Source organism: Mobula birostris, chromosome 30 (genome assembly GCF_030028105.1).
Source record: "Mobula birostris isolate sMobBir1 chromosome 30, sMobBir1.hap1, whole genome shotgun sequence".
Lineage (NCBI taxonomy): Eukaryota > Metazoa > Chordata > Chondrichthyes > Myliobatiformes > Myliobatidae > Mobula > Mobula birostris.
The window spans coordinates 11,962,596-12,250,953 of record NC_092399.1 but is presented as its reverse complement, the minus strand read 5'-3'; the positions used below and the strand labels follow the sequence as shown (position 1 = coordinate 12,250,953).

Below are 288,358 nucleotides of genomic sequence, written 5' to 3'. Positions count from 1 at the left end.
AAGGTGGTGGAAAAATGGAAGACAGACCAAGGTTACCATAGCGATCCACTGCAGTGGTCAACTGGCCAATGGGATCATTGGTGCTGTTAGTCATAGTCATAGTCAGACTTTATTGATCCCGGGGGAAATTGATTTTCGTTACAGTTGCACCATAAATAATAAATAGTAATAGAACCATAAATAGTTAAATAGTAATATGTAAATTATGAAATAAGTCCAGGACCAGCCTATCGGCTCAGGGTGTCTGACCCTCCAAGGGAGGAGTTGTAAAGTTTGATGGCCACAGGCAGGAATGACTTCCTATGACGCTCTGTGTTGCATCTCGGAGGAATGAGTCTCTGGCTGAATGTACTCCTGTGCCCACCCAGTACATTATGTAGTGGATGGGAGACATTGACCAAGATGGCATGCAACTTAGACAGCATCCTCTTTTCAGACACCACCGTGAGAGAGGCCAGTTCCATCCCTACAACATCACTGGCCTTACGAATGAGTTTGTTGATTCTGTTGGTGTCTGCTACCCTCAGCCTGCGGCCCCAGCACACAACAGCAAACATGATCGCACTGGCCACCACAGACTCGCAGAACATCCTCAGCATCGTCCGACAGATGTTAAAGGACCTCAGTCTCTTCAGGAAATAGAGACAGCTCTGACCCTTCTTGTAGACAGCCTCAGTGTTATTTGACCAGTCCAGTTTATTGTCAATTCCTATCCCCAGGTATTTGTAATCCTCCACCATGTCCACCCTGACCCCCTGGATGGAAACAGGGGTCACCGGTACGCTAGCTCTCCTCAGGTCTAACACCAGCTCCTTAGTCTTTTTCACATTAAACTGCAGATAATTCTGCTCACACCATGTGACGAAGTTTCCTACCGTAGCCCTGTACTCAATTTCATCTCCCTTGCTGATGCATCCAACTATGGCAGAGTCATCCGAAAACTTCTGAAGATGACAAGACTCTGTGCAGTAGTTGAAGTCTGAGGTGTAAATGGTGAAGAGAAAGGGAGACAAGACAGTCCCCTGTGGAGCCCCAGTGCTGCTGATCACTCTGTCGGACACACAGTGTTGCAAGAACACATACTTAGGGAGTGAATGAGTAATAGCTAAGAAATGAAGGCCATTAGGGAGTCAGAATGCGATCCAAAAAACGTGAGTTACGAAAAGCAGGGCTGCAGGGCATGCCCAGTGGTTGGCCTGTACTGACAAAGAGAGAAAAAATGGCTTCAAGTCCCAAATGGATGACTGACAAAAGAAATGTCCATTTCTGACTCTACAGAGAAAATGACTAGAAATTCAGTCTGCACCCAGATGAGGTGCTGTTCCTCAGACTTATTTTGGACCTTATTATGAAAGTCCAGGAGGCCGCAGACAGATAGGTGAGGGTGGGATGGGGAATTAAACAGAAAAGAAAGTGAGAAGCCAGCAATCTGTTAAATAAGGATGTGGGAGCTTGAGATTAGGCCCAAGGAGATAACGCACTCGAACAATAAACCCTAAAACTTATATCAGATTGCAGACATCCCACCTCTCCCGGAAGTTCTGGGAGCCTCCCGCATATTAATAGTGGCTCTCTGATGCCCGCAAATTATATACAAAGTCCCGGAAGTCAATTGTTTTGAGAGAGCGACCACGAGAGCGAGCGAGCACGAGAGCGACCACGAGAGAGAGAGAGAGAGAGAGAGAGAGAGAGAGAGAGCACAAGCGCGTGCGCCATGGCAGAGTGTTCCAAAAAAAGAAAATATAAAACGTACGTCACTCCAGACTACACTTAAGTGTACCCCTGCCTAATAGGGGTCAAAAATAATGACAGTGTTGCTCGCTGCACTGTTTGCAACAGTGACTTTTCTATTGCCCATGGTGGGTTAAGACTAAAAGACATGTTGAGGTGCATTTAACAGGTGTCATTCGTTCATTAGCATAGCTAATGTTATTTAAACTAGCTGACTAGCTGCTAAGGAGCCACTCTATTGCAGACATCCCACCTCTCCCGGAAGTTCTGGGAGTCTCCTGCAAATTGATGGTGCTACCTCCCTGAAATGAGTTTTTGCAGGGTGGGACGTCTGAGGTTGTTTCTGAAACTGGCAGGCCCTGCTGGGGGGTCTTGGTCCAAAATATCAATTGTACTCTTTTCCATAGATGCTGCCTGGCCTGTTGAGTTCCTCCAGCATTTTCTGCGTGTTGCTTGGATCTGCAGGTTTTCTCTTGTAGGTAATCATCCCTGTCAGTTTATTGCCCAAATGCTGAAGCTGAACATTTCTACCATTCTACTTGCAGGCAACAATTCTACTTCTAAAACTAAATTGCACTTTATCCTATAAGTATGTTCTTTATCCAAGTGCCTCTTTAGCTCTCTGAGCTCAGTGGATATTGAAAATTCCATGGCCTACAAACGAAGCAGATGTTTTACCAATCAGTTGCAAGTCTTCTGTGAACATGTATAAGGTTAGCAAAATAGTTTAGAAAGTTGTTTCATAGAAGAAAATAGACATGATTTGACCTTTTGCACAATGATTTTGCCTGTTCAACTATGCGCACTCTCTGTTGGCTGTGGCTGTGTTTTAACACTTCAGCAGAAGTCACAGCTGGGAATTGGGTGTGGCCATACTTTCGCTAGGCAAATCCTTTAACTTTGCTTATGGTTGTTGACTTACAGAGGTGCAGCAAAACTGGGTGTGATCAAGCCCCTCGCAGACCCCACCTAAAATTTTACCCATCAACGTTAGCGCCAGAAAATCAGCTGAAGGCTCTCACACATGTATCCTCCTTAGCAACAGATTGTACTGGACACTGCTGAACAAAAAAGTGCAGGTTCATGTGCAGAACGTTCATTCCCACAACACAATGCAGAAAATTCCTAATACATCTAAATGTGTATGGTGAGTAACGTTGATACAAAAAACTACTTGATCCAGTTTGTTGATATGACAGAAGATAATTCAGCAGAGAAAGGAGTAAGTAGTTTTGGTCCATGCAGTTTGGCTGTGGACAGGGCATAGACCATTAGCCAATGGACAGTTGGATAAATTAAAATATCAAAGTACATTTATGTATGTATATATTATATAGTCTTGAGATTAATTTCCTTTTAGGTAGCCACAAATCAAAGAAACCCAAAAGAACCCATAGAAAAGGCCGCCAAGTACCAAATGTGCGGAAAGAGAAAAGAAACAAATCGTGCAAACAGTACATATACTTTATTGTCACCAAACAATTGATACTAGAGCATATAATCATCACAGCGATATTTGATTCTGCGCTTCGTGCTTCCTGGAGTACAAATCAATAGTAAATAGTAAAAATTTAAATTATAAATCATAAATAGAAAATAGAAAAGGGAAAGTAAGGTAGTGCAAAAAACCGAGAGGCAGGTCCGGATATTCGGAGGGTACGGCCCAAAGTAAGTAAATAGCATTCAGAAAGAAAGTGAGTGTATATACACGAAGGGTCCGGAGCAGCCGAAACAGGCCACAGCCTTGGCCTCAGTTCAGCACAGAGCCGAGTAAACGTGCGGGACCCTCAGACACAGAGCCTGGAGCAGCCCGAGCACGTCACAACCTTAGCCGCAATTCAGCTGAATTCCACCAGTCTAATGCTGTTTAAGGTATGAAGCTAAATTTAATGAGGTATCAAGTAATTGCAAGCTCAGACATTTTCTGCCATGCATTAGCCACAAAATCCACTAATTGACCAGTGTCATCAATTAAATTTAGAACAACATCCTTGTTAGAACATAATTTTTACCTTTCTCGGCTGGTGATTTTAATTTCAAATAATACTCCTATGATAGAGATTCATTGAAAGTGGAATATTATGCAAGTCCGTTACTGCAGAGAATAGAAGATGGTGGGAAAGTCCTCAAGGTTAGTCAGCTTTGTAGGTGGATCAAAATGCTGGAGGAATTCAACAGGTTGGCTGATATTTTTTGTCAAGATTCTTGATCTGGACTGAAAGATTTGTCCAGGATGATAGAAATGGTAGTGCGATCACTCGAGTTGAATACGATGTTCTTCTATGGAGACGTTCATTGGTGCATCTTCACGCAGCTGCAGATGCCGATCCTGGATCACATATTCTGGATGCAGAGTGGGATTCCACTCCTCATAATCCAGCCCCCTTCGCTGCTTGCTGAGCGCTACGAGACTTAATTCGAGATGTTAGTGTGGATTCCCTCAATGGAGAATGCTTGTGTGTGACTTTGTTTAATATGGGGAAGCTGGTGCACGGGTACCACGCAGTCCTTGACAGATCGGGGTCGGGTCTAGTGGCACGGAATGCAGGGTAACTTGGGACCCTTTGCTGCCGCCTTTGTGACGCGTCATCACCTTCTGCCAACTCCACCGTTGAGGTCTTGGCTGGATCGCTCTTTATCTGGAACTGCCCCCTTGACCTTACCTCCATGGTTGACCCTACCAGGACCTGAGTGCCGGATGGCTAAACTCCAGACGACATCTCTCTTGGGGTCTCAGGAACTCACAATCCTCTCCATCACGACAAGGCAATGACCCACGGAGAAGATCCAGAATTATAAGGATCTGTGATATAGTCCAGAATTATAAGATTAGTCTTGATTAGCAATATGGTCACCAATTAGAGTTTTATGCATCCTGGATATAGAGATTTTATTTAAAAATGGTATCATCAACGAGCCCCCCACAACCAAGGACGTGCTCTCTTCTCGATGCTGCCATCAGAAAGAAGGGACAAGAGCCTCAGGACTCACATCACCAGGTTCAGGAATAGTTACTACCCCTCAACCATCAGGCTCTTGAACCAAAAGGGAGAACTGCACTCGCCCCATCACTGAAATGTCCCAGCAACCAATGGATTCACATTCAAGGATTCTTCATCTCATGTTCTTGATATTTTTTGCTTTTTTTTATTGTTATTATTTTTTGTTCTGTATTCACTCAGTTTGCTGTCTTTTGCATACTGCCCAAATTGGTGCAGTCTTTCAATGATTCTGTTATGGTTATTATTCTATAGATTCAGCGCGTATGCCCACAAGAAAATCTATCTCAGGGTTGTATATGGTGACGTAGGTGTACTTTGATGGTAAAATCTACTTAGAGCTTTGAATTTATTTTGGTGTGGATGTTCTCATTGCCAATTTAAGAACAGGTCCGACGGGCGCACGGCTGCGCACGAAGGTAAGAAAGTTATTAGGTGAGAAGCTAAGAGACTAGCAGCAGCATTGAGGAGGTGTTTTTCCCAGACGTCTTTCAATAACCCTCCCATAAGACAGGAACAATTCCCTGCTCGTGAGAGAGTTGCACTTGTTCTGGATGGCTAATCATAGCCGTTTTCTCACACTAAATAATCTATTTTGAGAGAAAAAAAAATTAACAAAATTCTTAAAAATAGGTTGAGGTACTTACAGGGATAATAAACAATCCATTGAGCTGACAACAAATGAAGGAAAATTCACAGCAAAATCCTTTAAGCCTTTTTGACAGGACACTTCTAATAGTGTTGAAATAAAGGTTGACTTAGCAGCGAAACGTTCCTCGCAAAAGATTGCAAACAAAATAAAGATGATGAACTGACACATACACTATGGGAACTGTTGAATGAGAAATCTCTACGATGACAGAGATGACAAGGGGCTTTCTCTAATTAGAGCAGCTGGCCGAAAAAAAATTGCATACATTGCAATTCCTAATTCCAGGGCAGGATTCCAGGTAATCCCAGACAATTTTATGATCGATGACACGTTTTTATTCTGCAATAAATGAAATACAGAAATGCACGGTGCTCAACAAGATCCCACAAACAACTGGGCGATGTGACCAAATATCATGACTTACATTGCGTATGGAGACCTGGAGTACCAGAAACAAAATGCTGGAGGAACTCAGCAGGTGAGGCAGTACCTAATGAGAGGAATAAACAGTCGATGTTGTGGGGCAGGTGCCTTCATTAGGATTGGAAAGGAAGAGTGAGAAGGTGGAGGGAGGGAAACGGGTACATGCTGTAAGATGATAGGAGGAAGATAGGTGGGTGGCGGAGTTCGAGGGATTGAGAAGCTGGGAGGTGAAGGGTTGAAGAAGAAGGAATCTAATAGGAGAGGAGAGAGTACTTCCAGCCACCTTAACAAGGACAGAGTTCCTCTTATCCATGGAAGGATAGGGAGACCTGACCAGTTACCGTCCCATTAGTCTAGTTCAAAGCGAAGGACGGAATAATCGATAGTACCATCAAGCGGCATTTGCTTAATAACAATCTGGTCACAGAAGCTTAGTTTGGGTTGTGCCAAAGTTGCTCAGTTCCTGACCTCGTTACAGCTTTGGTCCAAACATGGGAAAAACAGCTCCTTGACGCTTTGGCAGCTTTTAATTGAGTATGGCGACAAAGCTAAACTGGAGTCAATGGGAATCGGGCGGGTGGGGGGAAAATCCCTGAAAGGTTGAAATCATACCAAGCACAGAGGAAGATGGTTGTGATGGCTTGGAGGTCAATTATCTCTGCCACAGGACGTCTCAGCTGGAGTTCCTCACAGTAGTGTCCTAGGCCCAACCATCTTCAAGCTGCTTCATCAGCAACCCTCTTCAAGCACAAGGTCAGAAAACTGGCGTTGGCTGGTGACTGGCTAGTATCCAGCACCTTTTGCAATTCCTCAGATAATGAAGCTGTCCATATTCAAATGCAACAAGGCCTCACTAATATCCAGGCTTGGTCTGAGACGTAACAAGGATCATTTGTGCCACACAAGCACCAGACTCTGACATCTACAAAGAGAAAATAAAGATTCAGGTTTTATTTGTGTTGCATGTACATTGAAAGGTGCAGTGTGATGCGTCGTCTGTGTTAACAACAAAGACACCTAGGGAGTGTGCTGAGGGCAGCCCGCGAGTGTAGCCACACATTCTAGCGCCAACATAGCATCCCACAATATTCAGCAGAACAACATGGAACACAACAAGCAGCAAAAAACATTAACAAAACAACCTTTCCTCCCTCCCACACACCCACACACGGACAGTCCTCCAACACCAGGACAGGATTCTGGGCCTCCACTCTCTAGGTTTCAGCTATTATACTTTGACTTCCAGACTTCTGCTTGACCTTTGGGCTTTGATCTTTGACACTGAACCTGGGACTATCTGATGACAGGACTTCGAACTCCAGGCATGCTGTCAGACTGGCTTCTATTCCTTGAGCCTCCTGCAGGCAACCAATTCCAGAACCCACTAACCTTAGACAGCCCAATGTCTATGGATGTCTTTCGTCACCTGTGCACATCGTTGACCTTCGAGCATGGAGTGGAGGCTTAGTTCCAGATGTTGTTCAACTCCATGTCCACATTGTAGGCTTTTGAGTGTGGAGCAGAGCTATGATGTTCACATCGCTGGACTTTGGACAGAAGCAGAGCTGTGATGGTCATATCTCTGGACTTTGAGCATGGAACAGAGGTGAGATGCCCCACATCTCTGGACTTTGAGTGTGGAGCAGAGCTGTGTTGCCTACAGTGCCGGACTTTGAGTGCAGAGTCAAGGCGTGGATCCTGGATGTCCTGCAATTATCAGCATTCAATGGCATTTCCATCAGTGAATCGTCTTAGTAGCAGAAACATTGCAGGAGTTGCCAGTCAGTGTTGAACCCAATGTAGCTCTGCCTTAGCGACTCCAGCTCCAGATTTTTCCCTCGGAGTTAATCCCAAAGCCTTGCCTTTGAATGAGTATAGCCGCAAGGCAGCGGAGGTTTGAGATCAGAGTTTTCCTTCTCTTCGGTGAGCTGCCAACAAAAGAATAACAAATTTCTTGACATAAGCAGGTGGAAGCAGAGCTGTGATGGTCACATCTCTAGACTTTGAGCATGGAACAGAGGTCCGAAGCCCCACATCTCTGGACTTTGAGCGTGGAGCAGAGCTGTGATGCCTACAATGCTGGACTTGGAGTGCAGAGCCAAGACGTGGGCCTGGATGTCCTGCAACTATCACCATTCAATGGCATTTCCAACACTGAATCGACTATGGTCAATATCCAGGGTATTACCATTGACCAGAACCGAATTGGAGTAACCATATACACACAGTTACAATAGCAGATCCAAAGCCAGGAAACTTGTGGTAAGTATCTCACTTATGCAAAGAACACTGGGTGCTAGGGGTGGTAATGGACGCAAACATAATGGAGGTTCCTAAGAGGCTTTCAGATAGGCACGTGAAAATGTAGAGAATGGAGGGAAGTGGACATTGTGAAGGCAGAGGGTATTAACTTAGTTAGGCTGGGATGGCAGGACTTTTATATGATGAAAGACTAGATCGACTAGGCTTATACTCGCTGGAATTTAGAAGATTGAGGGGGGATCTTATTGAAACGTATAAAATTCTAAAGGGATTGGACAGGCTAGATGCAGAAAGATTGTTCCCGATGTTGGGGAAGTCCAAAACGAGGGGTCACAGTTTCAGGATAAAGGGGAAGCCTCTTAGGACCGAGATGAGGAAAAACTTCTTCACACAGAGAGTGGTGAATCTGTGGAATTCTCTACCACAGGAGACAGTTGAGGCCAGTTCATTGGCTATGTTTAAGAGGGAGATACATATGGCCCTTGTGGCTAAAGGGATCAGGGGGTATGGAGAGAAGGCAGGTACAGGGTTCTGAGTTGAATGATCAGCCATGATCATACTGAATGGCGGTGCAGGCTCGAAGGGCCGAATGGCCTACTCCTGCACCTATTTTCTATGTTTCTATAGTGGGATGAATGTTGCTTAATGTTCCTTAAGGCTGTTATAGCCGGGGGTGGTAACGGGGACAGGCTCCCACTACCTACTAAATGCTCCCAATGGCGTGTGCCTTAAATAACCTCTGATAACTAAGTCCAGCTCATGACCTTCACGTGTGGCTTAGCTTCTGAGCCTGGGCAGGACAGTTTCTACTGACAGGAGAAGGGGCAAAGGCAGTTACTGGCACCTTAAAACCAGTCGCTTCGGGCAGACGGGGCTTGTCAGCCGTGGTTGGCAGCTCATCTCAAACCTCCACTGCCTTGCGGCTATACCCACGCAAGGGCAAGGCTTTGGGATTAACCCCGAGGGAAAAAAATCTGGAGCTGGAGTCGCTAAGGCAGTGCTACATTGGGTTCAACACTGACTGGCAACTCCTGCGATGTTTCTGCTGCTAAGCTGTATCAGTCTCGGCTGTTCCTTTCGTTTCGTCGAATGCGCGGAGAGTGGGAGCCTGCTGCAGGGGTAACAGCTTGCTCTCCATATTATACTGCCCTGGCTTTGTGTAGCTAGACAGCTGCGATGAAACATCTGTGGTCGACCCTGACCAGCGGAGGTCTCAGCTGGCTGGAAGGCCTGTTCCTCTGCTGTACTTTTCAAGGCCCTCCTGTATGTATAAGACAAATGTTGTCATCACTGCTTTGGACAAGCAAGCCTGTGTTGTTATTGTGAACAGACAATCTGTATTTCAGTGGGGTTGACTCAGAGATAAATATTGTTCAGTACATTAGGGACACCTTGGCAAAATAAATTACTTCTTCAGCTACAAACAAGAGAAAATCTGCTGGAAATCCAAGCAACACACACAAAACACTGGAGGATCTCAGCAGACCAGGCAGCATCTATGGAAAAGAGTAAACAGTCAACGTTTCGGGCTGAGACCATTCGGCGTCCTGCTGAAGGGCCTCGGCCCGAAACGTCGACTGTTTATTCATTTCCATAGGTGCTGCCTAGCCTGCTGAATTCCTCCAGCATTTTGTGTGTGTTATTTCTTCAGCTGTACTGCACTGACAAGATATTATTCCTAAATTTCTGTAGTGAGATTTGAATGCAGAATCTTCTGTCTCTGGGGGCAACACTGCTACAAACTAGACGGCACCTGTTTCTCTGTGCATCACTTTTAAGTTTCAGCAGATTACCTTTGTCCAATATTACAAGCTTTGAAGTTAAATATTAAACTGACTAATTAAAACTTTGTCAATATCTGCCCCAAACCACAACAGCAATGAAAGCAATCATCATGACATCAGTGGGGTGTGGAGAAGATGAGAGTGGGTGACCTAATAAGGCATAAGAGACCGATTAGTATGAATTACTTTGGAATAATTTGCATTTGCATGTTCATAGCACAATAAACACTGCCACAACTTTTATATGATGCCAAAGTGGCATCACTTTTCCCTGTCGTCCCACTGTATAGTTGGTATGAGAGGGAACGGTCAGCCACTTGTGGCTCGAATTTTCCCACTATAAACAGCTGTGAGTCTCACTGAGAGAATGATTCATGTCTTGCAAGCAGGAGCATGCGGGGTGTGATGGGTTTCAAGAGAATGATAAAATATTAAGGGGGGGGATGATGACATGTATAAAACTTAATCTTTTGAAATAGGAAACTTGGGCAAGAGCCAAACCAAGACATTCAATGCAACAGAAAAGAAGTGCGTAAGTTTATCTTTAGAGAGGGCGCAGTGAAGATGTACCAGGATGCTGCCCGGACAGGAGGGCATGTCTCATGAAGATAGGTTGAGTGAGGTAGGCTTTTCTCTTCAGAGTGGAGGAAGATGAGAGGTGACTTAACAGATTGGTACAAGATTATAAGAGGCATAGATAATGTGCACAGAGATTTTTTCCCCCCAGTGTGGAAATGGCAAGTACAAGGGGGTCATCGTTTTAAGGTGATCGTCGTTTGGTATGGTGGGTTGGGGTGGGGGTGCTACAGCATAGGATCAAAATAAGCAGTGGAGAGCTGTAAAATTAGTCAGCTCCATCATGGGCACTATAGCATCCTGGACACCTTCAGAGAACTGTTCCTCAAAAAGGCGGTGTCCACTGTTAAGGAGCCACATCACCCTGGACGTGCCTTCTTCCCATGGCTGTGCTCAGTGACGAGGCACAGGAGCCAGAGGGCACACACTCAATGATTCAGAAACTGCTCCTTCCCCTCTGCCACCTGATTACGGAATGGACATTGAGCCCATGAACACTACCTCGCTGGTTTTTTAATTTCTATTTTTGGACTAATCATTTAATTTAAATATTATATATATATATATATTGTAATTCACAGATTTTTCTCTATTACTATGCTCTTGTTATTTATTTACATTTGTGTTTGCACGGTTTGTTGTTTATCAATCCTGTTAATAGTTACTCGTCTATAGATTTGCTAAGTATGCCCACAGGAAACAGAATCTCACGATTGTATGTGGTGACATATAACTTTAGATTATGAGGACACTCAGTCCTCGCTTATTGTCATTTAGAAATGCATGCATGCATTAAGAAATGATACAACGTTCCTCCAGAGTGATATCACAGAAAAACATGACAAACCAAAGACTAACACTGACAGAACCACATAATTAAAACATAGTTACAACAGTGCAAAGCAGTACCATAATTTGATTAAGAGCAGACCATGGGCATGGTAAAAAAAAAGTCTCAAAGTCCCCGATTGACTCCTGATAGTCCCCAATAGCAGGCGGCAAAAGGGAGAAATTCCCTGCCATAAACCTCCAGACACCATCAACTTGCCGATGCCTTGGAAGCACCCAACCACAGCCGACACTGAGTCTGTCTGTCCGAAAATTTCGAGCCTCCAACCAGCCCCTCCGATACAGCCTCCCGAGCGCCATCCTCTGCCGAGCACCTTCAAACTCACCCCGGCCACCGAAACAAGCAAAGCCGAGGATTCGGAGCCTTCTCCTCCGGAGATTCCGGACCACACAGTAGCAGCGGCAGCGAAGCAGGCATTTCAGAAGTTTCTCCAGATGTTCCTCCATGCTGTCACGTCTGTCTCCATCAAATCAGAATTGTGCACAGTACCCTACTTGACACATAACAGATATCATTCACCGGAGAGGCCGCGCGCGCTGTGTTGTGCCGCCAACTTCTCCTCCTTCCATTGTATGTACTTTGATAATAAATTTAACTTTGAACTTTGAACTTTATTGCATTGTACTGCTGCTGCAAAGACATCAAATTTCAGGACATATGGTAGTGATATTAAACCTGATTCTGATTCTGATTGGAGGAAAGTGTAAGGGAATTTCAGGTATGTTCTTTACACAGAGAGTGGTGGGGCATGGAACGCCCTGCCAAGGGTGGCGGTTGGTTGGCATCTGTCTTTCTCGAAGGGCAATGGGTGATGATGATCATTATCACGAACCTGGGTGGAAGGTATGGAGATCCTGAGATGCCCAGTCATCAAGATCCCCCTCTCGGTCTCACCAGTGTAGTCCAGCGGAAAGCTTATGAAGCAATACATTTGGCACCAGGTTGGCTGCAGGAACTGCTGGAAGGGTGTTCATTGACATTCAGCTGCATTGGGGGCTCAGTCCGGATTTGCTGTCTGGGTTTACTCCCGTAGCCTCCGTCTCTCCCAAGGCTGCCCATGAGGCAGTGGGGCTATTTACCCGTAGCTGGGGGTCTGGTTCATGAACACCAGGACCCGCATGCCACGTGTGCAGAGGCCAGACCTCCTCCCCGTCCTCCATAATTCAGCCCGAGTCCGAAAGGAGTTCAGTTTCCCTGTGCCGCCAGCGAGGAGGCACAATATAAGGTTTTCTGTTGGAGAGGCTCTGTACTGACAGGGAGAGACTTACACATTCAGCACTCCTTTTCACAAGACTGCTAGCCAGCAGTGGAAGCTGAAAGTGAGAGCGACAAGCACTACCCACTACACTAGACACATCGCAACAACCATTTTGACATAATGGAGTGGTAGTAGATGCAGATATATTAAGGGAATTTAAAAAATTCTTAGATAAGCACATGGATGATAGAAAAATAGAATTTTATGTAGGAGGGAAGGGTTACATTGATCTTAGAGTAGGTTAAAACATTGTGGACCCAAGATCCTGTACAGTAATGTACTGTTCTATGTTCTATGTGTTTATTAAGTAAATCCAGTTATGAAAAAAGTGTTTTATAAATGCATTTTGGCTGGTAGCCATTTTAAATCCACATAGATGTCAGATATTTGGTCTGGTACTAAACACTGGGACAAGTGGAGCATTTTACCAGAGATATAGAAAGCAGTGCCATTTGACTTGGACTTGGAAACAAGGAGCCACAAGAGAGTAAAATTAATTATACAACAAAGTTAAAATGAAATTGAGGACAAGAAGTTTACTGAATGTAACTAAAGATCAAACAAAATGAAAATGAGATTCTCATGCTCCAACAGGTAATAATTATGAGGTCATTTTAAAATACACTTTGATATCCATTTCCTTCCAAACTCCTGCAGTGCTAATACTGTAGGAAATGGAATTGCCACATCACTGATAGATCTGAAAAAAAGATTCCTTATCGGAACAGGTTAAAAGTCGGATGATTCAATTGATTCTTCATGGTTAGTACATGAAAGTTGACTGTCACAGCAGTTTCTGAAATAGGATCTTTGTAATGTATGGATCTATTTCTTTTGGAGCAATGACTCCCTTTAGCACCACGGATGGACTGATAACTGATCTAGGCACATTGATCTGTTGTCTACGCATACGCATTGCTTTCTCTCTCTCTCTCTCGTTGCAATGTGAACACACCAGCTTAAAAACCTCATCTCCCGTGTGCGTGCTTTTATTTTAATTGATATATATTTGTAGAGACACAAAAGATTTGGTGTAGGTTGATTAGCATAATGGTCTCCTTGGAAGTTTATGTGTTTACATTAATCAAAGCCAAGCATGAGAAATAGTAGAATGATTATGTTGGCACACAAGTTCAAAGCATTTTACATGGAACTGTGCTAGAAGCAAGATATTGGTGACAGAGTCAGCTCCATGTGATTTTCATTCTCCCACATCGACACTGCCTTTGAGCGGATTGTAGGATTCGGAATCAGAATCAGGTTTAATATGTCAAGAAATTTGTTATTCTTTTGTTAAACTGGTGTCTTCATCTCAATTAGTGTAACTGTAAATAAGTATAACTTTTCATTTTTTAAAATTTAGAGATACAGAGCCGCAATGGCCAAAACAGTCACGGAGAGAGCGTACAAACTCCTTACAGGTGGTGCCGGAATTGAACTCGAAACTCTGACACTCCGAGCTGTAATCGCGTCGCGCTAACGGTGCTCTGTAATATCAAGCAACAACAGACGCCGGAAGTAATGTTGCTTTGCTGTAAGGAAAGACCTTTTATGTTCTCTAAATTTTCTGGAAAGAGCTGTGTGTACTGAACGTGACTCTTCCTTAACTAAATGTCAAAACAGAACAGCATCTCCTCTGCAATTCAGAGTTTATGGATCTGCTTTGTGTTGACTTTTATAAGTTTGTCTGCTCAGTGCCTGAACAAATTAAATTTGACATTTATATGGCCACATAGTTTACTAACTGAGGGCAGTTTAGGATCATTATTGCAGATTATCACAGATCATTGAATTTTTTTTCATTCCTGTTAATGGAACAACATTCTTAGGAAGCACAGGTCTATACACATCAATCTCACAATTTCCTTGTCAGGTCTAAAATAACAGAAACTCATAACACTTTCTATAAGCAACAAAAATATAATCCATTATGTCTGGATTGGAAAATAAAAGCCTGTATTAATGAAGTCTTCTTAAAATAATTAACATAATCAAAATAAATAAATAATCTGGGTCCAAAGTGAATCGCTGGGCAAAGCATCCCAGACCTGGAGCGATTTGCCACAGCAGAGCCCAGGTCCTAATGTGAGGCACAATCTGCTACTTGGTCAATATAAATGCTGGCCCAGATAGACTGGAAAGGCAGGGTGTTGAGCGCTGGGCAAGGCTTCATCTGGGGGCTGAGCCAATTTGGAGAGGTCGAAGGCAGCTTCTTCAGCAGCAAAATCTAGGCCCAGATCGAAGGTCCTAACTTGAGGTACGATCTGCTCTTCGGACAATTTAAACGCTGGCCCAGATAGACTGGGGCCTCCTCTCTCTCTGCAATGCTAAAACTGCGAGACCGTTCCCAGCTACTGTACTTCATGTCTGTGAACTTTGTGGTGATTTGCCCCACTAATTTGATGAACTGTATAACGAGACCTTGGCCCTACTCCCAGATGCTCCGGGGACCTAGATCTAAGGACTCAACTTGGATCGGAATGCTGCTGTTGTTGTTCACTTCTATTGTTTGCATGATTCGTGGTTTTTTTTGGTGCTTCTATTGTTTGCATGATTTGTGTGTTTTTTCTCTTTCCCTGTGCAAATTGAGGGTTGGTCTTCATTTTTTAAAATTGTTTCTTTCGGGTTTCTTGCTATGTGGCTGCCTGTGGGCAAACAAATCTCAAGGTCATATAATTTATACATTCTTTGATAATAAGTGTATTTGAAGCTTAGTTATTTAGTTCTGGTATTACCCATAACCAAGTCAAGTCAGGTCTATTTTTATATGCACAAATATGCTGTGGTACAGGTACAGTGAAAACTTTGCATGCTGCAGTATCAGAGTTCCATTGGTTCAAACTAGATACAGAATATAAGTTACAGATAAATTATACAGAACCATATAGTCTGAGTCATCGTCATAGTCATACTTTATTGATCCCAGGGGAAATTGGTTTTCGTTACAGTTGCACCATAAATAATTAAATAGTAATAAAACCATAAACAGTTAAATAGTAATACGTAAATTATGCCAGGAAATAAGTCCAGGACCAGCCTATTGGCATATAACAATTTAGAGCACGGAAACAGGCCATCTCGGCCCTTCTAGTCCATGCCGAACAGTGAAGAGAGTTTAAAAAAAAACAGGCAGTGCAAAGCAAGACATTATTACCAAAATGAAAACACCATAAGTTGATGGTAGTGCAGAATGTACTGCAGTCTGTCTTGCTCTGTTGCGGAGGTAAGATTAGGTGGTAACTTGGAGTCTTAATGGTAGAATGGAGGTTAGTTTTAACTATACACTTGGTGTTGTCCCAGTTGCTAGCACAGCTGTTTATTCCACAATGCCAAGGATTACAATTACGTGAAAGCTCTGATGAGCCAACTCTGATTAGAAGAGGTAGCTCCACTTCTCTCTCCACTGAGGCTGCCTGACCTGCTGGCTTTTTCTACTTTAATTTCAGAATTCCAGCTTCTGGTAATGTTTCCTTTTTGTTCGCTCTATTGTTTTGCTGACAACAAGTGGATTGGGAAATAGTGATAGATGTGGTGGTTGTCCATAGTGTCTGACAGTGACGGGAAACCTGTGGGAGAGCTTTTAAAATGGGAAAGGCTGTTGTACTGGGGCAGTTTCACTCTCTCGACATCAGAAGTCCGGATCCAGTTGTGCGAACACAATCTGGGGTCTTCCTTGATGTGGGTGACCATGACATCTTCTGTGCCTTGTCATGCCCTTCGCTCTCCACGGAGCATTGCAGAATCGCCTTCCCGGCCAAGGATCTTACTGTAGATCTCCTCCGCCCAGGCTGCCAGAGCTGACTTCTGGTGCTAGGACAGGCATGCCTCCATCTCACCGGGGTGTGAGGCCGCCAGCAACACTCACCTGGTTTAGCCCGCTTGTCGAAGCGGTGTACCACTGTTGCATACAAGGAGCTACTTGGAGCCTGATACAACCCTGGCTCTCAGGAACAAGATAAGATCCAGTGGCGTTACAGGAAAGACACTGGCGTGGATAGAGGAATAGCTGACAGGCAGGAGGCAGCGAGTGGGAATAAAAGGGGCCTTTACTGGTTGACTGCCTGTAGGGGTGTTCCTCAGGGGTCAGTGTTGGGACTGATACTTTTCACATTGTTTGTCAATGATTTGGATAATGGAATTGATGGCTCTGTGTTTGCGGATGATACGAAGATACGCGGTGAGTTAGGTAGTGCTGAGGAAGCAATGCAATTGCAACGGGACTTAGAGAAATTGGAAGGATGGGCAAAAAAGTGGCAGATGGAATACAATGTGATAATACATTTTGGCAAAAGGAACTATAGCATGGACTATTAACTAAATGGGTGAAAATTCAAACATCAGAGGTGCAGAGGAACTTAGGAGTCTTCGTGCCAGACTCCCAGAAGGTAAATTTACAGATTGAGTCCGTGGTAAAGAAGGCAAATGCAATGTTGCCATTTATTTCGAGGGGAATAGAACATAGAAGCAAGAAGATAATGCTGAGCCTTTATAAGACACTAGTCAGGCCGCACTTGGAGTATTGTCAACAGTTTTGGGCTCCATATCTCAGAAAGGATATGTTATCATTGGAGAAAGTCCAGAGGAGGTTCACGAGGATGACTCTGGGAATGAAGGGGTTAACATATAGGAACATTTGGTAGCTTTGGGCCTGTACTCACTGGAATATAGAAGAATGTGGGGGATCTCATTGAAACCTACTGAATGTTGAAATGACTAGAGAGGGTGGCTGCGGAGAGGATGTTTCCTATGGTGGGGGTATCCAGGACTAGAGGGCACAGCCTCAACATTGAGGGGCAACCTTTTAGAACAGAGGTAAGAGGATTTTTTTTTTAGCCAGAGAATAGTAAATCTGTGGAATGTTCTGCCACAAACTGCGGTGGAGTCCAAGTCCGTGTGTATACTTAAGGCAGAAGTTGATCGTTCCTGATCGGTCAGGGCATCAAAGTATATGGCGAAAGGCAGGTGTATGGGGTTGAGTGGGATCTGGGATCAGCCATGATGGAATGGTGGAGCAGACTCGATGGGCTGAATGGCCCAATTCTTCTCCTATGTCTTATGGTCTTATGGAAGTAACATGAAGGAGACAGGACACAACAGGAATTACAAACAAAGGATATTTATTAAATTAAAGTTAAGGTAAAGGGGAGAAGGTGACATGTGGTGTGGTAGTGCTGGCTGCAGAATAGGAGAGAGAGAGTGTGGGAGTGGGAGCGGCCGGAGGTGCCGGCAGTGGAAAGGTAATTGCAGGTGTCCCAGGGAACTGCAACACAGGTTAGAGGGAAACACAGGTCAGGAAATGTACAGGAGATAAGAGAGCCACAGGTGAGAGCTGAGTGTCCGCTGGGGACAAAGGTGAGTCAGCTGTCCTGGAATGGACACGGCAAGCCCCTTCACTGGAGGTGCTGTCCCTCCCTGGACACCCCATACACCTCAGTGATAGAACAATATATCACACAGAAATGACAAAGAAAAAAATTGTATATTAATGTTATCAGAAACTTAAAAAAAGTAATTATAATCAGTAATGCAAAAATCTAAGATATCTGAATAGTTCAAAAGAAAATTTTAATACAATTTAAAAAAATCTCACTGTGTTTGTATCACACAGAGAGTTTTCCACTAACTTTGACCTCCTCAGCCTACAATTCTCATATCTCTGCATTCTTCCATTTTTGGTCTCCAGTACAACCCTGATTTTTCTTAGCCCTATTTATATTAATGTCTGTGTAACACAATATCAACGAGTGTTTCCCTTATTGAGTAAGCCAATTCATCAACTTTCTGGCACGGCAAAGGAAGGGGAGAAAAGAACCCTGGAGACAGGGAGGCTGGGCAGGCAATCCTAGGCATAGTGTTAGACCAAAAAGAAAGGGAAGGGAGGGAGAGAGTAGATGTTCAGCTCAGGGTCCACATAAAAATACAATCAAAGGGGAACATGAGGGGAAACTCCTTCACCCAGAGTGTGGAATGAGCTGTCAGCGTAAGTGGTGCATGCGAACTCAATTTCAACGTAGAAGAGAAGTTTGGACAGGTACATAGAGGACAAGGGCATAGAGGGCTAGGATCCTGGTGCAGGTCGATGGGAGTAGGCAGTTTAAATGGCTCAGCCTGGACTAGATGGGCCAAAGGGCCTGTTCCTGTGCTGTACTTTTCCATGATTCTATGACTTGATGACCAGGTTTGAATGACCTTTGGGTGACCTTGGGAGTCTGTGAGTGAGAAAGAAACAGAGAGGAGCAGGGCAGGCAGAAATGGAGAGATTGAGTAAAGAGAGAGAGAGAGAGGGAGGGCAAACCTTGTGTGTGTGTGAGAGAAAGAGGCAAACGAGAGAGAATGAGAGAGAGAAGGGCAAACACTTGAGAGAGAGAGTGATAGAGAATGAGAGGGAGAGGGCAAACGAGGGAGAGAGAGAAAGTGTGAGAAGGGCAAACAGAGAGAGAAATAAAGAGAGAGAGGGGCAAACAAAGAGAGTGAGAGAGAAAGAGAGAGAGAGGGCAAACAGTTGTGTGACAGAGAAAGAGAGAGAGAGGGCAAACAGTTGTGTGTGAGAGAGAGAGAGAAAGAGAGAAGAAGGGAAAACACTTGAGAGAGAGAGAGGGTAAACAAAGAGAGAGAAAGAATGAGAGAGAGGGGGCAAATGAGGGAGAGAGAGAGTGAGAAAGGCAAACAGAGAGAGAGAGAAATAGAGAGAGAAAGAGAGAGAGATTGAGAGAGAGAGAGAGAGAGAGAGAGAAGGGCAAACACCTCACAGAGAGAGAGTGAGATTGAGAGAGAGATAGAGAGAAAGAGAGAGGGAGAGATTGAGGGAGAGAGAGAGAAGGACAAACACTTGAATGAGAGAGAAACATACAGGCAGACAGATAGACAGTCAGAATACAGCCAGGGAGAAACAGACTGTGAGACAGAGGGACAATATCAGCAGATAGGAAGAGACCTTTTGCTCCATCGTTTTCATGCTGACCATCAAACAGATTAACTCTATTACTGCCACTTATCAGCATCTGGTCCACAGCTTTCAATACCTTATCATTTGAAGGCACAAAAGAGAAAGTGAGTACATGTATTGTTTATGCTGATCATCCATTATATGATTGATTACATCTCCCAAGCTATTAATCAAACAATATGCATTGCAGGCTCACTTTCCAGGTATTATTTTATGTACAAAATTAGACGTATTTCAGATAAATTCGATATTGAGGTAATGACACCTGTACTGTTGCAAGATCTGGCAAAAAATCTAACCAATACTGTACAGTGCTGAAGAATGATAGATGCTTTGCAAAGATTTTAGGTTTCCTTGTCTCTATCTTTACCCTGGCTGGCTGTAGTTCATTTTTGTCTATAGCCCAGTCAAATTACCACTTTCTGTGCAAATACATATCTGCTTCTTTCAAGCTTTAGCTTGCTTTCGTGTAGTCACCTGAACCCCTTTTAAAATTCACAATCTATTCCTTGGTGGTATCTTGTAGCTTGAAAAAAATCATTAATCATGATTTGAGATTATAGTTCTTACCTATATTGATTTTCAAATATTGCAGTCTCCACGTGCACCTCAATATATACACGTCTGGTTTGGATAAAATTTTGGCTTTCTCTACTGCTGCATACAAATCAACTCGAGTAAGTTATCGTAAACTACCTGGTTCAGTTCTGACTTGTATTTAGTGTCAGACAGAATTATCCTGTGTACATCATGCACTACTAGGTCTAGTGTAGCTCAGTGATTAGCTGGTCTTCATTAGAAAGTCACCATTTTAAATTTTAATTTAAAATTCAAAATTTGATAATTTTACTGTAATTTGATTTTCTGATGATTTTGAGGCAGATTGAGACTGGCGGTACGCTGTATTACTCAGGAATGTAGCCATGACTGGCTCCATTTCTCACCAATCTCGCCGATTAAAGCACCGAGGAAGATTGAGATCACCGTGACAAGTCCAGAAGGCAAGCGAGTGTTCCGCGCCGACCACCAGAGTCTCGCTCGCTGCTCCTGAAGGAAGGTCCCTGTGTTCGAACAGTCTCTCTCTCCCCTGATGCTGTCGGAGGATTGTGCCGGAGTTCTCAGTTTAATCAGCGGTGTTTGTGGAATGGGTTCTGGAAATCATTCGGAAAGTATGTAGCTCAGGAGGTTGTTCTTTGATCTTGGTCTCTGTAGTTATGATGTGTTTCTGGTTTCTGGTCGCTCCTTTTTTGTTGCTATTTTGGGTGATTTTGAATTGGGGCAGCCCGCAGATAACAAACACTGAGCTGAGACGGGCTGAAATATGCATGGACTATTTTGATTTTGTGTTTTATATTTAGTGTTTTTCACTCCTTTTTTTGCTGTTATTGCACATTTTTTTGCACGCGGACGAGAGGGTTGGCACTTTGTTTTGTGGCTGTTTGTGGTGAAGTTGGATCTCATGGTTGTTTACTGCATGCGCACTTAGAGAATAAATGTACTTTGGATCTTTGAGCATTTTTTCCTGCATACGTTTCCAATAGCATATCTAAATTTGATTTTGAAGGATCGATACTGAAGCCCATTTTACAACCCACCTTCAAATTTTTTGAGCTGACCTTTGCCCTTCACTTTTGGTGGATTAGCAAACTTACTGAGCATTTTGGCGCACTAGATATTTCATCTTACCTAAAGTCTCCAGCATCTTACCTGATAACATTTCCAAGTCCTCTACATTGTTCATAAGTAGTATATGGTTGAACTTTTTTCAATACACATCTTTGTGGATAGTTATATTGATACACTGAGAACTTAACATATTTTCTCTTGACATTAGGGACATTAAAATATCTTAGATAGGCTCATGGATGATAGAAAGATGGAAGGCTACAAAATGTAGGAGGGAAAGGTTAGATTGATGTTAGAGAAGATTAAAAGTCTGTGGGCCAGAGGGCCTGTAATGTTCTGGGACTTGATTACTGCAGATGGCTTCAATCAGGGGTTCCCAACCTCTTTTATGCCATGGACCCCTATCATTAACCAAGGGGTCAGTGAACCACAGGTTGGGAACCCCTGGCTTAAATATTATACCAGCCCAATACTTCTTTGTTCACAAAGGTTATAATACTCTGTTGAATTCCTGCCTGTTGCTTCTTGGTGTGAAGACATTCTTCTCTGAAGGAAGTTCAAGTTTAATTGTCATTCAACCATACATGAATACAGCAAAGTGAAACATTGGGGCCAAGGTTCAAAGCAAGGTACCACAGTCATATGCAGCACAAGACACGTATAGCATATATAAGATAGACAGCACATGAAGGATATCAGTAAAATTCAGTTGCACAGAAAAAATATATAGTCCAAGGCCCTGAGTCCATGAGAGATGAAGCAGTCTGTAGTCAAACACAATATGGCTCCTTCTGAGGGAACACTGGATGGCAGTACCAATTCCAGTTTGGACACTATGCCACACCACCCTTGGCACTGCAGTGGAGTGTACAGACTCCAGCCTCTTTCTCCTGGGCAGCGGTAAACAAGCGACACCAGGCCTGTCAATGATACTTAACTCATTACTTTGAGTTTAGAGGTTCAGGCAATCAAAGTTCAAGGTTCAAAGTAAATTTATTATCAAAGAACATATATGTCGCCACATACAATGCTGAGATTCCTCTTCTTGCTGGCATACTCAATAAATCCTTAATAAAATGATAGCCACAATAGAATCAATGAAAAGCCGCACCAACTCGAGCTTTCAACCAGTGTGAAAAGCCAAAAAACTCTGCAAATACAAAAAGAAAGAAAAATAATAATAAATAGATAAGCAATAAATATCAAAAATATGGGATGAAGAGTCCTTGAAAGCAAGTCCATAGGTTGTGGGAACATTTCAATGATGGGGCAAGGGTGTATACTTTATACTTTATTGTTGCCAAACAATTAGTACTAGAATGTATAATCATCACAGCAATATTTGAATCTGTGCTTCACACTCCCTGGATTACAAATATTAAATATTAAAAATAGTTAAAATTAGTAAATATTAAAAATTTAAATTATAAATCATAAATAGAAAATAGAAAAATAGGAAGTAAGGTAGTGCAAAAAAACTGAGAGGCAGGTCTGGATATTTGGAGGGTACGGCCCAGATCCGTTCAGCAACCTTATCACAGTTGAAAAGAAGCTGTTCCCAAATCTGGCCGTACGAGTCTTCAAGCTCCTGAACCTTGTCCAGGAGGGAAGAGGGACAAAAAGTCTGTTGGCTGGGTGGGTTGTGTCCTTAATTATCCTGGCAGCACTGCTCCGACAGCGTGCGGTGTAAAGTGAGTCCACGGACGGAGGATTGGTTTCTGTGATGTGCTGCGCCGTGTTCACGATCTTCTGCAGCTTTTTTGGGTCTTGGACAGGACAACTTCCATACCAGGTTGTGATGCACCCTAGAAGAATCTACGGTGCATCTATAAAAATTAGTGAGGGTTTTAGGGGACGGGTCAAATTTCTTCAGTTTTCTCAGGAAGTAAAGGTGTTGGTAGGCCTTCTTGGCAGTGAACTCTGCTTGGTTGGACCAAGTCAGATCATTTGTGATATTGACCCCGAGGAATTTAAAGTTTTTGACCTGTTCCACTTGCACACCACCGATGTAAATTGGGTCGTGCGGTCCACTACTCCTTCTGAAGTCAACAACCAATTCCTTCGTCTTGCTGACGTTGAGGGATAGGTTATTGTCTTCGCACCATGCCACCAGGTTCTTAATTTCCTCCCTGTACTCAAACTCATCATTACCCGAGATATGGTCTACAATTGTCGTGTCATCAGCAAACTTATATATTGAGCTTGATGGAAAATTGGCTACACAATCATGGGTGTACAGAGAGTACAGCAGGGGGCTGTACTCAAGTCAAGGGTAAGTGAAGTTAAGTGAAGTTTGGTTCAAAAGCCCGACGGTTGAGGGGTAATAACTTTTCCTAGACCTGGTGGCATGGGTCCTGAGGCTATGGCACCTTCTTCCTGGTGGCAGCTGCTGGAAGAGAGCAAAGAGTCAAAACACCTTACTGTTTTAAATTGAAGTATATGTGTTGGATGATTTCCAATACATCTGTGACAACAATTCACACCAGTACATACTTTAGATTCAGCTTTGATTCACCCTAGCCTTCATAATTGCTCTACAGTGCCATCAGATCTGTGCTTAACATTGGCAAAATTCTTTAGCCCTCATTGTGGCCAGCTTCATAGATTTTGCAATCTTGCATGCAAACGCATATGTGGGATTCTGCCTTCAGTTTCGACTTTGTCACAAACAAACTTTTCATTCTATCAAGACTCTGCCCATCTAGATGGCAAAGTTGTGCTGCAAAATGAACTGTCATATGTGACTTTAAATGCCAAGTTTCAATTTGTGCTTCCCCATGCAGAATTTTTGACAGCACTGCATGACTGAACAAAGCATTTTCACTTTTCATGATTTGTTAACTCAGTGAATATTTTAGAGCTCATTTCACCTATAAAGATATATTCTCACCACCACCATCAATTTTTACTACATTTTTCTTTGAAACAAAAAGGAGATACTTGCGTGCATTCTGTGAATTGAAAAGCTGACAAACCTAATCACGCGCACCAAGTCTCCCAACATAGTCAACTTGAACTCTGTAGCCATTTTGCTCAATTAGTTGGGCAACTTGTACCTTTCCCACTCTAATTGTGATGCCTTTTCTGCACAAATATGATTTTGCACTATCTGCCTATTGTTTCTATGTTATATACCTTAATACTATTGTTCCTTGTGATGTGGCATTCATTGTGGAATTACCCTGATTTCTTCACTGTGGTGCTGTTAAAACAGAAGGTTACCAGTTACCTGACTGTCCATCCTCAGACTGGTTAACAGGTTCAAAGACATTGATTTTGTCTTCATTGTTTTTCTTTGTCACCAAGTTGTAATGTCTCAGCACATGCACACATACCTTCCCTTCCAAATAAAATAGAGCTTATAATGAACACACAGGGGAAATAAAATAGAGAAAATAAATAAAAAAGTTTATTTCGGGAGGCCTTTCCAGCCCTTCGAGTCATGCCGCCCAGCAATCCCTGATTTAATCCTAACCTAATCACAGGATAATTTACAATGACAAATTAACCTACCGACCGGTACATCTTTGGACTGTGGGAGGAAACCAGAGCACCTGGAGGAAACCCATGAAGTCACTGGGAGAACGCACAAACTCCTTGCAGGCATCGGTGGGAATTGAACCTGGGTTGCCTGTACTGTAAAGCGTTGTGCTCACCACTACAATACCGTGCCACTATACAGAGATACAGGAACAGAAATAGACAGCTGCTAAAATATCTACAACTTGTTTACTTAGCTCTTCACTCATACTGCTTAAGTGCATGGATCATACAAATATTTCAAGCACTTTAACTCTACAAAGTTATGTTATATGGATCAGAATGCTGGACAATATCTAGTAACATGAGGAAACGAATTGAAGCATCAGAGATGTGGTTTTTGAGGAGGATGTAAAGAATATCATGGACAAAACAAATATCTAATGAGGATGTCATGAACAGAGCAAACACAAAAAGAGAAATAATGTATGAGATCATGAAAAGGCAACGTAACTTTATTGGACATGTGATTAGGAAAGAGTAGTTAGAATGCACAGGGGAAAGATTGAAGGGAAGAAAGCAAAAGAAAGGCAAAGGCAAATAATGATGGAGACAGCAGCCAGAGAACTGGAAATGAATACCAATGAATTGATCCACTTGACCCGAAACAAGAGTGTGTGGGCCATGGCAGTCAAAGCTCAAACTGGGCACGGCACCGGATGATGCTGATGAAAACAACAATGAGAGAAAAATATACACACAAATATACAGAAGCAGACAGAAAGATTCCCTTCAGAACCCCTGCTTGTGGAATTCGCCTCTTTCTTTCTCCCTCTCATTCCATCTACCTGTGTTTCACTCCTCCTTTCCTTTGTTTCTCATTTTCTCATTCTCCTTCTCTGTCTCTGTACATGTCTCTCTTTCTTTCTGTCAGTTTCTCTTTCTGTTCTTCTCCCTCTCAGGCACTCCTGCTTTCCAGTGGGGCACAAGACTTTTTTTTCAAATGGATTTGAATACAGGAATAAGGATAGTTCATGCCAAACAGGTAGAGCTCCAACCACGCCCAGAGCTTTGTGTACAGTTTCAGTCTGTAGTTTCGAAAGCAGAGACATATCCGTCTGGCTTCAGATACACAGGTCTGGCACATGAGGTAAAATTGGAAAAACTAGGCCTCTATTCTCTCAATTTAGATGAAAAAGTGGTGACCTCATTGAAACATACAGTCTACGTGGAGGTAAATTGTATTTTGTCTTATGATAGATGCAGGGAGGATGTCTCCCTGGCTGAGGAGTCTAGGATTGAAGGTCACAATCTCAAATTAAGAAGCAGGCCAAAAAGGACCGAGATGAGGAGAAGATTCTTCACTTAGGTGTTGGTGAATCTTTGGAACTTCTTAGGCTAGAAGATCCTGAATCTCTGTCAGACTACATTCATAACAGAGATTAATAGGTTTATAGCTATTTGAGGAATCAAGAGACAGAGATAGGTTATAATTAGTCAATTGCAGATAGTATGGCTGCATCACTGTCTGAGGCTACTGCAAGTAAGCTGCAGAGAACTGCAGACTTTGTCAGCTCCATGATGGGCATTAGCCGCTGTAGAATCCAGCACGTCTTCAAGGGGCGATGCCTCAAAAAGGTGTCATCCATCATTAAGAACCGCCATCAACAAGGACAATATTATCCAACATTTTAGGTGCTAAAGATCAAAGGACTATTCTATATTTATAATGTATCTACAATGCTTCCTTTGAATTACATATAGCTTTCACACCCACACTCCAGACATCCAAAAGGAATGTTAATCAGAATAGCCTATTTGTTCAATTAATTGCTGTTTTCACAGCTCTAGGAACCCATTGTCCAGAGCAGCATTTTAAATTTATTCCACAGTCCATATTCAGATCTGAAGATTGGTGGCTGTAGTTAATGTTTTGCTATACACCCTAAATCCAGAATATGCTCTAACACTCCTTATTGTCAGCAGTGGAAATTAAACCCGGGTCACTGGTCCTGTAATAGCTAACTGCGCTGTCCCGTCTTCTTAGTCCACAGCTGAGGAAAGGCTGAGAAGTAGCTTTGGAGCATAGCAGTTTGTGTGAGCAAACAGCACTTGGGAATGCTCCGTTTATTCTGTGATTACTTGTTAAAGAGGAGACACTTTCTTCTGACAGGTACACGAAGATGGGCAAGGGGTGTTAGAGAGGTACTGTGCATTCATCGTGTTCCACAGTGGGTATTCTGTCTGGGCATTTTGTAATTCTTCTACATTATACAGTATGTGTGAAATGCAGCAGGCAATTGGTGCATAGAAAGATTGCACAAATAGAATTATACCACTGAGCAGATAACCTGGATTTATTTTAAATAATGATGGAATATGATACACAAATCAACATTGTTAAGATCCAGGGGTTTCTGTTTACTAACAATACTGCCATTCTCAACCAACTAGTTTTTAGTATTATTAACCACTTAATTTCAAACGCATTGAGCTGTTGCCACAGACTAGGTACTGCCTTTGGCAAGAGTTTCATAGCTGATGTCAGGTGCCTAAAATGTTGCTGAAATCCAGTTAGTAATTGAATTTAAAAGGAGACAACGGTCTGGTTAAATGAAGAGCACATTTTTGGTTATCAGCCGGAGGCTCTTATCAGGATAAATGACAGAATAACTACCTGTTGTATGATCCATTAATCTTGCATTTTCCTTCAAGGCTTTTAACTTTTTTTTTGGCATTGCCCTCAAAACCTGAACTTGTATTTAATACGACTGTGAACACAAATGTCTCTCCTTATTAACTATAATTCCTGACAAGTGAGATTTCAATAGTAGTTTGGTTGCCAGAAATTTGTAACAAAATAACATAATTTTTAGAAATATCTTCTGGGTTTTATGGAAGCTAGTTATATAGTGAAGAGAATATGTAATCTTGCGTTTATATAGTTTATTAGTTATACATTTTTCAGCCAATATTTTTAATGCAAATAGCCCCATTGAATCATGGAACACAGAATGAGGCCATTCAGGCAGTTTTGTTGGTGTTAGCTATTAGCAATCACCTGCCTTTTCCCTCCATCATTAAAGTTCAAAGTTCAAAGTAAATATTATTATTAAAGTACATGCAGGTCAGCATATACACTGAGATTCATTTTCTTGTGGGCATACTCAATAAATCTATAGAATAATTGGGTGGCACGGTAGCACAGTGCTTTACAGTACAGGTGATGCAGGTTCAATTCCCGTTTTGCCTGCAAAGAGTTTGTACGTTCTCCCTGTGACCGCGTGAATTTCCTCCCAGTTTCCTCCCACAGTCCAAAGACGTACCGGTTAATCGGTCATGATAAATTGCCCTGTGGTTAGGCTAGGATTAAATCAGGGGATTGCTGGGTGCCGTGGTTCAAAGGGCCAGACAGGCTTGTTCCAATACAATACAATAAATAAATAAATAAACAAACAAACAAACGAACAAATAAATAAATAGAAATAATAACCAAAACAAAATCCACGGAAGACCGCAAAACAAGGTCACTCAACCAGATTGCAGAAGATAATAAACTATGCAAATACAAAAAAAATAATAGTCATAATAAGTAAATAAGCAATAAATGTCAAGAACATGAGATAAGGGAACATAAATACATATTTTCAAAGTTATTAATTATCTGCTTCCACCTGGGTTGCAGATGATAAAGATTTGATGCTTTGAAGCAGAATTCCTCACTTTTTGTTTGGAACTTTTAACAGAAGCACTGAATAATTATTTGAAATAATAGTCATAGAAAAGTACAGCACAGAAACAGGTTCTTTGGCCCATCTAGTCCATGCCAAGCCATTTAAACTGCCTACTCCCAATTACCTGCACTGGAACCATAGCCCTCCATACACCTACCATCCATTTACTGTACTTATCCAAACTTCTCTTAAATGTTGAAGTCGAGCTAGCATGCACCACCTGAGCTGGCAGTTCATTCCACACTCTCTTGACCCTCTAAGTGAAGAGGTTTCCCCTCACGTTTCCTTCAACTTTTCACCTTTCACCCTTAACCCATGACCCCTGGTTGTAGTCCCATCCATCCTCAATAGGAAAAGCCTACCTGCATTTAGCCTATCTATATTCCTCATAATTTTACATACCTCAGTGAATTCTCCTCTCAGTCTTCTATGTTCCAAGGAATAAAATCCTATCCTAGTCAACCTTTCCATATAACTCATGTCTTCCAGACCCAGCAACAGCCCAGAAACGTTTTCTTTCTGGGCTCTCTGCTATGACTGGGTGAACACCTACCGTAGGTTGGAGAGCAAAGGACATCAATGGCCGCAGCCATCCATTCTTGCAAGTTGCATTGGGCACTCGGATGAAGCCGGCATCACCAAAGCAACAAGCAGCTCCTATGCAGGGTGAAGTCCAAGAACGACAGCAAGCTGCAGCACCGTGAGTTCACCTTGACGCGGACTCCAACTTCAACGCTTGAAAACGCCTCAAAACATCAGCATTGTTCAATATCAGTGGGCTGCAGAGAAAGGCGGTAAACACCAAGCAGCAGACACTGCAGCTGTCCACAGGACCCGCTGATCTCAGCGGGGTCAGAGCCAGAAACCTGGGCCTTCCTCTCCCCTGCATGATCAACTCACATATCAACCTAGGAGTGGCCAGATAATCCAGGGCTGACGTCACAGCAGACACTTAAGTTATAAAACACAACCTGTGAAAGGGTAAGATGAGGGAACACACACAGTTTCGTGTAGAGGGATCAGAAGTGGAGAGAGTGAGCAATTTCAAGTTCCTGGGTGTTAATATCTCTGAGGACCTAACCTGATCCCAACAGCTGTATAAAAAAAAGGCAAGTCAGCGGCTGTATTTCATTAGGAGTATGAAGGGATTTAGTGTGGCACCTAAAACGCTGGCAAATTTCCACAGATGTACAGTGGAGAGCATTCTAACTGGCTACATCACCGTCCGGTATGGAGGGGATGGGCGGGCTACTGCGCAGGATTGAAGTCAGCTGCAGAGAGTTGTAAAATTAGCCAGCTCCATCAGGGACACTAGCCTCCATAGCACCGAAGACATCTTCAAGGAGTGGCGTCTCAAGACCACCGTGTCCACTACTAAGGACCCCCACCACCCAGGACATGACCTCTTCTCATTGCTACCATTAGGAAGGAGGTTCAAAAGGCTGAAGACACACACTCAACGAGTCAGGAACAGCTACTTCCCCTCTGCCATCCAATTTCAAAATGGACATTGAACCCATGCACACTACCTCACTACTTTTCAATTTCTATTTTTGCACTACTTATTTAATTTATACACTTACTGTAATTTTCAGGTTTTCTCTATATTATCACGTATTGCATTGTACTGCTGACACCGAGTTAACAAATTTCTTTATTAACTTTGCCTCCAACTTTCACCCTGCCCTCAAGTTTAATTGGTCCATTTCCGACACCTCCCTCCCCTTTCTAGATCTTTCTGTCTCTGTCTCTGGAGACAGCTTATCCACTGATGTCTACTATAAGCCTACTGACTCTCACAGCTATCTGGACTATTTCTCTTCTCACCCTGTCTCTTGCAAAAATGTCATCCCCTTCTCGCAATTCCTCCGTCTCCGCCGCATCTGCTCTCAGGATGAGGCTTTTCATTCCAGGATGAGGGAGATGTCCTCCTTTTTTAAAGAAAGGGGCTTCCCTTCCTCCTCTATCAACTCTGCTCTCAAACGCATCTCCCCCATTTCACGCACATCTGCTCTCACTCCATCCTCCCGCCACCCCACTAACAATAGGGTTCCCCTGGTCCTCACCTACCACCCCACCAGCCTCCGGGTAAAAACATATTATTCTCCGCAACTTCCGCCACCTCCAACGGGATCCCACCACTAAGCACATCTTTCCCTGCCCCCCCCTGCTTTCCACAGGGATCACTCCCTACGCGACTCCCTTGTCCATTTGTTCCCCCCATCCCTCACCACTGATCTCCCTCCTGGCACTTACCTTGTAAGCAGAACAAGTGCTACACATGCCCCTACACTTCCTCCCTTACCACCATTCAGGGCCCCAGACAGTCCTTCCAGGTGAGGCGACACTTCACCTGTGAGTCGGCTGGGGTGATATACTGCGTCTGGTGCTCCCGATGTGGCCTTCTAAATATTGGCAAGACCCGACGCAGACTGGGAGACCGCTTTGCTGAACACCTACGCTCTGTCCGCCAGAGAAAGCAAGATCTCCCAGTGGCCACACATTTTAATTCCACATCCCATTCCCATTCTGACATGTCCATCCACGGCCTCCTCTACTGTAAAGATGAAGCCACACTCAGGTTGGAGGAACAACATCTTATATTCCGTCTGGGTAGCCTCCAACCTGATGGCATGAACATCGACTTCTCTAACTTCCACTAGTGCCCCACCTCCCCCTAGTACCCCATCCGTTATTGATTTTTATACATACGTTCTTTCTCTCACTCTCCTTTTTTTCCCTCTGTCCCTCTGACTATACCCTTTGCCCATCCTCTGTTCCCCCCCCCGCCCGTCTTTCTCCCCGGATCTCCTGTTCCATGATCCTCTCATATCCCCTTTGCCTATCACCTGTCCAACTCTTGGCTCCATCCCTCCCCCTCCTGTCTTCTCCTATCATTTTGGATCTCCCCCTCCCCCTCTCACTTTCAAATCTCTTACTAACTCTTCCTTCAGTTAGTCCTGACAAAGGGTCTCGGCCTGAATCATCGACTGTACCTCTTCCTAGAGATGCTGCCTGGCCTGCTGCGTTTACCAGCAACTTTGATGTGTGTTGCTTGGATTTCCAGCATCTGCAGAATTCCTGTTGTAACAAATTTCATGCCGTGCAGGTTATATGAAACTCAATTCTCATTCTGATTCTGAAAATAGAAATAACATCAGGATGGAAATAGCTCACCAGTACTGCCTTTGCCAATAACCTAAAAAAAATAATTTTCTCATCAAAGTGAGAATTCTTTTGCCATGAGTGAACTCTGCTGGTTCAGAATTTACATAATGACAGATAAATGGAAGTGGGTACAACCATTTTCAGTAACTATTGTTGGTTTTGCAAGAGTACAGATGTAATGATCATAATTATATGTTTTTTTAAAAAGGGTAGGTGACTCCCAATAATGGTATGCATCAATCTAATCTGCAGGGCAAAGAACTGCCACCATTACAGAGCATTGTTCATACTATCTGTAGATCTAAGGTTTTTACCTAACATGAGTGAAAAGTGTCGTCCTTTTGAGAAGTCTTAAATCTTCTAATCCGCCCCCTTGCTATCTTTATCTGCAATAAATCCATGTTTACATTGGAAACTGGTGTTGAAGTTTCACCTGCATTCCTATCTCGAGTGATATTTTACACCAGCTACAAGTTCAAGTTTGTTGAGATTTATTGACAGAAACTACTTGAGCTCAAGACAAGGATTGGTTGTTTATTCTACAAATAAGCACTAATTATTTGTCACCTTCAGGAATTCCATGGTGCCAGTCCGGCATGTTTCCCAGAATATTGAAAATTACTCCTAGGATTACACCAAAATACGGTTAATTCATGTTTTTTTTCTTAGATTTTATAAACCTTCCAGTGAGAGTGCAGATTTTTTTTCGTAATTTATTTTTTATTGAAGTTCATCATCAAACAAACATTTCCATAAGATGTATTTCAGATACTGTACATATATGTCATATAATCACATTTGTCACAAATCTCCACATAATATTTATCTGAGGTATACACTTATAGAAAGGAGAGGAAAGAAAGAACAATTGAAAGAAGAAAACTATGTACAGAGTAGGGATTGATCTTTTTTTACAACATATTCATTGACTTGTGAGAATAAAATCAGGCCTATGAGGTGTTATGTAGTTAAACCATTTTTCCCAGTATGAATCAAATTGTTCCAACTTATGATTAACAGATGCTGTTATCTTCTCCATTTTCTAAATGTCCATTGTAATTTCCATCCATACATTTAAAGTTGGGCTCTCCTGTGATAACCATTTCCTGGTAAGGGTCTTTTTACCAGCCACCAGCAGTATATTCATTAAATTTTATGTCTTTTCAACCATTCTTGAGGTATGTACCCAAAATATATGGTCTTACTCTCTAAGAGTATTTCACATTTAAAGATGTCTTGTAGGGCATTATGTATCCCACTCCAACAGTCTTTGATAACGGGGCATTCCCAGAAAATACGATAATAGTTTGCATTTTGATTTCCACAATTTCTCCAGCCAACAGGGAGGTTACTCTCATAATGGGATTTCTGATAGGGTGTAATAAAATATCTTATCAAGTTTTGAATGTGCAGATTTTTAAAGGAGCTTTGGAAATGGGCCTGGTGAGTTTATGGGGAAGGCTGGAAAATGGGGCCTCATGAGTTAGTTGCACTGGGAAATGAAGCCCTGTTGAGCTTACAGAGTGTAGGAGACAGAGCCTCAGTAACACAGGAGTTTCTGCAGATGCTGGCAATCCAGAATAACGTGCACAAAATGCTGGAGGAGCTCAGCAGTCCTTGGTGAAGCGTCTCAGCCTGAAATGGTGGCTCTTTGTTCCTTGTTCCCCTCTCTCTCTCACACACACACACATGCACACACACACGCACACACGCACGCACACACGTGCACACGTGCACACACACACACACACACACACACACACACACACGCACGCACGCACACACACATGCACGCGCACACACGCACACACACACACACGCACACACACGTACACACAAGCACCCACACACTCAACTGAACACCACTCCACTCCCTTTGCAATTTTTGCTCATTTCTTTCTCAATTCCTGCTTAAAAATTATTTACATTGTTTACATTGTTTACATTTACATTTACATCATTTATTGTTATCTTGTAATTTGTCCTTTACTGTGCTTATTGTCTTGTTTATTAATTATTGTACTGTCTTGCACTGTTTTGTGCGCTTTATGTAGTCCCGTGTAGGTCTGAAGTCTAATGTACTTTTGTGTTGTTTCACGTAGTCTAGTGTAGTTCTGTGTTGTTTCAGGTAGCACATGGTCCAGGAGGAATGTTGTTTCGTTTTTACTGTGTACTGTACCAGCAGTTATGGTTGAAATGACAATAAAAGCGACTTGACTTCACTTGATGGATGCTGCCTGACCTCATGAATATATTAAGAACACAGTGAAAAGCGGCTTCATAGAGTTTACAGGGAGTGCGGGAAATAAGGCCCCAGTAAGTTTGTCTGGAGCACAGTGAAAGGAACTTTAGAGAGTTTACAGGGAATGCAGGAAACAGGTCCCTAGTGAGTTTAAGGAGGGTAAATTTAAAAGACTGAGAAATATCCCCAGATACTGAACCATCATGATTTTTGAACAATGGGATAATGGATTCTAAGGCCTTTATTTGATATTAGATTACTCAACATAAACTCACTGGCCACTTTATTAGGTACACGTGAATAGCTGCTTGTCAATAGGAATATTTAATCAGCCAATCATGTGGCAGGAACACAACGCATAAAAGCTTGCAGACCTGGTCAAGAGGTTCAGATGTTCAGACCAAATATCAGAATGGGGGAGGATTGTCACCTAGGTGACTTCGATCGTGGAATGATTGTTGGTGCCAGACGCGGGGGTTTGAGTATATAGAAGCTGCTGATCTCCAGGGATTTTCGCACACAAAAATATTTAGAGTTTACAGAGAATGGTGCAAAAACAAGAAGAAACATCCGGTGTGTGGCAGTTCTGTGGGTGAAAATACCTTGTTTATGATAGTGATCAGGGGAGAATGGCCAAACTTGGTTAAGCTGACAAAAAGGCAATAGTAACTCAAGGAACCAAGCATTGCACCAGTGGTGTGCAGAAGAGTATCTCTGAATACACAACACATCAAACCTTGAAATGGATAGGCTACAGCAGCACAAGCATACGCTCAGTGGCCAGTTTCTTAGGTACCTGCCAATTTATTAGATACACGATGTACCTAATAAAGTGGCCATTGAGTGTATGTGAATTTCTGAATTTGGTGATATAGAACAAAAGCTTTGGCGGGAGAAACAGTTACATTAAAGGCCGATTGTAAAATTTTGTCAGCTAGTTTAATCATATGGTCATAAACCAATTGATGGTATACAAGTCTAAGGTAAGTGAGACTCAGCAGCGTAGTGTATTCAAAAGGAGTGGGCAAAAAAATTCCAGGAATCAGCCTTCTCTGTAATCTGTGCAGCTGCTGAGCGTAGTGACTTACCAATGCTCCTTTCTTTGCGAAATAAATTAAATAATAATCTGTTAATTTAGAATGGTGTACTGCTTACATAATGTCATAAAAATATAATGGCTAACTCTACTGCCTCTGACACGATATTTTGGGTTTGTATGGGAGGAAGCGATTTTGTGGTGGATGCAGGTGTCTTGAACATGCACTTTGCAAGGACACGGACACTCACTTTGAAATGGAAGAAAGATGACTGGGAAAGGAATGACACCTTCCAGTTTTGTTGCATAAATGGGAGACAGTGTTAAGGCTGGTACATGTGTTGGTACCGGAGTCTTTGCAGCATGATGTGTGATAATTATTGCCAAAGCAACACACACAAAATACTGGAGGAACTCAGCAGGTCAGGCAGCGTCTATGGAAATGAATAAACTGTCGATGGTTTGGGCTGAGACCCTTCTTCAGGACTGAAATTGAAGCGGGGAGATGCCAGAATAAGAAGGTGGGGGCGAGGAAGGGGAAGGAGGCTAGCTAGAAGGTGATAGGTGAAGCCAGATGGGTTGGAAAGGTAAAGGACTGGAAAGGAAGGAATCTGATAGGAGAAGGGGAAGGAGGAGGAACAGGTGGTAGGCAGGGGTGAGAAGAGGAAGAGGCCAAAGAGGAGAATAGATGAAGAGGGGAGGGGGTGGGAAATTCTTTTACCAAAAGGAGGAATCGATATTCATGCTGTCAGGTTGGAGGCTTCCCAGATGGAATACAAGGTGTTGCTCCTCTACCCTGAAGCTGGCCTCACCTGGGCACAGGCGGAGGCCATGGACCAACATGTTAGAACGGGAATGAGAATCAGAATTAAAATGCTTGTCACTGGGAAGTTCTGCTTTCAGCGGAATAAATAATTTTTACAACTGCGGTGTCCCGTTCCCTCAGGATATCATTATATCGGAGATTGTAAAAGAGGCTATTTTTCTTTAATCACACGAGATTCTGAAGATTCTGGAAATCCAAATCAACAACGACAAAATACTGGAGAAGCTCAACAAGTCAGGCAGCATCTATGGAATGTAAAAAAGAGTCAACACTTCAGAACTGATGAAGGGCCTCGGCCCAAAACATCGACAGTTTATTCCATCCATAGGTGCTGCCTGACCTGCTGAGTTCCACCAGTTTTTCATGTGTGTTCCTCTTAGTATTTGAATTTCCTTTTCTGATTACCTTATATTTCTCTACAGATTATACCTGCACTTTCCAATCTTAATTTTTATGCATGATTCGAAAATAATACATTTTTATTGCTTTATACTTCCTTTTTTTAAATATTGCCTAAGCAACACACACAAAATACTGGAGGAACGCAGCAGGCCAGGCAGCATCAATGGAAAAAAAGTACAGTCGACGTTTTGGGCCTCGGAATGGATTATGAAATATGGCTCAGGTCAGATTCACAGTCTCTTGACCTGTTCATCACGCATAAGATTGCTTGAACTCAGCACCACTTTCTTGCAGTAAGACCATATCACTGTCCTTCTTTAATATCTAAAAAACTATCAACCTGTGTTTTGAATACCTTCACTTGAGCAGAGACTTGCAAAAACTTGTTCCCCTGTAACTGAAGGATATTGGAACAATAGATTTTGGTTCTAGAGATACCAAACTGGAAATATTATCTTTACATCTACCCTGACGTAAGACCTTCGTATATTTCAATGAGATCATCTCTTTTGCTACTTGGAAGTATAAGTAGACTTGGCATGTAATCAAAGACTCTGACAAAATTCTGCTGGGGTGTACAGTGCATAGGAATGCAAGAGGCTACAGAGAGTAATGGACTCAATCAGCTCCATCGTTGGCAGAGTTCTCTCCACTATCAAGCACATCTAAAGAAGTGATGTTCCAGAGGGCGCCAACATTAACAGTTGTTCCCCTCCATAGATGCTGCCTGACTTGCTGAGCTCCTCCAGCATTTTGTATGTGTTACTCTATCATCGAGGACATTAATCCATCATTAGGGATCCTTCTCATCCAGGCCATACCTATTTATCAATGTTACCATCAGGCAGGCGATACAGGAGCCTGGAGACCCACACCTGAAGGTTCAACAACATCTTTACCCCACTGTCATCATGCTCTTGAACCAATCTGAAGTACTCTAACAATGTATAGGACTACACTTACTTCTCTCTCTCTCTCTCTCTCTCTCTCTCAACTTGCTATTGTGTTGTTATATTTATTTTGTTGTGTTCATTTGTTATGTGCCATGCCGTGTGATGTATGTGATCATAGTCTTTCCGTGACCATGATTATCCTTGGCAAATTTTTCTACAGAAGTGGTTTGCCATTGCCATCTTCTGGGCAGTGTCTTTACAAGATGGGTGACCCTAGCCATTATCAATACTCTTCAGAGTTTGTCTGCCCCTACCTCAGTGACCAGGACCTGTGAAATGCACCAGGTACTCATAAGACCATCCACCAACTGCTCCCATGGCTTCACATGACCCTGATCAGGTGGGGGAGGGTGGGCTAAGCAGGTGCTACACCTTGCCCAAGGGTGACCTGCAGGCCAGCAGAGAGAAGGAGCACCTTACACCTCCTTTGGTAGAGACGTATCTCCACTCCACCGTCCCGTATACGCTCGGTAAAATCTATGTTAATTTAAAGTTTACGTTGACTTATGTTTGTCAAGTTTGTAATGTATTCTGCTGCACAACCCCAAATTTTCATAGCATTTATGCTGTGCTTAATCTCTTACAGAACAATTCTTTCTCCGTGTACCATCTATGATAGGTACATCCTCCCTTAGGTCGAGGGACCAGATCTGCTCTCAGTATTCCAGGTAAGATCTCCCCACCGCTTATGTAATTGGAGCAGGATGTCTTTACTCTTGTATGGAAACCTTTTTGCAATAAAGATGAACTTATCATTTACTTCCTGGTTACTAGCTGAATCTTCATCGAATCATGCATAAGAATAGCCATGCTGTAACAACCTTCAATCTTCAAAGTCAAACTAAAATTTATTATCACCATATAGTACTTTGAGATTAATTTCCTTGCAGCCATTTACAGGAAAATAAGGAAATGCAATAGAATTTATGAGGCAGAATACATATGCAGAGACTGACAATGTGCAAAAGAAGGCAAATGGTGCGAATAAAAAATGTGAGTTGTAGTGTCCTTGAAATTGAGTCTGTATTTTGTGGAGTAAGTTTAGAGATGTGATGAGTGACATTATCCACACTGGTTCAGAGGGCTGATGGTTGTAGGGTAATGACTGTTCCTGAACCTGGTGGTATGGGACCCGAAGCTCCCATACCTCCTGCCTGATTGTAGTAGTGAGAATTGAGCATGGCCTGGATGGTGGGGGTCCTTGATGATGGGTGCTTTTTGGCCGCAGCGTTCTCGTGTAAACATGCTGAATAATGGGGAGGGCTTTGCCTGTGAGGTATCCACTATTCTTTGCTTCTTTCACTATTTAAAAACGGTTCTCTTTTTTACTTTGGCTTTACATTTTTGATAGGTTATCAATGTACATTTTCATCCATTGAATACTGACTGACATAAACCGTGTGCTTTCACTTAGCCTTACGTAACCCACTATGGCCCCACTATATACCCCTCACAGCCCGCTTTGATATACAGTTCTGTACCAACAGAAAATGCAGATATTTTATACTTGCTTTCATCATTCAAAATAGATTTTGAATAATATGGCCCCAGCTCTGATCCCAGTAATATCTGCTGATCACAATCTCCTGACAGAAAAATAACGTATTTATTCCTACTCTCTGTTTTCTATCCGTACACCCAGATTCAATTCCCTACCAGCATATCACCCTAAATTTCCAGCGTTCCATATTGTTTAGTAATTCGTGGTATGATAGCTTATCAAAAACCTCATGAATGTTCAACCACACCAGATCTGCTGGTTCCTCCTTATCAGTTCAGTCAGTTACAATATTTGAAATGCTAACAGATTTGTTAAAAGGAATTTCTCTTTCATGTTCAAAGTTGATTGGTTGAAATAAGAAATAATAAAACATATATACAGCAGATCAGGCAGCATCTGTGGAGAGAGAGCAGAGTTAATATTATAGTTTAAAAATAGTCATTGACCTGTTTTCTGTCTGCCTTCTGTCCTAATAGTGGGGTCACTTTCACTGACAGTTAATCTGTGGAAACCCACAGACTGGCCAGAGAGAAATCTGCACGGGCTTAGTCACATCTTTTCAAAGCTTACACAAAGATAGGGACTTCAGGCGGAGGAAACCAAAGGTTCATGAGCCAGTCCTCACAGGAAGATCAGAGGTGGAGAGGGTCAGCAAATTGAAATTCCTCTGTGTTATTGTTTCGGCGGACCTGTCCTGGGCCCAGCGTGCAAGTGCAATTGTGAAGCAAGCACGGCAGAGGCTCTACTTCCTTAGGAGATGCTGAAGATTTGGCGTGACATCTAAAATTTTGACAAACCTCCATAGATATGTAGTGGAGAGTGTATTGACTGGTTGCATCACAGTCTGGTATGGAAACACCAACGGCCTTAAATGAAAAGTCTCAGAAAGTAATGGGTATAGCCCAGTCCATCAAGAGTAAAGCCATCCGCACCACTGAGCACATCGACATGAAGCATTGTCACAGGAAAGCAGCATCCTACATCAGTGATGCCCACCACCCCAGACATGTTCTCTTCTCACTGCTGCCATCAGGAAGAAGGCACAGGAGCCTCAGGACCCACACCACCAGCTTCAGAGCAGTTATGATCCCTCAACCATCAGGCTCTTGAACCAAAGGGGATAACTTCACCCAACTTCACTTACCCCAGCATTGAAATGTTCCCACAAACTATGGGCTCACTCTCAAGGACTCTTCATCTCATGCTCTCGATATTTATTGCTTATTTATTCATTATTCTTAGTTATTCATTATTATTATTTCTTTCTTTTTGCATTTTATGATTTTATGATTTGGAGGACACGCAGTCCCCTTTTATTGTCATTTAGTAATGCATGCATTAAGAAATGATAAAACTGTTTTTCCAGGGTGAAATCACGAAAACACATGACAAACCGACTTAAAAACTAACAAAAACCACATAATTATAACATATAGTTACAACAGTGCAAAGCAATACCGTAATTTGATAAGAACAGACCATGGCACAGTAAAAGTCTCTCAAAGTCCCATCATTTCACGCAGATGGTAAATCCCCAGCGCCACCAACATGCCGATGCAGCATCCCAGAAGCATCCGACCACAGTCCGACTCCGAGTCTGTCCGAAAAACCCCGAGCCTACGACCACCTCCCGACACCGATGCACTGAACACCATCTCTGCCGAGCATTTGACCCTGGCCCCGGCAACAGGCGATACGCAAAGCCGAGGATTTGGGGCCTTCGTCTCCGGAGATTCTCGATTGCACGGCAGCAGCGGCAGCGAAGCAGGCATTTCAGAAGTTACTCCAGATGTTCCTCTGAGCTTTCTCAGGGCTGTCCCCATCAAATCCGGATTGATGCATGGGCCCTAGTTACACATATCGATATTCATTCTGAACGGCCGCGCACGCTGCGTCACGCCGCCATCTTCTCCTCCCTCCTTTGCCCAAAAATTATTTGCCCAATTTGTCGTCTTTTGCACATTGGTTAAATGCGGTTGGTGCGGTCTTTCATTGATTCTATTATGGTTATTAGTTCTGTTCTGAATTGATTGAGTACGCTCAGAAGAAAATTAATCTTGGAGTTATATATAGTGATATATTTGTACTTTGATAATACATTTGAACTTTGAACTTTGATGTTCCGGCAGCATCTGTCAGCACAGCAAACAGTGAGTGCATCCTTCACGTTAACCATAAAATCTAGGCATTATCTGTGCAATTAAGAAAGAAAAGGAAAACAAGTCACAGAAAGTATAGGACAAGATGAACATAGAACATAGAATAATTCATTGGCACTCTCAATGGCCCCTTTATTAGGTACACCTGTGCACCTGCTCAGTAATGCACCCAATTATCCAATCAAGTGACAACAACTCAGTGTATAAAAGCATGCAGACATGTTCAAGAGGTTCTGTTGTTGTTCAGAGAAAACATCAGAATGGGGAAGAAATGTGATCTAAGTGACTTTGATCATGGGGTGATTGTTGTTGCCGAATGAGGTGGCTTGAGTATCGCTGAAACTGCTGACCTCACACACAATAGGCTCTAGAATGACGTGACTGGCGTGGAAAATAAAAAACGGCTACTGAGCAGCAGCTCCACGGGTGAAAATGAGAGAGGTCAGACGGGTTCAAGCTGACAGGAAAGCAACAGTAACTCAAGTAACCATGCACTATAGTGCGTGCAGGGAGGCACATCGAATCTTGAAGTGGATGGGCTACAGCAGCAGAAGACCATGAACATACATTCCATGATTACTTTTTTAGATACCTAATAAAGTGTAGGACAAAGAACCATAAAACACAGTACAGGCCCTTCGGCCCGTGTTGCTGTGCCAACTTTTTAAACCTCCTCTAAGATCACTGTAGATAACACACCATTTTTCTTCATGCAGAAAAAAAACACAAATTGTGCAAATGGCAGAAAGAAAGAAAGAGTAAACACACAGAATATAAAGCAGACAATTGAAAGAACCCATATTCAGTTCAGCTCGGTGTTCATTATCTGCAGGACGCCCTGATTCAAAGTTGCCCAAAATAGCAACAGAAAAAGGAGCAACCAGAAACTGCAATCCAATCCACAAAACACAGACCCAGAACTTCAGTACTATCCTCCGACAGCATCGAGGGAAGGAGAGATGTTTCGATCTCGGGTCACGTTTGAATTCATCACTGCCTCATGTAAAGATCTGTTGTATATTCTCCAGCAATATTCACCACTTTCCAGTCTTGAAATATCTGCCAGTGTAATAGAGCTGTGAAATGCTAGTCAGAGCTACTGCTGAAACATGAACCAAAAAGAGATTACTGAAAATACCCATGGATCAGACAGTGTCTGTGGAGAGAGAAAACCTGAGATAATCGCATTGAAGAATAACACTGGACAGCAATTTTTTTTTTTTAATATGTTGCTTCCTCAGAAATGCCTTGGGATTGTCATAGTCCATTTGAAGCTGAACACAAATATAATTTCAGGCTGCTTGTATCATGTAGGAGTTAGGAGAGACAAGAAATTAACTTTTATTGAATATGTGTTTAATTGCATAATGGTGTTGATGCTTTGCAATAGTTCAACAGAACTAAAAATGTTTCTGGATGATTTTCACTTGTACTCAGTGTCTCAGGCTTCTTGCTTAAATGTCCAACAATAATCAGCCAGCATTGATGGATTCCAGCTGCACTGATACCCTTTCTCCATGACTGCAGTGTCCTGGTGAAACCTTTCATCATGCTCGTCACTGACAGCACCAAGATTTGCAGGGAAGAAGTCTAAATGGAAATGCAGAAAATGCCTTCCTTAATCTTGACATCACTTATTCTGAATTGAATTATGAATTGAAATAACAAATATAAGCAAATTTTTAGAAAATAGTGTGTGTTAAGGAAATCTCATGGTGATTTTCATGATCAGCAGCTCAAAATCCATTAAGATACACCCAAAAGTATTCAGAAAGCAACATCTTTGTTGTCCAGTGTAATCTTACTGCTAGATAGGCCATATCTGATATAAGCCAGAAAGTCTTATCAGAACTGGCCTATCCAGCTGTAAGATTATCCTTCTGTTTGATTACCTCAGGTTTTCTGAAATTGTTAATCTCTGAACACTGCGAGGAACCGAGGTGAAAAATAAACTGCTATTCCATAAGCGTATACTTATATGTCTCTGTTGGAACAAATTTGAAGGCCAGAGACAGAGATGTCAGAGTAAGAGCGGGGTAAATAATTAAAGATACAGACCATTGGAGGCTCAGAGTCAGTCTTTTGGACAGAATAGAAGAGTTCTGCAAAGCCAATTGACCGTTGTTTTCTCTGGTGTAGAACAGACCATGACAATAGACAATAGAAAATAGACAATAGGTGCAGGAGTAGGCCATTCAGCCCTTTGAGCCAGCACCACCAGTCACTGTGATCATGGCTGATCATCCACAATCAGGACCCTTTTCCTGCCTTCTCCCCAAAACCCTTCACTCCGCTATCTTTAAGAGCTCTATCTAACTCTTTTTTGAAAGAATCCAGAGAATTGGCCTCCACTGCCTTCTGAAGCAGAGCATTCCACAGAACCACAACCCTCTGTGTGAAAAAGTTTTTTCCTCAACTCCGTTCTAAATTGTCTACCCCTTATTTTTAAACTGTGACCTCTGGTTCTGGACTCACCCAACATCGGGAACATGTTTCCTGCCTCTAGCGTGTCCAAGCCCTTAACAACCTTATATGTTTCAATCAGATCCCCTCTCATCCTTCTAAATTCCATTGTATACAACCCCATTCGCTCCAATCTTTCAACATATGACAGTCCCGCCATCCCGGGAATTAACCTTGTGAACTTACGCTGCACTCCTTCAATTACTAGAATATCCCTCCTCAAATTTGGAGACCAAAACTGTACACAATATTCCAGGTGTGGTCTCACCAGGGCCCTGTACAGCTGCAGAAGGACCTCTTTGCTCCTATACTCAATGACCTAAGTACTGAATACAGGACGCAGGATTGGAAGTGTAAATGCTTCACCTGGAAGAACATTCTGGACCTCTGAATGGTGGAAAGTGATTTGGCAAATAAAAGCAGGCTTTGTATCTCCTGTAGTTGTATGGGAAACTGTTGTGGGAAGGGAGTTTGAAATGGCCTACACCATCAGAGCTATGTTCTATCCACCCCTCCTTGACCTTTCCACTACTTAAAACTAATTCTTGATCTAATCACACTGAAGGATTGGCGATATAGAAGGGTAGTGGCAGTGAGATGCTATTACACCTTTGGGCGTTGGAGTTCAGAGTTCAATTCCAAAGTCATCTGTAAAGATTCCATACATCATCCCCACGAATTTCTGGGGTTTTCTTCAGGGGGTCCTTTGGATTCCTCCCACAGCCTAAAGATGAAACGGTTGGTAGGCCAAATGGTCATTGTAAATTGTCCTGTGACTAGGCTAGGGTTAAATTGGGGGTTGCTGGGTGGTGCAGTTCGAAGGCCTATTCTGCTCTCTACCTCGAAATAAAATTAAATTTTAAAAAAAGATATAGTTTCAAAAGAGGATGAAGTGCATTTTGGAGAGGAATCTGCAGGTGATGGTGTTCCTGTGAACCAAAAGCCCTTTTCCTCCTTGAAGGCAGAGGTGTGTGTTGAGAAGACGTTCTCGGTGTAGCCAAAGTTAGTAATTCTGCAGATGTTACACTTTGCTGTTTGCTATACGTTAGCGGAGAAGAGAATGACTATTTAGGGCGGTGGGTGGGGTACCATTCAAACAGGCTGCTTTGCTCTGGATGATGTCGAGTGTAGTTGATGCTGCACTCAGGCAGGCAGGTGGAGAGTATTCCACTATACTCATGGTGGAGAAGCTTTGACATATCAGGAAGTGAGTAACTTTGATTGGGTATTATACGGCATATCAGTTTAGCTCCTGATCAATGGTTACTCTCAGGATGTTTGGTGATCGCAATGCCATTAAATGTCAATTGTAGGAGATGAAAGTCGTGTTGGGCACTTTTGTGGTGAGGCATAACTCGCCACTTTTCAGCCTATGCTTGAACATTGTCCAGGTCCTGCTGCGTGCAAGCATGGGATGCTCTGCTTCCCGAGGGAGTTGCCAGTGAGGATGAACGTGGTGTAATCATTCCCTAGATTCCTTAAGGTTGTCACAGCTGGAGTGAAAATGGGGACAAGCTCCTGCTACCTATTGAATGGTCCCAATGGCGTGCATCCCAAGTAGCCACCAACAAGTAAGTCCAGTTCTGGACCTTCGCTTAGCTACTAAGCCCAGTAGTATCATTTCTACTGACAGGAGAGTGAGCAAAGGTGGGCTACTGATGCCTTAAAACCATTTGCTTCGGGTAGATGGGGCTCACCGACTGTGGGTTGGAAGCTCACCTAGGAGAAGGAAGACTCTGATCTCAAACCTCTATTGCCATGAGGCTACACCCACTCATGGGGAAGGCTTTGGGAGTAAACCCCAGGGGAAAATCCAGAGCTGAGTTCCCTAAGGCAGTCCAATGTTGAGTTCAATGCTGACTGACAACTCCTGCAATGCTGCTGGTGCTGAACTGTAATGGCCTCTACCGTTCCTTTGGGTTCATCAGATGCGTGGAAGGGAGGAGCTTGCTGCAGGGGTAACAGCTTGCTCTCCATATTGCACTACCCTGGCTTGCTTATCACGTAGCCAGCTGGGACACAACATCCACAGTCCACTCCAACCAACAGAGGGCATCGCTCTGAGTAATTATTAGCAAACAGCTCTTATAATGAGGTCAACACCAGGAAATCTGCAGACGCTGGAATTTCAAGCAACACACATAAAAGTTGCTGGTGAACGCAGCAGGCCAGGCAGCATCTCTAGGAAGAAGTACAGTCGACGTTTTGGGCCGAACTACTGTAAAGATGAAGTCCATTTCCATTCTGATATGTCTATCCACGGCCTCCTCTACTGTAAAGATGAAGCCACCCTCAGGTTGGAGGTACAACACGTTATATTCCGTCTGGGTAGCTTCCAACCTGATGGCATGAACATTGACTTCTCAAACTTCTGCTAATGCCCCACCTCCCCCTCGTACCCCATCCGTTATTTATTTATTTATATACACACATTCTTTCTCTCTCTCTCTCCTTTTTTTCCCTCTGTCCCTCTGACTATACCCCTTGCCCATCCTCTGGGCTTCCCCCCTCCTCCTTTCTTTCTCCCTAGGCCTCCCGTCCCATGATCCTCTCATTTCCCTTTTGCCAATCAACTTTCCGGCTCTTGGCTCCATCCCTCCCCCTCCTGTCTTCTCCTATCATTTTGGATCTCCCCCTCCCCCTCCCACTTTCAAATCTCTTACTAGCTCTTCTTTCAGTTAGTCCTGACGAAGGGTCTCGGCCTGAAACATCGACTGTACCTCTTCCTAGAGATGCTGCCTGGCCTGCTGCGTTCACCAGCAACTTTTATGCGTGTTGCTTATAATGAGGTCATTGCTGAAGCATTTGAAGATCGATGGGCCTAGAACACTGCACTGAGGCATTTCTACAGTGACACCCCAGGTTCTCCAACAAAAACATCATGTTCTTTTGTGTAGGATATGATTCCACATTTTGGAGTATTTTCTCTTTTATGTTCATCAACTTCAATTTTAGCAACCCTTGATCGCGTGTGATGACAGTCAGATCTGGAATTCAACTCTTCAATGCATTAATTGTGTGATTCTGTCAAAACCTAAATTGAGCTTTCATTAATTGGTGTTCATAAATGTCCAGGTTCTTTTGCAGAGCAGTATTTCCCAATCTATCACCAATTAAGTGATAATCTGCCTTACTGTTCTTTTCCCTGATGGCAGAGCTGCATCTGGCAGGTACTTTCCAACTCATTCAACTTGGCTAACTTGCCTTGAATTTTATTTGCACCTCCTCCCAACATAACATGGCGAATGTTTACTTGTGCACACACACATGGGAGCAAATATTTCAAACAGAAAGTTATAGATTTATGGTCGTGATAAAGCTCTTTAGTCGACGTATCAATCCATGTCAATGTTAGCAAGACTGAAGCATTCCAGATCATATCTTTATAGAATTGTCTCTCATGCCAGTAAAATACAAGCAGCAAATAACTTGCAGGTTACTTCCCTTTAACTTTGCTGATGTTAGGGAGAACTGCCTGTTCCAAAAGAGTGATCAACTACTGAATGGTATCTGCAAAATTTAACAAATAATAAACCCTGGTTTCACTTATCACCTACCACCTACCACCAGCTACTTCTCCCTCCCCTCCCTCCACCTTTTTACTCTGACCTCATCTTTTTTCCAGTCCTGATGGAGGGTCTCGGCCCAAAACGTTGACTGTTTACTCTTTTCCATAGATGCTGACATCCCACAGCATTATGTGGGTGTTGTCTGGAAGACTTAACTCCCATTTAGCAACACTGACATCAAACCAGCCTGTGTACCAATTGTTGCAACCTACTAATTTCACAGTAAGTGACTCTATAGAGGTCTAGCTTTTAAGTTCTGTCCATTATAATTATTTTTGTAGATTCGAAGTAGATTTGGAACAGAGCCACTCTGAAGGACATAACATCTTGTTGATTGAAAAGGAAGACATAATGTGGAAAAATATCAATTCGTTAGTTTAGCCACTGTAGTATAGCAGTTAACACAATGCTATTACAGCTCAGGGTGTCAGAGTTTGTAGTTTAATCCTGGCGTACCCTGTACCTTCTCCGCGTGGAATGCGTAGGTTTCCTCTGAGTGCTCCAGTTGCCTCCTACGTACCAAAGATGACCCGGTCAGTAGGTTAGTTGGTCATTTAAATTGTTCCATGATCAGGCTAGGGTTAAATCAAGGGTTGCTGGCGATGTGGCTTGAAGGGCTGGAAGTGTCTAATCTGCACTGTATCTCCAAATAAATACATTTACAAGAGAGTCTGATCTATGACAGCTAATAAACGGGACCATATTTATTTATTTATTTATTTATTGAAATACAGCTTGGAATAAGTCCTTTTGGCCTTTCAAGCTGTGTTGCCCAGCAATTTCCCCCCCCCCACCCCGGCCCCATTTGTTGTTGTTAAGTTGATCCTAGCCTAATTATGGGGAAAATTACACTGACCAATTAACCTACTGACCGGTACGTCTTTGGACTGTGTGAGGAAACCCACGCGGTCACGGGGAGAATGTACAAACTCCTTACAGGCAGCAGCGGGAATTCAACCTGGGGCACCTGTACTGTAAAGCATTGTGCTAACCACTATGCTGCCATGCCCCCCTCCTCATTGATTACAGGGGATCCCAATCACAGCTTCCAAACAAACTACTAGACTTACATTCAACGGAGAGCCAGCGTGAAATTAAGAATGAAAGATTAGTCCTAATGATAGACATAATGAGCTAGGTCACCAGTTTGTTTCTTAGAGTTGGCTTATTGCTGAAGTTCAGTTGGGCAAATCATTTGCTATTGAACTAGCTCTTGAGTTAATGCATAATTATATACTGACACAAAGTATAGTATTTCACGAGTGAGATCTATACCTGAGTAGTTAATCTTTCTCAATGTGTGTCAGCCATTGAGTTCCAATGATTAAAACAATAGAAAGATCCAGTGCCAACTAATTTGACATATTTCTCTAATTAAAAAAAAATATTGGATCGTGACCACCCCGGTAGAAAAAAGACTTAACAAAGGTGAAGAAATGAATAACATGGATAATCTTGTGCGGTTTCATTGTAAAGACGCATCTCTACAAACCCGATTCTGTTCCTTTACCCTGTATGATTAGAATGTTTCAAACTACTTTAATACACACATTGCCACAAAGTGATGCTAGCGGATGTATTCAGTAGGCTGAGGTGAGGTTTTATGATAGTTAGATTACACAGAGAACAAATAAAGCACAGTGCAACATCAGTCAATGAATACCTTTTTGTTGGCTGCATCACGTCTAATATGGTGACACTGTGTGCTCTCGCCATGTCCTTTCAGTCAATGACAGGTAATTGGCAGAGGCAAAAGACCCAAAATGAGTGCGTGGAACAACTTGAATGGTTCAGTTTCATTCCCCAGGCTTCATCTTTTATGTTCGCGTTCTCAAATCTCAGGGCAGAGACCAGTTTCTTGTCACTAGTTTGGCTTGGCATATTGCGATTGCTGCCGAATCAGGAGGAGTGTGACTGAAACAGCCCTTCCAAACTTGAGTACAGGCTCTGCACTCTGAGAATGTCACATAATAGAAGTACTGACTGCTATCGAGTGTTGAAAGGCCTCGATAGAGTGGATGTAGAGGGGATGTTTCCTAAGCTGGGGGAGTCTAGGACCAGAGGACACAGCCTTAGGATAGGGGGGGCATCTATTTGGAATGGAGATGAGGAGGAATTTCTTGAGCTAGAGAGTGGTGACTCTGTGGAATTCATTACCATGGACGGCTGTGGAGACCAAGTTATTAGGTATGCTTAAGGCAGAGATTGATAGGTTCTGATTAGCCAGGGCATGAAGGATTACGGGGAGAAGGCAGGAGATTTGGACTGAGAGGGAAATTGATCAGCCATGATGAAATGGCAAGAGCAGACTTGAAATGGCCTAACTCTGCTTGTATATCTTATGGTCTTCTATACTTTTAGATGAGCGTTTGAACTGAAGGAGTATCATAGGAATACACACAAAATGCTGGAGGAACTCAACAGGCCGGGTAGCATCTATGGAAAAGAGCACAGTCGACGTTTTCTCCATCAGGACTGGAGAAAAAGAGATGAGGGGGCAGAGTTAGGGAGGAAGACTGGAAGAAACACAAGGTGATAGGTGAAATGGGGAGGGGGGAAAGTGTAGTAAAGAGCAGGGAAGTTGATTGGTGAAAGAGATACACAGCTGGAGAAGGGGGAATCTGGTAGGAGAGGACAGAAGGCCATGGAGAAAAGAAAAGAAGGAGAAGCACCTGCAGGACATGATGGGGTGATGGGCAGGTAAGGAGATATGGTGAGAGAGGGAAGTGGTAGGGTCATTGTTCTCATATGTTCTTGAGACATGGAAAAAGGTCACTCAGTGAACTGAGTGTATGCTAGCCCCTAAAGCAACCCAGTTTCCCGTGAATCTTTCCGTACCACCCATTCTCTCCATGTTTCTTATCCATTCCTGCCTGGAATCTCGCATCAACTTTATACAGACAGCAACTGACAGCAGCCAGCTGACATTCCCAAGCTATACTGTATATCTTGGGAAGGTGGAGGAACACCAGAGCATTCAGAGAAAACCCATGTAGCCACATGGAGAACATGCAACCCATGCGGATGAGATTTGGACCCTGGTCGCCGGTGGTGTGAGGCAGCAACTCCAACAGCTGCACTGTTGTTGGTGATATAAGACCATAAGACGTAGGAGCAGAAATAGGCCATTTGGCACATCAAGTCTGCTCAACTATTCAATCATGGCTGACCTTTTTTTCCTCTCCTCAGCTCCACTCGCTCAACCTTCTCCCCATAACCTTTGATACTGTGTCCAATCAAGAACCTGTCAAGCCCTTCCTTAAATACACCCAGCAACCTGGCCTCCACAACTGCCTGTGGTAACACACTCCACAAATTCACCACCCTCTGGCTGAAGAAATTTCTCCACATCTCTGTTTTAAATGGACACCCCTCTATCCTGAGGCTGTGTCCTCTTGTCCAAGGCTGCCCAACCTTGGAAGACATCCTTTCTACACCTACTCTGTCTGGGCCTTTCAACATTCAAAAGGTTTCAATGAAATCCCTCTCATCCTTCTGAATTCCGGTGAGTACAGACCCAAAGCTATCAAACTTTCCTCGTATGATAACACTTTTAGTCCCAGAATCATCCATGAGAACCTCCTCTGAACCCTTTCTGATACCAGCACATCTTTTCTTAGATGAAGATTCCAAAACTGTTCACAATATTCAAGGTGAGGCCTCACCAATACTTTATAAAACCTCAGCATCACATCCCTGCTCTTATATTCTAAACCTCTTGAAATGAATGCTAACATTACATTTTCTTTCCTCACCACCGACTCAACCTGCAAGTTAACCTTTAGGGTGTTCTTCACAAGTCCTTTTGCAACTCTGATTGTTGGATTTTCTTCCCGCTTAGAAAATATTCTGCATATTTATTTCTACTATCAAATGCAAGACCATGCATTTTTCAACATTGTATTTCATTTTCCACTTTCTTGCCCATTCTCCTAATCTGTCTAAGTCCTTCTGCAGACTACTTGTTACCTCAACATTATCTGCCCCACCACCAAGCTTCGTATTCTCTGCAAACTTGGCAACAAAGACATCTATCCCATTATCTAAACCATTGATACACAGCATAAAAAGAAGCGGTCCCAACAATGACCCTGTCCAGTTCACGGTCCGGTCCGTGGACTCAGGAATCCGGGTCTTCCAGCTGTCCCTCGTTTGATTGAGTTAAGCATAGGCACCTGATTCCCATCTTGGGGCTTGGAGTATAAGTAGCCTTAGGGTTGAGTGTGGGCTGCTGGTTTGTCTCGTCACCTCCCCTGGGAGCAATCTGTTGGTGGAAGGCTAGAGTGGCCACTTGTCATCTTTAGGCTGTGTTGGAGAACCATTGCTTCATGGAGCCTTGTTGTTGGTAGTCGGAGCTGTCTTTGTGGTATGACTGCTGTTTCCTGGGCCAGCTGAGTGGCTGCTAGCCACTCCGAGCTAGGTAGGGATCCGGCTGTTTCTGTAGCCAGCTGAGGTTGCTGGCCAAACTGAGGCTCGGAGCTTCCCCGGAGCAAAGATGGAACTGTCTGTCGTTCTTTGGTGTTTGTCTCTTCCTGTCCTTGCCTCTTTGGGATAAGTCAGGCTGTTATGCCGTTGCCATGCGGGGAATATGTCTTGTCTTGTCCTCGCCTCTGTTGGGTAAGATTGGCTGTTCTACCGTTAGCTGACGGAGGGACCTGTCCCACCTTGGTGTGGAGATGAAGTTGAGTCCCGGCTTGTCTTAGGATAAGTCTTGGCTCTATGTCTATGTCCTGTCCTGTCTCATGTTAGTCTTGTGTTAAAGATGAGTCCCAGCTTGTCGAAGGGTAAGTCCCGGCTCTATGTTCAGTTCCCAGTCTGTCTCCGAGCTCCAAGAACCCAAGCCTCGAGGATCCCGCAGCCAAGCTCCCAGAACCCAAGCCTCGAGGATCCCACAAAAGCTCCCAGAACCCAAGCTTCGAGGATCCCGCAGCCAAGCTCCCAGAACCCAAGCTTCGAGGATCCCGCAGCCAAGCTCCCAGAACCCAAGCCTCGAGGATCCCGCAGCCAAGCTCGAGACCCAAGACCCCAGCCTCAAGCCAAGCTCGAGACCCAAGACCCCAGCCTCAAGCCAAGCTCGAGACCCAAGACCCCAGCCTCAAGCCAAGCTCGAGACCCAAGACCCCAGCCTCAAGCCAAGCTCGAGACCCAAGATCCCAGCCTCAAGCCTCAAGAGCAAAGACCCCAGCCTGTCTCCAAGCTCAGGCCTCTAGACCCCAGCCATGTCCTGTCCTGAAGCCATGTCATGTCCTTGCGTGGTTCTGGGGTCCGAGCCCAAGGCAAGACCCAGGTTCTGGGCCCTTGTCCAGTCTCGGGCTCGGAGTCCAAGCCTTGTCTCCTAGTCCATGGTTTCTAGTCCTGGTCCCGCTTTCCCTAGCCCAAGTCTGCGTTCTTGTCCCTGCTCCTGGTCTGAATCCTGTCACTTCCCTACTCTAATCAAGTCCTGTTCCTTGTACTTCAGTGTCTGTGTCTTGCATTTGGGTCCATTCCCAGCCCCCCATTGTGACAGACCCCTGTGGAACACCACTAGTCACTGGCAGACAACCAGAAAATGGTCCTTTTATTCCCACATGCTGCCTCCTACCAGTCAGCCAATGCTCTAACCATGCCAGTAACCTTCCTGTAATATCATGAGCTCTTAAGTTGGTAAGCAGCCCCATTTGTGGCACCTTCTCATAGGCCTACTGAAAATCCAAATATATAACATCCACTGCATCCCTTTTATCTCCTCAAAGAATTTCAGCCATGCTGACTTTGTCCTGTCTTATCCTGTGTCCCCAAATACTTCATAACCTCATCTTTAACAATTGACTCCAACATCTTCCCAATCGCTGAGGTCAGGCTAACTGGTCTATAATTTCCTTTCTGCTGCCTTCCTCCTTTCTTAAAGAGTGGAGTGGTATTTCCAATTTTCCAGTCCTCTGGCACCATGCCAGAGTCCAATGATTCTTGAAAGATCATTACTACTGCCTCCACAATCTCTATCGCTACATCTTTCAAAACCCTAGGGTGCAGGTGCCTGGTCGAGGTGTCTTATGTCTTTCAGCTTTTTGAGCACCTTCTCCCTTGTAATAGTAATGGCACTCAATTCTCTTCCTTCGCACCCTTCAACATCTGGCACGCTGCTAGTGTCTTTCACAGTGAAGACTGATGCAAAATACTCATTTAGCTCATCTGCCATCTCCTTGTCTCCCATTATTATTTCTCTGGTCTCATTTCCTACTGATCCTATATTCACTCTAATCGCATTTTTATTTTTTACATATTTGAAAAATCTTTCATTTTATTTGCTAGCTTGTTTCATATTTCATCTTTTCCCTCCTAATAATTTGTTTAGTTGTTCTCTGTAGGCTTGTAAAAGGCTTCCCAATCCTTTGTCTTCCCACTAATTTTTGTGTTGTTGAGTGCCCTCTCTTTTGTTTTTACATTACACCTCTATCAGGTCATCTCTCATCCTCTGTCGCTCCAAGGGGAAACGGCCAAGTTCACTCAACCTATTCTCATAAGGCATGCACTCCAATCCAGGCAACATCCTTGTAAGTCTTCTCTGCACCCCCTCTATAATGTCCACATCCTTCCTGTAGTGAGGATATACAGTAGCCCTCTTTGAAATGTGGGCAGAAAAATGGCAGATAGAGTTTATTCCACGGACGGGTGAGGTCTTGCACTTTGAGAGGTCAGATGTAGGAGGGTACAGGAATGGCAGATCATTACTGTATAGAGGCATCTTAGGGTGCAAGTTCATCGCTCCCTGAGCAAAGGTGTTAAAGAAGATGCATAGCATGCAGGCTTTTATGGGTCGGGACGGGGTGAGGAGCCAATTGAGTATAAATGTCAAAGAGTCACATTGCAGCTGTGTATAACTTCTTTGGTCAGGTCACATTTGGAGCATTGTGTACACTTCCGGTCACCACATTACAGGGATAAAGAAAAGGTGCAGTAGAGGTTCACCAGATATTGCTTGGATTGGAGAGTATAGGAATAAAGTGAGAGAAGGAAAGATTAAAGGAGGTTTGTGAGGCAAGAGTTGTTTTTACAATAGGAGTGGCAAGTGGTACTTGGCAACATTGAAATAGCATTTGGACAGGTGCATGAACAGGTGTTGGAGGAGAGGAGGACTATGATCAGCACAAAGATTGTGGGCTGAAGGGCTTATTCCTGAGCTGTACTCTCTGATTTTCTATCCTCTGTCTTCAAATCTCAGGATATTAGATGCCCCAGATATACAAACCAAGATCTTGCTGCTTGTTGTAGGACACGTGTCTCTGTCCATCATCAGATCCTGAACAATCAAACGTCCTTGGCTTAAAGGAAGCAGCACAGTTTGCTCCCCCCCCAAAAGAAAAACAGAGAATATTCAAGTATTTTTAATGGAATAGAGTAGATTATGTTTCCAATTTGCTGTAAGGTTAGAGGATGGAAGGACAGACTTAAGATAGTTGCCATATTACTAGATGAGAGATGAGGAAATTTTTTTTGGAAGTCTGCACTGTGCAAAAATCTGAGGCACATATATGCAGCTAGTCTCCCTAAGACTTTTGCACAGTACTGTATTCGTCAATGTGGAGGGGAGGGCGAGTTTGTAAATCTGGCAGGAGCAAAGGAAGTTGGGAATGGTGAGGGATGCAGTGACGCAGGAGGGGTTTGGGGCTGGAGGCAGAGAAGGAGTGCCTGGGGCTGGGGGTGGCATGGGTGAAGATACACCCAGTCTTGAGATGCCAGGCAAGGTTATTTTGATTCCAAACAATTGGTTTATTGATCATTACAGAATGCCTCTCTGGTGCTTCCCACTCCCTCCCTTCTCCCTGCCCCCTTCCCACTCTCAGCACACAACAGAGACCCATATCAGAATCAGGTTTATCATCACTCACATATGTAAAAAAATTTGTTTTTTTTACAGTAGGAGTACAGTGCAATAAATAAAATTAGTACATTATTGTGCAAGAGTCTTAGACCTTGCTAAATATATATGCCTAAGACTATTGCACAGCACTGTAAAGCTGTCGCAAACGTGAGGAATTCCAGATGCTGGAAATTCAAACAACACACATCAAAGTTGCTGGTGAATGCAGCAGGCCATGCAGCATCTCTAGGAAGAGGTATAGTCGACGTTTCAGGCCGAAGGTTAGTCCTGACGAAGGGTCTCGGCCCGAAACGTCGACTGTACCTCTTCCTAGAGATGCTGTCTGGCCTGCTGCGTTCACCAGCAACTTTGATGTGTGTTACTGTAAAACTGTAACGAAGGTTAGTCCTGATGAAGGGTCTCGAAACGTCGACTGTACCTCTTCCTAGAGATGCTGCCTGGCCTGCTGCGTTCACCAGCAACTTTGAGTGTTACTGTAAAACTGTCAATGGCAGGGATTGCCTTTAAATCCTTGGGGCAATTGCCTTGAAAATTCTTGTAACTATTTTGCCAATATCTCTCCCAGGGATTGGTATTACTTGTTTAAAATGAATATAATTAAGTTTCAATGATGGCTATAAATTACACTGAAATCCTCTGTAAATATTGATTACGTACCAACACGCACGTCTCTAAGACAAGAGTAATTCCTCTCCTGGGATCTCTGCATTTTTGTGGGGAAGTGCACAAAGGCATGAAGCATTTAAGTGAACACCCAGCATGGTGTGTCATCAAGAGTATTGTTGAATATGTCAGGAAACTCTAACAGAATTACTTTTTCTATTGTACATGGCGCTTGACATTTTCTATTCATCCCTGCATGGGCTCACATTCAGGTTATTGGACAACAGAGTCACATGATGTGCTTCCTTCTTGAGCAATGCAGCAGAATGGCACTCAGTCTGGAACGTTCGTTCTGCATAAGGTCTTAAAGTGTGCCCGCTGTCTTATCAAGTCAAGTCAAAGTACATCTATTACCAAAAAAATTATAAATTATACAACCTTGAGACTTGTTTGCTTACAGGCAGCCACAAAGCGAGAAACCCAAAAGAAACCAATTAAAAAAAGTAATAGCTAACACGCAATGCACAGAGAAAGTGGGGTGGAGGGGGTGGAAGCACAAATTATGCAAACAATAGAGCAACACAAACAAAATACTGGAAGAACTCAGCAGGGCAGGCAGCATTTGTGAAAAAAAGTACAGTCGATGTTTCAGGCCGAAACTCTTCGGCAGGATTGGAGAAAAAAGCTGAGGGGTAGATTTAAAGGATGGGAGGGCGGGAGAGAGAAACACAAGGTGATAGGTGAAACCTGAAGGGCGAGGGGTGAAGTAAGGAGCTGGGAAGTTCATTGGTGGGATGAGGTGAGAGAGGTAAGAGGGGATGGGAAATGGAGAAGGAGGGGCTGGGGTTGGGGGCCATTACTGGAGTTCTGAGAAATTGATGTTCATACCATCAGGTTGGAGGCTAACCAAATGGAATATAAGGTGTTGTTCCTCCAACCTAAGTGTAGCCTCATCACGACGGTGGAAGAAGTCATGAATGGATATATTGGAATAGGAATGGGAAGTGGAATTAAAATTGGTGGCCTCTGGGAGATCCCACTTGTTCTGGTAGATGGAGTGTAGATGCTCAGTGAAGCAGCCTCCCAATCTATGTTGGGTCTCACCGATGCACAGGAGGTCACACCGGGAGAACCGAACACAGTATATGACCCCAACACACTCACAGGTGAAGTGTCGTCTCACCTGGAAGGACTGTTTGGGACACTGAATGGTATTGAGGGAGGAGGTGTAAGGGCAGGTGAAGCACTTATTCCGCTTGCAAGGATAAGTGCCAGGAGGGAAATCAGTGGGGAGGGTGAATAGACAAGGGAGTTGTGTAGGGAGCGATCCCTGAGGAAAAAAGAAAGTGGGGGGAGGGAAAGATGTGCTTGGTGGTGGGATCTGTGGGAGGTGGCAGATTTTATTTTGTTTATGCAAACAACAGAAGCGAGCAACAGCATTCTGAATCAAAATGAGCACTTAGAACCTAATCCCGGAACAGCCCAGAGTAGACCCAAGCCTTGATAGCAGGCTCAGAGCACAGCAGCCAGGCGCAGTCTTCATAGCCTCAACGCCACGGAGACAGAGGGTGAACATCATGGGAGAGCAAACGAAATTGGCTCTCGCCTCCGATCCCAATGGCCTGTCTTTCCAGTATATCATTTAAATTGTCCAAACAGTGTGCGCTACGTCACACTAGGCCCTGGGCGTCACTGCAACGAAAGGCTGCGGGCCTAGAGCACACAGCCCAGCGACTCGCTCCGGGCCCAGATTTCACTGCCCAGCCCAAGGCCGCTCTCGATTTCTCCAATGTACGAGGGGTGATTGATAATTTCGTGGTCTAAGGTAGACGGAGTCAATTTTAGAAAACCTAGCACATTTACTTGTCCTACATTTACACGCTTAGACCAGTGGTCGTGGAGCATACAGATCCCCTCTTTGTAGGAGTCGGTGTCTTGGACCTCCAGAAGTGGTCCACAGCAGGGGTGATTGATAAGTTTGTGGACTAAGGTAGAAGGAGATTAGTTATTAACTTCAAACTTTCTGCATTTTCACTCAGAGTTGAACGGTACGTGCATATAACAAGAGCTGTATAACTCATCTTTTTCTACCTTAAGCCACAAACTTATCAATCACCCCTGCTGTCGACCACCTGGAGGTCCAAGACACTCTCATTACATGCACGCTCATTACATGCACGTGCAGTTCAACTCTTTGAGTGATAATGCAGAAAGTTTGAAGTTAATAACTCATCTCCTTCTACCTTAGGACACAAACTTATCAATCACCCCTGCTGTGGACCATTTCTACAAAGAAGCGATCTGTATGCTCCACGACCGCTGGACTAAGTGTGTAGATGTAGGAGGGGACTATGTTGAAAAATAAGTGTGCTAGGTTTTCTAAAATTGACTCTTTCTACCTTAGGACACGAACTTATCAATCACTCCTCATAAATAAGTATTGATCTCCTTGGATGCACGTTAACTGCGTTTCAAGAGTCTAAAAACATTAGACGTTTGTTTGGATTATGTCACGAGTTCGCCACAACACCGACATGGGACAAGGGCACCATTTCCCCGTGCACATACCTGAAATGGAGGAAAAAGCTGACAATAATTAGGGAAGGTGTTTCCACAAATTGTGATGGCGATGATTGGGAAATGAGAATAAGTGGCATTCTCAATACAATAGCAGTATTGATATTAGCGTCGTACAGGTTTTGTGATTTACAGTTTGGCAGAAGTCCAATCTTTCAGAATCACAATAGAAAGCATCTAAATGCATAACTTTTGCAGTCATAAAGTCTGCAGGCAATTCTGCTGAAGAGGGTGTGGAGATTTATTTATGGATACACCTAAGAATATGCATAGTTGTAGAGTGAAAACAATTGAGATCCAAATCTGATTTCCAGATAGTTATATTTGTCCTAGTTCAGGTTGCTTTCATGAAGTAACAGTGGAGATTGAGTGATGGTGGCGAATCCAGAAACCTCCATTTTAAGTCCAACATGGCCAGCGATAGAATTATCGACATCTTAATGCTGCCTTGGTGACTGAGTAAGCAAGGTGAAAGGTCAAAGTGTAGACCAATGGAAACGTTGGCAAATTTAAATTACTGAAAAATATATATTTTGACAAGCTGGAATAGGTAGGAGGAAGATGGTCTGAAGGAAGTAAGCTATGCGTAATATCTGAATCCACACAGGAACCTTGTCAATGTCATCTTCCCTTTCTGGTCTACCAGTATCACCACTAGTACTCCCGGATTCCCTCCCATCCTCATTGATATCTAAGTGCTTCCTATGGTATCACGGGAAGTAGATGACAACTAAATCTACTTGTCTATTATTCTTCCCAATGCCTTATTGCAGCTGTGCTATTTGACCCCCCAGTTTTGAATCAGCTGGCTACTCAGCTAAATGGTGCAAACTCAAATAATTGATCCAAGGACTTTTAGTTCAACCACCCTTGCCCTGCCGCTGAATCCATCCCTTTTCCGGCCACAGCCCCAGGCTGAAGCAGACTGATGCATTGCTTTGATCGTACTGGCTCCAGGTTTCCTGTATGGAACGTGTGTTATATTGTCAGCCTGCCAAATGAACTTAACCATGAAATCCACACATGTCCTGCAGAGAGAGAAAAAAATCACACGACGAATCCCAGAGTTGCCCAATGTGATCCACCCAATCTGTTTCAAAGCTTTAACCTTTGACATTTAGGAAGTTGGCTTTGCTTCAGTTGCAGCTGCACAGTGGATGAAGATTGGCAAGACTGACCCTCCCAGTTGCTTTTTCTATCTGGCACACGATGCATGAACACTTGCTATCTACCTTCTCATGACTCATCTTGAGCTGCTAATTCTTTACTGGGTGCAATTGCTCTGTCTGATTCAAGATCTAACACATTTGTATTCTCCTTTCTGGAACCCATTAAAATCGATCGATTTTGCCAAGTGACATGGGAATAAAGTTAATTCATTAAATCTTTAAAATCTCTTTCACTCTTTGTTATTAAAAGAGGGGCAGGAATTTGCAACATTAACAACGAGAGATTCTTCAGATGCTAGAAATTCAAAGCAACACACACAGGCACTTAATGGGTCAGGCAGCAGCTATAGAGGGGAATACACAGTTGATGTTTTATCTATCTATACTTATTTATTCACTCTGTTCTATTTATTTATTTATTCATTCATTCATTTATTCACTGCATTCTGTTTATTTATTTACTTATTGAGATAGGTCCTTCCAGCCCTTTGAGCCATGCCATCCAGCAACTCCACCTCCCCCAATTTAATCCTAGCCAAATCACAGGACAATTTACAACGACCAATCAGCCTCCCAACCACTATGCCTTTGGTCTGTGGGAGGAGAGCAGAGCACCCGGAGGAAACCCACGCGGTCACGGGGACAGCGTACAAACTCCTTACAGGCAGCGGCGGGAATTGAACCTGGGTTGCTGGTACTGTAAAGCGTTGTGCTAGCCACTACACCACCGTGCTGCCAAATGCTTTGGATCAAGACCCTTCATCAGTATATATTATTTACCTTTTAAGAAGTCTCAATTCACATCTTAAGCACTTCTGAAGTCAGAGAGTCATACAGCATAAAAACAAGGCAATGATATCTTGTTTACAAGATAATGAGAGGCATTGATCGTGTGGATAGTCAGAGGCTTTTTCCCAGGGCTGAAATGGCTAGCACAAGAGGGCATAGTTTTAAGGTGCTTGGAAATAGGTACAGAGGAGATGTTGGGGTTAAGTTTTTTACACAGAGAGTGGTGAGTGCATGGAATGGACTGCCGGCGGTGGTGGTGGAGGTGGAAACAATAGGGTCTTTTAAGGGACTCCTGGATGGATACATGGAGCTTAGAAAAATAGAGGGCTATGGGTAAGCCTAGGTAGTTCTAAGGTAAGGACATGTTCGGCATAGCTTTGTGAGCCGAAAGGCCTGTATTGAGCTGTAGGTTTTCTATGTTTCTATGTCCTGGAAGACCATAATGTTCCCGTGTTGTGAATAAATGTTATTAAAAAGTTGCCTGTTTTCTGCATTCAACAGAGAATGAAAAAGGACATTCAGTTTAGCATCAAGTCCAAAAGATGACACCTATGGAAATGGAACACTCATTCTGAAATACACTGATGTAGTAACCTGGAAGATACAATCAAAAGTCTTGAACAGCTTCTTGTCAACATATTTTACTAAGCTGTGAATGAAACTCTTTGCTTATTCTTCCACTATTTTCTTTATATTTTTCATGAACACATGAACTCAAAATGATCAATTATGTAAGAATTTTACATTTTAAGGGCTGAATTCCAGAATTAATTTCCGAAGCAAGTTTCATTTATAAAAGATTGAGATACCTGTAATGCCAATTCCTTTTTTTAGGACATTGTACTTCTCACTCTTCTGGCAATTTAGATGTAGTTATTCATTTGGTTGGGTAGCAAAGAGGAGATAAGTCTCCACCAAAGGAGGTGTAAGGCGCTCCTTCCCTCCACTAGCCTGCAAGTCACCCTTGGGCAAGACATAGCACCTGCTTAGCCCCCGATCAAGGTCACATAAAGCCATGGGAGCAGTTGGTGGTTGGTTGTATGAGTAGCTGGTGCATATCACAAGTCCTGGTTATGTGACCACTGACGCCCGGCAGACAATCTCTGAAGAGTATTGATAACGGCTGGGGTCACACTGCTTGTAAAGATGCTATCCAGAAGAAGGCAAAGGCAAGCCACTTCTGCAAAATCTGCCATGAACAATCACGGTCATAGATCAGGATAGCCTACATCATATGAGACACGGCTCATAATGATGATGATTCACTTGGTGGCAATGTTCATAGACGTCCCAATGAGAAATCACAAGGTCACATCCACATGCAAGGTCCCAGTATGAAATGCTAACAGTTTATTCATTTCCACAGATGCTGCCTGGCCCATCAAGTTCCTCCAGCATTTTGTGCACGTTGCTGCATATTTCTTTGTATGCAGCTTTATAATTTTACATGGATTGCATCTCAATGTTTTCAAAATGCTCAAGCCATGAATCTAGTACTGCTGACAGGCGTGTTGTGAAATCACCAGTGATTTCATGAAGTCATTGTTAATGAATGATACGTGATTGACCTAAAAATCCCCAACAAATCTACAATGTCATTGTGTGCAAAGTCAATACATTACTTTTGAAAGGATTTACTTGATATGTTAAGTAAATGCACAATTACTAACATAAAGTACATGCTGACTGTAGGTAGCCAAGCTGACTGAGTAATGATTCTACAGAATGTGCAGTTCAGTTCCTTTTGTTAAAGGGGATTTATTTTTGTTAGTTTTCTGTCTGGTTTAAGCATTGTTTCTTTTACTCATATGTTTGTACATCAGTGTATTTGTACTTCAGGATGTAATATTGAAAGAAATTATTATGGAATTGTCTAGGGGCTTTAAGCTATGTTTAACAAAGCTAGTTAAGGCTGTGACCAGGCCATTACTCTCTGACTTTAAGGACCACCTAGAGTTATCCATAATAGCACCAGTAAAACATAACCATAGGCACACAAATGGGACATAAAAATGCCCACAGGATTTGATGTGCTCAATAAGCAGACTTCAATATTGAAATTAATGTACAAACATAGCTCAACCTGTGCCCACTACTGGAATCTTAACAAGAAATGGAATATCCTTAAAATGGTAAGAATTAGTGACCTATCAGATAAGGTATAACCTCTTTGTTATAGGAATTTATTGTTACCAATTAATGGACTCTTATTTTTACATAGAAAGACCAACTTGTGTGATATCTGTATTTTTGCACTGTCAATGTTGTATGTGTACACTCTGTGTCTACTTTATTAGTTACCTCCTGTACCTAGTAAAGTAGCCACTGAGTGGACGTTCATGATCTTCTGCTGCTATAGCCTATCCACTTCAAGGTTCGAGGTGATATACATGGAGTGATGCTCATCTGCACACCACTATTATAACGCATGGTTATTTGAGTTACTGACGCCTTCCCATAAACTTGAACCAGTCTAGCCATTCTCCTCTGACCTTTCTCATTAACAAGGCATTTTTGCCCACAGAATTATCGCTCACAGGATTTTTTTTAACGTTTTTTGTACCATTCTCTATAAACTCTAGAAACTGTTGGGTGTGATAATCCCAGCACATCATCAGTTTCTGAGATACTCAAACCACCCCATCTGGCACCAACAATCATTCCATGGTGAAAGTTACTTAGATCACATTTCTTCCCCACTCTGATATTTGGTTTGAACAACAAGTGAACCTCTTAACCATGTCTTCATGCTTTTATGCATTGAGTTGCTGCCACATGATTTGCTGATTAGATATTTGCATTAATAAGCAGGCATACGTAATAAAGTGGCCACTGAGTGTAGATATATATTTGTATAAATGGGTACATCTGGGAACTTCAAGCAAATATTTCAGATGTAATGTACATCACCCATGATTTTGTACAATCTTTCTATTTTGGAAAGGTATGATTCCACTAGCTTTATTAATGCAGTGTTTGCTATTCTTAACATCTTAGCCAGGTAGTCACTGTTCATATACAGCACTTGACATTCTTCTTCTTCGTGTGCCTTGCACTGTACACACTTGGGCAATCACGGCTCTCCACATCGAATGACCCCTCGCAGTGTCAATGATGTCTCGTACACTTAGATCCGTTAATTCTTTCACAGTGTCCATATATTTTCTTCTTTGCTTTCTTCTTCCACATTTCCCAGGCATATGGCCTTGTAATGTAAAGCATTCTATTTCTCCCTTTCTGATGACATGGCCCAGGAATTTAAGTTTTCTCTCATTTAATGTTCTCATTAAAGATCTTTTTGTATGGGCACATTGGAGTACTGTCTCATTAGTTACCCTATCTCTATATGATATTTTCAGCAATCTTCTAAGAAACCACATTTCTGTTGCTTCAAAGTTTCTTTGGAGTTCTGATGTTCTAGTCCATGTTTCAGAAGCATACAGCAAGATTGACCAGATGTAACATTTTAGTAGCCTAAGCTTTGTTGTCATGGAAATGTGTCTGTTGGCAAAAATGGGTTTCATTTTTTGCAAGTTGGTTTTGGCAATGGCAATTTTATTTTTACTTTAGTTCTAGCATCTTATGATATGAAGCTACCAAGGTAATTAAAGCTGATCTTTTGTTCAATCTCTTGGTTACTGATGTACAATTGGCATTTGTGAGTATCCTGCTGTTTTGATATTACCACACATTTGTTTTTTTTTACAATTGATGGCTAGACCAAAATCTGCACTTGTTTGTACTACTTTGTCCAGGAGGATTTGTAGGTCTTCTGCAGCACTTGTTATTAGGATGGTATTGTTTGCATATCTTATATTGTTGATGTTAACACCTCCAATTTTTATCCCATCTAGGTCTATTTCTCTGAGAATCATTTCACTATTTCAATATAGATATTAAATAATTGCGGTGAAGCAATGCATATTATCATCAATTTTTACCGCCGCTGTTTGATTCCAATATAAATTTTGAAGCAGTTGTCGGTCCCTTCCGTCAATGTTTCATACTACAAATGCTTTCAGAAAGGGCAATTGAATATCAAAATAACACTTGACATTAAGTAAGTAATATTCAGCAGTTATCTAAATGTAAAGAAAAACTGCCATTTCTTGAGCAAGCATATTGCCTGTACGATCACTATTATGCCCCAGCTGGAAATTTAGTTCTGGGTATCTGCAAGTTATTTATTTCTCATCTAATTATTTGTATCAACCTATGAAGTCATTTTCAGCCAACTTTTTGTTATGTACCTGAGTTTAAATGGGCTGTTTTCTTTTGCTCATGACTGTGTTGTCTAGCTCCACTGAAAATAATGTTGCACATTGCACCATTTAAAATCTGAAATCATATTTGCTTTCTTTTTGAGGACCAGCAAAATATTTGTCATTTTGTTTCAGTAATTGTTCAACTTAAAGTGAATTTTACAACTGAAGCTATCTGTTTGGGGTTAGCTATTTGCTATCAAACTTAGGGGTCTGCAGACACTCAGCATGAGATCAAAAACTTTGACTAACTTCTATAGATGTGTAATGGAAAATGTATAGACTGGCTGCATTGTGGCCTGGTACGGGAACGTCAATGCCTTTGAATGGAAAACCCTACATAAGGTAGTGGATTCGGCCCAGTACATCGCGGGTAAAGCCCTCCCAACCATTGAGCACATCTACATGAATCGGTGCCATTTCATGTAGCAGCATCCATCATCAACAATTCCCTCCATCCAGACCATGACCTTATCTCGCTGCTGCCTTCAAGTAAAAGGTAGAAATACCTCGGGGCTCGCACCACCAGGTTCAAGAACAGTTTCTACCCCTCAACCATGAGACTCTTGAACAAAGAAGATAACTCATCTATTGAGATGTTCCCACAACAAATGAGCTCACTTTAAGCTCCATGCTAGTGGAACAAGTGCTACAACTCCTCCCTCACCACCATTCAGGGCCCCAAACAGTTCTTCCAGGTGAGGTGACACTTCACCTGTGAGTCTGTTGGGGTCATAAACTACGCCCAATGCTCCCGGTGTGGCCTCCCATACATCAGTGAGACCTGACGTAGATTGGGAGACCGCTTTGCCTAGCACCTATGCTCTGTCCACCAGAAAGAGTGGGATCTCTCAGTAGACACCCATTTTAACTCCACTTTCCATTTCAATTCTGGCATGAATAACAATGGTCTCCTTGACTGTTGTGATGAGGCCACACTTAGGTTGGAGGAACGACACCTTATATTCTGTCTGGGTAACCTCCATCCTGATGGTATGAACATTGATTTCTCGAACTTCCGGTAACGATCCCCACCGTTCTCCTTCACCATTCCCCAATCCCCTTTTCCTTCTCTCACCTTATCTCCTTGCCCACCCATCGCCTTCCTCTGGCGCCCCTCTCCCTTTTTCTTTCTTCCATGGCCTTCTGTCCTCTTCTATCAGAACCCTCCCCGCCACTTCTCCAGCCCTGTATCTCCTTCACCAATCAACTTCCCAGCTCTTTTCTTCAGCCCCCGCTTCAAGTTTCACCTACCACCTCATACTCTTGCTTCCCCTCCCCCTACTTTTTAAATCTACTCCTCAACGTTTTTCCTTCAGTCCGCCTGAAGGGTCTCAGCCCGAAACGTCAACTGTACTCTTTTCCATAGATGCTGCCTGGCCTGCTGAGTTCCTCCAGCATTTTGCGCGCGCTGCTTGGGTTTCCGATATCTGCAGATTTTCTCCTGTTTGTGACTGGATCACTTTGAGGATTCTTCATCTTGTTATTCCATCCTCTCAATATTTATTGCTATTTATTTATATTTGCTTTTGCACAGTTTGTTGTCGTCTATGCTGGACTTGAGCTGTCATTGATCCTGTTATTGTTTCTATTTTATTGATCTGCTGAACATGCCCACAGGAAAAGGCATCTCAGGGATGTATGTGGTGACATATATGCACTCTGATAATAAAATTTACTTTGAACTTTGAAACTGTTGAAGTGCTATCTCAGTCAGCAGTATAGACAAGATAGTATTATTTATAGAAAAAGAATTATCTTTACTATTGATTTTTCCTTTCTTCTGTAAAAGCTTGCTTATTTCCATCAATTTTTAATATAGGTTGATCCAGTCTGAAACACCAACCATTCCCCAGTTGCTAGGCAGGCAATATAACATTTTAGAGTCCTCTGTAAAAGCCTTTCTTACACAGTCAAATGACAGAATGCATGAGTAACCTGGGACCACTTAGTCTCACATCTTCCTTCTCCGGTTCTTCAACTGTTGGGAATGTTCTGGTTTATTTTTGTTCATTTGACAAAAAGTGAAAGTGAGGAAATATGTGAATTAGAAAGCCCTGTCCAATGATGAAAACTTGGGACATTATTAGCCTTAAACAGAGGTGGTGAAATGACTTTATTTGAGGAGATGCATATCTGAAAGGAAGCATGTTGTGTTTAAGGAGCCTGTATTACAGAAAAGAGTATGGTGTACGGTATATAATAATACATATAGACAGGAAGGAGAAGATATTAAATATGAAAAGAGAAAGGTGGTCCAGAAGTTCTTTTGGCCTTTTAAAATGTCACTAAGGGATTATCGTGTGGCATCCCGATGGTTTCAGTTCTGCATCCGTTGTTACTGCGTGCACAGGAGAGAAAAAGCAAATTTGAGATTGCGTTTCGACTTTGGTCATTTGGTGCCACAGGGAGACTACTGGTAGTTGAGAGCCAAACTGGTGAATTGGTGAGTGACTTGTGGGAAGCCCTCTTGAGGAGGTGGTGAGGTGAAGATGGTAGTTGGAGACAGAGCCCAGGTTGGGAACTGGGAAGTGGATACAGTGGTATGGGAGCTTCTCCCTATCTAAAGATTGGGCTCGAGGGAGAGGGGAGGGGTTTGCGGGTTTGGCTTCAGAGATCATAACCTAGAGGGACTGTCCAGGTATGGTGAGTGGATATGACCATGAGGGATGGTTGGTGATAAGTCTATTTAAGAAGCTGAAGGATGGTTCAGAGATTGGGGCTGAGGGGTCTGGGTGGACAACAAAATGGTCATAGGAATGGGTGGGTGTTGACAGACGAGATATCCAAGTGGATAAATCAAAATATTAAATGGGACCCATGGGTTGGATTCCTTCCCTGGTGAGTCTTGTCTCATTAATAGAATGGGCCAACCAGATGTATTGGCACAGTGGTATGCAGGCTGGAAGAAGTAGCCTTGCATCCTCAATGTTGACTGCAAATGCTATGAAATTTAATGCCATCAGGTTGAATCTGGATGAGGAAACCTCTTGTCCTTAACTACATATCCTCTTCCCTAATTCAATGAATCGGTGTTCCTTCGTGTTGAGCAACACATGGAAGAAACAATGAAAGTAGAGAGATATACTTTGGACTTGGGATTTCAACCTCCACTGCCAAGACTGGTTTGGTCAGATCACCACAGACTAACTTCACCATGTCCTGATGGACGTAGTTGGCAGACTAGGCTGGTGGTAGGAAATGTATACATTATCCAAAGATATAAATCACTTGACATTGCCCTCCCCAATCTGCCTGTGGCAGATGCCTCTATCCATGTTGACATTGGTAGAAATGAGCAACGGATCATTGACAAGAAAATGTAGTGTGTCATTTACAAATATACCCAAATATAGAAAACTAAGAACAGATCTGGAAGCTCAGAGCTAGGTAATCATGACATACTGTGGGCCATTAGCAGCGGAGAAGAACACTACTTGGACTTTGTGCACTGACATATACCTCATTCTCGCATTATATCCATACCAAGGAACCTAACCCAGAAACAATGAGAAGTGAAGAGAGCATGCCATGAGAAGCACAAAGCATATGTAAAATGATGAGCAGCACTTTAGAATACATGATTACAAGTTCAAGTTCAACTTCATTGTCATCTGACCATGCATATATACAACTAAATGAAACAATGTTCCTCCATACCATGGTGCACTCTCACAACATCTATATAATTCCAAATGCAAGTAGTAAAGTACAATAGAGATAAACAATAGCAAGCTCAGTGTCCTAGTGGTGAGACCTTGGTGGTGGCAGGTACTCACAGCCTGAGGGAAGAAACTGTTATCCAGTCTGGCAGTCCTAGTCCTGATGCTTCTGTACCTCCTCCCTGATGGTACTGAGTCAAAGAGGTTGACTATTTATGCTAAAATGCTAAAACAGCATTTAACATGCAGCTAAACGACCTCACAACCACTAGCTGAGGTCAAAGATATGAGGTGTTGCCAAATCTAGTTGTGAATGGTGGTGGACAACTAAATCTCCAATAGGAGGAGGGGGCTGATTAGAACATCCCCACTCTCAACAATGGCAGAGGACAGCATGTGAACACTAAAGAAATTTCTCAAGCATTTTCCAACGTGTTCACCCAAACGTGCTGCACAGATAATGCATTTCAACTCTCAGTGAGACCTCCAGAAAGTAGTCATTGGTCAATATGATTAACTAGGTACAGCAAAGGTCAAGAAACATCTCAGCTGTAGAACTGAAGACTAACCTAAAATACCTAAAATAGTGCACCTCTAGAGAAACTGTTCCAGCGGAGTTAACCATGTAGAAAAATTACCGGATATGTCCTGCTCAGAGAAAGCTGTTCAAATCCAACCCAACTAATTACTGGTAGTCTCCAACTTGATGGTACAAACATCAATTTCTCTAACTTCCAGTAATTACTCCCACACTCTCCTTTACGCTTTTCCCATTCCCTATTCCGGTTTCCCTCTGAGTCCTCTTCCTCCTCTGCCCATTAGCTCCCTCTGGTTCCCCTCCTCCCTCCCCTTCTTCCGTGATTCACTGTTCTCTCCTATTAGATTTTTTCTTCTTCAGCCCTTTACACCTTTTCCCCTTTCACAACACCAGCTTCTTACTTCATGCCCCCCAGCACCCGCACACCTTCCTTCTCATCTGGTTTCACCCGTCACCTGCCTAGCATGTACTACTTCTCCTCCTCCCACCTTCTTATTCTGTCTTCTTCGCCCTTCCTTTACAGTCCTGAAGAAGTGTCTTGGCCAAAATGCTCACTGTTTATTCCCCTCCATAGATGCTGCCTGATTTGTTGAGTTCTTCCAGCATTTTGTGTGTGTTGCCCAAGATATCCAGCATCTGTTAGATACATCAGTGATTAGGTTATGAGGACAAACAGTCCTCTTTTATTGTCATTTAGTAATGCATGCAATAAGAAATGACACAATTTGTCCTCCAGAATGATATCACAGAAACACAAGACAAACCAAGACTAAAAAAAAACTGACAAAAACCACATAATTATAATATATAGTTACAACAGTGCAAAGCAATACCGTCATTTGATGAAGAACAGACCATGGGGAAGGTAAAAAAAAAAGTATCAAAGTCTCTTGAAAGTCCCATCATCTCACGCAGATGGCTGAAGGGAGGAACTCTCCCTGCCATGAGCTTCCAGCGCAGCAAACTTGCCGATGCAGCATCCTGGAAGCACCCCAACCACAGTCCGACTCTGAGTCCATCCGAAAACTTCGAGCCTCCGACCAGCACTCCGACACTGAGCACTGAGCACCATCTCTGCCAAGCACTTCGACCCTGGCCCCGGCAACAGGCAATAGGCAAAGCCGAGGATTTGGGGCCTTCCCCTCCGGAGATTCTCGATCGCACAGTAGCAGCGGCAGCGAAGCGGGCATTTCAGAAGTTTCTCCAGATGTTCCTCTGTGCTTCTCACGTCTGTCTCCATCAAATCAGGATTGTGCACGGCCCCCTATTTAACAAATACGATATCAACTCGGAGCGGCCGCGCACTCTGCGTCGCGCCGCCATCTTCTCCTCCCCTCCTCCTGTTGATGATCTAACCACTGTGCAATCTGCACTAAAACAACAGCAAAAGTGATGGAGGATCTTGTTGATGTTGCTATCAAGCATCACTAACTCACTAATGACCAACACACTGAGATTCCAATGGCATGAGTCTCAAATAGCCTCGACAACCAAGGCCGGCTTCTAGCATTCACATGTGGCTTAGCTACTAAGTCTGGTGGAACTGTTTCCACTAACAGGAGAAGGGGCAAAAACGGATACGGGGGCCTTTAAAACCAGTCACTTGGGGCAGATGGGGCTTGTCAGCCATGGTTGGCAGGTCATTTAGGAGAAAGAAAACTCTGATCTCAGACCTTCACTGCCTTGCAGCTATACCCACTCTTTGGGTAGGCTTTGCGAGTGAACCCCGAGGCAAAATCCGGAGCTGGGTTCCCTAAGGTAGCCCTACATTGTGTTCAACGCTGACTGGCAACTCCTGAAACACTGCTGGTGCCAAACCGTTCCACTGGATTCATCAGATGCGTGGAGAGGGGGTAGCTCGCTGCACAGGCAACAGCTTGCTTTCCATATCTGACGTGCGTATCACGTAGACAGCCACAATTCATACCTCAGAGGAGATCAGTCAGTGCTTTGCCAAGGGCATATGTCTCTGAAACTCATTCCAGCATTGAGGCAAGCTTGACTAAAGAGTAGAGTTCCAGAGATGCAGAAAAATGACTGCTCCAACATCAAGGCAGAATTTAACACTCTGTTAGATCAAGACAAGAATAGTGATGTTTTCCAGACAGCTCGCAAAACTACTAGGTACTCTAGTAGATATACTATCAGTGCATTAGGGATGCAGAATCAAACAGGGTAACAAATAGAGCACTAGTGCTATATCTCAATGCATGGAGAATAAAAAATAATGTAGATGATCTTGTTGCACTTTTACAGTTTGTCAGGTATGATTTTGCGGCTGTCACTGAATCATGGCTGAAGGGTGGTTGTAGTTGGGAGCTGAATGTCTAAGGTTACACATTGTATAGGAGGGACAGGTGGTGTGGTTCTCCAGGTAAAGAATGGCATCAAATCATTAGAAAGATGTGACATAGGATCAGAAGATGTTGAAGTCTTGTGGGTAGAGATAAGAAACTGCCAGGGTAAAAGGCCTCCCAGCAGTGGCTGGGATGTGGACTACAGATTACTACAGGACATAGAAAAGGCATGTCAAAAGGCATGTTATGATAGTCATGGGAGAGTTTGACATGGAGGTAGATTGGGAAAATCAGATTGGTAATGGATCTCAAGAGAATGATTTTGTTGAATGCCTACGAGATGGCTTTTTAGAGCAGTTTTGTCATTGAGCCTACTAGGGAATCAGCTATACTGGATTGGGTGTTATGTAATGAACCAGCGGTGATTAGGGAGCTTAAGGTAAAGGAATCCTGAGGAGGTAGTGATCACAATATGATTAAGTTTAACATGAAATTTGATAGGGAGAAAGAAAATCTGTATTTCAGCGGAGTAAAGAAAATTACAGTGGAATGAGAAAGGAGTTGGCCAAAGTAAATTGGAAGGAGATGCTGGCAGGGATGACAGCAGAGCAACAATGGTTTGAGTTTCTGGGAAAAGTGAGGAAAGTGCAGGATAGATGTATTTCAAAAACAAATGAATATTCAAATAGCAAAATAGAGCTAAACAGATAGTCTGCAGAGGGATTTGGATTAGGAGAATGGCAAGAAAGGGGAAAATGAAATTCAATGTTGGAAAATGCACAGTCATGCACTTTGCTTGAAGAAATAAATGTGCAGACTATTTTCTAAATGGGGAGAAGGTCCAAAAATCTGAGATGCAAAGGCACTTGGGTGGGAATCCTTGTACAGAATACCCTAAAGGTTGAATCGGTGGTGAGGAAGGCAAATGCAATGTTAGCATTCATTTCAAGTGGTCTAGAAAACAAAAGCAGGGATGTAATGCTGAGGCTTTATAAGGCACTGTGAGGCCTCACCTTGAGTATTGTGAACAGTTTTGGGCTCCTCACCTAAGAAAAGATGTGCTGGCATTGGAGAGGGTCCAGAGGAGATTCACAAGGATGATTCTGGGAATGAAAGTGTTATCATATGAGGAACGTTCGATGGCTCAGGGTCTGTACCCAGTGGAATTTAAAAAGATGAGGGAGGATCTCATTGAATCCTTCGAATATTGAGAGCCCTATACAGAGTAGATGTGGAAAGCAATTGCTGTAGTCTGCAGCCTGTAATTTCCCTTTTAAGGATGCACTTTTGATTTGGCACTTTTACGCTCTGCTGAGGCATTCAGTGAACTAGTGTCTCGAGAGTGCTGGGCAGCCATCGCTGTGAGGTGGAACTGCGCCGGAGACTGATAGCAGAAGGCAAGCCTGTAGTGGGCTCCATTACTTCACGGCAAGATTAAAATCATCGAGGATGAGTGCAAAAAACAGATATTCAGCATCGTCTGTCTGTATTTAGCCTGTTTCCCTTTCTTCTTGTACTACCATCTGGCGGAAGGTACAGGAGTCTTGGGTCCCGCGCCGCCAGGATCGGGAGTAGTTGTTTCCCTGCAGCCATCAGGCTCCTGGACGGGATCCACTTGCCTCAGCGCTGAACAGTCTCCACAGCTGTGGATTTGGTTTTGGGGAATCTCGGGTCCACGTTCCATGCGTTCTTGTTTTGTTTCCCTTTTTTCTACTATTTGGATTTGTTTGCTTTTGCAAATTGGATATGTGATGGTTTTGTTTGTGTCTTATCACAAATTCTGCTGTATTTCTTTGCTTTGCAAGTGCCAGCAAAAAGATGAATCTGGGGTTGTAAACATTGAGGATAAACTTGAACTTTGAAGGTTCAGTAAAAGGGGCAAAGAGGAAACAATCCAGTAATTGGAGTCATGCTTTGCACAAAGGATGATGAATGTGGTTGTGTGAGGTTTATCACCCCATCAGTGCAGGAGTCTCTTCAGGCACTGTCCAAGGTCCAGCCATCTTCAGGTAGTCCATCAATGAATTTCTACAAAGCCAGAATTGAGTAAGTCCACTGTGGATTGTTTTCTTTTCCATTGACACCTCCCCTTGTGTGCAGCAAGATTCAGACATGGTCAGATTTGTGGTATTTTAACACTCATGCCAGAATAGTGTCAGACAATGACCATGTCGAACAAGGGAGAATCTAACATACATAAAAAGCTGGAGGAACTCAGCTCGTCAGGTAGCATCTATGGAGGGAAGTGAGCCATCAAAGTTTCAGGACCCTCCATAGACGCGCCTGACCAGCTGAGTCTTGTGTGTGCTGTTGAAAACCTCCAGCACGTGCAGAATCTCTTGTGCCTCAAGACAGAATCTAACCACAATTCCTTGCCATTACCATTGGTGTGTCTCCCAGCATCAACATCCCAATGATCACGCTTGACGAGATCATCAGCAGGACCCGTCACATAAATACTGTGGCTACAATCACAGGCTGCACATCATGCACTGAATGGCACACCAAGACCTTTCCACAATCTAAACTTGACCAGTCATATGATTCCCGGGCATTATGACACACTTCCTGATATCCAAATCAAAACACAGGGTAGGCTTGGCGAAAATTCAAATTCAGATTCATTTACTTATCGCATGTCACAATCAAGATTGTTTAATGTCATTTCCAGTACATGGGTGTAAAGGAGAACAAAACAATTGTTACTCTGGCTCCAATGCAGCGTAAAAAAAACACACACACACACACAATAAATATAAATACATAAGATGGCTTATAGAAATAGATTGATTGCATGTCCATTCAGTGACTCTAGGCCCAGGAAAGTCTGTACATAAGGTGACTGACAGGAAATGAAAAAGTAGTGGTGGTTGTGGGTGTGGACGGGTGGGTTAGTGGGTGGGGGTGTTGGTCAACCTTACTGCTTGGGGAAAGTAACTACTTTTAAGTCTGGTGGTCCTAGTGTGGATGCTACGTTGCCCCCCTGATGGGAGTGGGACAAACAGTCAATGTGCAGGGTGGGTGGGATACTTCATGATGTTACTGGCCCTTTTCCAGCACCTTGCTGTATATACTTGGCGGCAGGTAGGCAGGTGCCAGTGATGGGGTGGGCAGTTTTGATTACCTGGTGTAAAGCTTTCCTGTCTGCAGCAGTGCAGTTTCAAAGCATGCAGTGATGCAGCTTGTTACTGCGCAGCTGTATGATGATATGAGTACGTACGAACGTGTGCACACTAGCCCTCTTCAGCCCCATCAGCAAGTAGAGGCAATGGTGAGCTTCCCTGATTGTGCAGAATGTGGTTAGCTTGAGTTGTTCTCCGACGTTGCCAAGTTACTCGCAAGCGTTTCATCACTGTGTGAGGAGACACCGTCAGTGCGCTATTGATTGTGGTGAATGCTTTTCAATCAGCTGATTGGACATCATTTCGGAAACTCAGCTGGGATGTGGGGAGGACATCTTGGCACTGGTTGGCTGTGTGGCAAACTTCATGCATTGTGGTGTGGAATTTTACCCTCATTGGCTCATAAATAGGATCGAGGTCTATGTGCTTGTTTATAGAATTATTCGCAGATAATGATGATTCTAGGAATTGCACCGTGACTTTCACTGATGCCCAGTCAAATTTGTGCTCCTCTCGATCTTCATGGGTAGGGACTAGGAAGAGTTGGTGATGGTGCTTCACACCACCATTGGCAAATCCTCCTCTTTATCACACAACACCGCAAAGTGGAAATATGTGGCAGAAAGTTCATTATCATCAGGTCCAGATCTGGAACTCAGCCCCACAGCAGGACCTTCACCAGAAGCTTGGCAGTGCTTTAAATGAACACTCACAATGCGCTGGAGGAACTCAGCAGGTCAGTCAGCATCAGTTGAAAAGATTAGTCGACGTTTCGGGCCGAAACCCTTCGTCAGGACTGAAGGAAGAACTTTGGGGAGGGTTTGAAGAACGCTGGTAGTTGAAAAAAACAGTAATTTGAAAGACAAAGGGGTGGGGGAGGGGAAGCAGCGAGGTGATTGGCAGGAGAACAATGCGCAGTAGTAGAAGGAGGCAGAACTTTGAGGGAGGTGATGTGAAATAGGGATAGAGGAAAGGAGGGGCAGGGAATTACCTGAAGTTGGAGAATTCTATGTTCCTTGTTTAGGATCTCCCGGTAGCCACCCACTTCAACTCTGCTTCCCATTCCCATTCGGATATGTCCATACATGGCCTCCTCTACTGCCATGATGAAGCTAAACTCAAGTTGGAGGAGCAACACCTCATATACCGTAGAGGTAGTCTCCAGCCCCTTGGTATGAACATAGAATTCTCCAACTTCTGGTAATTCCCTGCCCCTCCCTTCCTCTATCCCCATTTCACATCACCTCCCTCATAGTTCTGCCTCCTTCTACTACTGCGCATTGTTTCCCTGCCAATCACCTCCCTGCTTCCCCTCCCCCACCCCTTTGTCTTTCAAATCACTGTTTTTTTCAACTACCAGCATTCTTCAAACCCTCCCCAAAGTTCTTCCTTCAGTCCTGACGAAGGGTTTCGGCCCAAAATGTCGACTAATCTTTTCAACTGATGCTGACTGACCTGCTGAGTTCCTCCAGTGCATTGTGAGTGTTCCTTTGACAACAGCATCTGCAGATATTTTGTGTTTAGTGCTTTAAACGAGTGGCCAAACCTCTAATTTCTCAAGGCCAGCTAGGGATAGACAATAACTGCAGGTCTGAGTTTTTCAGAATACTGCCTGATCCTGAAAATGAACTAGCAAACAGGAGGCTTCCTTTACATAAAGTTGCCGCAGCACAGTGAAACAATGGTCACTCCTCAGAAGGGAGTGAGTTAAGTTCCCAGGTAATAATCCACAGGCGCTCTCAACAATGACATCATCCCATGTACACCTGGAGCAGAAATGTCATAATTGTTGCAAAGGTGACTTACATCAGAAGTGTCCTGTCAGAATCCTACAAGCATGGACATTCACCTGGAAGTAGATGTAAATATGTTCCACCACAAAAGCAAGCAATTTTCATACAAAGAGAGCACAATTATCCAGACTATTACCTTAGACAGGTAAATCCAGAATGTTACATCCTATGGTTGTTATAGCCAGGGTGGTAATGGCGACAAGCTCTGACTACCTATTAAATGCTCTCAATGGTGTGTACCTCAGATGGTCTCTGACCACCAAGTCCGGCTCCTGGCCGTCACGTGTGGCTTAGCTACTAAGTCATAGTCATAGTCATACTTTATTGATCCTGAGGGAAATTGGTTTTTGTTACAGTTGCACCATAAATAATTAAATAGTAATAAAATCATAAATAATTAAATAGTAATATATAAATTATGCCAGATGGAAATAAGTCCAGGACCAGCCTATTGGCTCAGGGTGTCTGACCCTCCAAGGGAGGAGTTGTAAAGTTTGATGGCCACAGGCAGGAATGACTTGCTATGACGCTCAGTGTTGCATCTCAGTGGAATGAGTCTCTGGCTGAATGTACTCCTGTGCCCACCCAGTACATTATGTAGTGGATGGGAGACATTGTCCAAGACGGCATGCAACTTGGACAGCATTCTCTTTTCAGACACCACCGTCAGAGAGTCCAGTTCCATCTCCACAACATCACTGGCCTTACCAATGATTTTGTTGATTCTGTTGTTGTCTGCTACCCTCAGCCTGCTGCCCCAACATACAACAGCAAACATGATAGCACTGGCCACCACAGATTCGTAGAACATCCTCAGCATCGTCCGACAAATGTTAAAGGACCTCAGTCTCCTCAGGAAATAGAGACGGCTCTGACCCTTCTTGTAGACAGCCTCAGTGTTCTTTGACCAGTCCAGTTTATTGTCAATTCGTATCCCCAGGTATTTGTAATCCTCCACCATGTCCACACTGACCCCTTGGATGGAAACAGGGGTCACCGGTGCCTTAAGTCTGACAGACCTATTTCTACTGACAGGAGAAGGGGCAAATGTCACCTTAAAACCAGTCGCTTCGGGCAGATAGGGCTCATCAGCCATGGTTGGCAGCTCATCTAGGAGAAGGAAAACTCTGATCTCAAACCTCCTCTGCCTTATGGCTATATCCACTCATGGGGAAGGCTTTGGGAGTAAACCCCAAGGGAAAAATCTGGAGCTGGCATCCCTAAGGCAGTCCTACGTTGAGTTTAATGCTGACTGACGACTCAAGCGATACTGCAGGTGCCAAGCTGTATTGGTCTCTGCTGTTCCTTTGGGTTCATCAGATGCGTGGAGAGGGGGAGCTTTCTCTCCATATTCTACTGCCCAGGCTTGCGTATCTACACAGCTAGGATGCAACATTCATTGTCAACTGTGACCAATGGAGGCCCCAGAGAGATATCAGAAAAGAACACTATATACAACTGAATTTCTAGACTATTATTTTAGACTGTAAATTTTAGACTATTATATTAGGAAAATATCACCATATATGTATAGCTGAACTTCTAGACTATTTTTTTGTGATGATATAAGGAATATTGGAGAGGTGTTGTACGTGCTTGTTAAACATCCTTCGTCTCTTCCTGATTTTGAAATGATTGATAAGACAATAAGAAAATGCAGGTAATTCGTAGATACACAATGAATTCATCATGAAATGATTTGATTGAAAAGGGGCACATTTTGATGTAAGCAGTGAGCATTCTGCCAAAGATGTCTGTAACATTTGTAGTTGCCTCGAAAATGTTAACGAGCTTTGTGTTAAAGGTTCTTGGCAACCACCTAATCAAAAATTGCAGAAATCTGCAGGGAATCTCCAGTTCCTGGAGGAAGAGGTAAAGCAACCCTTTACCTCCTGAACATAAATCAGAACGAAAGTCAAAAGCAATGTCAAATCATTTACAGAAATCAAAAAAAAATAATGACAGGATAATAATAAATAATAGGAATGCAGAGAAAAATCTCACAGGCTCTCCAGCCTGCTATGGAAGACGCAGACAACCACAAAATATATGTCAGGCTGCTGTTTATCGATTACAGCCCTGTGGTCAACATCTTGATTCCCTCAGCATGAAGGTTCAAAACCTGGGTCCCTGGACTTCTCTCTGCCAATGAATCTACACCTTCCTTATTGGGAGACCACAGTTTTGAACTAGTTTTTGAATGAAGAGTATTTTATAATAAAGTTAGTACATTTGAAAGCTGTTTCCCTTGGCAAACTAATTGTGGAACTTTCCAAGATACAGGGAATCGAAAAACAGAAGTGTAATCCTTAGGTTCTGTTGGCTGTGTAAGTCTGGGGAAAGCAATCTCTGACCCCACCAAACGGGTGAGATTGCGATGCGAGTCCACCGCGAAACCACCCTGTTTTTATGGATGCTGTGTGATTTGTTCCCCTGTTACAAATAAAATACCACAAAATAACAGACAGTACACCGCATACAATTAAGCGATTTAGCTTTATAATTCTTAATTTAACTACAGGGCTAGTGAAGAGAAAGCAATAAAAGGGAAGTGCCCATTTTAATAAAACAGTCTAATGTGCACAAGTTGGAGCTCATGGCTTCCCCGTCGCCAGTCCTCCTTCGATCTCCCCGCCTTTGTCGGATCATGACTCCACTCCGGGTCGAGTCCTACGACCTCTTCCTTCCCGCATCTCCTTGCTCCATCTTCCACCGAGCAAAATAACCAGATCACTCTGGTGTCAGGCACACAGCATGAAAACACCCTCCCGCCATTGGACGTCTCACATTCCAAAGCACCCGTTATCTCTAACCATAACCCAAACACTGTTCTACAGAAAGACCATTACATTAGCAGTGAAACCTTTCCCAGGGTGTTACAGAAGCTTCCCAATTTACCCAATTAATTCCACATGATCTCATTGGAAAATGCTTTCCACTTGCCAGATAAGTAATGGACAACATTATTGGTTTCACTGACTACAGCATTAGAAATCTTTGATATCTCCATTATTGGTGTCACCCATTTTCCTACAATCCTGGACCTGCCTCTGCACTAGTAAAGAAGGAGAGAAATTCTTAGAGTTGATTGTGATTTGTTTTATGACTCAGCTTGTCAAAGAGCCAACCATAAAATAAAGCAATTAAGTTTCCATGAGCAATAGGGATGATCAAATTCTCAGCACAACATTGGGTAAGGCTATAAGTATCAGTAGTCAAAATGTAATCACATTTGACGTTAATAAATTAGCTGTATGAATCACTGTTCCCTGTAACTCTTTTTACAGTTGCACGGTCCAATCTTTGCTCTGAGCAGGAAATTTTTACATGGCCTGAAAACTGCATGGCACATTACATGTTTTTTTTCAAACATGCATACTCTGAATAATAGAATGAAAATTGAATAATCACATATTTTTGATTTTATTTATTAATTGAGAGATATAATGAAATAAAATATAATGAAGAAAATTAGATTAGATTATGAGGACACGCAGTCCTCTTTTATTGTCATTTAGTAATGCATGCATTAAGAAATGATACAATGTTCCTCCAGTATCACAGTAACACAAGACAGACCAAGACTGAAAAACTGACAAAAACTACATAATTATAACATATAGTTACAACAGTGCAAAGCAATACCGTAATTTGATAAAGAACAGACCATGGGCACAGTAAAAAAATGTCTAAAAGTCTCTCGAAAGTCCCATCATCTCATGCAGACGGTAGAAGGAAGAAAAACTCTCCCTGCCATGAACCTCCAGCACTGCAAACTTGCCGATGCAGCACCCTGGAAGCACCCGACCACAGCAACTCTTGAGTCCATCTGAAAACTTCGAGCCTCCGACCAGCCCTCCAACACCAAGCACCGAGCACCATCTCTGCCGAGTGCTTCGACCCCGGCCCCGGCTGCCGAGCAATAGGCAAAGCCAAGGATTCGGGGCCTTCCCCTCCGGATATTCTCGATCGCACAGTAGCAGCGGCAGCGAAGCAGGCATTTCAGAAGTTTCTCCAGATGTTCCTCCGTGCTTCTCATGTCTGTCTCCATCAAATCAGGATTGTGCACGGTACCCTATTTAACAAATACAGATATCATTCCAGAGCGGCCTCGCGCGCTGCGTGGCGCCGCCATCTTTCTCCTCCTCCACATCTTTCACATTTCATAAACTATTTATTTATTGATTGATTGATTGATTAGTTGATTGAGATACAGCGCAGAGTAGGCCCTTTCGAGCCACGCAATCCCACAATTTAATCCGAGCCTAATCTTGGGACAATTTACAATGACCAATTAACCTAGAAAGTGGTACATCTTTGGACAGTGGGAGGAGACCCACACAGTCAAGAGAAAAACGTGAGAACTCCTTATAGGCAGTGACAGGAATTTAACCCCTTTCGCCTTCACTGCAAAGCATTACGTAGCCACAACACTACCACTCTTATCTGTCTTTCTTATGTAGCAACAAAAGTTAGTGCCCGGAAGCATTTCAATTACTGCACAGCCACGCACCGGTACAGCTTAGGGAACAGTGGTGTGAATAGAACCAAAATATTAAAAATTCTCTTAAGTACTCAAGGACTGTTGTCAGTTTTGAAATATAAATAGAGAAATGAAGGAATTCTGAAATTCATTCAAGGAAATGGTTTTGAAATAAGGGAACCAATTATACACTATACCTGTGAATAGCAGAGATGGTGCCTGTGCTGGTTAACCATGCAAACTATAAAGGGCGGGAAAGGGAATTTAAAGGAATGATGGAAAATGCTGGAGTATCAGGATGCGCAGAGTGTGTCAGATGTTCAAAAACCAGCATTGAAAAGACAAAGTAAAGAATTGAGTAAGGCAAAATGAAAAGGGTTGTAGATGGAAACAAGAAATTGTTAAGCCCAGATGAATGGACGGCACAAATGTTGCAAGGCAGATGTGTGGCTTTTGTTGGTATCTCAGTTGATCTGGAAATGGTTTTGTAGATTTAAGCTTTGATATTATTCACTATTCATATTGCTACCATCATGCTTGTTAAACTGGTATAAAAATATAATGCAAACAAAATCTCAATGCTCGCTCGAGGTAGATTCAATGATCCTTGGGAAGCTGCGGAAGCTTTGGCACAAATCTCGTCAGAATGATTTGAGGCTTGAGAAATGCCTGAGAAGTGGGAAATAGCAGAAATTAAAATTAATCCTGTTTGTCAGAAAGGTGACAGAACTGACCCAGAAAACAAGAAGCATGTCTTTTGAAGCTCATTGTCAAAGTTAAAAGTCAAAGTTAAGCATATTGCCACACTTACTTGCAGCTGCATTATAGGCACATCACATCATAAACACAACACTTACAAGAAAAAGCATAAACCAAACTCAATTCCAGTAAAGTTATACTAAACTTTACTAATGATGAGATTATTGAGGAACTAGGAAGTAACTAAGATACGTGTAAGTTTTGTATATATATTCACAAAACAATTGTGAAATCAATTTACTAATTTTCTTTGAGGATGTGACAAAGGTATTTTGATGATCTTGAAGCACAAGATTTTACATTTAGAAGTTATAATTTATTTTGTTTACAGTGCATTATTATGCAGTTCATCTGGAAGGCTGGTACAAATGCAAATGAAATGAGGAATTATTTGAAATAAATACCACCTCAGTGCCATGTAGTGTAATAGCGCGATGTTGTTAAAATGGAGTTTGAAGTTCAATTTCAGCGTTATCTGTAAGGAATCTGTACATCCATCCCGTGGAGTGTGTGGGCTTTCTCCTGGTGCTCGGGTTACCTCCCACAGTCCAAAAGCATGCTGACTGGTAGGCTAATTGGGCATTGTAAAATGTCCCGTGATTAGGCTAGGGTTAAGTCAGGGGTTGCTGGGCAGCATGGCTCGAAGGGCCAGAAGGGCCTATTCTGCACCATATCACAATAAATAAAAGAATTATTTGATTAAAATCAGTTCTCAATATATTAGCTTATAGGATCCATGCAGTGAAAATGAGCAGCTTGGAGATCTCATCAATGTTGGTCCCATGAAAGCCTAGAGGAGGAGCTTTTAAAATGTTCCGATATGATCTGGAGCTAAGATTACGAAGTACAGCAGATAAGTTTGTAAAGGGCACAGGATAAGCCGCAAAGATTTCTACTAATAGCTTGCCATTAGTTTCTTAGAGAAATGCCAGTGGCCAAGTGATAAATGTAAAGAAATGGCTTGAAGACCCCTCTGGTCCTTTTGAAGAAGATCAGCAATTTCTTCTGGTGTCCTGGGAAACACTTATTCTGCAGCCAGGATATACAGTGGATGATGTGATAACTTATTTCATTGCTTTATGGAAGTCTTATTCTTGTACATCTGGGTGCCACCTTTCTGAATTCCAATCATTCAAAAATAGTTGGTTGACCATGAGTATCTTAGAATAACGTGAGATGTCCAATATAAAGTTTCTTCTTTCTGTATACACACATAAGTTAAAAATTTAGGAAATTTAATTTTCCAAGAATCCGGTAGGTAAAGGGTTAAGATATTGCACCTGTTATTGTACACCTGTCTGACTCACCTGCAGGCGTACCTGTATCTGGGGAAGCCAATCAGAATCAAGGCAGGAGAACCTACCTGTCAGCAAAATTCCTGCAGTGAACCTTAAGGGAAATAAATACAGATCTATCATTGATGTGGTTTGCTTTTAACTTGAAATATCACACAAAACCACCTGGATGTTTTTGTCCTGAGAGAGAAAGAGCAGCTGTTGTAAAAATATATCCCTTGTGAAGGTTAGTGTGAAGAGGCAGACTATGTCCAAAGAGCTTGGGTAAGTGAATCTTCTGGCTAGTCGCTATAGTTGTTATAACTTTATTTTAATCTATAACTCCTAACTTGGAATAGTCAAGTCACAGAAGGACCAATGTGGTTTCTGAGACAAGTGCCTGTTTTCCTTTTATTTTTGCTGTGTACTTTTGGCTATTCAGTGAGGAAGAATTGAACATTAGTGGAGGTTTCCACTGCTCGTTTGCTCTCTAGGGGATCAGCGTCTTCCCTTGCCCGGGCTGTATAATTAACTCTTAATTCTGGCCACGTGATGGCATCAGAGCATCCTGTAACCATGGTTTCAGCAATTGTTGAGTTTTATCTTAGCAATGGTTAGTAATTAGAATTGAAACATCAGGAAGGAAATATGATGGGCAAGTTAGGTAAGTTCTGACTTAATTTTTTAATTACGCTATGTGATCCATTTCACTCTCCAGTGATAGATTCACTCATAAACTGAATTTGATTATCATATACTTAAATTCACTTTGAAACTGGAAGACCACTGTTTTTATTTACTGGCCACCTCTCCTTTTCGCTCTCAATCCTGACGCATGGTTTGACTAATTTACTTACTTACTGCCTGTTATGCCACTGGCATTAATAAATGTCCTCCATCTCTGCCAGTGTTCAGGGCTTCCTTCTTCATGTCAGTACCTCGGTTCTCATGCAAGTCCCAGATGGAGACTCAGGACCACCATTGCATTCAAATGTAGAAGGATTCTTCATTATCGTTTCTGTAACAATTTTATTTCGCCATTCAGAGTTGTTAATCCTGAGCTGAACCCTCAAACCTGGAGGGCTGGTGGACCACTCTTAGTCTGGCCTCTGCCCTTTGACCTGTTTGGCATGGGTGACCCGGCCAAAAGCCAAAGCATAAAACCTCGACTCCAACCAGCGTAGGACAAAGTTGTGGTCATCTTGAAGCACTTTGACTCAAAATATTCCTGTTTCTGCCCCCCTCCCCAACACACAGATGCTGCCTGACCCCTCAGTTCTGCAAGCAGACTGTGAATGCTCCAGATTCCAGCATCTGCAGTCTCCAGCGTCGCCATCATTTTGATTGTTCCCTTGTGGGTTTAGAAGCACTTATGAATACCCATTCTTTACATTCATTGAACTAAGTTCTATTTCCACAGTCCACAGGGGAGAAGTCTCTTTTTCTCCCCGGACCTTTATTAGTCAGGTTCACAGCCCTATAAGGACAACAGCCTGGGTACAATGCAGGGAAGTCACCCCATTCTGATTACTTCTTTGGATCCCAAGCTGCTATTCAGAGATTGCTGGACAAGATATGGATGGAATGGCTATAATATTGAGCAGCTGGCAAACATAACAAACATTTATCTCTCATGCTGCTCAACCAATACAAAACCTACATTTAATTGCAATGGATCCCATAGAGTCATAGTGTAATGTAGCACTGAAGTAGGCCCTTCGGCCCAACATGCCAATGCTAGCCAGGATGCCTATCGAAGCTACTCCCATTTGCCTCTGTTTAAGTTTGCCTACGTGTTACAGAAGTGTAATGTGATATGATGCAAGTAGTTTAGAAATGGTGTTATTTATTGACACATATTCTAGGCAGGACTGAAGTCTCCTCCCTAATCTGGGTGATTTTATTTTATTACGTAGTACCATGTAGACAAGTAAAAACTAGCAAGCTCAGCTGAGCCTATTAACTTAAAAAAAATACACCCACTTAAATATATAGTACATGTTCAAGAATGGGCAGAAGCCACTGAAGTGAAAAATGAACTGTCAAAATCCATAACCTTTCTAAACGCAATTCCTGATTTAAAGTGGAGTGACCAACATCCGGTGAATGCTTATTAAAGATCAATTTTAAAATTCCAGAGCAATTATGAATCTGCTCATTTTGTTTGTATTTCCACCGGTTTGGGGTTGGTATTCAGTGATGGGAAAATAGCAGGGGACACAGACTAAAGCTGTCATTGAGACACCGTTGATCAAAGCAAGTGTCCGTTGCTGACAGTCTAGTGTGTCTTAAAGGCGTTTGTTTTAGTTGGCACTGAATGTTCGAACAGCAATGTTTTGTGTCTTTTGGCAAAACATTACTTTTAATGTATTAGACCTCCTCCATCATTCTGCCTGGGAGTGACACTAAAAAGAATGAAGGTGTGTGTTAAATAACCAGAGTCCATCAGAGATGTTGCCTCTGGCTTCTATATTGGAGAATATTGTGAGCAAGTATGCCCAATCATTTTGAGAGATGGGGTTTTGTGAACTTTGTCACTTTCTCTCATCACCAATGTGAATACTAAAAAAAGTTTTTAAAATTATTTAATGTATATTACAGGACATTTCTGCAATATGTATTTTTTACACCATATTGTTCAGTTTCCATTTCTTCATCTCTTGCCTGAGTTATGTTAACTTTCGTTATCAATGTCTACCAAATCACAACTATCTTCAAACTTCAACAGGGAATAATTCTGAATCTTAGCCCTAGGACGCTCTTTATTTATTAATTTGATTTGCGAGGAACTTAACTGAAGGTGTAGAATGTTTGACTTTGCAGTGAGGGAGGTGCATTTACGACCAACAGCACAATGCCAAGGTTCAATAGTAATGGCAAACGGTGAGAGGCACAAAATTCTGCTCATTCCACCCCTCGGTTGGCTTGAGCTTTAGCGGATTCCAGGCAGGAACATTCTCATCTCAAGAGGCATGGACCTCACGAGAAAGGAATAGGTCACGCAGTGCCTGGGGACTGATCCACCGTTCACGAGCAGCAGAGCTGGCCTGATTCCCATGCTCATTCTTGTTTAGATAAATGAGGACTATATATATATACATCAATATGATTAACATGATCAGTCAAATGCCGAGTTCTTCAGCAATTAAAAGTGAAGATTTAAAAACTAATACACAGAGGAACAGAGTTGAAATCTCAATAAATAAAGAGTAAAAAGGGAACAGAAACTAACTTTAAAAGTAGGATTTAGTCAATGGGATTCAAATGGTGATGCTTCATCTATAATTTGGACTACTGTCTTCCTCTCTGATGTTTTCTGAGGTCAGCAGAGTTTTTTTGAGACAGCATTTAATATTTTTTTTACTTTAAGTATATATTCTGGATAGATCAGCCTGAATTCCAAGAGTTTGCCTATTTATGTAAGTGCAATTTTGTATAAAAGCAGAAGCTATCTTTTCACCCCTTACTAATCTGAGCTGCCAAAGGTACAGGATTGTGAATTTTCTTTTGGGGGTTGTATTGTGCCATCTGTTGCATGTTAATCACTTAATTGCCTCACTGTGGACAGAATATAACCATTCTGCTCTTTAAGTTAGTCCCAGACTCATTATTGCAAAGGAGCAAGTAAAAATCTGTCTAGTAATAAATTGGGAGAGGTAGGGGAAATATTTTACAGGTACAGCTTGCAGAGCAGAAAACATACATCACTACTTAATATCAGATACACAGTGCTGAGAGCCACTTGTGATCCATTTCACAGAAATGTGCCTTGTCATTAAGGAGAAATGATGGGGTATGATTCTCAAAAAAGGCATAATATTGTGTACTTTAATTTAGTTTGAGAATCAGTGTTAGCTTATTTTGCTTAAGTATCAGTGCACTTCAAAACTGACTCTAACTTTTTCTTTAAATGACCAATATTTAACTGACGATTTCTTCATCATGCAAGGTGAATATTTTTGATGAAACTAGTGGTCCACAAGGATAAAAGGATAGGTGATGAAATTTTGGACAACCACCAATGACGTTATTAAGTAATTATGGAGTTATAGCGACATAGAGCACTATAGCACAGAGGCTGGCTCTTTGTCCTATGTAGTCTATGCACAACTGTTATCTTGCTTTATCCCATTGACTTGCTCCTGCACAATAGCCCTCCATGACCCTCTCATCCATGCACTTATCCAAACTTCTCTTAAATATTATAATCTTTTCCAAGGACTCAGGTAGAAGAAACCCAGAGAGCAAAACGCTTGAACTTGGACTTTGTAGCTCAAACTAGCTGAGGGCGCCACGGTAACGGGGTGGTTAGCATGATGCGATTACAGCCAGGGGCATTCTGGAGTTCAGAGATCAATTCTGGCACTGTTCTGTAAGGAGTCTCTGTACGTCCTCCCCGTGGGAGCTTGCGTTTTCCCCAGGTGCTGTAGTTTCCTCCTACCGTCCAAAGACATTCCCAGTAGGTTAATCGGTCATTAGGTTAGGGTTAATTGGGGTTGTAGAGTTGCTGGGGCGGTGATGGCTTGAAGGAATGGAAGGACCTGATTTGTGCTGAATCGCTAAATAAATAAATACCTGTAGTTACAAACAGGATCCTACTCCACGTGTGTACAAGTGGCTGGACATTGTCAGTCACATAATTATAGTACTACTTGATCCTTGGGATTTCCATTAGTGTTTTTTTTAACCTGCGACTCCTCCCAAATTTGATGATCAGGGCCTTTTATCTTGAGGAAGGAGATGTTTGCATCATTTCCAGATTAATCTGAACATCCACCTTGTGGAGCCCTGAGAACACGTTGGTGGAAGTTTGATGATACATTGGAGCTGAAAGTCAACAGCTGAGCCTGGTCAAAGAACATTGAAGAATGTCACACATGAAAGCTTTCATTAGCAATTTTCAGCTTTTGGATGGACTCAGATTCTACAAAAATTCATCTGGTATATATCTATATTTTAAATTTTTATTGAATCAAAATTTTATTTTATTTTTATCGAGCCGCGCTGCCCAGCAACCCCTGTTTAACCCTAGCCTAATCACGGGACAATTTACAATGACAAGTTAACCTACCAACCGGTACATCTTTGGACTGTGGGAGGAAACCGGAGCACCTGGAGGAAACCCACACGGTCGCGGGGAGAAAGTACAAACTCCTTACAGACAGCGGCAGGAATTGAACCAGAATCGATGGCACTGTAAATCGTTGTACTAACCATGTTGTCCCATTACTGGGAATAATGAAAATGGTGGGATCTATTAATGCCAATTTAATGCTGGTGCCATCTTTTCTGGTCTCACAGATTCAGAATGAATAGTTAGTGAAACGTCACAATGAAGAAAAATGAGCAGACACTAGGAGGAACTTTCACATCACCTTACTCAATCTATGCTGTCTGCTATGGCACTCTGCTTAGCCCAGGGGATTTTGAAGCCTAAAAGATTCTGCTGCAGGACTTGATAATAGCTTTACCCTATAACTGTGGACATGCATGATAAGGAGATTGAATGGGAAATAAAGAACAGCAATTAATGACCAAAAGATTAATAAGCAAGGAGAAATTGAAGCATGAAATAAAGCCAGTCAGAAATATAAAAGCGAACAGTGAGAATTCATTTAGATATTTAAAAATGAATGGAGTTGGTCTTACAAGAAACGAGTCTGGGGAATTAAATTGGAAAAGAGGAAGATAGCAGACTAATTAAACTGATAGTTCCCCCACCCCAATCCCGTTTTAACTCAGGCTTTAAATAGGAACTGGATTAGAAGGAGGAATTCAAGAAAATAACTATCACCAGCACTGTGAATCTGGGCAGGTTGTTCAAATTTCTAGCTGAAACGTCTTCTGGTATCACCCTGGAGTCTTAAAACATGGAACTGGTGAGGTGGGTGACGCATTGGTTTTAATTTTCCAAAATCTTGACTTTAGGACCGTCCCACAAGAATGGAAAATGTGACTTCCTTATTGAAAAGCGGACAGAGACAGAAAGCAGGAAACTACAGACTAGCTAGCTTGATGTCTGTCATAGGGAAAGTGTTAGAAGCTGTTATTAAAGATCTTTAATAAGAGCTCAGAAAAATACAGGTGAACAAATTCACCATGGTTTCATGAATGGGAAGTTAGGTCTGAACAATTTATTGGAATTCTTTGAAGGGGTAACATGGACTACGGATGAAAGGGAGATGGTTAGATGACCATTAGTTAGATTTCCAGAAGGAACTTGATAAGGTACTGCATCAAGTGTTATTTCTGGTATAAGAGCTCATGGTGTGCAGGATTACACATTGGTATAGACAAAATAACCATATAACCACATAACAATTACAGCACAGAAACAGGCCATCTCGGCCCTTCTAGTTCGTGCTGAACTCTTACTCTTACCTAGTCCCACTGACCTGCACTCAGCCCATAACCCTCCATTCCTTTTCTGTCCATATAGCTGTCTAATTTAACTTTAAATGACAACATCGAACCTGCCTCAGCCACGTCTGCTGGAAGCTTGTTCCACACAGCTACCACTCTCTGAGTAAAGAAGTTCCCCCTCATGTTACCCCTAAACTTTTGCCCTTTAACTCTCAACTCATGCCCTCTTGTTTGAATCTCCCCGTCAATGGAAAAAGCCTACCCACATCAACTCTATCATATCTATGATATCTATCTATCTTGCCCTCATAATTTTAAATACCTCTATCAAGTCCCCCCTCAACCTTCTACGTTCCAAAGAAAAAAGACCCAACTTGTTCAGCCTTTCTCTGTAACTTAGGTGATGAAACCCAGGTAACATTCTAGTAAATCTTCTCTGTACTCTGTCTATTTTGTTGACATCTTTCCTATAATTTGGTGACCAAAACTGTACACAATACTCCAAATTTGGCCTCACCAATGCCTTGTACAATTTCAACATTACATCCCAACTCCTATACTCAATGCTCTGATTTATAAAGGCCAGCATACCAAAAGCTTTCTTCACCAACCTATCCACATGAGATTCCACCTTCAGGGAACTATGCACCAAAATGTCTGGCTGATTAACAGGAAATAGAGAGTTGGCATAAAAGTGTCTTTTTTTCTGGTTGTCAAGATGTAATGAGTGATATGCCACAAGGACCAGTCCTGTGGCATCAAATTTATTAATTTTATTTAAATGATTTGACCAAGGGTAAAGTTGATAAATTTACTGGTGGCATAAAGATAGGTGGGAATGTAAATTATGGCAAGGATATAAGAAGGCTGCATTGAAATAAAGTTTGAAGTAAAATTTATTACCAGTATACATACATATCACTACATACAACCCCTGAGATTCATTTCCTTTTTTTATGGCCATTCCTACCAAATTCATAGAACAGTAACTGTAAACAGTAAGCATCAGAAACTATAAACTGTAAACAAACTGGACAAATGCAGATATAAACAAATAGCAATGAATAACGAGCAGGAAATAACAAGATAAAAGAGTCCTTAAATGAGTATAGCTACCTCCTTTTGTTCAAGAGCCTGATGGTTGAGGGGTAGTAACTGTTCTTGAACCTGGTGGTGCGAGTCCTGAGACCTTCCACCTTCCACGGCAGCGAGAAAAGAGCATGGCCTGGGTGGTGACGGTTTTTGATGATGGTTGCTGCTTTTCTACTACAGCGTTTCGCGTAGATGTGCTCAATGGTTGGAGGGTTTTACCCGTGATGTACTGGGCCAAATCCACTACCAAATCCAATTGTAGGATTTTTCACTCAAAGGCATTGGTGTAGCCATACCAGGCTGTAATGCAGCCAGTCAATACACTTTCTATTACACGTCTCTAGAAGCTCGTCAAGGTTTTCCATGACATGCTGAACCTCCGCAGATGCCTGAGGAAGTAGAGGCGCTGTTGTGCTTTTTTCGCAATAATATTTATATGATGGTTAAATGATTTAGCAAAGCTCTGGCACTCACATATGGGAATGATGTGGAGATATCACATATCGAATGATATGGGATATGGGAAGATGTGGAGTTGTCTGTTTTGGCAGGTAACGTAGACTATGTGCAAAAGTCTTGGGCACATGTAAAAAATTCTTTAAAATGAAGACATTTTCAAAAAAATGAAATATAAAGTTTCTAAATATCAAAAAATACTATAGAGAGCAATTAACAGTAAAAAAAACTAAATCAATTCAATATTTAGTGTGATCACCCTTTGCCTTTAAAACTCTATAAATTATCATAAATACACTGTCTTGCAGTTCTGTAAGAAAATCAGCTGGTTGGTTGTTTCAAGCATCTTGGAGAACTTGCCACAGGCCTTCTGCAGACTTGGGTTGTCTTGCTTGCTTCTCTCTCTCGGACAGAATCCCAGACAGCCTCAATAATGTTGAGATCAGGGCTCTGTGGAGACCAAACCAACTGAAACCCTATAAAAAAATCTAGTGTGCTTAAGACTTTGGCACAGTACTGTGAACAAGAAGTATCTGATCTAAATGATGAGATATTGTGGATGTTTAAGATGCAGAAGGATATCCGGGTGTCCAATTGCATGAATTGCATGAGAGAAGAGTGCAAATACAGCAAGTAATTAGGAAAGCTGACAGAATGTAATTGTCTATTGCTGGGGAACTGAACACTAAAGTAGGGAGATTATGTTTCACTTAGATGGTACATAAGAGACAGAACACCTGAATAATTATGTACAGTATTAGTCTCCTATTGAGAAAAAAATAAATGTGTTGGAAACATTTCAGAGGAAATTCACTAGATTGCTACATGGAATGGGTAGATTGTTTATGAGGAAAGGTAGCAGGAAATAAGCTCGCTTGCTGGTGTACAGGAGAGTTGATTCAAACATATAAGATCTAGTGGGGTCTTAGCATGGAGGATGAGGGCAGAATACCTATAAGGGCATATGATATGAAAATCCTACAACTAGAGATTGTTGGTTAAAAATAAGGGGTCAACTATTTAACACTGAGATAAGATGAAGCCTCTTGTCAGAAGGTCATTTTTTTTTTAAACTCTTGTCCTCAAAAGGCTGTGGGAGAAAAGTCTTTGAATATTTTTGAGATCTTTGCTAAGGGGTGAAAAGTTACTGTGGGGCAACAAGAATGCAGGTTTGAAATTACAATTGGATCAGAATTTACCTTATTCAATGATGAAACAAGTTTGAAGGACTGAATGGCCCATTCCTTCTCCTTATTTGTATGTTCATATGTTAATATTGGACAGCAATTTCAGGGTATGGAAGTAGAAATGAAGAAAGAGGTTACTTTTATAAAGTGTCTTCAGCTCAAAGTGATCCAAAGAGCCCGAGTGATGTTTGAAGTATAATGACTGTTGTTAAAATGAAGCAGAGGGAGAGTATTTCTTATAAAGGACACAGATACAATTTATGTTATAGCTTACTTACTGCCCATTATGCTGCTGGCATTTAGGGCAGCCATGAAGGTCCTTCATCTCTGATGGTGTTCGTCATGTCAGTAGCATCCTCTTGGTTTTCACCACTGTCAGTCATACAAGTTCCGGCTGGAGACTCAGGAATATCATCACACTAAGATGTAGAAGGGTTCTTCATTGCTGCTCTTGTAACAGTTTTGCTTTACCGGTCAGGGTTGTTAGCCCTGAGCTGAACCCCTGAACCTGCAGGATCAGTGGACCACTCTGAGTCTGGCCTCTACCCTTTGACCTTTTTGGCATGGGTGACCCTACCAAGAGTCAAAGCATAAAGCCCTGACACCAGCCAACATAGGTCTCCAGGTCATTGAGGCACACAAGCCTCCAAACCCAACAACAAGGTTGTGGTCCTCTTGGAGGTAATGTTATAGCAGCAGGTTTTTATTTCCAAAACTGATATACTTAACACAACACATTCTTTTCTTACTCCTTCCTTTCAGAAACCAATGAGCAGAAAAAGAAAGGTACAGTATCATGTGAATATTGCTGCAGTATTTGCCTAGTTTAAAAATTGTGACAATGAAAACGGCATAAAAATATGCCTTTCTTTTAAAGCAACTCCCTTGTGTTGTAATGCACTTAAACTTGATTGCGTGAGTTGAAGGGAGCAGATTAGGAAAGGCTTTCTATTGTCAATAAAACTCTTAGTTTCTGTTATGATATTGTAAGTCAAAGTGATCACAGATAACTTGTCACGTTGTCAGACCAAGCCCACCATTAGAATTAAACAAACTTGAAGTACTCTGCCGTCACTTGGCGGTTTCGACAGCAGAACACAGTGTTGCCGGAGGCAAATTTTTATGCATGCAATTTTCTTCCTTATTAAATGGGTGTTGGGAAAGTGAAGATTCTGATTCAGAAAAAGTAACACTGCCCATATCTGCAAAGCTGGGCTCTCACTTAGACATTAAAATAATCCTTAACTGCTGTAAAGTGAAGACCCTTTACACAAAACATCACAAATAGGTTGTCCCGAGTAACATGAATGAGAGGGCACCTGTTTGCTCCTGGTTTTTGAGGTCAGAGTTTATTTTGACTCGAGGCAATTGTAAGTTCTGAGACAGATACAGATGTGTTAAAAACAATAATTAAAGATTATGATTGTACATTGGGAACATTATCAGTTATTAAAATTACTGCTTTATTGCCAACCTTCTTGCTGGTTAGAGCTGTTGTATTTCATAGTGCTTTTGCCTGAAGATATTGCTCTGTATCAAGTCCCTCCTTCGAAACATTCTTACTTCCTTGTTAGTACAACAGTGAGCATGTAGCAGAATCGCATTACCAAGAGTCCTGCCAGCTTTTTTAATGAACGAGCCCGCCAACAACTCGGCTTTTGTTGTGCTGGGTCTCAGGACGGGCTCGCAATCTGATACACAGGTTGGGGGTGCGCGAGGGATTCATAATATCTGGTCCTTTACCTCCTTCAAAGCTGAGCAGCGAGACTTCAAGAAAACAGATTTTCCACAACAAGTCAAGTTTGAGCAAACTGTAGTTCTATATATGGTCCAGCAAATTAAAGATGACGTTAACACAAAATAATCTGCAGATGCTGGGGTCAAAGCAACACTCACAACACGCTGGAGGAATTCAGCAGGCCGGGCAGCATCCATGGAAAAGATGGGTTGACGTTTCGGGCTGGAACCCTTCGTTTCACACATTATTACAGCACTGTCAGTGAGAGCCATATTTGGAGTATAGTACTGTTAGACAGATTGGATTCACATTCAAAGCTATTCAACAGTAGCAGATAAATTGGAGACTCATGATCCCTCCAACTGGGCTAACAAAAGGTACATGCAATAAATATGACAAATGAAAGATCTGGATATATCTGGTTGTGTGGAAGAAAGGAAAGAATCTGGATCCACGAAATATATATCAAATAAGCAGTTGTCATTCTACCTGCCTGTAGAACAATATTTGGATCCAATATGCAATAATGACTTTCCATTATGAAAGCCCGATAAACTGTATTTACTTATAATTTACTATCATATCATACTGATAAGTCTTAACACATTTTCTACTCAGAGCTCCTTTCCAAATTATACTGTCGTGTGAGCGAATCAGAAAGGAAAGCAAAATTGTGTGACAATTTGGTACCAACTGTTCAGTGAAGCATCTATAATTTGTAGTCTAAATCTGAAAAAATCCCAAAATTAATGTATGTTTAGAGTCATAGAGCACTACAGTACAGAAACAGACCTTTCAAATCACCTAGGCCATGCTGAACTCTTATTCTGACTAGTTCAATCGACCTGCTCCTGGACCACAGGCCACCATTACCCTCCGATCCATGTACTTATCCGAACATCTCTTAACTGTTGAAACCTTTTGCAATTCTTTCCAAGTTTCATTCTTAAAAAAAGCTCAAGTATTGAACATTATGGGAATAAAGAGATTGCAGTGATTCTGGAAAAAACGAGCTCTCTACTCTGAAGAAGAAGGACCTGATAAAGCTTTTCAAAAACAAAGAAAGGATTTGAAACAATGGATGTGGAGAAACTGTTTCCACTTGTGAGACTGGACCATGGGGGCGTAAATATAACGTTGCAGACAATAGATTAAATAAACAGGAACACACACAAAGTGCTGGAGGAACTCAGCAGGTCAGGTAATACCTATGGAGAGGAATGAACAGTCCATGTTTTGGACTTCATCAGGAATCGGCCCGAAAAGGTAACCACTTATTCCTCTCCATAGGCTCTGCCTTATGTGTGTTCCTCAAGATTTCCAGCTTCTGCAGAATAATCTGCTAATGTGGAAATGGTAGTGTGGAGGATGAGGATAAGGGGAAACTCAGCTTAACATCTGCTGTAATCTGGGCTTTTGCAACAAAAATTGCCTGTTTTCAAACTGTAACTTTTTATCATGTGTAAGCTGATTTGGAAGGAAGAACATGAAAGCATCAGCTGGAAGTGAAACCATTATGTTTGAAAGCTGGGTCAACTTTAGGGGAAGGGCATCTTTTACATGTTCCAGTTCTGATGAAAGTTTGTCAACACCGGGTCAGATCTTCCAAAGTCACTCTCGTCATTGTTGTGCATTGCAAAATGTGTTTTTAGGAAAAAATAAAATATTTCAGATGTATCAGAGTGGAGGGCGGTGAAATCAGAGTAGAAGTGATGAAGACAGGAGAACTGAGAATGCACTGGAGTCCTCAGAATGACTCAGGTGACAGAGAGCTTTACTACATTTGTTAAATGTTTGTGTCAGGTGATTGAAAGTTGCAAACGTTTCCTCTGGGATTGAGATATTTCATCTAAGTGACTCTCTAGCTCTTCCCATTCCTGGATATTAGTTCAGAGTACATTCTAGTAATGACATAAATTCGCAAATATACCACCAGGGGTGATGGTAGAGGCAGGTACATTTAGGTCATTCAAGGGACTGTTAGGCAGACACATGGATGAAAGCAAGATGGAGGGCTTTGTGAAAGGGAAGGGTGAGATTGATCTTGGGGAAGGTTAAAAAATCAGCACAATATCGTGGGCTGAAGGACTTGTACCATGTTGGACTGTTCTGTATTCCTGTTATATATATTCTCTCAACATTTGTATCACTAGAGCTCAGTCAAATATAAAGTAAGAGGAAATGAGAAAGGTCAACATATTGGAACTTCTGCCTGTCGGCTTTTTCTGTCGCACTCTGAGGCAAATTAAATGTCGAGCTACTGCTGGATATCTCAGACCTTTACCTTTCACGTTACAAATTCTTCTATATTAGATTGTACAATATGAGCAGGCTGAACACCAAATAACAATCAGAAAACATTCTAAAAAAAAAGAATATTTTTATAGGGCAGCTTTCATAAACTCAGAATGTCCTTAATGTTTTTGAAACATAATAGAACATAGAATGTTGCAACATTGAAATGGCCCTTCAACCTACAATGTCTGTGCCGATCGTGATGCTAACTGAAAGTGCACATCTGCCTGTATCCCTCAATTCCCTGTATCTGTCTAAATGCCTCTTTAGCATTATTGTGGTAATCATTTCACTAATCATTGCTGGAATATAAGTAGTTCACTGTAAGATGGACCTTTTCCCCCGCAACACACATGAGAATTCAAGGTTTCTTACATACCCCACAATATGTAAAGGGGTCCTTCAGTAACCAAGTAATTTCTGAGGTAAGGACATGTTCAGCACAGCTTTGAGGGCCGAAGGGCCTGTATTGTGCTGTAGGTTTTCTATGTTTCTAATAACATCTCAAGATAGTTAGATAGTGTTATCAGAGTACAACTCTTTTTAAAATGGTATTGGCGACCCTGATTTTATTGAAACTGATGTTAGTTTAGAGCAGAGTATAACACATAAGAATTAAAATCTCAATCATTTGAGATTTCATCTCAATATTGATTACACTTTCCTGCACATTTTAATTTATACCAATGATTAATTTATTATAATATCCAGATTTCACTGTAATTTATTTTACGATATTTTAAGACCATAGTCCGCCCTTCATGCTAAGTGTGATTTCTCCATTCTTTCGAAATGACTTCAGAATTGCATGAATTTTGCTGACTTTCATGATTCACTTTCTCTTTGCTTAATACTACGGTGTTATAGTTGGTTTGAATCTGCAGGTAAATGGAAAACGTAGCCTTATGCAACATTACTGAAAACAACAGCTAGGCTAATGTGTTTATTAGCAAACAAAGGGAATACCTATCAAAGGAAATTGGAAGTTAAAAACTGCATTTGCTGAAATAAAGATGGGAAACGTTGTAAATAACTCAGTACATTCAGTACCATCTGGTGAAAAAGAACCAGAGTTATTACTTGGGTTGAAGACTTTCTGTCAGAAATTGGCAAGTGAGTTATAAAGTGACTGTTTCTAGTTCTGACCAGGGTCTCTGACCGGCAGCATTAACTCAATTGCACCCTGACCTGCAGAGTAAATATTTTCTGTTAAATTTAAACATCTTAAAAATTGTTTTAATTGCAAAAGCTTCATAAGATTCTTCATGCTATGACAGAAATCATTTCCACTCTCCAACCAACAAAAATGATCAACACCAGGAATTTAAAGTCACAAGGGAAGAATATAAGTGATTTCTCGGATAATAATTTGGCAATGGGCAAAATCATATTTTAAACATTATCTAAGAGAAGGACAAAGTAAACGAAAGCAATCATTTATTGCCTTAAGAAATCCAAATATCTGAAGATGCAAGTTCAGAAGTTAAAAGTGACAAGTGTGGAATTAATTTTCACAAAAGGTAAATGGCTTGTGCTTTAATTTACTAGGTGATGTCTTTTAAAAGTGAAGCAATTGTATAATAAATAGATGGGTTCAGGGCACAACTACATATCTCAGGAGAGAGAAAGGAGACTGAAGGATAAGCTGAAAACACAGGGAGTTGGCTGGAAATCAATCAAATAGGACAGGCTTGTAGAAGCTAAGAATCTTTTTTTTCTGATCCTCAAACTTCTTTCACATGCATAAAGTTAGACTTGTGCTTTCTCGTAGCCCATCTTATAAAGAAATTAAAGGATTGTGTTTATAAATATTCATTCCATATATTAGACTTTGATTGCATACTCCCTCAAGCAATCAGAGTGTACATTGGTAGGAGGAAAATGCATATATCATATTTGACCATTTAATATAAAATAGGTCTGACATTTCACTCAATGTTAGCAACAAGTTGTACTCGGTTATTACTTCAATTATTGAACCTGTGATGTTTTACGAAATTATTTGGCTATTATGACACGTTGTAATTCAAGAACTCTGTGAACTATATGATGAGTAACACCAACTTTGAGATAATTATTTGCCATGTTACATTATTTAATGGTCTGTATAGGTTTCAGTGTCTGTGCTGGAGGTGTAGTGGTATCTGCACCCGAACTTTGGAACAAGAGGTCCCTGCTTCGAAGAGGACCAGCTCCTTGCATGCTTTCCATCCGTGCTGGGATGTGCGTCGAGCCAGCAACTCGGCCTCGTAAAACATGCAAATGGTAAAGAAGTGGCCCGATGCACCGAACAAGGCACAGGGAAGAAAACTTCACCTTTCATGGTTTTCAGTGTGTTTTCCATATCGCTTATTTTTAAACATTGATACACCCAGGAGCAGCTTTTGTGGAATCTTTACACGGCCAGCATTTTTATGTATAGATGCACTTCTATATCAGACTGGTTGTAGAAAACAATTACCATCGGAATGTGGTTTGGCACCAGAGATTCATTAGAATCCAATAACATTGTCAGGACAGACAAAATAACTTTAGCTATGCAGTCAAAATAGCATTTGTCGGACAATCAGGATATTGAACTCACCCATCTTCTTTTTCCCTTGTGGGGATCGACTCTTAATGTTTCCTTGGGTGGGTGAATGTACAATTCCCATTACCTGCTGCAATGAGGAGGAAATGGGTGTTCTCTTCAGATTCTTGGCTATGGGTCATGCTCCCACATTATAAACAGTTGTGATTTTTTCTACTGTCAAACAATGAGGGGATATCAGGATGTGAGCAAAGTTCCTGCTCCTGATGGACTTGGTAGACTACTACGACCATAAATCCATAAGCCATAGGAGCAGAATTAGGCCATTTGGCCCATTGAGTCTACTCCACCATTCCATCATGGCTGATTTATTATTCCTCAAAACCCACATTCTCTTCTCCCCATAATCTTTGACACCATTACTAATCAAGAACGTATCAAATTCAATTTTAAGTACACCCAATGACTTGACCTTCACAGCCATCTGTGGCAATGAATTCCACAGATTCACCACCCTCTGGCTAAAGAAATTTCTCATCTCTGTTCTAAAGGGACGTGCTTGTATTCTGAGGCTGTGATAAGAATAGAATAGCAATGTCCAAGCTCAAAGTTGAAAGTACTGTAAATATATTATCAAAGTATATACGTTACTCTGTACCACCTTGGCATTCGTGTACTTGCAGGCATTTTTAGGTAAAATGAAATAAAATAGAATTTATGAAAACTGCACATAAACAGAGCGAGACTGAGAAACAGCCAATGTGCAAAGGAAGGCAAACTGTGCTAATAAAAACTAATAATGAGAACATGAGCTGTAAAGAGTGTTTGAAAGTGAGTCAGTAGGTCGCAGTATCATTTCGGAGTAGCGGAGAACAAAATTATCCGCAGCGGTTCAGGAGCCTGATGGTTGTACGGTTCCTGAACCTGGTGGGGTGGGACTTAAGAATTCTGTGCCCCTGCCCAATGGAGATATTACAGATGATTGGATTTAATTAATTTCAGCACCTGCTAGTGAAGGACATGACATCGCAATCTATAGCTAATAATCAAACTGACTCGAAATCAAATCTCTGGATTAACATCACTGGCTCAGTGGCGTTCTTCAGACATGCTATGAAATGCCATGGTTTTCAGATCCTCCATAGTGAAGATGTAACATTTTACAGAGATGCATGTAACAGATAGAGGAATTCATCTGCCTCTTTGTACTCACCTTACCTCACTCTTCTCTCGAAATCCCGCTGGAATTAAATATCTGACCTGGAATACCAAGTCTAATACGCTTTCACCAATATTCTTAAATCAAACCATTCTCATATATACAGTTCTGTGCAAAAGTCTTGTGCAAGCATCTATATGGGTCTCTATTGTGGACTGAGAGTGGGAAGGGGGCAGGGAGAAGGGAATTACATTTGGGGAAAGGGGAAGGGAGAGGGAAGCACCAGAGAGACATTCTGTAATGATCAGCAAACCTATTGTTAGGAATCACATGAGCTTGCCTGGGGTCTCAGGGCTGGGTATGTTAGCACCTGCACCACCCCCCCACCTTTCTCTGCCCACCTGTCCCACACCCCTCCTGCAATGACCCTCCCTCACCATTCCAACATCCTTTGCTCCCGCCAGATTTACGAACTCGCTCTCCGCTCCACATTGACAAATACAGTACTCTGCAAGAGTCTTAGGCACCCTAGCTTTATATTTATGTGCCTAAAACTTTTGCACAGTACTGTATATCAGTTTGTAACTCAGAAATGTACCATAGCAAAATGAGTTATGATATAACAAAGGACCACAGCATATAAATAGGAAATTTGGTCAATATAATATCTAATTTATATACTGAGTAATGTTTCTGTCAGTCCCAGGGAAAAATTATAATAGCAGCCCTGGAGATCTTAGCAGCTATGTGGCAGACTACTCAGCACCGACTCGGATTTATACAGTATGTTTCCAGTGTTTTAATGGATGACAGAAGTTGTGTGATTGCCTTTCAAGTTATAACTGATATGACCTGGAATTCAAATGGAGTGACTGAACACAAATACCCTTATGTTTACTGATAATATTTCTCTTTTTCCCTGATGAAAAACTGAACAAATTTCTGCAAATAGAGCTAGAATTAAAAGACCAATAATTATTCTCATGCAATGATACAATTTGAGACCAGTGCAAATAAAAACCTTTTTGAAAAGTACATTCAACCTCCTTTCTCGCCTACCTGGCTTCATCTATCACCTTCTAGCTATCCCCCTTCCCTTACTGCCCGCACCCCCCACCATTTTATTCTGCTGTCTTCCCCCTTCCTTCTCAGTCCTGAAGAAGGGTCTTGGCCTAAAACGTCGACTGTTTATTCCTCTCCGTAGATGCTGCCTGACCCGCCGAGTTCCTCCAGCGCTTTGTGGGTGTTGCTTTGGATTTTCAGCATCTGCGGACTTTTTCATGTTTATCGTTCCTCATTCAACCCGCTTTCTTCCAAATGTGTGAATGGTTGTGAATGATCAATTGCACAGTTATTGTGTTTTCTTTCCTCTCCTTCTTCTTTTGAGGTGTTATAGCGTTGACAAAGAGCTTTAGATGTATTACAGCCACCTTCTGAACTTGAGTATGAATCAGGATTCTACATCCTACTGTATATATTTATATTTGTATCACATTCAAAAAAAATTATTTGTATTCTTAACTCTTAATGTTTTCTTTCTCCCCAAAACTTCTTGTAATCACTCTCCATTGACAAACTTCACAGGCAGCATGACCAAACGAGTCCATAAGATGTCTTGTAGCATTAAACGACCTCTGCCCATTGCTCTGCAGGCATGGGATGTATTTATCCACAGTAGACTGGCTAGTTATTAGCCGGGGCTATTGAAGTGACTTTACAATCCAGTGCAGCGCACACAAAATGTTGGAAGGACCAGCATCTGCCGATTTTCTCTTGTTTACGATCCAGTGCATTGATTTTCTTATTGTACCAGACCGGTTAATGTGATATTTGGATCATAAAGCATATTCAGTGACAGCCCTTTCCTCATGTTGTCTGTGTTGAGCATTGGCTGCTCACAGCATAGTCTCCAGCTTTCAATGAGATCAATATCATTTCAAGGTCTTTTCGAGAATCCACACAGTAGCTTATGTAATAAGTACACTCAGTGATCATTTTATTCGGTACCTTTTATACCTAATAAACAGGCCACTGAGTGTATGTTCATGGTCTTCTGCTCCTGTAGCCCATCCACTTCGAGGTTCGATGTGCTGTGTATTCAGAGGTACACGTCTGCACACTGCTGTTGTAACCACTGCATGCTTATTTGAGTTACAGTCACTTTCTTGTCAGCTTGAACCAGTTTGGCCATTCTCCTCTGACCTCTCTCATTAACAAGACACTTTCACCCAGAGAACTGCTGCTCATGGATTCTTTTCCTTTCACACCATTCTCTGTAGACTGTTGTGCATGAAAATCCCAGGTCAGCAGTTTCTGAGATACTCAAACCACCCTGTATGGCACCAACAATCATTCCACAGTCAAAGCCACTTAGACGACACATTTCTTCCCCATTCTGACATTTAGTCTGAACGACAGCTGAACCTCTAGACCACATTTGCGTGGTTTTATGCAACGAATTGCTGCCATATGATTGGCTGATTAGATATTTGCATTAACAAGCCAGTGTACAGGTGTACCTAATTAAGTGGCTTCCGAATGCACAAACCACGTGGGGTATGGAAGGTCAGACAGAACCTGTGGACAGGGAAGCGGAACTAATATTTGAGGACAAAGGGCCCTTATCAGATTTCCAGCATATGCAGTTTTTGATTTTCACTTTGGCTTATGTTTTGCAGGCACACATCAGAATTTTCATATTGCTCTTTTCAAGTACTCTGAGTTAGCAAAATGCAGCATTTTATGAGATAGCCCATCAGGAATATTTTACTCTGAGAATGATGGATCTTACGATCGGGAATAGTTGAGACAAATGACTATTACTTATTCATGTTGAAACTAATTATACAGAAAGGTGAAAGAGTGGAAAGTTGTATTAATAGTTGGGAGAAAGGCTGAATGAAGAATAAACAGAGACTTAGATCTTTTAGACTGAATGTATAATTGTGTGATTAGCACTCTCTGTCACCCTTTGTACAGGGATTCTCCAAGAACAGAAGCATGGGTGTGCTGCCCACTATAACATATAACAGTTCAGGGATAGAAAGAGTTTGTAGTTTCGAACCGCCCATAGCAACAACATGTCTGGGTTTGTCAGGTTTCGCTCATGACTAACGCTTTAGGAAATTAACGAGACTTCCCTCCAAACAGTTCCAGAAGGTAAAAATTGTGCAATGGTTTCAGGACTAATTAGGCAATGTTGGAACTTCATTAAAATGTTAGATTCCTATGGGAGTACCCTGCTGAACATTTAAAGAGACATTGGATGTCTCTGCTCCTGGAAAATAAGGAACACATAGCTATAAGAACAAATAAGAGGGTGCAAAGTCAGAACGACTTTGTAAGTGAACATGGGGACTGTGATGCACAACTAGCCCAGGACTGGTGCTTTCAAAACAGGTAGCATGCAAACTTGTGCTCCCTACTCAGACGTAATTGCAGAAGGTGGCCAGTAGGAGGCAGAGCTGAGTGGCTACGTGCCTCATTTTTAATCACCAAGAAAAACTGCATTTCCTAAGGGAGGGAATATTGACTCAGACCTTGAGAGGCCTGATTTGGGCATTTTCATGCCTTACAAGGTGCAGATTGGAAGTCTGTGTGGGGGGCCACTCGTAATGTGTGGTTAAGTGCCTTGTTCAAGGACACAAACATGCCGCCACAGCTGAAGCTCAAACTAGTGACCTTCAGATCACTAGACGAATGCCTTAACCACTTGGCCACATTTCTTATACTTTGGCTGTTACAGTGGCTGAAATTCACTTTGGTGGCCATTCTGATTTGAGGGACTTTGACCTGGGCACAACACCAAGGGGAGGAACTCTTTATATAGGATTTTCTGCTGTTTTATTGGAGATCTTGTTAGGAAACTGTTCCATGAACATGGGAAGATGAGGCTAAATTAACAAAGTCTGTAGGTAGAAGTGTTTGATAGTCATGAAGATTAGTGCCAGTAGATCTGGAGATGTGAATACAATGCCATAAAATTTCCATTGACCTCACTCAGGTTGTAAAATTCATTGAATGCTTTTTCAGATGCCATATATGACCATTTCATCACCATCCTCAGATATTGCCTAAATTTCAACATCCCCAGCATCCAATTATCAGCAGTCCCTTTTCATGCCTCAATCCCCAGAGTTCAAATTTCGAAGTTCAAAGTAAATTTATTATAGAATAACATATATGTCACCACATACAACCTCGAGTTTCATTCTCTTGTGGGCAATCACAGTAAATACAAGAAACACAGTAGAATCAATGAAAGACTGCACAACAGGAGGGATGGCAACTAATCTGCAAACACAAAAAGAAAGAGAAAAAAGAAAATAATGATAATAACAATTAATAAATAAGCAATAAATATCAAGAGCATGAGATGGAGTCCAAGAAGGTGAGTCCATAGCCTGTGAGAACAGTTCAGTGATGAGGTGAGTGAAATCGAGTGAAGTTATCCTCTCTGGGTCAAGAGCCTGATGGCTGAGGGGAAACAACTCTTCCTGTACCTGGTGGTGTGGGTCCTAATGCTTCTGTACCTTCTTTCTGGTGGCAGCAGTGAGAAGAGAGCATGGTCTGGATGGTGGGGGACCTTAATGAAGGATGCTGCTTTCCTGTGACAATGTTTCATGTAGATGTGCTGAATGGTGGGGAGGCCTTTACCCGTGAAGGACTGGGCTGCCTATTACTTTTTGTAGGCTTTCCATACAAGGACATTGGTGTTTCCATACCAGACTGTGGTGCAACCAGTCAAAATACTCTTCATCGCACATCAATAGTAGTTTCTCAAAATTTTAGATGACACACCAAATCTTTGCAAACTTCTAAGAAAGTAGATACGCTGCCGTGCTTTCTTTGCAATGGCACTTCGTGCTGGACCCAAGGGCAATCCTCTGAAATGATAACACAGAAGAATTTATAATGTTGTTGATCCTCTCCACCTCTGATATCCCGATGAAGACTGGCTCATGGACCTCTGATTTCCTCCTCCAGAAGTCAGTAATCATCTCCCTGGTCTTTCTGGCATTGCTGTGGCACCACAGTATTCTAGGTTTTCCCTCACTCAAAGCACAATAGCTTACTGTTATTGGTTAATTGACCATATTGGTCAGCCATCTTGGGTGAACAAGTCATCTGATTAACTCACTGTCTGTTTTTGTTGTGTTCATTTTTATAAGCAAATACCAAGAAATATACAAATAAATAACTGAGATTTCTTCTTTACTACATTACCTATGTGCAGTAATAGTACTCAAGAGTAAAATGGCATTAATATTTGGTATTGCTACACTTCTTTGGTGACTGTATATCAACAATGCCTCATTGTCTGTGGTGTGTTTTGGGGTGAACTGAAGTTATGAAAGTTGCTTTATAAATGTACAACTGTCTTTTACTTATTTATACTACGTGGCATTATTATGTCAGGAGATGTATTCAAATAATGTATTTGAAGTGCATTGAAGATGAAAACTGGATGAATACCACATTTCAGTGATTTCATCGTCATTATGTGTCATGTCATTTGACGTGGGCAATCATGGTCCCATTGCTCTTGGCAAATTTTTCTGCAGAAGTGGTTTGACATCGCCTTCTTCTGGGCAGTGTCTTTACGAGATGGGTGACCCCAGCCATTACCAATGCTCTTCAGCGATTGTCTGTCTGATGTCAGTGGTTGCATAACCAGGACTTGTGATATGCACCAGCTGATCATACAACCATTCACCACTGGCTCCCATGGCTTCACATGATCCTGATCGTGGGGCTAAACAGATACTACACCTTGCTGAAGGATGACCTGCAAGCTAGCGGAGGGAAGCAGCGCCTTACACCTCCTTTTGTAGAGACGTATCTCCACCCCGCCACCCGGTGGTAACAACTGACAAAAGAATGCAGAGAAAAAATGACCATAGGAAGTGAGGTTTGCGGACAAGAAGTCTGCATTCTTTGCAGAAGATTGTTGATAATTATACAAAATTTTCAGCAATGAATATTAATGGCTTATCATGTTGTAACTTTTTTCACAGACCCACCAAACTCTTCAAAGGCTTCTGTAGTGTAAATAGAAAGTTAAAATTAATGTGTTTTCCTCTTCACTGAGGCCAGTTTTGGGCTGATCTTCGCTATGGTACAAGCAGGTGCCAGGTTCTCCAATCTGCGCATTCAGGCAGCTAGTTGAAAGAACAGAACCGTTTCATGGGAAAAAAATAATAGACAAGTGCTTTGATTGTAGATCTTCGTGGCCAAGATCACCAGATCCTTGCTGAGTTTGATTCTGCATGAGATCCAGATGTTGATTGTTGGTGGTAGCTACTTCCAGATGTGAATCGCTCTATAAGTGCAATATCCCCCATGATTCTTGCCTACTCTTAACTGATTACTCGTAATATTGCTGCAATTTATAATGTCTTCATCCATCCACTATTAGTGTAATAATGACAGGAAAAGCCCTCACCACCATTGAGCAAAGCAGCATCGATCATCAAGGACCCCACAACATCCAGGCCATGCTCTCTTCTCACTGTTGCCATTGGGAAGGACTTACAGGAGCCCGAGATCCCACACCACTTGGTTCAGGAACAGTTATTACCCTTAAACATCAGGCTCCTGAACCAGCCTGGACAACCTCACTCACATCAACACTGAACTGATTCCACAAACTATAGGCTCACTTTCAAGGATTCTAGACTTCATGTTTTCACTATTATTTATTTATTTATGGGATTTGCACAGCTTGTCTTTTGCACATTGGTTGTTTGAAAGTCTTTATGTATAGTTTCTCATTGATTCTATTATATTTCTTTGCTCTACTGTGAATGCCTGCAAGAAAGCGAAACTCTAAGTAATATATGATGACATATACTGTAGTTTGATAATAAGTTTAGTTTGTGTGGAAAATTCTGTATAACCTAAAAGAGAGGGTTCAACTGCTTAAAATATCCCAGCTCTGGAATCAGATCTCCTTCAATCAGTCAGTATATATTTAAGTATTGTCCTACTAACCTCATGGGTGACTTGGTTTGTGTAGTGGTTAGCACAGCACTTTACAGTACAGGCAACTGGGGTTCAATCCTCACTGTTGCCTGTAAGGAGTTTGTACGTTCTCCCTGTGACTGCCGGTGTTTCCTCCCACAGTCCCAAGAAGTATCGATTGGTGGGTTAATTGTTTGTTGTAAATAGTCCTGTGACTGGGCTGGAATTCAACAGGGGGATTGTGGGTGGCATGGCTCAATGGGACCAGAATGGCCTATTCTCCACTGTTTCCCAATAAATAAATGAAATAAACTTAAATAAGTGAAAATAACTTGATGTTAAAATATGTCAAAAATTTTAAGCTGTCAATATCAAAATGCTGATACAGTTACAAAACTGATAGGCTGACTCCAAGATTTTCAACTCGGGGCCTTAGTTTCGCCTCCCTGTATTGGTTAATAATAAGGTGGGGATGTGTGGCCACCTGTATTGAAGCTACTTTCTATCATGTCATTCAACAGGGGTATAAGGAACTATTGACTGATTCCATGTGGCTGTTTATATTCGGCTTGCACACCAGGAATTTGGGTGCACACTCCCTCCAGCTTTCTGCTCACTGCAAAAGAAAAGAATAACAGATCACACGATTAATAAAATGCCACTCTGCATTGTTTAGTGCATGAGTGTGCATAATGTCTGAATGGATACTCTGCAACAATCATTAGTGCCTTTCTATAGACCAACATACAAAGCCATTTCACAGAGGTGGAAGTGGATAAGAATGCCAAAATGAAGGCAGATGGAGATGGAAAGATGCGGAGGGTGTTTAGGAAATGAAGTCCAAAGCTTAGGATATTGTTAGATGAAAGAATGATTAGCGCGAGCAGATGAAGAGGTGAGCACAAGTTATCTGTAGATAGAAAACAGTGTTTAGGTGGGCAGATAGTGGATGAGAGGTTAAAAAGAAGACACCAAGGAAATTACAACATAAGATAATTCAAAATATTAGAAGACTGGAAGTTAATACAGGGGAGAGGTGAATGAAGAAGAAATTGCTTTGTTTATGTAGAATAGAGCAAAGATAAACAAGGGAGCATTGCAATTGCTGAGTTTGAGGGGAACAAAAGCAAATGGATCAGGGGTTCCCAACCTACTGTGTGCAGACCCCTCAGTTAGTGTTCGGGGTCCATGGCATTAAGAAAATTGGAACCCCCGGCATAGATGAAGGTTCTAGCAGCAGAGGAATTGAGGTGCTTGGAGTGGTTTCATAAATGGAAATAGATTGTCATTGGTGAAGATATCCTTGCTGGAGGTTACATGAGCCTCAAAGATTCAAACTATATAGTGGAGACCAACAGAATAAAGTTGATGATGGTAATCGGGGGAATAGATTTAGGATGGAGATGAGGAGGAACTGCTTTTCCCAAAGGGTGGTGAATCTGTGGAATTCTCTGTCCAATGAAGCAGTGGAGGCTACCTCAGTAAGTATATTTAAGACAAGTTGATAAATTAAGGGTTATGGGGAAAAGTCAGGTAGGTGGAGATGAGTCCATGGCCAGATCAGCCATGATCTTATTGAATGGTGGAACAGGCTCGATGGGCCGGATGGCCTACTCCTGTTCCTATTTCTTATGTTCTTATATTCTAGAAACATATAAACATAGAAAAACTACAGCACAATACAGGCCCTCCAGGAGTCTCTTAAAAGACCCTATTGTATCGGCCTCCACCACAGTCGCCAGCAGCCCATTCCAAGCACTCATCACTCTCGACGTAAAAAATTTACCCCTAAGATCTCCTATATACTTACTTCCAAGCACGTTAAAACCGTACCCTTTCATGTTAGCCATTTCAGCCCTGGGAAAAAGCCTCTGACTATCCACGTGATCGATGCCTCAATTCTGATACCCAGGTTTTCTCTGTTTTGCATATAAACTTGGACTATAGACCTTTTCTTTCTTAGTCTTAAAGTTTTTTATATTATGTGTTTTTTGCCCAATTTTTCTCAGTTTTTTGCGTGTGAAGGTAGGGGATATGGGAGCTGATGTGCCTGTTCCATTTTTGTTCGTTTTTTTGTGCGGGATTTGAGGGTCGATGATCGTACTGCCGTTATTTTTCTTTCTTGGTTTTGTGGTGATCTGGAGAAGAAGAATTTCAGAGTTGTACACTTTGATAATAAATGAACCTTTGAACCTTTGTGGCAGAGATTGAAAACAATAGTTTTCAGTCTTTTCCCCATGTATCTGAAGGAGGTTCTGGATCATTGAAGGCTGGGAGACATGGAGTGATTGTGTAGGAAAGGGCAAGTGGAGAGCCCATATTTCCTGTAGAGTTGAGGGAGGAGAAACAGAGGGCATTTTGAGCCAGCAGTAGGTGAAAACATCCAGGAAGGCTGTCCACCCATATAACCTTGGAGTGTTGTAAATTATGCAAGATGCCAGTTAGTAAATCAAAGTTAACTGTCTCCATTTCAGGATAGATTGAAATTGGTAGCAGGGGCTACAGGACTGGATCAGCAAAGGGCTGCCATCATTATTTTCAGAGTGGCACTGTCCTGCTCCCACTTGCTGATGTGTGGTTAAGTAAATATCAATGATAGATGGCTGGTGGTCTGCTAATCCAACTGGTAAACAGTAGCTTCTAAAATGCATGGAAGGTAATGACATTGCCTTTAGGATCAGTGTTGGGAGTAACCAAGTATTATCTTTGTCTCGAGCAATGTACGGGCTCAAAGTTTCAACCCATATTGCTGTCCTTGTTTCTCTAAGCTTGATAGGGACCATTTACTTATGACCATTACACAAACATGGAACCTTTTGCATTCATTTTACCCTTGAGCTCCATCATGATGGTGTGACCAGCTTTAGCAGACCTGAACTTATTCTCTGGTAATGTTCCATTTTGAGTTATTGAAATAATATGGCCTAACGTTAGAAGCATAGCATCCTGGAGAATGGAAGAAGACTCTTTGGCCCATTGTGTCTGAGGTGATCATCAAGCACCTGTTTACACTAATTCTAGCAGCCAACAATATCAAGGACCATAAAGATCATAGTCCCATCCTGGTCATTCTCCCTTTACCACTCTCACATTGGGCCAAAGATAAGAAATCTTTACGCACATACTGCTAGACTCAAGATAACTTCAATCATGTTATTATCAAGCTCACAAAATCCAAAGCAAATTCATTATCAAAGTATATATATGTCACCATATACAACCCTGAGATAATTTTCTTGGAGGTATTCTCAATAAATCTATAGAATAATAACCATAACAGAATCATGGAAAGACCACACCAACCTGAGTGTTCAATCAGAGTGCAGTAGATAACAAACAGTTTAAATTAAAAAAAAGAAGGAAATGGTATTTATAAACAAATAAGCAATAAATGTAGAGAACATGAGATGAAGTCTCCTTGAAGGTGAGTCCATAGGTTGTGGGAACATTTCAATGATGGAACAAGTGAAGTTGAGTGAAATTAGCTACCTTGGTTCAAGAACAAATCTAATGGCGTGAGTTCCTGAATCTAATGGCGTGAGTCCTGAGGCTCCTGTACCTTCATCCTGATGGCAGCAGCAAGAAGAGAGCATGGCCTGGGTGGTGGGGACCCTAGATGATGGACGTTGCTTTCCTGCAACAACGCTTTGTGCAGATGTGTTCAATGGTGGGGTGGGGGGGTCTTTAGCCATGACGGACTCAGCTGTATCCAGTACTTCTTGTAGGATTTTCCATTCAAGGGAACGGATTTTTAATTTGCTAAAGGTGAATTATTGACCTTCAAAGGACCTAGTAGTGGTCTGTGCACTCTACTTGTTTACCTGTGCTGCCCTTTATCTGTAGATACTACACTATGTTTTGTATTCTGTTATTTTGTTTGTTACCTCAATGCATTTATCTGCCTGGACAATACGCAAGCAAACTTTTTCACTCTATTGCTGTACACATGACAATAATGAATTAAAAAGCAATACACAAAATGCTGGAGGAACTCAGCAAGTCAGGCAGCATCAATAGAGGGGAATAAACAGTCAATGTACCGGTCCGAGACCATTCATCAAGACATTTAAAAATAAATACATTTTCTCTTCATTCCCATCAACTCTCTTGTGTACTAGGGATAATTCTTAGTCACCATGTCCTTCGAACGAGGGAGAATACTGGAGCCCCAGGGGAAACCCATGGGGTTACAGCGAGAACTTGCAATTGCCATACAGACAGCTCTGGTGGACAACTGTTTCCCTGGAACAGTGAGGCATCACCTCTACTAGCTACTGCTGCAGCAAATTCACCTGCATCATTATAATTGTCAAAATGGATGACAAGGAAGTGGCTTAAAACATTCAAAAAGTTGGCTCAGTTTTCAAACTTCTCTACTTTTCTGGGAGATGAACTTGCACAGTTAACCCACTTAATTAAAGACAACTTTTGTTCTGATTTACCTGAACGCATCAAGATACTTTTTCTGACAGAAACTATTCTATACCATCAGAAGAAATTGCTTAAAATTTATTTCATCCTGTGAATTAAAAATATTTCTACATATTACCATTTACTGTTTCGAATTTTGAAATATCCTGAAATTCACATGGCATTTATTCCAGTAATTCACAAATAAACTTGAAGGGTATTCAGTCAATAACATCTCTAGATGCCACTTAAATCATGACACAAATATGTTCATTTTCTTGCTGTTGCGATTATTACAGAGGAGATGCGGCCTGGTTCTCTGATTCTCCGGAGATGAGAGACTACAGATGCTGGAACTAGGAGACACATGCAACCTACTGGAGGAACTCAGTGGATTGAGCAGTGACTGCTAAGGGAAAGAATGGTTGTTTTTTTCGGGTTGTGATCTTGCATCAGGACGTCCGGACCAGATGCTGCTCAACCCAGTGAGGTCCTCCAGTAGGTAGTTTGCTTCTCTAATCCTGTGTGTGAGGGAATGTGTGCAAATGCACAGGCAGGTTGGAACAATCTGCAACTCACTAATACCTGAGATTTGCCTCCAAGGGGACTACAACCTTGTCATGGATTGGAGGCTTGCGCGCCTCAGTGACCTGGAGAGCTAAACAAAATAGGTCAAAGGGCTAGGCCTGGTCCACTGGTCCTCCAGGTTCAGGGGTTCAACTCAGGGCCAAAAATCCTGACACGTAAAACAAAACTGTTATGGAAATAGCAATAAAGGATCTTTCTACATCTGAGCGCGACGGTATTCCTGAGTCTCCACCCAGGACAGTATTCCTGAGTCTCCACCCAGGACTTGCATGACCAACGGTAGTGAAAACCACGAGAAAGGTACTGACATGAATTTTGAAGCCCTGAACACCGCCAGAGATGGGGGACTTTCATTGGTACCCTCAACACTAGTGGTATAACCGGCAGTCAAGAAGACCTGAGAGTTGCATGCATGTGAAAGCCACATTTGCAGGGTTACGTATTCTCTCTGGGGAGGCAAAAGTGTTATCTTCTGATTCAATAACCACGTGCCTTACTGCTTTGATTGATAGCTCATGTGAGACTTGCTGGTGCTCTTGGATTACTGAGAAAGAAATGTACCTTTTTCTATCCCTGTATGAAAATCCCCAAAATGTCACTTTTGCACTCATTTCTCATATTTATATGTATATAGAATTGTCAATTTTAAATGCATATTTACTAACACTCAGCAGATCTACAGCAAAAAAAAAGCTGACATCTGAATCTCAGTAGTACCATTTAAAATAGGGCAAATTACAATAGAACTCAGATTCTTGATTGTTAATATGACTCCTGTTTGGTTCCAAGCTGGCAATTCAGCATAGTACTTGAGAACAAGTCTCAGCAGTGACCTTTCACACACTGCACAAAACTAAAAAATTTGACTGTCCTCTCAGCTAGACAACACTTCCATAGCAACTACATTTCAATAATACTTTGTAACACTTTTTGAATATTCTGAAGAAGATGTATAAAAGGTATTGTTTAAAAGAAACTTGTATTGTTTTTATTTCATTGTCTACCCAAGTATATCCAGAATATTTCTTGATGTTGCTAAATAGAACTTCAAGTGAACAGGCAAGGAGCATTGAGGTATATACCTTTAGGAGAAAACAAGGCAAATGTGGAAGCTAGTTTGAATAGCTGAAGATTACCTGTGTTCGATATGTCTTGGCAATGATTCATTAAAAATGCTCCAAAAATTGAAGTTCCTTTTTGGCATCTTGTTCCATTCTCATAGAATTGGGACGACACAATGCTTTACAGTACCAGCAATCCGGGTTTATTTCCCGCCACTGGCTGTAAGGAATTTGTATGTTCTCCCCGTAAGCACATGGGTTTCTTTTGGGTGCTCCAGTTTCCTCCCACAGTCCAAAGGCATACTGGTTGATAGGTTAATTGGTTGTTGTAAATTGTTCCGTGATCAGGCTAGGGTTAAATTGGGGGATTGCTGGCAGGCGCGGCTTGAAGCAAATTACATCAGACAGTGAGTTAATTCTTTCAGCATTGGGAAATGGATTTAAGCTAAGCTATTTTCTCCAATATAAACAGACAATGCTTGGGATCACTCAGCAAACCAGGCAGCATTCCACTAAAGAGAAACAGAGTTAACATCTCAGAACTTTAGAAGATAGAACATATTTCTGATTGCAAGTCTGGGACTTTTATTTCAATTTAGAGGCATGTGCTATCATGAGAGGCTGGACAAACTTGGGTTGTTTTCTCTGGAGCGCTGGAGAGTGAGGGGAGATTTGATAGAGGTCCATACGATCATGAGAGGCATAGAGAGAGTAGACAGGGAGTACCTTTCTCACAGAGGGCATCCATTGAAGGTGAGGGGGGTAGGTTCAAAGGGGATGTGAGGGGTAAGTTTTTACTCCGAGGTGGACGCCTGAAATGCTCTGCCTGGTATGGGGGTAGAGGCAAATACATTAGAACCTTTTAAAAGACCTTTAGATAGACACGTGAATATGAGGAAGATGGAGGGATATGGATATTGTCTAGGCAGGAGGGAATCTTATTTGTTTTTTCACTTACTTTTTAACTAGTTCGGCAGAACATTGTGTGCCAAAGGTCCTGTTCCTGTGCTGAACTGCTCCATGATCTATGTCCTATGTTCCATGTTCCATCTTCTATGTATCTAGCATCTGCTGTATTACCTTTATTTTCTCTTAACTTTAACTCTGGCTATGAGATTTCCAAAATGAATTCAAGAGCTTAATTGACTTCCTTTGGTACATTCAATTGAAATTCAATCCTGAAGTACTTCTGAAGTTCTAATGAGGAAATGTTTGACAATTTTTGCCGGTAGTTGTTTTAACATTTATAAGTATGAACACTGCATCATTATGATGGCTTATTGTTGAACTAAAGAAGGAAAGTTTTCTGTTTGATCTGTCATTTATTGAAATTTATTCTGTTACTTATTCCGGTGAAAGAGAACGGATGCCCACTTTTACTGAGAAACCATAATGCCCAGAATGACAAATGAAAGGTTTCTTTGTTGAATATAAAAGTGCACAATCTGCTCCCCAGGTCTTGGTCCCTGAAGTCCTTTGGCCGAAAAGGGAAAGCGTTTCCTTGCATTTTGTTGCGGGAATATTGGAGTTAGAAATGGGGCACACACAAGAGTAGTACAATACAGACAGATACAGCACCCTTTCACTTCTCTCGGAAAATCAGACTGAGAATCTGTAAAGACCTATTAATTATTTTAAACTTTTTTTTCTCTGAAGTACATCATCTTGTAAAACCCATAGTTAAATCAATTTTATGAGATTTTGACCTTCCCCAAACTTACACACAGATGTTAAATGACTTAACAATGTCTGTAGCCAACCTGAATTCAGTGGAGCTGATCATGTTTACTTATTGGATAATATCAATCACTTTAAAAATGAAAATCAAAGTGTATTTTTTTCAACAGACTTAGAATTGTCCTGTCCTACAACATAACGTATACTTTTGTTAGGAATGTGTCACTTTGAAACCATCTTATTTCTGCAATGTCTATTCTAATTCATTACAATATAAAGCAGTACACTGGTGTTAGCACTGGGTGGAACACAAAAATGCAACCTATATCCCTTTTGCGTAGCAAATTCATATTTTGTTTTGAAAAAGTAGATTGCTAAATGAGACTGTCCATAGAAGGTTTAGAAAGCCAATGCTTTGGAGTGACGTAGAAAACACTATGGTTAAAATGTCGCCTGTGGTATGATAAGCTTTCAAACCATATTTCAAAAATAGAAAAATAAACAAGCAATACTAAGACTAATCAGATCATCATTACTGGAGCCATTAGGGACATTAAAGTAGGTACTTACCAGTACTTATGCTCAGATAACACTATTCTGTATGGGCAATGATATTTTACAACAGAGCTCTGGTGTTCTGTTAATCATTCTTTTATTCCTTGCCATTTTGATCAGATAACAATTAATTCACAAACATTCCTATTTTGTTTTAAGTGAACCTTTAAAAGGGTCAAATCAGATTGCTCACTGATGTAATTCTGGTGTGAATTACAAGCTGAACTCTGCTCTAGCACCCAGTTCTATATTTGTCCCCCAGATCAATGTCTTTGGCTATGTCCACACTAGACCAGATAATTTTGAAAACGTCAGTTTCACGTAAAAACGATAGGCGTCCGCCCCAGGTGTTTTTGAAAATACCTCCGTCCACATTAAAATGGGTATTTGGGCGAATCTCCTCCTACTGGGCATGTGCAGGTCAAATCTACAGAAAACAAGTGAAGAGGAAGCGGTATAGTTGGAGCGCATTTGTCCAGTTAGAAAAACTTAAAAGGAAATTGCCAAACGACAGACAGCTGTTGGCTCTCGTGCAGGAGGACTTAAAACTAAAAAAACAAATACTGGAGCGTATGGAGGCAACCGACAGGGAGTTCGCGGACAGTATGACCCGGCTGACGACGAACATTGAAAGACTGACGAACTCTGTTGCAGAGGGATTTGCAATGATGAGGAATATGATGGCTCTCCCCCAGTACTTTTCACCACCACACTACCAGCCTCACAGCCACTACAATAGCTACACATATGGACACACAGACCCCCGGGTGGCCCCACCAACATCTTCCCCACTCCCACAGAGGGGTCACCCTGGAAACATTTCCTACAGCCATAGCTTCTTCACCGATGAAAGGGACAACAGGTTTTTTAAAACTTCCGGTTACCCCGTACACACTAAAATGCCCGACCAGCGTTTTCAGATTTAAACACTCTGGAGAGTGTTTTAGAAAAGCTCTGTTTTTGGGGGAGGAAAACAGTGTCGCAGTATGGACGGAGGGTCGAAACAAAGAGAAAAAGCTTTGGTTACGGATTTATCTGGTCTAGTGTGGACGTAGCCTTTGTCAAGGAACGAAATGCTTATCATAATGCGAAGACTTCAAAGGAATCATTTGGATCGTTTAGAATCCCAGCTGCACTAAATATATTGTTAGAGGCAGAAGTCAATCCACAATTTTATGCCACCTTCCTGCTGTCCATTTTACTGATCTCATCCGAGCTGACTATTGAGAAGTGATATCAATGAGTGTACAGAATTCCCCTCGTGGGTAAAAACATGTCTGAAACTGGGACAATTAAGACTGTGGCATCTTAAGTCGAAGGGCAATTAAATAGCAGTTCTTTTTATACTCACCACTGTATTTTTTGCCAAGAATAACCATGGTTATGGAATGGAAGACAATGATTGTCCATGTTATATGACACGACACATAATGATAATGATGACCACCATAATTACCAAAAGACCTTATTTTGGTTTTATGCAATGTGCTCCGATTATTTGGTTTTCATTAGAAATTCTGGTGAATTTGTTTACAGGATGAGGCCAGTGATGGTTCTGCACAATGATAGCGTTAACTTCCAATTGCATTCCATCAGCAATGAGGACGAAGCCTGGAAAAGCTACCTGGAAAACCCGTTAACGGCAGCCACAAAAGCCATGATGAGCATTAATGGTGACGATGAAAGTGTGGCTGCTTTAAGTCTCCTCTATGACTATTATAAGGTATTTGTTGTGAATGAAAGGCATGCTGTCAAAGGGACATACTAATGCAGTATAAAACAAGTGTTAAGAACAAAATCTCATTCCAAGCTTCCCTCTGCTCTCTGTATCTGCTCGATTTCAACATGACATCAGAATAACTGCTGTGAGAGTTTCTTCCAAATTTTGATCCCCTCCCCTTTTCTGCGATTCTATACTTCTCCGTTTCTTTACTGCCTCATCACTCTTCTTTACTGGGTGGGTAGAGTTGTCCAAACTTGTTTTAGCGATGGCATGAAATTATTCCTGGATTTTTGGCGAGAAGTACATATTCCTCACTTCACTCGGACTTTCTGAAAGTTAAAATCAGTCTAATTTGACATTTATTTTTAAAGATTGTTTTTGATATTTTAAAAGTCTTAAGCAATAAAAATTTAATAGGTAATATGAATATTTAATCACCAAATTTACTGCATGTGTACATAATCTAAAGAATATTTTTGAGTTAGATTTACTAACATCAGATTAATACTATTTCCTGCAAATTTAACCACATAATATTTCTGCACGTAATAATCTAAATGGGAAGTGAAATTTCCCTTTTATTGCTGTACTTCACAAACAAACTCAGTGCTCACCTTAGTAAAGTAGCACTGAGTGTATGTTCATGGTCTTCTGCTGCTGTAGCCCATCCACTTCAAGGTTCAACATGTTGTGCATTCAGAGATGCTCTTCTGCTCGCTAATGTTGTACTGTGTGGTTACTTGTCACCTTACTTTCAGCTTTACCCAGTCTGACCATTCTTCTTTGAACTCTCTCATTAACATGCTATTTTCACCCTCAGAACTGCCGTTTGTTTCTCGTGCCATTCCCTGCAAACTTTCGAGCGGGGTCCCCAAACTGGGGTCCACAGGCTCCTCAGTTAATGGTATTAGTCCACTGGTCCAAGGCATAAAAAAGGTTGGGAACCCCTGCTCTAGGGACTATTGTGTATAAAAATCCCAGGAGATCAGCAGTTTTTGACATATGCAAGCCACCCCATCTGGCACCAGCAAATCATTCCATGGTCAAAGTCATTTAGATCACATTTCTTCCCTATTCTGATGCTTGGTCTGAACAACAACTGAACCTCTTGACCATGTGTGTATACTTTTATGCATTCAGTTGCTACCACATTATTGGCTCATTAGATATTTGCATTAACGTTTGGATGTGCAGGTGTATGTAATAAAGTGGTCAGTGAGAGTACATATTACCTCCTTGCTTTTGGTCCGCAAGAATGTACTCCTTCTAAAGACCAAGCAAGGAACTGAGAAATTAGTAGACGAGATCATATTGCTAACACAAAAGCATACCATGCAATTATTTTCTCTTCAAATCAGAAAGGAGAAATGAGTGTATAAGGATTTGAAACAAAACTTTAATGTGTCTCAACTGGGACGCACTGTTGCTAAGAAATTATGAACAGAGTTCTGATAAACAAAATGGAACCAATATTAATATTTCATTCTCAATATGCAAAGATCGACATTGGTCCAATGGCACCAGTGTGGTAAGGCAGAATTTCGTGGGATCTGAACAGTGAATCAAATTGATACTTCACTGTGGCACTGGGAGAGAGTGACACTTGAGCAAGTTCAGTTTCTCAGATAAGATATCAAACCAAAACTCTTGCCACTTTCTTGTAAAATGTAGCAGATCTAATCATTCAGCTTTGAAGAAGGGATGTTGATTCATCTCTGCTTTGCTGTTGTTAGTTCTCTCCGTGCCTTGTGGTGTATCGGGTGGCAACCTTGCTGTTTCTTCAGCATGTTGTCTGCTTTTTTATGAGGTCAAGTTGTTAGCTCAATGATCAACCCAGCACGGATGGAAAGCGTGCAAGGGGCTGGCTGGATTCGAACCCAGTACCACCTGTCTCAAGGTCCAGTGCTGATGCCACTACACCACTAGCTGGCATTCATCTCTGGTACCTTGGCCAATATTTATCCTCCATTGACATCACATGATTTATATCACTTTCTTTCTGGGATTGTGCTGTGTATAGTTTAACATTACTGCATTGAGTACATTTCAAAATAATGTAATTGGACATGAGCACTAGAATGTTTGATCTGGCTATAAATAACTGAAGTGATTATTACTGGTGGGTGAACCTTCTTAAACATGTTATTCAACAATTGCTACCATTAATTCAACCAGTCTCAATAACGTGGCTTTCCACGTTCATGTTGGTTAATCCATTGCTATTTCTCTTGAAGGTTCCAAAACAGGAAAGACTTATACTGCCCGGAAAAGTAAATCGTCCCTGTGAAGCAAATGCAGTAAGGAGGTATGAGAGATCAGATCCTGATGTATTCTTTTCCACATTATATTGTATTCATTTGAAGTAGAGATAAACAGTATTAGATTGAATTATTCTAAAGGCGGTCTGTGCTTTCTATTCCAAATGGAACTTTCTCTGAAATAATCAGAATCAGGTTTAATATCACTGGCATATATGGTGAAATTTGTTGTCCTTGCGACAGCAGTACAATGCAATACGTAATAATAGAAAAACTGTGAATTACCATAGGAATACTATATAGATAGAAAATAGTTAACCTAAATATGTAGTGCAAAAAGAGAAACAAAAAAGTCGTGAGGTAGTGTTCAATATCCAATCAGAAATCAGATGGCAGAGGGGAAGACGTTGTTCCTGAATCATTGAGTGTGTGCCTTCAGGCTTCCGTACCTCCTTCCTGATGGTAGCAATGAGAAGAGGGCATGTCCTGGGTGACAGGGATCCTTAATGATGGATATCAACTTTTTGAGGTATCCTTCCTTGAAGATGTCCTGGACACTATGGAGGCTGGTGCCCTTGATGGAGCTGACTGAGTTCACAACTTTCTGCAGCTTCTATTGGTCTTGGGCATTGGCTTTTCCCCCACCCCCCATACCAGATGGTTATGCAGCCGGTTGTAATTCATTCCGCAGAAGAACTTGCTTCATTTTCAGCATAGGCAGAATGAATTCTTGTCCTGTGCCTGGTATCAGGCAAAAGCTCTCCACCAAAACTCCATAATGACACCTTACCACGGGAAGTGGCAGGGGCTTTCAAGTGGGGCAGAGGGTATCTAGTGGCTCCCTTGTTTTCATAGCAGTGTATCCACATCTGGCTGGTGAGCCAAATGGCTGCTCCAACAATGTACAGAATGTGGGGTCATCCCTTATGGAAGGCATGGGACCAATTGTGACCAAGTCTAATTTTGTGGAGCCAGGAGAATTATTCCTAACTCAGACCCACTAAATGATAATTAATTATTTCGATAGGCCCACCATTTCCTTCTCTCTTTCTGTCCTGAAAAGCTAGACATCTCAAGGAAAATGGAAAGAAAACAGCCCAATATAACCTTCACTGCTTCAGGGTCCTGACTTAGCAAATTAAGGCGAAGAGAACACAGCTGACATGGTGCTTTCAAAAAGACATTTGAAAAAGTGATGCATATTAAGCTTTTTATCAGGATTAAGGCCTGTGGAATTAAAAGTAGCCTGGCAGCATGAATGGAAAGTAGATTAGGTGGAAGGAAATGGAGCATAACATATAGTGATTTGTCAAACCAGAGTGCAGAGTTCCTCAGGTATCTGTAAGTCCGAAATAAAACCAGATAATGCTGCAGGTACTCAAAGGGTCAGCAGAAGGATTTTCAAGCTGAAATATTAATCTCAGTTGAGTGCCTTTTCAACTGATCCTTCTTTTCCACAGGCATAACACTGGGACTGAATTTGATATTGACAATATTTCATTTCTGGAAAATTCAATTCCAACGATGAAACCTTTGCCTGAAGATACCATTATGTCCACGGAGTTTCCCGATCCAAACAGAAGATCTCAACGATTCCATTCAGACTCGAGCTTTCCTGTTCCTAAATCTCAGCCATTGTTGGATACCTGTATCACAGATTTATATGACTGCAACCTCACTGAATCATTTGATAACATTTTAATGACACAGCCACAACAAAGGTGGACGGCGGAGAGCATGGCAGATGAGGTTCGTAATCTTCTTTAGCAATGCAAATATCTCAAAGTCAAAGTCAAGTTTATCACCATCTGCACAAGTGCAGTAAAAAACTTACTTTCAGTAGCATCAGAGACAGAACATTCACAAGAAAAACGCAAGGAACACAAAATTATACAAGGGCAGACATAATTAGAACAACCATATCCCCAACTTATCGTGTTCTTGAGGATAACACATGCTGGGCTTGCCAACTATACCCACATCTGAAAAACTTTAGTGAGATTATGATATACCTGACTTACAGCAGTTAAAGTATCTACAACGCTAATTGTTGTTATTGGATTCACAGAAAAGGCATTTATACAAAGCAGGTTAGAACTTGCATTTTTGCTCTTGGCAGAGTGTTGATCTTAATTTGATTGTCAATCATTGTTGGGGGTTGGATGAGATGTAGTTTTCCTATCCTGCTGTTACATCCCCCATGATGGTTAAAGGGTGAAAGGTGAAACGTTTAAGGGGAATATGAGGGGGGACTTTTTCACTCAGAGGACGGTAAGAATGTGGAACGAGCTGCCAGTGGAAGTGGTGAATGCAGGTTTGATTACAACATTTGGATAGGTTCATAGATTGGAAGGGTATAGAAGGCTATGGACCGGGTGCAGGTCGACAGGAGTAGGCAGATTATTAGTCTGGCATGGACTAGATGCATTGAAAGCCCTGTTTCTGTGCTGTGGTGTTCTATAACTCTATGGCCGTCTGTAGAACACTTCTGTAAAAGTCTCAAGATAAGTCAGCAAACTCTACTTTCTGTTAAGTGGTAGTAAACATGAAGCAATAATCCAGAGAGGAAAATGGCTTCTATATCCCTTTCTGGGGGTGGAAGAGGACTCTGATAACTTTTGGGGCTCCATGAGGCATTTCTTCAGAGTTAACACATAGCTAAATCTGTCAAGTGGAACTACAGCCTATGGTAATGAATTACACTTGGGATTAACAGAAACTGATGAAAAAAAAAGTTGTTTAATAATTGTCAAAACTGATTGATTCGAAAATGGGCAGGAAGTATGAAAGGATCTCCACTCTGGACATACCTTAAGAAGAAGGATTACTATACCATTCAGTTTTTGAGTATGTTAGAACTTCTAGTTCAAGTTCACTTTATTCTGGGCAGATAAACATAGAGTATAAATACCATGAATTAACAGATGAAGACAAACAGAAGTTCACATAAACCTAACTTAGCATATACATGTACTTACTAGTACATGATGTGATGAATAACTTTAACATTACAAAGTTTATTTTCCAAACAAAAAAAAAATCACCATGTTTAGTGGTCCCAGCAGCTTCCACTGAGTACATACATAATTTTCAAGGTCTTAAAATGATCCATATAGTAACCTAAAATACCTCAGGGCACTGACGAGCAAAGAAGAAACTCACCCTTGCTCCCAGCGCAGAGCGCTGCCACGCCAATTGGGATTGGTGGACAATTATGCAGAACAAAACTGATTTAACATTAATGTCACTCAAACTCTCAGTAAAGGGCAATAATATTTGAGCATTCAAGTCCTTAAATTTAACTATAAAAATCCAAGCAGGAGACCTGAGGCAGTCCAAAGAGCCCACATAGCAAAAGACAATCAAAAATTTGCTGGCTTTCACAGGCAGGCATTCCAGAATGATTTGCAAACGTCTTGCTTTTGGCTCTAAGAAGTTCACTTCGGTATTGATGTTCTGTTCCATAGGTTCTGGGTAATATTAATATATTTCCATTGACAGTGTGTATTAGCCAAGGAATAGGTCTAATATGAATCTCTAGATACAAATCAGGTGATAGAATCTGAGCTAATTTCCTTTTCCTTGACCATTAGGGCTAGAGATGTGGCAGCTGTGGTTATATTTAATTGGTTGCTGTGAGACTGTTAAACTTAGAACAATATTGATCATTGAATCTATGAACTTCCTTATCTGAATAGTTCAATTTCCCACTATTTTAGGTAGTTTAATAATAAAGGACACTTGCAAATGTTATTGGTATGCTGAATATTTAAATAGGGAGGCAATTCTGTAGCTAAAACACTATAAAATTGAACACATTTAAGAGAGGCATACTTAAAACCACTGCTTTCACTTATATTGACATTTAGATTCAAGATTTTTAAATGTCATTTCCAGTACAGGAGTTTAAAGGAGAATTAAATAATTATTACTCTGGATCTGATGCAGCACAATAAAAAGACATTAAGATAAGGAACACAATAATTAAAAAAAACACCATAAATACAAATACATATGTTAGGTTATATGCATGGATTGATTAAGGCTACAATAAAAAGATGTGGAAACACACAGCAGGCCAGGCAGCATCAGTGGAAGAATTCCTTTAGTAGTTTCTGTTTTTGTTTCAGATTTCCAGCATCTGCAGTTCTTTGACTATCAGGGCTTTTTGAATGGATATATTCACTTGATAAAGAATTTAAGAGAAAAAAAAGATAGAAACTCAAGGAGGAGAAATCCTTCTTGCTATTCATACTCGGAAGACTATTGAAGAGCATTGATGTCCCCATATCACAATGGGTAAATGCAGGCTAGAATATGCATTTGAGGAATAACAAGATGGGTGTAATAAAAAAGGAAAGGTATGTCGCACACGGAGTTTCTCCAGTTAGCAGACGATTTCCCTTTCTGGGGAACCGCGTACGAGACAAGCTACAGCAGTGGTTGGCCATTGCCTTCTGCTGGGTGAGTTTCCAAGGAGGATCACCAGCTCGTAACCCAGCACAGATGGAAAGCGTGCAGGGGAGCCGGCTGGATTCAAACTCAGGACCTTTCGTCCTGAAGTCCGGCACTGATGCCACTACGCCCCCAGCCGGGTCAATAAAAAGAACTTAAATAAAAGTAATTTAAATCTGAGGCCTCTGTTGGCCAGAGTCTTCCATGGCTGTTGTGTCCTAACTGCATAAATACGTAAGCTTGGGCAGTACAATATGGAGTTTAAGCTATTGCCCATGTAGTAAGCTCCCACTCTTCACACAGTTGATGAACCAAATTTGGTATCAGCAGCATCACAGGAGTTACCAGTCAGTGTCGAACTTAATGTAGGACTGATTGCCCTGAGATCAGAATTTTCCTTCTCCAAGATGAGCTGCCAACCATGGCTGACTAGCCCCATCTACCAGAAGCGACTGGCTTTAAGACGTCAGTAGCCTGCCTTTGCCCCTTCTCCTGTCAGTAGAAACAGTTGCACCGGGTTGCTAGCTAAGGACATGTGAAGGCTGGGAGCTGAACTTGGTTGTCAGAGGGAGCCATTGGGAGCATTTAATAGGTAGTGGGAGCTTATCCCCATTCCCACCTCTGGCCATTATAACTTTAAGAACCATAAGTAATTTAAATATCTCTTGCTTTTTTATATTATAGGCCTTTTTAAATGATTTGATAAGACCGCCTTGTGATGAAGACAATGTTACGAACAATAACCCAAGGTAGGTGAACTCTACACTATTCAGAGAGAGTCAGATTTTATTGCCACATTAAAGTTAGACTGTTAAAGGATGTGTGAGAAAAGCAAATGCTCCCAGGACTTACTTATGCAATACTTGGACAGATTAAATGAAGTGATAACATCATATTGATGATAGATATTGATATTAATATGATATGATGTGATATTGATTGATGGATACTAACATTCTTAGGCAGAGTACTCAATACAGCTTAGCTTATTCTATTATTTTGTCTGACACATGTTGCACTGAAATTGCACATAAGTATTTAGAAATATACCAGCTGGTGGTGTAATGGTATCAGCACCAGACTTCAAGGTGAGTGGTCCTGGGATCAAATCCAGCTGGCTCCGGTTCTTTGCACACTTTCCATCTGTGCTGGGTTGAGCATCGAGCTTGCGACTCGGCCTTGTATAAAACAGACAAGACCGCTAAAGAAATGGCAAGGTTGCCACCTGATACGCCACAAGGTGCAAAGAGGAATAACAGCTTAGAAATATGATTGTATAGTAGTGTGTATTTTGTAACTGTAGAACATTATTTTCCTGGACTGAAATGCAGTAACAGTCATTTCCAAGGTGTTTTATATCACTACAGAAATTCTCCCAGCTGTTTCTGGACGTGAATCACCTCCATGTCTCTAACATGATTTCTTTATCAGCCATGCATGATGAGATACCATTCCCTGTGTAACTGTCCTTCAGTAGCATTGCGGGAGAATTTAGGCACAGCTGTCTGAGCTTACTCCCAGGATAGCCATTTTTTTTGTTATGAAGCCTTGGATTGGGATCCTTGTCACATAGATTTCTTCCCTGCATTGCACTTTTTCCCACCTCTCAATATGATCAACCAATCTCACTCCAGATCCCAGCAGTTCGGTGCCAATATTTCAAACTCTTTTTACCCAAGTTTCTGGGCCGGGATCGGCAAAGCAATTTGCTTATTATAATTAGTTGTAAAATTCAGTTACATTGACAGAAAGGACAATATATTTAAGAAGTTCCAGTTAAGTGAATAGCTCATAAATCTTAACTAATAATACCGTGTATTATTGTTTTGTTTATTTGATGTGTCGCATGGAAAATTATTTCCAAAGTACTAGGATATGGCTAGGATTTTTAATGATTTCCAGAAGTTTCTTTACAGAGTACATAAAACTGATACTTTATTAAATTTATCTTGTTTATTTGTGGGCGCCATGGTAGCACAGCAGTATTACAGCTCGGGGCTCGGAATCTGAGCTCAGTTCCGATGCCTTCTGTAAGGAGTCTGTACGTCCTCCTCGTGGGATGCATGGGTTTCCTCCGGAGGTTCCGGTCTGCTCCCGCATCCAAAGACGTACTGGTTAGTAGGCCAATTGGTCATTGTAAATTGTCCTGTGATTAGACTCGGGTTAAATTGGGGGTTGCTGTGCCACGTGGTTTGAAGGTTCAGAAGGGCCTATTCCACGCTATGTCGCAATAAATATTTAAATTAATAAATAAGTTTTGTGATGTAAATAATAACAAGGTGATAATTAAAAAAAATCTCACTGTGCAGCACTAGGTTCCTAAGCCGGAACATGGAAGAGCAACAAAATCTAAATAATTCATTTGGTTAATCTTCTGTTGCTGACTTCACAAAGGAGGATTTACTTTGTGCCTGCCTAGATCAGAACTTTATTGAACTTAGAAAAGATGACAGCATTGAAAGAGCCAATTTGTTCCATCAATTTATTACACTGGTACCTGTGTTCAAATAATCAGAAAACCATAGCCTAGTAAGTGAGATTGACTATGGAAAGCCAAGTTGCCTTAAAGGCACAGTCAAGTTGAAAAATGAACTCTTATTCATTTAAGAACAGTTTCATCGATGCTTTCACGTTCACACATTGTCATCTCTTAAGGGTCGACTTTGAGTACATGCTGGAGGCACCTAAATCTGTCAACCAGAAACTCGGGGAAGAATCGCTGGGTTACCTCAACAAAGGACAGTTTTATCCAGTCACACTGAGAGCTGTGGAGAGTGACAAATGTTTGCAGTCACAACCAAGCAAAGTTCGAGTAAGATATCTTGGATTCTTTGCATTGATTTCTGTTTACACTAAAGTTGTGCACCCCTTCCCTTTCTATCTCTACTCTTGGAGAAGTGCTTGAATCATTTCAAATCCTTTCAGAATCAGAATCAGGTTCAATATCAACAGCATGCCGTGAAATTTTTTGTCTTTGTGGCAGCAGTACAATGCAATACATAATAATAGAAAAAAACTGTGAATTTTAGTAAGTATATATGTATATAAAATAGTTAAGTAAGTTGTGCAGAACCAGAAACAAAAAAGTATTGAGGTAGTGTTCATGGGTTCAATGTCCATTCAAAGAGTGGATGGCAGAGGGGAAGAAGCTGTTCCTGAATCGTTGTGGGTCCCTTCAGGCTTCTGTATCTTCTCCCTGATGGTAGCAATGAGAACAAGGCATGACTTGGGTGATGGGAGTCCTTAATGATGGGTGCCACCTTTCTGAAGCATTGTTCCTTGACGGTGCCTTGGATACTACGGAGGCTAGTGCCCATGATGGAGCTGACTGAGTTTACAACTCTCTGTAGCTTATTTTGATCCTGTGCAGTAGCCCCTCAACCCCCCACCAGACAGTGATGCAGCCAGTTAAAATGCTCTCCACAGTACAAATGTAGACATTTGCAAGTGTCTTTGGTGCCATACTGAATCTCCTCAAACTCCTAATGAAATATAGCCATGGTCAAGCCTTCTTTGTAGCTGCATCGGTATATTAGGTCCAGGTTAGATACAGAAACGCCTTGACTTCTCTATATGACCATTGTCAACATGAACACCAAATGTACTTTCCCATATTCACTGAGGTTGCATAAGGGAGATTATCACAGCTATATTTCAGCCATTTTTTTTTGGAAGCAAACATTGAGAAAGTTGTGTTGAAACTCGAGCTTCAATTATACCCTGTCTCAGATGAGCCAAGAAATACAAAGCTGCTTTCATTGAACATGCTCGTCCAAAACAGTTTATTACATTGGCAGTTGCTTTGCATTTGCTGCATGTGCATATTATCACGGTTTCAGTGCCTTAGGCTGCCTGGACTTCTGCTGCAAACACGTACCTTCATTAGCTGGCATTTGGCTGGGACTTTTATTGAAGCAGTAATTACTTATTCTGTTCTTCAAGAAACAAAAACACCCAAATATGCAAATTCAAAGCAATGAGAAAATGTGGCCAAAGGATCAGCTAAACAGTTAGAATCAGTAGAAAGAACAAATGGCCCCTTTAGATTTGATTCATTCTTGAGGAAATTTCCAAAAGCATTGACTAAAGATGAAACCCCTGTGGACTTTGTATGTGGATTGGTTTTGGCAAGCACGTGAATCTGTTCAGTTTGAATTCTTTGTCCCATACATACAGGACGCTGGAGGAACTGAGCAGGTCGGGCAACATCAATGGAAATGAACAGTTAGGCTGAGACCCTTCTTCAGGACTGGAAACGAAGGGGGTGGGGGGATACCAAATGAAAAGGTGGGCAGAGGGGAAGGAGGCTAGCTGGAAATTGATAGATAAAGTCTGGTGGGTTGGAAAGATAAAGGACTGCAGAGGAGGGAATCTGACAGGAGAGGAGAGTGGGCCAGAGGAGAAATGGGAGGAGGAGGGGACCCAGGGGGAAGTGATAGGCAGTAAGAAGAGGTAAGAGGCCCGACTGGGGAATAGAAGGAAAGGGGAGGGGGAGGGTTTTTTTTTACTGGAAGGAGAAGTCAATATTCGGGTTGGAGGCTACCCAGAGGGAATATAAGGTACAAGAGGAAGCCGAGGACCAACATATTGGAAGGGAAGTGGGAATTAAAATGTTTGGCCACCAGGAAGTTCCACTGTTGGCGGATGAAGCAGAGGAGCAGGACAAAGCGGGCCCCAATTTATGACAGATCTCAGCAATGTAGAGGAGGTTGCATCAGGAGTTAGACGACCCCAGCAGTTTCACAGGTGAAGTGGCATTTTTTGTGCAGTGTTCAACTGAACTAGACTGCACTCAATCATAGAAATAATCTCCATTAGTTTACCCAAAGCCAACAGCAAATATTTAAGAGCAATTAACCTGCTCCTTTCTAGCATTCCAACTAATTTGCATCTGATTGAGAATTACAAAAATGACAGGTTTCCATGCTTATAAAGGTTTAAGGTGTTTTAAACGAACCACTTTCTCAGCATTATTTCTGAACATCAACACCATTACAATTCAGTCCAGATGGTGGCATTGAAATTATTGGAGTGATTGCCTTTGATTTCAGTGTGGACTTCCTGTTACATTTGGTAAGGGGTAAATGAGGAAAGATAAAGTTATGATGTAGTTTATGTTAAATAGTATGCATCTTTTACTCCATTTTTTGTGTTCTTGTGCCATTCAAGGGTCTCTGTGATCTGGATGTGGCAATACTCTTGAGAGCAAGGTGGCACATGGATGATAGAAAAGTGGAAGTTATGTAGGTGAGAAGGGATAGGTTGAACTTAAAAGGTCAGCACAGTATGATGGGCCAAAGGGCCTCTACCTAGCAGTAATGTTCCATTTTCTAAGTTCCCAGGAAGTTCTGGACCACCCAAATGTATTTTTCAACACAGTTAATATGTCAAAGGGGTGTTGGCTTATCTTTAAACTTAATAAACTTTTTTTTCTCTGTTATGGTGATGTGGTTCTCAGCTAGTTCACATTAGACATACGAATACAAAATGTTGGGAAAATATAGCTATTGCAACAGTGCCTGAAGCAGCCAAATCTGTGTGAAAATCTCAGGATGGAAATCCTCAGGTTATGTGGATCCCAAGCCCCCTGCTCACTTTCCCACGTGAAATGAAACAGGCTGACTGATGTTCCAGCTGAGATAATGCACGGAGCTCCAGGGAGAATACCTGAGTTTTCTTTTCTATCAGTACTTTATTCTTCCAACATCGTCACTTCCTTTCTGAAATGTGTTCAAATAAATATTGGCAAGTACGTACTTGCAATGCAGTCATTGCCTCCGAACAAAATCTACACAGGGTTTTAATTCACTTGACAACCAAAATGAACAGACTGACAATTTTCAGCTTGTTTTGCATTGACTAAGAAGCCGTTGAGAATTATCTCATAAATCAACTGTTTCTTCTCACTTTTGAGAAAAAGTATATTGAAGGATCAATATAATTTCTTCCTTCGACAGTTTATATTTACATCTCAAATTTCAATCATTTACAATTTTGTTTTATTACCATCAGATCCATGAAATCGTCCTGCAATTTTTTTTTGCAATTTTATTTGAACTGTAGGTATTAGGAAGTCTAATTTTGTGTTTGGCTACAGTTTAGGAGCCATAAACTTCTGGTCAGACTTGTTTCAGTTGCTTTTTTTTTGGAATTTATTGAGATTCAGGACAGAATAGGCCCTTCCAGCCCTTTGAGCCACACTGCCCAACCCCTGATTTAATCCAAGCCTAATCACGGGGCTATTTACAATGACCAATCAACCTCCCAACCAGGATGTCCCTTGACTGTGGGAGGAAACTGGAGTAACCGGGGGAAAGCCACGCGGTCATGGGGAGAACATACAAACTCCATGCAGGCAACAGCAGGGATTGAACCCGGGTTGCTGGTACTGTAAAGCATTGTGCTCACCATTACGCTACCATGCCGTCTCTCTGATGAACTGGAATAGTGGTTCAAATTCACAATATTTAGCAAATAAGGGAATAAATCTTCCAGGCTCAGGGGCAGTGTAGTCTTACTGCGGCTTTCTCCACAGAGAGAGGCACGCTTCTGAAACCCTGAGACCTCCGTCAGTCAGGGTCGACCATGGATGTTGCTGTCCAAGCTGACTAGATATGCAAACCATGACAACCTTGTCCAAATCAAGTCGGCAGCTGATTTTAAATTAATGGAAATTCAACTAAAATACAATAATGTTCTGGCCCAAATTCATTTTTTCATAACTAATTACAATCAGGTAGAATAACAAGGACAGTCTTTTCACAGGAGACCAAATCAATATCTCCTTACTGAAAATATTTCCCTAATAATAACTTAGATCAGGGATTCCCAACCTTTCTTATGTCAACGACCCCGACCATTATCTGCGGAGTCCGTGGACCCCAGGTTGGGAACCCCTGGCTTAGATTAATTTTGTAAATGAAACCTAGGCAAACAATTTAGTGCAGATTAATAAGTCTATATGCAGTAGGTTATGCTGTAAAGGTGGACACTGAGAAGGGAATTGGAAATTTAAAGATCTGCTCTAAATCACAGTTACTACCCCAAAACCGTCAAGCTCTTGAAAAAATGGGATAACTACACTCACCTGCCCATCCATTGAAATGTTCCCCCAACCAATGATCTCACTTTAAGAACTCTTTATCTCATGTTTTTGTTACTTATCGCTATTTATTTATATTTGCATTTGCACAGTGTGTTGTCTTCTGCACTCTGGTTGATCTTTCATTGATCCTGTTACAGTTATATTCCATAGATTTGCTAAGTATACCCACAAGAAAACAAATATGAGAGTTGTATGTAGTGATACATATATCTATATATATATATATATATATATATATATACATACACAAGTGTGTGTGTATATATATATATATATATATATTAAAGGCATCCGCTAGTCTTGCGAGACCATGGATCTGCGCCTGGAAAGTCTTCACTCTCCAGGGCGCAGGCCAGGGCAAGGTTGTATGGAAGGCCAGCAGTTGCCCATGCTGCAAGCCTCCCCTCTCCACGGCACCAATGTTGTCCAAGAGAAGGGCATTAGGACCCATACAGCTTGAATGTCACAGAACAATGTGTGATTAAGTGCCTTGCTCAAGGACACAACACGTTGCCTCGACTGGGGCTCAAACTCACGACCTTCAGGTCGCTATTCCAATGCCTTAACCACTTGGCCACGTGCCCTCATAAACTTACTTTGAACTTTATGTAAAAACAAAAATATTTTGATCATTTATTGCTTTTTTTTCTTTGTGTAGAGTATGGTAATGGCTGTATTTGACAATGGAAAGAGCCCAGAAGACCAAGTGAAGAATTGGAAACACTGGCATTCCCGACAGCACACTGCAAAGCAAAGGATCATTGATTTTGGTTAGAAAATTAGTAATATATAGACCTGAGCTTACTTGAAAAAGAGGTTTTATTGATTTTCCTTTATTCTGTTTCATCTATTTGTGTCATAAACTGTAGTTATTGCTGAGACAGCATGGGTACTCAGTTACGCACATCAAAGTTGCTGGTGAACGCAGCAGGCCAGGCAGCATCTCTAGGAAGAGGTGCAGTCGACGTTTCAGGCCTGAAAAGTCGACTGCACCTCTTCCTAGAGATGCTGCCTGGCCTGCTGTGTTCACCAGCAACTTTGATGTGTGTTGCTTGAATTTCCAGCATCTGCAGAATTCCTGTTGTTTGGGTACTCAGTTACATTCATTTTCATTATTGTGGAAAATAAAATTCAATATCAAGATTTATCAATATTTATTGAATGCTTAGCATTAAATGGATCAATTGATGAAGTGAACTGCATGAAAAATTACATAAAATTGTTATTTCCAGACTGTTAAATTAAAAACATAATTAGGTATTAATTCCTGGAAGAAAGTATCACATGAGAACTGAGTATTGCCATACTGGTGCCGGCAACGTCACCTATGACACAAGATAGTACTTACTTACTGTCCGTAATGCCACTGGTGTTTAGGGCAGCAAGGTAGGTCCTCCACCTCTCTCTGCCCTTGGCCATCTTCTCCATTGTGCCCCTGATGTGGCTCAGGGTCCTCATTTCTGCACTGGGAGGAGAATGACAATGGTAGCCTGAGGTGTTTGTGCTGTCCAAACTCTGGCTAATTTGGATCCATTTGCTTTAACAGCAGACTACAAGGAAAGCAACAGCAGCATCAGCTGTGTTGAAGAAGTGGCATTCAATGCCCTCTCGTTCATCTGGGATACCAGCAAAGAAGCAAAGGTAAATGCGATGTCGGCATTTGTTTCAAGAGGACTAGAATATAAAAGCAAAGATGAAATGTTGAGACTTTATAAAGCGCTGGTGGGGCCTCACTTGGAGGATTGTGAGCGTTTGGGCCCCTTACGTTTGAAAGAATGTGCTGACACTGAAGAAGGTTCAAAGAAAGTTCATGAAAATGATGCCAGGATTAAACGGCTTGTCACGTGGAGACCATTTGATGGCTGTGGGCCTGTATTCACTGGAATTCAAAAGAATGAAAGTGACCTCATTGAAACCTATTGAATGATGATAGGCCTTGATAGAGTGGATGTGGAGAGGATGTTTCCTATGATGGGAGAGTCTAAAACCAGAGGACACAGCCTCAGAATAGAGGGACGTCCTGTTAGAATGAAGATGAGGACTTTTTCCAGCCAGAGAATGGTGAATTTGTGGACTTCATTGCCACAGGCAGCTGTAGAGGCCAAGTCTTTATGTATATTTATGGCTGAGGTTGATAGATTCTTGATTGGTCAGGGCATGAAGGGATATGGGGGTTGGGGGGGAAGGTAGGAGATTGGGGCTGAGAGGAAAAATGGATCAGCCAAGATGAAATGATGGAGCAGACTCGATGGACCAAATGGCCTAATTCTGCTCCTACAGCTTATGGTCTTATAGAATAATATGGGATATTATAGGAAAGCTAAGTGTCAGATTCAACTTCAGTGAATTTTACAGATTGAGTGGAAAAATAATACGGTGTAAACAGAAATGATGAAAGCTGTACAATCCCACCCTTCTTTCAGTTGCTATCTAAATCTATCTGTTTATCTCTATATACTTGACAGTCTGTCTACAGATCAGTGCGATATATAAATGTGAGAACAGTTTACTGAAATTGCAAGTATCTCATGCCCAATCACATCTCCTGTCCTTTAACAGAGGTGTTAAGGCGTTAATGAAGAAACTATATTTAATTTCTGTACATGGTTGGCTCAGGTTATAACCCCCAAAAGAGCAACCATCTGAAGTTTGGATATAAAAGCTGAATAATTCTTTGATAGAACAGAAATCACATATATTCTTAAAATAAATCTTATAAAATAATCTATCAACTCAGCACCAAAAGACACTTCAACAATTTGTTCAAATCGCTTTCCAATAATCTTGTGCCTACGATTGTCAATTATGAGTTGAAAATAAAATCAAGAACTAATTTGAAACAAGGCATCACTAAGGCTATAAAATACATAGAAACATCTTTCTTTATATCCAAATACTGTTATTATATAGCTTTTTATGTTTTCCTATAGCACTGTGCAAAAGTCTTAGACACAAATGTACAGCTAGGGCACCTAAGACTTTTGTAGAATGCTGTAGTAATTTTATGTATTGCATAGTACAGTACTGCTGCTGCAAAAACAAACCAATGTCATGACATATGTGAGTGATGGCAAACCTGATTCTGATATGGGTCTCTATTGTGGACTGAGAGTGGGAAGGGAATAGGGACAGGGTAATCATGGTTAGGAAAAGGGGAAGGGAGTAGGAAGGAAGAACCAGGGGGAAGATTCTGTTATGATCAATTAACCAATTGTGTCACGCTGTACACTGACCAAAGACTGAACCCAGGTGTGAAGGAATGACAGACTACCACGTAGAGATGGGGACACAAGTGTATACTTAGGAATCCCAGCAGAACATTGGTGGCTTGACTGAGCAATGCCATGAGGCGAATTATTCTCAAAACAAGGACCTGCGATAAGTGCCAATTGGGAGTCCACTTTAAATAATCACAGTAATGGAAAACCTATGCCAGTTAAAATAAACTTGACGAGATTAAGCAGAAAACACAAGAGGTTAATAAATGTAGTTAGGACAACAATTAACAAATACAGGTACTCTAGACACCTAGGAGCCCATGCACTACAGCTCACCTCACGGGCCCAAAGGGCTCATGACACAATTACTTGGATTCAAATGACCTTGCCTAGTGTCTCAGGGCTGGGTGTGTCTGCACCTAGCACTTCCCTCAACCCTCCCAACTTATTGCACCCTCGCCGTCCCAACATCCTTTGCTCCTGATAAATTTACTAACTTGATCTCCACTCCATATTGACAAATATAGTACTGTATAAAAGTCGAGTCCTAGGCCCCCTATCTGAGTATTGAATGAAGATATTTGTACACTAACTTTGGGTGCGTGTATTGCTGGTAAGATTAGAATTTATGACTAATTCCTATTTGTCCTAACCAATTCAGTGGTTATTTTGCTAATCCAATTCAGTGGTTATCTTGCTAATCCAATTCAAAAGGCAGTTAAGATAAGATTATTCTTCCTTCAGTTAGTCCTGACGAAGGGTCTCGGCCTGAAACGTCAACTGCACCTCTTCCTAGAGATGCTGCCTGGCCTGCTGCGTTCACCAGCAACTTTGATGTGTGTTGCTTGAATTTCCAGCATCTGCAGAATTCTTGTTGTTTTTGTAAGATAAGATTGTTATATTTAGTTCGAGTAAGGATTGTTGGATACTGCTGCTTTTGTGATCTAAAGGTTCTTCTGAAGTTAAGAATGAGGCATAAAACTTGTTGCTTATGTTCATTTTATTAAGCACCCTCTGTTCTGTTGGAGAACAGAAGGGAGGAAGCATGGAGAGGCAAGGGGAAGAGCTGAAGGAAAAGAGAGTGAACAAGGATGGTCTGATCTTCTTATACTAGAACATTGATTCCATTGAAATTCCAACAGATAACAATTAACCAATTAAATAGCCAAATTCAGGTAACCTGATGCCCATCACATAAGAAGGGCAACTGTAAGCACTGGAAAACTCATTGAACAATCATATATACAGTACTGTGCAAAAGTCTTAGGCACATGTAAAAACTTCTGTAAAGTGGAGATGCTTTCAAAAATAATGGAATGAAAAGTCTCTAAATATTAAAAAAATTACTATAAAGAGCAGTTAACAGTAAAAAAACCTAAATCAAATTAATATTTGGTGTGACTACCCTTTGCCTTTAAACCTGCACCAATTCTCTTAAGTACAATGTCATGCAGTTTTATAAGACCATAAGACATAGGAGCAGAAATAGGCTATTCAGCCCATCGAGTCTGCTCCACCATTCCATCATGTTTGATCCCAGATCCCACTCAACCCCATACACCTGCGTTCTCGCCATATCCTTTGATGCCCTGACCGATCAGGAAATGATCAACTTCTGCCTTAAATATACGCACGGGCCTGGCCTCCACCACAGTCTGTGGCAGAGTATTCCACGGATTTATTATTCTCTGGCTAAAAAAAAGCCTCCTTACCTCTGTTCTAAAGGGCAATTGGCTGGTAGGTTGTTCCAAGCATCTTGGAGAACTTGCCACAGTTCTTCTGCAGACTTTGGCTGTCTTGCTTGTTTCTGTCTCTCCAGGTAATCCTAGACAGCCTTGAGGATGTTGAGATCGGGGCTCTGTAGAGGCCACACCATCTGAAACCATATAAATAATCTAGGGTGCCTAAGACTTTTGCACAGGACTGTATATAGGTGATTATATAAAATACAAACACGCATACTGTAAAAAAGTCAAACTAGAAGAAAGGTAACAATTTTACAGCCCAGTCCAACAGGATGTTGCCAAAATCCCACTAAATGTGAGGAGTTGCAAATTGACACAAATGCAATACATGGAGAGAAGATCTTGGAAGAATAAATCTGCTGTTAATGGCTGAGCAAGAACTCTCTCCTGGGAAAGTGCAGGAGCAATATTATGGGACTGAGATGAGCCCTTACATCCATTTCTAGGTTAATGCTACAATGAGGGCAAAGGGCAACCTGTTTTTGTAGATTTGCAGTCTTACACACGTCTTTTGAGTGGGTCATATTTACATTAACCAGTAGAAGTAACATCAGAGTGCAGTGAAGGAGCAGGGCAAGAAGTTTCCCTGTTCGTGAACCTCTAAACTCTGGCACCATATGAGAGTGCATGTAGAGTTTTAGTACCTCTCCCGTACTAGACCATTCCTGACTGGGCATTGGAAACTTGAGAGTGGTACCTTAGGAAGAGGTACCTTAGTAAGATCTCCCACTTCTGGTCAACCATGTGCAAAAATCCTTCAGTTTTGTGTCCTGAATTCATCTGCACCTTTCTATCATGGCTGTAAAAAGGAAATATTTATGGAATTTACTAATCCAATATCTAACTCAATCTATAACCTGTTGTTTTTAACATGTCTCTTGGAGGTAGCTTTCTATTGTACCTTCATTAAGTCAGAACCTTATTCTAAGGCAGAGGCTCCCAACCTTTTTTTTTAGGCTATGGACCAATACTATTATGCAAATGGTCCATGGAGGTCAGTTTGGGAACTCCTGTTCTAAGGGAAAAAGAATTCCATACATAGTTATTAGTTAGCTTAATGAGCTAGTATCCAGAGGTGTCACTTCGAATTCCATTTTGGCAACGGGAGAAATTCTAAGTGACCCTTCCTCCTGGTCTCCAGGAGAACTCTTCATTGCTAGGTTACACTGAGAGTTGGTTTTCCTTCTATGCCTAACCCAACGTCATTAAAAAAAAATGGCTTAAGTACGATGATCCAGACTGGAAAAGCCAGGAACCCCATGTCTGGCCCAGGATTTAAAGAACAACAATTGTTCGGATGATCAGTGATAAAGCCAATGCCACTGTTTAGTTGACAGATGCAATAGATTATTTTGCTGAGTTATAAAGTTGAAGAGTAAGCCAAGAGCAATAATGGTCTGAGGCGCATTCCTTCTTCCCAACAAGTTTGTCCATTTGCAACAGTTGCCTTGCCTGCTTTGAATACTAAGCAATCTTAATCTCACATTTGTAACTACATAATATTTTCTCTGGAGGCAAATGCTGAGGACCACACCTATTTTATTGTTCAAATGTGGAGGCGGTAACCCGTGATTTATTGTCACATGGGACTCCAGGAGATGGGAATTTGCATACCTCGGTCATAATCACCAAAGTGTGTCCAAAAGGAATACGAATTGATAAAGGTTAATTTTCTCATGAGGGAAAGTGATAATTTTAGAATAATAATTAGAGGTGATAAACTGGATTTAAGGCAAACAAAGATAGCTCACTAATAAGGACAAATTATTTGTGGTTACGTTCCAGACTGGATTGAGCTGGTCCACTGACAGCAACTTAGCAATACTCAGATCACAGTAATAGGCCACCCAAAGTCACTCCTGATGTGGTGGCCTAGAAATTCATCTCTGCCTGAAAGCCTGCGCTAAAGAGAGTCATCTGTATGCATTATGCAAAACTTGGTGTATGAAAGTTGAGTGATTTATAGTCATTAGTATATCTTCATGTTAACAATGTATGAATTTGTGCTATCTGTTTTAATGGCTAGTGATTTTAAAATAAAACTATTCAATTATAACCATTGTGGGAAGTTGTGGGATGTGAGAGATTAGAAGAATTCATAGACAGGAATGTATGCACACTTCTCTGATGTTAATTTTGTGGTAGAGGTGGTCATTCAGAAAGAGGACCGTAAAAATCGGTGCCTCACCAAACCTATATAATATATACTATGAATAACAATTAGAAATGGGCTAATCTTACTATTGTCTGCAGTAACAGGTGAGACAGTCAGGGTCATCTACTGTATCCGGTGATCCCAGTGTGGTGTCCTCTATATTGGTGAGACCCGACACAGATTCACAAAAGTCCCAGCGGCTGCCCACTTCATTTCGACCTCCCATTCCCATTCACACACATCTCTCCATGGCCTCTCAGGTTGAAGGAGCAACAGCAACTCGGAAGGTGACCGACGAAGCGATTGAAGACGGTTAGGTCTTCTGCAATTTGGGTAGTGAAGTACTGGAACGGGATGATTGATTTCCTTCGATCTACAAAATCCCTCTTTGTGCAAAATATGATTCCAACCATTGGAGTTTGTGTTTTTACTCCTTGTTGCACATCGACTTCATGTTCACCCGTATTCCTTGATGTCACTCTCACGTCCCTTCTGAAAGTCAACTCTTTGTCAAATCTTTGGAGCCATCAGAATCAGAATGAGGTTTAATATCACCAGCATATGTCGTGAAATTTGTTAACCTTGTGGCAGCAGTAAAATGCAGTACATAATAATAGAGAAAAACAGTGAATTATAGTAAGTATACTGTTTACGTATATACATAAACAGTATACTTACTGTAATTCACCATTTTTTTCCTATTATTATGTATTGCATATATATATATATATATATATATATATAATAGTTAAATAAGTAGTGCAAAAATAAAAATAAAAAAGTAGTGAGGTGGTGTTCATGGGTTCAGTGTCCATTCAGAAATTGGATGGCAGAGGGGAAGAAGCTGTTCCTGAATGGCTGAGTGTGTGTCTTCAGGGTTCTGTACCCCCTTCTTGATGGTAACATTGAGAAAAGGGCATGCTCTGGGTGCTGGGGCCCTTAATGATGGTCACCAGCTTTCTAAGGCAGTGCTCCTTGAAGATGTATTGGATACTATGGAGGCTAGCGCCCATGACTTGGTCCTAAATGGAGAAACTGTGAACAGGTCACTGTTGATTACGAATTGCTTGTTATCACCATTGATATGCGTCACTTCACTGCCAATTGAGAAGTGTGATTAGGCCTGTTTTTTGTGAACATGACAAACAAAATGGCGGTGTTGTCAAATAGAAAAATAGAGGGCTATGGGTAACCCTAGGTAATTTCTAAGGTAAGTACGTGTTCGGCACAACGTTGTGGGCTGGGCTGAAGGGCCTGTATTGTGCTGTAGCTTTTCTATGTTTCTATGTACTGGAACAGCTGAGGTTAGTAACCTCAGCACATTGCATCATCATGATACACCACATCACATGTACAGACTGAGGCTTCATGGTAGGCAATTACAAGTCTCTAGCACTGTGAATATTTATTCGAATTAGATGGTACATTGAATATCACAAGCCTGGCAAAAGTTCCATGGATGTTAGTTGTATCTGAATATTTAATGAATTCATGAAAAAGTCCTGGAGCATGACTTGCTTGAATAGATGCTTCAGAGCAGGGGTTAACTTTTTTATGCCATGGACGCCTACTATTAACCGAGGGGTCTACGAACCCCAGGTTGGGAACCCCCTGTTTTAGAAGAAAATTAATGATTTGTCTGTAATTTGAGTTAATATCATTTCAGAGCAACCTAAAGGGAGTTCAAAACTAACATTCAAAAGCAGAGATTTATGCGGGGAGAAGAGGTGTGGGCCAATTTGAATAATGCTTTCCAATGGTTGCTATGGATATAATATGCTGAATGGCTTCATTCTTCTGTAAGTGTGCTATTGATCTGTGACTTCTGAGTTATTTTCCTGCCAGTTTCATATCACTTTATTTTTGGTTGCTGCTGTTATTTAAACACCTGTTGAAGCTTAGATTATGGGCGACTCTTGTAAAGACTGACTCTGAATGTGCCTGAGCATGGAAGATTAAAGTGTAAATAAATTGAGCTGAAAAAAATAAGTTGAAGTGGCCTTTGGGAAGAAAAGGAACGCTACCCTAATATCAATAAATCAAAGAAAAACAAGCAGAATAAAGAATCAGTGGACATTGTGTACTTGGGTTTTCAGAAGGCCTTTGACAAAGTGGCACACATGAGGCTGCTTGGTAACTTAAGGGCCTATGGTATTACAGGAAAGATACGAGCATAGATGGAGCATTGGCAGGCGGCAAAGAGTAAGAATAAGGGGGGCCTTTTCTGATTGGCATCTGGTAACTAATGGTGTCCCACAGGGGTCTGTATTGGGACCACTTCTTTACAAGTTGTATTTCAATTATTTTGGTGACGGAATTGATGCTTGCGTCTAGATTTGGGGACAATATGAAGATAGGTGGAGGGGCAGGTGGTGTTGAGAAAGCAGGAGGCTGCAGAAGGACTTGGACAGAGTAGGAGAATGGGTAAAGTGGTGGCAGATGGAATACCGTGTACGGCCATGCACTTTGAGAGAAGGAATAGAAGCGTAGACTATTTTCTAAACAGGGAGAAAATTCAAAAATCTGAGGGGTGAAGGGACTTGAGAGTCCTCGTGCAGGGGTACCTAAAGGTTGACTTGCAGGTAGAGTTGGTGGTAAGAAAGGCAAATGCAGTGTTAGCATTCATTTCGAGAGGACTAGAATACAAGAGCAAGGATGTAATATTGAGGCATTGGTGAGGCCTCACTTGGAGTATTGTGAGCAGTTTTGGGCCTCTTAGAAGAATGTGTTCACATTGGAGTGGGTTCAGAGGAAATATACAAGAATGATTCCAGGATGAGAAGCTTATCATATGTGGAGCGGTTGATGCCTCTGGGCCTTTACTTAATGGAATTTGGAAGAATGTGGGGGTATCTAATTGGAACCTATTGAATGTTGAAAGGCCTAGATAGAGTAGATGTGGAGAAGACACTTCCTGTGTGGGGGAGTCGAGAATAAGAGAGCAAAACCTCAGAATAAAGGGCCATCCATTCTGAATGGAGACTAGGAGGAATTTCTTTAGCCATCTGAGGAATTCATTGCCACAGGTGGCTGTAGGGGTCTAGTCATTGGGTGTATTTAAGGCAGAGGTTGATAGATTCTTGATAAGTCAGGGTGTGAAAGGCTACAGGGAGAAGGCAGGGGAATGGGACTGAGAGGGAAATGGATCAGCCATGATGAAATTGCAGAGTAAACTCAATGGTCTGAATAGCCTAATTCTGCTCCTATGTTTCATGGTTTGCCAGCCGGGCACTTGCACCGGACTTCAAGACGAGCGGTCCCAGGTTCAAATCTGGCTGGCTCCTTGCACACTTCCCATCCCTGCTGGGTTGAGCATCGAGCTAGCAACTCAGACAGAAAAACAGACGAAACGGCAAGCTTGCTGCCTGATGTGCCACAAGGCGAGGAAAGGAGCAAAAATCAATGAATAAATAGTGAAAAAATGTATTGCTTCAAATTTTGGTTATTTTCCAACCACAGATAGTCATACTGGTGAGTTCCTTGGCGTTGTCAAATTACTAAGTGAACATGATTCTATTTAATCGGTGATCTAAATCCATTGTTTTAATGAGTCCATTGTTCATGCGGTTTCCCCATAACCTACGCAGAAAGATTTGCAAGGTATGTTCCAATGCTGCTTTAAAATTCAACACATACCAAATATGTGTAACATAAACACTGCTGGATGAATGTTATTTTAAGAGGCGGGGATCAGGCATAGTCCCATTTAAAACACTTGAGGTAGTTAACATTCCAGAGGGCTTTTTCTTATATTGTACACCTTGAAAAGGGACCTGAACATTATAAACTTTTCTCCTTAAAGGCTGTGAGGCATGAAATTACAAACTTTATTCAAGTTAATTACAGACAAAGAATTAAATTTTGAAAATGAGCAAATTATCCTAATAAAGTCTTATAAGAGTAGTATGGAGTAAATTCAATTGACTTCATTGGAACCAAGTCCGAGGAAGATGAATGCAATCAGCAAGTGACACCCCCACATGCTTAGCATTTGCACCCATTGATTGATTTCTCCCCCACTATTAGTGTTTTTCTGCTTTTTTAGTTTTATGCGCAAAACCTCATTTTTGTGAGTGTGCATCTATGCGGTTGGTTTATTTTAAAGATTAATTTATTAAATCTTCAGCAAAACCTAAACTGTGTCCAGACTTCTGCAGTGCCCACTAGTCACTGATGGCCTCATTAGCATGACAAGTCCACTGTATTTTATCCTCTCTCTGACACCTTGTTCTTTCTAGAGTTAGCAATCTGGAATTACATCCTCAATATCTTCTTGGCAATACTGAGATTTCTTCCTGCCATGCAGGCAACCTTCAGTGCACATGATATATTTACATCCATCGCTGTCAAACAGAACAAGGAAATAAATTAGAAAAAAAAAATCCAGCTGTGACAGATGATTCAAAACTCTTCTGACAGCACAGCCTATAGATGTACTTGAAACGAAACTCCTTCAGGGTCTGATTGTAATCATTGTGCAGCTGTCCCAAGTTGAAGGGAACCTGAGAAAGGCAAAAAAAAAAAAATCCAATAAGATCACATCACTGGAATGGGATTAAGCTTGGAACTAAATATTCTATTTGGCTTTCTTTATTTGTGTGAAAAAAAGAACAATTTTCACATTTGCAGTGTAGGATTGACATGATAGTTTGTGATTTATCAAATGATTAGCTTGCATTTGTACACCAATATCATAATGTCTTCTTTTGGGACTCTGAAAAGGAGCTAAATGTTAATCAGATTTGTGCTACAGGGCAGGAATTTCATCCTGAACAGTATTTCTGTTATTTTCCTTTATTTGTTTCAATTTATAGAAATTTAAAGCATTAACAATTACTTAATGAGGATTGGTTTACATTAAGGCTATTCAGCAATATCAAAATTTGGTATTGCAATATTTTATATTATTAGGTAATAAAAGTGAATATTAAAAACCTATCTTTTGTTCATTTTCCTGTGACTCAGTTGCAAAGGTGCAAATTGCTGGCCAAGTTCACTATCCAGAGAGCTCAGAAATATCTTATTGAAAAAGCACAGTTGTGTAGTGGTTAGCACATGGCTTTGCAGTTGCAGGCAACCCAGGGTTCAATTCCCACCACTGCTTGTAAGGAGTTTGTACGTTCTCCCTGTGAGTGCATTGATTTCCTCCAGGTGCTCCAGCTTCCTCCCACAATCCAAAGACGTATTTTTTTGTAGGTTAATTGGTCATTGTAAATTATCCCGTGATTAGGCTAGGATTAAGTCACGGTTTACTGGACGGCACGGTTGGAAGGGTGAAGAGCCTATTCCACACTATATCTCAATATGACTGGGCTCCAACACTCTTTCTTAGGCCATTTCAATCCTCCTTCCCATACCCACACAGATCTGATCTGCCTCGGCCTCCTCCACTGCCTCGGTGAGGTTAAGTACAATCCAGAAAAGCAGCTCATCATTGTGACCTACTTGTGCAAATTCAGAATTCAGAATCGTTTACTTGCACCGTCATGAAATTTGTTGTTCTGGGGCAGTACACATTGCAAGACATAAAAATGTACGTTATAACCCAAACATTGAACATGAAAACAACACACACAAGATGCTGGAGGAACTCAGCAGGTCAGGTAGCATCTATGGAAATGAATAAACAGTAGACTTTCCTGGCTAAGAGGCGTCTTCAGGGCTGGAAAGGAAGGGGGAATATGCCAGAATATACAGGTGGGGGGAAGAGGAAGGAGGATAACTAGAAGGTGATAAGTGAAGCCAGGTCATTAAGAAAGATAAAGGGTAGGAGAGGAAGGAATCTGATAGGAGAGGAGAGTGGACCATAGGAGAAAGGGAAGGAGGAGGGGACCCAGGGGGAGGTAATAGACAGGTGAGAGGAGGAATAAAGCAGAAGTGGGGAATAGAAAAGAGGGGAGGGAAGGAATTGTTTTTCTACTGAAAGGAGAAATGGATATTCATGCCTTTTAGGTTGGAGGCTACCCAGACGGAAAACGTTTTGCTTTTCCACGCTGAGGGTGGCCATGGGCCGACACGTCAGAACAGGAATGGGAATAAGAATTAAAATGTTTGGCCACAGGGAAGTTCCGCTTTTGGGGGACAGAGCGGAGGCCCCTGACGAAGCGGCCCCCAATTTAAATTATATTTATAATGAACCTTGTATTTTTGGACGTTAGATTAGCTTGTGTCCCTTTCCCACTCCCACCATCCACCCAGATTCTGCCTCCCACGGTTCACCGTTTCTACCCCTTCCCTGTTCCCCCAGTGGGTTTGTCACTCCTCTCCTCACCTGGGTCCATCAATTACCCTCTTCTGTCTCACCCCCTCCGCTACACTCCTTCATACCACTCACCTTCCCACTCTTTCCTCCAGCCCCTCCCATCCCTCTCCCCACCAGTCTTGATTCTGGATCTTGACTGAAATACCTTTTTTGCTTCTGCAGATGCAGCCAGACCCTTTGAGTTCATACGGCAGTTGAACTGGTGCTACAGATTCCACCATAATGCTGTCTCTTGTTATATATCTTTCCCTATAGATGAGGCATGCAAGACTTGGAATAGTTTCCGTTGGGCTTGACTAAGGAATAAGCTGTTATGTTTCTCTATTCTTGCACATCAATTTGCACCATTAGCTGTGGATGGTGATAAGAAAATTACAACAATTAAAATGATGGGCCCCGGTATATATAAAGCACATCACAGAAAGCTAAAATCAGCACAGGTCTACCTGTGAAATTCGTCGTCTTTGTTCTGTTGATCTACTTATGGGCTCTCAAGTGGCTTATGAGTCCAATCTTGGCTTTGAAAGTTCTTCCGCATTCAGGACAGGTAGTTCCAGATGGCAGATCGGGCTTCGGTTGTTGCTGCCTCTCTTTCCATTTTCTTCTCTTTTCTTCTAATTCTGCACATCTGTTGGCTTCGAAAGTTGCTGTTCCTTCTCAGATGATGGCTTGACAGAGTTTCCTGTCCTTGGCATTGGTTTCCCAATTGCTGATGTCGATGTTACATTTCTTCATGTTGGCTTGTGAAATTATAATGTTGTTGATAGACGTGTCATTTCTATTCAAAGCATCAGAAACCAACAAATAATACCGTCCACACTCGAACACTGAGTGAAAAGGATCCATTATAAGAAGAATTTTTTCTCATCAAGTACAAAACTTTGTTTGCGCCGGCTGGGCCCTGGGAATATTCTGATTCTTGGTTCTTTAACAGCTTGTTGTCCCATTCAATTTAAAATGTAGCATTGGACAGTGTAGAGATTTAATTTTGTTTTCTTTCCATTAGGTTCACATTGGAATTAACTGCCTGAGTACAGACTTCTCCACACAGAAGGGAGTCAAAGGTCTACCCTTGAATCTCCAGATAGACACATATGACTGTGAAAGCAAATCAGACAAGCCTATTCACCGAGCCATCTGCCAAATTAAGATATTTGTGGACAAGGTACAGTTTTGTCTGCATTCTCTGTTATTGCCATGTCTTAAAATCAGCTGTTTCTGATACCTGGAGATTATTGACTATTGATTAAATTGTACATTTTAAAAATATAAATCAAAGTACAGAAACATAAGTGGGTAAATGATCCCACAAAGTAAAATCAGAACGAAACTGATATACAGTATTTGCATGGTCTCACTCCCACTGAACCAAACCCACAAGACAAGTGCGCACAGAGCTTTGATTATCGCAGAATTGGATTTCTAAGGATCATGCAGTAGATGAAAATAACACATTGATACAGTGAAATGTAGTCTTTATCACATCTGAGGTTCAAGTTCACATTCTTTTAAAATTGGATCAGATTTTTTTAGTGAAACGGAGCAGTTTACAACGTACTGCAGACACGGTGGCACAGAGACACTATGGATTCTGTGGGTTTGTTCTCTGAGCAAACAACCCAAGCCATCGGACAGAGTTCTTCATCACTAGATCTGACCAAGAAGCATCAAGTCCTGACTTGATTAAAAGTTGGTTAAATATTTTTGAGCATAAGAACTGGTCAACTAATTTCCAAACTTTTGACAAACTATCATGAGTTTTCTGTTTAGTCCTACTTAGAATTTATATTCTACAGATGATGCGTAAGGTCCTTATTTCCGAAACAGAAAAAAAATCAAATGTTTAATAATGTGTATTTATTTCATTAGTATTTTGGGAGAATATGGGAACTTCTACCTCACCCTTCCCTTTTTAAAGCCCTTATTGATGCCAGAGATAACATTTTTTTCATTGTTGAAAAGAGGCACCAGAAATAAGTGCAAATAATTTGCCTACAGTGTGAACAGTCTTAAGGGTAGGATAGGCATTGCACAATTAAAATGCCAAAACTTCCAAAATTGTTTCCTGAGCAGCTTGGATGACTGCACTTGTGGAATGTACCCTGACTTGAGTACTTACTGTTGAGTAATTAGATTGTGTCAATTCTTTGAGACTTATTAATGCATCAAAAGTGATAAAAATGTTCAGGAGAAAGTGGCGGAATAGAACCTGCAGGTGTTTCTTTGTTTCTGTTTGATTTATCTGTGGGCAAGTCCAAAATTATAGCATGGAATTCGGTTTAGTATTCAAAGTAAATTTCCAGTTATTGAGCTTTTCAGCTCATGCAGAGCAGAAAACCCTGTAGTTAATATATAAATGTGAAGTATTTGATTTATAATAGATTGAAATATATCCATTCCCAAAGGATATTAACCATAGGCAATAGATGCCCAAGGAGTAGAACTTTGGCATCTGCAGATTTTCTCATATTCTAATCTTGACACAAACAAGGGAGAATGTGCAGATGCTGGAAGTCCAAGCACAAAATATGCTGGAGGAACTCAGCAGGCCATGCAGCATCTATGGAAGAATGTATAGTCAACGTTTTGGGCTGAGACCCTTCGGCAAGACTGGAGGAAAAAAAAAAGACGAGGAGTAGGTTTAAAATGTGGGGGAGGGGAGAGAGAAACACAAGGCGATAGGTGAAATCGGGAGGGGGAGGGATGAAGTAAAGAGCTGGGAGGTTGATTGGTGAAAGAGATACAGGGCTGGAGAAGGGGGAGTCTGATAGGAGAGAACAGAAGGCCATGGAAGAAAGAAAAGGGGGTAGGAGCACTGGGGGAGACGAAGGGCAGGCAAGGAGATAATGTGAGCGAGGGAAAAGGGGATGGGGATTGGCAAAGGAGAGGGGGGGTCATTACCAGAAGCTGGAGAAATCCACGTTCATGCCATCAGGTTGGAGGCTACCCAGGAGGAATATAAGGTGTTGCTCCTCCAACCTGAGTGTGGCCTCATCACAAAAGTAATCTTGACAGCTGGCTTTAACGAAGCTGATAAAAGTGAATATTAGGATGGATTGGACTCACTTGCATCAATTACAGCCAATGATAAAAAAATCTAACCTTTGTTTAATGTGAAAATATTCCCAAATTAACTATAGGTCATAAACACAAGAATGTCTGCAGTTGCTGGAAAGCCAAGCAACACACAACAAATGTTGGAGGAACTCAGCAGGTCAGGTAGCATCTATGGAAATGAATAGACAGCCGATGTTTCAGGCTGGAATCCTTCTTCAGGACTGGGAAGGAAAGGGCAAGATGCCAGAATGAAAAGGTTGGGGGAGGGGAAGGAGGCTAGGGGAAGTCAGGTGGGTGGGAAAGGTCAAGGGCTGGAGAAGAAGGAACCCAGTAGGAGAGGAGAGTGAACCATAGGAAAAAGGGAAGGTGGAGGGGATCTGGGGTAATAGGCAAATAAGAAGAGGTAAAAGTTCAGAGTGGGGAATAGAGGAAGGCAGGTGGGAAATTTGTTTACTAGAAGCCGAATCTGATATTTATGGCATTAGGTTGGAGACTACCCAGATGGAATATAAGGTCGCAAACACGAGGAAATCTGCAGATGCTGGAATTTCAAGGTATTATTTCTCCTCTCTGAACAATATAAGGTACTGTTTCTCCACTCTGAGCATGGTCTCATCTTGGCACAAGAGGAGGCCATGGACCGACATGTCAGAAAGGGAATTGAAATCAGATTTAAAACGTTTGGCCACCAGGAAGTGCCACTTCTGGTGGAATGTGTGGAGGTGCTCAACGTAAACTATGTCTGCAGCCATTGACAATACCTGCATTTTTTATGCTCCAAGGACAAAATGAAAAATAAAAATGTCTGATTAGGGTAACGTGCAGACAGTTCGCCTGACCTGAGCATTGGTCGGTGTTCAACTAGGGTATTATGCTGACTTAATTGCAAATTCATTTCAATTAAAAGCTTGTAGTGTTTTACAATCCTGGGAGGAAAATACCAGTGGTTGACCACATTTACTGTAGAAAATTTCCACTGTTTGAGTAATTACTGTAAAAGAAACCTTGAGTGTTTATTAAGATCTCTGGTGTGAGCTGAGTTTTGTTTGTTCATTTTGAATAATGATAGGAAAGGAAAAGAGATAGGATCTCTTTTAAAAACCGAGCTAGAATTAATGAAAGACATGTAATAAACACCTGTGAGTTCGAGCAACACAAAATAACTGATGAAGCTGAAATGGAATGTGCCTATGAAAGGGACTATGGGTGAGAAAGAACTCACTGCAGTTTAACCGATACCAAAATACGGCAAGGTGAAGTTTTGTTGATGTTGTGGTATGATATCTGATCCTATTCTCCACCCTTATATTTTTATAAGCCATGAAAATACATAGTTTCGTATCTAACAAACATTGTAATGGCTTGTTTCCCAACTAAACATCCTGCGCGGATGCAGAAGGTGCAACTGGATTAAACAGCTTATCGCACCACTTTACTTTTTAGTCAGATTGAAGTAGTTGATAAGCAGATGTCTGAAATAAGGCATGTTAGGAACCAAGTGGGCTATCACAAAATATTTGTGTGCTCGGCATGGGCATCGATTTCTGAACTTCCGGTAATTGTACCCACATTCACCATTATCCATTATTGTTTCCCTCTCTCACCTTATTTCCTTACCTGCCCATCGCCTCCGTCTGGTGCTCCTCCCTCTTCCCTTTCTTCCATGGCCTTATGTCCTCTCCTATCAGACGCCCCCTTCCCCAGTCCTTTAATTCTTTCACCAATCAACTTCCCAGCTCTTTGTTTCACTCCCCCTCCCCCTTTTCTGGCTTCACCTATCACCTGCCACCTTGTGCTTCTTCCTCCCCTCCTTACTTCCTCCCACCTTTTTATTCTGAGTTCTTCCCTTTCTTTCCAGTCCTGATGAAGGGTCTCAGCCCAAAACGTCAACTGTTTACTCTTTTCCATAGATTCTGCATGGCCTGCTGATTTCCTCCAGCATTTAGTGTGTTCCTTTGGATTTCCAGCGTCTGCATATTTTCTTTACTTATATACTAGCACTCACAGGGTGAATGGGGTATTCACAGGGCTCAGTATTGGGTGTACTGCTCCTTTCCAAATGCATTAATTGGTTTCTCTAACTTAATTTCAATATTTGTAGATGATATTAAACTGGGATGCTATAAGCAATGAACCACATTATAACAAATTTAGACCGGTGAAATAATCAGAAAGTTATCACATAGAATTAGTAGAAAGAATTCGAGGTAGCAATGTGAACTCAACGCACAAAATGTTGGAGGAATTCAGCAGGTCAGACAGCATCTATGAAAATGAATAAACAGCTGACGTTTTGAGCCGAGACCCTTCTTCAGGACTGAGAAGGAAGGGGCAAGACACTGGGAAAAAAAAGGTGGGCTGAGGTGAAGGAGACAAGCTGGAAGGTGAAGCCACGTTGGTGGGAAAGGTCAGGAGCTGGGGAAGAAGGAATCTGATAAGAGAGGAGAGTGGACCTTAGAAGAATGGGGAGGAGGACAAGATCTAGGGGGAAGTGAGAAGAGGTAGAAGGTCAGAGTAGGGAATAGAGGAAGGGAGAGTTATTTTAACCTGAAGGAGAAATAGATATTCATGTCATCAGGTTGGAGTGCACCCAGACAGAATATAAGCTATTGCTCCTCCATTCTGAGGCTGTCCTCATGTTGGCACAAGAGGAGGCTTTGGACTTGCATGTCAGAATGGGAATGGGGACCAGGATTAAAAGGTTTGTCCACCAGGAAGTTCTGCTAGTAGCAGATGGAGCTCATTGAGCCGGTCCCCCAGCTTACAACTGGTCTCACCAATTCAGAGGAGGCCATTCATTTTCATTGATGCTTCTCGACCTGTGGAGTTTCTCCAGCATCTTATGTGTGTTTCTCTGGATTTCCAGCATCTGCAGACTTTCTTGGGACATAATGTAGTTTTATAGCAGAGGTTCCAACCTTGTGGTCCACAGACTCCTTGCTTAATGGCATTGGTCCATGACATAAAAAAAGTTTGGGAGCCCCTAATGTAAATGATTTGAAGGAGCAATGAAGTCTGGGGATGCACGAATTCTTTGAAGATGGAATTAAAGTTGAGACTATTGATGTAAAGTGTATGGGATTTTTAACTCTACTGATAGTGGAACAGAGAGCGTAAGTAAAGTATTTCTTTAATTTCTAAAACATGAGTTAATCTGGGATAAAAATGGTGTTCAGTTTTGGGCCCTTCACCTGGATGATGATAAAATATTGGAAGAAATTTTCCATGGATTTATTAAAATCTGACTAGGAATGAGGGTCCACAGAGTTCTAGAGGGAATCAAGAACCAGAGATTGTTCCTCTGAGAGCGGAAAGATTCAATTGGATCACAATTACAAAAGATTTTGATAGAACAGATACAAAAAGAATCAGGGTAGTGTATATATATTTGTGTGTACTTTGATAACTGATTTAGTTCGAACTTTGAACTTTAATAATCACTAGGTTAGATTATTAGCAAAAGAACTACGGACAAAAATTAGCTTTTTGTTTCACTTGACACATTATGGTGATCCCAATTGCACTGCCTGAGAGGTACTGGAAGCAGCTGTAGTGTTAATGTTCAAAAGAAAACTGGATAAATACTTGAAGGGGGTAAAATAACAAATCACAATGTTATAGAGGCAGAACAAGATATGGGGGGAATCATTAAATGTTACCAAAGGTCTGGCACAGACAGGGTAAGCCGATTGAACTACAGTGATAAATCAATCTATGATGTGTAATTAGTGGTAAATAACCTGCACCCTTAGAACATAATGAAGTCAGAACTGGTCTGTAATGAATATTTTGGAATTTTGTACAAGGAAAGGGTATGTCATTTTGTTGTACAGTATTCATTCATCTGGAATTCTCATTATGGATAATCATTCTAAGCTGTTTTTGCATCCTTTGGGACAGGGCGCTGAGAGAAAAATGAGAGATGAAGAACGCAAACAATCTAAAAGAAAAAGCAAGTACCCAGACTCCACCACGGATGGTGAGCAAGATAATGATTGGGATTTGAACGTTTACTTTCAGCTTTATCTGTGATCCGTCAGGGTGCAGCGTCTGGCTAAGCAAATGCGTGACTGTAATGCTGGGTTAACACGTGCAGCTCTGGAACGGGAAGGGACGAGGAGGGGGACGTGAATTTACAAAGTAACAATCTTATAGAGAAGGGCTTATGATGATGGGGGGTTTAGACAGGGTAAATGTGAGCAGGCTATTCCTACTGAGGTTGGGTGGGGCTACACCTGGAGGTCATGGATTAAGGATGAAAGGTGAAAAGTTTAAGGGGAACATGAGGGGAAACTTCTTCTCTCAGAAGGCTGTGACAGTGTGGAATGAGCTGCCAGCACAAGTGGTGCATGCGAGCTTGACTTCAATACTGAAGAGAAGTTTGGATAGATACATGGATGGTAGGGGTATTGTGGACTATGGTCCCGGGAGTCGATGGGAGTAGGCAGTTTAAATAGTTCAGCAGGGACATGATGGACCGAATGGCCTGTTTCTGTGCTGTACTTTCCTATGCTCCTAGCATGGTTCTTCTCCAGAGCCATAAATGTGCATCCAATATTGCAGATGTTGAAACTTAAAACTGAGTGAAGTGAAGTTTTAACTCCCACAATTTCCCCCCCCACAAGCCGAAGCTAACACCTGATAGACATTTAATCAAGTCACTGTATAGCCAGTAGTCCATTACCCTCTCTCATTTTAGATTAGCATTTTGCTTCCCTCCTTTACCACAGTTTACCTTCTGCTGCACCCAAAATTTTTCACATTTTTGTTTCTTAATGTTTATTTAGTTCGCAAGTGTGCATTTGCTCTGAGGCTCACCTTTGTCATTTCATCCCTTTCTTCATTATTTGCACATTCTTTTGTCCTTTATGTTTGTTTGTATTATCTCATTAATGACATTTAATTACTTTCATCAATTGCTTTGCACTTACCAAAATTCAGTTGACTTGATTCATTAACCAGCCTTGTCTGGTTGGATAGCTTGTTTTCCTTCCTCTTTTCTGTCAACTTTTTTTTGTCTTCCCATACAAAATTAACGCTAATGTTCTGCCTGATAAAGATTGCACACCCAAAATATCACTACCTATCTTCTGTCAAAACAATGCTGATTGAACAGACTTTACCTTCCAGTGTCTTCTGAAATGTTTAAGTGGTAGGTCTCTCACGCAGTGCAAGCACAAAGACACAAAGTAAAATTCACAAGCATGTGCTGGGATGTACTCTTCGGTTGAATCACTTTGGGAAAGGATGACATTACAAATTGAGTCAGCAAAAGATCTTAAAAGAAAGTATTCACAAATATTCACAGAGAGTGTGCAGAGAGGTGGGACAGAAGTTGAAGAGCAGCAGGGAGCCTTTAATCTAAGAATCTTCCTATTATGTTTAAATCAGTTTTTCACTTGCCATCTGGGCAAATTAGTGAACTGGCTGGAGTGGAGAGATCCAGTGACGGAAGAATGCTTGGGAATGGTCTTCAGCGAACTTGGGCTGTGAGATCTGGGGAGATTGTGCCTGACAAGAGATAAGGCCAGCAAGCTGTGCCTTGGAATGAAATAGTGGTTATGTCTTCCGGGGCCATTTTTATTAGTTTCATGAATAGACTTTATTGAAGATAGAAAATATACAGAGAGGAAGAAAGAGCACAAAAACTCTGCATTTGTGTTCACTACATTCAGTAGTGTAAAACTTAAAGAGAAAACACAAACAAAAGTAGCACTATTGCCATTCACATGGCTCGTTGATGAAATACACTTTTCATTGTTCAAGGGTTTTCTCCCACCCAGCTGTCCCGCTGGTGGTAGCCAAGACTGTGGTCCTTCCCCACAGAGTCTTAGCTGGTTGCAGTGAGGATCAGTATGCCCATCCACATATCCTCCTGCAGCCTGGAGTATGCCAGGCAGCAGTATTCTCCTTCTGGACTTCAGGCATAATTTTCGGGCACACAAAAGGGTGTCTTTCACTGAGCTGATAACCTTCCAACAACGCCTGATGTCTGTCTCGGTGTGTGCCCCCACAAGCCGCCTGTAGATCAGAGATTGCTCTGCTATGCAGCTGCTGGCGACAGATCGGGACACAGATCCTCGCATCTGTCTCCATCTCCACACCCTCTTATCAATTCTTCAAAGAGCTGGATGACCACTTCTTCCCACAGCCATCCTGATGACAGCCGACGTTGGTGGTGATATGTCATCTGTGGAGGAAGGCTTTGTCTAGGAGGGCGTCTCCCACTGCCAGTGTGAGGTCTTGATGTTTCTTGGTCAGATCTAGTGATGAAGAGTCCTGTAAGATGGCTTGGGCAAAGAGCAAATCACAGAATCCATAGTGTCACAGTGTCTGCTGCACATTATTCACTGATCACTATCAACTGGACTTGTAGACAAAGTCATATAACCATATAACAATTACAGCACAGAAACAGGCCATCTCGGCCCTTCCAGTCCATGCCAAACTCTTACACTCACCTAGTCCCACCGATCTGCACTCAGCCCATAACTCTCCATTCCTTTCCTGTCCATATAGCTATCCAATTTAACCTTAAATGACAACATCGAACCTGCCTCAACCACTTCTGCTGGAAGCTCGTTCCACACAGCTACCACTCTCTGAGTAAAGAAGATCCCCCTCATGTTACCCCTAAACTTTTGTCCTTTAACTCTCAACTCATGTCCTCTTATTTGAATCTCCCCCATTCTCAATGGAAAAAGCCTATCCACGTCAACTCTATCTATCCCTCTCATAATTTTAAATACCTCTATCATTTCCCCCTCAACCTTCTACACTCCAAAGGATAAAGACCCAACTCGTTCAACCTTTCTCTGTAACTTAGGAGATGAAACCCAGGTAACATTCTAGTAAATCTTCTCTGTACTCTCTCAATTTTGTTGACATATTTCCTATAATTCGGTGACCAGAAATGTACACAATACTCCAAATTTGGCCTTACCAATGCCTTGTACAATTTCAACACTACATCCCAACTCCTATACTCAATGCTCTGATTTATAAAGGCCAGCATACCAAAAGCTTTCTTCACCACCCTATCCACATGAGATTCCACCTTCAGGGAACTATGCACCATTATTCCTAGATTCCTCTGTTCTACTGCATTCTTCAATGCCCTACCATTTACCGTGTATGTCCTATTTTGATTAGTCCTACCAAAATGTAGCACCTCACATTTATCAGCATTAAACTCCACCTGCCATCTTTCAGCTCACTCTTCTAATTGGCCTAAACCTCTCTGCAAGATGGACCTGTGGACTTGTGAATGAACTCCTCCGCTAGTGTGGCAATACAGGAGTGTTGCAAGGTAAAAGGGACAGGCCTTTCATCTGCAATGCCAGGGGACAGGTAGAACCTCAGGGTCCATGTACTTTTGGTCACACCAACTAGTACAGCCAAACTTGAAGGTGGTCATCAGGATGAGGGCAGAATTGGGTACATTTTCTTCCCATTCTCAGGGGACTTGTGAATCGAGAATCACTTCATGTCTCAATGCCATTGGGGGTTAGAGTTAAGCAGGTGCCAAGAGAGACTGTTATTGCTAGAGAGAATGCCAAAGATCCGCTTTTATGCTTGAGGAGCACATCAACATCTCTGGGCTGCAGCCAGTACTGGAAAAGGAAAGTCCATCTTTCTTTCATTGCTGCTTCCTCCCCTTTGGAACTCACACAATAGCTCCAAACTTTAAATCACAGGCAAAGCCCATTAATAAAGTGTCCTGTCTCTCTATGGAAATGAGCTCAGGGAGTTGTCATTTACAGAGATGTAAAATCCTCTCTATAAAAATTGAATCAGATCCTTGGGAGGTGTTTTGAAGTTGTGTGCCATGCAATTCAAAGATTAACAACAAGCCTTTTCCCTCCTCCTAGTGTACTCTGGCAAACCTTTGCTGCCTGTTATAGGGTGCTAAATCAAGGGTAATGTGTCTTTGTGGTTTGTTCATTCTGAATTCTCCACTTCTGCACTTTTTAAGATGATTAAACACTATTAACTGACCTTATCTCTGCCAGGTGGAATTTAAGCCAAGATGATCGCTCCTGGGATATGAACAGAAATTATTTACAAGCGATAAACCATTGACTGATTATATTCCTTCTCTTTTCCATTTCACAGCTGTGACTAACAGAATGATTCCACAGCCAGACCACAAAGGAAATGATATCACATATTTTAAGACCGTGACAGATGTAATTTCTTCTCCTGTATTATTCACCCCAGAAACCCATTTCATTTATTCACAGCGAACTGGATTGGTAAGTAAATGATAATGTAACCCATTGTTTAGATGTGACACCCATTGTAATTTTCTGTTCTTACCACTTTTCCTTACTTTCGCTCTTGCTTGTGTAATGTCCCGTTGATCTCCTGAGGCAGCTGTTCCTCACATGTAGAATGAAATAGTGGGGGCAAGTGAGCTATTTCAGAATGGAATAGCCTCATTCTTCTCTCACTAAAGATTTCTAGTCTGATAATGTACAGTTCTACTGCCCATTACACTGCTGGCGTTCAGGGCAGTGATGAAGGTCCTCCATCGCTGGTGGTGTTCAGGGCTCCCTTCATCCTGTCAGTAGCTCCATTTAGAACAATGAGGGCAGATCTTGTTGTAGCCTGTTGAATATTAAAAGGCCAAGATAGAGTGGAAGTGGAGAGGATGGTTCCTATGGTGGGACCAAAGGGCACAAACTCGGAATAGAGGGATGTCCATGTAGAACAGAAATGAGGAGGAATTTCTTCAGCCAGAGGGTGGTGAATATGTGGAATTCATTGCCACAGACTCCAAGTCATTGGGAATATTTAAAGTGGAGGTTGATAAGTTCTTGATAAGTCAGGATGTCAAACATTATGGGGAGCTAGCAGGAGAATAGGGCTGAGAGGGATAATAAATCAGCCATAATTGAATGTCTGAGCAGACTCAAGGGGCTGAGTGGCCTAATTATGGTCTTATAATCTAAAAGTCATTCCCTCTCTCTAGGCTCTACGGTAATCAAAGATTTGGAGCATAATCCCTTTATAAAAGATTAAAATATGTAGCTATATGCCAGAATGTCATAATGCACAGCATTGCTTCTAGTGAGGCCTAAAAGACTGCAAAAGCTGGGATATGGAACAAAAAGCCAACTGCTGGAGGAACCCAGAGTGTCAGGCAGCATCTGCTTTGTGTGAGCTCCATGGGTGACAGGATGGAGATACATCTCTACCAAAGGAATTTACAGCGTGGAGATACAGTACATCTCTCCTTCCCTCCACTAGCCTGCAGGTCACCCTTGGGCAAGGTGTAGCACCGGCTTAGGCCCCCGATCAGGGTCACGTGAAGCTGTGGGAGCAGGTGGTAGATGGTCGCATGAGCAGCTGGTGCAGATCACAAATCCTGGTTATGCGACCAGTGACGCCAGGCAGACAATCTCTGAAGAGTATTGATAATGGCTGGGGTCACCCATCTTGTAAAAGCACTGCCCGGAAGAAGGCAATGGCAAACCACTTCTGTCATGGCAAGATCACGATTGCCCACATCACATAAGATAGTGCATAATGATGACGAGCGAGCTCCAGTCTCAAGCCCAGTTGTAATCACTGCAGTACTTTAACCTCATTGCATCTCTAAAGGCAGAACCTACGTTGCCATAACAGCATATTATACAGGAATATTAGCATTAATATCCGCAGATCTCTTTAGTAACAATTCAAGTGACATAAAGAAAACTTATCATGGCCGCATTCAGCATTCCCAGTTTGAAACCTATCACATTGATAGCTGAGTTTAAAAACCTTCTTTCAATTTTAGCCACAATTTCTCTATTATTCATTAAGTTATATTAAAACTTTTGTTTGTTTTTAGGGGCATTCGATGGGTTGTGATGTCTCACATCCTGAGAGGTAAGAAATGAGTTCTGTTACTCTACCGCATTCGTTATTCTGTTAGCTTTGGGATATTTCACTATGCTAGCAGTATTATGGGCATATATAATCTGATTTTCATCATAAGATCCTTTGCATATATGTTTCAGGAATCAAATCTTTTCACTTCGGTGCGCCCCTTCACAGTAATTTAATAATCCAGGTCAACATGCAGGAGATTATGGAAAATGCATATGGATTTGTGCACAGACAACACCTACAGGGGTTGTTGGAATTTAACATTTCAATGCTCCTTCAAGAGTAACAGTACATCAAATTGGCTTTAAAGGAGGGATTCCCAGCATGGGGAACCCCTTACTTAATGGTATTGGTCTATGGCATCAAAAAAGGTTGGGAACCTCTGGTGTAAAGTCTGTAGAAATATGCAGACGATGATGTGCAAAACATATGTATAAAGTTTAATCAGTAGTGCTTAATTGGACTTGCAGGCTCAACAACACATTCATCATTTTCAAATTTAAATCATTGCCCAGTTCTCTAAGTCAGGATCTTTTAATATTGATTCTGCTGTGCAGTTATACTGCCAACATCCAACTCCTAATCCTATCCAGCGCCAGTTATTTAATCTCTGCTGCCAGTCATATCGTCTAAAAACTTCTCTTCACTCTTATTTTATCGGCCATCATCTCCTGCTTCGCTACTGGCTTAATATGTTTCTTAAAAATTTGATGGAAGGTTATTATGGTGAAACATAAGCTCGTTTTTTTGTCCACAAGTATATATGTTTTGTAGAAAACATATGTATAAAAGATTATGTAAGAGATTACAACATCATATGCCTGAGAAATTCCTTTTATAGAGGAGACATTTACACTGGTGGTTCATTTCAGTCTGAAGTAATAATTCAGTGCAAGTCTAACAGTGTAAACTGGGATTCAGGTTTACCTGACAGCAGTCCAGAGTGGGAATGGAGAAGTTCCCCCACTGCTATAACTCAGCGTAGCCTGAAGTCCAAGCGGTGTCACAGCTATAATTTTGAATTATTCTGAAAAGGAGAGCCTATGACAGTATTTATTACCAGCCATTAAATGCTTTTTGAGAAGGCCGTGAACCACTTTTTTCTTGAATCTGTGCTGTTTGTGTACTGGAGCTGTTCTCTATGGATTATAACACAGCAAATTTGGAAATTTCCAAGTAGTGATATATGTATGTTGGCTGGGAGGGGGAAGATGGAGATACGTCTCTACCAAAGGAGGTGCAAGGTGCTCCTTCCCTGCTGCAGGTCACCTTTGGGCAAGGTGCAGCTCCTGCTCAGGGTCACAGGAAGCCATGGGAGCAGGTGGTGGATGGTCGTACGAGCAGCCGGTGCATATCACAGGTCCTGGTTGTGCAACCAGTGATACCAGAAAAACAATCTCTGAAGAGTATAGCTAATGGCTGGGGTTACCTGTTGTGTAAATTTACTTTCAGCTTTATCATAAGTCCTGTTTGTGTGACCACTGATGCCAAGCAATCTCTGATGAGTATTGGTCATGGCTGGGGTCACTGCCTAGAAGAAGCTAATGGCAAACCACTTCTGTGGAAAGAATTGCCATGAACCATCGTGGAAAGACCATGATTGCCCACATCATACGACACAGCATGTAATGATGATGATTAGAGCATGATTTGTAGGTCTTCCTGGAGGCGGTAACATCTCACCAACCTCTTACCTTTCTGTGGGGGAGGATGTAATTTTGGAAGGAATTGTTGAAGAGGAACAGATTGTCCAGAAGACACGGTTCCCACAACACATTTCCAGTATAGGGAGGGACTTTTCTAACTGGTTGCAAGGTGTATAATTTAAATGTTTTGGAGAACAGATGGCCCCTCCAGGCATTTCTAGTTGAACTTGATGACAAAACCTAAACTACTTGCCAACTTTACTATTGAACAATGCAATTCAAGAGACAACCTAGAATGGAACTATTAAAAAAATAACATGGGTATTCTATTAAGGAATCTCAACGCACATTGAGGCATGTTTAGGGCTTAAAATAAACATTTTTAGTTGTTTGAACTTATGATTCTATTTGTAAAGTAATCTTATTCATAATCCTATGCTTTAAATGCACAGGTTCCCATTAAAAAGGGGAAGCAAGACACTGTACAACGATGAAGTGGATTTGCCAATCAAACTTGCCAAGCTTTATGAACCAGAGAGAGGTACAATAACAGCAGACATTAAAACTCTATATTTTTGTGATGGCTAGGGCATGGAACAGAAGGAAACCTTCTGTAGGGAATTGTATCTGGTCCATTTTAACTCCTGAATATCACTTGAATAGGGCAACATTCTCTCCTGCATGGATCTACAACAAACATTATGCTGGTGGTAAAAATAAGGAGGGTGGGGTGTGAAGACATGGGATTTGAGAAGAAGTGGCAAGGGAGTGGCTAAATACCCTCATTGACCTAAAGATATAGATCATCCAGAGATATCTCAGTAAAGATTGAAAATATTTACTTGGACTTTTCCTGAAGCGGACAACGTTCATCCTCAGTCATCAGATCATAGTTTGTGAATACTGTCTGTCTGGGACTAGGATCATGAGGCATCCGTTTTTATATGAAAGGTAGGGGGCAGGAACTCACATCTGTTTGAAGTGCTTATTTTAAATTTATTGAGATACACCATTGAATAGGCTCTTCTGGCCCTTCAAGCTATGCTGCCTAGCAATCCTAGCCTAATTGCAGAACAACTTACAATAACCAATTAACCTACCAACTGGAAGAAACCCATGCGGTCACAGGGAGAACATACAAACTCCTTACGGGCAGTGGCAGGATTTGAACCTGGGTCGCTAGGACTGTAAACCGTTGTGCTAACCACTACGCTACCGTGCTGCTCCCTTTGTGTTCACCCTACTGTTCAGACCTTCCTCAGTCATCAGGTTGGATAATAAATTGATTATCACATCTACCTCTAATCACCTGGAAAAATACAAGTCACTGATTAGTGGAAACGTGTCTGCTGATTGTATTTGATTCAGCCTTTTAATAATAAATGATAAACTTATAGAAAACCTAAGTCCTCATCACAATCTGTTATAAGAACAATATATGACCCCTTTTCATACACTTGGATCCTGTTGCTTGTGTTATTGCCAATTAATTTTCATTAAAAGAACAATTAATTATTTTTCTAAATATTTTATCTCTTTTGAGAATGAAGCTGAGACCATGTAAAGATATCTAAGCATTCTAAAATACATGAAGTATATGGTATAATGCAAACATCCACAAGAGTATTTTTTACATATCCTTTCTCTCTAGATTATTTACTATTGTATTTGACAATTGTTCAAAAATATAAAATATAAGGAAATATTTTCCAGCTTTTCAAGATTATAAGATAAAGAGACCGGTGGTTTATTTTAGTTTTAAACAATAAATTTACTTGCTCAATGTGATCACCTTTATTGGTCAAAGATCAGCAGTAGGTTCCCTCATGGTGGTACCGATTTAAAAGTACTTGGAAGTGTTGAATGGGCCCACTTTTGGATTTATCGCTGGAATGAAGTAAATGTATTGTTGTAATAATAGTGCAATCTCTTCATTGATTATCTAGCATCAGGGTTTTAGCAATAGGACTTTACAAAGCAAGAACCTATTTCAATTCAGAATTTCTTGTAAAATATGGAAAAGTGCCTTACAACTTTATTGAGACTTTGTGTGTAATCAGCTCTTCGGGTCTGTCCAGAATTCCATGGTTTTTAGAGCATCTGAATTGGTTAGTTGTTGTTTAATGACAGCCATTATTGTTTGGAGTTCATTGTGTTTTACTTGAACAACTCACTCTTTCTAATGTCAATTGCTTTCTGCTTAAGTTTGTTATGTCTACTTTGACTGGCTCAGGGATTCTGTTTTCCTTGTGTTATTTAAGCAGAGGCCTGATTAGCACTAATCGTGGGCTCCTGGTTTTGAGAAAGCTATGTCTTGTGGTGTTGCTTGGCCTAGCCACTGATGTTCTTTTGGAATTATTATGAATAAACTCTGGTCGCTGTCTCTACATCAGTCTTTCCTCTGCACTTGGGTTCCGATATTGTCAGCACACTTTGTGATGGAGTGAAATTTTAAAGGCCATTGAACACAATTCAGAATGCAGATTCCTTGTATTTAAATATTTGAACAACTCCATTGGATTTCCTAAAAATATGTGGTTAATAATACAGTGTGTTCGGTCTTACATTAATATTGATATTTTACAGGACATGACTTGCCCAGAAAATTTAAGGAATAATGAGCAAGTTTAAAAGATAATATAAGCAAAAATGCTTCTCTGTTCTTTTCCCAGTGCTGTTATATGTACGTAGGGAATGTGAAGAGGTTTTCGATGCCTTAATGTTGAAAACTCCTAATCTTAATGGATTGAAGAGTGCTGTAAGTATTAGATTACACTGCTCTCTTAAATGTAGATCTGGTAATTTATTGTGATTGGACAAATTGGGACAAAAATCTCAGTGTAAGTTAGTAGATTTTGAAAAATTAAAGTGAGTGTGTACGTCAAAATAAAGAATGTCGTGACTGTCTCAGTCTGACTTTGTAGAAACTCAGTGGAGGAGCCTGTTTTGCATCTCTTCCACTACCTCTTAAGGGAGTAAAAATCAAAGTGTCAAATGGACTGTCAGATTGTTATTGCTTGTTTACATCAGCACACAAAGTGGATAGCTTCAGCTGTTTGCATTTAACTTGGTTCTGTGCCCAGAAGGCAACACAAACAAAATGCAGGAGAAACTCAGCAGGTCAGGCAGTACCTGTGGAAATGAATGAACAGTTGAAGATTCGGGCAGAGACCCTTCATCAGGACTGAAGAAGGTTGAGAATGTTTGTGAAGGAGAGCTGCTCAACCGCCGTATCATTTTTAATGCTTTTTTGATGAGCCTATATGTGAGATGTATCATTATTAAAATACTACCACCTTTGAAATTGAGAAGTAACACTAAATCACAGAACAGTGATTGTCATTGGAGAAGGAAGTGACTCAGGTACATGGAAACCATCTGTTTGTGTCATCTAGGTAGATACAGAATTCAACTCAATTATGGTTTTAAAATTCTGTTAAGCGTTTAAGAACTTTTTTAAGTGAGTGGAAAAACCGTATCAATATGGAAATCACAGCCTGCATGATCCTATGAGTGGTACATCTGTTTTTTTTCCCCTTCCTGACTTAGAGAGGAGTAAATTACCTAGAACTGCAGCTCCTGACAGTTCTCAAGTGATCTACTGGGTATGTATGAGAGTAGGTGGAGGTGAGGATGAGACCTTGACTAATTTAGTGAAATATCAGAGGACTGATCTATAGTTACTGCAGAAGTAACGTCACTGGGCTGATGATTCAGAAAGATGGATTACTGATCTAGAGCCAAAAGCTCAACGTTTTGCAATTTTGATGCAGTTATTTAATGCAGTGAACCTCAAAATAGATAACATAACAATTATAACTATAAAACTACCCAATCCATGATTAAGAGCTCCAGCTGATTCACTCAGATCCTTCAAGGAAGAGCATTTGCGTTCGTAACCTTGTCTTGAGCACAGGACAATTTGGATTCTATCCGGGGACTTTTAGTAAGTAGTCTTGTGAAATAACATCACTGACTATTCAGTGCAAAGGAAGTTAGGGTTGAGCAAGAAGTACAGGTCTTCCCCAAATCTCATTCATTCCCATTGTGACTGGCAGCTGTGAAGCTCTCCCTGACAGGAACGTCAATAAAGCAGCAGTGAAAGCACAGATGAAAATGCATATGGATACGATGTGGTGTGTCTGTTCAGAAAGAGGAATTAGATTTATATGCAGTAATAAATATGATTTCTCCTTCTGAAATGCAGTAACAAGTAATTGTACTCTGCTGTTGAATCATATGAGTTTTTAGCACCTTTCTCTGACTGATATATTAATGAGGACATTAAAATTTCAAATGAGAACATTAAAATTTTCGCCATGTGCTTCACACCAATTAGCTAATGGTTTTCAGTCTTTCTTGCAATATGTTAAGGCACAAATAGAACCTCTGATACTTTGATTATTCATTTTGCAAGTTTTATTCTCGGTGGTAATTTGCACTCCTGCAAGAACTTTTTCACTGTAAACTTTAATTTTTAATATTGCCACCGGACTCCTTAACACCATCTTTGCTTTCTCAAAGTGGAGCAGAAGCGGAGACTTGGAATATTTTTTAAGACAAAGTTGGATAGACAATTGACAAGCATGGGGTGAAAGTTTGCTGCAGATAGTTAGAAATTTATTTATTGAGATGTCATGCACAATAGGTCCTTCTGCTCCTTCGAGCCCTGCCGCCAAGCAGTCTCCCAGTTTAGTCCTAGCCAAAACAGATCAATTTACAATGATCAATTAGCCTACCAACCGGTACATCTTTGGACTGTGGCAGGAAACTGGAACACCTGGAGGAAACCCACGCGGTCCCGGGGAGAACGTACAAACTCCTTACAGATCAGCGGGTGGGAATTGAACCCGGCTTACCTGTATTGTAAAGCATTGTGTTAACCACTATGCTACTGTGTCACCCCAGAGTTGAGGTCACAGTCAGATCTGCCAGGATCTTCTTAAATGTTGCAAACATCTCGAGGGATTGAGTGATCTACTCCTGCTCTCAATATGAGCCTTGATTCATATAAAATTCACAGCAGAAAAAAGGCATGGAGAAACAAGGGAGACATCTCTGATCCTGAACTTCACAAATCTAGGATTCAAGAGTGTTTCTTGTTATTCTTCAGTGTATGAGCGTAAGGAGAACATAGTGATTGTTACTCCGATCTGATGCAGCATTAAAAAAAACACAATAAGCATAAAGAACACAATAAAAAAGAAACACAATATATAATAATGAAAAAGAAATCCTATAAAACACAATGTAGAAGTAACTGTTTGAGTGTGGCTGTATGTACATAAGTAAATGAGTCGAGTTTGAAAACTTTACAGGCTGAGATGTGCTATCAGGGAGCCTAAAACTAGTGAATATCCAGTAAATCTGTATGTTCACTATTTGTTAATATTGAGGGTGTTTTTGTATTTTTTTTAAAGAAAGATTGTTTTAAAATCCATTAGAACTGCAATGGTCAGTAAAGCTTTCAAGAGATTGTGTGACTTCCCCATGGTTCAGTTCTCATTAGGACTTGCTAGCACGAAACCCCGAGAAGAGTTGATCCTTGAAGCAATTCTGCTTGAGCCTCTTGTCAATTGTATTTTGATATTCTCCACCTAGATCTCAGAGAAGTATGGGCTGCTTGAGGAGAGAATCTGCAAAGTTTACAAGAAGTGTATGAAAGGGTGAGTAAATGGGCAGATTTTTATCTCTGGTGGGAGTGCTTTGTTTACACTGCCTCAATAGTGGCAACCTTCATTGGGCTGGTGAGTACAGAAACTGGTGTCATGGCCAGTGCAAGAACTGTAGATATCATACCAAATTCAACACGGAAATCAAAATAACATCAGGTATTCCTTATCTTAATGGAATAACTTTATCTCTTGGCAGTAATGAAGTGATTTCACTCAGTTGACAAGGGAACATGCATGATTTAAAATGATGCTTTTATTTTTGAAAAGGTAGTCCTCTTTAAGTTGGCATTAATGACTAAATCTGATATTAAGATCTATCAGTAGTTTGAGAAATTTGGTGCTTTGCATTTTATTTCCGGTAAAGTATAACAGTGTCTGAAATCGTGCATTTGTATGCCTTTGTTTGATACATATATGCATTTCGAAGTTCAAAATTCAAAGTAAGTCTTATTATCAAAGTATATACATGTCACCATATACAACCGTGAGATTCATTTTCTTGTGGGCATACTCAAGAGCTCTGTAGAATAGTAACTATATAACCACATAACCATATAACAATTACAGCATGGAAACAGGCCATCTCGGCCCTTCTAGTCCGTGCCGAAGTCTTACTCTCACCTAGTCCCACCGACCTGCACTCAGTCCATAACCCTCCATTCCTTTCCTGTCCATATATCTATCCAATTTAACTTTAAACGACAACATCGAACCTGCCTCAACCACTTCTGCTGGAAGCTCGTTCCACACAGCTGCCACTCTCTGAGTAAAGAAGTTCCCCCTCGTGTTACCCCTAAACTTTTGTCCTCTAATTCTCAACCCATGTCCTCTTGTTCGAATCTCCCCCACTCTCAATGGAAAAAGCCTATCCACGTCAAATCTATCAATCCCCCTCATGATTTTAAACACCCCTATCAAGTCCCCTCTCAACCTTCTACGCTCCAAAGAATAAAGAGCTAATCTCTTCAACCTTTCTCTGTAATTTAGGAGATGAAACCCAGGCAAAAGAGTTAACAGTGTATGTTTCGGGTCAAGACCCTTCATCAGGACTCACCAAGAGCACTGATGAAGGGTCCTGGCCTGAAATAGCAACTATTTTCTTTTTGCCTTAGATGCTGTCTAGCCTGCTGAGTTCCTCCAGCATCTTGCATGTGTTGAATAAATATGAAGAGTCATGTCAGGGGAGATAGATAGTCAATTTCCAGCAACTTAAAGATTTAAATTGAGGAGACAGAACTGCTCGATTAAATCCCTTACCTTATGAACTCAGCGCCATAGAAACAGCTGAAAACAGAATTTAGAGCCAAAGTAATGAAGGCTTGGAAACAGTAATTGAATATTTAGGAATATTTTGTATAATTAAAGGAAAGGATGGAAAAAAAGATGAGGGAATGAGATAAGAATGTGATGAGAATTTTAATTCAATGGAAAATAAACAGCAGCACAGAATGCATGAGTCAAAGGGCCTGTTATCGTTTATTTCTATAATCTCCAGTCAGACTTTTCTTTTAAAGTTCACTTTTCATTATTTATTGTTGTACTCTATGAATGCTGCTAAGCCAATTATATCTTTAACCTCCCTGCTCAAGGCAGGGCTGCACTGCTCAAGAGAATCCAACTTACTTGGTTTTATTCCTGGATTCCCCCAAGAGGTCCACAACCTTAGCGTAGGCTTTGGAGGCTTGTGTGCTGCAATGACCCAGAGAGCTATGTTGGCTGGTGTCAAGGGCTTGTGCTTTGGCTCTTGGTAGGGTCACCCATGCCAAACAGGTCGAAGAGTAGAGGCCGGACTAAGAGTGGTCCACCAGTCCACCAGGTTCAGGGTACAGCTCAGGGCTAACAACCCTGACTGCTCAAAAGAGAAATTGTTTCAGAAATAGCAATGAAGAATCCTTCTATAACTATGTGCATCAGAGACAGAGGTCCTTCATTGCTTCCCAAAGTGCCAGCAGCGTAACAGGCAGTAAGTAAGTAAGTATTCCTTGATTATTATACAGTGCGCAAAGGAAGGGCCAAAGTCTAACTTCATTCAGAATCTGAATCAGAATCAGGTGTAATAGCACTGGCATATGTCATGAAATTTATTAACTTTGCGGCAGCAATACAATGCAATACATAATAATAGAGGAAAAGAACTGTGAATTACAGTAAATATATATATATATATGTATACACACACAATAGTTAAATTAAATAAGCAGTGCACTGTAAAGATTCACAGTAATCATTGATTAGGAAATGGTTACAATTCCATGACTATGAAATGATTTTCATGTTGGTTATTGGGGAAGTGTTACATTTTGATTGCAATGCCAGTAGTTTGATTTCAAAGATTGTTTTTGAACTTGGAATTTACACTTTCATAAAAATATCTTCATTAAATTTTTACATTTGCATATTTTGATATGATTTGATTCATGTAATGCCAAAGGTGAAGCATTTTAAACATTGAGGAATAGGTACAGCAGGAGATTTGTATTAAATTTAGATGTTCCTTAAGGTGTTTTATTCAATCCACAAAAACGTCAGTCAAAATCTTAATTAAATATGATATGTGTCTTTTATTATTCTAATATTAAAGCAATACAAAACAAAAGGAATAGGAACTGAATAAGAGGAAGTGAATGTTTTCAAATCATGAAAGACCTTGGAATGTTTGTTCGTGACTGGATCGGAATGTGACCATTGCTGATTTGAGTACTGACTTTTGCTCCTTCTTCAATGACTCATCCAAGGCACACAAAACAGGTGTTCCCAGTTCATTAGAATTAATTTTCTATTTACAATGAATATTGTAAGCCAGTCAGGTTATTGTAACTTTATTTTCCAAGCAGGTGAGCAATTGATGTGGCAGCTTTTGCCACAGTGACAGGCAAGGTTGAATGCTAAACCAGAGAGATTGCTAGCTTAAGGTATAATTCCACAGAAGTTGAGAACTGCCTATTGTTTGAGCTACCTTCTTGGAAGCAGTCTTCTTCCTGGCTCCCTCACTAAGTGGCGTTAACACTTGTCAGGCAGAAAGCTCTGATGTCAGAAACTTTGCTGTCTTATAAAGAGAGGTATATTACACCATGCATAGTCAGGGCAGCAATATAGATCCTCCATCTTTGCCGGTGTTCAGGGCTCCCTTCATCATGTCAGTAGCTTCCTCTCAGTTTTCACTACTGTCAGTCTCAGGAATACTGTCACCCTCAGATGTAGAAGGATTCCTCATTGCTGTTTCTGTAACAATTTTGTTTTACCAGTCAGGGTTGGTAGCTCTGAGCTGAACCCCTGAACCTGGAGGACTGGTGGACCACTCTTAGTCTGGCCTCTACCCTTTGACCTGTTTGGCATGGGTGACCCTACCAAGAGCCAAAGCACAAGGCCCAGACTCCAGCCAACATGCACAAACACAAGAAAATCTGCAGATGCTGCAAATCCCCAAGCAACACACACAAAATGTTGAAGGAGTTCAGCAGGCTTCACGAAGGGTCTCGGCCTGAAATGTCGACTGTTTTCTCTTTTCCATCCTGGCCTGCTGAGTTAATCCAGCACTTTGTGTGCCCAGCCAACATAGCTCTCCGAGTCATTGAGGCACGCAAGCCTCCAAACCCAACAGCAAGTTTGTGGTCCTGCTGGAGGTACTCAAAAAGAGAATCACAAAAATGTATGGCACAGGGAGAGGCCATTAGTGAATGAAAGTTACCTTTAAATTAATTCCACCTCCAACCTTCTGGTGCCTAGCCACTGTAATTATATATGTTCTCTCTTAGTCAGGTAGATGGAGTTCTTACGGTGCAATTATTTTCTTACGGGTTTCACTCTCCGGGTCATGGCGCCTGGTCTGTTTTGTGTCGAGTTAACGATTATCACAATAAAACTTGAGTTAACGAGAAAATTTTTCTTACATTGGTAATTTGGACTACAATAAATTATCTCTATTTAACAATCATTTTTCTATCTGCTTCCTACAGAATTTTGGTGAACATGGATGATAACATTGTGCAGCATTACTGTAACCATGCCGCATTTTTGGTGGAAATAAAGGACATGTATGGAGGCTATCAAATAACACTTAAAGAGGTTTAAGGAGACTCAACATTCCTAGAAGTACAGAATATAGAAAAGACCAGGAATTACTCTACCTCTGTCCCTCTGTCCATGAACATATACTATTGGCTGCTTTGGACCAAAAAGTTTTGTGCCACTCTTCTCTTCTGAGCTAACACCAAAACAGGTTTGCTTAAGCCAAGTGTGAAGAGTTAACTTTATTCTACACTTCTCTGGGTGATAGCTGAAGCAATATTTTTCTTCTACACCTACACCGCTCAAGATGTTCCTTTTGGGATCTGAAAGTCATGTATGTCTTCACTCCATCTAACCAAGCTCCACGGACTATTGGACCATCTACCAGGATGCCAGCCAGTCTTTGTATATTTCAGTATGTCACAGCGTATGATATTTTGGAACTATTTGTTCATTTCTGTAATCTACTTGTTTTATAAAACCACAATTCAACATTTTCAGATTTCCAGCCGGTTTCTCAATATATAGTATTTACACAAATAGATTACTATTTATGGTGCTCATGAAGTATTTGGAAGAATTCATTGCTCATAAAGAAACATTATTTCTTCTGTGGAGGGGAACCCTGCCTCCAATAGTTAAAAAGAACATTTATTTCTCCTTTAAATATTACTGTGTAGTTCCACTGAAACACACTTCCTTAATACACATCAAGAGTCTGACCCAACTTTCTTTAATGTTTCAGTGGAAGAAGTATTTGCGTGTATTCACTTTTAATGCTGCAGATGGTCCAAGCTCATCCTGATGTGATCAAGAATTTCCATAGATTATCAGCATGTACAGAACTTATGTACTTTTAGAGTCATGGTATTTTGTAATCATATCATGGCTTGAGACCTTTAAAGCATTGTACTATGCTTGCTTGTAAAATACTGTATCATAGGATAATAACTCTGTTACCAAAGTACTATTCGGGTTACTAGGTTTTAAATTTTTGTAGCCCTGATAACTGCCCAATTCAATGAAAGAAGATTTTGTTTATGCCCCTTCAAAGCAAATATTTTTCTTGATTGGACACATGAAATTAATCAAAGAAGGAGTGCTTTTCTTTGCAAAAGCATTGTTTCCTGTTAAGTTCAATAGCATTTTTACTAAGTTTGCAAATTTGATGATCATTCACCTGACTAATTATTTGCAGAAATGTGATATTTCTATGCCTGAAGATATGGTAATAAGGATGATTTGAGAATTCTGTCTTCATCCGACTGATTTACTAAACGTTGATTTCCAATTGTTTGCTAATACTTTTGAGAACACTTACTTGGGTATAAAGTCAGAGATGTGCAACATGCTCAAAGATTTTCCTAACATTATTAGAGGAAAACAAGAACATTTCTTGCAATGAATTGTCTTTTGTCATTACTATATTTGTGCATCTAACATGGTCAATTTTACTTTTCTTTAATTTCTTTAATATTTTACTCAGGATCTCCACGATGTGAAAGCATATATATTGTAAATACAAAGAGTTAGCTTCAAGTATAGACATTGTGGTGATGGACATTTCACATTTATGATATGTTTTTCAAACTGAAGATGAGATCTCACAATTGTGGGATATATTTTTGTTATTCCATTATAATGAATTAGTATGTCTGGTGTAACACTCTAATATTGTAACTTTCTGGATGTTACTATTGAGTTCAAATATTAAAGAGTTACATAAACTTCACTGCCAAATTCCTGTAAAAATTTCAATTGATTAAAATGTAACTTGTTTTAAAAATAGATCTCCAAATTGTTCTATTCCTCACTTCACAAAGGAATGGTACTCCAACTGTGTCCATGTGTCATTACCTATTTGCTCTGTGTTGAGTGTTCACAATGTTGTTTTTTTAAACTTAATCATTCTAAACAAATTCCATTGAAGCTTAAAATGCATAATATTTCTATCAGTCGCAGATATTATACAATAAGGACTCCCTTCCCCTTAATACACTTCACTGCTTCCTACTCAATACACACTGAAACATAGAAACATAGAAAATATGTGCAGGAGTAGGCCATTCGGCCCTTCGAGCCTGCACCGCCATTCAGTATGATCATGGCTGATCATCCAACTCAGAACCCTGTATCTGCCTTCTCTCCATACCCCCGATCCCTTTAGCCACAAGGGCCATATCTAACTCCCTCTTAAATATAGCCAATGAACTGGCCTCAACTGTTTCCTGTGGCAGAGAATTCCGCAGATTCACCACTCTCTGTGTGAAGAAGGTTTTCCTAATTTCGGTCCTAAAAGGCTTACCCTTTATCATCAAACTGAAGTATTGCACAAGTCTTTAACAGTGTTGCTGAGCAAATAGATCTTGGGATCCAAGTTCATAACTCCTTGAAAGTGGCTATCCAAGTTGATAAGGTGGTTAAGAAGGCTTATGGAATGCTTGTTTTTATTAGTCGAGGTACTGAGTTTAAAAGTCAAGGGGTTATGTTGCAACTCAGTAAAATTCTGGTTAGGTCACATCTGGAGTTTTGCATACAGTTCTGGTCACCCCATTATAGGAAGAATATTGAGGCTTTGGAGAGGGTGCAGAAGAGTTTTGCCAGGATGCTGCCTCGTTTAGAAGGCATGTGCTAGCACGAGAGGGTGGATAAACTTGGGTTGTTTTCTCTGGAGTGCCAGAAGATGAGAGAAAATCTGATAGAGGTTTACAAGATTATGAGAGGGGTAGATAGCATTTCTGTTTCTTGGGTTGAGGTGTCTAGCACCAGAGGATATGCATTGAAGGTGAGGGGGGTGGTTGGTTCAAAGGGGATGTGAGGGGTTAAATTTTCCGCTCAGAGAGTCAAGGATGCCAGAGATGTGCTGCCTGGTATGGTGGTGGAGGTAAATATATTAAAGGCTTTTAAAAGAGACGTTTGGGTAGGCATATTGATGTTAGGAGGATGGAGGGATATGGACATGATGTGGATAGGAGGGATTAGTGTTTAGGTGATTTCATTTGCTTTTTAGCTGGTTCGGCACAACATCGAGGACCGGGTGGCCAGCTCCTGTGCTGCACTCTTCTATGTTCACACTCCTCCTGGGAACCAGTAGATAATATAGTTCATGCTAAAGTCCATGTGTTTCTTGCTAGGGATAAATTGATTCTAGCCTTGTAAGAACAAAACAGAATGCACAGAGTGTTGAGGTCCACTCCCATACCATTATTCTACATGTCTCATGGACCATTACTAAGCATTGTCCTCCTCACTAGTCATCACCGTGTCTGTTCCTTGTAAAGTGACCAATGGTGCCCATTGTGTTGAGTAGTGAATTATAAAGGTGGTGGTGGTGGTGGAGTGGGAAAGCTTTCCAAAAATGTCAAAGAACTACTAATCTTTCATTTCCATCAGCACTGCTTCATCAGGGAACCCCATTCAGTGTCAACCGATTAATGGCAATGGCAGTCGAATCAAGGAAGCATTGAGAGTTGTGAAGACGAAGTTCACCATGGAATGCCTTGTTGAACCCATGCTGCTCATGGTTTCATGAGTTAGCCTTTCCTTATGAGGTAAATTGCAAATGCCTGTTCATCCTTGCCTTGTCTTTTTGAGTCAGGTACAGTGACAACTGATTGTAGATCATGTAGGAAAATGGTGATTGAACATGTGACACATTTTATTAACTGGGAAACGTTGTCAAATGATAAAGATTTGTTTTATATTTGAATTTAAATGAAAAGTAAATAAAATAATTTTACAGCTTGCTTTGTGTTTTCTTTTCTTTGTACCTTTGAATTTCGATCTGCAATGATTTTAGAACCCTCAGCTAGTTGATGCACCCAATATGTAAAGTGGTGAGTTAGACTTGCTTATTTTGGTTATGTGACTTTTCCCATCAATTTTCTCCCATGCGCTTTAGTGATGATAAAACAGATGCAACAAGGCTGTAAAAACGCAAACATGAGGAAATCTGCGGATGCTGAAATTTCAAGCAACACACATAAAAGTTGCTGGTGAACGCAGCAGGCCAGGCAGCATCTCTTGGAAGAGGTACAGTTGACGTTTCAGGCCGAGACCCTTCATCAGGACTAACTGAAAGAAGAGCTAGTAAGAGATTTGAAAGTGAGAGGGGGAGGGGGAGATCTGAAATGATAGGAGAAGACAGGAGGGGGAGGGATGGAGCCAAGAGCTGGACAGTTGATTGGCAAAAGGGATATGAGAGGATCATGGGACAGTTTATTGCCCATTCTCTGGGCGTCCCCCTCCCCCTTTCTTTCTCCCTAGGCCTCCCGTCCCATGATCCTCTCCTACTAGCTCTTACTAGATCTTCTTTCAGTTAGTCCTGACGAAGGGCTCGGCCCGAAACGTCGACTGTACCCCTTCCTACAGATGCTGCCTGGCCTGCTGCGTTCACCAGCAACTTTTATGTGTGTTGCAACAAGGCTTAGTTCCTTCCTGATGTGTTTCTGTTCCCCTTGGCTTTTTGATCTCAGTATCAACAGTGACTGAAATTATCCCAATTGGGTCGAGCAAGTGTAACTCACCATCAATTTTGCTCTGTTTTTCTAATTTCATTCTGTCAGTAGAAGAAGAAAGTCTTTTCCTAAACCATGGCATAATTTTATTATTTACTTATTGAGATGCAACGTGGAACAGTCACTTCCAGCCCTTCAAGCCGCGCCAACCTGATTCAACCTTAGCCTAATCACGGAACAATTTACAATGAACAATTAACTTAGCAACTGGTATGTCTGGACTGTGACCAAAGCACCTGGAGTAAACCCCACGCATTCCACGAAGACGTACAGACTCCTTACAGACAGCGGTGGGAATTGAACCCAGGTCGCTGGTACCGTAAAGCGTTATGCTAACCACTACGCTACTGTGCCAACCCAAGTCTTTTCAAGGTTGTATATAGTCATGACACCATTCCCACCTCAAGTGGAGAGGCTCAATCAATCCCTTGACAGTGTTGTGCAAATATTGACTTTATGCAGAACATTTGTTCTAATTGTCCCTCTTCTTCTAGGAAAAGTTGCTATGATTTCAGTTGTATTCTATTTTCTCTGCTCTTGAGAAAACTGCTTCAGTTTAATTAAATTGACTTTATAATGCTATAGATTATTTGCAATGAACTCAATAACATTCACACCCCTTCCCTGATGACCTGCTGGCTGAAGCCAATTTCTCAATACACGCTCTGAGTTAAAATCTGGAAAGTGCCTGAAAAGGCATAATATATTGTAATTGCAGTGGAGGAGAAGAGCTACTTTTGTTTGCCAGTGAGACTTCTGCCAGTGATACTTCATCTAATGTATGAGAATTGTCACTGAGTAGCTTACTGAAAAAGGGAGTAGCTTAGGTTGATAGATTGATATGATCATGGGGATTGATATTCAAAAATATCAGTCAGGTATAGTTAGTTGGGGGAGTTGTTGTTTGGAGGTGCTACTTAAGTAGATGATTGGGGAGAAGATTGGGTGGTTAGTCTGTATGCAGAAAAAATGAGTGCAGGGTTGGGATCTGCGTGGAAAGGCTATTCGATGTGGAATTGAAGAGGAAGTTGCTCACTCTGAGATGCTATTCTTTGGAGTTCTCTGCATGAGAGTGCTGAAGATGTTGATTTATTCAATGTATTCAAAGTTGAGATAAAGGTTCTCTCAGAAGGAGAGTTAACGTGTTTAGGTAAGAAAGAGGAGCTTAGGCCATGACCTTACTGAATGCTGTGATCTATTCTGATCTTATGTCCTTTATTTCGCAGATCTTCTAGAGCATTCTAGTGAAAAGTGATAATGTAGCTACCTTGTGTCCAATCTGACCTGATCCCAGTCACAATTTCATTTCCTTGCTGATTCTCTGTAAAGTGTTGTCTCTGCCATAATACAAAATCTGTTTGACTTGGCCTCATACGTATGCATTGACTGTGTCTCCACAATCCTATGGTGCTAAGAATTCCAAATACTCATGGCCACATGAGGAAATGAATTCCTCCTCCTCTCTCTTTAAAGGAGCAACCACTTGTACTGAAATTATGACCCTAGTTCTGGACTCTCTTCTGAAGGAGAGTTCTTTTGAGTCCCTTATAATCTTGTGTCTCCATCTATTTCTTTGACTCCAGGTTAGGGACCATGAAGGCCAGGGTCACGTAAACCCATGGCTAATTAGTTTGACTATACGCCTTTCTGATAGGAGCATATCTACTATTTAACCTTAATCCCAATACCAATTATATGGTCTACCTGCTAAATGATCCTTGTCCTCTAAAATACTTCAGAGTCGTGGAATACCTACAGGAGGTACCTTAAAGACTAATACTGCATTTGAAAAATCTTCTAAAGCATCCCCTTGCAGCACAACACCCTGAATATCACTTAAATAAGGACTGTGTTCACCAGAGGTGACCACATTGAAACTTATAACATTCTAATGGAACTCAGCAGGTTAGATGCAGTGAGAAGGGTATCTCCCACGGCTGAGAGGTCGAGAAGTATAACAATCCTCAAGGTAAAAGAGTATTAGAAGGCTGAGCAGCAACTCTAGGAAGAGGTGCAGTCGACGTTTCAGGCCGAGACCCTTCGTCAGGACTAACTGAAGGAAGAGTGAGTAAGGGATTTGAAAGTGGAAGGGGGAGGGGGAGATCCAAAATGATAGGAGAAGACAGGAGGGGGAAGGATGGAGCCAAGAGCTGGACAGGTGATTGGCAAAAGGAGATACGAGAGGATCATGGGACAGGAGGTCCGGGAAGAAAGACAAAGGGGGGGGGGAACCCAGAGGATGGGCAAGGGGTATATTCAGAGGGACAGAGGGAGAAAAAGGAGAGTGAGAGAAAGAATGTGTGTATAAAAATAAGTAACAGATGGGGTACGAGGGGGAGGTGGGGCATCAGAGGAAGTTAGAGAAGTCGATGTTCATGCCATCAGGTTGGAGGCTACCCAGACGGAATATAAGGTGTTGTTCCTCCAACCTGAGTGTGGCTTCATCTTTACAGTAGAGGAGGCCGTGGATAGACATGTCAGAATGGGAACGGGATGTGGAATTAAAATGTGTGGCCACTGGGAGATCCTGCTTTCTCTGGCAGACAGAGCGTAGATGTTCAGCAAAGTGGTCTCCCAGTCTGCGTCAGGTCTCGCCAATATATAAAAGGCCACATTGGGAGCACCGGACGCAGTATATCACCCCAGTCGACTCACAGGTGAAGTGTTGCCTCACCTGGAAGGACTGTTTGGGGCCCTGAATGGTGGTAAGGGAGGAAGTGTAAGGGCATGTGTAGCACTTGTTCCGCTTACACGGATAAGTGCCAGGAGGGAGTTCAGTGGGGAGGGATGAGGGGGACAAATGGACAAGGGAGTTGCGTAGGGAGCGATCCCTGCGGAATGCAGAGGGGGGGGGAGGGAAAGATGTGCTTAGTGGTGGGATCCCATTGGAGGTGGCGGAAGTTACGGAGAATAATATGTTGGACCCCACCAGCCTCCGGGTCCAACATATTATTCTCCGTACTGGTCCTCACCTACCACCCCACCAGCCTCCGGGTCCAACATATTATTCTCCGTAACTTCTGCCACCTCCTGCTGCGTTCACCAGCAAATTTTATGTGTGTTGCTTGAATTTCCAGCATCTGCAGAATTCCTGTTGTTTTAGAAGGCTGAGAAATTGCTTCAAGGATGCTCTTAAAAACTCATCGAAGAAAGGTACCATCCTTGCAATTTGATGGAAAAACCCTGGCCTACAGCCAATCAAAATGGAGAAGGAACAGGTGAGAAAGCAATGGAAACCTTGTATCTCTTTGAGTGGACCACAAAAATTACTGTGCAATGAGGGAAATAATGTACTGTTCATCGACCTGGAATACCTATGGATTCAATCATCTCAGAACCCACAGAAATGGAGAAACCATAGAAACTACAGCACAGAAACAGGCCTTTTGGCCCTTCTTGGCTGTGCCGAACCATTTTCTGCCTAGTCCCACTGACCTGCACACGGACCATATCCCTCCATACACCTCCCATCCATGTATCTGTCCAATGTATTCTTAAATGTTAAAAAAGAACCTGCATTTACCATCTCATCTGGCAGCTCATTCCACACTCCCCACCACTCTCTGTGTGAAGAAGCCCCCCTAATGTTCCCTTTAAACTTTTCCCCCCTCACTCTTAACCCATGTCCTCTGGTTTTTTTCTCCCCTTGCCTCAGTGGAAAAAGCCTGCTTGCATTCACTCTATCTATACCCATCATAATTTTATATACCTCTATCAAATCTCCCCTCATTCTTCTACGCTCCAGGGAATAAAGTCCTAACCTATTCAACCTCTCTCTGTAACTGAGTTTCTCAAGTCCTGGCAACATTCTTGTAAACCTTCTCTGCACTCTTTCAACCTTATTTATATCCTTCCTGTAATTTGGTGACCAAAACTCAACACAATACTCCAGATTCGGCCTCACCAATGCCTTATACAACCTCATCATAACACTCCAGCTCTTATACTCAATACTTTGATTAATAAAGGCCAATGTACCAAAAGCTCTCTTTACGACCCTATCTACTTGTGACAAGAAGGTGAAGCCCAGCCTTAAGCAGAAGGGACAGCCTAAATCAAGGGTTCCCAACTTGGGGTCCACGGACTCCTTGCTTAATGGTTTTGGACCTTGGTGTAAAAAAAAGATTGGAAACACCTGGCCTAAAAGAACACTTGGTTGGGTTGAGTTGTTCTCCGATCTTGGCAGTCCATTTGCAAGCAACTTATCACCATACGAGAAGACATCATTGGTGCACTGTTCATTTATGGTGTGTCCTCTGGGTTCTTGGCCTTTATGTACTTATCAATTAGGGAAATATTTGTTTGAATTTGCTAATTGTTAACACTTTCATTTGTTTATTTTTCAACAGGAGTGTTGTGAACAAATGTTGCAAAATCATTCTAATATTTATTAATTTTAATATTATACGTCTCTCTCTGGTATTGGTATAGCTTGTTTTATTTCTTAATTTATTATTGTGGTAACATTAGGAGGGAGAGGGGAGTGTGGGTGGGGTTGTACTAAAATATATCTACAAAGGCCATGACCGAACTAATTTTTAGCAGATGTCAAACAGACTGCACATTTTCTTAATGTACTGTATATATAGATCTACAAATGTAACACTGATTGGGAATGGGATTGCTCCTGCTTCTACTGGAAGAATGTTCAAAGGACTTGAAAGCTCTGTGCTTTTCTTATGGTTTAACAAAGCCAAACTTCTAAGGCTTTGATATATTCCTTGATGTTAAAAGTAATAGCTTAAAAGAAACTTGAGATATTGTCAAACTTGACAAAATAGCTAATTACTGCAGAACAACCACAGTTTTTTTTTCTGGAAGGATGTTTACAGTTCATGAGGAACATTTGCTTTACACGATTCAACCATTCTAGATAGCAATCCCAACCAATCTAGTCACTGCACTGTAAACTCTTTATACTGCTTTAACCTCCAGGTTGAGTCGGTGGTAAAGAAGGCGAATGCAATGTTGGCATTCATTTCTAGGGGAAGAGAGTATAGGAGCAGGGATGTGATGTTGAGGCTCTATAAGGCACTGGTGAGACCTCACTTGGAGTACTGTGGGCAGTTTTAGTCTCCTTATTTAAGAAAGGATGTGATGGCGTTTGAGGGGGTACGGAGAAGATACACTAGAATGATTCCAGGAATGAGAGGGTTAACATATGAGGAACGTTTGTCCGCTCTTGGACTGTATTCCTTGGAGTTTAGAAGAATGAGGGGAGACCTCATAGGAACATTTCGAATGTTGAAAGGCATGGACAGAGTGGATGTGGCAAAGTTGTTTCCCATGATGGGGGAGTCTAGTACGAGAGGGCATGACTTAAGGATTGAAGGGCGCCCATTCTGAACAGAGATGCGAAGAAATTTTTTTAGCCAGAGAGTGGAGAATCTATGGAATTTGTTGCCATGGGTGGCAGTGGAGGCCAAGTCATTGGGTGTATTTAAGGCAGAGATTGATAGGTATCTGAGTAGCCAGGGCATTAAAGGTTATGGTGAGAAGGCGGGCGAGTGGGACTAAATGGGAGAATGGATCGGCTCATGATAAAATGGCAGAGCAGACTTGATGGGCTGAATGGCCAACTTCTGCTCCTTTGTCTTATGGTTTTATGGTCTTATAATGCTGTTAAGATAGGAAGTATGTGTTGATATTTATGTATTTATGCACATTTTAGTCCAAATCCGCACTTCTGGTATTATTTGTATATAATTCTTTATTCTTTATAATTGTTGAATGTTGTTTTTCTTTCATTGCATGCCGTGCGAAGACGTCACAGCAAATTCCTAATACATGTAAATGTATATGGCGAATAAAGTTAATCCTTGATACAGGTGAAGCAGCTTCCAACCCAAAAATCATAAATAATCTTCAGCATTTGATTATGATCAGTTTTCTTTTGTTCTACAAAGCTATGTAGTTTATCAAACACAGCACATATCCATTGTGCAAGGTAAACTCACTGGAAGTGCAGTGAACAGAACTCCCATCTGGGCACAGGCTCCAGGCTTGGTCTTCCATCACTGTCTATGATGGCACCCACTTTCTATTAAGATTGTACAGGAATGACTGTTTTTCCTTTTGCTTTGGCAGATACGAGGCTGTGAGATGCAGAAGAGATAAATAGCACATGAATACATGTTGTTTTAGTACTTATTTGTTAAAATTGAGTGACTCTTTCAAGGTTGGCAAGTATGAAATAATACCTGCAATTAAAGATTTTCCCATATCTAAGAGTGAAGAGTTTCGATCTCAGCCAAGAAAAACTTTTCTACTTACATTTTGAATGGACTCCAATAAATAATTTCACCACTTTTCAGACTCCTGTACTCATCAGAAGTTCCTTGATACTTCAGAATACATCATTTCTTTAACTGAATGTTGCACTCACTTTAGATAACCAACCTTTCCAGTATCTGTCAGGACTGACCAGCAGCTGCAGATTTTTATTTTGATGTTCATAGTCAGTTCTAAAGAGAGGGATGAACCTTTCATGAATATCCATCTGGTTGTCGCACTCCCATCAGTGAGGAGGCTGCATAGGACCACCAGACTGAAAAACAGTTACTTTCCCCAAGCAGTAGAGCTGACCAACAACACTACCCACTAACCCGCCTCTCCACACTACCACTTCCTGTCAGACTCACCTTAGGTACAGACACTGCTGCACCTAGTGTTACTTTATGGACATACAAACAGGCTATGTATATAAACTATCTTATGTACAGTATGTATATTTATTGCATTTATTTATTTTAACCATAGCCATATAACCATATAACAATTACAGCACAGAAACAGACCATCTCAGCCCTTCTAGACTGTGCCGAACTCTTACTCTCACCTAGTCCCACTGACCTGCACTCAGCCCATAACCCTCCATTCCCTTTCTGTCCATATATCTTTCCAATTTAACTTTAAACAACAACATCGAACCTGCCTTAACCACTTCTGATGAAAGCTCATTCCACACAGCTACCACTCTCTGAGTAAAGAAGTTCCCCCTCATGTTACCCCTAAACTTTTGCCCTTTAACTCTCAACTCATGTCCTCTTGTTTGAATCTCCCCCACTCTCAATGGAAAAAGCCTATCCACGTCAACTCTATCAATCCCCCTCAAAATTTTAAACACCTCTATCAAGTCCCCCCCTCAACCTTCTACACTCCAAAGAATAAAGACCTAACTTGTTCAACCTTTCTCTGTAACTTAGGAGAGGATACCCAGGCAACATTTTTGTAAACCTTCTCTGTACTCTCTCAATTTTATTGACATCTTTCCTATAATGTGTTTTTCCTATTATGTGTTTTTATCTCTTTTTGTCCTGCATCGAATTTGGAGTAACAATTATTTCCTTCTCCTTTACATTTGTGTACTGGAAATGACATTAAACAATTTTGAATCTTAACTTAGTTTTCTCTCTTTATAGATGTTGTATTTGCAGGTTATTTCCACCATTTTCTTATACTTCAGGTCTGCCTCAATAGCTGTGTTCCCTATTTCATAGCTCCTGCTCTGTTCTTCTCCTTGCTCCTATTTATCTCCTAATTACACATGGTCTGGGCAGATCTATTAACAAGCAAGTCTCCATCACTTTTTCTCAGGTAGCTCTGCTACTCTTGGCCTCCATCCTATCACAGGCATTCCTTTTGTTCTCTCCACTCCACACATTTTCACATATTGAGTGTTTGGTGGCCTTTGTCACGCGTGTGTGTGTGTGTGTGTGTGTGTGTGCGCGCGTGTGTGTGTGTGTGCGCGCGTGTGAGCATTTTTAATGGGTTTTATTGTGCTTTTTTCTTTCATGGCTACCTGCAAGATGACAAATCTCAAGGTTGTATGTAGTATATATACATTGATAATAAATGTACTTTGAGCATTGTATACCCTTCTCTGTTAATTCCTCCACAGACACTGCCTGCCTAACTGAGTATTTCCATCATTTTTTTGTTCTTACTTTGTACTTCTAACATCTGTAGTTTTCTGCTTTTTGGCTATAATAACTTTATGTAATGTTCACTAGAATTATGTTAATTATTATAATTCTATAGAACATTATATAACAATTACTGTAAAATTACTGTAGGTTGGATAGAATTATCAAACGTGTTCAAGAAAGTTTTCTTAATCCGTACACAGAAGTCCCAATAAGAGAGTTTGCGATACTGGATCTGTTTTTAGGGAATATGACAGGGCAGAAGACAAAAGTTTGTGTAGGGAAACACTTTGCATCTAGTGACCACAATGCCATTAGTTTCAAAGTAAATATGCAAAAAGATTGGTCTAGTCCATGCATCGAGATTCTAGATTGGAGAAAGGCCAATTTTGATGGTATCAGAAAGGATCTGGCAAGTGTAAGAAATTCTCTAACCATAAACCAGGAAATTATAGGCTGGTGAGCCTGACATGAGTAGTGGGAAAGTTATTAGAAGGTATTCTAAGTGACCAGATATTTAAGTATCTGGTTAGTTGCTGGGACTTGAGAAACTGAGTTACAGAGAAAGGTTGAATAGGTTAGGACTTTATTCCCTGGAGCGTAGCAGAATGAGGGGAGATTTGATAGAGGTATATAAAATTATGATGAGTATAGATAGAGTGAATGCAAGCAGGCTTTTTCCACTGAGGCTGAGGGAGAAAAAAAAAATCAGAGGACATGGGTTAAGGGTGAAGGGGGAAAAGTTTAAAGGGAACATTAGCGGGGGCTTCTTCACACAGAGAGTGGTGGGAGTGTGGAATGAGCTGCCAGATGAAGTGGTAAATGCGGGCTCACTTTTAACATTTAAAAACTTGGACAGGTACACGGATGAGAGGTGTATGGAGAGATATGGTCCAGGTGCAGGTCAGTGGGACGAAGCAGAAAAATGGTTCGGCACAGCCAAGAAAGGCCAAAAGGCCTGTTTCTGTGCTGTAATGTTCTATGGTTCTATCTTACCAATCTTATAGAGTATTTGGTGGCAGTTGGCAGGAGAGTTCATGAAGGCAATGCAGTAGATGTTGTCTACATGGACTTTACCAAGGCAGTTGACAAGGTCCAGCATGGGTGGTTGGTCAGACAGGTTCAGTCGCTCGGCATTCAAGATGAAGTAGTAAATTGGATTAGACATTGGCTTTGTGGGAGAAGCCAGAGAGTGGTAAGAGATGGTCGCCTCTCTCACTGGAGTCCTGTGATTAGTGGTGTGCCACAGGGATTGGTGATGGGTTCATTGTTGTTTGTCATCAATATCAATGATCTGGATGACAATGTGGTTAACAGGATCAGCAAATTTGTGGATGACACCAAGATTGGGGGCGTAGTGGACAGCACGGAAGGCTATCATGGCTTGCAGAGGGATCTGCATCAGCAAGAACGGGCTGAAAAATGGCAGATGGAATTTAATGCAGACAAGCGCGAGACGTTGCACTTCGGGAGGACCAACCAGGGTAGGTCTTACGCAGTGAACGGTCGGGCACTCAGGAGTGATGTAGAACAAAGGGATCTGGGAATACAAGCCCATAATTCATTGAAAGTGGTGTCACAGTCAGAAAGGTTCATTAAAAAGCTTTTGGCATATTGGCCTTCATAAATCAATCATTGAATACAGAAGATGGGAAGTTATGTTGAAATTGTATAAGACATTGGTGAGGCCTAAGTTGGAGTAACGTGCAGTTTTAGTTACCTACCTACAAGAAAGATGTAAATAAGGTTAAAAGAGTACAGAGAAAATTTACAAGGATGGGTTGCCAGGTCTGGAGGACCTGAGTTATATGGAAAGATTGAACAGGTCCAGGTCCAAACAGGACTTTATTCCTTGGAACATGGACGATTGAGGGGAGACTTGGTGGAGGTATACAAAACTATGAGGAGTATAGAAACATAGAAACATAGAAAATAGGTGCAGGAGTAGGCCAATCGGCCCTTCGAGCCTGCACCACCATTCAGTATGATCATGGCTGATCATCCAACTCAGAACCCTGTACCTGCCTTCTCTCCATACCCCCGATCCCTTTAGTCACAAGGGCCATATCTAACTCTCTCTTAAATATAGCCAATGAACTGGCCTCAACTGTTTCCTGTGGCAGAGAATTCCACAGATTCACCACTCCTTGTGTGAAGAAGTTTTTCCTCATCTCGGTCCTAAAAGGCTTCCCCTTTATCCTCAAACTGTGACCCCTTGTTCTGGACTTCCCCAACATCGGGAACAATCTTCCTGCATCTAGCCTGTCCAATCCCTTTAGGGTTTTATACATTTCGATAAGATCGTCCCTCAATCTTCTAAATTCCAACGAGTATAAGCCTAGTCGATCCAGCCTTTCATCATATAAAGTCCTGCCATCCCAGGAATCAACCTGGTGAACCTTCTTTGCACTCTCTCTATGGCAAGAATGTCTTTCCTCAGACTAGGGGACCAAAACTGCACACAATACTCCAGGTGTGGTCTCACCAAGGGCTTGTATAACTGCAGTAGTACCTCCCTGCTCCTGTACTCGAATCCTCTTGCTATGAATGCCAGCATACCATTTGCCTTTTTCACCGCCTGCTGTACCTGCATGCCCACTTTCAATGACTGGTGTATAATGACACCCAGGTCTCGTTGCACCTCCCCTTTTCCTAATCGGCCACCATTCAGATAATAATCTGTTTTCCTGTTTTTGCCACCGATAGGGTAAATGTAAGCTGGCTATTTCCTCTGAGTTTCGGTGGGACAACAACCAGAGGTCATGGGTTAAGGGTGAAAGTGGAAAACTTAAGGGGAAGTTGGGGGGGAAGCTTCTTCACTCAGGAGTCGTGAGAGTGTGGAATGAGCTGTCAGCACAAGCAGTGCATGCGAACTCGATTTCAAGATTTAAGAGAAGTTTTAGATAGGTACATGGAGGGGTATGGAGGGCTATGGTCCAGGAGTAGGTCGATAGAAGTAGGCAGTTTAAATGGTTTTGGCATGGACTAGATGGGCCAAAGGGCCTGTTTCTGCACTTTACTTTTCTATGACTCTGTGACTTTATGACTCTATGACTAGAGACCAGAGATTTGTCTCAGTGAGGCACTGGACATCTACTTGGACCTTAATTTTCTTTTGTGTAGAAAAAAATGAATTTGCTAAAATAATTAACCTCGTGACTTCAGTCTTCAGCATCTGCACTTCTCAAAATGAGAAGAAAAATGTCGCAGTGCTAAGGTTATATTGACGAAAATCGGAATCAGTCTGCAATAGAGAAAGGAGACTAGTGGTTCTGATTTAACAACATTACACAATCCAGTAAAAGGTTGGAAACATTAACTCTTCTGAACCATAACAGATCTCGAGGCCGATTTCCTCAATAATACAGCAAACTGCAAGAAACTAACTCGAAAAAAAATCCTCGATTTGGTGCTGATATGCTCAAGTGGCACTGAATTAATTGTTTGTAAACTTGGAATCACTTTTCTCTCTCTCTTTCTTTGCCATTTTATTCTTATCCTGTCTTTTACACGCACACTGCAGAAACACATAGTTCCGCATCAGAGTTAAGCATTCACAGCTTCTTAATATGATCAGGCAGAGTGAACAGGTTCAACGGAAAACAGAAACCCCTGGGGTAGCAAGATAGATGTAGAAAATCGGTAGATGTATTATTTTTAGACTTCAGACAAAATTCACCAAGCTGCACACATAAGATACATTTGAAGGACAACTGCGGTGATAGGATTGGGGAGATGATAACATGGTGTGACACCTGGTTAACAAAAAAGTGAACAAACAGCAGTAATAAATGGATTGATTTTCAAGCTGGTTGCCATTGTTAGTGAGTGGAGCAAATGCCAGACCATGGGCATTATCCACTTACAATTTGTTGCATTGATCTTGTTGAGGGGACAATGTGTTATACTCTATATATGGACTTGTTCATAATCCAAAGCCAGGTGGAGAAAGAACACTCAACCGTTACAGTGTTTAATTTCTCAGTGCCAGTCCCATTGACAGAGTCAAAGTTCCACTTTAAAATATTTGAATCATCAGTTTTAGGGAGTAATTTTTAAATTTACCGGAACAGAAAAGTTAAACGTCAAGGAGGAAGAGAAAGAAGAGACACAAGGATAAAGAACGTTTCAATCTGTGTAGAACAAGCGCAAAAACACTGCTGCTAGCTACTCGTCCATTGTCAATAGTGAACTCACCTCCACTGTTCCACCCCATCGCCCTCACCACACTCTCCAAACCAGTTCCGAACCCAGCCTATCCTCAACAAGGAAGCTAATCCAAAATCCTTCCAAGGTGCAAACTACTTTCAAGGTGGTTTTAAAACAGAACAAACTGTTTCCTCAGCATGGTTCCAAAGACCCATAGTTACTTATGAGCTGGCAACATTCAAAGGAAGTATCTTCATGCATCAATGATGGAAAACAAAAAAAGGATGATAAATATTTAGTGCTTGCATTTTGTTTGCAAAGCAGAGCTGGTATACAGTTTGCAGATGCATCACATTGTGCAATGGCTGAGCTGAGATATTAGGCAAGTTGCCGGAACCTGAAGCAGCATTATCTCTCTTTTGATCAGCCCTTGGTCTCTCTACTTTGCAGTCCTTCGGACGGTGACAGATCAATAAGCAAAGGAATGGAGTTGTGGTGGGGAGGGGGAAGGGTTGAGGGAGCTGCTGGGTTGGTGGTGGAGGAGTTGAGAGACCTCTCATCCTCTTCCTGCAACTTTGCTTATGGAAGTAGTCCTTTTCTGAGGATCCAACACAACCGGTAAAAGCATCTTGTAAGGCTGACAGCCAGGAAGATAAAGGGGGGAGTGACAAATGTTTGTGCAAGTATCTAAGCTTTTACTGCAAGCAGTTCACTTATGACATCCCAGGGATCTAATGGGAGTTAGATGTAGCACAGTGATGCCTGGTGATTAGCACCCTTAAATGGCTGGTGCTGGTTGCAATGGAAGAACCACAAAATAAACAGGGAATTAGGGAAAAACACTTTGCAAAGGACGTGAAAAGTCTTCAAAAGTAATCATACTAACTGAAAGAAAGATGCAAAATGATGTGAAATCAACCACCATGGTGAAAATATAGAGTAATTTTAAATGGTTGGATTCTGAAAGGTGTTCAAAGATTAGTTTTAATATCAGAGAATGTATAAAGTATACAACCTGAAATTCTTACTCTTCACAGACATCCAAGAAACAAGAAACCTCATAGAATGAAAGATAAAACCATCAATGCCCAGAAGCACCATTCCTTCTGTCACACAAACAGTAGTAGAAGCATCGACCCTCCCTCTCTCCCCCTCCACTTGTACCAGCAGAATCAGAATCGGGATTAATATCAACTGCACATGTCATGAAATTTGTTGCAGTAGCAGTATATGGTAATACAGAATCATAAAAAATCTATAAATTGCAATAATAAACATATATACAGTATATAAATTAAATAAATAGTGCAAAATGTATTGAGGTAGTGTTCATGCATTCATTGACCATTCAGAAACCTGATGGCAGAGGGGAAGAAGCCGTCCTTGAAACATTGAGTGTATGTCTTCAGGTTCCTGGATTCCCTTTCTTGATGGGAGCAAGGAGAAGAGGTGATGGGGATACTGAATGATGGATGCCACCTTTTTGAGGCATCACCTTTTGAAGGTGTCCTAGATGCTAAGGAGGATAGTGCCCATGATGGAGCTGGCTTAACTTACAACTTTCTGCAGCTATTTCCGAACTTGTGCAGTGGCACCTCCACGCCAGACACTGATGCAGCCAGTTAGAATGCTCTCCAAGGTACATCTGCAGAAATTTCTATGCCTTTGGTGGACATACCAAGTCTCTTCAAAATCCTAATGAAATACCGTCTCTGTTGTGCCTTCTTTGTAATTGTGCCAATATGTTGGGCCTAGGATAGACCTTCAGAGATGTTGACACCCAGGAACTTGAAACTGCTCACCCTTTTCACTGCTGATCCCTCATTGAGGATTGGTGTGTGTTTTCTCAACTTCCCCTTCCTGAAGTCCACAATTAATTCCTCGGTCCAACTGACGTTGAGTGCAAGGTTATTATTGTGCTACCACTCAACCAGCTGATCTAGCTCACTCCTGCATGTCTCGTCATTATCATCTGAAATTCAGCAAACAATAGTTGTGTAATAGCAAATTTTGAGCCATTGGGCTGCAGTGCTGTGCCCAGATTGGCAGCAGTGAGCCATGCTTCCGTGAAGCCATGTACACTGCAGTCCCTGATGTCTCTCTGATACTGCAATCTAGCTTTAGCTCTGAGGTCTTCAATTTTATTTTCCAGAGACTGTACATTTGCCAGCAGGATAGTCAGGAGTTGTGTCTAAGGCCTCTGTGTTTCAATTGTATCTGCAGATGTGCTCACCTTCCGCACCTTCTTTTTCTTAAAGGGGATCTGCATTTATCACCCGAGTCTACAGTCTGGGGTCTGTTGATTTTGAGTATTGATAGATCTTTCAAACATCTTAAGACAATGCTGCTTACAGAAGTACCTATAGGCAGTGACTGCGGATTTCAGTTGTAGCAGTCCTAAATGGGAATACTTGATGACTTCTAACAGAGTGGCACACAAAACTTCCTTTCCATACAAAGAAGATATTCTATCACCAGGGGATTGTGAATCAGAATCAGCTTTTATATCAGTGGCACATGTCGTGAAACTTGTTGTCTTTATGGCAGCAGTCCATTGCAATATATAATAATAAAAATTGTAAATTACAGTGAGTATATGTACATACAAAAAAAACTTAGTAAAAAATAGACATAAAAAAATAGTGAGGTAGTGTTTATGGATTCAATGTCCATTCAGAAATCTGATGGCAGCAGGGAAGAAGCTATTCCTGAATCATCGAGTGAGTGCCTTCAGACTTCTGTACCTGCTTTCTGATTATAGCGATGAGAAGAGGGCATGTCCTGGGTGGTGGAGGTTCTTAATGATGGATGCCGCCTTTCTGAGGCATTGCTCCTTTCAGATGACCTGAATACTGTGGAGGCTAGTGCCCATGATAGATCACATCCCAATTATTGTTCAATTGATTTATCTTGAGGGCATCATTTGACGCTGCAATTAGTTCTGGAAATCAAGGGTTCAATGTTCATTCAGAAATTGGACGGCAGCAGGGAAGAAGCTGTTCCTGAATCATTGAGTGTGTGCCTTCAGGATTCTATACCTCCTCCCTAATGGTAGCAATGAGAAGAGAGCATGTCCTTGGTGGTGGGGGTCCTTAATGATGGACGCTGCCCTTTTAAGGCACCGCTACTTGAAGATGGCCTGGATGCTGATGAGGTTGGTGCCTTTCAGCCCTTTAAGGTAGTAACCTTTTAAACTTTCTCCAGGAGGGTTCTGGAGGTTTGATTGCTGAGTATATTCAGGATAGAAGCTGATAGTGTTTTAAATTTCAAGTTAATAAAAATGTCCAGTGTAAATGTTGGAAAATGACATTGAAATAAATGATCAGCCGTCATCTTATTGAATGGCGAAACAGACACAACGATCTGAAAGTCCCCTCCTGCTAAATAATGTTAAAAAAATGTTAGTGTGTGCTCGCCCTGATCGAGGGATAGAAAAATGATTCCTGATGGTAGCTGTTTGTAGAGCTTAGTGCTGCATGGTCCTACCACAATAAAGCATGTGAAGTCAGATGTGATCAATATACACTCAGTGGCCACTTTATTAGGTACACCTTGACGCATGCTTGTAAATGTAAATATCTAATCAGCCAATCATTTGGCAGCAACTCAATGCATAAAAGCATGCAGACCTAATCAAGAGGTTCAGTTGTTATTCAAACCGAACATCAGAATGGGGAAGAAATTTGACCTTAGTGGCATTGATCGTGGAATGATCGTTGGTGCCAGACAGGGTGGTTTGAGTATTTCAGAAATTGCTGATCTCCTGGGATTTCACTCATAACATTCCCTGGAGTTTACAGAGAAAGGTGCGAAAATGTTAAAAAAATATCCAGTGAGAAGCAGTTCTGTGGATTAAAGTGTCTTGTTAAAATAAAAGAGGTCAGAGGAGAATGGCCAGACTGGTTCAAGCTGACAGGAAGGTGACAGTAACTCAAATAACCACACAATACAATATTGGTGTGCAGAAGAGCATCTCTGAACACACAGCTTGTTGAACCTTGAAGTGGATAGGCTACAGCAGCAGAAGACCATGAACATGCACTCAATGGCCATGAAATTAGATACAGGAGGTACCTAAGAATGTGGACACTGAGTGTCCCTGAAACAATAACAAACACCAATTATTTTAATAGTACAGCATTGCTCTTTTTTTTTCCTTATCTTACAACTGCTAGAGCTTCCTACCTGGTCCTGGACCATCTTTGACATGGACGTTTCCAGTCCAACGACTAGTGTTGGACACAAACACTGCACCAGTCATGTAGCGTTTTGGTGGACCGTGAAAATCGACCACATCATAATAGCCGGGTCCTGGAGGTGTTGGGTTTCTGCGGACTGGGAAAGGAGGAGCTGAAATGCACATGTAATGCTTCTTCCTGGAGAAAAAGAAAATTGTAAGGCAACAAAACAACATAAGAAATAACAAACATTTTATCAAATTATAATAAGCCCATGTTACAATAATTGTAAATTAAACTCGGAGACTTGTGAGGGTGACCACAACTCATTTTAATTTGTTATCGGTCTTGCACTCAATCTGAACTATTTTGTTTCTTGGCTATGTCATTCTCCTGGCTAGGGTGTCTAAAATCGGCATCACCATTTCCTGGAGTTTCAGAGATGAGAAAAATTTCATTCTGATTGTTTGTTATCATTTATGGTTCATTTCCCATCAAGTTTCAAGCTGTATCCTGTTTCAAAAGATTCTGTGAGTAAGTATCCTGATGCTTATCTTTTAACTCTAGCAGTCCTATTGTTTCTGAGGTACAGAACATCTACCTGCAACAGGGCTTCCACCATTTTTGGGGTCGTTTGGTTTTAGCATCTTCAGGGTGCCAGGTATGGAATTGAATTGAATTGAATGATCTTTATTGTCATTATACATAGGTACAATGAAACTCTGTTTGGCTTCCTCTCAGGCGAGTAAATAAAGCGGTAGATAAAAACAAGACAGTAATAGAAAAACAGTCTTAAATAGATAAGTAACAAAAAATAAGTTTCAGCACCACCAGAATATCACAGTAATGCTCAAAGTGCTGTTAGTGCAAGTATTTGAGTCCTTGTGTGTGCTCACAGTTTCATTCATTGTTCTGTGGGAGTGGTGTGATGGAGGCCACAGCTCTGGGATAGAGGCTGTTCCTCAGTCTATTTGTTCTGGCTTTTAGTGTCCTGAACCTTTTGCTGGACGGCAGTGGGTCAGACAGGGAGTGGCCGGGGTGTGTGGTGTCTCTGGTCCAGCTGATTGCTTTCCTCCTGAGTCTGCTGGAGTAGATGGTGTCCAGTCCTGGGAGCCCATCCTGACAATTCGCTGGGCCGCCTTCACCACGCGATGCAGGTCTTGTCGCTCAGCAGCTGTGCAGCTGGTATACCACACTGTGGCGCTGATGCTAATGTTTATTGCTGTGTTGAAGGAAAGTAGAAGACCCCACCAGTGGAATCCCAGACAAAATGGTACCTCCTTAACAAACCATTTGGTGTTTTTCCCTTGCCCAACCCTTCCCCAACTATTCCCCTTCCACCCCCATTCCATCTGTTCCTCCCTGGCTGCCTGCAGGTTTCTAGCAATTCTTCACGGCTACAAGTGACATTTATAAAAACGATCAAGGGCTTAACACATTTTTAAAAATATTACTTTAAAGCAGACAGATGGTTGCATTTTATTTTTAAAATATAGCTGGTCTCGGAATGTCAAGCAGAAGTGAATGGCTGAGAGTTAACAATGCCAAATATACTTATTCACTGAACTGTGAATATTTTTGATGGCTGCTTACTCATATTCTGCCACGTCCAATTGGTTTAGGTTCTCACACATTGCACTGTACGTTTAGCGACATGGTAGTGTAGTGGTTAGTGTAAAGCTATTAAAAGATTATTATTATTATATGATTATCATTATGAGGACACGCAGTCCCCTTTTATTGTCATTTAATAATGCTTGCATCAAGAAATGATAAAAATGTTTTTCTAGAACGATATCATGAAAAACACATGACAAACCAACTTAAAAACTAACAAAAACCACATAATTATAACATATAGTTACAACAGTGCAAAGCAATACCATAATTTCATAAGAACAGACCATGGCACAGTAAAGGTCTCAGAGTCTCTCAAAGTCCCATCATCTCACGCAGACGGTAAACCTCCAGCGCTGCCAACTTGCCGATGCAGCATCCCGGAAGCATCCAAGCACAGTCTGACTCCGAGTCTGTCCAAAAAACTCTGAGCCTCCGACCATCTCCCGACACCGATGCACCGAGCACCATCACGGCCGAGCGTTTCGACCCCGGCCCCGGCAACAGGCGATACGCAAAGCCGAGGATTTGGGGCCTACGTCTCAGGAGATTCTTGATCGCACAGTAGCAGCTGCAGCGAAGCAGGCATTTCAGAAATTACTCCAGATGTTCCTTTGCGCTTTCACGGCTGTCCCCCATCAAATCTGGATTGATGCATGGCCCCTAGTTACACATATTGATATTCATTCGGAATGGCCATGCGCATTGCGTCGTGCCGCCATCTTCTCCTCCCTCCTTAGATCGGGGTGAAATTCCTGCTGCTGTCTGTAAGGAGTTTGTATGCACTCCTTGTGCCCGTGTGGGTTTCCTCTAGGTGTCCTGGTTTCCTCCCGCATTCCAAAGATGTATGGTTAGGGTTAGCAAATTTTGGATATGCTATGTTGGCAGCAGAAGCCTGATGAAATTTGTTGGGTTTTCCAGCACAATCCTCACTGATCTGATTTGATGCAAATGACGCATTTCACCGTATGCTTTGATGTACATGTGACAAATAAAACAAATCTTTAATTTTAATGTTTTGCTTTACACATCATGTACCATCCAGTTACTGCATGACTACATGAAATCAATTTTGGCTAACAACAGGATTCACGCTGCATTGTCCATACTTAGAGAAAACAGACATGAAGACTGGAGACATGAAAGGGTGAATAGGTTAGAACGTTCCCCGCTGGAATGTAGGAAAATGCGGAGAGATTTGACAGAGGGATACACAGTTATGAGGGGTATAGATAGGGTAAGTACAAGCAAGCTGGTTCTACTGAGGTTGAACGAGAGATCATAGGTTTAGGGTGAAGGATGAAATATTTAAGGAGAACCTGACAGGGACTTTTGCACTCAGAGGGTAGTTCAAGTTTGGAATGAACTGCCGGTGGAAATTGTGGGTTCAATTTCAACATGTAAGAGATGATTGCTAAGTACTTGGATGGGAGGGGTATGGAGAGCTTTGATTCACGTGTGGGTCGATGGGACTAGGCAGGAAAATAATTCAGCACAGATTAAATGGGCTGAAGGGCCTGTTTCTGTGCTCTAGGGCTCTATGGCTCTGTGACTCTAAAGTAGGAACATAACTCACATGTCACAATCAAGACAAAGACCATTAGTTTCTCTTGACAATTTGGAAATCTAAGTATATAGAACAATGGCCAGTAAATGAAGTTGAAGTTCAATTCAACCAGAATAAACTTGAGGGAAAACATGGTCTTAGTTTCTCTATCATGCATATTCCATTGTGAATATGGCTTTGGTTCTCAAAATCTGCACTGTGTCTTTTTTCTTGCTACATCTTTCTGACTTACTTACTTACTGTCCATTATGCCATTTGCGTTTAGGGCAGTATTGAAGGTCCTCCATCTCTGTCTGACAATACCTGGCACATAAATTTATAAGGGTTCTTCATTGTTGTTTCTGTAACAATTGTTTTTGACTAGTCAGGGTTATTTGCCCTGAGCTGAACCCCCGAACCTGGATGACCAATGGATCACCCTTAGTCTAGCCTCTATCCTTTGATCTGTTTGGCATGGGTGAGCCAAAGAACAAGGCCCTAACTCCAGCCAACAGAGATCCCTGGGTCATTGAGGCATGCAGGCCTCTAAACTCTACGACAAGGTTGTGGTCCTCTTTGGAGGTCTTGCTACATCTAGGCCTTTGTTCACTAACTCCTAACCCTAAAATATCTAACGTGGACAAAGGATAAAACCTTCACCCCTTCTGCAAATTCTGAATCTGCACACAATTGTTTTCCCCTCACAGACAAGTCTGCCTTTTTGATATTCATTTCAAAAGCAGCTACTGAAATGGAGTCAGCCACCCATACCAAGGATGCAAACGTGTGAATTGAACCTTGTCTTCTGCCATTGACTTGTAAGGTTGATAGGTTGCTGGTCCGGGGCTTGTTGAGTCAGTTGGATACTTCAGACGCACTGTCTTGGATTTGAAAGCAGAAACTATTGCCTTTGGTGACTCCTTGGTCAGGGAGTGGTTGATTCTGTAATGGCCTGGAAAAGAATTTAAAAGCTGACGCAAAAAATTGGTGGTGCTGCATGTAAAAACAGATATCCTTTGCTAATTATTTCCCAATGACAATTGCAATAACAGAACCTTGTTATACAGAAAACTATGTTAAAATTAGAAAATTTATATTGTCTAATATCTTTGAAACTTATGCCAAACAGTGACAAGATTTCCCCGATTGACAAGCATTCTGCCTTACCTACACACAGGAAGGGAAAACATCTTTGGGAATGTCATCAGCATTCCAAAAAATAAAAGAAAATAATTGCCATGAGCCTAAAGGCCTCACCACCTCACCATTGAGCATTGGGCTTCGAGGGTTCTCCAGTACCTGTAGTTACTAAATGTTGTCTCAACGAGAGTCGTAAAACCCTTTGCTTTCTGATTAATCTAGTCAGTTAATTGTGACTGGCACGGGTTGCTCGCGATCTATGATTATTTGAAGAGGACTCCCGTTTAGTGCCTCAGTGGAGTCATTGTTTTGGAGAGAATGGATTGTCTCAGAGCGTTGCTCAGTTGTCCCTCCGGGGCTCTGTTGTTGTTCCTATGTCTAATCTCTTATTCCCGTCTCTTCATGGGGAATCTGCCATCCGCCGCTCCTGGGTTGAATCGGTGCCAGGTACCCTCGTGACGGAGAAAACCTTCCGTTCTTCCGCACGTGGGTCCAGTCAAGCGAGTGCCCACTGTGATGGTAACACTGGCAAATGTTCATTAATCTCCCTGGACTTTTCTTCTATTCAATCTTGCAACGACATGGGTTAATGGCTGTGATCAACGCATGAACAACCCAGCAGCAGAGATGACATAGACATAAATGAATTGACAGTTCTTCATGCTGGATCAAATTATTGGCAAGTTTGGGCATATATTTATCTAAAAAAAACATAAATGCAGGGAAGGAAAGAGAAACTGCTTATATGCCACTACTGAAGATTCAGACTTTACTCAGGCAGTCAAGGGAGATGAATCACAAACCCACAAAAGTCTACAATGCACACAAAATGCTGGAGCAACTCAGTAATTCAGGCAGTATCCATGGAAAAGCATAAAGAGTCGACGCTTCAGGCCGAGACCCTTCTTCAGGACTGAAGGATATCAGCCCAAAATTTCAACTCTTTATTCTTCTCCATAGATGTTGCCTGACCTGTTCAGTTCCTCCAGCATTTCAGGACAGATGAACATTGATTATTTGACTTCAGAAAACTATTTTATGAGTTAAAAGTTCAAAGCACTTCAGTAAACAGGCCGATTTAGTGGAAAAGAGATTAAAATCTTTTGTCACTTGTTCTTTTTCTTTCCACAGCTTCACAACTCCAACCATTAAACCTGAAATAATGGAAAATGATTGATAAATTTTTAAATGGAGTTATGTGAAATTATTATTGCTTTGTGACAGAAGATATGTTTAATACTATCAACAATAAATATTGGGAGCTAAAGTGAAATAAAATATGATGTGCAAATCAGACCACAGTTTAAGGTTGTTCATATTTCAGCTTCTTCTATAGCTCAGCTGGTCCCTTCAGTGAGGAATGCAGTCTTGTTATATTATTGCACAAACCCACTAACTTTTGATTATTCCTCCTGAAGTTACAAAATGTGCATACTTACATGGGGAGGGTCCATGCAGTAATCCTTGTGGAAATGCCCCTCTCTTGGTTCTTGATAAAAATGCTGATTCGGCAGAGACATTGTTTGCTTTCCCAAGAAATACCTTGGAAATCTGGAGAAAGAGATATACACATGAATTCCTGCAACACAAAACACTACATTGAATGTTGTCTCACTCACTGGCCTCTCCACCTTCTGTTGAACAGAATCAGAAACAGGTCTATTATCATCGGCATGTTATTATGTGTTGCATTGAACTACTGCTGTTAAGTTAACCAATTTTTTTTAACTTGGCAACAACAGTTCAACGCAATACATAATATAGAAGAAAAAATAATAAATAAGTAAATCAATTACAGTAAACATAGATTGAATAGATTAAAAATCATGTAAAAAAATAGAAATACTATATATTAAAAAAAGAGTGAGGTAGTGTCCAAGGGTTCAATGTCCATTTAGGAATCGGATGGCAGAGGGGAAGAAGCTGTTCCTGAATCGCTGACTGTGCGCCTTCAGGCTTCTGTACCTCCTAACTGATGGTAACAGTGAGAAAAGGGCATGCCCTGGATGCTGGAGGTCCTTAATAATGGACACTGCCTTTCTGAGACACCGCTCCTTGAAGATGTCCTGGGTACTTTGTAGGCTAGTACCTAAGATGGAGCTGACTAGATTTACAACCCTCGACAGCTTCTTTCGGTCCTGTGTAGTAGCCCACCGCCCCCTCCACCCAGCCCCATACCAGACAGTTATGAAACCTGTCAGAATGCTCTCCATGGTACATCTATAGACATAACTTGAAACAAAACGGTTGTTTGAGCAAGTAATACACTCAAGTGAACTCCACTGAAAACTATATGATTAAAATAATAATCAAGTTTGCATCTAATGCAAGGTACAATTCGCTGTTCAGACAATTTAAACGCCTGCCCAGATCAGAGGTGAAAGCCAATTTTGCTCGCTCTCCCACGTTGTTCACTGCTCTCCCCAGAGCACTGGAGAATTTCGTTGCAGTGGCTCCCGGGTCCTAGTGCAAAGTACGATTGGTTGTTTGGACAACTTAAGTGCTGATTGAAAAGACCAAGTGTCAGGATCGGAGACGAGAGCCGATTTTCCTCGCTCTCCACGATGGTGACACCTCTCTTCATGGGGCTGAGGCTACGAAGACTGCCCCGGCTGCTGTGGTCCGTGGCCACGAAAATAATGCACTGATACCGAGGCTTTGGGCCTACTCTGGGATGCTCCAGCGTTTGGATCTGAGGACTCAATTTGGTTTGGAATGTTGTTTGCATGATTTGTGTTTTATCTCCCCTTTCTCTTGCGCATCAGGTGTTGGTTTTATTTATTTGTTTATTTTTCTTTAATTGGGCTCTTTTGGGTTTCTTGCTTTGTGGCTACCTGGAAACAAATCTCAAGGTTGTATAACTTATACATACTTTGATAATAAATGTATTTTGAAACTTGATCTTTTTCTTCTATGTCAACTCACGCAAGAAAAGCAAGGAATTTCCCTCAATCACAATGTACTAAATAGATTATTTTCCGGATTAGAATAGTGTGATAATGTGTTATTACTATAGTTATGGAACAAAATATCGATAGTGTGACGTTCTAGGTGGAGGCGCGGTCGGCAGACTGCCCCTGCATTTCTAATGACCGATACTATTTATTGTTCTTGTGTTAAAATGCTTTTGTGGGACTATGGTGGGAAGTTCCAGTTCGTTTATTGTTACATTTTAGCTCGGGTTATGCAGTTAATTGCTTGTGTATTTGTGGGTCACCCTGACTGTAACCGGGGTGTGTGATGGTCGCCTCCCCTGTCAGTGTAGGACTGCTTGAGTTCAGTCGCTGGGCCAGGGTGCCCGGTCTGTTTTGTGTTCATCACAATAAAACAGCTGTTGAGTTAATGAGCTTCCTCGTCTGTCATTATGGACCAAATGCTTGCCACAATATTTTCCTGCAGTGAGCATGGCTGCTTATAACTGTTGAGGTTTCAAGTACATTTGCATACTATATAGATTCCTTATGTTAATGAGCCACAGTGATATAAAGCAGCAAAAAGGAAGTTGAAATCCACGCATAAGAAATTCCTAGGCTGTTGGGAGCCATATAAAACAAGCTGTGCAGATTGGACCAAAGAATACTTCTTCCCCCAAGGGCCCAACATTGCCAATATTTTAGCATGAGGCCTAAGGTATTGCAAAATGTTCTTACACTGATGGGCTGAAAAGCCTTTCCTCCAAGTACTGTGCAATGGCAGACTATAGTAGAGTCAAAGAATTGAACAGTGTAAAAACAGGCCCTTCAGCTTACCACAAGCATGCTGGAATTTGTATACTGATCTGCATTAATCCCATCTGGTCACATTAGCTTCATATTCAAGAGTCTGATACAAAGGTTTCTTCAGCGTAGTGAATGTACCTGATTCCACTACCTCTCAGTTCCAGATTTCGATCACTCTGCGTAAAAAGCTCTCCCCTCAGATATTAATTTTAAAAAAAAACTCATTCCTCTTATCATAAAGCCTTACTGCTTCTGGATCCTGCATGGTGGACTCAGATTTCGAACATCAACTCCATTACCACAATCAACAGACTCACTTTCAAGGATTCTTCATTTCATGTTCTCGATGTTCGTTGCTTATTTACTTATTAATTCCATTTCTTCTTTTGCAATTGCACAGTTTGTTGTCTTCTGCACTCTGGTTGATCTGTCATTGATCCTTTTGTAGTTAAAATTCTACCAGATTTGCTGAGTATGCCCGCAAGAAAATGAATCTCAGGGTTGTATATGGTGACATATATGTACTTTGACAATAAATTTACTTTGAACTTTATCACAAGCCCTGTTTGTGTGACCTCTCTGAAGAGTATTGATAATGGCTGGGGTCACCTGTCCTGTAAAGACACTACCCAAAAGAAGACAATGGCAAACCACTTGTGTAGAAAATTTTGCCGAGAACAATCATAGTCAAGGCCATGATCACCCGCATAACCCGGCACATAATTAATGGATAAACTCTATTAATGCCTCTTTAAAATTTATATAGTTCCATCATGTTACACCTCATCCTCCTTCGCTGTAGGGAAAACTAGCCTAACCTATCCAATCTTGCTTCATTACTAAAGTCTTCCAATGTAGGCAACATCCTGTTGAATCACCTCTGCACTCTCTCCAAAGCAACTCCAGCCTTCCTACAGTGTGACAAACCAGAACTACACACAATAGTCCAGGTGAGGTAGATCTAGGGTTTTGATAAAGTGCAACATAATGTCCTTTTTTTTTAATATATTTTATCCCCTGATTTTTGGAGGTAAGCATGTCATATACATGAGAAAATTTGCAGATGCTGGAGATCCAAGGCAACACCCACAAAATGCTGGAGGAACTCAGCAGGTCAGGCAGCATCTATGGAATAGAGTAAACAGTTGATGTTTTAGGCCGAGACCCTTCATCAGGACTCGTGAAGTGTCTTGAAGAAGGGTCTCTGCCCAAAACGTCAACTACTTATTCTTTTCCGTAGATGCAGCCTGACCTGCTGAGTTTCTTAAGCATGCCAGATACCTTCTTCACCATTCTCTCTTCAAGAGGCTATGGACTTGAACCTCAAAGCTCACAGCTCCGGGACTCCTGGGTTTGATCCTGACCCTGAATGCTGTCAGTGTGGAGTTTGCATGTTCTTCATGACTATATGAATTCCCCACAAATGCCCTGAGGTGCAGCAAAAGATATTAAAATAAATTTACATAACAAACAGCAAAGTACTTTACACCTTCATTTGGACTGTATTTGTCAGATTGCTTTACGTGATCTGAAAAATAAATCGGAATCTTATTTGAACTTAGGACAACAAAATACCACCCAAGTACTCATCTTTTTTGAACTTCACAACTCACATTATATTCATTAGGAGCTGGTGTCCTGTCTTTGTCATTGTCCAGCTTCATAGCAATAGGCGGCTGGAACATGCTGCTGTTCCCGAAGTGATAGTCTGCCTTTGTCAGGATTGTGGAAGGAATGTTGTATGCATTTGCTCCTGGGGTATGAATAAATTTCTTCCGTTGCTCACGGGGTACCTAAGCAGGATCAAGAGAACAACAGACAGGTGTGTTGATGGACCCTAAGTCATAACCCCCTTCCTTTCACTAAGTTAGTTCATGTCCCACTTCATCTGTGCAGTTTCCGTAACATCCTCCCATTCCTGATAAATCTGGAGGGGTCCTGATCGTATACAATAGCTTATGGTATCAGGGCCCCTTTCCACTGTTTCTGATGATTACCGAGATTTAGAAACTATGGAAACAATGACATAAGTTTAAAGAAATAAAAATGATTAATTAAAAAACTTCTCAAAATCCTCCTGGAAGGGGGGAGAAGATGGCGGCGCGACGGCAGTGCGGGGGGCCACTTCGGTGATGATATCTGTTATCTGTCGAGTAGGGGACCGTGCACAATTCTGATTTGATGGAGACAGATGTGAGAGCACGGAGAAACATCTGGAAAACTTCTGAAATGCCTGCTTCGCTGCCGCTGCTACTGTGTGGTAACCGGAATCTCCGGAGCTAAAGGCCCCGAAATCCTCAGCTTTGCGTGTTTCAGCGGCCGGGGAGAGGTCGAAGGCACTCGGCAGAGGATGGCACTCGGGAGGCTGTATCGGAGAGGCTGGTTGGAAGCTCGAAGTTTTTGGATGGATGGACTCAGTGTCGGCTGTGGTCGGCTGCTTCCAAGGCATCGGCAAGTTGATGGTGCTTGGAGGTTTATGGCAGGGAGTTTCTCCCTTTTGCCACCTGCTATCGGGGACTCGGGAGTCGATTGACTCGGGACTTTGAGACTTTTTTTTACTGTGCCCATGGTTTGTTCTTCATCAAATTATGGTATTACTTTGCACTGCTGTAACTATATGTTATAATTATGTGGTTCTGTCAGTGTTAGGCTTTGGTTTGTCCTGTTTTCTGTGATATCACCCCAGAGAAACATTGTATCATTTCCTAAGGCATGTATGCATTTCTAAATGACAATAAAAGGGGACTGAGTGTTCTCATAATTTAAAAAATCTAAAATCACATACAAATTTGCAAATGACCTTAGAAACAATGTATTAAATAAAATAAACAAAGTATTTACCTTCTCATCTCTTTACTGAAGTTCAGCAATGCAGTACATTATGACAGAAGTGCCAGCTAAGATAGGCATGAATTTGAGGGGGTGAATTTGAATGGTTCTTGGTTAGTCGGGGCACCAAAGGTTACTGGGAGAAGGCAGGAGAACGGGGTTGAGTGAGATAGTAAATCAGCCATGGAAATGGTGGAGCAGACTTGATGGGCTGAGTGGCCTAATTCTGCTTCTACAGTATTGTGGAAAATTTTTAGGTACGTATATATTGCTCGAGTGCCTAACACTTTTGCACAGTACTGTAGGTCTTACAGGCTTAAGGACAGATGTGTATACGGTCACTGCTTCACTTAGTTCTGGAATACTCCTGGATTCAGTGGTGACACAGCGGCAGAGCAAGAGCTCAGATGCAGGGACATCAGATCATTCGCACGTTCTGCAGTTCTGCACCATGTAATCATCAGCTGGACTTCGCCCATTATGGAAAAATAAAACATATTTCAAACTCTGTAGGGTGGAGATATAAAACTTACCTTGGATGCAAGACCACCCATTCCTCTTTTGGAGAAGGAGGTGCTGATGGTTTCGAGCGGCGCATGAGTGCAATCGTATGTACCTGGCCCCGGGTTTTCACTCTAAAAGAAAATTAATATTACAACTGATTGGAACTGATTCAAACCATCAGCAGGGAATTAAAAAGTATTTATTATTATAAACGAGCCCAAGCTCCGTCCTCTCTATATACCTGCCATATCAGTATTGGTGTTAGTTCTTTAATGTCACCTGTACCAATATACAGTGAAACTTTGTCTTGCATATTGTTCATACAGATCAAGTCATTACACAGTGCATTGAGGTGAAGTAAGGTTAAACAATAACAAGTGGTAGAAAGAGTAAAAACCACCAAAAAAGTGCAGTGCAGGTAAATGACTGTAATGTTCAATCAGCTTCGTGGGCCTGGTAAGTGACACAAAAAGCACTCTCTGCGAGTAGTATATTAATCACTTATTTACAAACAGTAAAAACTTGACCAAACATTCATGTTCCCCAAGTTACAGACACTACAAAGCTGAATATTTAACAAACACACGTATATTCAACAAACATACATAGTTAAAAGTGCATGCAGAGCGCACCTTCCCAATGGTCTTGTCTTAAACAAAGGGAGAAGAGAGTAAGTCTCTTCCACGTGCAGTTGTATATACCCAGGATATTTGAAACTGGACGCCAGGCATCTGTCCAATGGGAAAAGCAGTTGCAGCTTCTAAACTAGCCAATCACAACAGAAGCAACCTTCGACAATCAGAACAAGGCACACCTCCCACAGGACAATGATAAAGTGCAAGATCATAACGCAGTAGATTTTGAGGTCAAGATTCCTTCCTATCACCCAAGAAGTTGGTTCAAGGGTCTGATAACAGTGGGACAGAAGCTGGTGGTACGTGCTTTCAGGCTTTTATATCTTCTGCCCGGTGGGGAGGGGGAGAGAAAACAGAATGTCTGGTGTGTGTGGGGTCTTTGATTATTCTGGCTGCTTTACTGAGTCCTTATATTGTTTCCCTTTTGTTATGCTCCTTCCTTACATGCTACATAACTTAAAACACTACCTATGGATTCTTCACTGTCGCGAACACAATGACGTTGGTGACTGATTAATACTGCAAATGACAATGTACTTGGTGTTTCTGTCCTCCACCCTCTTTGAATGCAAACATTGAAAGCCACTAATGGATTCCTTTATATCCAAGACTAGAGGCCTTTCAGCAATTCTTCCTCATCTGCTTTGAACACTCAGGAACATGCTGTAATCCTTAACCCTCATTGCTTTTAGAGAAGTCCAATCCCAATTACAACACGAATCATGATGAGTTCTCTTCCCTTCCTGGCTTTCATGCTTGGACACTATTGTTATGGCACGCACTCATCCACGCCAACTTCTGAGGTTCAGAATCTCTAACTCCCTGGAGTATGGGTAGCTGGCATGGCCCCTTTTCAAGATTCAGGACAGTCCCGCTAATTGGTAATCATGTTTTGTGCACCAAGTTCTGTTTAAGGGGAAAGCTCCAGGACGGAGATCCTTAGAACCTAGTCCCAGGAGCACAAGGACCATTTGTCGCAGCTCACTGCTGATGTCTGAGGCGATGGATGAAGATTTGGCTTCTGTTTTCACTAAGGACTCTTGTGGGCCTATGGAGGAGACCCTGGGGTCTGCTGAAGCAGCCCCACCACCAACGGTGTCACAAAAGTCATCATAGAAGGAGGGTTTGGGGGTAATTACAGTACCCAAACTGGTAGAAATCCCTTCTACAAGGATTTGGAAGAGGTCTTCAGTAAGGGAAGGCCTTGACTTCTCCACCCCATTGACCCTACCACTGTGTAATAGATCTACTGCCAGGTACGTAGCCTTCTAGGGGTTGATTATACATGCTGTCAGGCCTGGAGAGGAGTATATTAAGGAGGCTCTTGCCTTGGGATTCATTTGGCCATCCACCTCTCCATCCGGCGCTGTCTTCTTCATACAGAAGAAGGATGGGAGTCTGTGGGTTCGCGTTGATTATAAAGGGCTGAATCGCATAACAGTCAAGAATTGTTACTCCCTTCCACTCATGAACACTGCTCTTGAGATTCTCCAAGGGGCAAGAGTATTCTTGAAGCTGGACTTGCTGAGTTCATGCACCAGCAGTTCTCCAGGCCTTTATAAACAACGTGCTCTGGGATGCACTCCATAAGCTCGTCTTTGTCTACTTGGATAACATTCTAATTTTCTCGAAGTCCACGGAGGAGCACGTTGCTCATGTCAGAGTTACCCTGAAGAGACTTCTTGATCATGGAGTTTATGTCAAGTTGGAAAAGTCCGAATTTCACCTAACCACTATTTATTTTTTGGGCTTCATCATCTCAAATGCCATTCTCATGATGGGCCCTAGTAAGATGCAGGCAGTAGGAGATTGGTCACAGCCATCCATTGTGAATTCCAGGGATCTGGCAACTTTTATTGAAAGTTTATCAGAAACTTTACCTCAGTGGGGGCTCTGCTGATAGCACTGACCAAGAGATCCACAGGCCCTTTTGTTTGGACTGCCGAGGTGGAGGCTGCTTTTGTAGAACTCAAACAGTGGTTCCCGACAACTCCCAGCTTGGTTACACCTAACCCAGACCTTCCACACCTTTCGGAAGTGGATGCCTCAGAGGTCAGAGTGGGTGCAGTGTTGTCTCAATGGACACCTTCTGACAATTAACTGCACCTATGTAATTTTTTTCCAGGTGACTATCCCTGGCAGGGATGAATTACTACATTGGGAATAGGGAGCTGCTCAGGGTCAAGTTGGCTCTGGAGGAATAGCGTCACTGGCTCGAAGGGACCAGGAACCCTTTTATCACATGGATGGACTACAAGAACCTGGCTTATACTCAGGAGGTCAAGAGACTGAATTCCAGGCAGGCGAGGTGGTCTCTTTTTTTTTGACTGTTTTAATTTCATCCTGACCTATCAACCGGGATTTAAGGACCAGAAGGCAGATGCCTTGTCTTGTCAGTTAGACCAACCCAAACGAGAAAAGCAGTCTACCACCATTTTGCCCCAAACCAAGGTGATAGCGCCAGTTCATTGGGGGGATCAACACACTTGTTCACAAGGCCCAGACACAAGGGGAGATTCCTCAGAACGTCCCTCTGGGTCGACTGTCTGTTCCTAGTCCCGTCCAGTCTCAGGTTCTTCAATGGGGACATGCATTGAGATTGACAGCGCACCCAGAGATTGCCAGGACCCTCAAGCTCATTAGGAGAAGATATCGATGGCCTGAAATGGCAAGGGAGTTCTGTAAATATATGCAGGCATGCGAGGTGTGCATCCAGAACAAGAAGCCCTTCAGCTCGTCAGATGATTGCATTTCTTACACTAATGGCTAGAAGATCCATTTTGCTGAATTAGAAAGAGATCAATCCCCCCACCACATTTCATTGGTTCTCTCAAACTATGCTGTGTTTAAACTTAGAAAAAATTAGTAGTGTTATTTATGATTCCTCTATTAAATTCGAAAAGACTTGGAGGCCATTTATTCAACACTTCTATATGATGTAATTTGACCTTTTCCAAACCTACTCTATTTTTTTTAATATATGTCGAGAGGAGCAGAGTTAACAACACTAATGGTTCCTGTTTTTTGTGACGTCACACAACAGCCCATGTCTTTTTCTTTCTTTAGTTTAGTTGGTTAGCATTGTTTAGATTAGTTATTCTTTTGGGGTATTTTTTTTCCCTTTTTATGGTTTTTTTTGTATATTTTATTTGTATTTTGTACGATTGGGAGGTTTAATACCCGTGTGCCAACTGGGTTTATATTTAAGTATGTTAATTATAATGTATTGCCAATAACTTTGTATCAATACTATGTTATGTTTATCATTATGAAACTAATAAAAAGATTGAAAAAGAAAAAAGGAACAAGGAGCCCTGCACCCAGCCTGAGAGGCTCCTTCACCCTCTGCCTGTTCTGGAAAAACCATGGGCTCACATCTCCATGGACTTTGTCACGGGTTCTCCTCCTTCCAAGGGAAAGACTGTTGTCATGGTAACTGTGGATCTTATTTAGAAGGTCTGCAGATTCATCGCCTAGGTCAGACTTCCTTCTGCAGTGGAGATGGCTGAGAGTGTCCTGCAGCAGGTCTTTGGGATCCATGGTTTTCTGGTGGACACTGTGTTGCATCGCGGTCCACAATTTGCATCACTTTTCTGGAGGGCGTTTTGCAAACTGATTGGGGTAATGGTGAGTCCTTCCTTTGGGTTTCACCCTCAGTCCAACAGCCAGATGGAGCTCTCCAAGACCCTCAAGATCAATGCCACTTTCCACATTGCCAACTTAAAGCCCGTGAACACCAGGCTGTTAGCCCCACCACCATCAAGCCCCAGCGCTACCTAGGTTTGTTGATGGGGAACGGGTTTGCCCTGTGAGAAGAAGTTTGGACTCAGGTACTGTTTGAGGTATTCGGAAAATCTCATGAGCTGGGAAGAATTCGGACTGGAGGAGAGGTGCTGGGTGCCTGATCCGGCTCTAATCTCTGACTACAATCATCGTCTCTCTAAGTGGCCAGGACTGTCAGGAGTCGGCCACTGGCGAGGGGGTCCTGATGCAACACGCACCGATCCACCACAGGTTAAGATGCTCTAACTCACTGAAGTACGGATAGCTGGCACTGCCCCTTTAAAGATTCAGGACTGTCCCGCTAATCTTGTTTTGGGCGCCAAGGATTGAGAATTTAAGGAGCACATGAACCGAGGTTCAGTGTTCGATCATAAGCCTATATGTGATTTTGCGTAGTGTTTGTTTCGTACTCAGGGTATCTATCCAGTTTGAAATGTGTCTCAATCCTGGCCATGGGTACTCCAGCACTTGGGTCCAAGCCATTCTCATCAAGGACTTTCGTCACGACTATACTGAAAAATGAGATGATTCTCCACACAACTACAGAACATGGCCTGTTAACAGATTTAGAAAGATCAAATATGACCCTAGGCACAGCCAAAGAAATGATCCTGTGGATACTATAACCATTTTGTTCATCTCCTTCCAAATCCCATTGAAAACCTTTCTCTGTCTTAACCATTTTTTTTGTTTATAAGAGAGATTGACATGAAGCTCTTATCTCCTGTAAGATAATTGTCACCATAGAAAAACTCTGCCTACAATTATGAACGCAAGCCCTCCATCTTCCAATTCTAGTGTAGATTGTTTTTTCTCTGCATATTAAAACATCTAACTAATACAATAGTTTTATTCTGCAGACAAATACCTTCTTCATCTTGCCTGTGAAATGGACAAAAGAACAAAGCATTCTACCAAGTGCAATTTCTTAAAAATACAATCTTGTTCGTCATCTCTTAAATGCACAGAGAAAAATTGCACAGTCAGTGGTTCCAGTGATGGAGACATAATTCATCTAACAGTTTTATAAAGTTAACATATCACAGCCTAAACCAGATTTCCAGGACAGTGACAGCTGGCAAAAGCAACGGGCTGTGCTGAGAGACAAGGTGACAGCTAAAGGGAGCTGTAAATTGCCAAGACTGCCAATTATTGAGTTATGCAATACAGAAATGGGCCCTTCAGCCCATCTTCTTCATGCAGACCAGGATGTCTGCATGAAGAAGATGGGCTGTTCTCATTTGTCTCTGTTTTTTTTGCTCTGATGTCTTTTTATTTAATTCCTTATGTTGTATAACTTACGGGCTATTGATACTTCATGCGTTGCCTGTACCTACAGGTGACGCTGTTGCAAGCAAGTTTTCATTGTACCTGCGCACCTACAGGTACATCTGCAGGTGCAAGGACTAGAAAATAAAAGCAAGGGTGTAGTCTTGTGGCTTGATAAAGCATTGGTGATTGCTTGCTTGGAGTATTGTGAATCGTCCTGGGCCCCTTACCTAATAAAGCATGTGCTGACATTGGAGAGGGTTGAGAGGAGGTTCACAAAAACGATTCCAGGATTGAAAGGCGAGTCATATGAGGAGCATTTGATGGCTCTGGGCCTGTACTCACTGGAATTCAGAAGAATTGGGGGGGGGGGAGGTGGTGACTGCACTGAAACCTATCAAATGGTGAAAGGCCGCGATAGAGTGGATGTGGAGAGGATGTTTCTTATGATAGGGGAGACCAGAGGACACAGCCTCAGAATAGAGGAGTGAACTTCTAGAACAGAGATGAAGAAGAATGGTGAACCTGTGGAATTTGCTGCCACAGGCGTCATGGAGGCCAAGTCATTGGGTATCTTTAAAGCAAAGGGTGATTGTTCTTGATTAGTCAGGGCATCAAGGGATACAGGGAAGATGCAGGAGATAGGGGCTGAGAGGGAAAATGAGTTAGCCATGATGAAATGGCGCAGCAGACTCGATGGACCAGATGACCTAATTCTGCTCTTATATCTTATGGCCTTATTGCTATACATGCACACATGACATTAAACTCATCTTGACTTGAGTTGCATCAATTGTCTGTCTGTCATTTACTCTACTCAAGCTAGTCCCAGTTCCTATGACAATCCGGGAGGAGGGAAAGCTCTGTGACACCAAGGATATATCTCAGTTTCTCTTTTACATAGAAGCAAGCCCACTCTGCCCATCAAGTCTATGAAGAGCATTCCCATCAATCCGATTTCCTCCACTCTTACCCTGTTACGTTTTCTCTCTCACGTCGCCATCAACTCCCCTCAATTTTCCTGCTACCCACCAGCACTGGGGATAAATTAGGGATAATTAACCAGCCAGCAGCTCTTTCGGAAGTGAGGAGAGACTGGGACACGCAGGGAAAATCCCTGCGCTCATACGTAAGACGAATCTGTGAATCAGACTCAAACCCAGGTCACCAGAGCTGTGCGGCAGCAGCACCAACTGCTGTGGCACCAAGCTGCCTAATTTTGCCGATGGTTTTCACCCATGGCCGGTCAGTAAATGTTAATTGGAATACATGCACTGTGGTTTTAGCCGTATCTGTGCCTATTTTACAGCCATTCTCTACTTGAATGCAGACGTGACTTTCTCCTCACCTGCATCAAACATGGCCTGCTCAACACCCTTCAGTGTGGTATGTGTCGCCACCTGGTGGTCTTTCCTGTAACTCACACATTGAGAACAAGAACATTAACAGCGCAGGGAGACTGTCAAACTCCCCACAGAGAGTTTTTGAGGGGTAGGCACTAAACCCACATCTCTTTAACTACCTGGTCTTCTTGTAAATGGTGAATAAGGTATTGGGCAGAAAATAAATACATTATCAAGATCACCACTGCTATTTAGGATGACTATTTTGGATCTCTGCACTGTCACTTCCAGTATATTGCAGCATCATATAGCATGGATACAGACCCTTCGGCCCGCTGAGTACATACTGACCATCAACCGCCCATCTACATTTATCCCATTTATTTTTTTCTCTTCAGATTACACTCTCGTCGAATCCCTCTTGGATTTAACCGTTCACTATCAAAGTGGCCAGTCAACTTCCCAACCTGCACGTGCCCGGGATGGAAAGGGGAAATCAGAGCACGCAGGGGAGCCCGTGTGGTCACGGGGAGAATGAGCAAACTCCACAAGGAGAGTATCTGAGGTCAGAGTTAAACCCAAGTCTCTGGTGCCATGAGGCAGCTCTGTTGGCTGTGCCACACTGCCAGCCTGGAGCCCATCTTTGGTCTCCTTCAATTCAGTAACCAGATGCTAACCCTGCAGAGATGTAATCTACATAATCATACCTTCTTATTATGCAGTCACTGCAGAATCCTCCAAATTCGCCTCAAAGGCAAGTGAGTAAATGTTAGGGCCAAAGTTCCCAGCACCTGTAGGCCAGGTTGGAGAGGTCCCTGGGATTAAGAATGACTTACTTCCAATCTTCTTCTCTGCTTCTGAGGCCAAGGTGGGGCTGCAGACTCGTCCACGGAGGGAGCAAGTGACGACTGGCAGGACTGCCATTGGTTTGTGAATTGGTTTGTGGCCCGTCACACAGGGCCTCTATGTGGCTTCTTGGATAGCACAACGAGTCACAATACCTCCCCAAGTGTTCCTTCTCTATTTTTATTGTCTGAGGGTCAGAGATTTAGGAGGATTCAGAAAAACCTCTGAATCCTTTCCTCTGTCCCCTGGATCCACCCATGACCCAGATGGTGAAGATCTTTAATGAATGATGGGTGCTGCTTTCTTGAGGCTCCACTTCTTGAAGATGTCCTTGATGGTAGGGAAGTTTGTGCCTGTGATACATCTAGCTGAATCTACAGCCCTCTGCCGTCTCTCGCGAGCCTGTGCATTGGAGGTCCCATTCTAGGCAGGGATGTGATCAGTTAGGCTGCTCTCCACTGTATGTCTGTAGAAATTTGCAGGAATCGTTGGTGACTCATCGAATCTTCTCAAGCTCCTCATGAAGCAGAGCCACCGACATGCTTTCTTCATGTTTGCATTAAGGTGTTAGGGCAAGGATAGATCCTCAGAGATATTGATGTCCACGAACTTGAAGCTGCCCCCTCAATGAATCCATGATTTCCCCTTCCTGAAATCCATAACCAATTCCTTAGTCTTGTTGATGTTGAGTGTGAGGTTGTTTTTATGACTCCATTCAGCTAGCTGATCTCACTCTTGTAAACCTTCTTGCCTCCATCTGAGTTTCCTGCAACAACGGTGGTGTTATCAGCAAATTTATAGATGACATTAGAGTTGTGCCCAGCCACACAGTCATTGTCTGCATTCTGCAGCTTAATTGATGAAATTGGGTGAACTTGATTCAGAAATGGTGCCTCTGTATGTTGAACTGCTTCTCGATACTCTACTGCTGTAGCAAGTTTATTAGAAGGTATGGGTTGGGACCGGCTGGTGGCACAACGACATCAGCGCCAGACCCGGGAGCGGAGGTTCCCGGGTTCGAAACCAGTCGGGTCTGCCCCCCCAGTACGCTTTCCATCCATGCTGGGTTAAGTGTCGAGATCGCAACTCGACCTTGTAAAATAAAGGGAAAATACTGCGAAAATGTCTGTGTGAGGGGTGGCGTGCCACACAGTCTCTCTCTCTCTCACTCTGCGCCTTGCAAAAAGCCATGAAAAAAACATCATCACAGACACACACATGGACGCACGGATGCAAATGCAGACTCACACACACAGATGCGCACGCACGCACACACAGACGCACATGCACAGACTCTCACGCACGCAGGCGCATGCCAAAAAAAAAGGTATGGGTTGGAATGCATGACTGATAATCAATCTCTTCCTTAGACTTACATTCCAGTGCATAACTTTTATCCTTCAGATTAACTTCCTCATCTCGCTGCTTGTTTACTTCTTGCTCAAGCCATCTCTTCTAGCCATTCTGCTCCTGCCTGTTAGAACATTGATGTGCAACTGCTTCAGCACTGAACTCAAAATGTACAAACGTAAAACATAAAGGCATCTGTTAGTCTTGCGAGACCATGGATCTGCGCCTGGAAAGTTTTCACTCTCCAGGGCGCAGGCCTGGGCAAAGTTGTATGGAAGACCAGCAGTTGCCCATGCTGCAAGTCTCCCCTCTCCATGACACCAATGTTGTCCAAGGGAAGGGCATTAGGATCCATACAGCTTGGCACCGGTGTCGTCGCAGAGCAATGTGTGATTAAATGCCTTGCTCAAGGACACAACACGGTGCCTCGGCTGGGGCTCGAACTCACGACCTTCAGGTCGCTAGTCCAATGCCTTAACCACTTGGCCACGTGCCCACACTTGTACGACATAACAAGCAACATAATCATGATATATGATACTGAAGATACTGAGGTTACCTTGAAGAGTGGTGGCTGATGCACCGACTTCCTATGCTCTTTTGGGATAATCAGATAGGGAAGATCATAAGCTTTGAGTGTATAAACAACAGGATATAAAGACAACACTTCTCCTATTTTTTATATGCTTTATCTTCCTAAACTTTATGGAAGAGGTTGAAAATTCCCTTACCAGTCCTGCCATGCTTCAGGATTTGTTTGTCCATTGTAATGGACTTCATTCGTTTGTTATGTGCTGTGTTGTATGGCGTAGGTGATCATGGTCTTTCCATGACCGTGATTGTTCTTGGCAAAGATTTCTACAGAAGTGGTTTGCCATTGCCTTCTTCCAGGCAGTGTCTTTACAAGATGGGTGACCCCCAGCCATTATCAATACTCTTCAGAGATTGTCTGCCTGGTGTCAGTGGTCACGTAATCAAGACTTGTGATATGCACCAGTTGATCATACAGCCATCCACTTGCACTGGGGGTGGTATTATATTTAAGTGCAAGGGAACTATGAATTTAGTTTTATTCAAAGGATCAAAGCAATAAAATAAATAATTAAATAAAATTAATGATGAAAAACAGATCAGTAATTTAAGGCCACCTGATTTTGGAAGTGGAAGGTTATGGATATTCAGAAATTATTTGGCACAGCTCATTTCCTTTGATTATTTTGAAAACTGGGACAGATGTTCACCGTAAGAGAAAATTCCGGGAATATTCAGCAAGTCAGACTCACCTGTGGACAATGGAACAGAGTTAATGTTTCAAATCAAAGACTTTTCATCTATTTCTTTCCACAGATGCTGCCTTGACATGCTGCTTTCAGAATTTTCTATTTCAGCTTTCCTGCACTCACAGTATTTTGCTCGATTCTCAGACATTGAGGTAAATATGCAGTCAAATTTCTAACTGGAAAGATGTTAAGACTGGTATTCCTCCTGACTTGGAGGATTATTATGCTAGAATTATGTGTCTTGACAAGACATAGTATCAGTTGAATCTAGTGATCAAAACAAAAGCTTATTCAATTTCTTGGGAATAAAGAAACTCGATGCTTCACATATTGGACAAATCAGTAAGCTGTCCACCTGCACAAAATCTAGTGAAAGGAATAACATGACTTTTTTTGATAAGAAGACGTTATTACATAACTTAAGATACAGCATTATTTTACTTTATTATTTAATATGGGATGGAAAGGCTGTGGTATTCATTTGCAGCTGTGCCTGACACCCCTAAAACCACTTAAAACAACCTTGAACCCAGAACATCTCCTGTAACCTAGGCATTAAGAGCCTTTCAGGCATGAATGAATCCTGGACAGAGTTGAAATTGCACATGCCAGTGTTAAAGAGAAGAGTGAATTTATGTCACAACCACAGACTCTGCTGCGTTGTCTACGCGCCTGCGCAGGCAAGCTGCAGAACAAATTCGACAATCACACTCGTGAGTACACACGTTCCTGCTAATTACTGTATCATTATGATGGTACTTAACTCCCTGCTACTCCCTGCCTACACCCATCCTTATCTGGGGAAAAACTATCCTTTTGATTGACGCTGCAAAGGAGCGGTATTCATTTACAAACGATAGTATGTAGTCACTACTTCCAACCGCAGTATTGGCATTAACTTTCAGTTTGAGAGTTTTAGTTAATGGCCGTATTCACCTAGAGTCTATTGTTTTTCTTTTCCTTTAAATTCTGTTGACCTGCTTCAGTGTCTCTCTCTCTCTCCACACTTAGGCCATATCCAAATGTTTTGACAATTTAAGGTCTTGTGTCAGCCATGAGTCAGAGCAGTGAATATGTTGTCTTTCCCTAGGCCAGGTCTACTTTGGGCCTGATATCAGGTAAAATAGCCATCTCCCAATATAAGTAGCTCAATTGCTTGACTTCACCAAGCCGGATTCATTCAAATAAAGTTATCATATAAAGTACAACACTGCTGTTTTATGGAGTCTATCATTCCTTAGGTTTAGCATAGCCAATGGTTCATTGGAAATCAATATTCCCTGTGATTGAGTCAATTAAAAGAGTGGGCAGAAAATCGGAAGTCATAGAGCCCATGGTTTTGATACCATGGTGCTATGTGGATGAAACTGGTGCCCAACACATGGGTGCATATTTGTGATGGAAATCACTCAACAGTAACATTAACTACTTGCAGGTTAATTGCTGGTTGAGTTCCTCTGGTTATTGTTACGGCTCAACAAGAGTTTGTTGATCCCTTAAGAGCCGCTGTGTATGTTATAATCCCTTGATAATAAGGCAATAATCCAAGCTGTCTTTACAGATCGAAGCTCCCTTCAGAAATTAGCCATTGTTTGTGCTGCATTGCCTGCACATGCACCTGTTCGCGTGTGTTGCATTCTAACAGGGTCCACAAATATGTAACATGTAACAGTGGTTGACCACCATCTGCATGCTAGACTGGACAATCTTCAAATTCTTTCCAAAATTATTTTCCAAGTTGGTGCTGGATTCCTCCAAGCTCCTTGGGATGAATTGCCGACTTTCAGGCAGGTTCCCAAAACGGTAAGCATTATGTGCATAACATTATGGCCCGGGTGCAAGGTTTGGGTGCCGAGATGATCTGAAGAGCTTGAGGGCGGCTGTGCTGGACGATGGAATCTGGGCCCGGAGTAGGTCACTGGGTGGCATGGTTTAGGCCCAAAGCCTTTCTCAGCAGCGGAATACCTGATCAGAGGTGAGAGCTGATTTTGCTCGCTCTCCACAAGCTTTGCCCTTCTGTCCATGGTGTTAAAACTTTTTGATGTTCCATCATTGAGCCAATTTATGCGCAGGCCCAGATAATCTGAAAAGACAGGGTCCCTGTTGGGAGGAGAGCCGATTTCGCTTGTTCTCCGTGATGGTCATCTCCATGGTGCAGAGACTATGAATACTGCCCTGGCTGCTGTGCTCTGTCCCGCTAATATGATGAGCTGATAAATAAGGCTATGGGCCCACTCCAGGTGCTCTGAGGATGGGATCAGAGGAGTCAGCTTTGGTGTGGAATGGTGTTATTAGCTTCAATTGTTTACATGATTGGTATTTTGTTTTCTTTAACTTGCACATCAAATGTTGGTCTTTTATTTTTATTTTTGTTCTTTTTTTCCTTTAATTGGCTCTTTTGGGATTCTTGCTTTGTGGCCACCCTTGAGCAAGCAGATCTCAAGGTTGTACAATTTATATACTCTTTGATAATAAATTAATCTTGAATCTTGACTCAGCCTTCTTTAGAGCACAACGCCAATGAACTTTGTAGTAATCTCACCCTTCGGCCTATTGGGACCAGAGAAACCATTGACCATATCTCACTAAAGGCCATATTTGCTCAATATTCTCCTCAGGCAGATCTTATCTCTGTGTATTCTTGAACTTGCATGTCAATATTTGGAGACTGTGAGTGTCGTGGTTACTTGGGAAATGAACGACTGTATGAAGCATTCCACAATTACAAATTTCTAAGTCGAAGAAAGTACATTTAATCCTTTATTAAAAAAACAAGGATGAACGTAGAAAAGCTAATGAAACTAAAACTAGTGATAGAACTAGTGAGCAGTCCAAGTTTATTCAAACATACTTAAGTGTTAGCGATCTTAGCACATTTAAATGTTACTGGTCTACAAAAAATATCAACCCCTTGGCCTACCACCTGCTCTAACCAAAATAAACTGAACTAAAGGCAAAGCATGAATACATAACTATACTTTTCGCTTCTACCATGCCCCAACTAAATGACAAGCTACCCATTATAAACTTGTAACACAAAATACAATACAGACAGGAAAGAGATACACATCTCCGACAGTGAGATTGAAATTCAGAGATGGGATGTTTAAATCAATCTTTTTTGCTTGTTGCCCAATTAAGTAGATTCTTGATCATCTGAAAGGCAAAACCTAAAAGCTGTGATGAGGAAGAAGGAACACAATTGGTGTGCGCTTACATGATCTGCAGCTTATGAATCATAGCAAACTGTGGAATGGGGAAGGAGCAAGACGTGGATTAACTAGGAGGTAGCTCATCTCTGAAAATTTAATCCCAGGCCCCAAGCAATTGTTATTCCAGTCACAGTTAGCATCGTCTCGGTCAGGGTTTCGTGCATGCAGGCACTTTGACGCCTCTCACTGAGAGGGAGGTGGGTGTGTCAGAGAGCATCACGCATGTTGAACAGGTCCCAGTCTGCGCTGGCTGCAAGAGAAATGTGCGAGGCTTGAAGCAGCGCTAGGCAAGCAGAGCTGAGATAAAATATTTGAATGTTAGGTGTGACTCCTAATTGACAGAGATTTGCGACAAGTGAGTTGACCACCTGTCATATACCAGACATGAGCTACATTCTTACTCTTCAATCTGAATATTGTAACTATTACATGTTATAAGACCAGAAGACATTGGAGCAGAATTGGGCCATTTGGCCCATCGTGTCTGTTCTGCCATTTCATCATGGCATCTCACAGATTATGAGTGAATTTGGAAAATAGGGCTCACAACCTAATGTGCCGCAGTCTAATGTCCTGCTTCATGTATATCTAAGAAATGACAGATACTTGTCTCTCACCTGATTTGCATTTAGAAATTCAGGACTATGGCCATAAGACCTTAAGATATAGGATCAGAAGTAGGCCATTTGGCCCATCAATTCTATTCCGCCATTTCATCATGGCTGATCCATTTTTCCTCACAGCCCCAACCTCCTGCCTTCCCTCTGTACCCCTTCAAGCCCTGACCAATGAGCAATCTATCAATCTCTGCCTTAAGTATACCTAAAGACTTGGCCTCCTCAGCTGCCTGGAGCAATGAATTCCAGAGATTTACTACCCTATGGTTAAAGAAGTTCCTCCTCAGCTCCGTTCTCAAAGGATGTCCCTCTATTCTGAGGCTGTCCCTTTGTGTCTTCGACACTCCTACCACAGGAAACATCCTGTTCACATTCACTCCATCAAGCCCTTTCACCATTTGATAGGTTTCAATGAGGTCGCCTCTCATTCTTCTGAATTCCAGTGAATACAGGCCCTGAGCCATCAAGTAGTCTTCATATGGCAAGCCGTTTAATCCTGGGCCATTTCCGTGAGCTTCCTTTCAACCCTCTCCAGTTTCAGCACATCCTTTGAAAGACAAGGGGCCCAGAACTGCTCACAGTAATTCCAAGTGAGGCCTCACCAGTGCTTTATAAAGTCTTAACATTAAATCCTTGATTCAACACCTTCCGACCCTATGTCACCTCTAATGATTTAATATCATTTCTTACCAGCAGAGGCATGCCACCTCTCTGCCAGCCATAATCTTCTCTCAGGCATGATCCAGTGATGCCTACAACATCATACTTGCTAATCTGTAACTGTGCTATGCTCATCGACCTCATTCCATACACTATGAGCATTGAACTATAACACCTTTAGTCCTGTCTTTACCATTTTTGATTTTGTCTGCCTTTTATGTTGCAATTCATCCTGTTGATTGCAATTTTGCCCTATGAACAGTCTCTCCTTTCTAGGAGTCTCATTACACATTGCCTCTACCTGTAACCCAACTACCTCATCTTCAGCACCGTCACTCCAGTTCCCATCCTCCTGCCAAGTTAGTTTAAACCACCTGAGCAACTCAAGCCAACCTGCCCCCAAGGTTGTTAGACCCCCTCGGGTTCAGGTGTAACCCGTCCCTTTGGTACGGGTCGTACCTTCCCCAGGAGAGATCCCAACGATCCATAAATCTGAACCCCTACCCCTGCAGCAGCTTCTCAGCCAAGCATTCACCTATCAAATCTTACCCTCACTGACAAGTGGCACATGCCCAGGCAGCATTCCAGAGATTACTACCCCGGAGCTCCTGTTTCTCAGCTTTCTACCTAGCTCCCTAAAAGCTCTCTTCAGGACCCCCTCACCTTCTCTACCTATGTCATTGGTGCCAATATGTACCAAGACTTCTGGCTGTGTACCCTCACCCTTGAGAATGCCATGGATATGATCCAAGACATCCCTGATCCTGGCACCAGGGTGGCAACGCACCATCCGAGGCCCCTAACACTCCAACAGAACCTTGTCTCTGTTCCTCTGAGGGAAAGAACTATCAACACTGCAGTCCTCTTCACCTCTCTGTTCTCCTGAGCCACAGCACCAGACTCAGTGCCCGAGACCTGGTCACTGTGGCTCCCCCTGGTAGGTTGCCCCCTCAACAGTATCTAAAGTTATAAGTTTATTATTGAGGGGATCTCCACCCTGGCTGTTTATTTCCCCTCCTTCTCCTGACAGTCACCCAGCTGCCTCTCTCCTACAGCCTAGGGGTGGCAACCTCCCTGCAGCTCCTGTCCATCACCTTCTCATTCTTTTCTTTGAGTGGAAGGTCATCGAGTTGCAGCTCCAGCTCCTTACCATGTTCTCTCAGGACCGAAAGCTCAGTACACCTGATGCAGATGTGTTTATCTCACATCCCACATGCAGTACGAAATACTGCCCCTGGATCCATTCTCATGATACTGTGCAATAATAGATGAGAAATGAACTAATAAGAACTCAGAGAGTAACTTGCAAGGCAATCTACCTCACCCAAGCCTGATCTCGCCAAAGCCACTCTGAAGACCAGTACACTCAAAGAGAATGGCTGCTTCGCTGCATTACTTGTATTCCTCCTTTCTAATGAACCCCTCTTGCTCACTGGTCGCTCCTCAAATCAGAAAAACTGCCATGAAACTCTGCCTTTGAAATTTTGATCGCCGCCCTGATTAAAAAGTAGCTCTTTTCACACACCCTGGTGTGGACAAGTCACCCCAAAGCCAAGATGGAATTGTCTAGTGAGTTATCTTTGTGAAGATATATTGGTTTAATTTATTTTTCAGAAGTTTTTTTTTGTCATTGTAGTCGTTAAGTGAAAACTTAAAGAAATTGGTTACCTGATTTAAATTATCATCAAACCTTCTTGCCCGAGAACCAAACCCTTTTTTCTCAGGGATTTCATACATCACAGTTTGATATTTGGATGGTATTGTTGAGGTCACCATGCATGGCTGGAACCCTACAGTGCCACAAGTACAGAGTAACAACGATATTAGATGCAGGGAATGGAACATCTATTTCATTCATCAACTAGTAAAATCTATCCTGCCAAGAAATAATGAATAACGATTACATTTAATGTGGTAAATTGGAACAGGCACCTCCAGTCTGCATTACTTATTGATTGATTGAGATACAAAATAACTCTAACTGAATTGTTTGCACTGTAACTTTGGTGTATTTGCATGCCATCAATTCCAAAATGTTTGCCAGCAGCGGTTCCCAAGCTATGGTCCACAGACCCCTCAGTTGATGGCACTGGTCTTTAGCATAAAAAAGGTTGGGAATCCCGGTTTGCCAGGATCAAGTGTGGTAACTATAATTGAAAATTGATTGATACCTTAAGCATTAAAGAGCTTAAAATATGCTAACTTATTGCTACTAAAGATAACATAAAGTTATTGTGCAAGGATTCCATAGAATCCAGGACACCTTCAAGGAATAATACCTCAAAAAGGTGGCGCCCATCATAAAGGACCCCTGTCACCCTGGTCATGCCTTGTTCTCCCTGTTACCATCAGGAAAGGGGTACAGAAGCACGAAGGCACACATTCAGTGATTCAGGAACAGCTTCTTCCCCTCCGCCATCTGATTTCTGAATGGATATTGAACTCGTGAAACTACCTCACTACTTTTTTCCCTCTTTTTTCTCTATTTATTTAGCTTTTTAAATACATATATACTTACTGTAATTCACAGGTTTTTTCCTGTCATTATGTATTGCATTGTACTGCTGCCGCAAAGACGACAAAGTTCACGACATATGCGGGTGATATTAATCCTGATCCTGACTCACCTTTACTGACCGGTTTCCTTCTCTGAGTAACTAGTACCAAAACAACGTAATTTACAAATATGTTAGAAAATATGTACGTACTAATCTTAGATTGTTGTGAAATTAGGCTTGCAATTTTTGTACTTTGTACAAAGTTACATGGAGAACGTCTTTCCAGATTTTCAAAGGAAGGAGCTATGCAGCCTATTGTTAACTTCCTGCCAATATAATTTCCCTGCTTACCATACTCCCGGTTTTTAGCCTTCTCCCCTGCTCTCCTCCCTACGCCCAGGAGGAAATGGCCAACTTGGGCCTGAAACTATGTACCTTTAAGGTTTTTCATAATGATTTTTGATTAAGTAAAGGCATCCCCTGTTCATCACCAACCCCAGAAACTCAGGAAGGTAACAGTACCTGTCCCACTTGAACAGCTTTGTAAAAAGGGTCAGGTAGCCCTGCAGTGTGGGCGACTTCCCACCTTGCTGACAGATCAAAGAACTATTTGGCATTCAGCAGATTATGATGTTCTTACTTTACACTTTGAACACTTCCTGTGAGTTTGGGTCGTGATAAAATCACATATTTGTTCCACTTTAGAAGCACACTGATGCAGCCTTAGTGAAAATGCTAAAAAAAATGCAACTAGTCTGATTTTATTGTAAAGTATTTTGCCTGAGCATCCTTTCAGATTCTGTCTGTCTGATGAATTGCCCAAAACCTTTGTGCCATTTATTGCTGTATTCCTGATTTAACCCCATCAATAAGGAGCATAAATTGTGCTGAAATAGTTTCTGCATCAATAACAGCCAAGTGCGAAACACCCAGTGTCATGGAAAGAATGTCTTATCTTAGGTAGAAAATCTCCTTCTGATTTGTGTCCTTGTCATTTGTACCGATTGGGGAGATAGTGTAGACTTTAAATGTCACTTTATCTGTGAGGATGTCTTTGACATTAACTGCATTCTTCTGGGTTCAGATTGATAAACCTGGACTAATTCTGCAATTTTTTAAGTAATTGTTTTGATGGTTCTTCGTTTCTGACTTCTGTTTTATAGTTACCATCAGGCTCAAAGGTCACATTGGTTTTTTTTAGATCTGTGAGATGGAAGATTTCATCCATAGCCAGAAATTAAATTCAATTGCTGCAAAGAAGAACTTAATTTCTGAGCATTTCCTTTAGCTTACATCTGTTGAAAGCTGGAGCAAAAACCACAGACCATGAACAATGATTTCATCATCTGACTCTCTGATGCAACACACTTAAAATGCTGGAGTAACTCCTAAGTTGCATGCGGCAGGTCCCTGGGTGACTGTCAGGAGAGGGAGAGTACCCCTGTGGCTGTTCCTCTTCATAATCAGAGTCAGATTAGAATCAGTTTTAATATCACTAGTATGTCATGAAATGTTTTAACTTTGCGGCAGCAGTACAACGCAATACATAACAATATAAAAACTGTGAATTATAGTAATTATATATATTTTAAATAGTTAAACTAAATAAGTAGTGCAAAAATAGAAATAAAAAAAGTAGTGAGGTAGTGTTACTGGGCTCAGTATTCATTCAGAAATTGGGTGGCAGAGGGGAAGAAGCTGGGTGTGTGCCTTCAGGCTTCTGTGCTTCTTGCCTGATGCCAGCAATGCGAACAAGGCATGATCTGGATGATGGAGGTCCTTAATGATGGGTGCCACCTTTCTGAGGGTTCGCTCCTTGAAGATGTCCTGGATGCAACCAAGGCTAGTGCTCATGATGCAACTCACTAACTTTACAACATTCTGCAGCGTACTTCAATCCTTTGCAGTAGCCCCCCCCCCCCCACACCAGACAGTGATGCATCCAGTTAGAATGCTCTCCACAGTACATCTCTGGAAATCTGCAGATGTGTTTGGAGTCATACCAAATCTCCTCAAACCCCAAATGAAATATAGCTACTGTCATCTCTACTTTGTAGCTGCATCGATATGTTGGGTCCAGGTTAGATCTTCAGAAATATTGACACCCAGGAACTTGCAATTGCTCACTCTCTCCATTTCTGACCCCTCTATGAGGATTGGTGTGTGTTCGCTAATCTTACCCCTTCTAAAATCAACAATCAGTTCTTTGGTCTCACGGACAATGAATGCACAGTTGTTGCTTTGACACCACTCAACTAGCCGGTATATCTCGCTCCTGTACACCCTCTTATCACAATCTGAAACTCTGCTAACAATGGTTATACATGTGTTGTGTATGGTAATAAGTATGCAACTTTTGATACTGTTGAGGGGGACAACTTACCAGAGGGGAGACACAACAACTGAGTCTCTGGCACAGTGTCAGGTGTTGTGGCTCAGAAGGGAAGTGGGAGAAGTTGATATGCTAGTATCCTGGCCTTTATTAATCAAAGCATTGAGTATAGCAGTTGGGATGTAATGTTGAAATTGTATAGGGCATTGGTAAGGCCGAATTTGGAGTATCGTGTACAGTTCTGGTCACCGAATTATAGGAAAGATGTCGATAAAATTGAGAGAGTACAGAGGAGGTTTACTAAAATGTTGCCTGGGTTTCATCTCCTAAGTTACAGAGAAAGGTTGAACAAGTTAGGTCTTTATTCTTTGGAGCGTAGAAGGTTGAGGGGGGGACTTGATAGAGGTGTATAAAATTATGAGGGGTATTGATAGAGTTGACGTGGATAGGCCTTTTCCATTGAGAGTGGGGCAGATTCAAACAAGAGGACATGAGTTGAGAGTTAAAGGGTAAAAGTTTAGGGGTGACAGGAGGGTGAACTCCTTCACTCAGAGAGTGGTAGCTGTGTGGAATGAGCTTCCAGCAGAAGTGGTTAAGGCAGGTTCGATGTTGTCGTTTAAAGTTAAATTAGACAGCTATATGGACAGGAAAGGAATGGAGGGTTATGGGCTGAGTGCAGGTCGGTGGGACTAGGTGAGAGTAAGAGTTCAGCACGGACTAGAAGGGCCGAGATGGCCTGTTTCCGTGCTGTAATTGTTATATGGTTATATGGTTATATGACAGCAGCAGGGATGGGGGTTTCGATAGTTAGAGCAGCAGAGATGAGATTCTGTGGATGCAATAGAGAAACCTGTATGGTATGTTGTCTCCCAGGTGACAGAGTCGGAGATGTCTCAGATCAGGTCTGCAGCATTCTAATGTGGGAGGGTGAGCAGTCAGTAGTCTTGGTACATTTTTGCACCAGTGAAATAGGTTGGAAAAGGAAGGAGGTCCTGGATATGGAATTTAGGGAGCTTCATAGAAAGCTGAAAAGCAGGACCTCCAGGGTAGTAATCTCTGGATTGCTGGCTGTGCCATCTGCCAGCGAGGGTAAGAATAGGATGAATTGGCAGATAAATGCATGGCTGAGGGACTGGGGCAGGGGGCAGTGCCTCAGCTTTCTGGATCACTGGAATCTCTTTTGAAGAAGGTATGGCTTGAACAAAGGGGACGGTTTACACCTGAACATGAAGGAAGCCACTATCCTCGTGGGCAGGTTTGTTAGAACTATTCTGGAGGTTTTAAACTAATTTGACATGGGGATGTGAACCGGAGTGATAGGGCTGAGGATGGGGCAGTTGGGTTACAAGCAGAGGCAGTGTGTAGTGAGACTGAAAGGAAGGACAGGCAGATGATAGGGCAAAATTGCAGTCAGTGGGATGAGTTGCAGTGTAACAGGGAGAGAAAAGTGAAAAGGGTGATGAACACAGGACTGAAGATGTTATATTTTAATGCACACAGTATACAGAATAAGGTAGATGATCTTGTAGTTCAGTTAGAAATTGGCAGGAATGACATTGTGGACATCACTGTGTCGTGGTTGAAAGAAGATTATAGTTGGGAGCTCAAAATCCAAGGTTACACATTGTATCAAAAGGACAGGGAGGTAGGCAGAGGGTGTGGCGTAGCCCTGTTGATAAAAAATGAAATCAAATCCTTAGAAAGAGGTGACATAGGATCAGAAGATGGAGAACTTCAGTCGTCACTGTGCGAATCTAGTTAGGAAACTGCAACGGTAAAAAGACCTTGAAGTGAGCTACATACAGATCTGCAAACGGTAGCCAGGATGTGGGATGCAAATTACAATGGGAGATAGAAAATTCATGCCAAAAGGACAATGTTATGATAGTCATGGGGGATTTCAATATTCAGGTGGATTGAGAAAATCAGGTTGGTGCTGATCCCATGAGAGAGAATTTGTAGAATGCCTATGAGATGGCTTTTTAGAGCAGCTTGTGGTTGAACCCATTAGGGCATCAACAATTCTGGACTGGATGTTATGTAATGAATCATATTTGATTAGGGAGCTTAAGGTAAATGGACCCTTGGGAAACAATGATCACAATAGCATAGAATTCACCCTGCCGTCTGAGAGGGAAAAGGTAAAGCCAGTTGTATCAGTATCAGTGGAGTAAGTGGAATTACAGAGGCATGAGAGAGGAGTTGACCAGAACTGATTGGAAAAGAACACTAGCAGGGAAGATGGCAGAGCAACAATGGCTGGAGTTTCTGGGAGCAATTTGGAAGGTACAGGATTATTACATCCCAAAGAAGAGAAAATATTATAAAGGCAGGATGATACAACCTTGGAAGTCAAAAACAACATAAAACAAAATTGAGAGCATAAAATAGAGCAAAAATTAATGGGCAAGTTAGAGGATTGGGATTCTTTTAAAAAACAGCACGAGGCAACCAAAAAGCCATAAAAAAGGAAAAGGTAAAACATGAAGGTAATCTAGCCAATAATATCAAAGAGGATATCAAAGGTTTTTTTCAGATATATAAAGTAAAAGAGAGATGAGAATGGATGCCAGACTGCTGCAAATAATGCTGGAGAGGTAGTAATAGGGGATAAGGAAATGGCGGATGATCTGAATAAATATTTTGCATCAGTCATCACTGTGGAAGACACTAGCAATATGCAAAAAATGTTGAAGAGTGTCAGGAGCACAAGTGAGTACAGCTGCCATTACTAGGGAGGAGGTACTTGGGAAGCTGAAATGTCCGAAGATAGATAAGTCATCTGGACCAGATGGAATACACCCCAGGGTTCTAAAAGAGGTAATTGTCGAGATTATGGAGGCACTTATAATGATCTTTCAAGAATCAATAGTTTCTGGCATGGTTCCAGAGCACTGGAAAATGTCGCTCCACTCTTCAAGAAGAGAGGGAGGCAGAAGGAAGGACATTATAGGCCAGTTAGTCTGATATTAGTGGTTGGGAAGATGTTGAAGCCGATTATTAAGGATGAAGTTTTGGGGTACTTGGAGGCACATGATAAAATAGGCCAAAGACAGCATGGGTTCCTTAAGGGGAAATCTTGCCTGCCAAATCTGTTGAGGAAATAACAAGCAGGATAGAAAAAGGAGAATCAATGGATGTTGTGTAGTTGGATTTTCAGGAGGCCTTTGATAAGGTGCCACACATGAGGCTGCTCAGCAAGATAAGAGCCTATGGTATTATAGGAAAGATAGAGTATTGGCTGATTGGCAAAAGGAAAAGAGTGGGAATAAAGAGAGCTTTTTTTTGGTTGGCTGCCAGTGATAGCGGTGTTCCACGGGGGTCAGTGACTGCTTCTTCTTACGTTGTATGTCAATGATTTGGATGATGGAATCGATGGCCTTGTGGCTAAATTTGCAAGTGATACGAAAATAGGTGGAAAATAGGTTGAGGAAGCAGAGTGGCTACAGGAGGATTTAAACAGATTAGGAGAATAGGCAAAGAAGTGGCAGGCTGAATGCAGTGTCAGGAAGTGTATGGTCATGCACTTTGGTAGAGGAAAAAAGCATAGACTCATCTGAACTCGGAAAAAATTCTAAAATCTGAGGTGCAAGATCCTCTAAAGGTTAACGTGCAGGTTAAGTCGGTGCTGAGGAAGGCACATGCAAAGTTAGCATTCATTTTGCAAGGGCTAGAACATAAAGGCAAGGATATGAAGCTGAGGCTTTATAAAGCTCTTCTGAGGCCACACTTGGAGCATTGTGAGGAGTTTTGGGCCTCTTATCTAAGGGATGTACTGACATTGGAAAGGATTCAGAGCAGGTTTATGAGAATGATTCCAGGAATGAAATAGTTACCATATGAGGAGCATTTGATGGTCTGTGCCTGTATTCACAGGGATTAGAAGAATGAGGGGGGATCTCATTGAAACCTGTGGAATGTTAAAAGACCTAGATAGAGTGGATGTAAAGAGTATGTTTCCTATAGTGGAGGAGTCTAGGACGATGGGGCACAGCCTCAGAATAGAGGGACACTTATCTAGAACGGAGTTGAGGAAGAATTTCTTTAGCCAGAGGGAAATGGATCTGTAGAACTAATTGCCACAGCCAGTTGTGCAGGCCAGGTCACTGGGTGCATTTAAGGTGGAGGCTGATAGGTTCTTGATTTGTCAGGGCGTGAAATGTTACATGAAGAAGGCAGAAGAATGGGGTTGAGGGGGAGCTGGGGTTGAAATGGCAGAGTAGATTCGATGGGTCAAATGGCCTAATTCTGCTCCTATGTCTTAAGGTCTTTGGTCAGGAAGCATCTATGGATGGAATATATAGTTGATGTTTCTGCCCAAGAACCTTCATCAGGATTGGAAAGGAAGGGGGAAGATGCCAGGATAAGAAGGTTAGGGAAGTGAACAAACTGACAGCTGGCAGGCGAAATCAGGTGAGGGGAAAGTGGGCGGATGAAGTGAGGAGCTGGGAGATGATAGATGGAAAAGGTGAAGGGCTGAAGAAAGAAAAGTCTGATATAAGAAGAAAGTGGACCATGGGAGAAGGGAAAAGAGGAAGGGCACATGAGGAAGGTGATGGGCAAGTGGGGAGAAAAGAAGGGGTAAGAGGGGAGTGAGAATGGGGAGTGTTACAGAGAGAGGGGGAGAGGGTAGAAATTACTGGTAGTTAAAGAAATCAGTATTCATGCCATCAGGCTGGAGGCTACCCAGACGGTAGATGGAGTGTTGCTCCTGCAAGCTGAGAGCGCCCTCGTCATGGCAGTAGAGGAGGCCATGAACTGACAACCCTGAATGGGAATGGGACATGGAGTTACAATGGGTGTCCACCTGGGCATCCCACCTATGGTGGCAGCTGGGATGAAGGTATCCTTCCTTTCAACACCTCCGCAATTTGTAAAATTTAATTGGACCAGGAATTCAGGAGCTAGTCACACATTGACATTTGTCCAAATGTTGATGTATGACTTCCATGTTGAAATACATCACTCCAGAAATAACAGCAGGCAGCTCTGGTTGTGAACCTCACTGGCATGGATGATGCTTTTACCCTTGGATCATTACATTGTTCCTTCTGAAATGCTCCTTAACTCATTGATGGGAAAATTAGTTTACATTGCACCAAGGATGAATCTTGTTGGCAGTCTGAGGATAACTGATTTTTGATAGCGTTTTTACCTCTGATTTAGAGGGTAATTCCCTGACCAGATCCTATCCCAGCCATGGGAACCTAAATTGCCCACTTCTTCGCTACCCTTCACCGCTCTGATCTAAACACCAGCTCCAGCTCATGACTCTAAACCAACCCACACTCTGTGAATTGTATTTTACTTCCTCAAAGATTTGGTCACTTTTAACTTCTTTTTGAAATTACACTTTTAAAGTATTGTGGAAGGGTGGAGGGCAATACTTTTGAAAGTAAACACTCACCAGTAAATTCATTAGAGTTTAGTCTGACAGACAAGCTTGGGTTGAGAATTTCCAATAAAAAGGCACGAAGATTATAACGATAAATATGGCCGACATATTTAGTATTACCTTTACTGGAATATCCTGTTGGTAAGTATTGAAGCTTTTTGTACTCAGGCTTGTCAGTCTGTTTATTCTCAGGCACCGAGGGCTGGATATAATCTACCATAACGTCCCTGATGATAGTCAAAGTATTCCAGTCTTAGGCTGTGAACATCTAATCAGATAAAAGAGGAACTTGTTAGGCATCTTTGGAATCAATAATCAGACAAAAGAGGAACTGCTCATGCATTTTTGGAACCAATAATCTTGTAGTGACTTCTCAATGCTAGCTACCGAATCTTGTCTAGAGATTTAGGGAGGAAAACAAAGGATTCATGATATCAGCATTCATGTCCTCTCCTTACATTTGCTTCCAGGAGAACAGCATTGGCAGAGGTCAAGGAGAAAATTTTTACACAAGTTTAAATAAATCTTTAAGCACGTATTTGATCCAGTTAGCTCTGGTGGTAAGGAATTAGCAAAGGTTGTATCTATAGAGGAGAGGCCCTTTGTTGGTCAGGCTCGACTATGTGCATCCCAGCTCTCTGCATAATACAGAAGCTAGGGGAGTACGACGTGGAGAGCAAGTTGCTGCCTATGTGGCAAACTCCTCCTCTCCATGCAGCTGATGAATCCAAAGCCACGGCAGAGACCAATACTTTTTGGCACCAGTGGCACTGCAGAAGTTGCCAGTCAGCGTTGAGCCTAATATAAGGCTGCTTCAGGGACTGCAGCTCTCTTTCTCTTGGGGTTTACTTCTGAAGCTTTCTGCATGTGTGGGTATAACCGCGAGGCCGCGGTTTGAGGTCGGAGTTTTCCTTCTCCTAGATGAGCTGCCAGCCACTGCTGACGAGCCCCATCTACTAGTTTTAAGGCACCAGTAACTTGCCTTTGCCCCTTCTTCTGTCAGTAGAAACAGTTCTGCTAGGCTTAGTAGCTAAACCATGCGTGAATACCAGGAGCTGGACTTGGTTGTCAGAGACTATTTGAGGTACATGCCATTGGGAGCATTTAGTAGGTAATGTGCTATTACAACCTTAAGGAACCATAAAACTAGAATGTTATCACAAAATCTACCTACTCAGACAGGATGGTTCAAGAATCCACATAGATAGCCAACTAAATTTACTAAAAGAAGAAAATAAGGGCTTGACCTCACCCTGTCGGTTCATGCAAACAGGTACTCATTCACAGCGACAGCACAGAAGAGCCTGAATCATACCTATGCACCTCCTACTGGCCAGTTAGAAAACAGCACAGGAAATTATACCAGGCACTTGTATAGAAATCAATACTGAATAAATTGCTGTAGTAGGTTTATGTTAAAAGTACTGCCTAGTTCCAGCTCATGTGTTCCCAAAGTATTACCACCATAACCCTCTCCACACTTCATTAAACCGGCCTAACACTCCTGCCAAACCCCAGTTCATAACCCTAAGGCGACCCTTCACGGATCTCCCAAGGCTAGCCTTCCATCTCCTCACATTCACGCAGACTTGTTCTCTACCCTCAAGCCCCAATCTACCATTTTTTCCACCATCTGGCTGGATCTGATTACACCACACTGGCTCTCAGATCCCAGCCACCGCTCATTCTAGCTTTCAATCTCAGAATCATAATCAGAGTCAGCCTCAACATCATGTATGTCATAGAATTCATTCATTTGTGGGAGCAGTACAGTGTAATACATAAAAAAATATAAATTACAATAAAAAAACCTTATATACATATGATAAAGGAAAGGAAAGGTACGTCTTCGTCTGGAGTTTCTCCGGTTAGCGGACGATTTCCCTCCACGCCTCTCTGACGTAGAGGCAAGCTACAGCAGTGGTTTGCCATTGCCTTCTGCCGAGTGAGTTTCCAAAGAGATCACCAGCTCGTAGCCCAGCACGGATGGAAAGCGTGCAGGGGAGCCAGCTGGATTTGAACTCGGGACCTTCGTCCCGAAGTCCAACACTGATGCCACTACGCCGCCAGCCGGGGTCACATATAATAAAGTAGTGCAAAAAGACAGCAATAAATACCGAGGCAGCACTTATGGGTTCATTGTCTGTTCAAAAACCTGATGGCAGTGGGGAAAAAGCTTTCTCTAAAACTCTGAGTGTGTGACTTCAGGCTCCTGTACCTTTCCTTAATGGTAGCAATGAGAAGAGGGCATATCCCGAGTGACAGAGGTCCTTAATGAAGGATGTTGCCTTTTTGAGGCATTGCCCTTTGAAGCTGTCCTGGATGCTGGGGAGGCTAGTGCCCATGATGGAATTGGCTGCGTTTGCAACCTTCTGGCAGCTTTTTCCGATCCTTTGCAGAGGCCCCTCCATACCAGATAGTGATTCAGCCAGTTAGAATGGCACATCTTTTTTAGTAACATTCAAAATCTCCTCAAACTCCTAATGAACTTTTGCCATTGTCATTCCATCTTTGTGACTGCATCAACATGTTAGACCGAGGATGGGTCTACAGAGATGTTTACACCCTAGACCTGAAACTGCTCATCCTTTCCCCTGCTGATCCCTCGGTGAGGGCTGGCATGTATTCAAACAACACACACACAAAATGCCGGAGCAACTCAGCAGGCCAGGCAGCATCTATGGAAAGGAGTACAGTCGACGTTTCAGACCGACACCCTTCATCAGCAAAATATCTTCCTTGCTTGTCAGCTCCTGCATCCTATGCCCCGCCCATCACTATGCCCTCTAAGATGCGCCGTCACGGAAATGCTCCCGCGCACATAGCCTTCGTTGCCACGCAGCTGGAATTTTCTTTTGTATAATGTTTTATTAAAGTGTCGCGCGGTTTTCAAGCTGTTAAAAAAACTGGGGGGATTGCTGCCTCCCATTTAAAATTGTAGGATAAATTTCCCAGTCAAAACCCAACATCAGCCTTCTGTAAAGTTCATATCATTACATAGTTCACATGAGCAGCAGGTAGATCCAACCTCTGAAAATCAGTCCTTACTTCAACCCTGGGCTCGCAGGACCTAAATTTGTGGTGATACTTAGATCACATCGATTTGTTACCTCATAACTACTTTTGATGAAAGTTGTAAGGTAAAAAGGACGTAGGTGTCATCACTAATTGCACCTTAAACAGAAGTGCCCTGATCATAAGACATCGGAGCAGAATTAGGCCATTCAGCCAATCGAATGTGTCCCATTACATTCTCAATCATATTCCTCACTCTGTGAAAATTGTTAATTGCCTCTGTAAGCACCCTCCGTTTGGATGTGATCGCCCCACAGCCCACTTCATTGGGTAGGTTTTGGGGAAGGCAAACTAAACGGAGACGAAGGCCCCAAATCCTCGGCTTTGCGTATCACCTGTTGTCGGGGCCGGGGTCAAAGCGCTAGGCAGAGATGGTGCTCGGTGCTCGGTGTCGAAGAGGTGGGTCGGAGGCTCGGAGTTTTTCGGACGGACTCGGAGTCAGACTGTGGTCGGATGCTTCCAGGATGCTGCACTGGCAAGTTGGCGGCGCTGGAGGTTTACCGTCTGCGTGAGATGATGGGACTTTCGAGAGACTTTGAGACTTTTACCGTGCCTTGGTCTGTTCTTATCAAATTATGGTATTGCTTTGCACTGTTGTAACTATATGTTGCGATTATGTAGTTTTTGTTAGTTTTTAAGTCGGTTTGTCATGCATTTTCGTGATATCATTCTGGAAAAACATTTTATCATTTCTTAATGCATGCATTACTAAATGACAATAAAAGGAGACTGCGTGTCCTCATAATCATAATAAGTGACTGGGTGGCGGTGTGGAGGTACGCCTCTACCAAAGGAGGTGTAAGATGCTCCTTCCCTTCTCTAGCCAGCAGGCGTAGCACCTGCTTAGCCCACCTGATCAGGGTCATGTGAAGCCATTGGGGCTGGTGGTGGATGGTCGTATGAGCAGCTGGTGCACATCACAAGTCCTGGTTATGTCTGAAGAGTATTGATAACGGCTGGGGTCACCCGTCTTTGTAAAGACACTGCCCAGAAGAAGACAATGGCAAACCAGTTCTGCAGAAAAATTTGCTTGGCACAATCATGGTCATGGAAAGGCCGTGATCGCCCACGTCACCTAGTGATAATGAAACAGAGTAGCCAACCACACCTGGATCCACAAAGTTTAATCTCTTGATCACTAGCAGGTGCAACTCTTAAAAGAAAACTGTGGAGCTAATCCAAAATTTGTTTATCCATTTTATTTAAAATCTTTGAGGATAGTGCTCCCAATCTCTGTTGCCTGTTTCAGTCATTCAGCTTCTGTCAAGCAGAACTATTTAGATTTCATTCAACAAACAGCAGGAAGTCTTAAGCACTATAGAAGTTCATCAACCATAAATACAGCAGGGTCTTCCCACCGTGGGTCTCTCCCCTTATTGTTTTCATCTGTACACATAGGAAATGTCTGCTCTGCGGATTAAGCAGAGAAAAGCATCTTCAGTTCATAAGCACTCCTGAAATTATAGCACAGTGTGTTATCTGTGATGATTATTATCATTCCTGTAAACACTTTGCATACTGTTTTGAATCCCTGAAATGTGGTAAGAGATGAAAACTTTAAATTGCTTAGCAAGTGATCATCTTGTACCAGCAATTACAGACTTTGATTAAATTTACGATACTGTGTAGAAGTCTTCGGCACATATATACTGCTTATAGCTGGGGTGTCTAGGACATTTACATAGTACTATAGTAATTTTATGCATTGCACTGTACTGCTGCAAAAAAAACATATTTTATAATATGTGACTGATGATAAACCTGATTCTGACAAGAGTCTCCGTTGTGGTCTGAAAATGGGAAGGGGTCCAGAGAGAAGGGAATCATGGTTGGCAAAAGGGGAAGGGAGAGGGGAGGGAGCAGGAAGCACCAGAGAGACATTCTGTAATGATCAATAAACCAACTGTTTGGAATCAAATTACCTTGCCTGGTATCTCAAGACTGGGTGTGTCTGCACCCGCACCACCTTCCCCTCCTTCCTGCTCTGGCACTCCTTCTCTGCCACCTGTCAAACACACCCCTCCTGGGGCACTACACCCTCACCATTCCCAGCATCCTGTGATCCCATCAGATTTACAAGCTTATCTGCTCCACGTTGACAAACACAATACTGTGCAAAAATCTTCGGCACTCTAGCTATCAACGTTCCCTCTAATTTGTACTGACCACTTGTGCCCAAAAATCTTGTGCTGTGCAATTTTTTGCCCAGAGACAACAACATAAAAATTTAAGTGGAAGTAAACCTGAAGTTATTCTAAGGAAAATAAGCTACAAAGTCCAGTTTTTTGTTCATTGTTTAAAAGAAATAAAATAACTGTCGATAAGAACTTTGATCTCCTCTGCATTTGATGAATAATTTTCCCACCAGAGCTTTTGAACACCATCCATATGTGATCTGATTGCCTTAAAAAGTCAAGTTTCCAAATGTCTCTCCATTTCTTCCCGCGTGCAATTTCTCCAGCAACTTTTGCATCACGACTAGATAGATAGATATACTTTATTGATCCCGAGGGAAATTGGGTTTCGTTACAGCCGCACCAACCAAGAATAGAGCACAAATATAGCAATACAAAACCACAAACAATCAAGCAACAAATACAAACTATGCCAGATGGAAAATAAGTCCAAGACCAGTCTATTGGCTCAGGGTGTCTGACCCTCCACGGGAGGAGCTGCAAGTTCGATGGCCACAGGCAGGAACGACCTCCCGTGCCGCCTAGTGTTGTATCTCGGTGGAATATGGCTGAAGTCCAACAGCAAAAAGTTCAATATCTGGTCTACAAACACGTTCCTCGATCGTAATATGACCCGGATTGCACCATCTGTTGTTAACCAGAACAGTAAGCATCCAACTCCTTTATGCTTACCGGTCAGCCCGAACGGTCTGGAAGCCGTCCATGGAAAAGTTTTGATCAGGTATGTCCTCGTGCCGCCCCGTTCCAGTGAAACACATAACACTGCACTCCCGAAATGTTCTCTGATGCCTGGCTAGCGACGTGAACTCATCCATTTTATAACCCACCGAACTCCTTTTCTCCATAAGTCTCTGTTGTCTCAACCCGGTCCTCTTTCCTCGACTTTGTGATCCCCCTCTGCATCCTCTGCGTGTTTTCCTTCAGATTTCAGCAGGGGTGTCCGCTGCTGTGCTCGCTAAACCGGCCAGCATAAGCGCAAGCAGCTGGTCCCCGGAATACACAATGCAACCATGCTTCTGTCCCGCTAATACATGCAGGTAACTCCAGTATCACACATAAACACTTCTCATATCCGTACATTCATGGCCTCATGAGCTTTCGCTGTATCTGTTTCTACTGGTTTATTAAGTCATTCCAATTTAAATGAACTAGCAGTTCTTTTGCACTTCACGCCCTTTGCTTCTTTGGAATTCGACATAGTGAATCAATAATTTCTTCAAGAAAAACAGTATAAATAAGCCAGCTTTAAAATCTGCAGACAAATCAATGCAAACTCCACATGGTCAACACTGTCTGCATCAGAAACCGGAAAAGGAATTGTGACTGTGTAGAATTGTGAAATATACTTAACATGCTAACGAGGTAGAGGGTGACAATCATTTGTGCGCAGTTTAAATTCCTTTGTGCACTAGTAGCAGAAGATTTGTGCACACTCACACCTCACAGGCAACGCTGATGAACAGCATCCTCCCCAGAGGAGCTCATGGAAACCATACCCTGTGGTTATTGAGCTTATGTATTACATTGCAACTATATTTATTTTATTTAGAGATACAGTGTGGATTAGGCTCCTCCTGCCATTCGATCTGTCATCAACCCACGGACTTAACCCTAGCCTCATTTTACAATTAATAAATGAGCAATAAATATTGAGACCATGAGATGAAGAGTCTTTGAAAGCAAGTCCATTGGTTGTGCGAACATTTCAATGACGGGACAAGTGAAGTTGAGTGAAGTTATCCCTTTGGTTCGAGAACCTGATGGTTGAGGGGTAGTAACGGTTCCAGCAGCTGATGGTACGAACCTTGAGGCTCCTGTACCTTCTTCCTGATGGCAGCAGCAAGAAGAGAGCATGAGCTGGGTAGCAGGGCTTCTAGAACAATTTACAATTCCTTTGTGCATTAGTAGCGAAAGATAAGTGCGTACGCACACGCGCACGTCTTAGAGGGAAATTTGCTAGCTATATATATATATGCCTAAGACTTTTGCACAGTACTGTATGTTGCTACTGAGCCAATTTTGGATGTTCCTGGATCCCATGTGTTTTCTTTTTCATGATCAGACTGTTGTATAGGACTTGGTCAAATATGCCTACATCAAATGTGCTGTCAATATCCATCTCCCTTACAATTACATTTTTGAAAATCAATTTTGTTTACTGTGTAATTTTTAAACTCATGACGTTTGGTGATTGGCCGGTACTTCTTACAACTAACTTGTTTTATCAGTTTCCCAGTTGACAAAGGCTCTTCAACCTGAAATGTCAACTTTTTCCACAGATACCGCCCGTCCTGCTACATTTCCAATGTGTTTTGCTTTTATTATTAATCAAATGATTGATTTTAATTTAAGTATTACTTCTTAAGAGACAGCTGTATTTCCATATTAAAATGTTCTAAACACAAAAAGTTACTTGAGCATCATTGGTCAGAATATTCAGACAATTGTTTTTCTATCATTTCCTGCACAAAATATATTGACTTCCTTGGGAATGGAGCTAATTGATATGATAAATGGGAAACTGTACTATCTTAAAAATTAAGGTCAGTCCAAACTCTTTGACAAACTTCTATAGATATGTAATGGAAAGTATATTGACTGGCTGCATCATAACCTGGAGTGCCCTTGAATGCAAATTCTTACGAAGAGTAGTGGATACGGCCCAGTCCATCACAAGCAAAGCCCTTCCCATCATTGAATACATCTACATGATACTCTGTCATAAGAAAGCAGCATCCATCATCAGGGAGCCCTGCTACCCAGCTCATGCTCTCTTCTTGCTGCTGCCATCAGCAAGAAGGTACAAGAGCCTCAGGGTTCGTACCATCAGGTGCTGGAACTGTTACTACCCCTCAACCATCAGGCTCTTGAACCAAAGTGGATAACTTCACTCAGTTTCACTTGTCCCATCATTGAAATATTCCCACAACCAACGGACTCACTTTCAAAGACTCTTCATCTCATGGTCTCAATAATTATAGCTCATTTATCCTTGTTATTATTTCTTTTTTTTGTATTTGCACAGTTTGTTGTCTTTTGCACACTGGTTGAACACCCAAATTGGTTCGGTCTTGAACTTAATTCTGTTATGGTTATTATTCTATTATGAGTTTTTTTGAGTGTGCCCGAAAGAAAATGAATCTCAGGATGTATATGGTGACATTTAGAGTATGCACTTTGATAATAAACTTACTTTGAACTTTGATTTATTTTGAAGCCAGTCACCAAGTTGAAGTCCAACTCATCATTATCTCATTCACTTAAGTGTACAAGAAAATCCAGACCAGAATCAGGTTTAATAACATTGGCATATGTTGTGAAATCTGTTTTGTGGCAGCAGTACATTTGAAACAATAAATAATAAAAACTATAAATTACAATGCATTAAAAAATAAATTAATATGTAGGTCAAAAAGAGAGGAGAAAAAATACTGAGGTAGTGTTCGTGGGTTCATTGTCCATTCAGAAATCTGATGGCAGAGGGGAAGAAGCTGTTCCAGAAACATAGAGTGTGTGTCTCTGGTTCCTGTACCTCCTCCTTGATGGTAGCAAAGAGAGAGGGCATGTCTTGGATGATGGGAGTCCTGAATGATGGATGCCACCTTCTTAAGGTATTTCTATTTGGAGGTGTCCTTGATGTAGAGGAGGCTGGTACCCATGATGGAGCTGGCTGAATTTTTAGCTTTCTGCAGCTTTTTCTCCCAATTGTGTGCAGTGGCCTTCCACGCCAGACGATGATGCAGCCAGTTAGAGGGCATAAACACCAAAGAGAACATTGGCACAAGATGGCCAGCCACAGTAAATAGCCACAACAAGATCCTGCAAATAGGGTCACTCATTGAAGTCAGATGCCAATGGAGAACTATTATCCTTGCACAAGCAAGACTTTGCCTGTCTGAGAAAAAGAGTGACAGTGTGGTACTCTAAATGCAGCTAGACCAATCACAAAATAATCCAGCCGGTGATTAGAATGGCTCAGCTCATCACTGGGACTCAACTACTTTACCTGGAGACAATCTCAATGCCTACTGCACGCTCATAACATCATTAAAGACCCATCCAACCTGGACACTGCCTATTCAATCTCCTGCCACCTGGTAGGACATACAGAAACTTCTTAGCCAAGACAGTGAGTCTGAAAAACAGCTTCTTCCCGAGGGCTGTTAAATATTTACTAATTTTTACTATTTTTAATATTTAATATTTGTAATCCAGGGAGCGGGAATCGCGGAATCAAATATCGCTGTGATGATTGTACATTCTAGTATCAATTGTTTGGCGACAATAAAGTATAAAGTATAAAGCTACACTCGGGCTTGCCAATAGCTTTTGAGTGTTATGGACTATCGAAGTCACTTGCTGCGTGAAAATATGGGATTTTAAAAAAAATTAAGCCATATCACATGCATTATATATACCTATTTTGCACTGACTGGAGTAGCACCGCAATCTCGTTGTCTTGAGCAACGGTAGTAAAGTTCTGATCTATTCTATCCTATTCTAAAAGTGTTCTGGCAAACTGGTTAAAAATATGTATCTGTCTACCGGCAGTAGTGATTCATCCCTGGCTGTACTTTACCCTGTAATGGACTACTTAAAACATGGCATCTCAATGCACGAGAGAAATTCCACCAACACCATCTCTGCAAAATCCTCTGCCAAATACATATACTGGCAGCATTGGAGAAGCAATGTCAGTGTCATCTCCTGTCCCGATGTTTCTTTCATTGAGTTTCTTAATACATTCATATTGTGATGGCAGGCCATGCCATTCACACAGTTGTCACCAAACTCCAGGAACGGGTACGTTGTTCACAACAGGAGATTGCTGGAGGACAGAGGAAATTATTCAAGGGTTCTTGAAAGTCCTCTTATTAAACTTCACATCCATTTCCCAATGAAAACAGAGAACCTTGAATCCATGCATTGGGAATATATGAAAGGCCAGCAAAAACTAACAGTACAGCAAACTGCCCCGGCCCCCCCAAAAGAAACACACACACATCCACTTAATCAAGCACTTTCTGCTGCCCCTATGGCAAAATTTGCAGTTCCCACAGAACTGGAATGAAACCATTCTCAATCCTGAGGGCAGCCAAAGAAGAAAAAGGAAGAATCTTCTACATCAAAAGAAATTTGAAAGAGCTATAAATTACTTTGGCTGGCTAATTAAAAATAATTTTATCACATTATACATACTGAGACATTATTCTCTCGCTGAAGCAGCTACTGGGAATTGGCCTACCACCAGAGGGCGCAAGATATCCAACCCACAAAGTGTTCTGGGCTTTGATTAGCTTATAAAGGGAGGACATTCTGGTCATAAATCTACAAGTAACAGGAAGTTTCTACATACATTTTGGTGCTCTTTCAGGAAATTAAATACAATTTGGAAATGCCTTTACACTTTCTAGAGTCAGCTCAATATAATCAAGAAGGGAAACCAGAAAATCTACAGATGCTGGAATCCAAGCAACACACACAAAAGGCTGGAGGAACACAGCAGGCCAGGCAGCATCTATGGAAAAGAGCACAGTCGACATTTCGGGTCTAGACCTGTCCTGATGGGAGCTCATTATGTCGACACCAAGGAAAGCTACACAACAACTTTAAAAAATAAACATTGAATGCAGCTATTGTTTTAAACATTAGAACAATGATTTCATTTTCAATTATCTATCACACACAAGCTGACAGGAGAGCTGCTCAGGAAACTGCTCAGTGACTGGAAGAGACAGTCCCCTGGCTTTTCTTCACTTCCTGTGGGAAACACACAGTTTCACGGCAACCCCCATCCCTTCACCCACGCACGACTTGCTGAGTCTGCATCTGACTGTGCCATGAATCAGCATGAAGGCTACCATTATTACGACACTCTGCTGGGATCCTACCTTCCATTATTAATAAAATAATTCTTGTGGAAAATGTCGTTCTACGAATTTAGATGTCCATATGTGGTCAACAAGTGTGTGTGTGTGTGTGTGTGTGTGTGTGTGTATATATGTGTGTGTGGGTCGGGGAGAGGGAGGGAAAGAAATGGGAACGGAGAGAGCGTGAGGGACAGAGAGAGGGAGGAAGAATGATTCTACCATTTGGGGATGAGTGGAGACAGGCATACTTCGGGCGGCACAGTGGTGTAGTGGTTAGCACAACGCTTTTTCAGTAAAGGTAACTCTTCTCTGTGGATTGTCACCTTATTATGGTGGAGAAGCTTGTGTGGTCCTGTGATCCCGAGAGCGATGCCGTCTGGAGCTGTGCTCCTGGTAGGGTCACCCATGGCGGTAAGGTCAAGGGTGAGGTCCCTGTCAAAGAACAATCCAACCAAGACCTCAACGGTGGAACAGGCAGATGAAGTTACTTCAAATTCAACAGCTGTGAAGGCGGATGAAGGCTGCAACAAATCCATCAGCTCCAATCGTTGTGGTTTCCATGCCACTGGAATCAGTTGGTTGATTTGTGAAGTATCGTGTGCTTCTTGGAGTGCAACATCAAGTACACGTTAAACAAATACACACACAGGCGTCTTCACTCTGTGGGCCACTTCTTCAGAATGAAGACCATCATCCTCGACCTCGAGGGATAGCCATGACGACGACAGGCAACTGGGGTTCAATTCCCACTGCTGCCTGTAAGGAATTTCTATTTGCTCCCCGGAACTGCATGGGTTTCTTCCAGGTGCTCCGGTTTCCCCCCACAGTCCAAAGATATACCGGTTGGTAGATTAATTGTTCATTGTAAATCATCCCATGATTAGGCGAGGATTAAATCGGGCAGATTGCTGGGCGGTGTGGCGCAGAGAGTCAGAAGGGCCGATTCCGTGCTATATCTCAATAAATAACTTCCTGTGCAAACTCTGAAGCTTTGGAAGGTGAATTTTCCAGCTGCGGACTCACACACAAAACATGAATCAGCCCACTGCAATTTGACAATTTGACTTTTGCTGGCATGAAGACCATTATCTCTCTAAGACAATTATTAAATTTTTTGGTCATTTCTAATTATGTTTTTTTTCTAAGACAAATTGGAACTCTACTGAAGGCAAGATTTGTACAATATTTCATCTGATTTCAACAAAATGAAAGACATGAACTAAAACTCCCCATGATTGTTGTGATTTTGTGCCTGATTTTCACCTCCCAGCTGTACAAAAGGGCAGAACTGAAAGGTATTGTTAGGTATTTCATAAGAAACTTGAATCAATGAAAGCTGTCATTTTAGTTGCTGCATTTTCTGAGGAATGGCAATAAAACAGTGTCATTGAACAGCCCTTGCGTATGGGTCAATACTGCAGACTATAGAATTCGGATGATAGATAGTGTGAAAATAATGACAATGAGTGGAAGCAGCCAGCAGATGAAATGTACCATTGCAGCAAGCATTCAAAAAGTGATATCTTTATTTCACATTTAAGATCTGCAGTTTTAACATTTAGCTGCTATATTCCAATCATAATACCATTGTTTCATCAGCACATTCTTCGTCAAATCACAAGCGCAAGAAGTTCTTGCAGATGCTGGAAATCCAAAAAATATAAAATGCTGGAGGAACTCAGCAGGTCAGGCAGCATCCATGGAAATGAATAAGGTAGTCGACGTTTCGAGCCTAGACGCTTCTTCTGCACGTGTTCTTCAAAGGTTGGAACTGTGCGAGTCCTGGGGTACGCTGATGAACTAATACAAAAGAATACAAAAGTTTCATACAAAAATACTCTTCAGCTGTCAGGAGTGATTAGACTGATGCAAAGGGCAACCGAAAGAAAGGGAAGTTACCCAGAACCTTTCCATTGCTGCATTTTTTCTATAAAATTGGATTTTATACAAAGATAAAGATCAGCTTTATTTGTCATACGTATATCGAAACCTACAGTGAAATGCATTATTTTGCAGCCAATCAAATCAGTAAGGATTGTGCTGGGCAATCCATAAGTATTGTCATGCCTCTGGCACCAATAATGCATGCCCATAACTCACTAATCCTATCCATATTTCTTCGGAATGTAGGGGGAAATCCAAAGCTTCCGGAGAAAACACAGGAAGAATGTACTACCTCCTTACCGACAGCAGAGGAAATTGAACCCTGATCTTACAACTGGGATTGCAACAGTGGTACACTAACGACTACATTATTGTGTCGTCCCATTATCTTAAGATAAATCATCTATGATTTCAGAACTAATTGAAGTGGAAGATTACAGGCAACTCCAAGTGAAGTTACTTGTGCATTTTAGTTACTTTAACCAATGCAAAATGTGTAATAAAATTGGAAAATGTGGAAGGAAACTACCTGCAGTAATACTGCCTGACCAGAACAATTCCTGCATTTTCTGTTTTTATTTCAACATCTGGGTTTATCCGTTTCCAGATTAAGATGCGTTTCTAAGCAATCTTGGGTGGCAGGGTGAAGTTACATCTCTAACAAAGGAGGTGCAAGGCGCTCCTTGCCTCCGCGATCCTGTAGGTCACCCTTGGGCAAGGAGCAGCATCTGCTTAGGCCCCTGATCAGGGTCATGTGAAGCCATAGGAGCAGGTGGTGGATGGTCGTATGAGCAGCTGGTGCACATCACAAGTCCTGGTTATGCGACCACTGATGCCAGGCAGACAATCTCTGAAGCACATTGAGAGTGGCTGAGGTCACCCATCTTGTAAAGACACTGCCCAGAAGAAGGCAATGACACCATGAGCTAGACCCTAAGCCATAAGGTGTATTCAGTTTTTTTAATAGATACATATTTTCAGTCATATTCTGTCTGTGACACATTTTTACAATACTGTGCAAAAGTCTTAGACACATGTAAAACATCTGGTAAAGGTGATGATGCTTTCAAAAATAACGAAATGAAAAGTTTCTATAAATCAAAAAAAATTACTATAAAGAGCAGTGAACAGTAAAAAACTAAATCAAATCAATATTTGGTGTGACCATCCTTTGCCTTTAAAGCTGCATCAATTCTCTTAAGTAAACTGTCGTGCAGTTTTACAAGAGAATCAGCTGGTAGGCTGTCCCATCATCTTGGAGAACTTGCCCCAGTTCTTCTGCAGACTTTGGCTGCCTCACTTGCTTCTGTCTCTCCAGGTAACCCCAGGCAGTCTCGATGATGTTGTGGTCAGGGCTCTGTGGAAGCCATACCATCTGAACCCATATAAAAAATCAAGGGTGCCCAAACACGAGAGAGTCTGCAGATGCAGAAAATCTTTCTCATAAAAAAAAATCCCTCCCCCTTCCTTTTCTTCTATTCCCCACTCCGGCCTCTTACCTCACCTCCCCTGGGTCCCCTCCTCCTTCCCTTTCTCCCATGGTCCACTCTCCTCTCCTATCAGGTTCTTTCTTCTCCAATCCTTGACTCTTCCCACACAACTGACTTTGCCCATCATTTTCCAGCTATCTTCCTTTACCTCCACCCAACTTTTTATTCTGACATCGTCCTCCTTCCTTACCAGTCCTGAAGAAGAGTCTTGGCTCAAAACGTTGACTGCTTATTCATTTCCACCATCGCTGCCTGACCTGCTGAGTTCTCCAGCATTTTGTGTGTGTTGCTCGGGGTGCCTAAGAGTTTTGCACAGTACTCTATCTCCTTTACAACATGGTTTTAAATAGGATGAAACTGCATTTCAATGAATATAACCTTCAAAACAATCAAATGTACTTCATTTTGCTGGTTGGTCAATAAAATGAAATAACACCGCAGGTTATTGCAGGCCTTGAAACCACTGGAAGCATGCAAGTACAAATATCACAGGATTTGCTCCACTCAACGATAACCAACCCAACTATCCGTCAGCTCTTCGACATCTTCTAGCCATGTCCCCAAAACAACAAACTTCACGTCAACCAAGTCAATGATAATAAGTCCAATCCAGGTTCGGAATCTTCCCCAGCCAAAACAGAAGGTCAAATTCAACACTTAGCTTGATCAATAACATGGTCATGAGGAGGGATCAAAAGTGAATGGAATGCAAAACTATTTAATCAAAATAGTGCAGAACATCAAAGAAATCACCTTCATTGAAGAGAGTATTTAAGGGAAACTTCGACTGTCACCTATTCTTGGAGATGCCCAGAATATACCAACAGGCACACTACTGATTATGAGGGCACCCTGGGGGGTTTATGAATCACTGCTTTTGTTTTGCACCCTTGAGTTTTCCACGTAAAGCAGAGGTCAGGCCACTTGGAAACATAGAGTTGAGCAAGCAATGTCTCAGGAGCTCAAAGAATACAGGTTCCAAGCAAAAGGTAACATGTCAGCCTGATGCTGGGCAGAGAGTGATCCATATGTGTCAGAGGGATGATAAGCAAAAGCAGCTTAAAAAGCAGTCCCGAAGAAGAGTCCAGGCCCGTTACCTTGACCTATTCGTTTCCATAGGTGCTCTCTGACCTGGGTTCCTCCAGCATTTTGTGTGTGTGTGTGTGTGTGTGTGTGTGTGTGTGTGTGTGTGTGTGTGTGTGTGTGTGTGTGTGTGTGTGTGTGTGTGTGTGTGTGTGTGTGTGTGTGTGTGTGTGTGTGTGTTGCTTTGGATTTGCAGACTTCTCGTGTTTAAGAAACAGCAGGAAGCACCAACGAATTAAAATACTGTAGTTCGGAATATTCACCATTTTGTTTTTATCAATGCCTACAAGAAGAGGTTGGCATCGAATACTTAAGCGATAATTCTGAACTTTATTTGTACTGCTTTCCCGAAGGGTTACCAAGTTGACATAAAATCACAGTGATGAATTCTTCAATAATTACTTTTGCATTCCCTGACATTTTTTTTAATCGCAAAGTGAAAGAAGCCGACCTTCTGTTCACTTGAAAGCCTGGGGCTCCTCGTGTTTACACGCTGCCGGCGGCCTGAGCCTGTCAACAATTACCCCGACCCCATGCGATCGCCCAGCGTCCCCCTTACCCGCTGCCCTTTCGCCTCCGCCAAGCTCTGCCTCCGTTGCCGACGGTGCCTCATTTCTAGGCATCGGGGACTTGTTTATACTCGTCACCGTGGCAACGGCACGGCCGGGCCGCCTCCCGTTCCATTCCATTCAGTAATAACTTCTTACCTTCTTCCGCCAATGGGAGAAGCGCCTGACCGGCTCTGCCAATCATATTTTGTGTGGGCAACAAGGTTGTCTGCGGCCAAGTCGTAGGGAGTATGGAATAGATCAGCTTCGACTACAATTGTACAGAATAACCATTTATTTACATCGTAATCTTCTAATGATGAAGCAATGAGGCCATTCGTCCCATTGTGGAAATGCTTGCTTCTGGGCAGAGCTATCTGATAATCCCACTCAGTATTTTAAATGCCTTCCTTTCAAGTATTTGTCCAGCTCTCCTTTGAAAATTCTATCTTGCTTCCAGTTAGTGCACTACAGATAACATTAGTTTGTTCCATAATCCAAAAAAAAGCACTGTGATTTTTTTTGTTATTTGCTTATTGAGATTGAACACAGAATAGGCCCTTCGAGCCACGGGACCAAGCAATCCCCCGATATAACCCCAGCCTAATCGTGCGACAATTTACAATGATCAGTTAACCTACCAACCAGTACATCTTTGGACTGTGGGAGGAAACCAGAGCACCCAGAGGAAACCTACGCAGTCACAGGGAGAACGTACAAACTCCTTACAGGAGGTGATGGGAACTGAACCTGCGTCGTCTGTACTGTAAAGTGTTGTGCTGACTACTTCGCTACTGTGTTTTGTATTGCACAGCAATGAATGTGCCCTTTAGCTCAAAACAGAATGAATTAATTGATTTTTCTGAAGGTTATATTTATTGAATTTACAGTAACCTCATCCCATTTAAAACCACGTTCATCGTCATCGTTAGGTCGCATCTGGAAATTCCAGTTGGTGGACGATTTCCCTCCACGCCGCTCTGACATATTGGGAAGTCATGTACGTGGCAGGGTACAGCAGTGGTTTGCCTTTGCCTTCTTCTAGGTGAGTTTAAAGAGATCACCACCTCTTGCGGTGGATGACCAGGATGTCTAAGTGTCTTGTCGTGCTCTCAGCACTCCACCAACACCTGCTGGCCTGCCTTCTTGACCGTTGGACTATCAATCGGTCTCCTCCGTTCAATCTGCCAGGGCCAGACTTCACACGCTGGGACAGACAGATCCCCTACCTCACCGAGGGTCGAAGACCCGTCGGCTACCCTCACCTGGTTTGGCCCGTCTGCTGAGACAGTTTGCCAGGGTGTGGCCGCTGCGCATGTTACAACTACTTGGAGCCACAGGTGAGAGTGAGCGCCAGGTGGGGACCAAAGGTGGATGAGGTGTCCTGAAAAAGAGCACAACAGGCCCCCCACCACAGGTGCTACCCCTCCCTAGACACCCCATACACCCCAAGAACCACATTACAATAACAGGGCATAACAGTCTAGCACAAACAGAATTCGACTGAATATTATGCCTCCATCAAAAATGCACAAAATGCTCAATGCAAATACCTATGTCAGGATGCTGTTTGTTGACTATAGCTTAGCATTTAACACCATCATTCCTACAGTCCTGATTGAAAAGCTCCAGAATGTGGGCCTCTGTACCTCCCTCTGCAAATGGATCCTCGACTTCCTAACCAGAAGACCACAATCTGTGCAGATTGGAAATAACATCTCCACCTCGCTGACGATCAACACTGGCGCACCTCAGGGATGTGTGCTTAGCCCACTGCTCTACTCTCTACAGCCACGACTGTGTGGCTAGGCATAGCTCAGGTGGGATCTATAACCTTCCTGATGATACAAACGTTGTAGGCAGAATTTCAGATGGTGATAAAAGGGCGTACAGGAGTGAGATATACCAGTTCATTGGGTGGTCTCACAACAACAATCTTGCACTCAATATCAGCAAGACCAAAGAGGTGATTGCGGACTTCAGAAAGGGTTAGACGAGAGAACACAAACCAGTCCTCATAGAGGGATCAGAAGTTGAGATAGTAAGCAATTTCAAATTCCTGGGTGTCAATATCTCTGAGGACCTAACCTGGATGCGGTATATTCTAATGTAGCTAAAATAAATGCAAGACAGCAGCTATATTTCATTCAGAGTTTGAAAAGATTTGGTTTGTCAACGAAAACTTCTGGAGAGCATCCTACAGGCTGTATCAGCATCTGGTGATGGGGTGGAGGGGCAGGGGCTACTGCACAAGATCGAAGTAAGTTGCAGAAACATGTAAAACTCGTCAGCTCCATTAGGGGCACTAGCCTCTGTAATAATCATGATATCTACAAGAAGCAGTGCCATAGGAAGGAGGCGTCCACCAGTAAGGACCCCCACCACCCAGGACATGCCCTCTTCTCATTGTTACCATCAGGAAGGAGGTACAGAAGCCTGAAGGCACACACTCAATGATTCAGGAACAGCTTCCTCCCCTCTGCCATCCAATTTCTGAATGGACTTTGAACCCACGAACACTACCTCACCACTTTATTATTTCTTTTTTTTTGCACTACTTATGTAATTCAGTCATTTTTCTCTATATTTGTTTAACATGTATTTCATTGTACTGCTGCTGTAAAGTAAACAAATTTCATGACATATGCCAGTGATATTAAACCTGAATCTGATTCTGATTATGACTTAGGGTCCACCTCACAGAGTCTTTGATTTGTATAACATAGAAACTCTTTAACCCACCATGAATATATCGACCATTATGTCTATTTATACTGATCCCATTTGTCTGCATTCATTACATCTTGTTTATGTACTGCTCATTCAAGCATCTTTATAGATGTCACTTAAATGTTGTTACTGCTCTGGCCTCCCCTACCTCCTCTGAACAATTTACCTTTGTTTACCATCTCAAAGCCATTTATGACACCGGCACCTCCATTAAACCTAAACTTTCATTGCCCTAAGTGCTAGCATAACACTATTACAGCACCACTGAACTCCGATTGGGGTTCAATTATTTTTTTTTATTGAGATACAGTGCGGAATAGCCCCTTCCAGCCCTTCAAGCCGTGATTTTAACCCTAGCCTAGTGACGGGACAATTTACAACGCCAACTAACTTATCAACCAGTACATCTTTGGACTGTGGGAGGAAACTGGAGCACCCGGAGGAAACCCATGCAGTCATGGGGAGAACGTGCAAACTCCTTACAGGCACAAAATAATCCGCAGATGCTGGGATCAAAGCGACACTCACACACGCTGGAGGAACTCAGCAGGTCGGCCAGCATCCGTGGAAATGATGAGTCGACGTTTCGGACCGGAACCCTTCGTCAGGACTGAAGAGGGAAGGGGCAGAGGCCCTACAAAGAAGGTGGGGAAGGGTGGGAAGGAGAACGCTGGTGGGAGTAATTGAATTATTATTATAGTATTATTATATTATTATAGTACCAGCAGCGGGAATTGAACCTCAATCGCTGGTACTTGTGCTAACTTGTGCTAAGGGTTGTGCTAACCACTACACTACCACGCCACCTCTTCCTGCTGCTGCCTGTTAGGAGTTTGAACAATCTCCCCGTGACCACGTTGGGTTTCCTCTTGGTGCCCTGGGTTCCTCCCACATTCCAGAGCTATACGGGTCTTCTTCCTTCTTGGGCCCTCAGCTCCTACTGGAGCAAAGGCCATCGATGACCTGCCCCTGGAGTTCATCAATGTTTCTGTAATCCATTGTGTGCGCTGTACAGCGGACCGGCCTATAGAGCTTCGCCAGAGCCCTGTTGGCCAGCCTTCGCCGTTTCCACCTCCACAACGTGGACGTAGGGTTGGCCCTTGAGCGGTAGAGATATACAGCTGGAGTTAGTAAATTGTCGGTATGTCATATGGCGCTGGAGGCATGAGGAGATTTGCGTGCTGCACACCTCAATCTTCACTGATTTGATTTGACTGGAGAAAGATGCATTTCGCTGTATTCTTTGCAGTTTCGACGTACTGTACATGTGACAGATACAGCTAATCTTTAAAATCCTGAAAGGAGAAAAAAATCCATTAGCTGAAGTCTCTCTGCTAAATTGAGGCCATACACTCTAGTAACCCTCATGCTCCCTGTAAGTGGCACTCTAAACTGATGGCAACACTCCACTTGAGGCTTAAATAAACTCATATTTTATTAAAGATTCAGCATGCCATCCCGGGCTTCAGGAAAAAAAAAACTGACCCACCCGCTGCTTTCACCATTATTTCAACTTGCCTTCCACCTCCAATGATTTCATACCGGCCAGCTTTCACACCTTCTGCAACTTTTGTAATCTGATGTTAGCCTTGACCTTTGTGGTGAGTAACCAAGCAGCTGCATCCAGTGTTGACCTTGGTGGAAGTTGTGAAAGATCCAGTGATCTCTGAGGAGTTAATATCATTTTATTATTTGTTATTGGCAGATTTCAATTGAACTGGATCCATGGCATCCAGCAATGTGCTGCTGAACAACCATTCTCATCAAAGACTTTTCATGGATAGCAAACCAGGAGGGAAAATTCTTTAGATTAGATTAGATTCAACTTTATTGTCATTGTGCCGAGTACAGATACAAAGCCAATGAAACGCATTTAGCATCTGACCAGAAACGCAAAGAATAGTGTTATTTACAAAATAACTGCGAATAAAAAAAGTGCTACAGCACTCAAATAGAGAAGTACTGAGACAGTACTTCAAGTAATATTTTAAACATAAGCAATATTTTAAACATCAAATGCATAATAGGCAATGCAAACAAGGTTATGACTGAAGCTCAGATTACCAATAAAATGCATAAATAAATATATTTATTATTAATTTTGAATTTCCCTAAGAAAATTTAAATTTTCATAAATTTAGTACATTTTTTTCAAAGCCAGAGTTTGCTTACTACAGGTTGACTTTCACTAATCCGACTACCTGTAATCCGGGTCCTTGGATAATCCAGCACTGATTATGCTTAATGTGATCCTTCTGTAATTCGGCATTTTCACTAATCCAGCACCCCTCAGGTCCCAATGGTGCCGGATTAGTGAAGGTCGACCTGTACCAAGAATATTTTACTTCAGGTAACAACATAATTATTGGGTGGTGGGGTGTAAATCGCTCCTCCCCTCCGCAAGCCTGCAGTCACCTCTGGGCAAGGTGGTAGCACATTCTGCTTAGCTTCCATCCCCCCCCCAACAATCCCTGACCAGGGTCGGGGGGTAGGTGGTCACAGATCACAAGTTCTGGTTATGCAACCACTGACGCCAGGCAGACAATCTCTGAAGAGCATTGATACTGGCTGGAGTCACCCATTTTGTAAAGCCACTGGCCAGAAGAAGGCATAGGCAAACCACTTCTGTGGAAGAATTTGCCAAGTACATTCATGGTTATGAGACAATGATCGCCTATGCCACATGACATGGCACGTTATGATGACGATAATGAGCAACAGAATATTTTCAAAGGTTTTTCTATCAAGATTAGTTTGTAAATATCATAAGCTTCTCAGTAAATCAGTGATATCTGAAGACTACTGCACAAAACCCACCAACAACACAGTCTCCCAAGGAGCACAAATCACTGAAAAGTATTTCTGCTTTGGAGCACGCAGTAGAGCATGTGCATATGGCAAAGGTGCAGTGAAATAATGGCATATCCTAACTTTTTCACTGTCTGTAAAGCTATAAAAACCCAACCGTACTTCATTGTTCCAACAAAATTTGTCTCACCATTGTATTTGTGCTAAGTTCTATAATGTCGTGTGTCTGTTAATTTTATCTACATGTCCATATCTTCAATACTCTGGTGTTGACTTCTTTATTCCTGTTGGCATTTTTTAAAATCTTCTACTGTTTGCAAAGATTTAGTCTGACCTGGGTATCCATGTCCAGATCATCAATGCATGTCAAAAAGAATAGTGTTTCTAATACTTACCTGTATCGAACACCACGCTAAACTTCCCTTTCATCAAAGTGAAAAAATACTCTGCACTTTCTATTCCATGACCAATTTCATAGACATGTTGCCAATGCTGCTTTAGCTTAAGGACTTTTATCTTGCTAACTAAATTTTAATTTCTTACATCCAGTGTCTTTTAAAATCCATAAACATAACATCAACTAAGCTATTTCATTACCCTTAATTACATCATCAGATTATTCAAATGGGATTCCCCCCCCATCCGAACAATATTTTATTCTAATCCTCTAAAATTTCAGTCTGCTTCCCTTCCCATTGTTAAATTATCAACATTATGGCTTCAGAAATTGAGAATAATTTCTGAATTCTGAAAGATAAGATATAAGCAAAAGATTTCTCCCAGTTTCTGTCATAGTTAGACAGCAACCATACTCCAACTATTTCCATTTGATGTACTGATTTGAATATTTAATGTATCCATTGTTTAATAAAATCGTTTTACTTTCTTAATTGATTAAAAAAATTATTAGTGTTTCAATATTTTTAATGATGCTGAATGCCGTATATAATCAAAGTTGTCTTATTGGTTTGACCGGTGACTTTTCCACAAGCCAGACAGACTTTCGTTGTCTTTTGAGCATGATCTTGCTTTCCATAAACTTGGAAATTAATTTACCAAGTAAGTGTCCATTCCATTTGTCGCGGTCACTTGAGAACAAGCAAAACTGCTCAGAGACTAAGAACAGGAGTAGACACTGTATGAAGTGCTACCCACAGTAATGAAGTTCCAAAGTCGAAGAATGTACATTCGATCCTTTATTAGCAAAACAATCTTGAATTGATAAAGACTAATGAAACTAAAACTCGCAATATAACAAAATCAAGTCTTTGCGTATTTAATCATATTTAAGCCAAACGTTCTTAAATGTATTTGAATATTTAGCGTATTCAAGCGTAGTTAGGGAGTCAATGAAAAGATATCTCCCGCTACCTCTACCCTAACTAAACTGACCTAATGACAAAGCAAAACCCTTTGCTTCTATAACACGGTAACCCTCGTGACAAATTACCCATTATAAACATAAAAAACATGCATCACAAAATCCAATACAGACAAAAAAAGATACGTATATGGCTCCTACACCATTTTCACACTCCATAGAAGGAAGCTCATCAGCCAAGCAAACGTATGGCAGGCTCTCAGGGCAATCCCATTTGCCCTGCTATTACCTAGAAACTTGTTCCCTCTTGCATATTTATTATTGTCCCACCACCTTCACTGATTTCTTCTACCACCCCTAATTTAGAACTTATAACCAGTCAATCCACCAATCACTCAAATACTCTTTAAATGTTCCTTTTCTTTTTCAATCTTTTTATTAGTTTCATAAAAATAAACATAACATGGTAGCAGTACAAAGTTATTAGGAGTACATTGTTATAATTAACATAAGTGATTATAAAGCCAGATAACACTTAAATGATAAAACTCCCAATCATATAGGATACAAATGAATAATATAAAACAAAGAAAAATATCTAAAACAATCATGAAAAAGGAAAAAAAGATAATAACCCCCCCCCCCAAAAAAAACTAATCTAAATAGAATTAATCAACTATACTAGAAAAAAAGACATGGGCTGTTTTGTAACATCCTTAAAAAAGAGAAAAAAGAAAATTTTAGTGTTGACGACTCCGTTCCTCTCAACCAACATTACAGAGAAATAAAATAAGTTTGGAAAGGGTCAAATTACATCATATGAAAATGTTGAATAAATGGCCTCCAAGTCTTTTCGAATTTAATAGAGGGATCATAAACAACACTAAATTTTTTTTCCAAATTTAAACACTAAATGTTCCTATAGAATTTGAATGCACTCCCCCTTCATTTTGTGGAAGTTGCGGTGAAGGCAAGGGTTAACACAATATCCAAGTAAGGATAGTCTGCAGATGAATCGTAGACAGCCCAAGCAAGAAAGATCTCTGAAAAGCATAGTTTCCCTTTGCATAGCAGTGTTCTGGAGGTGAGATAAGCAGTCCAAGGCACAAACACCAACTAAAGGAAAATTGCTTCACTAACTTCAAAGTACTACTGATTTCCAGCTTGCAGTTTCTATTGACCTTTAAGACCCGTATTGAGAATGGCGATTGTCCTTATAAAGTAATGAATTCAAACACATACAGTTTACCAAATGTGCATGTCCATAACCGCTAGTAAATTCTGTATAAAAATGGCATTTCTCTGCTTAGACTTCAAAAACAGTGTGGTAACAGTGGCCAGACACTGTTCTCCTTGTGCACAAGTAAGATAAAGTATGTTTGAGTCGTACGTGTGCGTGGGTTCTGGACCAGTTAGGTATTTTATTTTATTTTCAGTAATGACAATTTAATACACTCCTGATCTTAGCAGCGGACTGAATTCTCCTCCTCAGACCCTGTCTCATTCTTTTTACAAATATTTTAATTCAATAACCCTGTGACTAGTCTTCTGTTTTCTAAAGGACTCTATTTCTTCCTAGTTGACCCATCAAAATGAATCAATACTTTTATTTTGGTTTCCCCTTAGTCATTGTTGCTTTAAGAAAACAAAATAATCCTAGTTTATACAATACCCCTGCACAGCTGACTTCTATAAGTGAATATTTTAGTCTCACCCAAAGAAGCGTTGGAGCAATGCAGTTGTACTCTTGATGTGAGCAAGTGTTAATAGAAATGTGAATATTGTAGCTGCATGGTTTAATATAAACTTTATCACAAGATAACATGCACTGCCACATCAGGGACCGAGGTTTATCTTTATTCACCAAACACATTTACATGTATTAGGAACTTGCTGTGGTGTGTTGAAGCAGCACACAACACAAATAACAATATTCAACAATTAGAAGGAATAAAGAATTATATTATGTAGAATTGCACCAGCATGTTCTAGGGAGATGAAAATTTACTAATGTGGTTATTAATGATAATTAAATAGTTGATCATGAAAAAAAATCAGATGAAGGGAGAAATGATTAATTAGCTCTGCTGTGAAGCCCCAAAAGAGCATAACAAACCATATTTCTATGTCTTTGTTGACATTTTTATGACGTACATTATGATTGCTAATTTGTGAAGCTGAAATGATATTAAAAATAAACAGGGGAATGGGAAAATGGAGTGGGCAGTTGGGTTCACTGTGCAATTCATAATCCCAAAGTATAGAGCATTTGTGGGAAAAAAAATTGGAGGTTCTGCTCTATTTCATTCAAACTGAATGCCAAGAATTACAAATGGAACATCAACAGCCATGTCAATTGTATTCCAGCCAATTTATTAGATCTGAATCAACAGAAGAATACTTCTTTGCTAGGATACTTGGGGTAGCACGGTAGTGTAGTGGTTGGCACAACGCTTTACAGTACAGGGGACCCACGTTCAATTCCCGCCACTGCCCGTAAGGAGTTTGTACATTCTCTCCGTGACTGTGTGGGTTTCCTCCGGGTGTTCCAGTTTCCTGCCAGGTGGTAGGTTAATTGGTCATTGTAAATTGGCTAGGATTAAATCAAAGGACTGCTGGGCAGCATGGCTCGAAGGCCCAAAGGGCCTGTTCTACACTGTGTCTGAATAAATAAATATACACTTAAGCATTGTTATGGCAAAAATGAAGCAAATGCAAACACTTGGAGTTACACTCAGTGCAGCTCTCACCTCTCCTGGCTTTTGAGGCTGTTTATACTCTCAGCAGTAGGAGCTGCTTTGAGTCCCAAAGAAAGAATGGTACCTTCCGCAAGGTTAGATTCAAATCTCAAAGTATATTTGTGAAGTACATACTGTATATATCACCATATACAACCCTGAGGTTCATTTTCTTGTGGGCATACTCAGCAAATCCAAAGCGCCTAGCAAACGGAACAGTCCCACAGCCTCAGTGCTACAGAGAGTGGAGCAAACATCATGGAAAAGTGAGTGGAATCGGCCCGATCCTCACCTCCGGTGTCGACACCCTGCCTTTTCAGACTATCTGGGATGGCGTTTAAATCGTCCAAACACCAGATCGTGCCGCGCACTAGGACTCAGGCCCCGCTGCAGCAATATGCACTGGTCTTAGGCCTTTCTGACAGTGTCAGAGGGTCTGGATTGAACTGGGAATCTGAGAAAGAGTCTCTGCAAACAGCACCTCAGTGTTACCCCAAATGCAGCGAGGGAAGCCGTTATAATTTTAATTCCATCAGTTCAAAATAGTCTCAGAGAATTGGTGTTAAAAGAATGCAGGCAAGAAGATTGTGATTTCCTAAAGTTAATTTAATTCATTGGCTTTGCCACTAAATAAAACATAATCATTGATTGAGGGAGGATGTAAGCAATTACAACAAATCAACACACCCAAAATGCTGGAGGAACTCAGCAAGTCAGGCAGCATCTATGGAAATTAATAAACAGTCGACCTTTCAGGCCGAGACCCTTCTTCCGGACTGGAAAGGAAGGGGGAAGATGCCAGAGTAAAAAACTGGGGTGAGGGGAAGGAAGACGGCTAGAAGGTGATAAGAGAAGGGCAGGGGAGGGAAAAAATCTGATAGGAGAGCAGGGTGGACCACAGGAGAAAGGGAAGGAGGAGGGAACCCAGGGAGAGGAGGTAGGCAGATTATAACAAAACTCATCTAGTATTATTATCACCACGTCAATAAAACTGATTTTTGCCTTTAATGGAGTAAATACACAAGACAGTAGTTTCTATGATGAGGATTTTGAGGTGCTCATCCTTGCAGACATGCTCCTACTGTAAGTACATCAATACAAAATTCTATCAGCAGCCTAGCCCAAAGTAGGAATCAGTTTCACTTTGAACCAGAATTACAGCACATGCCTGATTGCTAATTGATAATGTTGACCAAAATTGGATCATTCCAAAATGATAGGAGAAGACAGGAGGGGGATCTCCCCCTCCCCCTCCCACTTTCAAATCTCTTACTAGCTCTTCTTTCAGTTAGTCCTGACGAAGGGTCTCGGCCCGAAACGTCGACTGTACCTCTTCCTAGAGATGCTGCCTGGCCTGCTGCGTTCACCAGCAACTTTAATGTGTGTTGCTAGAATTTCCAGCATCCGCAGAATTCCTCGTGTCTGACTATCTATCCAATCCATGTCTCTTATAATTTTATATTCCCCAGACAGGTAACCCTCTTCTGCCTACTTTGCTCTAGGAAAAATAAGCCTTGTCAATCCAATCTCTCCCTAAAGCTATGCAATCCAGGTAACATCGCAGTGATTCTCTTCTGCACACTCTCCAGCACAACCGTATCCACCTTATGTTTTGGCAACTGAACGCGGGTTCACAACCCTCTAGAAATGCCTCTTCATCTTACTCTTTATCCTTAGTCTGCAGCTCCTGATGCTACACTCAGCAGCCATTCTGTAATGTAGCGGTGCATTGGATACTCAAAGGCTTCACAAACATCCTTGGTGAAGTTATTTTATGGTTAACAAAAAGGCCAGGACACCTCAAATAATTTCCCAACTCCTCTCTAAAGTGGGGCAGTGAGATTGCTTTTTCCACTTGGGAGCCAGTCTTAATCACCAGAAATGTCATGGTAGACGTCATCAACAGTGCAACTGTCACTTAGCAATCAACAGCTTACTGATATTTAGTTAAAGTTGCAGTCGTACCACATAGATCCATTATGGTGGTATTCCCAAGACTTTGCTGCAAGACAGTGTCTTGGCTACTTCATCCATGGCCCTTTCTTCCCCCCCATCATATCGTAAGATGAACAATTAGCAATGATTCTGCAATGTTATGTTCAATCCCATTCTCCAATCCTCAGATAAAAGAAGGCACTAAGAAGTTCTTTCAGATATTTAAAAAATAAAAGAGAGGCTAGAGTCGGACTGCTGGAGAGGGAGCATTGGGAGATAAATTACAGACAAACTTTTGTATTTTGTGTCAGCCTTCGCTGTTGAACACACTATCAGTATGCTAGGAATTTAAGAATGTCAGGGGGTGGAAGTGAGTGTTATTGCTAGTACTAAGCGCATAGGAAGTTGAAAGGTCTTATGGTAGATAAGTCACCTGGACCAAATGGATTACACCCAGGGTTCCGAAAGAGGTGACTGAAGAGATTATGGAGGCGTTAGTAGTGATCTTTCAAGAATCACTAGATTCTGGAATGGCTCAAGAGGAATGGAAAATTGCAAATATCACTCCACTCTTACGAAGGGAAGGAGGCAAAGGACAGGAAATCAAAGGCCACATAGCCTGACCTCAGTGTTTAGGAAGATGTTAGATCCATTAATAAGAAAGAGGTTACAGGGTACTTGGTAAAATAGTAGCCCGAAGTCAGCAAGTTTCCTTAAAAGGAAATCTTGCTTGACAAATCTGTTGGAATTCTTTGAGGACATAACAGTCGGGGTAGGTAGAGGAGAGTCAGAGGGTTTTGTTTACTTGGATTTTCTGAAGGGTTTTGACAAGGTGCTGCACATGAGGCTGCTTAACAAGATAAGAGTCCATGGTATTACAGGAAAGGTATTAGGACGGACAGAGGATTTGCTGATAGGCGGGAGGCAAAGAATAGGAATAAAGGGGATCTGCAGAAGGACTTAGAAAGATTAGAAGAATGGGCAAAGAAATGGCAGATGGAATATGGTAAAAGGAAGTGAATGGTCATGTGCATTGGTAGAAGGAATAAAGGCCTAGACTATTTTATAAATGGGGAGAAATTTCAAATATCAGATGTGGAAAGGGACTTGGGAGACTTTGTGCAGGATTCCCTAAAGGTTAACTTGCAGGTGAATCAGTGGTAAAGAACGCAAATGCAGTGTTAGTATTGATTTTGAGAGGGCTAGAATATAAAAGTAAGGGTGTAATGCTGAGGATTGATAAGGCCTTGGAGTATTGTGAGCAGTTTAGGGCCCTTTACCTAAGAAAAGATATGTTAGCATTGGAGAGGTTCCAGAGAGGGTAATGAGAATGATTCTGGGAATGAAGTGGTTAATGTATGATCAAGATTTGGTGGCTATGGACCTGTACTTGCTGGAGTTTAGAAGAATGAGAAGAGATCTCATTGAAATGTATCAAATGTTGAAAGGCCTCGATAGAGTAGATTTGAATCTGATGTTTCCTACAGTGGATGTTACAACACACACCCAAATGTGCCACATTCCGGGATTTAGAAGCTCTAACTCTCCGGAGTGTGGATAGCTGACACGGCCCCTATAAGTGTTCAGGACCGTTCTACTAACTGGCAATCGTGTTTTGTGCACCAAGATATTGAATACTTAAAATGCACCTGTACAGAACCTCAGTGCTCAATTATAAGCCCCACTAGTGATTTTGTTCAGCAGTTGTTTTGTGCTCAGTTCTCGATCCGGTGTCTCGATCCTTGCTTTGGATACTGCGGCGTTTGGGTCCAAGCCATCCTCGTCAAGGACTCTCGTCACAGTACGATTTAGCCAACATGGACCCAGTGGGGTATCAGGGTCTTTCATCTGCTGTGATCCGCTACAGCGAGAAAATTTCCAGACAGAGCCTGGAGATACATGATCACCAGATTGTTGTGTGCAGGGAGGAAACGAAAGTCGCTCAGGTGAGGTGGCTGGTCGCTCTACAGAGCCAGTCCACCTTCCAACCCTGGAGAGCTTCGACGGTGACCCGGGTTAATGCTGCAGCTTCGTTGTCCAATGCTCATTAGTATTTGAACTCCAGCCAACCCTGTTCCCTTTGGAGTATAGATAGGTGGCCTTCATCATCTCTCTTCTGACTGGCCTGGGCCACCACACATTTGGGAATGTAGGTCAGAGATTTGTTTGGCTTCGGAGGAATTCATGGTGACACGAGGGAACCAGACTGCCAGAGCCAAATGAGCCTCGGACCGCCTGATGTAGATTCAAGAGGAGGGATGATCAGCAGCTGACTACATGATCGAATTTCAGACCTTGGCCTAGGAGAGTGGTTGGAACGAGGAGATCTTGGTCATGCTATACCACCATTGACTCCGAGATGAACTGAAGGATGCTCTTGCCCTGGGAGAGCCAGGAGAACTTAGAGGTTCTGGTGAACCGGTCCATCTGTCTCGAGATTCGTCTGGCAGGGTCGAAGTGGGACTACTTCTGGAAGTCAAAGAGAGCCAACCGAACCCAATCCCTACACATCGCAGTTCCACCTCCCAACCTCGGACCATGAGAAGCCAGTTGCCTGCTCAAGATCCAGTTGAAACCATGCAGGTAGTTTGTACTGGACTCTCCTCCGATGAGAGATGCTAGCATCAGAGTCAAGGTCGCTGCTTTTTCTTCAGGGAAGCAGGTCACCTGCAGGCCAAATGTTCAAAGCTGCAGCCACCAGGAGAACTGCTAAGACTGTCCTGTGATGGTAGCAGCCACTGACCCCAACCTCACAGATTTTGGTGTCACGCTGAGGGTGGAGCTCTCCTGGGCTATGAACCGATGAGAAGTGAATGCTTTTTTTTTGGACTCTGGAGCAGTGGGAAATTTCCTGGACTTGGGGACTGCCTATCGGATCAACATACCACTGCAGGAAGTGAGTCAGCCCACACCCTCAACTGTCTTGGACGGCCATCTGCTTGGCTCTGGGCAGATCTGACAGCAGACATTGGTCTTGCAGATAAGGATAGAGGATCACGTAGACATCAGCTTCTATATCTTTGGGTCTCCTCACATACCCCTGATCCTCAGACACTCTTGGGCTGGAAGGAGGGGAGACTACTGTTTGGTACAGCCATTGTAGGAGGATTTGTTTTCAGCTTGGTGTTCCGACCCCCGGACTCTCCCGAGACCAGCGGCCAAAGAGGGGGCAGACCTCTGCTCAGGGTAACTTAGATTCTTCAGGAGACACACTCCTACCTTCATGGGAAGACAAGCCAGCTTCAGCCTATAGGCCCATGCAAATCTCAACCCAGTCCAATCAGATGTGTGCTGGAGCGAGATCTCTAGTTCAGAAACAAACCAAGGAGATGCTTAAGCAGTATAGAACTCTTGCAGCTAAGCCAAAGGGCTCCGGTTGCCAGGTCCTAGTTAAAGGGAAGGCTCCAAAATGGGATACTTGGAGCCTAATCCTGGAAGCACAAGGACCACTTGTCATGCTTTGCCAACGATGTCTGAGTTATTTATTCCCCAAAGCCTTTCCACCATTGGCAAGGCACACGAGGGATACTCTTCACTTGCCCTGAATGAGCATAGCTTCAATACTCCCAAGAAACTCAATATCACAGTGAACAAAATGGAACAGCTTACCTGGAGCCCCTTTCATCTCTCTAAACCTTCATTGCTCACTTGCATCTGTTGCAATGTTAGGGCATATTCTCGAGTCATGGTCTACAGCGAATGCTAATTTCAACTGCAGCCAATCCTCAGACCTGAATGTGGATTATAGATTGAATTTAAATGCAGTTCTGAACAATAGCCTTCTATTTGACTGCAGAAACCTGCATATGCATGAATGCAGCGCAGAGTCAGTGGGAATTAACATTCATTTGGGGTGTCCGGAGTGTGGGTGCAAAGAAGGAGGTGTTTGAAAACTATATGTTATTCAAAGGAAGCATTGTAGATACATTGTAACTATAGAATTGTCCTGCTGTTAACTTTGATCTTTAACATATAAAAATGTCATGTCATATTGTGCTGAGCAGGCCTCGTCTTCCAAGTGTGTCTCAATATGACATCTGTTGCTCGATTTTGCTGAATAAAACACTCCTATATCTATTAGTTTCAGTGGGTCTCCAGCGACTTTGTTCACATTACAACAGCAATGAGAGTTGAACGTGGTACAATAACGACTGGCTTCATTTTCATTGCGCATTCGGGTTTCAGAATTCAATAGATCCAATTGACTGTTTTGCCAAGATGAGGGCGTGCTTAGAACACAAGAGTGGTCGCCCTGCGTGGGAAGGTTTAAAAATGCTGCCAAGGCAGCAGTCTGCATCACTTTGTTTTTGAAAATAATGTCTCATGTGTCTGAGATTGCAAATTCCATTTTCTTCTCCAAGCTGTGTTTGTAGCCTGCCATGTCCACTCGATCACGTTTGCCTCATAAAAATTAATTACTCGATTGCCCTCCAAAGCCTCTTCATAAAGGCCATGAACACCCAGAAAGATTCTTTTTGGAAGAGCAACTGCAGGTTTGTTGCAGAATGAATATGACCAGATTTGAGAAATGATAACATTTCAAGGTTGGAAGCAATGAAATCTTCAATGTCGAACACAACAGTAGCAATCAAACTGAGCCGAAATCAGTGCGGAAATTTGGCTACGTTCAAGACATTGTAAGTTGTTGCCTTTTATTGAACTTGGAAGCAAGGGCATTTTGGGCAGTATCTAAGACCTTAACGAGTAAATATGTATTAGTCAATGGAGCGTGGGATTCTCTTGTGTAACTTCATGCAATGTCCAATGGGGTTGATGATGTTAGAAAGCAATTAACTGGAATAGAAGTTCCTAAAATATAGTTATTCTTAAAATCTATTTTAATATAGAAGATAGTGGACTATGAGAGATTCCATAGCCTTCTGTTTTCTCTCTCTGAACCTCCCAATTGCCTTTCAGTTGGAGAAATTAACAAACTGTAGCTGTCTGAAAATGTGAAGCCCAAGTCTAATTCTGTTTTGTTTGGGAATTCTAAGTGTTTTAAGGAAGTATGAACGTAGCATATAGGACATGGCCGAAGGAGTGTGGCCTGTAGAAAAAAAGTTATTGAGAAAGACCAAGAAATTATAGGCCTGGGAGCCTGACATCAGTGGTGGGAAAATTATTGGAAGGTATTCTAAGAGACTGGTTATATGAGTATTTAGGTGGACAGGGATTGATTAAGGATAGTCTGCATGGCTTTGTGCAGGGTAGGTCACGTCGAACCAATCTTGTAAAGTTTTTCCAGAATGTTATCAGGAAAGTTGATGAAGGAAAGGCAAGGCAGTGGATGTTGCCCCATGGACTTGAGCAAAGCAGTTGTCAAGGTCCTGGATGGGAGGTTAGTCAAGAAGTTTGTCACTTGGCATTCAAAATGAGGGAGTAAATTGGATTAGACATTGGCTTTGTGGGAGAAGCCGGAGGGTAGTAGCAGATGACTGCCTCTCTGACTGGAGGCCTGTGACAATGGAGTGCCACAGGGATTGGTGCTGGATCCACTTTTGTAAGTCATCTATATCAATGACAATGTGGTTAACTGGATCAGCAAATTTGCAGATGACACCAAGATTGGGGGTGTAGTTGACAGTGAAGAAGACTATCAAATCTTACAGCAGGATTTGAATCAGCTGAAAAATGGGCTGAAGAAAAGCAGATGTAATTTAATGCAGTCAAGAGAGAGGTGTTGCACTTTGGGTACCAACTAGGGTAGATCTTACACAGTGAGTGGTAGGGCGTTGAGGAATGTGGTAGATCAAAGGGATCTGGTAATACTGTACCAGTGTTCATTGAAAATGATGGCACAGGTAGCTAAGGTCATTAAGAAAGCTTTTGGCACATTGGCCTTCATAGATCAAGGTACTGAGTACAGGAGTTGGGATGTTATGTTGAAGTTGTATAAGACAATGGTGAGGCCAAATTTGCAGTAGTGTGTGCAGTAATAGCCATCTACTTACAGGAAAGATACACTTTATACTTTATTGTCACCAAACAATTGATGCCAGAATGTACAATCATCACAGCGATATTTGATGCTGCGCTTCCCACTCTCTGGATTACAAATCGAAGTAAATATTAAAAATTTAAATAATAAATCATAAATAGAAAATAGAAAAATGGAAAGTAAGGTAGTGCAAAAAAACCAAGAGGCAGGTCCAGATATTTGGAGGGTATGGCACAGATCTGGGTCAGGATCCGTTCAGCAGTCTTATCACAGTTGGAAAGAAGCTGTTCCCAAATCTGGCTGTATGAGTCTTCAAGCTCCTGAGCCTTCTCCCGGAGGGAAGAGGGACGAAAAGTGTGTTGGCTGGGTGGGTCATGTCCTTGATTATCCTGGCAGCATTGCTCCAACAGCGTGTGGTGTAAAGTGAGTCCAAGGACGGAAGATTGGTTTGTGTGATGTGCTGCACTATGTTCATGATCTTCTGCAGCTTCTTCTGGTGTTGGACAGGACAACTTCCATATCAGGTTGTGATGCACCCTAGAAGAATGCTTTTTACGGTGTATATAAATAAGATTTGGAAAAATATAAAGAAAATTTACAAGGATGTTGATGAGTACCTGAGTTTTAAGGAAAGATTGAATAGGTTAGAACTTTATTTCCTAGAACATAGAAGCTTGAGGAGAGATTTGACAGAGGTATACAAGATTATGAGGGGTATACATAGGATAAGCAAAAGCAGGCTTTTTCCACTGAGGTTGGGTGGGACCACAACGAGAGGTCATGGATTAAGAGTGAAAGGTGAGAAGTTTAGGAGGAACATGACGGGAAACGTCTTCACTCAGAGTGGTGAGAGTGTGGAATGAGCTACCAGTACAAGTGGTGGATGTGATTTTGATTTCAATGTTCAAGAGAAGTTTGGATAGGTACATGGATAGGAGGGGTCTAGAGGGCTATGGTCCAGGTGCAGGTTGGCAGGACTAGGCAGTTTAAATGTTTCAGCACGGACTGGATGGGCCGAAGGACCTCTTTCTATGCTGTGATTTTCTACCACTCTAAATAAATTGTTTTTGAGTTTGAATTGAGACCAGAAGAGGCTAATTTTGTTTCTTTAGCTTGCTGATTATGGAACCTTGGGTAATGACTGGCGCTGGGGGCACAACTTTTTAGCTCCAATGTAACACCAAGAAAAGCTAATAGAAAATATTTGTAATTTTTAAGGAGAGCACTGAATGGAAGGTGTTTTCTAACCTCTATGAGTTTTATTTTAAATGCCCAAATCCAATTTATTACTTATGAATTTTGATTTTCTTGCATCCTCTAGGTTCTATAATCAATGAAGTGAATTTGGAATTGGCTGCTGGCCGATGTAGCCCGAACAAACAAGCATTAACCTATTTATTGAACAGTTGTCCCATTTTAAAGGAATATTGGATTCTTGATCTAATTCTAATTTGTTTCCATTCTGTTGTTTTGGGAGTTCTTGTTTAACGCTATTGAAACACTGCCAAGTGTGAAGCAGACATCTGACTGGGCCTTGCGATGGATTGCTGATCAGGAATCCACATTTGGTAACTGTCCTTATAAAATCAAAAAAAATGTTAAACATTGATGCATTCTGCTTATAAAATTAACATTGTACATTCATTGGAATGTGACAGATTTCAAAGACCTTCAGTCTCATTTTTATTGATGATTCATCCTTGAAGCAATTTATGTATATTCATAAAATATTTTAAAAGATTTGCCTCATTAGAAACAATGAAACCAAATCTTCTCATTTGCTCCAGATTTCACTGTCTCTCAATACCAAACAGCTGGGCATGAAAGGAGCTGGAAGAAAAACATAAACCTCACGTGTCAGACCACATACTAGTCACAGACTTGACCACTTTCTCCTTCTGTAATAACATCCCACCGATTCTCTTACTTACTTACTGCCCGTTATGCCGCTGGCATTTATCTCTGGCTGATTTATCCATCTCCGTCTGTCCTTGCACAGGTATAGAAGGATTCTTCATTGCTGTTTCCGTAACAATTTTTTTTTGACCACTCAGGGTTGTTAATGCTGAGCTGAACCACTGATCCAAGAGAACCTGTGGACAACTCTTAGTCTGGCCTCTACCCTGTTTGGCATTAGTGAACCTACCAAGAGCCAAACTACAAAGCCCTGACTCCAACCAAGGTAGCTTTTTGAGTCATTGAAGCACATAGCCTTCCAAACCCTACAACAAGGCTGTGGTCCCCTTGGAGGACTGATTCTCCGCTTTGGCTTATCTACTGAATCACCTCTGTATTTCTAGAGCACGAGTTCCCAACCTGATGTTCATGGACCTCTTACTTAATGATATCGGTCCATGGCAAAAAAAAGGTTGGGAACAACTGCTGTAGACGTAGTCTTATCTATAATTTAATTTTAATATAAGCAAACACTTTGTTCCGTTTAATGGGGTGATTCAGCCCTTTCACATTCAAACTAAATAAGTTAATATTTTGAACCATTTTAAATACAAATCATCATGGAATTAAAAGATCTGGCCATAAGTTATTAAAACTAGAAAGCAAACCGTAAGTAAGGTAGTCAAACAGGCAATCATATAATCAACCCAACATAGCTCCCAGAGAGAAATAGGCCCTAGTTCCTCCCCCACCCAAAGCCAGAAAGCTGACCAATAGACAATCAGTGAGCTAACAACTAAGTTCCCTCCCCAAAAAATCCTGTTGACAGAAACTCCGGTCCTTCAAGATCAAATATGTCCCTACCAAGACACAACATAAAACGAAAAATAACTCAGTATTCGAAAATATAAAAGGATCAACTTAAAGAAATTCAAAGAAAGCTATATTAAAATAAAGCCTCAAAAGGGGATTTAATAAAAATTATCAAAAAAAGTATAACAAAAGAGAATATATGAACAGCCAAAACGTAAGCTTATTGAAACCTTATTTCAAATTCATATTAACAGAGGAAAAAATTGATCAAATCAGAAATATAACAGTTTTAGACTTCATACTTCAGAAACTCTTTTGCATCTTCAGCCGACTTTATTCTTTTTCGCAATCCGTTCTTCAAAGCAATACTCAGATGGGCGGGAAACCGAAGGGATGGTTTAAGTCCTTTATTATAACGTACTGACATAACTTCATTATAGTTCATATGATCAGCCATAACTTCAGGCGAATAATCTTCCACAAATCTGACCTTGTAACCATGGAAATTGATCATTCCTTGTCGACGGGTATGGCGAATTAAAAGGTCCTTAACATGAAATTCATGAAAACTTAGAATGACCGACCGAAGTCTCGCTGCCGACGACAATGTCTTCGAAGTCGGCGAGCGATATGCTCGATCGAGCTTCGGCTCAGAAGTGAATAGAACAGGGAAAAGCTGTTTCAGAAAGTTTGCAAAGAACTTCATAGGGTCAGCGCCTTCAATTGATTCTTCAAGACCGAGAATTCTCAAGTTATTTCTCCTGTTTCTATTTTCTAGACTGATAATTCTTTTCATCATTCTTTCATTGGATAAGGATAACTCTTTGCAGAGTTTAAGTGTATCTTCAAGATCCTCTTCAAGTGTGACCAGCTTTGCAGTATTTTCCTGAATTTGGTTCTCATGCTCAGTTAAAGTTTGTTGGATTGTATCCAATTTGCCATTAAGTCGTTGAACCTCCTCGGAAAATTCTGATTTTTGCCGTTTAAGGAAGTCACTGATTGAATCCAAAGTGACTGGGGATTCATCTTCTGTTTCCCTTTCTTTTGCAGAAACTTTCGTTCTTTTCCCAGCCACAGTAGAGCAACATTAAAGTATTATAATAAGGTTTCAAAAAAAAGCTGGTAGGAGACAATAAAGTAAATAAGGTAGGAGCAATCTAAAACTGTGTTACTCCATCAGCTGCCAACAGGGCTTTCGTCTTATCTATAATTTACCATCCATTAATTTCAGGTGACTCAAATCATTGTTATTGTGTCCTATCCCACAAGTAAGTCCCATCCTATATTAGACTTGTGCATTCTGACTATTGATGGTATCTGATTAATCTGAGCCTTGTCCTTTATTTTTTTAAAATTATTTTCACGCTCATTCCTCCAACTCCTGTAACCTTGGATCAGAACCAGAATCAGGTCTAATATCATCGGCATATGTCATGAAATTAGTTGTTGTGCGGCAGCAGTACATTGCAATACATAATAATAAAAACAGTGAATTTCAGTGAGCATATATATACTAGTGCCTATGATAGAGCTGTGTTCACAACTTTCTGCAGTTTATTTTGATCCTGTGCCGTAGCCTCCCCCCCCCTCACAATTAGGATTCCTCCATTTCAGTCATCACCAACTTTAACTGATCTGTCATGATTGCTCTTGCTTGTGTCCCACGTCTCATCCACTGTTAAAGGGTGTACTTTGAAACCTTCCTCTTTGACCATGCTCCCTCCACTAATCTCCTTGAAAGCCCGTTATCAGTTTTAGCTGCGATAAACACAAGGGACTGTAGATGCTGGAAATCCAGAGTAATACACACAAAATGCTAAAGGGACTCAACAAGTCAAGTAGCATCTATGGAGAGGAATAAACAATTGCCGTTGCGAGCTGAGACCCTTTAGCTGTGAAGCAGTTTGGGAAGTTTTCTTGTGCTGCTAGTGTTTGATAACTACAGTGTGGTAATGATGAAGGTCAAGCAAACTGAATATAGATTTTGCATATACTTAATTTGCCTGTGCAATGACCCATGTTGGAAATGGAAGGTTTTTATCAGTTTATTTAAGATGTACTCTTGGTTCAAATAGTAGAAAGCTAGGACCTAGAAAGTGCAAGACTTTCCTGACATTTTAAATTGTGATTAAAGTAACCCAGAAGAACCTGATCAAACAAATTTCAACCATGGAAGGTTATTTGGTTTCCCTAGGCTTTGAGTAGTATCTAAGGAACTTTTTGTAGCATTGAGGAGAACTTCAGAGTTTCCAACTGACAACAAAGGAACTTTAAATCAGAGACTGGAATTGGAGGAACATAGAAGCCTTGTGGATATAAAACTGGATTCAAGTGGACTTCTAGAATTATGATTATTTTGGGATGTACATTTCAACTGCCTTTATTCAAGCACAATTCTCCTTGTCTTTTATCATTCTAAGGGAGCATGTGGTTGGCTTTGTTGCCGTTGAGGGAATCTTTTCTTTCCTTAGTTCCCTTGTTGATATTTTCTGATTAAAAAATGGGTTGAATTGGATCAAGGGTTGGAAGAATAAGAGTTCTTGCTATTGAAGTCAGTAGGAATCTACTCCGGCTGTAGTTTGCAAACTTGGTAACTTTAGTGGCCAGAGGAATGGAGTTACTGTCTACTGGTTTCAGATCTTCTAAATATTTAGCTGGAGGGCAGTATCTTTAATGTCTAGAAGTACTTAATAAACTTGGAAGCAATATTGTGTTTTCAACAACCTGTACAAGCTGTGGAACTTGGGTGAGAAGAGGATCTGGCTTCAGCTGTAAAATGCCTTTATTCAAAGAGGAGGCAAGCTTCAAAACTTTTTTAATTGGTATGCTGCAATAATAATTCATTCTTTCAATTTGTTTCCTGCGTTAAAACGTATCTATAAATGGTCACTAAAATGTTAATTCAGAGTGATGAAGTAAGGAAAATTTCAACCAGTGTTATGGAACAGTTTTGGTAGGTTTGAATTTAATTTTTCTGGATGTTTATCCATAATGTCCATTGACTTGTGTTCTGGCTGAGATGCAAGTGATGCACTTAAACCAAAGTTGATCATTCCCTCAAACAAGAGAAAATCTGCAAATGCTGGAAATCCAAGCAACACACGCAAAACTCTGGAGGAACTCAGCAGGCCAGGCAGCATCTATGGAAAAAAGTAAACAGTTTCAGGCTGAGACTCTTCATCAAGACTCTCAATGATACTGCACAGTGTGCTGTTTTATTCTCTGAGGAAAATATTATGTGTTATTACTCATTCTATATAATATAGCAGAGGCCAAATCTTAAGAAACATGCAGTTAGTTGAAACTTGTACTTGTTATTCTGCTAAGTTGCCTAAAAATGTGCTCCGCAGTAGCGAGCACGTGGGTTCCTGCCACGTCTTCCTCAACCAGTGCTAGTTAGCGTCTGAGCTCCAGCTGTTTTGCTTTCCTACGCAGTGAAGAAAGTTGGCCTCCATTATCTCTGTTCTGACTGGGAAACCCCTGGCCTGGGTCACCACGCATTGGGGGCACAGGTTGGAGATTTGCTCAGACTTGGAGGAATTCACGTCTGCCATGAGGGAGGCATTTCATTACGCTGCCACAGCCAGCTGAGCCTCGGACTGTCTGATGAAGGTTCAATGGTCATCGAGTTTCGGACCTTGGCCCAGGAGAGCGGTAGGAACGGGAAGGCTCTGGCCACGCTATACCACCATGGATTCTGAGATAAACTGAAGGATGCCCTTGCCTTGGGAGAGCCGGCAGAGAACTCAGAGGTTCTCTTCGACCAGTTCATCTGTCCCAATGATCATCTGACGGGGCATAAGTGGGACTGCATCATGAGGTCAAAGAGCGCCAGCTCGAACCCAGACTCATCCTGTCGTTGTTCCACTCTCCAACCACGGACCACGACCAGCTTGTCACCTGCTCACAATCCAGTTGAACCCATGCAGATTGTTTGCGCTAGACTCTCGGCGGATCAGAGGTCCCAGCGCCGGAGGCAAGGTGGCTCCTGTTACTGAGGGGAAGCAGGCCGCCTGCAGGCTGAATGCCCGAACCTGCAGCCTTCTGAAGAACCGCTAACACCACCCGATGTCGAGAGGACTGTGGCGGTAGCAGCCACTGCGGCCAACCCCACGGATCCTGGATTTGTGCTGAAGGCGGAGTTTACCTGGGGTAAGAACCTGAGGCAGTTGTAGGCTTTTGTGGACTCCGGGGCAGCAGGTAATTTTCTGGATAGAGGACTCGCCTGTCGGTTCGATATACCACTGTGAGAGCTGAATCAGACTTTACCCGCAACCATCTTGGAGAGTCGCCCGCTAGGCTCCAGGCAGATCCTACAACAGACTGTGGAATTGCAGATGAGGATAGGGAATCATGTGGAAGACATTAGTTTCTACATTATTGGGTGCAATCCGGGTCATATTACAATCGAGGAATGTGTTTGTAGACCGGATATTGAACTTTTTGCTGTTGGACTTCGGCCATATTCCACCGAGATACAACACTGGGTGGCACGGGATGTCGTTCCTGCCTGTGGCCATCGAACTTGCAGCTCCTCCCGTGGAGGGTCAGACACCCTGAGCCAATAGGCTGGTCCTGGACTTACCTTCCATCTGGCATAGTTTGTATTTTGTTGTTTGATTGTTTGTGGTTTTTGTATTGCTATATTTATGCTCTATTCTTGGTTGGTACGGCTGTAACAAAACTCAATTTCCCTCGGGATCAATAAAATATATCTATCTATCTATTGACTCTCCACTCATATCCCTGATCCTCCAGTACCCTGTCTATTTCAGCTTAACCCATCTATGGACTGGAAGGAGGGGAGAATCACTGCTTGGTGCAGCCATTGCTAGAGGGTTTGTTTTCAGCTTGGTGTTCTGACCCCAAGGCTTTTCTGAGACCAGCAGCCAGCAAGGAGACAGAGTTCTGCTCAGGGTGATCTAGAGCCTTCAGAAAACCCAGTCCTAACTTCAAGGGAAGACAAGCCGGCTTCTGCCTATAGGCAAGGTGTGAGCCCCGACCCAGTCCAGTCAGAGGTGCGCTGGAACAAAATCTCTAGCTGAGGAGCAGACTAGGTGCCCAAGCAGTCTGGAAGTCTAGCAGCCAAGTCAAAGGGCTCCAGTTGCCAGGCCCCATCTAAGGGGAAAGCTCCAAGATGGAGATCCTTGGAACCTGTTCCCAGGAGCACAAGGACTATTTGTCACACCTTGCTGCTGATGTCTGAGGAGACAGACAAGGATTTGGACAGTGAGTTGGATTCTGTTTTCACTAAAGATTCTTGTGGATCTATGGGGTAAGACTGGGGTCTGCCGAAGCACCCTCATTCTCAACAGAGTCTCAGATGTCATCCTCAGAGGAAGATTCAGGGGTAATTACAGAACCCAAGTCAGTAGAAATTCCTTCCATCTACAAGGAATAGGAAGAGGTCTTCAGCAAGGGAAAGGCCTGGACTCTTCCACTGCACTGACACTACGAATGTGCAATAGATTTACTGCCAGATACGTTTCCTCCACGAGGTCGATTATACGCACTGTCAAGCCCAGAGGGAAGCACTATGGAGGAGTATGTTAAGGGGGCTCTTGCTCTGGGATTCATTTGGCCATTCACCTCTCCAGCCGGTGCTGCTTTCTTCTTCATACAGAAGAAGGAGTGGAAACTGTGGCCTTGCGTTGATTATAAAAGGCTGAGTCGCCTAATAGTCAAGAATTGTTACCCTCTTCCAGTCATGATTACTGCTTTTGAGATTCTTTTGAGATTGTTATCGTGGTAATTGTGGATCATTTTTTGAAGGCCTGCAAATTCATCGCCTTGGACAGACTTCCATCTGCAGCAGAGATGACTGAGATTGTGTTGCAGCAGGTCTTCTGGATGCACTGTTTCTGATGGGCATTGTGTTGGATCACAGTCTGCAATTCGCATTACATTTCTGGAGGGGGTTTTGCAAATTGACTGGGGTAGCAGCGAGTCTTTCTTTTGGTCCAGTGGCCAGACGGAGCGGGAGAACCAAATTATGGAACGTACCCTAAGGTGCCTGGACTCTGAAAAACTGAACGAATGGAGTGTCCATTTGATGTGGGCAGAAGTCACCAACAACACTTTACGGCGTTCAGCGCATGGGCTGACTCCTTTCGAATGCCAATTTGGGTATTCTCTGCCGCTCTTCCCTGAGCAGGAGGCAGAGGTTGGGGTTCCTGCTGCCAAAGATCTCATCTGACTGCAAGGAGAGATGGACTAGGGGAAGGGAGATTTTGTTAGGTTCTATGCAGAAGTCTGAAATAAAGGCTAACCACAAAAGAAAACAGAGATCAGTTTTGCAGCCTGAGCAATAGATCTGGCTGTTAACTCAGGATTTGCCTCTCTGAATGGAGTCCAGAAAATTGGCGCCCAAATTCAATGCACCCTTCAGGATCCTCAGGAAAGTAAATTCGGTGGTCTATACCTTGCAGCTCCACAAGACCTTCAAGATCATTCCCACTTCCCACGTTTCCAAGTTAAAACCAGTGAACAGCAGCCCATTAGCCACACCACAATCAGCCCCAACACCACCCAGATTTGTTGATGGGGAGCAGATTTTCACCGTGAGAAGAAATTTGGACTCAGGTACTGTTTGAAGCGTTCAGCAACATGTCATGGACTGGGAAGGGTTCGGACTTGAGGTGAGGTGCTGGGTGCCTGAAAGAGACATCTTGGATCGGGCTTTCAACCATTGCTACAATCATCGTCTCTCCGAGTAGCCAGGACTGTCAGGAGTTGGCCATAGGGGAGGGGGTCCTGTTAAGAGATGCACCCATCCATGCCTGCTTCCAAGGCTTAGACACTCAAAGTCCCCGGAGTATGGATAGCTGGTGCAGCCCTCTTCAAGTTTCAGGACAGTCCTGCTAATTGGCAATCACGTTTTGGGCACCAGGGATTGAGAATTTAAAGAGCACCTGAATTGAGGTTTGGTGCTCAATCGTAAGCCTACTCATGAATTCATGTAGTGTTTGTTTTGTGCTCAGGTTCTCCATCCAGTTTGAAATGTGTCTCAATCCTCGCGTCAGATACGCCAGCATTTGTGTCCAAGTCATTCTCGTCAAGAACTCTCATCTTAGAACCTGATTTGAGATGAATTTGATGTCTTATCCCTAATTGTGTTTCTATAACAATCCCTTCATGTTGAACTTGATTGCTTTTAAAAATACAGATGCCTTGAGAGATGGTTTGTCTTCATCTCTCGTGCTAGTTATAATCCTCAGTGCTCTATTTGACACGTCAAATAACTTTTCCTTGACTACCAGTTTCTCTTACAGTAGCATACTGATAGGCATCAATGGTTCACATTGGACTTGATCTGGTAAATGACTACATACAAAAACTGATGAAAAGATAAATTAGTTATTCCCTTTAGCCCATCGAATTGCTGTTTTACTAAAATTAGTAATGCAACTTTGCTTCATTACTGACATCTTTTTACAATGGTCTATATAGACTGATTTGGTACTGTCTGCCAGGAAAATGTATTTATACCAACATATTTCCATTTGGAAAATTGATCTAATTAAAATCCCAGTAGTAGCCTTGTTTTATTGTTTTGTTTCATTTCTTCTCAGGGTCTGCATTGTGACTTTGCATGTCTTATCTTCAATCATGTGGTTTGCAAGCCATCTCCAAAGCAGTGAGGAATGAGGAGGTAATGATTATTGGATTTAAAATGAAGTAGTGACTCTCTGACCCTTGGACTCTTTCATTTTGACTTGGTTTACAGATGTCACTTTTTGCAATACATTGAATTTAAAATTTTGGCCATGTCCATGGAATGAAAGATCTTGGATCATTCTTGAGGAGTTATCACACTTGATTGGTTGCCATCTTGATTCTTACTGCCTTAATCTCAATTGCTAGTCTTTTGGCAGCAGTTTCTGTAGAGACTCTCCCTGTGAATTTGATAGACGTGAATTACATCCTGATGAAACATTACATTGAATTTCTCACCATTAGAGTTGGCCTTTAGTAAGATTGGTATTTATTCCTATTCTTCCCTGCTCTGAAAGGTGGCTGTGCAAAGTGAAATGTGCATTAATCATACTTGGAGCAATGAATATCTTGAGGCCAAAAAAAATTCTGCATCTGTGGAACAGCTGAAGGACAGAGAGAGAGAAAAAGTAAATAGGCTTGAATTACGTGCCAGATAACCATGTGATCAAGCTGTAGAATATGTATGCTTTGAGTAACAATTAATTTTCAATAGCTATGATTCTGAAATTTGTCGATCCCACTTTTCTTGTTGGCGATTACTGTTGAAATAGTCAAGAGTACAAATGGACAAGGTTTGAGGGCATGGCACAGTCATAGCGTGGGGCTCACTAGTGAACTCGAGTGCAGGAATCACAGAGACTTCGGCTATTCAAAGGAAACTAAAGATTTATTTCAGACATTAACCAGAAAAACTAACAAGACCGCAGACAAACTGTACAGAATCCTGAAAAACTGAAATCACTCACGATACACGGAAAAACCTGGTCTGTGTCTCACCTGACAAGGAACCACAATGACTGAGCAAAGAGGGGTTGGCATGCCCCCCTGAAATAAACCCTGGAGCATATAAGAATTCAGGGCTAATCAGACAACATAGACAAAGCAATAATCCCAAAGCCCACAACTACAGTCCAAGACATTGAAAATGCCGGGATAATTAAATTATCCCAAATTGAATAAAAGTGATAAATATAAAGACAGTTCAATAATCCCCATGATTCAAAACGAGAACACCTGCGACGCAAAGTGAAAAACCTGAGCTAGTCCAAAGGCAAACAATTAGAACATAATAATAAGCAGGAATTAGAACATAATAATAAGAAGCAGGAGTCGACCATCTGACCCATCAAACCTGCTCTGCCTTTCAATAAGATCATGACTGACCTGTCCATGGACTCATCTCCACCTACCTGCCGTCTCCCATAACCCTTAATTCCCCTATTAGACCAAAATATATCCAAAATAGACATAAAATGTTTACAGTCCAAGGAGCACTGCATACCCACGAAGTGACACAGAGAAAATACAGTCCACACACTAACTGACATGAAATCTCTCTTTTTTTTTAAATGACCTCTGGTTGTAACACAAACAACACAGGAACAGGCCATGGAGCCCATCTGAACCATGCTGAGCAAGAAATACCTATCCAATCTAGCCCCATTTGCCAACATCGACTCAGACCGTGAGAGGCCTGCGTCGGGCATCTAGTGTGGGCATGTGGCCAAGTGGTTAAGGCGTTCGTCTAGTGATCTCAAGGTCGCTATTTCGAGCCTCAGCTGTGGCAGTGTGTTTGTGTCCTTGAACAAGGCACTTAATCACACGTTGCTCTAGTACCTGTGCGAGGAGTGGCGCCCCACACAGACTTCCAATCTGCGCCTTGTAAGGCATGAAGGCATTTGCCAACACTAGCCATTAACATTTTCAATCTATTCTCTCCATGTACCTGTCGACCAGTCTTTTAAGTCACTTAGCTTTCAGGGTGGTAGGGTAGAGATACGTCTCTACCAAAGAAGGTGTTAGGCTTTCCTTCCCTCTGTTAGCCTGCAGGTCACCCTTGGGCAAGGTGTAGCATCTGCATAGCCTCCCCCCTCATAATCAAGGCCATGTAATGGATGGTCCTATCACAAGTCCTGGTTATGCAACCACTGACACTAGGCAGACAATCTCTGAAGAGTATTGGTAATGGCTTGGATCACCCCCCTTGTAAAAACACTGCCCACAAGGAGGCAATGGCAAGCCACTTCTGTGAAAAATTTGCCAAGAACAATCATGATCATGAGACCATGGTCGCTTGTGCCAGATGACATGCCACGTAATAGTGATAATGACGAACAAAATATCTTAAAGATTTTCATATCAAGATTAGTTTGTAAATATAATATGACATGGCACATAATGATGACGAGTTCTCAGTTGCAATTCACCTTGTGTTTCATTTAATGCTATTATTATTAGAAATTTGCAGCACTGAAGCAGCAGATTTATTTCAGCCACATGTACTATTGTGGGAGTTGACATTCTTTCTCTCCGTAGGTTTCCTCGGGGTGCTCTAGTTTACTCCCACATCCGAAAGTTAGGTTAATTGGTTGCTCCGAGTTTCCCTGAGTAGCAGTACATGCGAATGAGAGCTTACAGGGAAATAAGTGGCAGAATGGGTGGGCTCAGACACCGCAGAGACTCGAGGGGCAGAAAAACCTTCCAAGGTCAAATGAAATATAAAAGTTAAGCATGATTGCAAATATAAAGGGGTAAGATATTTATCCTTCTAAAGGTGCGTGCCAAGTGAATGATTCAAATGCGGTTCGTTTGACTCTGTTCAACACGTAGAATGGGAGATGAGTTTCCCCTCCCTAGTGTTGAAGAGGATGTGATGATTGGCTCGCATCCTTACGGTCACTATTCCCTATTCTCCTGAAATCTTACTGAGAACAGATGTGTGGGAAGACTGAACTGCAACCTGCCTGACCCGATTCATTCACTTCAGATTGGTAAAGCGGGAATTGCTTCTGACTTCATAGAAAATATTTCACTGGTGGGAAGGCAATTTCTTTGAAAAGCAGGTTGCTCAGTTTCAGAGGGTGGGTGTGATGTCAAGTGCAGAAGATAAGAACTTTGCACTGGATGCCGACTTCTAGTCTGCTTTTTGGATATCATATTTTCATTTTAATGTATTTGACCAGTATTTAACAGCTGATTTTTGCAACTGATCTTGGATTGAATCTTAAATGCACTGCCAGGCTTGTGTCATCCCTTGAGAATTTTTGGATAAAAGACAGATTTGTTATGCTTAAAATAATGCATTAGGAGGTGTCTTAATGTTAACTATAGTTTCCTCGAGTGATCAATTAGTACAATTGTTTCTAGGCTTCTTTTTGTTTACTATTATTGGATTTCCTGGACCAGTGATGCTATCTAAAGGTATTGTAAATCAATTAAATCTCTGACACAATTCACAAAGAGTTTTCCCAATCGTAAATGTGAAGTGAAGATTTCATTGTGAAGCAATTGATCACCATTGTCCACAAATGTGGTGGCTTGATGAAAGAGCGTAGGCTATTCATTGAACTTTTGATCAGTGCATAATAGAAAGCGATCACTTGATGTTCAGATATTAAATGGCTTGGAAGTTTTTAAGAATGCCTAAAACTTTGTAAGGGCCATTAACGAACTCAAGTGCAGGAATTACAGGGACTTCAGCAATTCAAGCAAAAACTAAAGATTTATTACATAAATTCACTACAAAAGCTGGCAAGAGCTCAAGCAAACAAAGCAGAATCTTGAGGAACTAAAATTACTCATGATACACAGAAGAACTCGGTCTGAGTTTCAACAGACTAGGAACCACAATGACTGTGCAAAGCAAGGTTGGAATGTCCCCCTGAAATGCACCCTGGAGCACTTAGGAATTCTGGACCAATCAGAAATCATAGGTGTCCAGATGAAACAATAAATCCCCAAAGCCAACAAATACAATATGAAACAGCAATATGAAACGCAATGGCGGGAGGAGAAGATGGCGGCGCGACACAGCGCGCGCAGCTCTCAGTTGAAATGATATCGTCTCGTGGACAATTCTGATTTGATGGAGACAGACATGAAAGCACAGAGGAACATCTGCAGAAATTTCTGAAACGCCGGTTCACTACCGCTGCTACTGGGCGATCGAGAATCTTCCGGAGGGAAGGCCCCAAAATCCCTGGCTTTGCCTGCTGCTGGTGACCGAGGCTGAGGTCGAATCATTTGGATAGAGATGGTGCTCGGTACTCGGTGTCGGAGGGCTGATCGGAGGCTCGAAGTTTTCGGACGACTCAGAGTCAGACTGTGGTCGGGCATGGCAGGGAGAGTTTTCTTCCTTCTCCCGGCTGCGTGAGATGTGGGACATTCGAGGGACTTTGAACTTTTTTACTGTGCCATGGACTGTTCTTCATCAAGTTATGGTATTTTTGCACTGTTGTTAACTATATGTTATAATTATGTGTTTTTTGTTAGTTTTTCAGTCTTGGTCTGTCCTGTGTTTCTGTGATATCACACCGGAGGAATATTGTATTGTGGCGACCCACTTTCTGGCACACACGAACCGGCTCACAACAGCGCGCGCAGGCAGAGGGCCGGCCCCAAAAAGGGCGCCAGGCCATCTTCACCAGCAGGGGGAAAATCCCGCGTGAAGAAAGGGTCTGGGAATATGCATTCCCCACAGCAATCCCGCCCAGGGAGGGCGGGAACGGGAAGGCTTTAAAGCGGGCCGCGAAGTTTGAATAAATCTCTTTCATCGCAACTCTAACTCACCGACTCCGTGTGGTTATTCTAGCGCTGTGTGTAGCACACCGCTACAGTATCATTTCTTAATGCATGCATTACTAAATGACAATAAAAGAGCACTGCGTGTCCTCATAACCTAATCGAAAAAAAACTTTGAAAATGCCATGTTAATTAAATTATTCCAAATTGAGTAACAGTGATAAATACAAAAAGAGCTTAACAATCCCCATGATCTCAAATGAGACACCTGCAGAACAAAGTGAAAACCCAGAGCTAGTCCAAAGACAAACAATCAAACATAAAAGGTAAACAATCCACGAGACAATGCGTACCCACAAGGTGACACTGAGAAAATACAGTCCACATACTAATTGGGAAAAAAAATTAATTAAAAATGACCCCTGGTTGTGACACACTTCTTCATTTGGCAGCTGGAACTTCTGGTCATGCATTGAGGAAAGAGAAGCACGAACATCTTGCAGTGACGGGAAAATTTGATGGATGAAAAAGTCACGGCCGACAGCACATGGCATTCATGAGTTATACCAAGTGATGGAGAGGCAAACTTTGGAAAGAGTTTATTAGAACTTCTCAGATTAAGGACAAGTGGAAGACCATGATCGCCCATGTCATATGACAGGGCACATAATGATGTTGATGATTAACCTGCAGCAGATATCCAAGCAAACCTGCCCAGTGGATGTTAGTGGATTTTACTACTAAGCTCCTTTGAAATGCTGGCGTGTCAATTTGTAAGCTTGTGTTATCAGCAATCTCAAGCATAGTTGTTGACTTTAAATCCTGACCTTCAGAGATGGTGATATGAAATGTGTTCTTGAGGTGGCTTAAACATCACTAAACAGCAATGGCAGTATCCTTTATATTCAACATGTTCTTCCATTAACTGAAACCAAATTTCTACAACACAGGATAATGCACAGCTGCATTAATGAGTGAGGATTAATTTCAGTGCACTGTGAATCCTGAGTTGTTTACTGACCTTCGGTAAATTCTATAAACAATGCTTTTAAGTTTATTGTGGAATGAATAGCTTCCATGGCTACCGTGATGTGGAGCTTCTCAATTGACACCTCCGTTTCCAAACCTATTTACTTGGCCGGGATTCACCAACCTGCATCAATGACGTCTTCCCCTGCCTTCTACCCCCCTCCTGTTCTTGGACACCCTGCTCTGGTCTTCTGCCTACTCTGGATCTTTTCATCACTAACTGCTGATGAGACTTCTACCATCTCAACTTCATCACTCCCCTCTCCTATTTGAACCTCACCCCATCCACTCTCTCTGCACCAACCCCAACCTCACTGGTGGTCTGATCTCTACGTTGCTGTGGTCAGATGGCAACTCTCAGAAACCTGCTATTTACCCATTGAAGAGGACCCTACTATGGAGATTCAGGCCTTTGTCTCACGCACCTCATCACCTCTGGTGATCTCTCATCCACTGTCAACCAACCTCATAGAAACCTTTACATTCTGTAGCTTGTTTCTATCCCTAAGATCCACAAACCTGACTGTCCTAGTAGGCCCATTGTTTCTGTCTACTCCTGCACCACTGACCTCGTGTCCAAATACTTCGACTCCATTTTGTCCCCACCTTGTTTCAGTCCCTTCCTGTCTACATCCGTGACACTTCACGTGCTGTCGATCACTTCAATCACTTCCCGCTCCCCGGCCCTGATCGCTTCATTTTCGCAATCGACGTCTGGTCTCTTCACACTTCTATCCCCCATCAGGAAGGCCTTAAAACTCTCTGCTTCTTTCTGCACAACAGACTTACCCAGTTTCCCTCCACCACTACCTGTCGCATATTTAATATTTCAGTAATACTTGTGTTAGTATCGTAAATATATTATTTGATTAAGCATCTTTGTTGTTTAAATCAGTTATACGTAAGCACATCTCATGACACTACCCTATGATACGTGCACGTCTCCCTTAAAGTAAAACTAAATTAGACTCACATTTTGGACTCCTGTCTTTTTCTTCAAAGTAATTTTATGTTTTAGGGTTATAAAACATAACACCAACCTCTTCTGTCTGGTGGAACTCGTTCTCATCCTCAATTTCTCTTTCGGCTCCTCCCATTTTCTCCAAATCCAAAGGTAGCCATGGGTCCCAGCTTTTCCTGCCTTTTTGTCAGCTATGTAGGACAGTCCATATTCCAAGCCTACACTAGTAACACTCTCAACTCTTTCCACACTACATCAACTGCATTCCACGCTGCCCCTGAATTTACTCATCCATCCCAAACACTTCTCCCCCTTTTCTTGATCTGTCTTCATCTCTGGAGACAGACTACCTACTGATATATCTTACAAGTTTACTGACTCTCGCTGCTAGTTTGACTATACTTCTTCCCACCCTGTCACCTGTAAAATGCTATTCCCTTTTTTCAATATCTGTCTTCACTGCCTCTGTTCTCAGGATGAGAATTTGCATTCCAGAACATCTGAGATGTCTTCTTTTCTAAAAAAGAAAATAGAGGTTTCATTCCACCACCATTAATGCTGCTCTCACCTACATCGCTGCCTCATAGCATTTTATTACCACCATAACAGGGATAGGGTTTCCCTTGTCCTTTATTACCATCCTACGAGCCTCCAATATCAAGTACATCATTCTCCTTAGCTTCTGCCATCTACAATGGGAGCCCATCACTAAGCACACATTTCCCTCCAATTTCCTTAGGGATCAATCTCCACGTGACTCCCTTGTCCACTTATCCCTCCCCACTGATGTTCCTCCCGGCACTTATCCCTGCCAATGTGCTATACCTGCCCTAACACTTCATCCCTTATCACCATTCAACACCCCAAACAGATGAGGTGACACTTCACCAGTGAGTTTGTCAGGGTCACCTATAGTATACATTGCTCCCATTGCAACCTCCTCTACATTGGTGAATTCCAGCACTTTTTTGAGCACCTTCACTCTATCTGCTAAAAAAAAGGCAAGATCTCAATTCAACTGAGATCTTGGGTACATTTCAATTCAACTTCCCATTCCCATTCCTATATGTCTGTCCATGGCCTCCTCTAACCTAAGGCCATACTCAAGTTGGAGGAGCAACACCTCGTATTCTGTCTGGGTAGCTCCCAGTCTGATGGCATAAACATCGATTTCTTTAACTTCTGATAATTTCTGCCCCCTTTCCTTTCACTCCTTTTCCATTCCCCATTCTGGTTTCCCTTTCATCCTTTCCCTTCTCTTCACCTGCCCACCTCCTCGCTCCGGTGCTACCCCCCCTTCTCTTTTTTCCGTGGCTTACTATCCTATCCATTTAGATTCCTCCCTCAGCTCCTTACCTCTTCTACCTATCGCCTCCCAGCTTCTTACTTCATTCCCCCTCCCTTAACCAATCACCTTCTCCCTCCCTTTATTTCACCTATCACCTGCCAACTTGTACTCTTTGCTCTCACCCCCAACCACTCCCCTCCCAAATCTTATTGTGGCTTCCAATGCCTTCATTTTCAGTCCTGAGGAAGGGCCTTGGCCTGAAACATAAAGTGCTTACTGCTTTCCACCGATGCTGCCTGACTTGCTGAGTTCCTCCAGCATTTTGTGCAAATTGTCATTGTGGCCTATCAGCTTTATTTGGATTAAGGTCTAATGTATTATCCAATTTTACAATAAGAATGTTGTATTTTAGCTTTCTGTCTGTGTCACATTTATTCTTAGGTGATCTCAAGTAACTTTCAGACCTTGCTATAAATGAGTAATAATGATTCTGTTAGGGCAGTTTTAAAAAATGCAGCCATTTAACCATTTCCAGTAAGAAAACAGGGAAGCTGCTGGATTTTATATATACAATCTGAATGACTTTTTTTTCATCTTCGGTCTCCAGGTTGTCTCTGGCTCTCAAATTTGCAGTATATGGTTGAAAGAGTACAGAGAAAATTTACAAAGATTTTGCAGGGACTGGAAGACCTGAGTTTCATGGAAAGATTGAACAGGTTAGGACTTTATTCCTTGGAATGTAGGAGACTGAAGGGAGATTTGCTACAGGTATACAAAATTATGAGGGGTATAGATAGGGTAAATGCAAATGGGTGTTTTCCACTGAGGTTGGGTGGGACTACAACTAGAGGTCATGGGTTAAGGGTGAAAGGTGAAAAGTTTAAGGGGAATATGAGGGGAAATGTCTTCACACAGAGGGTCGTGTGAGTGTGGAATGGGCTAATAGTGCAAGCAGTGCATGCGAGCTCAATTTCAACGGTTAAGAGAAGTTTGGATAGTTACATGGATGATAGGTGTATGGAGGGCTAGAGTCCTGGTGCAAGTCGATGGGAGTAGGCACCGCTTTCTTTCTCCCTAGGCCTCCCATCCCATGATCCTCTCGTATCCCTTTTGCCAATCAATTGTCCAGCTCTTTGCTCCATCCCTCCCCCTTCTGTCTTCTCCTATCATTTCAGATCTCCCCCTCCCCCTCCCACTTTCAAATCTCTTACTAGCTCTTCTTTCAGTTAGTCCTGATGAAGGGTCTCGGCCCGAAACGTCGACTGTACCTCTTCCTATAGATGCTCCCTGGCCTGCTGCGTTCACCAGCAATTATTATGTGTCTTGCTTCCATTGCCTTCTTCTGGACAGTGTCCTTACAAGATGGGTGACCTCAACCATTTTCAATACTCTTCAGAAATTGGCTGCCCTGGCATCAGTGGTCCCAAAAGTACCAGCTGCTCATATGACCATCCACTGCCTGGTCCCATGGCTTTACGTGACCCTGACTGGGGGGCAAAGCAGGTGCTACACCTTGCCCAAGGGTGACCTGCAGGCTAGTGGAGGGAAGGAGCACCTTACACCTCCTTTAGTAGAGATGCATCTCCACCCTGACACTCATATTACGGTGACTAAAATTATTGTAACAGATTAAGAATACTTCAATGAAAGGGTTAATTTATGATGGGGATCAATCAACTTGGACATGTCAAGAATAGCAGAATTCACCATTTTACTGCTTCCACGTTGGATTTATTGCAAAAAAAAAGCTGTTAAAAATTCCAAGCAGGGGTTCCCTGCCAGGAAATCTAGAGTTTGGAACCAAAGATTTACATTGCAGTTAGATGTATCAACAGTCAGCAAATGGAGATGCTGCTAGCTTTGGAATTTGTGGTTCCCTCTGGGCATCTTTGGAACATGATTATGTAAAATGTTTACTGTGATTTGTTTAATTAGTTGTAGCCTGAGTGTAAAAGATTAAATAATATGAAATCTGAGTAGCTATGTTTAGCCTTGCCAGAAATCATGATCTCTCAGAGGGTGAGGTACTTCATCATGTGGTTGAAAGCAGCCTGTGTTTAGGCCATAGTTTCAGTGTATGGACCCAGGTCCCTTAAGGCCAGGAGTTCCCAATCTTCTTTATGCCATGGATCCCTGCCATTAACCAAGGGATACATGGACACCTGCTTTAGGTTTGCAAAGCCTTCACACCATCAGAAACCTATTTGCACTGATCCTACACTACTTCCATTTTATTCTTGTCATATTCCATCATGCCACCTCCCATTCTATCTCTCCCCTAAGCATTAGGAACCATACACAATGCCCAATTAACCTACCATCCCTTGCATCTCTGAGATGTGAGACAAAACCATGTGGTTTCGAATATTGAAAGGCATGGAAAGAGTGGATGTGGCAAAGTTGTTTCCCATGATGGGGGAGTCTAGTACAAGAGGGCATGACTTAAGGATTGAAGGGCGCCCATTCAGAACAGAAATGCGAAGAATTTTTTTTAGTCAGAGGGTGGTGAATCTATGGAATTTCTTGCCACGGGCAGCAGTGGAGGCCAAGTCATTGGGTGTATTTAAGGCAGAGATTGATAGGTATCTGAGTAGCCAGGGCATCAAAGGTTATGGTGAGAAGGCGGGGGAGTGGGACTAAATGGGAGAATGGATCAGCTCATGATAAAATGGCGGAGCAGACTCGATGGGCCGAATGGCCAACTTCTGCTCCTTTTTCTTGTGGTCTTGTGGTTACTGTCATGGTCCGGTCCGTGAAGTCCGCATTCTGGTTCACGGTCCGGTCCATCGATCCTTATTCCAGGTTTTCTGGTTTTCCCTTGTCCTGTGTGTGCCTTAATTGAGACACATGATTCTCATCTTGGGCTGGCTACGTAAACAGCTCCTGTGTTCAGTTTCAGTTGCTGGACTGTTCTTACCCCCCAGCCCCCCTCCCCCCCTCCCCTTGCCTGCGTCCTCACCTGTATCACTGTCAAGTTCTACCGCCGGAGCAAGACCGGAGACTTGCTGTGTCTAGATGAGGAACTGTCTATCGTTGTTCGGAACTGTCTCTGTGTCCAAGCCTTCGCTAGGTAGGTCCAGCCGTTTGCCACTACCTTGAGTTGGGAACTGTCTCTTTGTGTTCTGTGTATGAGTCCTGGCCCTATGTCCTGCTCCCTAGGAGGGGTCCTGACTCTGTGTAGAGCCCTGGCCCCAAATACTGTTCCCAAGGATGGGTCCCAGCTCTGTATTCTATTTTCCTGTTTTCCCTCGACCAAGGCTCGGCATTGCTGTTCTCCCTCGACAAGGCTCTGAGTTCCTGTTCTCCCTCGACCAATTCAAAGCTTCATGTTCTCGTCCTGTCCATGTGTCTCACCCAGCCAAGGAGTGCCTCGCCCAGCCTGGTGCTGGGGTTCCCTCATCCTATCCAGAAGCCTCTTGCCCTGTCCAAGCGACGCCCAAGAACCTCGTTCTGTCCAAGTAAAGGCTTTGTGTTCTCATCCAGTCCATGTGTCTCGTCCTGTGCAGGAGTTCCACATCCCATTCTGTAGCCACGTCCTGTCCTTGCCAAGATCCCAGTCCCGAGTCCTAGCCTAGACCTGGATTCCACTTCTGAGTCTAGACCCAGAATCCAAGTCCTAACCAAAACCCAGGTTCTGTGTCCTTGTCCAGGCTCTGGTTCCGGAGTTCTGTGTCACTAGTCCAGGCTCCTTGTTCCTAGTTCCTTGTCCGAGTTCCCTGTTTCATGTCTGTGTCCTAGCCCGGGCCCTGCATCCTAGTCTCATCCAAGGCCTGTGTCAATGACCAGCATCCTTTCTTCCCCACTTCCCTTGCTTTCTTGACACTCCGAGTCCTGTTCCTAGTACTTCAGTGTATGTGTCTTGCATTTGGGTCCACCACCAACGCTCCTCCATATGACAGTTACAGGGAAAATGTGCAAACTCTCCAAATAGCACCAGAAAACAGGATAGAACCTGGGTCATTGGATCTTGAAGTAGCATCACTATTAGCATATCTCCTTTAGGCGCAAAGCAGCACACACACAAAATGCTGGAGGAACTCAGCAGATCTGGCAGCATCCATGGAAATGAATAGACAGTCCATTTTTCAAGCTGAGACCCTTCTTCAGGGCTGAAAAAGAAGGGTGAAGATGCCAGAATAAAAAGGGAGGGAGGAGGGGGAGGAGGATAGCTGGAAGGTGATAGGTGAAGCCAGGAGGTTAGGAAATTTAAAGGGCTGGAGAGAAAGGAATCTGATAGGAGAGAGAAGTAGACCATAGGAAAAAGGGAAGGAGGAAGGGACTCAGGGGAGGTGATAAGCAGGAAGGAATGAGGAGGGAAAATATTTTACCAGAGGAGAAATTGATATTCAGGGCATCAAGTTGGAGGCTACCCAGACTGGAAGATAAGGTGTTGCTCATCCACCCTGAGGGCGGCCTCATCATGGCACAAGGGGAGGCCATGGACCAACATGTCGGAACGTGACTGGGAATCGGAATTAAAATATTTGGCCACTGGGAAGTTCCACTTCTGGCAGATGGAGCGGAAGTTTGCATTGAGTAAGGAAGAATTTATTAGCAAATTCTCTTCTGTGGAAGTATTACAAAATAGTAGAAAATGAGGTTATCAACAGGCCAAGCAGCTCCTACGTCAAAAGTAACTTAATATTTAGTAGTTCTAGTTGAAGTATGTGGATTTGAAGGACCAGTTTTATTCTCTTTCTCAAAATTCATCAATTTCCATTAATTGGAATATTTATGGTTTGTTTTGGTTATTCACCATTTAGAATTATAGCCACATTCTCCATTAACACTCTGCCACTGTTTTCATAATACATTGAATCCCATAAATACACAGCAGTTTGAGAGAGAAAATGAGAATGTAAGTTTCTCTCCAATTTATAATTCTGGATGATTTGAGGTTATTGTGCAGCTGAGGTTTGTTGGTTGAGATGCATGTCTTATTTGCTTCAGTTCTGCTAGTTGAAACTTACTTACAATTTCTTCAGTGTTTTGACTTTCTTAGCTTTGATAAAATAGCAACAAATATCTTGGTGAGCTCCAAACCCATTTGAGGAGTAAGATCCTGGTTCAAGGTGCCTGATAAATGTTGTAGTTCAGGTTAATTTTAACAATGCCTGGGGCTGTGTGAGGCAGGAGAAACCTACTATTAATCATTATGCAAAACCACTCTATTTCCAGTCACTCTGGGGGCCCCTTGCAAATTTTTCCTCAGCATGCGTTTGTCCAATACTTTTTTTGATGGTTACAATAGAACTTGTCTTGTGCATATCAGCAGGCAGTCCATTTCAGACTCCAACAATACCATTGCTTTGTTGCTGCTAGTTCTCTATATTTTATATCTGAGCCCTCTAATTGTCAACCATTTCATCTTCAGGAAATTCCTCCAGCCATTGACTTTATTGTCAGCTGTTCAGTGGCATCATTGATTCCGGCACTAGAATGCATGAAATCATCCTGCAGTCTCGTCTACAGTGACAGAATTACTTGTCCTTTCCCCCTAACTTCCGAATCCACTGTTGCGTTGTATGCTGTTCATTATGGCCTGTAACCCTGAAAATTAATTGAAAGAGAAACACAGGAGCCCGGGGATACTCATACACTGATGTGCTCAGTTTCTTTTCTCTAGTGAGGCATTCACATATGACCTGGTGCCATAATAACGTATGCCATTCATGTACTTCTTACGTATAACCCCTAATGAATTATGTAGACAAAGAATGCTTAATCAAACAATACTGTATATTTACAATATTACTCAATTATTCCTGAAATATTAAATGCACAGCACTCTTCCCTGCTTAGCTATAGCCTGCAACTCAATATAGAATGCATCTCAACTCGAATATGTAATATATTGATCTCTAGACATCTACTGTACATACGCACAGAGTATACTATATAATACAACTACGACATAGACATCCACAGCATAGCAAATTTTAAATTGTCTCATTCAGGCCTACTGATTTAATCGCTGTAGACGATTTCTTGTTCTTGTGAGATAACATCTTTCCTGACTGGGGGTGGGGAGGGAGTTCACTCTGCTTGGCAGGTGAGAATTCTGGCTGTGAAACATTCTCAGGTTTTCGGACCTTATCTGTTGCGGTTGTAGAAGCTGACTCTGGGACTGCAGGAAGTGGTTCTGACAGTTCTGAACACCTTTCTCCTCTAACAACTGATTGCTGCGTCATCTCCAGATGACATCAGACGCAATCTCCACTGTGCAAGAGAGTGGTCCAGCTCCGTACTTAATCTTCTCAAGTGCCAACTTTTGATCACCTCTGTAGTCCCTTGCCAGGACTGCTTTTCCAGTAGTGAAACATCAAACCTTCTTCTTTGAGGAGTCCTCAATTTGTCTCAGGTGTTTGCCCTGCGTACTCCTGAGACTGGGCTTCGGAAGATCCAAGCGTGAGCACACGGATAACCAAGGAACTGCTCAGCTGGTGAATTGTTGGTTGTGGATTGCAATATGCAAGGAGGAAATTGATGAGCTTCTGATTCAGAGTTAGTGTAATGTGTTCTGCTGACATTGCTTGCAGGATCTGTGGACAAACCTCAAGCCATTTGTGGCTGGGTGGCATTACTCTGCAATAAACGATGGTTTTGGTTTTAAATTTTTCTGCATTAGGCTCACAATGTCAGCAGATACTTCAGCTGGTTTGGTTGTAGCAGTCAAATTTCTAGGCTAACTGTATCTCTCTCTTTCTCTCTGGCTATCCATCCCATAGGATGATGATGGTTCCTTTCAGTCAGTTAGTGGGTTTGGTATGTGAGTCCTGGAGTGGCTGTACAGGCCAATCCCTGACAGGCACTGCTTGCCACATACTTGGCAGTTGATGCTTGGAGGGGCAACAGGAGCAGAAGCTCTGTTGTGGCGCTTCCTGTGTCTTTCCTCTGTTGCCTCGTTGAGCTTGTTCTCAGTGGCATCCACGCCTTTTCTGATGGCGTCCCTCCACTGTGAGCAATCTTGAGCCAGATCCTCCCATGTTGATGGGGCAATGTCAGCTTTCTTGAGGCATCCTTGCACCATAGTCGCTGGCCTCCTCGTTTTCGGGTACCACTGGACAGTTGGCCGTACAAGATGTCCTTGGGCAGTCTTCCGTCAGGCATGCTGGCGACATGTCCTGCCCAGTGCAGTTGGGCTGACATCACCAAGGTTGAAACTGCTGGCATTCCGGCTCGAGAGAGGACCTCGGTATTGGAGACCTTGTCTCGCCGGGTGATCTTCATCAGAGAACGTAGGTGACGCTGCTGCAGTTGGTCAAGCTGACGTAAGTGTCTCTGACATGGGCACCATGTCTCACATCCGTATAACAAGGTTGATATGACAACGGCCCTGTATACCTTGCACTTGGTGGCCAACCTGATGTTCTGTGACCAAACTCGATCTTTCAGCTAGCCAAAGGCAAACCAGGCTTTTCTGGTTCTTGACTCAATCTCTACATCCAGAGAAGCTGAGGATGTTATTATGCTGCCCAGGTAGCAAAACTTGTTGACAGCATTGAGACGAGTGTCATCAGTGAGGGCAGTTGGTTCCTCATAGCTTGAGCCAGGAGCCAGTTGGTACAAAATTTCCATCTTTTTCAGGCTGATTGTGAGTCCGAAGCTTTTGGCTACACTGGCAAAGCGACTGGTGATCTCCTGTAAGTCTTCGAAAGAGTGGGCAACCAGTGCACAGTCATCAGCAAACTGTAGCTCAGGCGCCACAACGTCCCTAACTTTTGTTTTTGTTCTCAGTCTTGCGAGGTTGAGGAGCTCGATATCAACCCTCGTTTGTAGGAAGACCCCTGACTTCAGGTCTGATGTGGCATCCTGCGGAACAGCAGTGAAGAATAGTCCAAACAGAGTAGGAGCCAGAACACACCCTGTTTTATGCCGTTGCTGATGGAAAATGGGCCTGACAACTCACCACACATGTTGATGCGGCCTTCCATGCCTTCATGGAACTGACGGATGATGTTGGTTATGCGTGGAGGGCAACCAGATTTTGGTAGGAGCTTCCACAGGCCATCTCTACCAACAGTGTCAAACGCTTTGGTTAGATCAACAAATGTGACATGGAGACTTCTCTGCTGCTCAACACATTTCTCTTTCAGCTGCCTCAGTGAAAAAGTTATGTCCACTGTACTACGGCCTGCTCGAAAACCACACTGGCTTTCTGGAAGGATGTTGTCACTGATGTTGGACACCAAGCATCTACAGATGATCTTCGCAAGGCATTTTCCCGCGACTGACAGAAGAGAGATGCCACGGTAATTGTTACAGTCTCTCCTGTCTCCCTTGTTCTTGTAGATGGTCACGATTGATGTGTCTTTGAAGTCTTGTGGTAGTTCTGCAGCTCCCCACAACTTTGTGAACAGCTGGTGCAGGCATGATGTCGGTGTGTGACCACCATACTGGTAGATCTGGGCTGCGATACCATCAGGCCCTGGTGCTTTGTTGGGTTTTAGCCGTTTGATGGCTTTGATGACCTCGTGGAGAGTAGGGGGAGCATCTAGCTCGAATAGTATGGGTCGAGGGTGTACTCTGCCCAGTGCTTCATCGGTGATGGTTCCTGGTCTGTTCAGCAACTCATGGAAGTGCTCTTGCCATCTTTGCATGTCCTCTGAATTCTCAGTGAAGATGGATGTACTATCTTTGCTCAGGAGTTGTGAGGTGCCTTGTTTTAACGGACCATACACAACCTTGATTGCTTCATAGAAGCTTCTTGAGTCATTACAGTCAGAGAAGGCTTGTAACTCCTTGGCCTTGTTCGTGCACCACTGGTCTTTCATAGCTCTGAGCTGCCTCTGCGCAAAGTTGATTTTGCACTCAAAAAGGCATGTTTTTTGAAACTTGAGTTTGGGAGTCGAAGAAGAGCCTGGTGTGCAGCTGCCTTAACTCTTAGAAGGTCTTGCACAGATTGGTTCTCTCATCAAACCAGTCCTGATGCTCACGCTTGACTTTCCCCGAGGTGCCTGGGCAGCGCTGTAGACTGTTTCTCTGAAGGCATTCCAGTGCTCAGTAATATCGTCTGGTGGATTCTCAACCAGTCTGCTTAGAGCAGTTTCCATAGAGGATTTCAGGGCATCAGCACACTCATGATATTTCAGTTTGGTGGTGTTCAGCTTTTTGGGTGGTTTGGCAGCATTCAGTCTGCGTGGAGGTTCAATCGATAGACATAGATCCAACCACACCATTTGATGATCAGTTGAGCACTCAGCTCCACACCTAACTCTGGTGATACGAACGTCAGAGATGTCTCGTTGTGGGGTGATGACATAGTCAATGAGATGCCAGCTTTTACAAACGTTTGTAGATCGTGGATGCATTCATGTGCATTTGAGCTTGTCTGGCAATCTGAACAGTGTGTTAGTAATGCACAGTTTGAATTCTGTGCATATCGAGAGGAGCAGTAGACTGTTACTGTTACTGTTGCCAACCTCTTGGCGTCCAATCACACCAGGCCACACAGTGGACTCCTTGCCAACCCGAGCATTAAAGTCTCCCAGCAACAGCAGCTTATCGGAAGTTGCCACACTACTGGGATTAGCCACGGTTGGGGCGTAAACATTGACTGTGGTGAGGTGGTGTTTTCCTTGCAAAGGTGTACGCAAGGTCTGGATTTGGTCACTTACAGCAACAGGCAGGGTTGGTAGCTTTGCTGCGAGGCAGTTCTTGATAGCCAAGCGCACACCACATTCTAACAACACACAAAATGCTGGTGGAACGCAGCAGGCCAGGCAGTATCTATAGGAAGGAGCACAGTCGAAGTTTCGGGCCGAGACTCTTCGTCAGGACTAACGGAAAGAAGAGATAGTCAGAGATTTGAAAGTGGGAGGGGGAGAGGGAGATCCGAAATGATAGGAGAAGACAGGAGGGGCAGGGATGGAGCTAAGAGCTGGAAAGTTGATTGGCAAAAGGCATACAAGGCTGGAGAAGAGAGAGGATCATGGAACGGGAGGCCTAGGGGGAAAGAAAGGGGGAGGGGAGCACCAGAGGAAGATATAGAGAGAGGGACAGAGGGAGAGAAAAGAGAAAGAAAGGGGGGGAAAAAATAATAAATAAATAAATAAATAAGGGATGGAGTAAGAAGGAGAGGAGGGGCATTAATGGAAGTTAGAGAAGTCAATGTTCATGTCATCAGGTTGGAGGCTACCCAGACAGAATATAAGGTGTTGTTCCTCCAACCTGAGTGTGGCTTCATCTTGACAGCAGAGGAGGCCATGGATGGACATATGAGAATGGGAATGGGACGTGGAATTAAAATGTGTGGCCACTGGGAGATCCTGCTTTCTCTAGTGGACAGAACGTAGGTGTTCAGCGAAATGGCCTCCCAGTCTGTGTCGGGTTTCACCAATAGATAGAAGGCCGCACCGGGAGCACCGGACGCAGTATATCACTCCAGCCACCTCACCTGGAAGGACTGTCTGGGGTCCTGAATGGTAGTGAGGGAAGAAATGGAAGGGCATGTGTAGCACTTGTTCCACATACAAGGATAAGTGCCGGGAGGGAGATCGGTGGGGAGGGACGGGGGGGACGAATGGACAAGGGAGTCGCATAGGGAGCGATCCCTGCGGAAAGCAGGAAGGCGGGGAGGAAAAGATCTGCTTGGTGGTGGGATACCGTGGGAGGTGGCGGAAGTTATGGAGAATTATATGTTGGACCCGGAGGCTGGTGCAGTGGTAGGTAAGAACAAGGGGTACCCTGTCCCTAGTGGGGTGGCGGGAGGATGGGGTGAGAGCAGATGTGTGTGAACCAGATTCTCTTCATTCTTCTTCAGGCCTACCAGGCCAGAAGAATGTGTACCCTCCTTTCCCTTCACAAAGTGCGCCCTCTCCAGCGAGTCAGGACTCCTGGAGAGCTGTAGTGCCCACTCTGTAGTCCTTGAGCACACGAGCAACAAGTGCAGTGCGTCTCTCTGGGCGATCTGAGTTAGCATTGTCCAACAGAGTTTGTATGTTCCATGAGGCAACGATCAGATTCTGCTTGTGATTCTTACCGCTAGCATTGGACGACCCGCCAGCCGTGGTAGAATGGCCAGGTTGGTGTGAGCGGGCTTTGTTTGAGCCACCTTTTCTAGGTCCTTCCCTAATTATAGGGTGAGCAGTGTCTCCCTAAACAGGGCTGCTCAGACGCAGAGGGTGCTGCCTCACTGGTCTCCGCTCTGTAATCCATGTGCGACCACTCTCCCCCTGCCACCTGCATGCAGACTTGTGACTATGGTCAAGCCTACTGCTTCGCCACTTGTCCGTCGCTACAGGACTTGGGTGCGTTGAAGACACCCCACTCCTCAGAAAGGAAAAGCATGTGCGTGAGTGGAGTTTAGGTGAGTAGGAGGTTGCGTAGGTCCAGACCCACCCTCTCGACATCCCCTCCCGGATCCAGCGGCATGGTGGGGTCCAAGACAGCTGGGGGAAGTTCTGTTGCAGTGAATGGCCAGACCAAGCTTTGATGCAAGGGATGGCCTTCCTGCGCTTCACGGCACGTGTTTGCTAGATGGCCATTGACCCTACGAGAGGGTTCATCCACCCTTTGACAGGACTTGTTTTTCATCCTGAAGGGTGTCTAGCCACCCTCCTCACCAGGCAAGCCTGGTGGGGGAGACAGTTTAGTCGCCAACCACCCGACCTTGTGACAGGTAGTACTGGGTTACGTGGCACCAGTACCTGTATACTTTTCCACCAATAGTATTACTCTCAGCAAAACTGGCACTCATTTCTTATCGGCTATTCCATTTGCTTTAAAATATTGCTCAATTTGTTCAGTATACATCATCCAGTTATCTGTTCTATAATCAAACACATCTATCTTTCCAATGTAGCCATCCATTTTGCTTTTATTTATTTATTAATATTATAATCCAGTATTCACTGTTTATGAACCTGTGTATTTTGCCTGTTTGCTGACATTTTTTTTACTCAAACATCTCTGAAGACAGCTGCTTTTTTTTAAACTCAAACATTTCTCTCTCTCTCTCTCTCTCCCTGTCTCTCTCCTTGCAAAGAAAAAAAAGCACGCTGTACTTCAGTGAGTCGGTATTCATTTCGGGTTCATTTTAAATCTTACATGTGACCATTGTTATGTTTTGTAACTCCGAAAACGAATTG

At 42.1% G+C, this 288,358-nt stretch overlaps 2 protein-coding genes across 4 annotated transcripts; one reads left to right on the top strand and one right to left on the bottom strand.

Annotated features, from left to right (window-relative positions):
- The first annotated feature begins 115,545 nt into the window (after positions 1 to 115,545).
- On the top strand, positions 115,546 to 168,153 carry grhl3 (grainyhead-like transcription factor 3). Its single transcript, XM_072247238.1, has 15 exons — positions 115,546 to 115,626; positions 117,861 to 117,931; positions 119,345 to 119,633; positions 123,024 to 123,088; positions 124,995 to 125,151; positions 130,103 to 130,214; positions 130,991 to 131,085; positions 143,831 to 143,989; positions 149,782 to 149,860; positions 153,997 to 154,136; positions 155,720 to 155,757; positions 157,856 to 157,944; positions 160,076 to 160,161; positions 163,005 to 163,069; positions 167,035 to 168,153. The coding sequence occupies exons 1-15, from the start codon at positions 115,561 to 115,563 to the stop codon at positions 167,147 to 167,149; spliced, it is 1,626 nt and encodes a 541-aa protein (XP_072103339.1). The 5' UTR covers positions 115,546 to 115,560; the 3' UTR covers positions 167,150 to 168,153.
- stpg1 (sperm-tail PG-rich repeat containing 1) lies at positions 140,987 to 240,705 on the bottom strand. 3 transcript variants are annotated; one of them, XM_072247240.1, is made up of 9 exons: positions 240,587 to 240,705; positions 224,551 to 224,698; positions 215,874 to 215,995; positions 199,240 to 199,341; positions 197,491 to 197,670; positions 193,598 to 193,709; positions 191,790 to 191,970; positions 187,863 to 188,053; positions 140,987 to 141,064 (listed from the first exon to the last, which is right to left on the bottom strand). In XM_072247240.1, the coding sequence occupies exons 2-9, from the start codon at positions 224,648 to 224,650 to the stop codon at positions 141,033 to 141,035; spliced, it is 1,020 nt and encodes a 339-aa protein (XP_072103341.1). In that variant the 5' UTR covers positions 224,651 to 224,698; positions 240,587 to 240,705; the 3' UTR covers positions 140,987 to 141,032. The 3 variants fall into 3 exon arrangements, with proteins under 3 accessions (XP_072103341.1, XP_072103340.1, XP_072103343.1); XM_072247239.1 differs by lacking the exon at positions 140,987 to 141,064 and adding an exon at positions 177,182 to 177,698; XM_072247242.1 differs by lacking the exon at positions 140,987 to 141,064 and having other exon boundaries at positions 187,887 to 188,053; positions 191,816 to 191,970.
- Positions 240,706 to 288,358: the final 47,653 nt, after the last annotated feature.

Bases quoted from the DNA above. Each gene is read 5' to 3' on its own strand.
- grhl3 (XM_072247238.1), top strand. From the start codon at position 115,561: ATGATGAGCATTAATGGTGACGATGAAAGTGTGGCTGCTTTAAGTCTC. The intron at 115,627-117,860 runs GTATTTGTTGTG...TTTCTCTTGAAG, and splicing joins TCCTCTATGACTATTATAAG to GTTCCAAAACAGGAAAGACT. The intron at 154,137-155,719 runs GTAAGTAAATGA...GTTTGTTTTTAG, and splicing joins ATTCACAGCGAACTGGATTG to GGGCATTCGATGGGTTGTGA.
- stpg1 (XM_072247239.1), bottom strand. From the start codon at position 224,650: ATGGTAGATTATATCCAGCCCTCGGTGCCTGAGAATAAACAGACTGAC. The intron at 215,996-224,550 runs GTAATACTAAAT...GTGGCACTGTAG, and splicing joins AACAGGATATTCCAGTAAAG to GGTTCCAGCCATGCATGGTG. The intron at 188,054-191,789 runs GTATGGGTGGCT...CTTTTTCTCCAG, and splicing joins TTCACACGTTTGCATCCTTG to GAAGAAGCATTACATGTGCA.